Genomic DNA, 288,358 nt, shown 5'->3' on the forward strand with positions numbered 1-288,358 from the left:
ACCGATGGAGTTTTGGTTCCTTGCCGCTGTCGCCTCTTACTTGCTTAGTTGGGGTCACTTCATCTACAGCGATATCGTTGACTTGATTTGCAAATAAATGCACAGACACTATTTAACTGAACAGAGATGACATCACTGAATTCAATGATAAACTGCCTTTAACTGTAATTTTGCATTATTGACACACTGTTTTCCTAATTAATGTTGTTCAGTTGCTTTGATGCAATGTATTTTGTTTAAAGCACTATATAAATAAAGGTGACTTGACTTGACTTGACTTGACTTTAGCTGATTTTAAAACAAATGGCCAAAAAAAAAATGCCCACGATTTTCATGCAAGCATCACATGGAAATGCTCAGTATTGCAGTCATTATAATTTAAAGGCTACATAGCATTAACCATTTTCTCCCAATGAGAAATGCTGACTTTTACAGCAAAACATTGTGAAAATGACATTGAATATAAAGCCAACATGGCACACAATAATCAGTACAAGTCCATAACCCTATTTATAACCTTAAATGGTGTTCGTGAAAGCAGACTTTTATAGCATCCAATTTTACTTGTAATGAGATCAACTTGTAAAGCTTCCTCCATTTTTCATATTCACAGATTGAGGCGATTTACGTCTTCGGTGTAATGAAGATACAGTTTTCAAGCTCTAATTTTGCCCATTAATAATTAACCGTCTTTTGTTGTATGTATGTGCGTTTGAAGTATACGGTGACGCTGCACATGGCTGCCTGTCACAGAGGAGAGGGTTCTGGCCCATATTAAGATCCGAGGTGCGGTTGAACCACACGTCGTTCTGTTGACATTTTATCCTGGCCACCTGTAGCCCAGCGAGGGGAGCAACAGTAAATCACGTGACCGCTTCCCTGAGACGAAACCCTAATCCAGAGCCTGAATCGGCCGGTCCAGGGATGGAGGGCACGGTGAAACTCGAGGCGACAGCTTCACCAATGAAGAGGCGGAAAAGTGGTCCCTGCGCTCGCCTTGTTGTGTCAGCATGGCCCCATTAATGTCACTTTAGTGCCAGCGGCCCCTCCCGCTGCACGTGCTGTAAGTGTGTGTGTGCGAGAGGACAGGAGCGGGAACGAGCGGGAATATGGGGTGTGTTCCGGCCCCTGTGGATACTCTACACCCTCTTCACGCCTGACGGGCTGTCAGAGGTTATTAGTGTGACCCGGTGGCCATCCTCGGGGAGAATACGAGATCTCGCTGATGCGCTCGGATCTGATCTGTGCTGGAGGAAGCAGGTGAACAACATTGGAACGAATGCATATTTCCCCTGCTTATATACACAAATATATTTATATTTCATTAGCTCTATAACCAAAAACTAAAAGTTGCATGCATGCATTTAAATGCATCACAAGACCCAAAGCCCAGAATGCATTGCACCACGCTCCCAGAATGCACTGCGAGTGAAAAAGAGTAGCACACTACTTTTCAAAAGTTTTTTTTTAATTTATCATTTTATCCAACAAGGATGCATTATATTGATCAATAGTCTAGTTAGATAATAGACTGTTTCCACAAAAAATTACAGTACATTGATAATAATAATAAATGTTTCTTGAGCAGAAAATCTGCATATAAGAATTATTTCTAAAGATGTGACTGAAGGCTTGATGTATATCTTGATCGCTGCTGAAAATTCAACTTTGCATCACAGGACTAAATTACATTTTAAATTACTATAGAAAACACTTGTTTAAATTGCAAAAACATTTCATAATATTAGTGTTTTTACTGTATTTTTCAATAAATAAATGCAGCCCTGGTGAGCATAAAAGAGATTTCGGACCCACTTTATATTAAGTGGCCTTAACTACTATGTACTTACATTTTAATTAATCATTTAGTACAATGTACTTATTGTGTACATACATGTTTTACATTGTATACTTATATTTTAAAAAAAAACCTATATGTAATTACATCTGTATTTAATTTCTGTAATTACATTTATGATTACACTGTTGACCCATACTTTACACCTTAACCCACCCTTAAACTTACCCATACCTCCAACCCTCTTCCTAACCTTACCCCATCCCACCTCAATAGCAGCAAAAGTGTTTTACAATACAATATGAACACAATAAGTACATTGTTCTTATTTTTTTAAATACATAGTAGTTAAGGCCACCTAATATAAAGTAGGACCGAGATTTCTTTCTAAAACATAAAAAAAATAGTAATAATTACAAACTATATTTTGAATTTTAATTTAAAAAGTTAATCAAATTATAACATGACTGTTACCTGATATTGAATATTTTACAAATAATAATTCAATTAAATGTTTTTTTTTTTTTTTTTTTTATGTGGATAATGCGTTCAATCACAACTAGATGTCTAATCTAGTTCTTGAAGCAAAATCAGTTGAGAACAAAAAAAAGCATGAATTTCAGATATGATTTTATGTGGTCTTGGGTCTCTCAATATGTTCCCAATGTGATAAAGTCCCAGATGTGCAAACTTCAAGCCACAAAACCATTTTCACAAAAACACATGAATTTAACATGCTTCCACATGTGCTCATATGACTAACATGTGTTCACATGTAAAATTCATGTGCATTTTCCATAAGGATGTACCATACAAAATATACACAAACAGCTTTGTGAAAGTAATTCTCTCTTTCGTTGTGTGTCTGTGTGTTGTTGATGTGTGGCCTGGTCAGATGGTCTACCGAGTGCCCACATTTGCCACAGATCTATACCCTCTCTCCCAGTGCAGAACCACCCTCACCAGCTGATCTCTGATGCTAACCACCAGTTAAACCCGACTTATCTCATTACTGGGCCAGAATCGCTGGGGTATTTGGGATCTGGTGAATTACAGTTCACACAAGCCATTCCAGTCTGTTCTCAACCTCTTACCCTTAAAGTGCCCCTATTATGGGTAATGTATATGGTACATATTTTAGTTTTGGGGCTCCCCAACAAGAGGTTGACATGCATGTAAGGTCAACAAATACTTTCATTGTCTTATGATATGCATTTATTTTTATCTTACTTGCTCAAGGAGTCCCAAAAGATTTGGTCAACCATTAATTTTTCCAAACCTTTCCTTTGCATGACGCTAATTTGTGGTGATTTGTCCGATTGGTCTCATTTTCATTTCATCATGCCTGTAATGCCTGATAAAGCAGCGTTTGTGAGCACAGTGCTGCTTCGTGTGCAGCTTTACAAGGGAAACTGCTATTTTTCCGCTCCAAAAGCAGAATTAATTAGCATTTTTATTTTCAGACCAATAAGTGAAAGACCAATAAGTGGGCGGACAATTTGCTAATATTTTCATATTGACATCAACATGAAATGGATTCATTTGTTTTAAAAACGACTCATTTCAATGATTCAGAGTCAACTCTTTTCTTTTAAGAGACATTAACTTTATACATGGCATGCTTTCACTCGGCAGGATGTTTTCATTCACTTAGAGCTGTTACACAATGCATGAAAGTTCATTAAAAAAAATCCATAATAGGCGCACTGATATTTAACGTCAGTGATTAATTCAGTCTCAACAGCTTGCAGACTACATTTAAACTCAACAGATGTTTAAATAGCATCTTTGATTTTTATTGAACAGCGAAAATGTTGGTAATCTGTAAGATCTATTCATATTTTGTGCATAATATGAAATCATCTTATTAGTAGATTAGATAATCTTTTAAATAACTAATAGATGATCTTAACTTGCATAATGACTGAAAAAGTGATCATAAAAGTGTTAAAACTGTTTTAACTTGTTTATCTTCAATTTAAAAAGCTATTTTTATATATTTTTAAAAATGTAATTTATTCCTTATTAAGCTGACTTTTCTCCAGTCTTCAGTGTCATATGATCCTCCAGAAATCCCTCTAATATGCTGATTTGCTGCTCAAGAAACATTCATTATTATTATCATCAATGAAAACAGTTGTGCTGCCTATTTTTTTGGTGGAAACTGCGATTCAATTTTGTATATAAATCTTCTGTAACATTATGAATGTCTTTATTGTCACATTTGATTAATTTAATGTGTTCTTCCTTACTAAAAGTATTAATTTCTTTAAAAAAAAAAAAAGAATCTTACTGACTGAAATTATTTGAAATCATTCTTGTGTTCATTAAGTGAAAACAGTGTGAAAAGTTAAACATTTTACTGTATTTTAGTTAAATTAAACATCCTGAATCTAACTGGAAGCAGTGACTAATTGAAATTGTAGCTCCTAAGAAAAGAAAGTTTAAAGCAAACAAATAAATACTGAGAAACTGGATATTACCATAAGGCTGAAAAATTAGATAATACATTTTTCCCATTGCCGAAATTTGCAGCAGTGCCATTACGTCAGATTTTCACTATAAAAACACATCTACTAACAGTCACACATTTAGCACTTATCTATTCATCAGATAAAGCACACTCACATGCAACACAGACACAGTTATTCTTGAACACAAAACACTGGAGGACATACAAAGCCCTTTGAGTCTCTCTGCCTCCCTCAGTGCATCAATAAATAAAGCAAACAACATTAAGCATAACTTGAACTATATGAATGAGGCTCTAATTTAATAGCAATAGTATTAGTGTTTTAAGGTTTGGCCATTTAGGTGAAACTCTAAGCCGATGTGGGAGTAATTTGGCCGTAAGGAAATTGATTCTGACCATCAGGCAGTTTCTCATGTTCAAACAGAGGCTGCAGTTAAACAGGATCATTGCTGTTAAACACATTACCCAGGTATCCCCTCTGCTCACAGCCAATGATTATATGTCCACGCTGAGGGATTGAAATTCTGTGCAAATATAAAAATGATCACGGAGCATGACTGGAAAGGAGAATTAAAGCCGTCCATTACGCCGCAGGAGACTGTGACGCAGATGTTTCTTGTGTCAGGGATTATTAATGGATCTACACTGTAACATAAGAGTCAGTTTTGATGTATGTACACACTTGTCAATGGAGACTCACCTGCTGCCTGTTGCTTTAAAGAAATAGAATGAGAAACAGTTACTGACCCCTGACCCTAAAAAACACAAACATAGATCTGAGGCAGAAAACACAAGATTTGTTCTCTATACAAAAGTAGATGGTTATTTATACTGACAAGCTCCAGAAAGAAGATGATGAAGAAAAGAAGAAAACTAGAAGAAGACGAAAAACACCTTTAAAAGTAGCTTCCAATTGACTCATGCCCTATATTTTAAGTCTTCAGACGCTATAAACTAGTTTTGTGGGAGGAACAGACTAAAATTAGACTAATCTTTTACTAAAAAGTCATTATCCACATTATTCTCATTTTCCCTTTCTGTGCTGCGCTGTTTAAATAGCAAATGCTTCTTTTCCCATTTGTGCACCCATGTGCGTGCTGGTCTGAAAAAGAGGTTTGTTGAGGCGCATTGTTGGTGCGAGCGCAACTGGCTTTTAAAGGGGATGGGAGATGAGACACTGATTGGTTTATTACACGTTACACGTTACAGTGGATTCGGATCTGGCCTGAGTGCACCTGCACCATGCGATTCAGACCATGCGCCTAGAGCCCATAATCTTCAGCTCTTCAACTGTTAAAAATATCATTCTAAATTTACCACAAGAAGGGCGGACTGCTGTAGTTGCTACATATCAAGTAAAATAATTAAATAAAAAATACTGTGAAAATATTTAATAAAAATAATTATTTCAAAATTATTAATTAAACAACAGAAAATAAAACACAGAACACTAAACTGTACATTAGCATTGATAAAAAGAAAAAGACACAAAACTTAAATAAAACATGTCAAGTGACATACAGGGACTTCTGGAAATGTAATTTTTTTACTGTTTCTCACTATAAATTATATGGTAATTATTAGTTTTTACTTGTAAAAACCATACATTTGACAATATTTTACATGTAAAATTACATGTAATATGATGTACAAACAAGAATACATTTTTGCATATAAACTTATTAAACTTATTACATATCAACTTGCATATAAACAATTAACAGTTTTTATTTTAATTTAAGTTTTTATTAAGTTTTTTAATTTTATTTTAAGTTTGTTCTGTAAAAATTGCTAATATTTTCAGGTATTAAATTAATTTTAGAGTTTAAAAGGCACCTCTGGAAATGTCATTTACCATTCTTTACTGTAAATTATATGGTAATTAATTGTGTTTACTTTCAATCACCATGAATTTAACAGTATTTTACAGTAAGATTACATGATGTATAAACATATATTTTTTATATTATTATTATTACTGTATATAGGGTTACTGTATACAGTATATTGAAAAAGTATATTGATATGAAACTCACTAAGGATCAAGGGAATGTGCTTTTATCCATTATGCAAGAAAAATCTAAATATCCAATCCAGAACAGAGGTCATTTACATACATTTAACGTCTTAATAGTATGCCAACAAAAACAGTCAGATTAATGTTGAAACAGAGGGTGAAAATGCTTGTGTAAAACTCAATTATGAATGTTTTTGGAGCAAAAAGACATTCTAAATTGAAAATAATAAAGCACTCCAAAAGTGTACGATATTACTTTTGCTGGGCATACATACTCTTTTAATGATGCACAACACCCATACACATTCTCAAAAGCATCCTCTCTCTAAAACAGATTGAAACACACCTCATCTTGACTTGCACATCTCCAGGGTTTCTGTGGCCAGCGCTCCCTGCAGTGTGGCTGGCCAACAGGAGGCATTTACCGTACACTCCACCCTTCTCTAAGTACAAACAATCACAAAAGCACTGATGGCAGTAAACAGAACCAAAGCCACAAACCCACTTCCAGCTCCTTCAGTAATGCAGCCGACCACAGTCACAGAAATTCAGAGTGCTCCGGCGTCCCGTGCTGTGTCAGGTACATCTGTAACACACAATTCACTCCCCCAGACTACAGGAAAGTTGTTTTGCTTTTTTTTGTTTGTTTGTTTTTGTTTTTTTTTTTAACCTCAGTTGTGTTCAAATGTATGTGTCATTTCAAATGTTTCTTCTAAAATTATTTTGGAGACATAACAACAGACACAAGTGAGCAAATTGTTAACATACAGAGCTGGCACACAAAGGTGGGATTTATTTGATCAAAATGCTGTAAAAAGCAGAAATATAATTGCAATTTAAAATACCTTCAAACAGTAATTTATCCCTGTGATGCAAAGCTGAATTGTCAGCGTCATAACTCCAGTCTTTAGTGTCACATGATCCTTCAGAAATCATTCTAATATGCTGATCTGCTGCTCGAGAAACATTTATCATCATTATAAATGTTGAAATCGGTTGTGGCTGTAAAAAGATTTTTGTGGAAACTGGATCTATGTTTTTTTCAGGATTCTTTGCTGAATAGAAGGTTCAAAAGAACAGCATTTATTTCTAATAGAAACCTTAACATTATACTGTATTGTCTTTGCTGTCACTTTTGATCAATTTAATACATCCTTGCTGAATAAAGGTATCTATTTCTTTTAAAATATCTTACTGACCCCTAACTTTTGAATGGTAGTGTAACTGTGAAGTAGTTTTCTCCTGCTCGTCTTGTGTGTATTGAGGTCTATATTTGTGCAGCTCTGGTACTCACACACTCCACTTACCCATTTTCTGTATGTCTCTTTTCCGTTCCTCGAGTCATTCATGGGTAACGTTGGCATCGCTACAGAGGGCTGACATTAAAGTGACTGACTGTAATAAGATATAAAGACTGAAATTATTAGTTTTTACTGAAACCGCAGTTACTGGCGCAGTAACGCAGTGCTATTCAACTGTGAACGCACAAGGAAAGAGCCAAGACGGCAAAAAATGGCCCTGATTATACTGCTCCAATCTACCGCAAATATATAACATCCCTACACAGACCTACAGCTTCGCCATCAAACTGAGAGGTATTAAGATTTCAAATACATAAAGGGAAGCCATGCCAAGAACAGGGGCGAGGGAAGGGGGTCTGAGACCACCAAACGTAGTCAAAACAAAAAGTTTGGAGACTTTAATTCTATACATTACATTAGGAATCAGTTATCATAAACTTATATGTGAATAAAATGCATCTATGCTTCAAAGATGCATACTTTTTTAGCCAAGCTCTAAGGCATAATTGCAGAAAAGACAATACCATAATGCATTGCAACAGGCAAGTTAGAGATAACCATTCTTTAGTTCACAAAAAAGTACTAATTAAAACAACTAAATCTCATTTGAAATTGATTATTGTTCAGTATTTGTGTGTTTAGTGTTAGAGCATGATAATGTTAGCTTAGCAATGTCATACTGATGCAAAAAAGACAATTGAGGAAGAAACTGTTAACATATTTAAACTCATACAACACAAAAAAGTACTGATAAAGGCAATAAAATCTAATTCAAAATGGACTGTCTTTTAATATGTGTGTGTGTGTGTGCGTGTGTGTGTGTGTGTGTGTGTGTGTGTGTGTGTAGACAATGCCCATAGACAATTTTGGCATTATTCAAAGTATTGATAGAACAAATAAATCTAATTCAAAATGCACTGAGAGTAACACAAGCTGTACTCAAATTCGAATACTTCTCTTACAGTAAAGTAATGCATCAAGCTATTCTGAAAATGCTAATAGACACTTTGGGCAAAAAGACTGTACCCTAAATATCTACAATAATTATATTTTAGGATAAAACATAAGGATATTGGACATGTTATATGTAGTGTTATAGATAAAGCAATGCATTCATCAAATGCACAGTATGTTTAGACTTGACAGACAAGCATCTCAGTGAATGGAAGTCCCTGTCTCTTCCTGTGTGTGGTGTGTGTAGACTGTTTCTCCACTACCTCATTGGCTTTGGGTTTCAAACTCAGTGGCCGCAGCAGTGGTCTGCGCGAGACTCCTTTACCCATCTGGTCTGGAGTGATCTGTAGCTGGGCTCATTGTATCTGGGCAGGAAAATACCACACAAGCCGACAGCGGCCGCAGTCATCCAGACCTGCACGCGGTCACTGAATTAAAATAACCATGACAGGAGGCCACACATGGATCCTCAGGTGGGTATGAGGTCGGGCTCTGTATAAACTGTAAAAAAAGAAACTGGCTTCTTGATGGTATTGTTTAGCCAATCTGAAGACTTTGAGACGCTGCTTATTTCTAGTGGAAATTACTTACAGCACGTTTAAAGCAGCATTTAAAGGAACAGTCACCCAAAAATAAAATGTGCTGAAAATGTACTCAACCTCAGGCCATCAAATATGTAGACACATTTGTTTCTTAATGAGAACAGATTTTGAGAAATTAAGCATTGCATGATTTATTCACCATTGTATCCTCTCTAGTGAATGGGTGCCGTCACAATGAGAGTCCAAACTGCTGATAAAAACAACACAACAAATAATCCATACGACTCCAGTCCATAAGTTAATGTCTTATGAAAAGCTACATATTTGTAAGAAACAAATCTATCATTAGCATTTTTTATTATTTTAAATAGTGGCAAATTGTCATTTTTGAGTGAACTATTCCTTTAAGTCACTTTAATTTTATGAGGTAAGTTAATTTTATGAGGTAAGGTGAGTTTTTGGATTTCAGATTGTCAGTCTGTCATTTCTATTCCATGTTTCTCTCAACAGCATCCATGGAAAGAGACTGTAAATAAAAGGTCATAAGTTTGTTCCTTGTCTAAATTAATCTGGAACGACAGTAAAAAGAAAAAAGGAGGAAAATACTGGGCAGGGTCTTCTGGATCAGATCACTGTATTAGTGGATTTGGAAAGCATGCTAGTGCAGTAATTCTGTCACATCAGCACTATTCTGAAGTTTCCTAAAAGCCGTTCCATTATGTGATTCTACTAAAATGATCCAATTTTGCAGTAAAGATCAATTTTCAACAAATGAAAGATCTGTCGATTGTGGTTATCGTTCAGATTGTGCCATATTTGGCCAGATTCATAATCCAGGAACATATTTTTTTTACATGTGCATGCATTACATTTTGTCATCAATTCTGGTTGATGTCAGAGACTCTAGAGCAGTGGTCTCTATCACGGTGCCCGTGGGAACCTGGTAGCCCACATGGAGCCTGTGAGTCCCCCACAGATCATATTCTACAAATAGACTGTAACCGAATTTTAATTTTCTTTTTTTCATAATTCTTGCATGAAAGGATGATGGATTCCATACACTCTTTCACATAATATATATGAAACGATATATTAAAATAGTTTTAAAATTGTGTTCAACATTTATAATTATAATAAAAATATTTCTTGAATAAAAAAATCAGCATATTAGAATGAAGGATCATGTGACACTGAAAACTGGACTGATGCAGAAATTCAGCTTTGCATCACAGGAATAAATTACATTTTAAAATATATTAAAGGAGAAAACCTTATTTTAGATTGCAGATATATTTTAATATTTTCCGTATTTTTGTGCATGCTGAAGTACTGATCTAAAAAGAAACAATGTGAGTGATGTACAGTATAACCAGAATAGATCTGTACACCCAACATATGACAGCGAGAGAACATGAGCTGATGAGAAACTAGCGTAGATGATCGCTTCTGATGCACCGATCAATAACTGGAATTAATCTTATGTTAGACGGAATATTAATTACAAGCTTCTAAATCAAAGGATCCTGTCAAAGCTCAAAACCCAGTAATTCTGAACAGGACACACACACACAGCACAGGGCTAACACACACTCTTAGTATTGGCTGCAGATGAGAGCTGGTTTGGTTAGCAGGTGTGTGTGAGCCAGACAAAACTCTTCTGGCGCCACTCACGCATTTCCAGTGTGTGACTGCCAACCTCGCTCCCACTTCCTCTGCTGTCAATCATCAACCACCACACACTAGTTCATACTCATAAATAGACACACACACACACATTCTCTGATCCAACAAAAATGCTGTGAGCATGAGTGTGTGTGTGTGTGTGTGTGTGTGTGTAGTCTGTGGAACTAACAAGGCCAGGTATGCATCAAATGTCAATAACTTAATTAAAACTATCAGTATTATTCTTTAAATACTTTTCTATATTCCCTGCTGATAGATAGATAGATAGATAGATAGATAGATAGATAGATAGATAGATAGATAGATAGATAGATAGATAGATAGATAGATAGATAGATAGATAGATAGATAGATAGATCTATTCTGAAACTGTGTGTGTGTGTGTGTGTGTGTGTGTGTCTGGTGTGTGTGTGTGTGTGTGTGTGTGTGTGGGTGTGTGTGGGTGTGTGTGTGTGTGTGTGTGTGCGTGTGTGTGTGTGTGTGTGTGTGTGTGAGTTTGGAAATGTACTCTATCAATCCATGTGTTAAAGGAGAACAGGAAAAAAGGGATAGAGGATGGAGAAGTTTCTGACCGCAGGCAGCCGTCTGGCTTCCTGCTTAGACACAGTGTTTAAACCATCGCTCCATAAAAAACAGAGGCCTGCAAAGTCCCTGGCTTCCCACTGGGCCACAAATCGTCACAACGACCGGTGGCCAATCTAAAACCACTATAACCCAGAAGGGAAGTGAGATCATACGGCACGAGTTGGCACAGGGGCATCCAACTACCCCTCGCCACGCACATGCGAGCCTGTTAAACACGGTAGGCGGGACAGAGTCATTCAGCGGACCACAGAGCTGCTTAATGTGTCCCAGAAAGCCCTCGTATGTAGCCCTTTAAAAACTCCCGTCTCTCTTCGTTACGGCTGCTTACTTACTGCGGTTAAACACTCCCATCAAACTCCAGCAAGCTCTGATTCAGCTCTCAGAAGCTTGATTTTCCGTGCCGCTTCATCCTCCCGGTCGGGCTGATTCGGGATGTTTCCACACAGATGAAAGAGCATCAGCAGAGATGATATAATCGTTTCCAGCCTCTGCTGCAAGGATATCCTATGATCACACACAGACATAATAGAGAGAGGGAAGAAAGACATGACAAGTGAGCGTTAAGACAAACAGACGCACGGTTCATTGACAAGCTGAGCTCCTCTCTGGCAGCATGCAGTGAGTTTACTCATTTACATCATCTGTGAAGGTGAACAAAAGTCTTAACTCAAATTTAGAAATATGATGCACAGGGTTTGAGGTGGAGTAAAAGGTCAAATTTGTGTCAGTTTGTCTGACAATGATGCTCTACATAAACAGCAACTGTGTGCTACCCGAGACTTGACTCACAATGGATTTCTTTAGAGTGTGTTTCAAAACATATTATGCTCTAAAAGCATAAAAATACGTACACACTGTGTATTGTACATAAAATGTGAATTTACACAGAAATATAAGTGAAATAGTTTATTTGAATGTTTTGGATGTTCAATTAATTATAACTGTTAATATTTTCTTTAAAAATTAAATGATAGGCTATACATTTCTTTCACTTCATCAACCAACTTGGACGATCTCATCTTGATGCTCTTTGGGATCACAATTAACAAGGAAGATATAATACAGATAATACAAACGTCCAGTAATAAACTGCCTGTTGGAAAATTGTTTATTTTAATTGTTTAATTGTTAGCTACAGTTTTTTCAAGCTGGTTTAGGTGGTTAACCTGGTTGAGCTGGTTGTCAAGCAGATTAGTTAGGGCTGGTGTCAGCAAAACAAACAAACAAACAAACAAACAGCTGGTATGACATTTCTTTTCAACTGATTTTATTATTATTCTTTTAAAAGTGTAATCTGTACCCATAAAAAATTACACAAGGCCAGTTTGTTTAATGAGCCCAAGGCGAGATCATAAAAGTTGTGTTAAAATGGTCATGCATAAAACTCCAAAAATATAATATCCATTACAGTAACAGGCATTGTAGGAGAAGACTCAAGAGCTGTTATCTTGGCAAAAGGAGGATGCAAAAAGTGCTGAATAAAGGGTATGATTAATAGTGGCTAATGAGTATTTGAGAAAAATAATTTATTTCATAATAAGATCCCCCAATTTTAAATTCTTCATTTCCAGTTAAAGGTTGGGCTTTTGTGCAATTTTAAATAAAAGATCAAAAAGAGTAATCATGCAGATTTATTTTCACAGCCTTTTTTTGATGCTGTTTACCATAATTTTGAACACAACTGTATATTTTAGAATTTAGACCTTTAAAAAAAAACATTTTAGTATTAATATTAATAAAAGGTTGTCTGTATAACCAAAACAATACTTTTAAATGGATGTGTGTGTGTGTGTGTGTGTGTGTGTGTGTGTGTGTGTGTGTGTGTGTGTGTGTGTGTGTGTGTGTGTGTGTGTGTGTGTGTGTGTGTGTGTGTGTGAATCATATATATATAATTTTTTTTCATTATAAGCTCTTCATATTTACAGCCAAGCTTGCTGATACGGTTTCTAGGAACTACGAGAACTGAGATATTTGGTACCCAAAAGCATGCATTTATGAACATGCACAAACAGGTAAGTTCACACACCACAATCTTGGCAGGTAGATTCATAATTAACTACTGTTTTTACAGGAACTTAATGAAGGAGACAACAAGGGAGACTGACGATGGAGATCAAAGAAGAAGATCAGGTAAGTACTTCATTTCAGTTAAATACACTGTTTGCCTGTTTGTAAAGCTGCTTTGACACAATTACATATGGCATAAAGCACTATACAAAAATAAATATGAATTGACTTGGCAAGAGGCCCATTGCAATGTTCTTCCATATATATATATATAGAGAGAGAGAGAGAGAGAGAGAGAGAGAGAGCTGTTTTAATTTTTTATTTTTTAATGTATGATGCCAATAAATAGGAATTGACAGCACATTCACACACAATACAGAAACATATACTAGATAGAAATGTTTTATATTTATTTGAATTCATATTTCATACATACACAGCACAGGGGCAAAAGCCATCAAACCTTCAAATCTATCCTGTGATCAATACCTAAATATGTAATAAACATTATAATGTGATAAAAATGGGCTATTAGTTCAGCAGCAGTCTGTTAAATGTTAGAACCTGCCAGTATAAGAAACAAAGTGGGAAAAGAATCCAAAAGTGAGTCTGTTTGTCTAAAACTGTTATTCCAATAAGTTCAATCATCAATATCCAGATACTACTCAAATTTGAATTTGATTATCATTTAAGTGATTTTTTCACTGTGTGTGTGTGCGTGTGTGTGTGTGTTTGTGTGTGCATATATATATATATATATATATATATATATATATATATATATATATATATATATATTTTAAACTGAGATTGAGAAGCACACACACAAGAAAAATAAACTTGTTAGAGGTAGAATTACATTTTACATTTATTTATTTAAATTCATATTTCATACATATACAGCACAGTCGGCAAAGCCTTCCAAACCTTCAAATCAATCCTGTGAGCATTACCTAAATATATAGTAAATATTATGAGATGACAAAAAGATAAGCAGAAACAGTGGCCTTCTAGTGGCTTTGAAGCAGCCTTCTGTTTGAGAAACGTGTCGTGAGGGATCGTCCCGGATGAAATCGTCAGGTGAAAGGTCATCATCATGTGGACCATTTTATTACATAAAATGGCGATAAATAAAATAAAATATTGAAATAAATTGCATTTACAAAAGGGGAAAGGGGCCCAACGCACCCCACTTTGCACTTGTCTGCTTCAAAGTTTTAAAGTGCTTCAACAAAAATAACTATTCTTCCCAAATACTCGTACCTCTGGTCAACTGGGCATTTTTTTTCCAAACAAGGATGCATGAAATTGATCAGAATAAAGATATTTATAATGTTACAAAAGATAAATAAGCAAATCAGATTATTAAAATGATTTCTGAAAGAGCATGTGACACTGAAGACTGAAGTAATGATGCTGCAACTTCAGCTTTACATCAAAGGAATACATATTTTAAAATATATAAAATACACTATATTGTTGTTTTTATTGCTTTTTGGATTTCATAAATGCAGGCTTAATGAGCATTTGAAAAACATTTTAAAAACATATAGAAACCGCAAACTAGTTTATTTTTTTACCTAAAGTAGTGTTTTGCAGGCCTTTAGCTAAATTTAGCTGTATATTTGACTAACACAGCCTCTGCTCCCTCTTGTTCTTTGGCTTTTCTGTTTTGAAATCTAAGACAGAGCCTCATGCCTGTTTCATTAAAGATTAAGGGATCTGAGAATGTAAATATTTCCGGCCGATGAGATGAGATGAACGAAACAGGCTGAAATCAAAGCCCACGGCAATGCCATCACAACTGTCCTTATGAGAGAAAAACAGCAGTAAACACACACACAGAGAGAGAGAGAGAGAGAGAGAGAGAGAGAGAGAGAGAGATGATCAGACATAATCAAGTATCAGAAGCTCAGTTTTCTGCATTATTCAAAGACAGTTGATATTGGTGTTACATGGCGCCCCCTATTGACAAGCACCTTGAGTTCAACTTGTTTTCGGAGTAATTAAGGAAAAATAATTCCCTTTTTTTTCACAGCTATGAACAAAAATCAGGGTCTAAGTATCACAGACTGACCTCATGCCTCAAAATAAAAACAGAGTTCAAGCTGCAAAAGTTAATGGGTTGTAAACGATAAATAAATGCAGTTTATATTCATTTTAATAATCATATTTATTATTCATATTGTACATTATGTATGTATATGATGTATTTATATTGTTATTTATATTTGAAAATACTTTCACATTGTATTTTTTACATTTTGGATTTGCAAGATTTGTTTGAAATTAATTTCCATATCATTTGTACATAACAAATACACATACATCATAAACATATATCAGTTATTTATCTTATGTAATTTCTATGACATTTATTATGTAATTTATATTTACATATTTTTTCACATTTGTGATCTGCATTTATGAAAAAAAAATCATGATTTGTACATAAAAATGGCATAATACATAAACTTACTATATTACTTATTATATATAAATACACTTTTACTTTGTATTTTTCCTATTAACTATTGTTATATAATTTATACTATAGTGTAAACATATTGCTTTCAATGTAATTCACAATTTACATTGTTTTTTTTTTAATTTACAATTTGTATTATTTGTATAAAATTTATGTTTTGTATGATTTGTATGAAATGTATTTATAAAAATAGCATAAAACATATCGGAGTAAACATGCTATGTTGCCGATATTTCTGTATTTATGTGTTTGTAGGCTTACTGGAGCCTTATTAAGCTCAACACACTTATTTAGGCACACAGACTTGCTGCCTAGAAAGAGAAAGCATCATGTAAATTGAAAAAGAAAACAAGTCAACTAAACAGTCACTTATAAGGTTTTAGATGGCATGCAACCTTAGAAAGTATCGTACTAGGCTGTGTTGCCCAAAAGCATTGTAAACCTAAGTTAATCCTAGCTCCACTTCTGTGATCAACTTTGGCTCACAATGCTTTTGGGAAAAGCCCTAGGCAGTAGATGCTGAAAGCTTATATGTACATTTGTCTCCGTTTTCACATCTAACTTTGTCTTTCTGGCTCTCTAAACATCTAAACACATCAATAAAGTCAGGAGATCTGTCAGTGTTCCTCGAGGAGACAGAAAGTTGTTTACTCACAATGCTCTGGATCTCTTTATGTGTCCCCTCTTTATGTGTTATTTAGCATTTAATTGGTGATTTAATGAGGATGAGAGCCTGAATACATCTCTCTATGGCCTTCTTTTAGAAATACACAGACAAACTGATATTTCATATTAACTTTGACAGCGGAAATATCCCATGTGACAAAGTTAATGGCACTGCATATATATAACGCCTAGTGTTCAAATACAAAAGCGTTTTGGAGTTACTCATTTTATAGGCATAATTATAAGAACATTTATCTTCCTGTTGTGCTCATAAAAGCCCCTGGGATACAAGTGATGATCACTTACTTCCAAAGCATAAAATCAGTCCTGAGAATTAAGTGTGATCAGATGAGTTGTGTATGATTCCTGGTGCTCAACATGGCCTTGAGTTACCGGACTGCTGAGATGAAATGTGCGTGATTCGCATTGAACACAGGATCCTGTCCTGATGTGAGGTACGTGTTTTTATCTAATGCCGCATTCAACATTGTTTTGTAATGTATTTTGAAACATTATAAGTGTCTCTGCTGCCAGTTTTGATGAATGTAATGCATCCTTAATCAATAATGGAATTAATTTCTTTAAAGAATAATACAAATAAATAAAACTACTGACCCCAAACTTTTGAACAATAGTGTATAAAAAAATAAACACAAAGTGTAAAAATATTGATCCATCTGCAAGGCCTTTGAACCTTCACATTTCAAAAATAAATACATTTGTTTTATGAAACCCAGAATCAACATTTTCTTAAAATGAAAGTTTTGAAAAATGTTGAAACATAAAATTTCCTTTGGAATTCAAATGTAAACTGGAATCCTGTTTTCTACCTTCGTTCAAATTCAGGTCAAATGAAAGAATTTAAGTTCAGTTTTTAGTTCAAAGTAAGAAATAAGACATTCAATTCACAGAAAAAAAAAGTATTTTGTACCTTTTTTCCTGAGAGAGCAGTTTGCCACACAACTCTGCCCTCATGAAAGAAGTGTATTGTATTGTTTATTTTCCCATTTACATATTCTGTCAATGTTGATTTCTATTGCAGTAGCTATTTCAGATATTACTTTTATAATCATGCTCAAATGGGATCATCAGAATTGGGTTTGACACTTCATAATCAGCCCACCTAACAATACTCTGTGTGTCCGTGTTTGGACCCTCCGTCGGTGGGTAACTGAGCTGGCATGCTGCAGTCAGAGCTTTGTTTGGTTTGGCCTGTCCACGTTTTGCACATTGGCAGTGGAAATGAAAGAAATGGTAATTAGGGAAACGGCATGATTTTATTGGCTGTGTTTTCTCTAGCAGTTACAACCCAGATGTCAGGCAGCTGAACACTGTGAACATCATCTGAGCCATGATTCAAAATAGAGGATGCATCCATTAATCAAACAACACAATAGTTTATGTAGTTTGTAATGGAATGCAGCTAAATGTATTCTCTCAATACTGTCAATATACACAGCAGGCCACACACACAATCTCTTTTGAATACAGTAAGTGAAACAGCAAGCATTATTGCACTGTACACGTTTCAAGCTTGACCTCGTGTGAGTGCCATCCATTTATTCTGCCTTATTTCACTTTTGTCATCTTTCTGAACTATCTGACGCTGTTCCTTCCTGGATGTACATGACTTGAAATACTCATGACTCAGACACCTGAGCTGTACAGTACATGCCATGTGCCTAATGAATCTAAAGGTTAGCTGAGTTAGCCTCTGCTGGAAAATGCTGGAACTACACCACATGACTGCAAAGAGAATCTTTCTCCATTTACTGCCAAATTATTTCTTGATTAATACATATACATATAATGAATTAAAAAGCACAGTTAAGAGTGATAACATATGTACTATAATATAATGACAAATTATCACTGTATATATTCACTCACACACATATGTGACCCTGGACCATAAAATCATCATAAGGGTCAATTTCCGAAATTTAGATTTATACATCCTCTGAAAGCTTTCTATTGATTTATGGTTGTTATGATAGGACACTCTTTGGCTGAGATACAACTATTTGAATCTGAGAGTGCAAGAAAATCTAAATATTTAAAAAATCACCTTAAAAGTTATCCAAATAAAGTTCTTAGCAATGCAGTTTATTAATCAAAAAATTCAGTTTATATATATTTATTGTAGGAAATTTATAAAATGTCTTAATGGAACATGATCTTTATTAAATATCCTAATGATTTTTGGCATAAAAGAAAAATCTATAATATTGACCCAAACAATGTTTTTTTGGCTATTGCTACAAATATACCCCAGTGGCAGGATCCAGGTTTTTTTTTTTTTTTTGCTAGATTTCCAGAAAATATTTACTAAATTAAACTAAGTTTCTACCAAATGAAATTGTTATGGCAAATTTAAAATATCATAAAAGGCACTCTCTAGCCGTTAGGTCTTGTGTGTTTGAGGGTGGTTTGGTTTACGTTCCATCTGGATTGCAGAACAAGCACATCAGTTCATTAGTGTGGCTTCTGATCTAGAGGCTGCTTTAATCTGAATCTGTAAACTTTGGTTAATTACATCCTCTTAAAAAGAACTTAATTATTATAATCAGACCAGAGGAGCAGCAGAGTTCATGTTAATGACACATAGCAGATGAGGTGAGAGCCATTGTGTTTGAACCACCGCAACTTTATATTATTATATCAATATATAAATATAATAAAAAAAACATAGGGATTAGAGGATTACTATACTTTATTCAAAAATGTCTACCTGCTTTATTTACTTTTTTTCATTATTATTATTATTATTATTATTATAAAAAAATTAATTATACTATACAAACTTTTTCAGGACAGCATTACAGAGTATCTACAGAAAAGAAAAAAAACATAGGCCTACACACACACAAAAGGTCAGACAAGCAAAATAAATGAATAAATTAAATAAATACAATTATATATGTACATTTATTAATACATATAATAACAAATTGTGTGTGTGTTTGTGTAATTTAATAATAAATTGAAAAACAAAGCGTTAATAATATAATTAAACAGAAATTTTGAGCAGATGAAAGCAAACTAGAACTCATCAACTGAATAATAATTAACACATTTTTATTATTGCTAGTTTTTATTATTTGCTGTCTGATTATTAATATGGCCAAGCGGAACTACATATTAGGTAAGTAGACCTCAGTCGAACTGAAAAGCGTGACGTACTTCCTTTTTGCAATGGCGTCTAGCCCAGAGGTAAACAAAAACAGCCGTTCAAAATTATGTAATAGTTAACCTAACATGTATCTTTATTGTTTATATATTATATATCATTTTTGAGAAGCAGTCTTTAACGTACTCCTGAAATTATCGTTTTAGCATGTCGGTTATCAGAACGCTGTTCTTATAGTCATAGCTAAAGATGCTAACATCAGTCTCTGTGTGAGAAATGTTGTTGATTTGATGTTTGATGTTATGTTGTAGCTATCACTGAAGTGACATTATTAAGCCTTGTTTGTGGAACATTCACTGTGCAGGTTGTTGCTCACTTCAATGAAGAGGAAAGAAGAGAGACTCAGAAAGTTCAGAGAGCTTCATTTCAAGAAAAGTTTACCTCACATCAGTGGAATCCATGAGCTCTGACTGTTTGTGATCCTGGAGTCTTACGTTGCACAGGTATATTTTGTAGCAATAGCCAACAATTCACTCTATGGGTTAAAATGATAAATGTTGTATATTAATCAAAAATCATCAGGATATTAAGCAAAGATCATGTACCATAAGGATATTTTTTACATTTTGTACTGTGAATATATCAAAACTTATTTTATTTGTAATATTAATTGCTAAGAACTTCATTTGGACAACTTTAAAGGTGATTTTTGGATTATTTTCCACCCTCAAATTCCAGATTTTTTTTAAGTAGTTGTATCCCAGGTAGATATTGTCTGATCTTAACAAACCATACATACATCAATGGAAAGCTTATTTATTCAGCTTTTAATAAATCTCACTTTTGAAAAAATGGACCCTTATGAAACTAACACCCCTTTAGTAATGCTCTGGTATTAAATCTGTCCTAAGCTATGTGATTTGTCCAGATGTCCTGGTTTTGGCTTCATTTTCACATGGATGTGCTCTCTACAGTCCTCATACATTATATGGATTTGTATTTACATTGCTTTCACTGTACTCTGTAGATTCCACTTTCTCACAATCACCACGACTGGTTGGTTATGTACAATGAAGCATGCTATTGGTCAGATTACTCTTAAGTCATTAACTTCAGCAAGAATGAAAGCAATAGGAAAACTGAGCCAAAACCCAGTCATTTCTGGCCATTTAGGAAACCTGGCCAGGACATACCTGGGGAAAAAAAGAGGATGTATCACAAATGGTAAGATGAGATCAGCTTTTCCACCTGGTAGCAACATTTAACTCCTGTGGCTGCTTGTGTTTGGATTTTAAGATAAGACCGTTTAAGAAATCCATATATATATATATATATATATATATATATATATATTTAAAGGATTGCACTCTGAGATCATACCTCTCATTTTCAAGGGGGTCCCTCAAAAGACATTTGCAGACATTTTTTTTTTTTATTAGTCGTATACTGCTCAGATTTTAGATTTAAGGCTATGTTGCTTTACCCTATTCCCCTGTGGTATCTTGCTTTAAGAGGAATGTGAGCCATGTGTTGAATTCTTGACGTATGTCATGTGAAAGGTGCTTTAGTGTAGTTGGTGAAGACTTAAACGTGACATTGCAAGCCACTGACACACAGCACTACAGAATTGGTTCTATTGACGTGTATGAAATGTGATTGCGTTCCGTTGATAGAATGAGGCTCGTAAGCTGAATCATCATGAGGAGGGCAAGAGGCTGAAGCTGCTGGCTAACTGGGAGGCCAAGAAAGCCCATCTGGAGTACAAACTCATGGTGGACCAAAAGAAGAAAGGTAGAGAGTTGCAAAAATAATGGTAACACAAACACTACATGCTGTTTGTGAATGGACACACATAGTGACCAAACTCACAAAGCTGGTGAAGCCCAAGCTTTTAAAAAGTCATGTTTTGTTATAGATTTACATGTTTTCTGATGTTAGTAGATGATATGCTTTATCTAAGGGGAAAAAAATAATTCTGTAAGCACTTCCTGTTATTATAGTTATGTTGAATATTTAAAGCAAAACTAAAACCAGTCCCCAAAGATCTAAAAGATGTATTTTGATTGTGTCTGATCATTTCAAGTTTCAGAAAACACTGAGTTACAACACGCATACAAACCAGTTAAAAACATTTTGAATCTTTATAAGTGTATTGAGTGTTAATGTTTTTTTCTGTACATACCCAACTGTTCAAATGTGTGGTGTCAGAAATTTTATATTTGAGTATATTTTACACTGTCATTTATTTCTGTGAGTTTTCAGCATTGTTTGTTGTTATAACAGTCACGCCGCCTGTATTTTTGGAAACCTTTTTTTAGTATTCTTTGATGAATAGAAATCTCAAAAGAACAGCATTAATTTGAAAGAGTTATTATTTCCAAAAATATAAATTTCTGTCGCTTTTGATTAATTTAGTGCATCTTTGCTGAATAAAAGTACTATTTAATAAAAAAAAGTTACTGAGCCCAACCATTTAAACGGTAGTGTATTTGCTGTTATTTTCCCTCTCTGCTCTCTATGTGCCAGTATCGGCCATTAAATCAATTGATATCAGTCAAGCACTCATTCTGATTATGTGGCGTGTGAGGAGTCTGTAAAGCTGTTAATCGTGTTTGTTTGTCAGGAGTGTGCAGATCAAGGTGAGAACTACGACCGTGCAAAGCTCCTGGAGATCAGCGCTGAAGATGCAGAGAGATGGGAGAGAAAGAAAAAGAAGAAAAACCCAGATCAAGGATTCTCAGGTATGAAATGCTCATCAGGTTAATGAGGAGCTTCAATGATTGGCTGAGGGGGAGAAGGAATGTGGCTACCATGTGTGACTCTAAATATGTGAAAATGAAAACAGGCAGAGTTTGTGTTTCACGCCTGGGTATCATTGGTTCTGGTAATTATTATCAGAAGAGCCCCTTTCCCCTCTCAGACCCCCACAGCTGTGTGTGTGTGTGTGTGTGTGTGTAGGTTATGCTGAGGCCCAGCTGAGACAGTACCAGAGACTGACGGAGCAGATCAGCAGATATGGACAACTATGAGAGACAGAGAAAGGAGTGGTGAGACTTCATATAATATTCATTCTACTTCAGAAAGAGCTGGCTGTTTTTAATATAAGACTATGGATTGATAATGGAAACAGACACAACAGACTTTTATTGTCATATGAAGATTTTCTGTGATAGAGTATAAATGGCGATTATAACGTTCCCAGTGAAGATACAGTATTGTTCAAAATAATAGCAGTACAATGTGACTAACCAGAATAATCAAGGTTTTTAGTATATTTTTTATTGCTACGTGGCAAACAAGTTACCAGTAGGTTCAGTAGATTGTCAGAAAACAAACAAGACCCAGCATTCATGATATGCACGCTCTTAAGGCTGTGCAATTGGGCAATTAGTTGAAAGGGGTGTGTTCAAAAAAATAGCAGTGTCTACCTTTGACTGTACAAACTCAAAACTATTTTGTACAAACATTTTTTTTTTCTGGGATTTAGCAATCCTGTGAATCACTAAACTAATATTTAGTTGTATGACCACAGTTTTTTAAAACTGCTTGACATCTGTGTGGCATGGAGTCAACCAACTTGTGGCACCTCTCAGCTGTTATTCCACTCCATGATTCTTTAACAACATTCCACAATTCATTCACATTTCTTGGTTTTGCTTCAGAAACAGCATTTTTGATTTGTTCTCCAAGTTCTCAATTGGATTAAGGTCTGGAGATTGGGCTGGCCACTCCATAACATTAATTTTGTTGGTTTGGAACCAAGACTTTGCCCGTTTACTAGTGTGTTTTGGGTCATTGTCTTGTTGAAACAACCATTTCAAGGGCATGTCCTCTTCAGCATAGGGCAACATGACCTCTTCAAGTATTTTAACATATGCAAACTGATCCATGATCCCTGGTATGCGATAAATAGGCCCAACACCATAGTAGGAGAAACATGCCCATATCATGATGCTTGCACCTCCATGCTTCACTGTCTTCACTGTGTACTGTGGCTTGAATTCAGAGTTTGGGGGTCATCTCACAAACTGCCTGTGGCCCTTGGACCCAAAAAGAACAATTTTACTCTCATCAGTCCACAAAATGTTCCTCCATTTCTCTTTAGGCCAGTTGATGTGTTCTTTGGCAAATTGTAACCTCTTCTGCACATGCCTTTTTTTTAACAGAGGGACTTTGCGGGGCATTCTTGAAAATAGATTAGCTTCACACAGACGTCTTCTAACTGTCGCAGTACTTACAGGTAACTCCAGACTGTCTTTGATCATCCTGGAGGTGATCATTGGCTGAGCCTTTGCCATTCTGGTTATTCTTCTATCCATTTTGATGGTTGTCTTCCGTTTTCTTCCACGTCTCTCTGGTTTTGCTCTCCATTTTAAGGCATTGGAGATCATTTTAGCTGAACAGCCTATCATTTTTTGCACCTCTTTATAGGTTTTCCCCTCTCTAATCAACTTTTTAATCAAAGTACGCTGTTCTTCTGAACAATGTCTTGAACGACCCATTTTCCTCAGCTTTCAAATGCATGTTCAACAAGTGTTGGCTTCATCCTTAAATAGGGGCCACCTGATTCACACCTGTTTCTTCACAAAATTGATAGTCAAAGGGAAAATGAAAATAAGAGACAATTTTGATCCCCAGTGGTATTTTTTTGAATTTGAGACTATGATGTTTTGAACAAATATTGTAAAAAATGTAATTTCCTAGTTGTTGTTTGTTTATCTTTAAACAATAAAAATAACCTCGTTTACCAGGGCTACATTTCTTTGATCCAAAAAACAGTAATGTATTGAGAAATATTATTATAATTTTAAATAACTTAATCTGTCATTTATTCCTGTTTAAAGCTGAATTTTCAGCATCATTACTCCAGTCTTCAGCGTCACATGATCTTCAGAAATCATTCTGATATACTGATTTGCTGCTCAAGAAACATTTCTTCTCATTATCAACGTTGAAAACAGTTGAGCTGCTTCATATTCTTGATAAAACTGTAATTGATTTTCTGGATACTTTAATGAATGGAAAGCATTTATTTGAAATTCTTTTGTGATATAATTTATGAATAAATGTATTAATGACTTAATTGTATTAGTATTGTATAATTGTAAACTTTTGAATAATAGTGTACATAAAATAAACACAAAATGTAACAAATAGATAAATAGAATAAAAAAAACAGCATTCATTTGAAAAAGAAACGTATTAACTCACATTAACAACAAGCTTGTACGATATTTTCTGCGATTGTGTGCAATCACTGCTAGAAAAATAAAGTGCTGTAACAGGAAAAACTATTTTCTTCACAAATCAGTGTTTTTATGATTATGATAAGAAATAAAGCCTAAGTGAAGTGCAAAAGTCCAATTTTATTGCTGTTCTATTTGTGTAATAATAAAGAAATAAAACCCTGATGATTTGCACGTGTCTCTTTTGCTCCTAGTGGAGAAGATTTCCACCCCACCTCCAACAGTGATTCATGGCACTCGCATCTCGTCTAAGAAGAGCATTGAGCGCATGGTGGAGAAAGAGTAAGAATCTGTGTTGACTTTGTGTCCATGGCAAGCTGCAGGGAATCTGTTAGATTTCAGATCTGACACTGCAGAATCACCTGGCGAGCACACCTCGTGTTCCTCCATCAGAGTTAATGCAGAGAGCGGCTCTTTTGAATGTGATGTTGCAGCCAGTTTTAGAGCTCTCTGAGAGCACGGCCTTCTGTGTTTGTTCCTCACTCCAGATGTGTTTGTGCCGTTGCGTGCCTGTTGCACATGGATGTGTGCGCCGGCGAGGGTTTGTTTATGTGCTAAACGGCACTCTTCTATTTTGGAGGAGCTGCTTTTAGCTTCTGAGAGACATTAGACAGGGCTATGGCTGCCAGATTGTGACGCACAAACATGCTTTGAAGATTTTTGAAGAACTGTCTGTGTGTTTGTGGGGGGCATGTGAGTCTCTTTGAAGGACTTTGAAAACTGACATTGTCTGTTGAAGCATCAAACTGGGAAATGAATGGCCGAGGAGTACAGCTGGGTAATCTAGCTGATGTGTGCTGTTTGCGTGATGATTTTGCTGTGTTGTTTTTGACCATTATGTTTCCTAAGGTCAGTGACATTTTAGTCTCATTTATCATATTTATTAATTATTTGAATTAAAATAATAATTGTTTTAGTTTGTCATTTTATTAGCTTTGTTTTTTTTAATTGAAATAAAAATTATATAAATAATAAATATAGCTTTAATCTACTTTATTTTGCGGTATATATATATATATATATTATATATATATATATTTATTTATATTTATATTATATATATATTTTTAATCCTTTATCCTGGATTATTTTAAACTAGATTTTACTGTTTTATTTCTTGCATTAAACATTCTTTCTTGCATGTCTAATCTCCATTAATGTCTCTTTGTGTGTTTAGGAGTGAAAAGCGCTCAAAACAGTCGCCGCAGGGCTTACAGTGATGATGCTGACATCGATTCTATCAATGAAAGAAATGCTACAAATACACTGCAGAGATCAAACAGAACGTGGAACAGCCGTGTAACTATGGACACTGTTACTATGGATAACCCTCCCCAATCGCCAAGCAACAAGAAGTCATGTACAGATATTTCTAAGAAATGCTTCTTTGAGATTTGTCTTCTCTGTAGTGGTCTTGTGAATTATTATTGTTATTTTATCCTTTAAAACTGTTATTTTTATTTCAGGTAAAAATATTTGCCTGCAGTGTCAATGTTTTACTGTGTAAATTAATTCATTTCCTCAGCAGTTGACATCAACTCCAATAAAAAAAAAATTATAAAAAAAAAAAAATGAAATGAAAAACCTTTGAATTTATGTTGACTCATAATGTAGCCTAAGCAAGATGATGCCACAGCATTGGTGAATTGTTGATTCTGGTTGGTTAACAGATGTGACTGGAAAGTGTTTTGTTGATGTTAAACGCAAAATCAAATTTAAAATGAAAAAACATTTTTATTTCCAAGATGGTATCTGGACAGCGCTCTCATGCAAAGTAATGGTCATGTGAAAATATACTGTTTGAAACATTTGTGATGAAACAATGCCTCACAGATTAACTGTAATCACAGTACTTGGCAGTATACAGTATATACTGTATGGTATTTAGTTATAATAATAGTAGACAATAGTTTAGTTTAGTAGACTTTAGGAGGAATTAGAGTTCAGTAATGTTTACCAAAACTATTAAAAACTGTGTTTAATAATGGAAATTAAGCTGAAATAAAATAAAATCTTAGTACTACCCTTTAAAAATAATGGTGTGGTACTGAGAAATAGATTTCACAAATAATAAAGAAATGACTAGTAACAAGACATTAACTAAAATGTTGAAGTAGATAAAAAAAAACATGAAAATATAAATGATTAAGATACTCAAATTACTAAAAATAATTTAAGCAATATAGATAAATAAAAATAAAAACACAAATTAAAGAAAACTAAAGCACATTAAAACACTTTATTAGTAAAAAATTTAATTATTACAGAAATAAAATGCAAAACTATAATAACTGACATATAATACCAAAAACTAAAAACACTGTGCCATCATCTTTCTGAAATAGTTATGGTGGCTAATTCTACTGTGAATTGTTCTTAAAAATGAGCACATTCATCTGTAAAGTTATATATGAATTGAAAGTAATTGACTCCAGACAGTTTTATTTAGCATTTATTTACTGGAATATAAAATACATACATTCACTGCCTTTATTATAGCATATATTGAGAAGATAATGCGTGATTAAGCGACTGCATCAGTGACTGTGAGAACTGTGAGCGTGATAATTTATCTTTTGCATGAAGACTCGTGCAACATCAAAGTGTCAAAAGGCTCAATTAATGCTTTATCTCCATCATCTGCTGTCGGGCCTCGTTGCCCTCAAGCGTCAGGAGTAAAGAGAAAAGACTTGTGACCTGAACCAACTTCAAAGTGAATCAGAAATCTTCCCAGACTGCCACAATTCAACTTTTCCTGTAAAAAAATTTGCAGAACTTTGTAGAATGATTTATTCTGTTTTACTCTGTTTGAGCATTCTTGTGGCTACGCCCATATCATGGATTCAATTTACAGGGAAATGTATAATGTGAGTGCAGTGTAAGTTGCTTTGGTAAAAGGCATCTGCCAAATGCAAAAATGTAAATAATTTAAACAAAATGGTTCATCAGATGTGCAGTGTTTCACATTCATTAAGACCTCATAAATGAGACTCTGTTTAAATATACAGTACAAGTCTTAATATTGTGCAACTGCGAGATTACAGAAGCCATTTCAGCGAAAAACAATTAAAAAAATGTAAAACTAGAAAAATTTGAAAGTAAATTTTAAAATTACTTTCAATTTTTCTAGTTTTACATTTTTTAATCGTTTTTTCTCTGGATTCTGTTTAAATCTAGCAGTTGCCGCCACAAATACAAAATTAAAAAGGCACCTGCAACTTTTTCTCACAGTTCTTATTATTCATTTCTTTGTATATATATTTTTAGTTTATCTCCAGCAGCTTTGCATTCGTGTATTCAAGATCTCTCACATTTCTGACTTTTTTCTCAGAATTGCGAGAAAAATCGGAATTGTGAGAAAGTCGCAATTGCCTTTTTAAATAGTTTTATCCCATACCAGAAACAAGCTTCTACAGTATAAATGCCCGTATAGGACTAAACATGTATCAGAGATCTCTGGCATCTGCATAAATGAATATGTTATGAATTATCCTGGTGGGGGGAGCAGGGGTAATTGGCTTTGGGCAGCTGCTTTCAAAGCTTGATGTGTTGAGAATTAGAGCCATGCCGTGTTTATGATTTCCTGCTTTTGTTCTCAGTGGCAGTATTGGCTGCGGGTGATTAGACAGAGGGGGCCACACAAATCAAACCCTTTGATATCTGAGCTGCTCATTGGAAACTTTGACTTCATATAGAGCCCATTTTTCAAATATGGAGAAATAAGCTTCCATTGAGAGCTGAAGAATGCCATTCAACAGTTTCTCCTCAAATCTTTGTGCCACAATCCACTAGAGCCATAGTCATGAATGAAACACTGCTGGAGGTGTTTTTACTGGTTACCCCAGAGTGACAAACATCTGTCATGTCTGACTGGTGCCTGCTTATGATCCCATTGGCCATTTAAATCACTGGAAGGATGTCTTGATCTGTTTACTAGCAGATGAGGATTCATGGAGAATTGTGTTACTTAACCTTAGGCTTTTCTGTCTCTCTGTTTTTGCTTATCTTGGATATGAAGCCAGATATACTTTCTTGGTTCAAGAAACACATGTATATTTAGCATACTGCTTATACAATAATCTGTGATATGCAAAATGTATGAAGATGCACTACTGTTTAAATGTATGGCATCAGTAAGATTTTGTATGTTTTTGAAAGAAGTGTCTTCTGCTCTCCGATACTGTATTTATTTGATCAAAAACAGTAATATTGCGAAATATGATGACAATTCAACAAACTGTTTTAATTTAGCTAAAAACTCTAAGTTTCTAAAAGTTCTTATTAGAAACTTTGCTTTCTCCTGCAAAAGTATTGTGTGCCCCGAGAAGTATTGTTCTTCTAATAAACCTACTGCATTCTTCAATGAAAGTATTGTTATCCAGAGAAACTTTGCACTCTCTTGCTAAAGTACTGCATTCTTGCCATGAAACGTTGCATTTTCTATCAAAAGTATTGCATTCTCCTTTGAAAACTTTTTATTCTCTCTCAAAAATATTACCCCCAAGTATCGAGGTCTCCTATTGTATTTTTCTGAGAAACTTTGTGTTCTTGTGCAAAAGTTTTGCTTTATAACTTAGAAGTATTGTGTTCTCTCAGTTAAGTTTCTCTTGCAAAAGTATTGCTTTCTTCGGAGAAACTTTGCTTAAGTATTCTGATCTGATTCTTTGATTCTCTGAGAAACTTTGCATTCTCCCATAAACGTTGTGCTCTCTTGCAAAAGTATTACATTCTCCTGCAAAACTTTGCATTCTTTTGCAAAAGTATTATATTCCCCCCAAAGTATTATGGTCTCCTAAGAAATGTTGCATTCTCTCACAAAAGTATTGCATTTGTGTTCTTGTGCAAAAGTATTGTGTTATACCTAATAATATAGTTTTCTCAGAAATGTTAATCTTGCAAAAGTATTGCTTTCTTCTGAAAAACTAGTATTATGATCTCCTGCTAAACTTTGCATTCTTTTGCTTAAGTATTTTGTTGTCTCGAGAAACTTTGTATTCTCTTGCAAAACTATTGTAATCTTCTAAAAAACTTCGCATTCTTTTGCAAAAGTATAGCGTTCTCCTGCAAAACTTTGCATTCTTTTGCAAAAGTATTGCGTTCTCCCGAGAAACTTTGTGTTCTTTTGCAAGAGTATTGCATTCTCCTGAGAAACGTTCAATTCTCTCACAAATGTATTCTATTCTCCTGTGAAAACTGCATTCTTTCGCAAAAGTTTTGTATGCTCCCAAAAAGCTTTGCAATCCCTCACAAAAGTATTCCAATGTCATGGGAAACTTTGCATTACTTTTGCATTCTCTTGCAAAAGTATTGCATTCTCCCAAGAAACTTTGCTTTCTTTGGAAAAGTTTTGCATTCTCCCAAAATTCTTTACATTCTCTCACAAAAGTATTGCGATCTTCTTGGAAACTTTGCATTCTCTTGCGAAAGCATTGCTTTCTCTCAAAAAGCTTTGCATTCTCTAACAAAAGTTTTGTGATCTCCTGGAAAACTTTGCATTCTCTTGTGAAAGTATTGCTTTCTCCTTAAAAGCTTCACTTTCTCGCAAAAGAATTGTGATCTGCTGGGAAACTTTGCATTGTCTCACAAAAGTATTGCATTCTCCTGAGAAGTTTTGTGTTCTCTCGTAATTTATTCCATTCTCCTTTGAAACTTTGTATTCTTTCAGAAAGGTATTGTATTCTCCCAAAAACCTTTGCATTCTCTCACAAAATTATTGCAATCTCCTGGGAAACTTTGCATTCTCTCGAGAAATTTAGCATTCTCTTTCAAAAGTATTGCATTCTACTGTGAAACTTTGCATTCTTCTGCAAAGTATTGCATTCTCCCGATAAACTTTGCATTCTCTATCAAAAGTATTGCATTCTCCTGTGAAACTTTGCATTCTCCCGATAAAGTTTATATTCTTTCGCAAAAGTATTGCATTCTCCCAAAATTATTTGCATTCTCTCAAAAAAGCATTGCAATTTCCTGTGAAACATTGCATTCCCTTACAAAAGTATTGCTTTCTTTGTGTTCTCTTGCAAATATATTATGATCTCCTTGGAAACTTTGCATTCTCTTGCAAAAAGTATTGCATTCTCCCGATGAACTTTGCATTCTCTTGAAAAAGTAGTCTATTGCATTCTCCAGTGAAACATTTGCATTCTTTTGCAAAAGTACTGCATTCTCTTAAAAAGCTTTGGATTCTCTCACAAAAGTATTGTTGGAACTTCATTCCCCAAGAAACTTTACAATCTTTTGCAAAAGTATTGTGACCTCCCAAGAAACTTTACAATCTTTTGCAAAACTTTCCATTCTCTCACAAAAGTATTGCGTTCTTCTGGGAAACGTTGCATTCTCTCGCATAAGTATTGCATTTTCCTGAGAAACTTTGTATTCTCTCGCAAAAGTATTCCTTTCTCCTGTGAAACTTTGCATTATTTCGGAAAAGTACTGCATTCTCTCAAAAAGCTTTGCAATCTCTCACAAAAGTATGTAGTGCGATCTCCTGGGAAACTTGGCATTTTCTCATGAAAGATGCTTTTCTCTTAAATGCATTGCATTCTCCCAAGAAACTTTGCGATAACAAAAGTATTGTGGGTTTGAGACTGTGTGCTGATTAGTCATATTACCTTTACAGCTTACATGATTGGTTCACAAATCCCCGCTCTGTAACTCCCCAGGTATTATAGACTGCATAGTCCTTCTTGGTTACACTTCTTTTATAGTGCCATTACAGTTACATAAAAGCATAAATCAAATGATTCTTTTAAACGAAACATAGATGAGACAGATGCAATTATTTCAGTCATTTTCAGACCTGTGTCCTGAAGATCAATGGATAACCTATTGAATGAGTTTCATTTACAGACTTCTGTGATAGCGATATATGTTTTGAGAGAGAATCCGGTTGTAGGCGCAGAAAGATTACACTCATGTGATGAGTGCAAATAACCGCTTGGCATCCGTGGCATCACAGAAAGCGAATTAAACATCAAATACAGTTTGCCTGTGAGGACTTACATGTACTATTTTCTCAAACTCAAAGGCGTCTTGTGTGTGGCGAACAATGGCTTCCTTTATCTGCATCTTTATACACTTTTTTTTTTTTTTAAACTGTATTTCTCTGTGTTCATCAGGATTCCTCTGTGGCTTTGCCAGGGCTTTCCAGACTTGAGGCCTGTGGTGTTTCCCTTTGGCAAACTCCAAGTGCACATCAGTTTGGAGCGATGAATAGCAGAACATGTGTAAATAGAAAAGAGATACAGACCTTGATCTGAAAGTGTGTGTGTGGGTGTGTGCGCACACCTTTGATATTAGTGCATCTCTTATAAAGTGATCCATATCCAAAATGACCGTATCCATCCCTGAGGCTGGGACATCTGCACTGTGATCAGAAACAGCTGTAGGATCGTCGGCACAGCTGACAGTACTGAGGTGAATAAGCCTTATCCTAGATTACATCATCTGGCAAATGCCAATTCTGCTTTGAAAATCTGATTAAGTTTGAAGTTAAAGTGTGTAATTGTTTTGATGTTAAAATACTTTATTCTATGACAGTTTAACATACAGTGACAGCTATAAATAAGCCATTTGTAGATTGTAGATGTGATTCCCACAAACGCTGAGGTGCTATCAACACACGGATCAGTCTGTTTGATCATAAGGTACTACAGACCTCATTGACAAGAGACACTTTGCATTAGCCAATCAATTCCTAATTCAATCAGTTCTCACCCTCCATACCTTACCACTCAGAAATACATCATATTGGGGATTGTAATACATAGAAGAAATACATCACACTATAAATGTCTTGAAGGTCTTTCTAAGTCTTCAAATGTTAAGTAAGTTAGTGCTTACTAAATAGCTGACAACCTAGCAAAAACGATATCCAGCAACACTTAATTTCAAGTTATGGCTGATAGCAAATAAATGGCTGATACTGAAATTGTATTATGTCACAATGAATTAAAAATAAAATACTAAAAAATAAAATTAATCACATTAGACAAAAACATTATGGATATGACAGTATCATTTTAAGTGTTACTGAAGTGTTTTTATATTCACTATTAGCCTATATAGGGATTTATTACACACTACCGTTCAGATGTTTGGGGTACGTAAAGAAATACATATTTTTATTCAGTAAGGATGCATTCAATTGATGAAAAGTGACTCAACAGAAATTTATGTTACAAAAGGTTTTGATTTTAAATAAATGTTGTTATTAATTTCTATTCATCAAAGAATCCTAAAAATGTTTCCACAGAAATATCTTAACTTTTTTCAATCTTAATAATAATATCAAATGCTTATTGAGCAGCAAATCAGCATATTGATTTCTAAAGGATCATATGATTCTGAATATTGGAGTAATGATACTGAAAATAAATGCAGCCCTAGGTGAGCATGAGACTTCAAAAAACCAAACTGTGTTTAGAAGATAATCTAAATGTTAAAATAATGTTTATTTATCCAGTATTAACTAGTACAATGAATTCAAAACGATTTCTAATATTGGCCAAAGAAAAAAAGATATATGTCCATCTCTAAATATTAGGCCTATTTTAGTTTAAAACTAATGTACTTAGTCTGAAATTAGTTCACAAACCACTTTACATCTGTGTTACAGTGTGTTTTCCAGCGAAACAGGGCGTTTGAAGAAAAAAATGAAACTTGGGACTTGATTGTATCCATCAGGCATTGAGTTAATCAGAATGAATTCAGGTGGTTGGATGAAAAGGACTGAAATTAGGAGGTTAAGATAGATAAAAATGAAGACAAACGTCTTTTAGTTGAGAATAATGTGCACTGATGAATTGTGCACAATAAAATACATTGAAAAAGTAAAATGCATGTTCACTTATGGTTCCCAAATGGCCCTAAATCTTCTTGCAAAGATTCAACTATTCCCAAGCAGTCTTGTTTTCTGTCATTTGCATATATATTGGCTAGACACACCTGTGGAACGCCGTGTAATAGTGAATGTCTGAGAGATGCTTCATTCCGATCTTATCAACAAGCAGCAAAAACAAAAGACACAGATCCTTCAGAACGATAATGTCTCTTCCTGTGCTCCAAAACAAGCTTCATCAGATTCTGCGGTGAGTTGCATAACACTGATTTTGCTTTATTCGTGCACAAACGAATGTCACATAATCCCTGCCAGCGAGTTTATGAAATGTTTTAGATTCTCTTCTTTAAGGGTGGAGAGTAAACAGTCATGCTCATATAAACTGGTCACAGCTAGAGACCAGAGGAGACTTGAAGGTGGGCTAATGGCTAATGTGTAACCTCTATCATCAACACTTTAGGCACTATAAAAGGTGTGTGATATTTCCAATTCTCAATTTTTCTTCCAAGCTATGACAAATGCACAAAAATCATCAGGTCTTCAGTGCCAGGTGGAGTCGAGAGCGAACATGTTGAAAAGAGCAGCACAAGCTCTCAAAACACACATATACAGACAGCGAGAGAAAGTCTTTGACTTGCACCCGTGCCAAACCAGCCTCAAAGCTGAATATAACGAGTGGATCATGTACAGAAGACTTATTACACAATAATTTATCAGACTAAAATCATTAATTAAAACCACCAATCACCTGAGGGAATCGTGTGGGTGGGAATGAGCAAGAAAACATTCCAGCTCATTGACTATGTGGAGAAGGACTATTGCTGAGTCTCAAGACAACATGTCGGCGCACATCAAATGCTGCTCCATTCGTGCCAGTGAATGACATTTTGATTGAATGACTTGATTTGTCAGTTTAGGAATAAAAACAACAGGCCACTGTTTTCTGTGCTACTAGTGTCTCCAAGCGGTGAATGTTTTCATTTTGTCAAAAGTTAGTGTTGTGTTGGGGTGCACAACTCTAGAGGACTGTTCACTGCAGGTTATCTTTACCCACAGGTAAAGGTGCATTTTCACACATGCAATTTAAATGCAGGATTAGCACCATCTTCACAGCGTTGATCCTGCATTGAAGTACGAAAAGTGCAGTGTGAAATGATGCTTTGTAATAGGACTTTATATTGAATTTAACACGGTTGAAAATGAGGCTGTGAGGAATTTATTTAGTCTTTACAGTGGAACTGTATATAAAGGGGCAATATTGTGTAATATTTTTTATTATTTGTACAAATCACGACTTTCAAAACTGTTTCTTTATACTTAGTTTTTTCTTCTTCTGAAAAACATTTAGTCAACAGAACAGTCGAAAGTCCCTCGAAATTTCGTTTTTGGCCAGTGTTAACTATTTTGAGTGAGAAAAGTCCTTCTGTTATGCATATGTAGCTATCATTATTGTCTGCTGATTAGTTTCTATGATATCAGCAGCAATTATGGAAGGTTAATCTCCAATAACTACTATAAAATATTTTCCTCGTTAAGCTTGTAATGTTTTGATATGTGCCAGACTCAACTACTGTGCAGTGCAACAGCGCCACCCAGAGTCCTGGACATGAAGCTCAGGGTGTTCTCATCAGGTTTTTAATAATTAAAATATAAATTAAATATTTTAATTCTGAGAAATAGCTGAATATCTTTATATTTAATCTCACTAAAAACGTGTACAGGTTAAACATCATCCCAGAATTAAATTTATATACATCCTCCATGTATTTATAAATTGTTTATGTGGGTGTAATTATGGCTCTGACATGTTCTTGGCAGGCTTTGTGCCATCAACTCACTGAACTTTTTTTTTTTAAGTTTAATCTAAATTGGAAATATGAATTCATCACCTTAAGAATTTAACATTTTATAATTTCTGAAAGGAAAAAAAAAGCACGTTTTTGTTTTGCATTTTTATTTTGATCTACTGCACAAAACACACACAAAAAAATAAAAATAAAAACACCACAAATGTACACAATATTTCCCACCTGTCTGACATCCTCTTGCCTTCTTCAACAAAACCCACTTTATATCTGAAAGAAAACATTCATGATGAATTCAGGTGTCCCCTACCCACCCCTCCCTACGTGATCACTACACAAACTATTTACACTATATACAGTCTTTTTACATCAATGTTGAATCTCAGTGTTTATTTTTTAGAAGAGGATCTGCTGATGGGGACCCACTGTCCATATGGCTTCCTGTCGGCTACGCTGTCGGCTCTTGATGTTACCTTACTGTCATGGACCGTTGGGCTGTTTGATGGTCTGACGATGGTATTCTGTCAATATAAAAAGGTAAGATCAACTTTAATATTTCAATATACTCTTACAGTCATTACATGTGAATAAGCTTTAATGAACTTACATTGACGCTGAAGTTAATTGGCCTTCTCTTGGGAGACGTCGGGGAGGCCTCTGCCTCGCCATCATCATTTGCAACGTTTACCTAAAGACAGAGAAAAGGGGAATGGGATAATTGAATCACTGTCTGTTTGATGTAAACCTTGAAACATCAGTACCACATGATTTTCATTTTTAAGTGAGGATGCCCTCAGTTCGGTGTTTAAGAAATGCAAAAAGGCAAATAGAAGGGACTCTGACCTGTGTAATGCCAGTCCTGCTCTTTAAATCAGGCTGACATCAAAAACACCATTTGAGTTAAACTCATTTACAACTGATAGCACAAAAAGTACTAGTACTAAAATGACAGTTCTTTTACAAGCAAAAATTGTAATTTATATACAAAGGCTTTGTTCACACTGTACATATGTCCAGTAATTTTAAACAACTCCTGATTTGTAGCGATTTACAATTCAAGCATATGCAGTGTCTGAAGTGGTTCAAACTTTATATGAATGAATCCAAATGTGAAAAAAAAAGAAAACAATTGCAGTCTAAAAGTTACATTTACATGTACATTTTAATTCGATTTCAAATGAATATGATTTTGTAAAATATGGATTTAGCAAGTTTGCATCTTAATTTAGAAGAAAAGTGTGAATTGCCAGGAAAACCCATTGTGAAAGTCAAAATTACATTTATTTACTTTTAATTGTGTGGCGTAAACAGGCTTCCATACTAAACAGATCTAAAATGATCCAAAATAATGTGTGTATATATATATATAAATAAAAGATTTTGAACAAAACGTATGAACAAAGCCCCAAAAAAGCAAACAAACAAAACGAATTAGTGAGACTATATTTTTCCAAACCCCATCAGTCACCGTAGAGCGAGCCCTCTCTGGTCTTCACACACACGATGATTAGAGGAAGACTCTGGTAAATGACAACGCAACCCAGTTCAACCATCAGCAAACATAAGTCATTTTCTGTAGTTCTAACAGCTGTAAAGAGACACTAACGTTTAAAAGTTTGGGGTCAGTATGATTTTTTTTTTTATATAGTTTTTGAAAAGTATCACATAGTAACTAACTCACTAAGGCTGCATTTATTTTGATCCCAAAAAAAAAAAAAAAACTGTAAAAAATATTTTACATTTTAACTTATTCCTGTGATCAAAGCTTAAATGGTTTAATTTTTTTGTGGAAACCATGATCCATTTTTTTTTTTAGATTATTCAAGTTGAGAGTTCAAAAGAACAGCATTTATATTTAATATTATAAATACCTTTAGGCCACTTTCGAGCTAATCAATGCATGCTTGCTGAAAGTATTGAAAAAAAAAAAAATAAAAAATAAAAAAACACCTGAAAATCTACTGACCCCAAACTTTCCCGCATATGTGCTGTTGTGTGGTGTCTCAAAGTGTTGAGTGCGAGGTGAATCACACAGATGCATGTGGTCCGTTTTTGTTCGACACAAGGCTACCGCTGACATCATACACAATTACTTAACCTTTGCAGTTGTGCACATAAGACTTAAAGCTGGTGTCATTCAAGTCAAGTGACCTCCCCCTCTCTCCCTCTTTGTCCAAAGGGTGGAGGAGTTTCAGTTCTACAGGAACAGAAATGATACAAAAAAACAAAGCAGTTGAAGCTAAATGCCACTCCTCAATACAGTGAGAGGAATAATAGGCATGTGCTCATTCATTCATTCAAACACATACACACACACACACACTACACAGCAGTACATAATCTTTAATATGTACCATTACCTAATCCGGACAAGTGCTGTTCATCATTCCATTAAATCCATCAGGTAAAATCATTCATGTCTGAGGAGACAGATTACATGGTGACCCAGGTTGGGTAAGTACAGCGCGCAATCACATTTTAAATAGACGTGTTTCAACGGGTTAGTCAACGTCCCGAGATCACAGATATAATTGTCAAATGTCTAACACCCAGGACGTTCATGCAACATTACAGAAGTCAAACTAATACTGTGTGTGTTAGTGGCACGTCTGTATGCATGTTTGTGAGGCTCACCTGTGCTGGTGTCTTCTGTGGTGCCTGGCTTGCGCTCACCCTTTCTTCTTTATCTGATGACGATCTCTTCTCCTTCTCCTCCAGCTCCTTCAGGCTAGCTGGCAGCTCCAAGTTCTGCACTCCCAGAATCCTGGCAGCATTTTCTTTGGCCACATTTAACAGATACTTCTTCTCTGTGGAAGATTTTAAAGTTTAGATTAAAATTATGTCATTTACCTCCCAAGTCAGCATTATCAACTAACTGCAGCAAAAAAAGAAAAAAAAATTATTTACTTGCTCACATTTACTTTAGGAGTAAAATTGCATAAGATAGACTATTTAAAAAGTTTCAAGTACTTTAATAAATTTTAATTTTTTTTAAAGCATTCAGAAGTACTATAATATGCATCTTAATTTAATAGAAAAAAATTAGATAATTGATTATATAAGACGCCAATTATGTATCTAAGATATGAATAATGTTATAATTTAAGCTATATACGCTAAATATTTTAATTACATTAAATATTTTGAATCTATCTGTAATATTACATTTACATGATTTAAACTTTTTTGTAATTTATCAAATATTCCAATTCCAATTTATTTTTTATTTTTTTACTTTCTAGCATCAAAATCTGAGGAAGAAGAGGGCTTTTTCTATAACTTACAATCATAGAACCTGGTGATGAAAAAATATATATTGCTGTTATTTTTTGCACAGTAATTGCTAAATAAAATAAAGCATCAAACGTCATCCATATTACTCATGCAGTGTATTAAAAAACTTCTAAAGCTAAATGATACCCTGAGATGTGAGGAACAGACTGAAATTAAGGTTATTAGCAGCTGTGGTTTATTTGTAAAAAAAAAAAAAAAAAAAAAGACATTTTATATATACACATCTCCTTTTGGTCTTGTAGCATATATAATATTTGTATAGTAATGTAGCGATATTTAATAATTAAAGTGAAACTGATCTTACCCTCGAGGCTGAGGCGGACCGCAGAGCGATCACGGCTGCGAGACCGGCTTCTGTAATCTCTGGATCTCCTGGGTGAGCGGGAGAAACGGCACCGGTACCTCCCCACAAACCTGCTTCCCCTCCAGTAGACAGGGGAGCGACTGCGAGAGCGGGATCGGGACGGAGAACGCCTATAACGTCTGGAGTAGCCGTAGGGGGATGGAGAGCGCTGGTATCGCCTGCGGTGGGAGGAACGTTCAGGAGAAGGGCTGTAAGAGCGGGAGCGAGCCCGGTAGCGGCGAGGAGGAGAATGGTGCCTGTGACGGCAGCGTGAGCGGCCTGAGCAGCGTGGATGGGAGCGGGAACGTGAGCGAGAGCGTGATGGTGAGGAAGAGTCACTGTCGGAGGATGAGCTCCGTGAAGAGCTCGGTGACCTGCGGGAGGAGCGGCTCCCCCTGCTGCTGGAGAACGAGCTGTCACTGCTGCTGCTGCTGGAGCGAGAAGATCTGCGACCAGACGGAGCCTTCTGATCAAAGATGAGCTTCACACCCTCACTGAGACGTCCAGGGCTGGCCTCCTTCATGATCAAACCTACAAACATAAAGCATCAGATGCTACTAGTGAACTAACAGTTTAATCAATCAAAAAAATTGATATATATATATATATATATATATATATTCTGCAGGTCTTAACAGAGGCCAGTGTTTAGTTTACATATTTAAAAAAAATCTTGGCTTTTGATTAGTTCCTACTTTATGGAGTTAGATATACGAAAAAAAAAAAAAAAATCTAAACATGTCAGATTTTTGATACTGGCTTTAACCAAATTTCTGTTTTGGAAATGTATTCAACTTAATTTTTTTTTAATAAAGATTTGTATATTAAAACAATATTTCAGAGAACTTGTATTACAAAATAAATGTCTTAAGGTAACGCTACTGTGATGAATACACCGAGTATGTAGATATTTGTTACATTTATAACGTTGTGAAAGTTTTTTGTTTTATATGGACAATAATTTATAGGTTGAGGTTTTATTTTGTCTTTACATTAATAATGAGCCATATTTTCAAACATTACAACAACAACAACAACACTACAGTTGGTAGTAATGTGGAACAAAGGAGAACGTTCTCGAACTAAAAGTAGGTCAGGTGACGTTGTGTAACGAAGCCCCGCCCCGCCCCTCCCGTCGATCAAATTACACAACAGACTCGGATCTGGAAAATTCCACAAGAAAGACTATAGTAATTAACCAAGGTTATCATAGAACCACGGCAACAAAATTCTTATTTCACCATCCATAGATTAATAAATATATTCCGGTTGTATGAATACATTTAAATGTTGTTCGCCTTCCTGTATATAAGCCCCGCTTCTCCGGTCGATCAAATTACACAACAGACTCGGATCTAGAACATTCCACAAGAAACACTATAATTAACCAACGTTATCATAAAATCACTGTAACAAAATCCTTATTTCACCATCCATAGATTAATAAATATATTCCGGGTGTTTTAAAGTGTTTTTCGCCTTTCTGTATTTGCTTCTAGATTTGCTAACTAACGGTTAGATTTATGTTGCTATTTTAGCGAGGATTGCAAGTAACTACTATTGAACAACGTTAAAATGCTCACTTAAAAATCAAGTATATAAATATTAACTATAAATAGTATTTAACTTAACTTACCGTCAAAAGGGGCTCGATCCAACAGCAAGATAACCGCCTTTGAGGCAAACGCTATAACGTATTATACCGATACTCCTCGAGCGAGTTCAAAACAGAAACTATCAGAATTCAACGATTGTCAAATAAATGTATTTTAATTCAAAAGTAAGGTCAAATTGTGGAGGAATTATTGAAACAAAACGTGTTTTTTTAATAGCCAGTGCCTGTCTTCAGTAAACGTCGTCGTTTTCTCGCGAGCGGTTGGCGGATTCAGCGTGAAGTGGCTCGTGTGCAGCTCGTTCCTCTTCTTAACCGAAACCCAATGACGTCACACGGGTGGGGGAAGGTGGATTCTAGAAAATTCCACCCAAGCAACAGTGTTTGATGAACATTTTTTTAAATTCACATTATTGTATTTTTTATAACTGATTTATTTTATATTGACTATGAAACTGAAAATACCGTCACATAATTACGCAATGTTTACATATTGTTTACTTTATTTATATATAGTTGTTTCTTCGAGTTGTCTAACACTAATAAATGCGTTAGTACTGTTAAACACTAGTCTCTCGAGAGATCGTCTTATATCGCGAGATGTCTGTGTTTGGGGGAGTGAATGAACTCGTATTTAGAAAGAAAAAAACACACTGTGCTTGAGTCGAATGATTGTGCATTTATTTCCTACAAGAACAGCCCGAACAGCTCGTGCTTGATACAGATAACAGATCCTGAACTTTTCATCTGAACAAATGGCGATCGAAAACCTGCTTCCAGCCAACTTTGGCTATGCAATTTTTACATATTTGTACAGTTTTGTCATGTTGATGTATCTCGGGTTCCAAGTTGGAAGTGCACGGAAGAAGTATGGAGTAAAGGTACGATAAGGCTTCATATGCAATGCATGCTGTTGCATTGCTGAAATTATACTGATGCATATTACATTTTGATTTCTGATTTGGAACCAGTGCACATGTTCTCGTGTTTTGTGTGTAGTATCCCACCATGTACAGTGATAAGGAGCAAGTGTTCAACTGTATCCAGAGAGCTCATCAGAACACACTGGAGGTGTATCCACAGTGGCTGGTGTTCCAGACTATTGCTGCATTGGAGTATCCTGTGAGTATCACAGTTGTGTGCATTTAAAAAATGAACAACAGTTCCAAGAAACCCATGTAACTGCTGTAAGGGGAATATAGAATTCCCTGAAATGCCCAAAATATTGATGTTATCTTAAACATTGTGGTCGGCATTTTGTCAAGACTTGGTGTAACCCAATTATGTTTTATAGATAGATTTTTGTTTGTGAGTTTATAAAATGTGTTTTAATTGCAATTCAGCACATTTTTCTTCCTGCTTTTCCAATTCAAATTACAGTTTAATGTGGACGTAGGCAGTTCCAGCTAATTAATTGAAATGGAGCCAGTTCTGCCCAGTCCAAAACCCTGCTGTGCATTGCTGTACCTCAATTTGTACCATCTTCCATCCTATTTAGTGACAACTAGAAGTAATATATTTAGTAACATTAATGCTGTTTGTATAAACCTTACAAAGGTTCCTATTAAACTGAATCAGAGGGACGTTTCCTTGTAATTTTGTGTTCTATAAATCTCTTGTTAAATATTTTAATTCATTCTCTTTTCATGTGCTATCCTTATCTCACATATATACACCCTTTCACCCAGTTCACCTTTGTTTATCTTGCATTTTTTATCTCCCATATCAGATTGCCGCCTCTGTGTTAGGAGTCATCTGGGTTACGAGCAAGTTCTCTTATGCCTGGGGTTATTACACTGGTGGTAAGTCTTAATAAATGAACGTGTAGCAATTTTAGATTGTTCTCAGATGCAAAAGCACATTCACATCTGTTTCTGAATCAGAGTGCAAATGCAAAAAGGTTTGCATTTATTTTGCATTTAATTATAGATTTAAATGACACTTGTATGTTTGTGGATTATATTGTGTGTTTTCAAAAGAAAGTGTATTTATGCATAATTTTTTATAAATTGCTGTGTACATTTTCAAGATACTGTTAACTTCTTTAAGTTGTTTGTCTGTTTTAGATCCTGCTAAGAGGATGCGTGGTGTATATGGATATATCGGGCTTTTTGGAGTCATTCTGCTTTCCATCTCTGTTGCTCTGAAACTGCTTGGAGTCCTTTAAGGGAAACACCACTGAGAAAATACGGCATAAAACCAATTCTTGGCACTTAATGTAGTTGTCAGTGATTTTCACGTTTTTACTCTCTTGTTTTAATTACATTACTCCTTCCTGAATATTTTATATAGTATGAACTATTTCATCAAATGTAATCCACTTGTTAGCCTTTTATACACATTCTTTACACAGCTTTCCTTACATTTAAATTAGGGTGACCACATAGTCATTGCATGATTGTGTTTATGTTCAGATTACCTTGGTTTAAGTACAGCTTTTGTACAGAGCACTTCAGGTATAAATCTGTGAATGGGAACATTTCAAATACTGTGCTGATTTGATTAGGATGTATAGTCACCCTATGTTATTTCATTAAATTCAGACGAATGAATAAAATGTCTGTAAGATTCGATCAAACCATGTGTGAGTACTGAGTGCTTCAAACTGCAAGAAAATATTGTAGTCCTGCATAATTTATACTCATTTTATTCATTTGTGAAACCACTGTCATTACTGTAAAAGAGATTAAAGATCTTGTGTGAAAGTTACAGTAATTATATGATTCTGATCTCCCAGATAATATTTAAAATGGCATATGGCAGGGCTTTAGGACAACTGGAGTGTTAAATAATTTATAAACAGGTGGTTACACTGAAATTCTTATCTTTCCAGATGGCTCTTTCCTTAATGAGATAGTTGACACAAAAATGAAAATTCTGTCTATATTTATTTATTAATGTTGTTCCAAACCTGTATTAAGTTTTGATTAACACAAAATACTGTGAGTAACTTTTAGAAGCTTTTTTGTTTAAGATCAACATCTGAGAAAATCTGGAAGAATAGAAAAGCATTAGGATTTCATACATCAAGCAATATGGTACAATCTATGTTGCCAAGTTTAATATATAGGGGTTTCATCAAAACAAATGAACAATAGGAATGCAAATACCACTAATAAACTCTTATTTAGTTTGAAAAGCCTAGGTGTCATTATAGTCTTTTAAAGACCCAATAGACTTAGCAGTTTTAGAAGTTCAGTTTTTGCAGGTTTGAAAATGATTTAGTAGCCTGTATAGATGCTTTTATATTAACATTGTCTCAAGACATTGCAAAATATGTGTGCCTATGTGCTAGATTAAGACATCCTTTACTAAAATTAACTAGTTATATTTATATATATTATAGTATAAGTCTAATAACGTGTGTGTGTGTGTATTGATTACCATCTGTATAACCACAGTTTTACTACAAATACCATGGTTAAACTATGGCTAGTGTAGCAAACCTTTGGTTAGTTTGTAGTTTCCATGGCTTAACTATAGTAACAATAGTTTGGTTTCATTTGTAGTAAAAACATGGTTAATTTGTCAGGGATATCAAGGTCTACTGTTATAATTTTTTGGTTTGCCTTTTTTTTTTTTTTGATGTACTTTTATGTTTATGCTTTGTAACCCACCTTAGTAACAGTAATTACTATATTTAAAAAATATTAATTTTACCAAACAGCTGATCACGTGACGCCAACAAAGCCGTCCATCCAAATGAGGAATCGACCAGTTCCATGGAGAATAAAACAGATTTTTCTAAAACATATTTCAAAATTTCTCTTATCTCGTGGTTTTATCTGATGTGCTGTTAATTTATGTACGTGTTACCCCTGTAATAGGTGCACATCTTGGTTTCTAGGATGTTCTGAGCTAATAGACTGATGCAGAGCGCACTGCGCATGCGCGACTCGAGCACTGTTTGAGACGGAAGACGGCTGAGTGTCCTGCGAACCACAAGAAAAACGCAAGAAAAGTGCAGGTAAGAATTCCCTTTGCTGTAAAGATTATGTCCTAGCAATCATTCGTTAAATATTCACCGTTACTGTGCTTTTATTTATCCGCCATGCTTTATAGAACGAGTGATGTAGCAAAATTTTCAGCCGGACATGAGAGATCAAAAATGTTTACGGCATTAACACTCGACGTTTTCGCCCGATATTGCGCGGAAATGTAGTTCTGAACTATTATGTTAAAGCTCGCATATGTTAATATTGAGATATTGGTCGCAAACATGACAGAAGGAAACCCTTTGTGTGTTATTTGTGTTTGGTTCAGGATGATCATGTGTGCTCTGCGTGTGCGCAGTCAGTGACGATGCGTCGCTCCTGCGCAGGAACGGCTTGAATTTATTTCCTTCTAAATAGAAACTAAAATTAGTTGACGAACACTAATTTTCCCCCGTCACTTTTTCAAGATTATGTAATGTAAAATAAAAAAACATCAAAAGAACAGCATTTTATTCGAAATAAAAATATTCTGTAACATTATAATTGACTTTACTGACACTTTTGATTAGTTTAATGCATAGATAGATAGATAGTGCCGTCAAACGATTAATCCCATTAAAAATAAGTTTTTGTTTACATATTATGTGTGTGTGTGCGTGTGTGTGTGTGTGTGTGTGTGTGTGTGTGTTGTGTATATTTGGTATGCATATTTAAATACACGCATGCATGTATACATGTATATATTTAAGAAAAATATGTTTATATATCAAATATATTTATATATTAATTTAAATATATAAATCTCAGTATTTTAAATATGTGTGTATTTGTATATACATAAATAGTACACAAATGTAAAAAAAAAAAAACTTTTTGGGATGCGATTCATTATAGATAGATAGATAGATAGAAGATAGGGAAGGAGGTGTTTTTAAATTAAATATTTGAAATGAAATATCCATTTCTCTGCCCAAATTTGTCACTGTATGATAATTGACTTCACCACACAATGTGAATAAGTCTTTTTTTATTATGAAAACCAGCAGAACATCTCAAGAGTAATATATGTTTCTCTGAAGGGTCAGATCAGAAGCATGTCAGGGTTTCTGGACGGGATCAGATGTGGCGATTGCGAGTGTAATGTGGACTGGGGTGAGAAGAGAAACACCATCGCCTCCATCGCAGCCGGAGTTCTGGTATGTTGATAAATCCTGTGTTCTTTGAAATATCCAGTGATTCCCAAACTAACAGTTTTTCTTCTCGTGCAGTTTTTCACAGGCTGGTGGATCATCATCGATGCTGCGATAATGTACCCTAAAGAGGAACAGTTCCACCATGCATATCACACCTGTGGGGTTATAGCGACTATAGCCTTCCTCATGTGAGTTAAACCTGTGACATCATTTGATCTGTCCCAGTCTTACTTCCTGTTGTTAAGCACTGATTTCACTACAGGGTTGTGCCGTGACTACTGAACAATGGCTGCATTGATAAACCACCATAGATTTGTATCAGGGTTTTTATAGTAAAGTAAAACTAAACCGTAACTTATATTTAACTGTAACTTACAACTTATTATAACATGTTTTTTAATTATTTCAGCTACATTTATCATTTATTTTAATTTGATGTACTGAAATGAAATAAAAAATGAATAAAAACTATAGACATTTGAAAGAAATAATAAAACTAACAAAAATTGCAGAAGTTTGAACTCAGATATGTAAACAGAATCTAAAACAACAAAAAAAAACTACACTGTAAAACAAAGTTGGCAAAACTAAATTTAGAATTTCTTTACTTAATTTACATCAAAATGTTTGTTATGATTTTCATAACAGAACCTCTGCTAAGGGGCTGTTTACACGACAACGTGTACTTTTTATACGTTTTGCCTGTTTGTTTATACAACAACAGTGTTTTGGAGACTGAAAACTCATATTTTTGAAAACGGTTTCAAATGCAAATTTTTGAAAATGGCACCATTTTAGTTTCCGTTTAAACACCCAAAATGGGAATCTGTGAAAATGGTGACGTCATGCGCATGCATAGTACATGTTAGATATGTAGACATGCACAGTATGTGTCGATTTCAAAGGCAAGCGCAAACAAACATGCACAACAATGGCAGAGTATATGTGACTGTTGTTGCTTCTTCAGCAAAGTGTGGATTTACATCACCAATATTACAACCAACAACAGAGACGCATCATATACAGCATATAATCGTCATTTCCTTAAAGGTACTGTTTATTTACAGTACAAGGTGACAGCACAAACTATTTGCCTGGCATACATAATACAGCATTTTTGGCCATTTTCCCAGATATGTGTAAATGAGAATAGTTTTAAAAACGTTGTTGTGTAAAAGTTAAACTTCTTAAAAATGCAAACGACATCGTTGTCATGTAAACATAGCCTAAATTAACATAGCAAAACAATACTAATCCTCCCAATTATTTTACATTAATCTAGCAAAAAAAAAAAAACAGTATGTAACACTTAACTTTAGTTTTTACTCTACCTTTAGAATGCCATGGCAAAGCATGCTGGGAAATAGAAATTGCAGCCATGTTCAGTTAAATCTTAAGTGCGTCTGATTTAAAAGTAACAAGTTCATTAAGCTCAAATAAAGTGAAACCATTCAGATGACTTAGAATGAGTCAGTTTCATGAACTCAAAAGATAGAGAATACTCAGAAAGGTTACTTGAAATCATTTGTTTTTGCTCAAGCTTATGACTAAAATAAGACTAATCTGAATGCAGGATCAATGCAGTGTCAAATGGCCAGGTGAGGGGTGACAGCTACAGCGATGGCTGCTTGGGACAGACAGGTACGTCCTGCATACACAACGAGACAGCATTAACTTTATGCATTTCTTGTAGATATTGAAATAATACATGACTGAAATGTGCTTTGAATGTGTTTAGGTGCCAGAGTTTGGCTCTTCATCGGATTCATGTTGGCGTTCGGGTCTCTCATCGCCTCTATGTGGATCCTGTTTGGTGGTTTTGTTGTGACTGGTGAGAGAATATGATTTTGCCCTTATAGAATAAGATGATTCAGGTTTCTATCTGTTTACAGTTGCTGATTGTGTTTTTTCCATTCATTTATTTTTTCTTTATGATTGAACAGACCACAAGGATTTGTCAGTGTATCCTGGCATTGCGGTTTTCTTCCAAAATGCTTTCATCTTCTTTGGGTAAGTTTGTAAATACAGTTAAAACGGTATTATTATTATAATTTAAAAGAAGTATTTTCTACTTATTCTAAAATGTCCCTGAATTTTCAGCATCATTACTCCAGTCTTCAGTTTCACATGCGAAACATTTCTGATTATTATTATGAATACTTGAAAACAGTTGAACATAGTTTTGTTAAACTGTAATACTTGTTTCTTCGACTAAAGTTTAAAAGAAAAGACTTTTTGAAATGTTTATGTGTAACATTATAAATGTCTTCGCTGTCACCTTTAATCAGTTTAATGTGCCCTTGCTGGTCAAAATGTTTGTTTCTTTAAAAATCCAAAATGAACAATTTGTTCAAAAATAAGTAATTCAAATTGAAATGAATGGACTAATAAAAAGGAGACTGTTTTTGTCTGTTTAAAATTATTTTACAGATTGCACCGAGCACAAGCAGTTTCTTATAGCTGATCATAACTAGAAACATGTATATTCACTGTCAATATTTTTCATTTCTGTGCAACCAGTAAAACCTACTGAGTTTTTCTTGGTTGTATATTTTGTAGCTTTAAGTTCATTCTCTATGTATGTTTGCTTAATTCTTGCTACTGATGTCATCAAATCTCTTCAACTGATGAGACATCGAATAATCATCTAAATACTTTTCAGAAAGCTTAATAAAATTTGTTTTGAATGAATCATGAGTATACAAGTATTGCCCTAACTGCATTAGTGGTCTGAGATTTTGAGTATTCATGTTATTCATGATAAATAATTTGGCAAATTCCGATTTATTTAATTATTTCCCAAGTTAAACTATGCTATTTTGATTCTCCTTCTCTCTTGCAGTGGTCTGGTGTTCAAGTTTGGCCGAACCGAGGACCTCTGGCAGTAAAGATCCCTTTCAATCAAATCCCACAGTCCATCAACACACAATTCCTCTGTACTTATTGCTGCTTATTTGCACTCTCGATTTCTTTCTTTCCCCTTTTCAACTCCCCAGCTGACCCCCGTTTTTCTGCTGCTGTTCCTTCTTCCTTTCTTTGTCTTGTTTCCTGTGTGGCCATAGTAGACGACCCGCAGGGAGATACAATGCAAATCAAATCCGGTCTATCAAAAACATAATTGATTCACAAAATAGTTACGTGTTTATTGTGCAGCGGCAGCAGAGAGATTTGAGTAGAATCTTCAATAACCAAAATGAGTGCGACTGACTTTCAGTCTTTCAGCTTCAGTGTTTATTGAAATTGAAAAATAAATAATGGATCTTTTGGAAAACTTTTATTTACAATCTTTTGAAATTTTGTGCAATGTGCAGATTTGAGAACATACTTCTTTCATATTTGCGGCTTAAGCTTCGGTCAGCTGATATCACTACAACAAGTGCTTTATTTTTACGGCTTATCTTTGGAAGATTTTTTTATATCGCGTTATATAGGTTCCCATGCTTTTCCCAGTCATTCAGTTGTTTAATTTGAAAATATTAAACAGATTGCACTGAGCACAAGCAGATTCTTATAGCTGAGCATAACTAGAAATATGTACATTAGTTGTCAATATTATTCATTTCTGTGCAACTAGTAAAACAAGAGTTTTTTTTCTTGACTGTGGGAAGCCTGGTTACATATTTTGTAGCTTTTGGAGCTTTAAGTTCACTCTCTGTGTATATTTGGGCATGTGGGAGATGTATAAAAATGTTAATGTTTTTTAAAAGCACAATTTCTTATTATTTCAGTGGTTATGGGAGAATGAGATGAGAGTCAGAGAATTCGATTTGTCTGTCAACTAACAAATTATAAGTTCTTCTGATTTCTACAAGCTAAAAGAATGTAACATTTTAATGTAACCATGTCTCTCTTTCTGACAGAAAGTAGCTGAACTTTCAACTGTGGGTTTAAATGAATAAAATTATTGTAAATATGTACAGAGCCAGTGTTTTTTTTTTTTTTTTAGAAAGTGCAATATTTTATTACATTCAAAAGCAGATGAATAACATGGGATTGTAGATTAAAGTCACTATAAGGTTATTTTTATATATTGCATTAGGCGGTGGTGTGGTGTATCAGTTTGTCATTGTCAGGCTGAACAAACTCTTCTCTGTTTTCTTGCTTCCACTAAAGTAATTTAATCCAGCCTTAATTTCCAGGGGCTTGGACATTTCTTCTGAGATGTAGTTTTGTATGATCTGTCTCTTAGAAACCACAGTGCTTTCCATTCATGGACATTTTATCTTGTAAATTGTTTACTTAAGCAATGTCCAACCTCTTTAACACACACAAACACAAATACATTCATGCATAACTGCAGTCATTTTATTAATGTGTCCACAAGTTTTTCATTTGTGTACCACCAAGTTTGGATACTACAAGAAAACAAATACATAATTGGCAATTAATGCAAATAATTCTACTTTTAAATGATAAAAGATAAATGCAAATATTAGGATTAAGGAATGATCTATTTAAACTGATGCAAATTAACAAATTCGTTCATCCTCCCAGAATGCCTGGTCATCAAAGCACTTCCTGTTCTGCTGGAGTCTCCAGATACTCAATTTAAGAAAACGTCCTGCAAATTTTCATTTCAGTTGTAAGTATAGTTCGCCTCATTGAACCAAAACACAAAACCAACTGGTCAGTATTTTTTAACATAAGAATCAGAATTGAGTCAATGCAAAAAACAGAGCAACAGGACGAGTGGGGTGACGGTTGCAACATGGCTTCTTTTTTTTTTTTTTTTGTGGAATGAGCTGCAGTGTTGATATTCATACTGTACATGTCATGCTCAATTAGCCCCCCATCCTTCCTTTTACAAACATTTTTTTTGCAGGTTTCATGACACACAAAAGCAAACAGCATGTGATTCTGAATAAAAAAAAAAAAAGAAAACCTTAAAATCAGTCCTGACAGTTTGTTATATCAAGTAAACACTTTTCTGAATTAAAAATCTGAGATTTAAAACTTTGAAGAAAAACAAATGTAAAGCATTAAACATTTATCACGTCAGCTTGAGCTTGAGTAGCATGGGCTTCTTTGTTATTTTTAGAGCACTTTTTTTATCGCTGACAATCGGGTAATACGTGTTATTGAGAGCTTTTAGTGGAAATACTGATGGAAAATGTAGATTATTGAATGAGTGTCACTATTGAGTGACTATACATTAAGAGTGTGGTTTGAAAGTTAAATTGAGTTTTGTTTATTATTAAAGGGAGAAAGGCTTTTTCCTTTGGCCTCTAGGGTTTTGAAAACCTAGTTAACCATGCGTATTTGTAAAGAAAGACTCTACTAGCGGGCAGTTTTAGTGTTGTGGCTCTCCTTAAAGCCTGGAACACTGATTTGTATTGTTATTCAAAACACATTTGACCTTACCGGAGGCTTCACCAAAAAATCCGTCTTGACAGCCAAACCAGTGTTTGATATACACCTTATCCACCAGAGACACAAGCACACAGCCATCTTTAGAATGTTGTCTTTAAAAAAATTTTGCCATAGCACTGTGTTTCAATGGCATCACTGGTGAAGTGGATTCACTTATTGTAGAGCTAATGAAAGTTATCATGTGCTTTGTAATTTTTTGAGATGTCATGAATGTCAGTAGACTGGTAAGATTTTAAAACAAGAGGTCATTCATTAAGTGTGTGTGTGTGTGTGTGTGTGTGTGTGTGTGTGTGTGTGTCGAGTCACCTGGGTAAATTGGTAGCAATACATTTTATGGGTCATAATTATTGATTTATGCCACAAATCATTGGGACATTTAGTAAAGATCATGTTCTATGAAGATATTGTAAATTTACAACTGTAAATATATCAAAACTAAATTTTTGATTAGTAATATGCATTGCTAAGAAATTTATTTGGACAACTCTAAAGATGATTTTCTCAGTATTTAGTTTTTTTTTTTTTTTTTTTTTTTTTTTGAACCCTTGGATTCCACCATTTCAAATAGTTGCATCTCAGCTAAATGTTGTCCTATCATAACAAAGCTTATTTATTTAGAGTTCTCGTGTGTTCGGAGCGGGGCCGCGAATCATTTTAGTCAGTTCGGAGTTTGGAGCGGCATCGCGAATCATTTGAGTCAGTTTGGGGATCGTGAATCATTTGAGTCAGTTTGGGAGTTCGGAGCGGGTTCGCGAATCATTTGAATCAGTACGGGAGTTTAAAGCGGGTTCGCGAATCATTTGAGTCAGTTTGGGAGTTCGGAGCGTGAATCATTTAAGTCAGTTCGGGAGTTCGTAGCTGGTTCGCGAATCATTTGAGTCAGTTTGGAAGTTTGGAGCAGCTTGGCGAATCATTTTAGTCAGTTTGTGGTTCGCGAATCATTTAAGTCAGTTCGGGAGTTCGGAGTGAGTTCGCGAATCATTTGAGTCAGCTTGGGAGTTCGGAGCGTGAATCATTTGAGTCAGTTCGGGAGTTCGGAGCGGGTTCGCGAATCATTTGAGTCAGTTTGGAAGTTTGGAGCAGGTTCACGAATCATTCGAGTCAGTTTGGGGATCGCGAATCATTTGAATCAGTTCGGGAGTTTGTAGCTGGTTCGCGAATCATTTGAGTCAGTTCGGGAGTTCGGAGCTGGTTCGCGAATCATTCGAGTCAGTTCGGGAGTTCGGAGCAGGATCACGAATCATTTGAATCAGTTCGGGAGTTCAAAGCAGGTTCGCGAACCCTATGGTTCTATAGAACCCTAATGAACGCTTTTTTCTAAGAGTGTTGTCCAGTGTTGGGCAGTAACATCAATTCAATGAGGAAAAGATGGTGATTATTATACCAACATTGACTCTTATATTAAAACGTTAACATTATTTGAAAACTGTCATTTCTATCTTTAACATACTGTTTAAAAAAAGCAGCAGTCAAGATGTTTGCGCAGTTTGTGTGCAAACACTGCAAGTTATCTGTGCAAACGCATTACAGATTTGACCACCATATCATAATGCATAGGAACTAATTTAAGGTTCAAGTGTGGTCTGCCGACTTGTCCTTGTAGTTTTCAGATTCTGTCTGCACTAAAGTCACACATGCTTCGTAAGCACACACAACCAAATAAGGTTAACTGCAGACCTGCTCAAACGGATGCTGTGATTTGTCAGGTTGCGCGATGCGAGCATACTGTACATCCCCAAAATTTCATAGCTTCTGCGACCATCTAAAATGGCTTATACGAGATGGGAAAAAAAGTTACCTGCCCCTTTCCAACTGTGAAAAACATTTTCATGTAAAATCAACTTTCACATCTCACATAAGCAGAAAACAGCAGCATCTGTGATAATATCTGCATCATACTGTATATGGTGATAATTGCAATGATAAAGACACATTTTTGACAAATTTGGCCCTCTTCTATATGAGGATGCAAGCTAAAATGTTGCAACCAGCCACCACTATCCAAATTTTAATTGATAAATTCAGGTGATGCATGACTGCAACATGACTGCAACATTTATTTCAAAACTGAGAGATGAATTAAGAAAGCAAAATATGCCATCATCATATATTGATAACATCATAGCTGGTTTAATAAAAGTAATCTTCTGAGGTTGTGTAATGAGGGAGTATTTAGGTCTGATGACACTCGGAAGACATATTTCAAGAGGAATTTTAATTATGTGGCACCTGAACAGGTGTATCTATAAAAATTCCAAAGGAAAGGAATGCTTTTTGCAGTGCAGCTGGACTCAAATGAAGGTGTAGAACCATCTCAAGGATGATCAGAAGAAATGGACAGCACCTGAGTTAACAGCAAAGGGTCTGAATACTTAGGACCATGTGATCAGTTTTTCTTTTGTAATAAATCTGCAAAAAAGTGAACAATTCTGTGTTTTTTGTCAATATGGGGTGCTGTGTGTACATTAATGAGGAAAAAATATGAACTTAGATGATTTTAGCAAATGGCTGCAATATAACAAAGAGTGAAAAATGGAAGGGGGTCTAAATACTCTCTGTACCCACTGTATATATATGAGAAATGGTACCTTGACAGTTGGATTGAAAAATAACTTTAGAAATCTTATTTATAGAAATTGCAGTTAATTGTTAATGTTTGCTTTATTTCAAGTTATGAAAATGTTTTTTTTAATGGTTTTAGTTTTAGTTTAAGATAGAAGATAAACATTACACTTCAATGCTCTTAGTTCTTAATACGACTATACAGTAGATAAGATTGAGGGGTGGGGAATTTGAATTCAGAGATTGATGTTTCTATACCTTCATGTACCGGCATCCCAAGACTGATAAGAGAGCAGCACAGAATCCAATCGTCATGGCAATCCACGGTGCGTGGACTGCTGTCATTGCAACTCCAATGGCAACATCACCAGACAGGGCAGAGCTCTGGATGTGAACCTGTGCAGACATGCTGCTCATCTCATGATGCCCATTATCTGAAAATCTGCCTAACATTCCTAGATTCCAACTAAGTCAACATGCAATGGTGTTCACAACCCGTTTTACTTTGACAATGTTACAAAGTATTGTATTACATTACAGTATTCTATTAGTGAGGGAGTTGCTAGATTATTGTTCCTACAGCCGCTCACCATGTTCATCTTTCCTTTGGAGCTAGTGAGCATAGAGACACACATCGACATGATAACACTGACAGCCAGTGACAGATATGTCCCGTTAATGACAGTAAGTTTTAATCCTCTCTCCCTCCTGTTAGCTCCCACCAGCGCAGAGTTAAAACTGGGCCAGAACATCCACAGGAATCGTGTTCCTGTGAGGAAAAGAGAAAGGGAGGATATTCCTGTGCTTAATATAGACATAAAATAATTACACTTCAGTCCTCGAATCTCACTGGACAAGCATCAATCCAAGAGGGATGATATCCCTGTTTGTATCACTCCGAATCATTGAATTGATTCATTCAAAGTGGTGATTCATTTCATTTAGCAACTAGCACTGGGTAATTCATTGAATCTTTCATTCAAATGATTAAATGAAAAACACTAATTTATTTAGAAAAAAATAACTGTCCTTAGTACTGAATCTTTGATTGAATAATTCAACCAATTAAAAAAAATGCTGATTAAATAAAAAACTAACCAAATTACTGTTTTTATGAGTAAATAACTGAATCTTTTATGTAACTGATTGATATAAAATGCTAATTTATTCAGGAACAAGAACACATAATTGTATTTATGATTGGATTATTGAATGATTCATTCAGCTGAGTCATTGAAAATGATGATTAATGCTGCATTAATTAATTAATTCAGGAACAAAATTGGTTACTGTCTTTAAGAATGAGTAACCAAATAATTTTTTCAAGCTATTCATTGTTGAAACGTTCATTAAGTGGTTGTGCTCACAGGGTGACACTTTACAATATCAGTGCATGAATAATCATACTAATACTTGAATTAAATCCTATTACTTTAATATGAACTAATGATGTGTAAAGGCATTCACTGATCATGAACTAGCCTTAGCTATGACATGAGTCAAATTAATTAATTCATGTATGGATAACAACCACTTTGACTTCATGTGAGATAGTTAATGTATTAATTAAAACTTTTGGGTACATTTTAACACCTTAATACACATGATTTATGTTTAGTTGAGCTTATTAGTTCATATTAAAGTAATATTTAAATTAGGTTGGCCTATTAGTACATGATTACTCATGTACTGTTATTGTAATGTTTTATCCAGTTGGGGCTATGAAACACCAATGCTTTGCTTTGTTAAAAACAATTTTAAATGGCATTGAAATGTTTCTACCATCTGAATTTGACAGATATTGCAGAAAATATTATGGAAAAAAAATCTACTGAAATTGGCTTGCATTGTACTTAGAGATGAGGATATGGGACATGTAAAAGGTTTCTTTATATATTTTGGAAATTGATACTTTTCTTACACAGAGCAGAGTTTGCAGGACCCAGTGATTTAGGAACAAAACAAATATAGCTGAATCTCTAAACCAAACAAATTATTCTTCATTTTAATTATTTTTGTTTGTGATGAGGATCACACAATAAAAATTATAATTCTTATGTGGGAAAGTAATGCTTCTTACATTGAGCACAGCCCGCAGGATCCACTGAGTGACCACAAATCTTGTGACCTCAACAAGAGCCATCAGTAAAAGCTGGACAGGATTTGTCTTCCCATGGACCCCTCCCATGGCAACCAGAGCGGATGCTGCAAAGAGCTCTGCCTCAATCACACTATATGAGGAGTACAAATAATATTTCATATCATATCAACTATTCACCCAAAAATGAAAAATTGCTTAAAATTTACTCATCTTCAGGCCTTCCAAGATGTAGAACAGATTTGGAGACTTGGAGACATTTATAATTCCATCACTTGCTCGGCAATGGATCCTCTGCATTGAATGGGTGCCGTCAGAATGAGAGTCCAAACAGCTGATAAAAATAACCCACAAGTAATCTACACCATTCGAGTCCATCAGTTAATGTCTTCTGAAGTGGAAAGATGCACCCAATCCCTGCAGAGGATCTATTGGTGAGCAAGTGGTGTAATGCTATATTTATCCAAATCTGATGAAGAAACAAACTCATCTACATCTTGGATGTATTTCATTTTTGGGTGAACAATTACTTTAATAGTTTTCATTCTGTCACTGAAAATTGCCTGTTCTGGTTTTGCCATCAACATGTTAAGCTATGTCTGCTAAGAGCTGTAACACATGCTCCTCTTCATACTGATGCGGATCTCTCTCCTGTGTTGTCGTTGTGGCAGCAGGAAGCCATTTATCAAGACGGCCCACTGGATGGCCATGGCTGCCAACAGCACATTAAACCCTGACCCACTGAAACCATATCATACAAAGAACATGGCCAGGAAACCAAACACTATGAATATCAAAACATGAACATCTTGTAATTCTGTAAAAATGATAACATTTACAATACTTATTTTTATACACTGGCAATTTGTACATTTATAAAAACATGTTAAATAATATTGGTGGTCATTCTTTAATACTGTTCGCGGTAGGTAGAGAAATGCTTCTTATCATCCAAACCAGAGATGTTGTGGCTCCACACCCCAACTGCAACATGACCACGGTAAAGTCATAATCATTTTGGGTATGAAGCATGCTCATGTTTATTTTGAGTCATGATTCTTTATCCATATCCAAAATAAATAAATAAATCATATATTTTATAGATGTTGTAAACAGTTAAACTCAATAATATATATTTTTTTGACAATATTTAGTTTCAAATTACATCAAAATATATTTCAAAATGTATTTCATGGCGTTAAGGTTAAATGCAGATGTGGAGGAATAGCCTACTGTAGATCAAAACTAAATTTAGAATTATTTAAAAACTTTAAACTATTTTCATAAATTGTATATATATTTTTGGAACATTGTAAAGTAAGTTTAAAAGACAACAAAAGATCTTCAAGTCTGATGTGAGTGTATTTTACTGTATTAAAACAGTAACAAATTATTATAATTTATATATATATATATATATATATATATATATATATAGGTTGAAAAAATATATCAATGTGAATATATTATGAAACATTTATATATACACATATATATATTTACACACACACACACACACACACACACACACACACACACACACACACACACACACACATATATATATATATATATATATATATATGAAAATATATATGGGGTAGGTTTGATTCTATATGCTACATTTGCTTTAGTTTCTTAACAGTATATGCGATTGACAGCCAGTCTTTTGTTGCATTTATTCAATTGTTTTATTTTATTCGGTATATAAAAAATATTTGGGGGAATTACATGTAGTAAAATTAAGCTATTGATCATTAAATTAATAATGCATTATTCCTTATTTGGTGGGCCTTGTTTATGCCATTGTAGCGTTTGACAGTCACACAATGTAAAAACGCGCAACGTACCAACGAAAATTACGTTTATGTTGGAATACGCATCTCTCATAAATCTTACGCAAAAAACGTATATGGAGTCCCGCCCAAATCAATTCCATTGGTCATGGAGGACTACCTGATTTGTCCACAAAGACAGCGATTGGTAGGACGGAGAAAGCCTGTCAGCCGCCCCATTTCCCTTTCTTGGTACCACTACAAAACAGATCGCTGCTTATTGGCTGTTTGTCTTGTCATTCAAAATGACAGCTGACACGTGAAATTCCCATTGGCTTAGCGGCCTGTCAGTCACACCTGTCTAGGCCCGTGTCTGTGCGTCTGCGCCGAGAAAAGGAGGAGGGTCTTCCACTCAGTCTTTTTATTTATTTCTTTGTTTCCAGGAGAAAAAAACAAAAACAACCACAGCGGTATATTCCTTTGCGGGACCGCCGAATAAGAGAGAACCCTGGACCATACTGCTGTACGTATTAAAAAGCCCGATTTAAGGGGGCGAGGATGAAGCGGCGCAATGCGGACTGCAGCAAGCTTCGACGGCCCTTAAAACGGAACCGAATCACCGAGGGGATCTACGGCAGGTACGATACAGACCTTCCGAGCAAACCGTTATCATTCACGAGCTTAAGAAAAGACAAATATTTAGTTTCTATTATGATCTAAGATCTCATAGAGAGACTGTAAGTCATCTAGTCGAGCTGAGCTACCGACAACAAAGCTGGCTGAAGGTAACGTTAGACAGCCGTCTCCACAGAAATGAATAAGCTGCCGAAGGCCTCATTACAGCGGTGCGCTTTAAAAGAAAGAAACCCGCGAAACCCACCGCTGTGCGCTCGAGACCCGACGGTTAGAGTCGGTAACTGTCAATCATCGGAATGATTGACGTGATGGGACCGTTAGTCTGTCAGAAGCCGCACCGAAGAGATGGATTGATTGTGATTGCATCTTACAAGACCGTAAGAAGAATAACCGTTATTTAATTAGCGAATCGCGTATGTAAATGCGTGAAGGTTATTCAAATACAGATTTCTAAGAGACAGCTGGAGGGTTTAAATGCCTGAGTGAGACGCCAAATAACTAAAGTTGGTTGTGTTTTTCCTCAGAAGTTGGGGAGACCGAGGGCAGTTGTATACTTTTTTATTTTATTTTACGTTTTCCTTGAGAACTCACTCACTAATGTGTGACAGAAATGACAGTGTATCTTTGGCAGTAAGTATTTGTTTGTATGCTGCCAGGACTAACGTTAATGCTTATGTTAAAATGATCATTATTTTGAAATATTTTTAAAAGCTGGTCTAAATCCATCTGACTGTTTTTTTGGTATGTGAAACACAAAAGATTCTAACATCACTAACATTAACCATTCACTTTCGTTGCTTTTTTGCATAAAATGAAAGCAAATAACTGAAACTGTCATTCTGAGTGACTAACATCTCCTTTTGTGTTTCACGGAAGAAAGACGATGATTCTTTTGTAAGGGTAATAATCTTAATTACACCTACATATTTCATGTAAGTTATAGGATCTTTTTTTTTTTTTTTTTGCACAATTCATTCTTTCAATGAGAGCTGTATTTTTTTAGTCTCCGTTTTTGTTCTGTATTGTAAGGTTTGTCATGGAGCAATCTAACGTTAACCCATCAATCAAAAGTGATGTTATGAAAGGGTTGTATGCAGCAGTAGGCTATTGGATATTTCATATCTTAGCAGATGGCATAACCTCTCATATAATAGCATTAAGTTCTATACTTAGGATGCCAGTCATACTGCTGATCTGTTGCCCGAGTGCCAGTGTTTGGGTATGTTCATTGTTTGGTATATATAGTATGTTTACTATATACAGACTTAATTTCAAATGTTTAAAGCAAGATGTCAATGAAGTGTGCTGTACCAAATTTACACTGTCTGGCACAGATGCACTTCTGAAGTGGCTTTTACAGTCTTTACACAGACTGTTTAATGCTACTCAGAGAATGGCATAAATGCATTTACACCATATACTCATAATGAAAACCATATACTTTGTTACACGATTTAGTCAGGCTTTTATGTTGCATTATGTAAAAGCAGCCTTAAAATCAGCTGTATAAAGATGCCTATAGATGGTACCAACTTATAGGTAATTATGTTCAGAATATTTTTACTGAAATGGTCAAAATTTAGATTTTCTTCAGTCAGAGAAATCATAATTTCAACCGAGCAGTCATTAAGGTCAAGCTGATTCATAATCTAAGTAGTAAAATACAGTAAGAAGCTAGTTACAAAATAAACAAACAAAAAAATGTTTTCCAGAAAAGACAATAATTATAAACAATTAAATAAATAATGCCTTGTGTAAACAAGCACAAATAATAATTATATTTTATATAACGCTGTATGTACATAACACAAAAATGCATTAGTAAACAGCAATATTTACCTACATTTAACATAGCATTTTTATACTTGCAAGAAAACACAGCATATTTCATTTCTTTTATCGTTAAGTGCGCTCATTCCTCTTGGTGTCGTCAGTCTGGCAACCTGCATGTGCGTCAAATATATATGCTGTATATTCTGCTGTAAAAGTGTTATCACTGTAGATGACAGTTAAACAACACTACGATTTGCTCACAATGGGTAAATAACTGGCAACTTGTTTCTGCCATTAAAGTGGGTTGCCAGACTTCACCCATTATCAGTCATTTGCCATTCTGCTTGATGTTCAGCATGTTTTACTATTTAATGTAGTGGCTCTAGAGCTTACATTCAGTCATGTCAGATGTTGACATAATATTGCATGTGATTTCAAGTCTGCATCTGGGAAATTACTCTGTGGGGTTTTATTTGGAATAATTTTTTACACCAATCTGTAAAACCAGATTTCATTTAGAGGTCTTAAGTAATAGATTTGTTCCTAACTTTGTGATACTAAAATATAAAGCAAATGTTTATGTGAAGATCATTTGGGACTTTTTTAAAAATCAGAATAAAATCAGATTTTAATCTATTTACATGCTTTTGTTTTGTTCCAAAATAAACATTTCTCAAATCTTTCATCAATGTATTTTAACCTCTGTTTTCATGTGTAATATCATGTGTTGCATTTGGAGTTTTTGTTTTAGATGCATCCACCCATTTACTGTCAACTTTGATGATATAATCTGTGAAGATGCATCTGTAACACCTGTTATCTGATTTGTTATATTGCTTTCCTCATTGAGGTGGAATTGAGCAAGTATGTCATCAGCCCAGACCTACCGGTCCAGTGACTGCTTTTTTTTTAATCTTGTGTTAACACGATCATTTCTGTCATCAGAACACTATTAATAGTGTCTTCAGCACCTGTACGAGCAGTGGAGAAATATGTAGAAGATGCTATTAGATGAATCATAATCATAAAGGCCAAAAAAACATTTTCAATGGGAAGTAGTTTGTTTGGAAGTGTATCTCTACCAAATGGCATTTTCTTGAATATTCTTTGAAATTAATTGATTTTGCTAACACAAACCACTTTTTTTAGGCCCTGTTAAAATATCAAAATTTATTTTTCTTGTTTTTATTATTTTTAAATATTATTATTATTATTATCGTCATTAATTTTAACTTTAAGATTTTATTTTATAATTTTTATTTTATTTATTTAGCTTTGTTTCTGTTTTTAGCCATTTATGCATGTTTAAACACTTTAAGCTGCATTTCATATATGTAATTAATTAAAAAATAATAATATATTGTTAGCCGTCTTAAAGTTCCTATTTTTGTGAAACAAAGAATGATCACAAAATCAGTCTGGTGGTGACAGTCTTTATGGCCATTTAATGGCCCAAAAACTCATTAAACTCATGATATTCACAATGTAGCTTAATTTCACATTGACAGCATAATATGTGGAAAATGTTCAATATCTCACAGCGGATTAATTATAGACTAATTAAAGAATATTGCTGTTATCTGGTGGTTACATTTGAGTACACCTTATCTGCATTGCTACATCTGGAAATGCAGCTCTTGGCCCTTTCTCATCCCTACATAAAACATAATCGACTTCATTCAGTGCACTACATTGGAGAAAGCCAAACAGTGATTACGTCCTCCCCCACCTACCCATGCTTCATTGGTTTGGATTTAATGCTGGAGATCATGATTGAGATGCTTGTATGTGTCGCTAAATGTTCAGTGGCTCAAGGCCACATGTGGGGTCTTATTCAAAGAGATGAAATCTTGAATGGATGATTGAATGGTTGGGTAAGATTAACATCTCTTTCTCTTTGTCTCAGTACGTTCCTGTACCTGAAGTTTCTGGTGGTCTGGGCTCTGGTGCTGCTGGCAGACTTTGTGCTGGAGTTTCGTTTTGAGTACCTCTGGCCTTTCTGGCTCTTCATTCGCAGTGTTTACGACTCCTTCAGATACCAGGGACTGGTGAGTGTGTGTGTGTGAGAGAGAGAGAGAGACAAGCTTTTCATCCAGATAATGGTACTAAATAATTAAAGAAATCGATTGCTGATGCTCATGTCATCCCAGCAAAAAATCTAATGTTTATCAAAATGTCTGAGCTTCTGTTCTCCATACAACAAAACTGCATGCTGATTTATACTTCTTAATAGCTTCAAAGCAGACAAAAAAATACTATAGGCCAGAATCATAATTTTCAGATGAACTGATTCTTAAAATGGGCTGCTACATATATTTTAATCACATGGCCTTTTTATAATGTGTATATATTATATATTGTAAATGCCTAAATATTATGACTAAATTTTCTATCAAATAAATGCAGCCTTGGCAAGCCTAAGAGGCTTCTTACAAAAGCATTAAAATGTCATAGCTCTTGTACTGTATGATGAATTTATTCATCTCTTTATGGGTTTGATGTTATCAATAATCCTGTGAGGGACATAAACTGCAGTTTATACTCTTATCTAGTCTTATCTGAGATTAAGAGATTTCTTCTTGGTCAGAAGGTCAGTCGTCAGAATTGAAGTATCATTTGCACTTTATTTGAACTAGTGGCTGACCAATACTGTTTTTTTTTTTTTTTTTTGACAACCGATGCCAATATCTTGGAAAGCAGGGGGCCGATAGCAGATATAAAGGCTATATCTTTTTATTTTACTTATTATTATTATTATTATTAATAATAATAATAATAATAATAATAATAATAATAATAATAATAATAATAATATTTAAGAAATGTTTAATAATTTGACAATGGATTAAAAAAATAAATAAAAGTGTAAAATAAACATATTTATACTTTTAGATGACAATGTATTTTTCACAAATAAATATGTAATAAAAATATAATTAAAAAGGGAGTAAACACTGTGACCAACAGGGCACTCTGTATTCTGGGAATTTTGTGTGAATTGGGAGTCATATTTTTCAAATAAAGCATGGGTAACACTCATTTCACATACAGCACACAGAGAAAATGACATGAATATGACACTTGGCAAAGACAATCACAAGTTTAAAGTTTAAAGCATTCAATTCACACGGACCGAACTCCACACAGAGAACACGCGATCATGCAGGTCACATGCACACTTCACAAGATTTCACAACTGATAGTTAAAAAATGCTGTTTAGGGTTGTTTTATATGATGTTTCACAGCAGGACGCTGAAGTTATATTTGACTGAGGAGCATGAAACGACATGCCATTTGCACATGTGGTGATCTGATGTGTCTCTCTGTGTATTGCAGGCTTTCTCAGTGTTTTTTGTGTGTGTGGCATTCACATCAGATATTATATGTCTGCTGTTCATCCCAGTGCAGTGGCTGTTCTTTGCCGCCAGCACGTATGTGTGGGTGCAGTACGTCTGGCACACAGGTAAGAGCCGCATATTGTTGTGGATCACATGTTCTCCATTGTTGATCTAGTATTCTTTGTTTTACCGTTACTGAAGTCTAACCTCAAGCTTACAGCTGGTTGGTCAGTACATTGTGAACATTGATGACTTGCAGCTTTGACACTTCCAGTATAGATAACCTCAAACTGACATGTCTGTCAGTCTGGATTTGGTGTATATTGCCATTCTCGAATTCTCTGTATAAAGATGATGGATTAAAAATATATTTTACAACTGTGTGTACAACTGACACCTTGGAACTCCCATGCCGCTGTGAGCTTTTGTTGTTGTGACATATTTTATTCTATCTTTATAATATGCATACACACACACACCCTGTGACCTTGGTTATTTCTGCCGGTGTGACTGAGCAGCTCTGGATTTTGATGTCAACAATAGGATTTGCTTTCAAATGACTCACTCGATTTGTTTAGCACTGATGCTTGAATCAGATGTGTGCTTGAATCATTGTGGGTTTGTTTAGATTAATTTGGGCTGTTACTGTTTTGATTATGACATTCCCTCACTTTTGTCAGGTGAAGTGTTTTAAGCACATGTTGAATTGACTGTTCTCTTCTCACGTCTCTCCACAGAACGAGGGGTCTGCCTCCCCACTGTGTCACTATGGATACTTTTTGTTTATATTGAGGCAGCTATCAGATTTAAAGATTTGAAACACTTCCACGTGGACCTGTGTCGTCCCTTTGCAGCGCACTGGTATGTCATTTTCCACAATCCTCTCTTACATCGATGAGTCAAACACCGATTGTGAGCAAGTTACAGCTTGATCTGTCTGCTTTCCTCTAAACCATTTCAGAGAGTGTTTGTCATGCTTTTAGTGTTGTAAGTGACGATATGTGACCTGCTTCACTACTGGTGTAAGCAGATCGTCTGTAGCTTTTTCCTCCAACATTGCTAATTATGACGTCCTATTTCTTCTTGTTTTCACAGTATTGGATACCCGGTGGTGACGCTGGGCTTTGGTTTTAAGAGTTATGTAAGTTATAAGATGCGTTTGCGGAAACAGAAGGAAGTACAGAAAGAGAACGAATTTTACATGGAGCTGCTGCAGCAGGCGCTACCTCCAGAACAACAGCTCATACAGAGACAAGAGAGAGAAGCTGAGGAGGGTAAGGACTTTGCACAATGCCTCCTAACAGAATAGTTCACTCAACCATATGCTGGTGTTTGGTTTCTATACAACTCTTTATTGACCACAGCTATCAAGCTCCAAAAAAGAGGGAAACACAACCTACATTTAAGTGTGTTCCATATGATTGGAACAAAGTGCATGAGTTAGATGGACTACTTCGAATGCATTTTTAATGGGTTTTTGTCCTTTTTGGGCATGAAAGCTTTAAACTGTCATTGAATATACAGAGCTATGGATTATTGCAACTTTTTATCTCACAATTCTGACATTTTTCTTTTTTTTTTCAGAATTGTGTGATATGAACCCGCAATTCTGACTTTTTTACTCACTTTTCCGAGTGTCTCGCAGTTCTGACTCAAGATATTATATACATTTTTAGATGTATATAGTCAGAATTGTGAGATATGAGCTCGCAAATGTGAGAAAAAAAAACAACTTTATTTAAAAAAATCTTTTCTCAGAATTGCGAGATATATACTTGCAATTCTGAGAAAAAAAGTCAGAATTGTGAGATAAAAAGTCACAATTACCTTGTTTTATTTTTTATTCCGTGGCGGAAACGGGCTTCCATAAAGATCTGTATGAAGATACTTCAAAAAAGTTTCCTAGCAGTTGTGACATGAGGATGAGCAAATATTTTCTGTGTTTTATAAACTATTATTTTGAAGTCTCTTTTTCTTTCATAAACAACAGCAGCAGCAGCAGCAGCATCTAAAGGCATTCAAGATATAGACTCTCCAGTTGTGGCACAGAACGGCTCGGCAGGCGTTAAAAAGCCCTCATCCAACACATTACCAGAGCTGGAATACAGAGAGAAAGAACGAGGCAAGAACGAGTCCAAAAAGCAAAGCAACCAGAACCATCACAACAGCAACAGCACCAGCAGCAGCAGCAGCATCTTACCGTCAGTGGACAGTAAAGCTCAGGAGATGGAATACATGGAGAACCACGTGAACAGTAAGAGACTGAGCAGCTCAGACCTGCTGGGCAGCACTGAGAACCTGCTGAAAGAGGAACACTCTTCATCTTCCTCCAACTCCAACAAAAATTACAAAAATGCCAGCGGAGGAGGAGGGGGAGGGAGCTCCTCGCCGCGGGGGCACGGAACGGCCAATGGCAGCGTGCTGTCTTCCTCTGGGCCTTTGTCGTCCACCTCTTCCTCTGGTAAGGGGGACAGGAAACAGAAGTGTGGAGGAGGGAAGAACTCGGCGTCAAACAGAGACCCTGTGGAAAACTGCATTCCCAACAATCAGCTGAGCAAACCCGAAGCCCTCGTCAGGTTAGACTCACACGCATCATCGTTCTCAAAATCTGGGCTTCATGTTAAAAACGGCAGCTCTAATGTTGAAAAGGGTGTGCGAAAACACTACACATAAGAAAACAGTCATTTTTGTTATGTTTTTCCTGACACAGAAAGCATTAAGAAACATACTTTTGATTTTTTCAGTAGTAAAAAAGAAATCTGTTCTTGTGTAGTTCACACTGACCTTGAACTTTAAATTGAAAGTTTAAATATTTAAATTGTTGTTGCAAATTTTCATGGTCGAGAGTCATTTCAGTTGAAATCCATGCAATCTTTTCTGGATTGCCAAAATAGGTACTGCATCTTATAAAGAACATAAACAGTTAAGTGTATATTTGTGTAGTATGGATGCAATCTGGACATATTATCTGTGTTGTCATGACCATGTAGCATTCACAACTTCTTCCCCTGTAGCCCCATGGGATAATAAAGTGCCCATCAGATGTACACTTTGACATCATAATATAAATATTAGGCCATCCGGGTTCTAACTGTTTTTCATAAACTGTATTTAGACTTACTTTTCTTTCGGTATACTATTTTTCACGTACTATATAGTAGGAAATGGACCTATTCAGATGGGGTTAGTTCTTCTTCAGACACCTATACCTACACCTATATATTATTAGAATATAGTGGTACTCAAAACATTTACATAACAATTGTAAAACAGAAGTTGCAGACCACCAAATACCTCAAATCTGGGAGAAACCTCCAGTTACCTCAAAATATCAAAAATCATCTACTTTCTGCTTAGACAGCATTTTGTGCAACACTGGTGTTAATATCATGCCTTGAGCAAGTTTAGATGCCCCTAGAAATGCTGTATAGATAGGTACTCTTTTAGGTTTTAGCAAGTGCAGTCCTTTCCCTGATTCACGTTTATCATGACTCATTATGACCTGGAGTGAATGTTTGCATGTTTTAGGCTGGAGCAGGATGTTAAGAAGCTGAAGGCAGACCTGCAGGCTAGCAGACAGACCGAACAGGATCTGCGCAGTCAGCTGGGCTCACTAGGCAGCTCTGAACGCAGCATACGCTCTGAGCTCGGACAGCTGCGGCAGGAGAACGAACTACTGCAAAACAAGTAAAGCATCCCACCTTCAGTTTGCTCCTTAAGACAGCGCAGAGCAGACATGGGACTGTACTCGTAGTAATGCAAAGTCCTGTTTGTGTGTTCAGACTTCATAATGCCGTTCAAGCGAAGCAGAAGGACAAGCAGACAGTGGGGCAGCTGGAAAAGCGTCTGAAGGCAGAACAGGAGGCTCGTGCAGCGGCAGAAAAACTGTTAGCAGAGGAAAAGAAACGCAAGAAGCTGGAGGAGGCCACAGCAGCTCGTGCAGTTGCTCTCGCTGCAGCAACCAGGTGCTCATGACACACCTTCCCATTATTCCATTGCATTTAATTTGCTAACATCCATTCCATTATAAATTGTGCATTCCATTCTCTTCCTTCCCATTTCATTATGGCATTCCAAATTTCTTTTTAATACTTTTTCAGAGCCAGCATGGATTCATTAAATTTATCAAAAGTGACAGTGTAGACTTTCATTATTACAAAAAAATATTTATTTCAAATAAATGCTGTTCTTCAAAAATGTCTGTTTATCAAAGAATCCTGGTAGAATTGAAAGATATACACGATACACACTACCGTTCAAAAGTTTGCAATCAGTAAGTTTTTTTCAAGAATTCTTTCATGCTCACCAAGGCTTAATTTATTTGATTTAGAAATGTAGTAAAAAAAAATTAATATTGTGAAATATTATTACAATTTGAAATAACGGTTTTATTATTATTATTTTTTGTATATTTTAAAATGTAATTTATTCCTGTAGTGCAAAAGCTGAATTTTCAGAAGCAAATTCTCCAGTCTTTGATTAAACAGTTTGAAAGAACAGCATTTATTTGAAATATTATCTTTTATAACATTCTAAATTTTTTTGTTGTCACTTTTTAAATTAATTGAATGTGTCCTTGCTACCTAAAAGTATTTGCTTGTGGAAAAAAAATTACTGACCACAAACTTTAAACAGAAGCAAACATAACATGAATTCCACACTATAATATTTTGTCACCTAATAATATTTTGTCTACATTAAAAGTACTGCTCTTAACAGGCCTGTGAGTTTTGTATCACTAGTGTAGTGTCCGTTCTCTGAGCATATAAGCCCTGCCCATGTGAAGCACGTCAACTTTGGCTCACGCTGTTCTGTAGTTTTTTTAAAAGTGTATTAATTCTGAACATGTTGAGTATACATATTGCACCAAAATGCGACACTGTACTCCCTCGGATCCATGGCAACACACCCGCCATAAATGAAGTCAACTGGATGAACTGTTCTCGACATAACAATGCAAACAGACAGACAGACACACAGAGATTCCTGCCTTTAGTACACTGTGTCTACACTGGACGCAAGAGCTGAAGGATGTGACAGAGCGACGGTTGAAAATCATTTGAAGTTTGTGTCAGTACATCATAAATAACGCAGAAGCAGTTTACTGTCGGGAATTTATTGCACCATGCTGCATCCAGTGTACACAGCATGATAAGTTCTAATGTATTTTGTCGAAATTGACAGCCATTTATGCTGCGGCGCCCAGGGAGCAGCTGGGGGTTCGATGCCTTGCTCAAGGATACCTAAGTCATTGTGGTATTGCCGGCCCAAGACTCGAACCCACAACCTTAGGGTTAGGAGTCATACCACATCTAACCACTAAGCCAAAACTTCCCCGTAACAGAAAGAAGAATATGTTCAGCCCCCTCCCTCTGAAAAAAATGGTATTCGGATCAGCCCTAGTGAACTAACATGTGTCATTTGTTTGTGTCAGAGGTGAATGCACAGAGTCTCTGAGGAGGAGGATTTCTGAGCTGGAGACGGAGTGTAAGAAACTCACACTTGACATAAAGGTGAAAGAAGATCAAATCAGAGAACTGGAACTCAAAGTTCAAGTGAGGAGATGTTCATATGCCATATTAGCCTTGAATCTCTTTCAGAATCTTCAGAATCTTCTGTAAATGGAGAAAAAGTATAAAAATATCTATCATGTCTTTCTAGGAACTGCATAAATATAAGGAAAATGAGAAGGACACAGAGGTTCTGATGTCAGCGCTGTCAGCGATGCAGGATAAAACCCAGCACCTGGAAAACAGCCTCAGCGCTGAGACCCGAATCAAGCTGGACCTCTTCTCTGCCCTCGGAGATGCTAAGAGACAGCTGGAGATCGCACAAGGTCTTCCATCACACCCTTTTGTTCAGATTACCCACACTTCTTTACTATCTGAAAAACTTTCTTTCTGCTATTGTTTGAAATAATTTTAACTACATTACAGGAGATCAAACTCAAAAATGTAGGGTCTCTTTTTTTTTTTTAATGTAATATTAAAACAAAAATAAAATGAATACTTTTATTCAGCAGACATATTAAATTGATCAAATGTGACAATAACATTTATTTGAACATTCCATTAATCAAAGAATCCTCAAAAAATTTAAAAGTAAGTTTCCAAAAATATGAAGCAGCACAAATGTTTTTAACATTGATAATAACAAGAAATGTTATTTTTGAACAGCAAATCAGCATATTAGAATGATTTCTGAAGGATCATGTGACACTGAAGACTGGAGAAATGATGCTGACAATTCATGTTTACCATAACAGCAATAAATTAAAACGTAAAATAAATTCAAATAGAAATTTAGTTATTTTAAATACTAATAAAAGTCTATAATATTAATGTTTTTTTGAGCAGAAGAGACTACTTTTAAACTGTTAAAATCAATCACAAACTTTTAAACTAGTTTATGTCTTTACTGAAAACATCCCCAAATGTGGAAAAACACTTAGTTGTTTCTATCTGGATATGTTTTTTGTTTTTTTTAGGTCAAATTCTGCAGAAAGACCAGGAGATTAAAGACCTGAAGCAGAAGATAGCAGAGGTCATGGCTGTCATGCCCAGCATGGTGTATTCCGCAGATACGGGCAGCATGACCCCAGTCACGCCCCATTACTCCTCCAAGTTCATGGACACCAGTCCATCAGGACTGGACCCCAACGCATCTGTTTACCAGCCCCTGAAAAAATGAATGCTTGTTTCCCACCACAACAGACCTACACTCATTCTCACATACATACACACACACACACACACACACACACAGGGTCTTCTCTGGTTGTTTTTTTTTCCTCCATAGGCCCAGATTCAGATTCATCTTTGTCATGTCTGTGGCTCAGATTGCTTTTTTGTTTTTGTTTTTTTGTCTTCTATTTCTACAGCTTCTTGCCTGGTCAAAAGGATGTTGTATTGTGTGACTGTATTTGTTGTAGTAAAAAAAAAAAAAAAATCTTAAAAAGGAGGACTTTTAAGGGACGTCACACATTGAGTAGGAAACTGCTGTTTGTTTTCTCTTGTAAATGTCTAGAAACCTCACAGAAGTTGGTGAGTATCTTCCCTCAGTCCATTCAGAGACCGCTCACATCAATTTTGTTCCCTCTTCTTTGGATTTCGGCCTTGATTTTACTGTTGTTGTTTTGTTTTGTTGTTGTTGTTTTTTCGGGGGATGCAAAGCAGGGCAAGTGTGAGATCTGTTGTCCCAGGTGCTCTACCCCATATCAGAAGATGATTTTTTACTCAAGAATGTCACCATCTAAGATGACAAGAATGTAACGCAAAAAAACAAAACGTCCCAGAAACAATGCGATAAAATAATCTCTCTTGGATCAGTATGTCAGGATCGGACGACTCCCAATCTCTAAGGACTCGTTTGACGAACCGAAGCTTCATCTGTGGATTGCTGTTCTTCCTCCTGGTACCAAAAGACAAACTGTGCGCCACAAACACAGTCCAGCAGCGTAATTCACCAGTTACAGATAATTAGTGCCTTCATGTGGGACCTCATTGGTGGAACCGAAAGATCTCTTCCCACCCTTCACCACGTCATGCCTCAACCATATCCTTTTTGGTCATATACGGCAAACGGATCGCCAGCCCATTGCCGTGATGACTCTGCTCCTGTTTTGGTCCACGCTTGTGAATTTGGTCATTTGTTTACATTATTATTTATTTATCCAGCATTGCACTATTGCACTGTTGACAAGCTCGCAAGGGAATATCTTAAGTATGAAAACACAGAATACTTTTCTCCCGTTTTCTTTATTGTGTTGACCATGTTTCAGTATCAGACAGAAGCTAGTGTAGTCCAGTGCCAACTAAAACTGTAAATTTGTTGAAAAAGAAGTGTTTCAGTTCCATCCGGTTAATGGCTGGCCCAATGATCAGAAGCTAGAGGAGAGTATTATTGCTATTATTATATAGTTTGTGTCTTGTTTTCTGAGAAATACTTGGTTGTGCCACTTGATGGCGCCGTTGTGTTCAGAAAGTGTTGCTACTTTAACCCTGTTAGACTCTTGGAAGGGTTTTCATCTGACCATCATCACACAGGCTGTATAGCTGAATCTAGATCCAGACGTCTGCTAAGCATGAAGTATTAATGGTTTAAAGGGAGAATGTCCCAAGCTGACACACTTTTTGGAAAAACCCTCAGATTTGTGTTTAATCTAATAGATTTTGCCAGCCAGAGGAAGAGTGTTCCTTCAAACGAGTTCCGGGCGGTTAATTTCAAAAGATGATTACGGTGTTAATATTCCATTGGTGAATGATTGGCGGGAGGGGGGCGGGGTTTAGCCAGAGTCAGTCCTATGTGGTATTGTAGTGCTCTGAGATGGTTGTTGTTTTTGGTGTCTGTGTTTTTTAAAACTACGATGTGATGGAGGTAGTGGGAAAATTTGCAAAGTCCAAGTGGTTTAAATGAGGGGGGAGGGGTGCAGATGTTTTGTTTTCTTTACCCGCTGTCACTTCTAGCTTTCTGTCTGTTTTTCAGCCAGACCTCGGCTGCACTTTCTGTGAGGTCTCTGTGAGGTTTCAAGTAATAAAACATTTTTTTTTCTTTTCTTTCTTTTTTTTTTCCTGGCATTTAAAATTCTTTTGTGGTTTGTCCATTGCTTGTTGTGGTTTCTAAATGTTTGCGTGCAAAATCATAGGTGGGTCACAATACAAAGTGTTTTGAGAGCAAGGAAAAACATTGCTAAATGCAAATAATAAAATCAAACTAACCTTATAATTATGGTTTATTTGGGCTGAGCGAAGGGTTAATTTATGATGAAGAATAATAAAACCATACATTTCCCCTAAAAGTAGACACAGTATTTGTTTTTCTGATTTTTCATCGACCGAAATGTCAAAAGTACATATCGACATGTCAGTGATATATAGCCAAAAAATAAACATTATGCTTTTTGATCAAAATTTTGCTTTTAAATGTAATTTTCTAATGTTTAATGTTAATTTTAAATGATGTAAACAGGAATTTTTCATCCAACTAGACTTTATGAAAATAACTGGCAGTTATGCAAGATTTTGATCATGATCTAATCATAAACACATTTTCATCACACCAGCTTCTGCAAAATTAACACAAAAACCTATCCTCTTTTTCTAATTTATATACTTTGCAAAAGTCAAAGGCATTTCGTATTTTCATCAGCAAAAAATTAAAGCCAGTTTTTTCTTACTTTTGCTGTAGTGTGTCAGTAGGAAATATCAGGTTTCATTTATATGTTTAATTTTTTTTTGGTATAGGTAACAGTTACTAGTTTCTAAACTATTGCAGCATCTCGTGCTGACAGATTCTCTGAGCATTAAGTGTGATGCCTTCATCTCTCATTCATAAGAGGTTATTACGTGCATGAATAAATAACTAGAGCATTCATATTAAACACATCTCTTTTTATAACCATGCAGACAGGCTCACAGTTCCACACTTGATCTTTCTTCAGTGCATCACTGGCATGATGCGCATGTAAAAACACTTGACACAAGGACACACTTTCACATTAATGGGCTCCACTGTTCAATTTTTACTTAAAGATGCCACAATTATCTTCAACCTGGAAGCTATTTTGTGTGAATGTACAGAAGAAGGGCTGATTTTGTACAGGTAAAGTATCTGGAAGTGGAAGCTTCGCACATTCAAGTTGAAATGGCCATGCCAAATCTTGCTTTAGAAGTAATGTGGATAGTGATAGTTCACTCTTATGCTGTTCCAGACCTGTATGTATAACCTGCATATATCTTTTCATCAGTTAAAGCTGTTATATTCTGATATGAGCTGCAGAATGTTGCTCTAATCAGCATATGGACACATTAATAATGTACATGAGGCATTTAGTATGTCAGCCACGTTTCTCAAGCTTCCAGTTCCAGTAATATAGGATGAACTGGGAGAGTGAATGACTCCCATGGGATGCACTGTTTTACATTCAGTCTCATCTGACTGCCTGCTTTAACAGGTGCATTAGTTTCTGCGATAATCTGAATGAATCTGTCATAGTCACTCAAGAATGCTGAAGATCTGGATTCTTCTTTGTGTTAATTACCTGAACTGAGTGACTCATCTGTTCTACTGTGAGACCCTGGTCAATTCTATTTATTCTTCATCTTCACATGAAACTAAACAGGTTTTGGTGGGTCACAGTAGGGGTCAGAAGAACCTGATGCCCCAGTCTCTATTTACTCTTTGAGTCATACATTGAGGTTGTAAAAGGCCCAATGACAAGCAAAATGACCTATTTCTCACACATAAAAAGAACCACATGCTTCATGGAGGCAACATTATGTGACAGTGGAAAGAAATTAAGGTTTTGTAAATTAATTTTGAGAAATTTTGTCATAGTGTTCTGAAATATTAGCTGAAATATTGTGTAACATATCCACTTCTTCATAATTGACACTACTAACTTTTTTGTCTTCTAAATGTTTCAGTAGTGCAGCTGTGCAATTTACTTAAATCAGAATACTAATGTTTTTAAAATAACAAAACTTTTTTTTCTGTAAACATTAGTGTAAAACCCCTTACTTTTACATGACAGAATCCAATAGAATTGACTACTATTGTAATAAATGTACAATAATAAAGTTTAAACATTAACACTAGATCTAAATAAAAACTTAACATCTTATATCTGCAATATTCTTTACTAGTATTTGTATTTTCCTCTGTTCTCTTCTTTAATGTTGTTTTATTCAGTTATTTCATTTTTACCATTATCCATATTATTCTAAACCGCAATATAATATGCGTGTTTTAAATCGTCCGAAACAATAATACCGATTAATAATAATAATAGTTTGTATTAATCACACTAGTCAAAAGGCATATTGTTTAAAGACACACGCGAAGTCCCGCCCACTGAATATAATCTGACTACTTTACATACTCGAACCCCGCCCACTCACGGCAGCGTCATGATGGAACATTATCCGGTCAATTTACATACTAAGCCCCGCCCGCCGTGGCGAGCATGTTCGTGCATCCACACGGGATCATCCGCGGAAAAGGAAGATAATCACAGGCTGTCAGAAAAGTTTTCCTGCCGGGAAAGCATCGGGCTCGATCGGGCAGAGGACCGCCGGAGGATCGCGCTCTAAGGATTGTTAATTATCACAATAAACTGTATTCATCATGGACGCGCTTAAATCCGCCGGGCGCGCGATCATTCGCAGTCCCAGTCTGGCTAAACAGTCGTGGACCTCTGGAAAACATAAAAGTGAGTTTTACAGCTGTTGGAAACGGTCACTATAGGTCTTGTTTATATTTGTTGATCTGTTATGAAGTTCACAGTCAAAGTTGCTTTTAACTTGTGTGTTAAAGCGGACGTTTACTCGCATTTACGTGACATTTCATACTAAACCATCGAACTGTTCAAGTTTTCAAAACGCCTGTTTGTAAGTCAACTATGTGTTTTCATATCACGTTTTCAGGAAATTGCGCATATTGTCATGACTGCTTTGTGTATATTGTATAAATTATATCGATTTGTTTCCAAAAAGGATTGAGAACCGAGAACCGTTTCCGATTCCGATTTTAAATCACAAAACCGAGTGATTGTTTTCGGTTTTTGACAGCCGGTGTGCGCTGATATTCACTGAATCTACAGTTGATCAGTGTTAGTTCGATTCACGAACGAATGATTCTTCTGAACCGGTTCCTTGTAGTGAATCAAAAAGCAAAACCCCGTTTCACGATCAGAAGAATTTTATGAGACTTTTTTTTTTTTGATCAGACATACTTCGAAATCAATTTCGTGTCGAATTCCAAATGATTCTTAAGAACTGGTTGTTTAAAGTGAATCAAAAACAAACGATCGATGTACCTCGATTCGCGACTTAATGATTCTTATGAGTCGGTCCTTTTCTGGCGAGTCGTAAACACGTCGAGATCACTGTCGCACGATTCACGAACAAATGATTCTTGTGAACCGACTCTTTTAAGCCAATAGAAAACACAGCGCGACCGGATCGATATGAATCAGATGAATATGATTCAGCTTCTGGTGTTTTATCTTGCTGTGGAGAGCATGGCACTGGAATAGGTCTGATCCTGGCAATCCAGTGTTGCTAGGCAGTGCTTTTTAGATGAACATGGACCTGCTTTATTTGGGGGAAAAGCAAGAAAGACTGAAGGAAAGATACCAGTCTCTGGTATTATCTATTTTTCTGTGGTTCATTTGACCGTTTCATTGCAATGTTGTCTCAGCTGCAATAAAACGCACCCTCAAAGGAATTATTCCAAACCTGGCTCTCTTTTTGTTTTTGTTTTTGTGTTTTTTTTTGGAGGACTATAACAAGTGAAGAATGTTGGCTGCTGTTTTCGATATTTAATGAAAGTGAATAGAGGCTGGAGCTACCAAGCTCCAAAATGATAAAACTAACCATAAAAGCGGTCCATACTATTATTACACATTACATTGCAAGTCTCCTGAAACCATTTAAAAATATAGTTCGAGAGGCAAAGAAATTCAAGTCAAGATAATTTAAAAAAAGGTGGTGTTTGGACACGAGAGTGGCATCAAAATGCAATTTTGTATAGCTTTTTTAAGTTAATAAGGACTCAAATTTAGGCCTGTTTCTCACACATAGTTTTCCTGTGGCTTTAAGATGTGATATGATATTATAAATTATGTATGCACATTTTAATGCTGCTTTTGAAGCCTGAAAGCCCTATTCCCCATTCACTTTTCATATCAAAAATGCCAGACAATATGTTTAAAGACATTTCAAGATATTGCTCAATTTCTGGTTCTTGTAGAGAGGCAGTAATGCGGTTCAGAACAATACCAGGATGAGTCAATGCAGAGCTTTTTGTCTTTTGGGTGAAGTATTTCTTTAAATCTCTGAGCATGTGCACTGCTGGTCTCAGCTGCTCGTGTTCTTCTGTATCCAGAGGTGTGTTTGATCTCAGATGCGCTGTGTAAGTCTCACAGACAGCAGAGTTCAGTCCATCTGCTGCACGGTGGCGTTCACAATAACAAGCTTAACTGCCTGGTGACCTTTTTGTTTGCTTTTATGGGAAAACCCTCCACAAACACGCTTAGCTGTCAGACTGATCTCACCATACTGTCATGTTTGGGCTTTGGCATGCATGATATATCGGTGACCATGCTAGTACGATCAGTATTGACATGGTTTAAATTAACCACGTCAGTCAATTATCATGTTCTGCTTTTTTCGAAGCCATGCATGAATGAACGCCTTGCATGAATGCACGCCATCCATAAAATGTATGTATATTATTTATAAAATATATTCTAAATATTTAAAATAAGTATAAATGGCATATAAATAAAATATATTTTATAAATAATTAGACTAGATATATAGATTGTGATTTATGTATATACATATATATACACATATACATATATATATATATATATATATATATGTATGTGTATATATATGTATATGTGTGTGTGTATTAATCTTTATAATTAAATATAAATACAGTTTATTTATATATATTAGGGGTGTAACGGTACCCAAACGTTCGGTACATACCTCGGTTTTAAAGTCACAGTTCATTTTCTTTACAGTAAGGGAAAGAAATGCAAACATTAAACTGCAGGTTGTTTATTACTATACATTTTAAAAAAAATACTTTTAATAAAATATATATAAAATAACAATAGAATAAGAAATAAAATACTGCTGCAAAGTTCTCCACTAAATAAAATTTTCTCAGTCTCAAATCAATCTCATATAATAAAATATAATGAAAAATATAAATAAATAACTATTATTACAGTGTAGCATTACCAATCCCAGCTTGTAGGCCTGCTTCACCAGAATCGTGCCTGACACGGCGCTGACGCCCTGCTGCTGCTGTAGGTGACCGCCGATAGACCAGGATCTTGTCTTCATGACAACAATATACATTACATTACATTTATTCATTTAGCAGACGCTTTTATCCAAAACGACTTAAAGATGAGGACAGTGGAAGCAATCAAAAACAACAAAAAGAGCAATGATATATAAGTGCTATAACAAGTCTCAGTTAGGTTAACACAGTACACGTAGCATGGGATTTTAAATAATATAATAAATAAAAAGAAAACAGATAGAATTAAAAAAAGAATAGAGCAAGCTAGTTAGAGGTCTTTACACATACACACATATATATAATTGCATAATAAATGAAAAGAAAAATAGAATACAAAGAGATTAGAAAGGTAGTTAGATTTTTTAAGAATAGAATTAGAATATTGAGTGATAAAGTTAGAGGGTCAATTAAAGATGGAAGAGATGTGTTTTAAGCCGATTCTTGAAGATGGCTAAGGACTCAGCTGCTCGGATTGAGTTGGGCAGGTCATTCCACCAGGAGGGAACATTTCATTTAAAAGTCCGTAAAACTGACTCTGTGCTTCATTGGGATGGCACAATCAAGCAACGTTCACATGCAGAACACAAGCTTCTAGAGGGCACATAAGTATGAAGTAACAAATTTAGGTAAATGGGTGCAGAGCCAGTGATAGTTTTGTAGGCAAACATCAATGCCTTGAATTTTATGCGAGCAGCTATTCGTAGCCATTGCAAATTGATAAACAGAGGTGTGACGTGTATTCTTTTTGGCTCATTAATCTTGCTGCCGCGTTCTGAATTAATTGTAAAGGTTTGAAAGAATTGGCTGGAAGACCTGCCAAGTGGGCATTGCAATAGTCCAGCCTGGACAGAACAAGAGCTTGAACAAGGAGTTGTGCAGCATTTTCCGAGAGAAAGGGCCTGATCTTCTTGATGTTGAATAAAGCAAATCTGCAGGATCGGACAGTTTTAGCAATGTGGTCTGAGAAAGTCAGCTGATCATCAATCATAACTCCAAGGCTTCTGGCTGTTTTTGAAGGAGTTATGGTTGATGTGCCTAACTTGATGGTGAAATTGTGATGGAACGATGGGTTTGCTGGAATCACAAGCAGTTCTGTCTTGGCAAGGTTGAGTTGAAGGTGATGGTCCATCATCCAGGAAGAAATGTCTGTTAGACAAGCTGAGATGCGAATAGCTATTGTCGGATCATCAGGATGGAATAAAAGGTAGAGTTGAGTGTCATCAGCATAGCAGTGGTATGAAAAGCCATGTTTCTGAATGACAGAACCTAATGATGCCATGTAGACAGAGAAGAGAAGAGGTCCAAGAACTGAGCCCTGAGGCACCCCAGTAGTTAGATGTTGAGACTTGGACACCTCACCTCTCCAAGATACTTTGAATGACCTATCTGATAGGTAAGACTCAAACCATTGAAGTTTGGTTCCTGAGATGCCATTTGCCAGTAGGGTTGATAAGAGGATCTGGTGATTAACCGTGTCAAAAGCAGCGGACAGATCAAGCAGGATAAGTACTGAAGATTTGGATTCTGCTCTTGCCAGTCTTAGAGCTTCAAAAACTGAGAGCAAGGCCGTCTCAGTTGAATGTCCACTTCTGAAGCCAGATTGGTTGCTGTCAAGGAGATTGTTGTGTGTGAGAAATGTAGAGACTTGTTTGAACACAGCTCTTTCGAGTGTTTTTGCAATGAAAGGAAGAAGAGAAACTGGTCTGTAGTTCTCTAAAAGAGATGGGTTGAGGTTGGGTTTCTTAAGTAGTGGAGTTATACATGCCTGTCTAAATGATGAGGGGAAAACACCAGTGTGGAGGGAAGTGTTGATGATGTGAGTGAGTGCAGGTACAACTGCAGGAGAAATGGCTTGAAGGAGATGAGATGGAATAGGATCAAGCGGGCAAGTAGTAGGGTGATTAGAAAGGATGAGTTTTGAGACTTCTGTCTCAGAGAGTGAAGAGAAGGATGTAAATGAGTTTGCTGGTGATATGAGCTTGAATGATTATGGTGTGGAAAATTGTGCACTTATGTGTTTAATTTTATTAATGAAAAATGTTGCAAAGTCGTCAGCTATTAGAGAGGAAGCAGGAGGGCGAGGAGGAGGACAAAGAAGTGAGGAAAATGTTTTAAAAAGCATGCGAGAGTTCGAAGAATTGTTAATTTTGTTATAGTAGTATGTCCTTTTAGCAGAGGAGACATTAGCAGAGAAAGAAGATAGGAGTGACTGATACACAATAAGGTCAGTAGTATTTTTGGACTTGCGCCACACCCTTTCAGAAGCTCTAAGCTTAGAACGGTGTTTGCGTAGAACATCAGATAACCAAGGGGCAGAAGGGGTGTAACGGGCTGGCCTGGAAGATAAGGGGCAAACAGTGTCTAAACAAGATGTTAGAGTGGAGCAGAAAGTATCAGTAGCACTGTTCGCGTTCAAAAATGCCAACAGTTTAGGGGAAGGAAGTGAAGATGAAACCATTGCACATAACCGGGAGGGTGAAAGTATAAAATATCTATACTTCATGTTGAGCATAAATATAAAGCCTACTGATAAAGGACATCGTCAACAGTATTGGCGGCAAAATAGACTTATGTTTGACAGGTGCAATATTTGAAAATCGATAATTATTAATTTATTTTTTTTTAAATTACATTTATATCTGAATTTGTCAACCTATAGACTTTCAATGAATGAATTATGAATTAATATGTATTTGTATTTGTGCGTCTCTGCTGCGTGTCAGGAGCGTGTCGGCTCCCTCGCGTTTTCTGTGTCTTTACATACCAGAATCGACGCGGTGCTGGCGCGCTGTTGCTACTGTAGGTGAAATAGAGGGAGGCCGCTGACAGACCAGGCTCTTGTCTTCATGACAACAATATAAACTTTTTTTTACACACCTACACCTACGCCTACTGATAAAGGACACTGTCAACAGTATTGATGGCAAAATGGACTATGTTTGACAGGTGCAATATTTGAAAATCGATAATTATTATTATTTTTTTTTAATTACATTTATATCTGAATTTATGTCAACCTATAGACTTTCAAATATCAAAATGTTGTGAATTAATATGTATTTGTGTACAAAATGAATAAACATATTTTCCTATTTTGCCTGGAAACGCTTCCAACACGCTTGCGTGTCGCGTGAAAAATAGGCATCGGTTCTATTTCTAGCATGCACGCGTTTTCCACGTCTCACGCAGGCAGTCTGCAAGCTCTAACCTGTTAACATGGGAGCCGAATTAAAAACAGACACGGCACGCAGCTGAGACGCTTGCACCACGCATCCAGTGTGTCGCCGGCCTTAGAATCTGCTGCAGGGCAGGATTTGCGCTGAACGCGGAGATGTCCGCCACTTAATATGTTAGTTTGGAAACACGAAAATGTACTTAATATTGCATTCCGTCATTCGGTACACACTTGCACCGTACCGAAAGCCCTGTACCAAAACAGTACAGTACGAATACACGTATGTTACACCCCTAATATATATATATATATATATATATATATGTATATATGTATGTGTGTGTGTGTGTGTGTGTGTGTGTGTGTGTGTGTGTGTGTGTGTGTGTGTATTGTGTGTGATGTATTAGTATAAATTTTGTAAAATCTATCTTCCTATCTATCTACACATTGTAAAAAATGTTTGTAAAATACATTTAATATGAACAGTTATAAGTAAACATAAAAGCAATATATAGAAGTAATATAATAAGCAATATATGTCCAGTCCTAGAAAAATATCTGAAATATCCCGTTATTTTCTTCGTTGGGGTGTTTTTTGTGTGCTTATCTCGTGATCATTCCAACATGAACCGAAAGCAGCATCATACCCAAGACAGATTGTCTTTTGGTATCCATGGTGACTTTTATAGTGGACTGGGTCAGGGTTTGTTACTAATGGTCCGTGTCCTCATCCTGCACAAGACGGACACATTTTTCTGCACACATGATTCCAGCTCACCTGCTCTGAGGACACTTACTCGTATCAGTCTCTGCAGTAATGGTGCAGCAGACAGAAGTTGTTATTTTTGAGCCTGTTTTAACAGGAAACGTGTCTCACCACAGCAGATTCACAGCATGATGCCTGAAAGCCACAGTCAGTTCTACCCCAAACGCACCCAATCATGATGCATTTCTAGATAGCAGCAGTGGACTGTAGATTAGAACTGTATCATGAGATTATTCGGCCACTTTTGGCACCTGGAGCTTGAATTTAGGATTTCTAATCAAAAGTTCTAGAATATAATTTTTGAAACTAAATGTTCTGATTTTGAGTTCAGATTAGAAGAGTCATATTCAAACCAAAAGTATAAAAACAGCCTAAAGCTAAGCTAATGAACTATTACTTAGCAGAAACCCATTTGTTCTGATTATTGTGACTAATAAATGTAGTAGAACATCTGTGATATCAATAGTTGTGTGGTGATACTTTGATACAGGACTACTTTTATGATGCTTTTTATGGAGCTTGATAGATATTTTGTCACATACACATAATATTTAATTTTTGTTTTTGTTTTGCAATATGCACTTAGTTGATCGTAGAAAATATATTTTTTTATATGTTTAAGTTTTTGGTGTAGAAATGATTTATTTTAAGGATTATAATTTTTTTAAACGAGTAATATACATTAAGCAATTTAATTAATTAATTTCAGAACATAATAATATATATATTATTATGGTTATGGAGTATCAACCCTTTTTATTGGTCACAAAAAATATACAGTTGATTGTTGATGACTATTTTATGTTTGAATGTGGATTAATTCATATGTAGAACTGAATCATTTTATTAAATCATAAAAAATGTTCATTGTTATACATCAAGTTATTAATTTAATTTGATTTTGAATTTTTGGCACTTGATAGACATTAATATGGTTATGGAATTTTTTATGCTTCAGTGTGAATTAAGTGATATTTAGAACTGTTAAAACAATATGCATGGTTATTACATACACTAATTTATAATTAATTTAGGCACTTGATTATTGAGGCATTAATATTTATGGGTATGCAAGTTTTGTTTGAATGTGGATTATGTGATATGCAGAACTGATTTATTTTATTAAAGATTTTTATATCAAACAATTAAAACTAATATGTATTACCGTCTTTAACAGTAATAAAAAATGCAATATCAGAAGTACGGATGGGATCCTGAAACTTGGTATTAAAATGGCCCCGTGGCTAAATTATGAAAGACTATAGTATCACTAAGATCTGATGCTATCGGTTCTGCTTTCGGGGCCTGGAGTGTACTATGTATTTTTGCTTAATAAAGTTATCGTACATATTTTATATCACCAAACATTTCTAATGTGCGATCATATTAAGACGTTTGTCTGGGAGATCTGCGAGATCTCTGATGCGCGCCGCGGAGGCTGTCTGTCAGACACACACACCACAACGAGTGCGGCCCACACACAGACATAACAGTATGAAAACTCCCGCTTAATAATAAAGATTGACCATGGCGAAGAGATTTGCTTAATAATGTTATTGTGCACATTTTGTCTTACCAAATATTTCTAATTTGCGATATTATTAAGACGCTTGTCTGTGAGATCTGCGAGATCTCTCATGCGCGCCGCGGAGGCTGTCTGTTAGTGTCACACACACACACACACACACACACCACAACAAGAACGAAAGCGGCGCACACAAACACATAAGGGGCCATTCACATAACGCGTCCTTTGCGCATTCAAGTGCATTATTTCAAATGTAGGCGCGCGGTATGCAGGTTCATAATGGAAGTGAATCGGTTGCGACGTGCACGTGGTGCGACAAGCTTGTTTTTTCCAGGCGCATCCGCACCGCATCGAGTTAAAAACATCTCAACTTTTCAGAATGCCGCAAGCGCACCGCAGATCATGTGACTTCCTCACCTTTTCCATAACAACATTGAAAGCTCAGCCAAGATGAAGGAACAGCTGATAGCTGTATGTGGATTTTAAAATTAATTTAGAGCTACTGCAAGCAGAAATATAAAGTTTTCGACTGCCTAACACAACACAAAGTAACACAACACAAAGTACCGATAAGAATACCGTTAAAGTACCGGACGGTTAAGCAGTATCGGTAAGAATAGTAATACCGTTAAAACCTTAACGATACCCAACCCCTAATCAGAAGTAGATTATTGTTTTGAGTGTGTACTTTTAATCAATTTAACCATTTTATGTACTAATTTATTGTGTGAATGTCAGTATTTTATGCAAAATAGTTTTGCGACCTTCGTTTTGGGCTTTGTCTGTTTGTTAAACTACACATTTCTCATTTTGCAATGACAAGCTGTTTACTAAACGTTAAGTAAGAGATGAAACGAGTTGCTTTTATCTGTGAGTGTCTGTGTTTCTGTTATTTTTTTGTTTGAATTGAAAATTGAAATGGCATGAGGTTGAGTAAATGACAGAATTTCATCTGTGGCTGAACTATCGCTTTAATGAAAGCTGCTTCTTTTGACAAGTGTAATGAATCCAGTGACGTTTTTAGAAATCAGAGACCACAGTGAGTCAAAACAATTATTTATGTTGAATTATTTTAGTCATTTGAGCAGAGCGTCTGACTTTGCCTACTGGAACTGTCATGTCAATAGAGCATTATATTTGGAAGGCCAGATTTTGAAGATTTTTTGAAGCCTGTGTTGCATTCATGTCTGTGGACAGAGTCTCAGCAGGCTAGTGGCAGTTGGTTTCAATAATCTTGTGCAAGCTTATCGTTGAGTAAATGAAAAGCTCTGTCATTTCCGGTGCCGTTAACCATCTTCCCACAATGCTGTATGTTCGTCTGATCATCTCAAGACAGCAGATTTAAATAGCAGAGTCTTCTCTTGTGGTCGGCTGAGTGTCTGAAATGAACTCGAAAGGGCAGATGAAACTCAGTCAGACTTCCAGCCAACTCAAACTCTTAAAGGTGCTTCAAAGTTTCATCACAGCGATGCCATAGAAGAACCATTTTTGCTTCCACAAAGAACCAGCTCTTTCTTATGTTTTTTTTTATAATCTGAAGAGCCTTGTTTTGTGAAACAGAAAGGTTCTTCAGATGTTAAAGATTCTTAATGGAACCATTTAGACAAAAAGGTTCTTCTATGGAATCTTTAAGTAGAGTGCATTGATTCCCATCCACTTTTTTTTTCAGCTGTGTTTGTTGGGGAATTATTTCTTCCATTATTTTTTCCCATAGGGATTTTAAAAAGTCTTTGTTAAAGCATCAAGCTAACCAACTTGGAGGTGACATTACACACACAACATTACAAACCTTTATTTAAAGCAAAAAAGTATCAGAAAATTTGACAAAAAAGGCAAAGGTACTAGATTATGAAGTTACATTTGTAAATTTTACTAATAAATACTAAAAACTATACTCATATTGAAGTATTTTTAGTAGTTCATATTGGCTGCAAAATTATTGGATGTCTAATATGAAAACTGTGGAATATTAAATGAAATCAGACAACTGGAAATATGTGTATTTACAAAATTTAGTTTGATATTAACAGGAAACTCAACGGCTTTCAAATAGAGTGCCTTTATATATATATATATATATATATATATATATATATATATATATATATATATATATATATATATATATATATAGACATACGCAAGATTTACCACCTCAGACATCTTCAGTATCTCAGTGTTCTCACACACACACACACACACACACAGTCATATTCACGCTCGTGTGGCCGGAGATTGGAAGCAGATCAGGGTCAGAAAGAGATTAAGAAAGTGATTTTGTAAGGAAGCAGTTTGAAATTGATGGGCATTTAAACTTCTCATGATTAAGTGATGTTATGAGAGGACTGTGTGTATGGCTGGGCGATGTATTGAGCATTCATTATATATTCGTGATTATTTTGCTGGTGGTGTGAATATCCTCCTAATGATTTTAATGTGCTTTCAATTGGATCATTAGAGAAGTTTCATGATAATTTCTTTGTCTCATGTCATAAGTTACATTTTACAATATAGCCAAATAGAAAACCGCTATTTTAAATTCTAATAACTGTTGACATTACAAATAAATGCAACCTTGGTGAACATAAGAGACTTCTTATTACTATTTAACATTTATGTATTGATATATTGTGTGGAATTTAAACATAATTCTTCAGAATGTTCATAGTAAGAGGAAAAAAAGTGTAGAAAAAATACATTTGCTCGTTTTTAGCATTGCCTCTTTGGTCAGAATGATTGTTTCTTTGATGGGAAATAATGACCTTTTCAGAACAAGTACGTAAATATTGAGATTGGAAATGGTCAGGAGGCTGGAAAATACTGCAATATAATGTTTTTAGATATTGTTCAGTCCTCTGAGTGAGTAATGATGATTTGTCAGCATCTTGTAATAACCACAAGTGTATTTACCAATGTGTAGTTCAGAAATTGAAGAAGCAGCAGGTCTTTCACAATCCTCAGAGAGCCTGTTGATTGTGTCCTTCTGCAACCTGTAGATGTGTGTGTGTGTGTGTAACCTGAGGCTAAATACAGCAGCGCCGAGCCCTTCAAATCTCTTTAAAGCTTGGTGTTATTTATGGGGTCTCATGACACACACACACACACACACACACCTCGTCTCCGCTGATCCTCTTGACTTCATCCGCATCACAATTACCTTTTAAAGTTGAATTTGCATATACATATTCAAGTCATTATTATGGCCTTTTTCAGCATAAATACACATTTGTGTGTGTGTGTGTGTGTGTGTGTGTGTGTGTGAGACAGGCTGAGATCTCTCTCCTCCTCCTCCTCCTCTGCAGCTCTGTCATCTCTTGTTTTATCTGCTGACTGAACAATGCCTCCTATTCTGCCATCCCCATCTCTCTCCCGTCCCAGACGGCATGATCTGTGCTACTTGAGTTCACACAGATCTGTCCCAGCAGCCTCTGTGTTCCTCAGTAGAGCGTAACGCTCCAGACCCATTCATTTTCTCAACAGAGAAATGGATTTGAACAAAACAGCCTTGCATGAGGTTATGATGATACTGTAGAATCCACAAGTCTGTGTGGTTTAGTTAACGTGTTTAATTGCCAAAGATGCATGGTTGTTAGTGTTGTTTTGCTTGAGTTGTGCTGTACTACAGGAATATCTCGTGGCTGTTTCTGCTGATAAATACAGTGGTCATGTGATGTGACGGTCTGGACTGAGTCAGCTGTGATCAGCACTAGTGTGAAACTAATACTGCGTCAATGAGCACCTACACATCAGTCTGTGTGAGAGAGTGACACTCCTCGAGAAAACATCCAGCCTCAAATCAACAGAAGAAATGAAAAATAAGAAAGAAAGTCAGGCTTTTTCATTGGACTGTTTTTCTTTTGACAATTAAGCATGTTTCCTCAAATTTTTATTGCCATAATGTAACTAAATATTTGTACTTCATATCAAAAAGTGATTAAATTCAGTAACTCAGAATAATGCTTTTATTTACTGTAAAACTATAAAGTTTACTATTTTTGATGTAATTATGAATTGTGTAAAAGAAAATTCAGCATTTGAATAAAATATTACTATAAATAAATAATAAATATCTTAAAATACATAAATTGCACTTAATAATTTTTTTTATGTATAAATATTATTTAAATATTTGTATTATTTTATATTATTAATATTTTATATATAATTAATATGGTTAAACATAAATTTGCATTTGGATAAAGAATTGTTCTGAAAATAATGTCACACTAATAATATCTTAGTTGTTTAAAAAATGCTGCACTAAATCACATTTTATAATTTCTTTATTTTGATCTATAAATAAATATTATTTAAATAATAATATTATTATTTTATATTAATAGTAGCCTATTGTTTATATATTTAACATGATTTAAAAAATAAATATCTTGCATTTGAATAGAGAATGCTTAATTGTTTTGAAGATAATGTTAAAATAATAATACAGATCTAAACGGCCCTAAAATATCGAATGTTTTTATTTTATATATATATATATATATATATATATATATATATATATATATATATATATATATATATATATATATAATATATAATATATATATATATATATATATATATATATATATACAAATTAAAAAATATAGTTTTTATTAAAAACAAATAAATACATCTGCATTTGAATGTGAAATTAGCTTAGTTGTTATGAAAATGTCACAGTAATTATACAAAATATCAAAAAGACCCATGCTCATTTTCCCTCAATGGAATTTCCTGGACATTTTTTGGCAGGTTTTGTGAAAGCAGGACAATCTAACTGGTGTTGGTGATTTGAAGGGTTAATCTTCTGATTCTGGTGGGTTTGGATTGTAGCTTTTTGGTGGTATTGTTTGTGTCAGTTGTTTCGATGAACAGCAGCATTGTGTTTGACATGGTATGATGAGAGAGTGTGTGTGTGTGTGTGTGTGTTGAGTTGAACATTCTTTGTGTTTGTGTACAGTGAATGGGAGATTGTTTTAGTTGGGCTCATACACAATAACTCGGTTCTCTACAGTTACTGTCATTTGCTCTCAAAATTCTGAGTTTCATGACACAATTATAATTACATTTTAGGAACTCTTTGAGTTTTATAAAGGACAATGCTGACAGAGAACTAGAATGTTATTTTGATCAGACATGTTCATTTTATAATACACATTAGCCCTTGTGCATCTGACTGTGTTTGGTTAATCATATACCACCCATTTCCATCTGTTTGTTGTTCAAAGAAATCTTCCTTTCTTTGAAAAGCAAAAATGTAAAAAAAAAAATTCAAATAAAAGAAAACAAGAATAAAAATAAATAAAAAGATTTAGATTTAAAGGCACTTACATTGGATGTAAATGAAGCCAGTCTGTAAAAATACCCACTGTTTCAATAGTAAAGCCACAAGATGTTAAAGATATGCTTGTTAACATGATTTCAAGGTGAAATAAATCACTTCCTAACAATTCCTGCGTAAAGTTTTATCAACTTTTACAACATTGTTGCCATGATAGCAGAACCCAAACTCTTGGACTGTAATTTTTTTTTTTTTAGAATTATTTTAAATAATTAAACGAAAGGTTTGACCAGTGTATTTGGTTTTGCAGATTAATCTGACACCTCGTGGTGTTTGTTTTGACACGTGAGGCTACACGCTGCACAGCTCGGGAAACTTCAGACACTGATTTAAATTCAGCTGACAGAAAATCCTGCCACGCCACAGAGCACCATTCACATAGATTTCCATTAAATGACATTATATTTGTCTCAAATATTTGTTAATGTTCATAATGACTTGCTCTCTCATTGGCTGTAGGACATCGCTGATGAATTTTTTAGTCAGAACTCATACAGCAAAATTTTGAATTGCAGACAGATCCAGATGTTCAGCATGCCAAATATTTCATGGGCTTTGGGATACGCATCTGCAAGTCACACTGCATGATTTTTCCTCTTATGAATGAGCACCGATTTGCCTCCAATTTGGGGCATTTGTCATATGGAAGCCGTTTGATTGAATTTATCTCACAATTCTGACTTTATATCTCGCAGTTCTGTAAAAAAACAATTGTGAGATAAAAAGTTGCAATGACCTTTTTTTAAAACACATTTATTCAGTGGCAGAAACAGGTTTCTCCATAGTTTCGCAAAAACTGTCGGCGAGTGAAAATAGGGGCTTAACTCGTACAGTGAACACGGCATAAGATATTTTGTTATTTTAATTAGATAATCATAGTTCTAGAATAGAAGCAGTTGAAGTGTGAGAGTGCACATACAATATTACAATATCTGTATGTAATTTCAATCCTACGGTCTTTGTGAAGATATTTAAATAGGGCCATCTGTAAGCCTGACTGTTGAAATGAAATGGTACAACTTTACAAGAAGACTCCATTTGTAACATTAAAATTAATGAAAGTTGTGTAAGTATTGTTCCTTGTTAGAGTGTGTTAATAATCAAAATTTACTATTAATAATACATTTTTGCATTTGAAAGTTTCTTCTGTTATTAGTTAATAAAATACCAACTAACTTTAATGATTAATATAATAATTAGTATTGATATTTTTATTCATGTACAAAGTATGGGTCAGTATTTATTTTTATTTTTATAGTAAAGCAATATTTCATTCAGTATCCATTTTATTAGTTATCAGCCAGTGTGGATTAATCTAGCTATTTGTATCGGTAAAATCCTCTATTGGTTGACCTCCAGAATAAATGTATAATATATAAGTGAATAAGTGTGTTTATTAAATTAAAAGCTTTTAATTTTTGCCTTTAAATCCTCCTCATATTGACCACATTTACTTACATTGTTAGTTCCCCACTGTAACCTCAATCTTTTTCGCTCTCTTTTTTTTGCACATATTGACTTTAAATTGAACCCAAAAAATATTTCTTTACTTTCTTATGGCATGCCTAAACTTAAGGGGAAAAAAAAATGGTGTCAAATTTATTGTCATTTTTTTAGAACTTGTGAAACTTGTGAAACTGCATGTAACGCATTCAATTTAATGTGAAAAAGACTAAAATAGTATTATGTACTCCATTAATCTTTTTTATTTCCACCTTTGAAAAATCATCTTTAGTATTTTAGTTGTCAGATTTGTGTAGAAGCGTGTAATTTTTGCAACAAGTGTCACATTGTAAGTTTAATAACCAGTGAATTTTCACACAGCTTTTCCCAAACAATCCTTGAGGGTGTATACATCTCTTTTTACAGTCTGGAGCTTGTCTCCATCTAAGTGCTATTTTCAGCTGTCCTTCAGGAGACGGCAGATCCACGTTTGGAAAGCCTGAGCTCACGCAGCGAGAGCTATAATCAGAGCAAACCTCAGACAGTCAGGATGTTGATTCAGCAGCTCTGTGACTTACATTGAGGCCGTATCCTCAAGAAGCCGCTGGTGGCGCTTTATGGATGGGTCGGCGCAGACAGTAGGGAACGTGATTACAGGTCAGTGATTACAGTGTCATCTGAGACACTCACAGGAAACTGACTCAGAGCTTTATGTAAACATCAGCCTTGAATTAAATGTCTTGTCTGTGCATTCGAGAAATGGCCTGACCCTGGAAATGAGATCCAGGAAATTGGATCGGAATTTAATGTTTGAAGTGTGGAAGCGGAGAACATTAAGGGCTCTGTTTCATAACCTAGTGAGCTGCCTATGTAGGGAGAATTTTAAGGCATTGTAGACAAAGGCTGTTCCTTCTAAGATGCCGCCTTCTGGCCAAAATACATACAGAAACACAAAGGTCTTCAAAACAACCCGTCCAAAAAAAAAAATAACAGAATTATATTACTATTGTACCGTAGAATGTACTTCTCAAAGTAATAATAATAAAAATAATAAATGACAAAATTGTTAATGTTTTATGCATTCATTTGTTACTGACATTTTTCATAAAAAATGTGTATTAAATCATGAATCCAGAACAATTAACACACAATTTCTAAAATACACACAAACATACATGCATACATAAAATGCAAACGTTTATACATTATATAATTGTTTAAATATTTAAATGTTTTATGAATTGAATTGATTGGACAATTTTTTTGATTCATTAAAATTTTATTAAACTCTTGAAAGTATCCATAAAAATTCTAAATGGAAATCACAGAATTTAGCATATCGTAAAAGTGTGTGAGGAATGGAATGAAGCTAATGGAATGATTACAAATTATTTTCGTTTAATTAAAATAAAGCTAATAATAATAAAGCTAATAATTAATCTAAAGTACTAATATAGTGCTAAAATAATATAGTACTAAATAAAAATAAAGCTAAATAGAAATTTTATTAAACCAAAAAAAAAAAACAATAAAAATGACAAAACCACATAACAAAATGACCAAAACTTCAATCTAACAATAAATTCTAATTTAAAATGGATCAATACTATAAAATAATGCTATATAAAATAATACTAAAATTACTCTCCTAAAATCTAGTCTTAAAATGCTTTTGCGAAATGCAGCTCTGAACAATTTGTTCACGAATCAGGCGTTGCTTTCCCAGTGCAACCTGATTTAAATTGTCTATTGTGAGTCCCACATGGCGCCTGAGACGCTCTCGCTAACAACATCTCCAGCAAACCCCTCATTTAGAGATCCAAATCCAATCTAGTGAACAGGGCAGGAGGAGTTTTCCTAGAGAGATGTGGAATAGCTCCAGGGTTTCTCTGGGGTCTCTGTGACTGACAGCCTCTGATCGCTGGGCTTTCTGCTGGTTTCATCAGCTAGTTCCTGCTGAACCTGGACTCGCTCATGATGTACCTGCACACGCTTACGAGCGGCTTCATTCTGCCAGCTACAAAACGAAACGAAAAGGGCGAGTGCAGACATATTTCAGACGGAATTTTTATTAAACCTTCTGTATTTGGTTTTGGCACATAATGATAGAACTGATAGATGCTGACGAAGCAGAAAAATTAGGTGTCTTCTTTTTCTTTTGACTTCCAGCTAAGCAACAGCACTCTTCGTTTCAAGAGTGTAAGAGATGCAGTCATATCGTATTGATTATTTGATAGCACTACATTAACACCAGAGATAGTTGCCAACTGGATTGGAGTTTAATGGCCTTCCTGACAATGACTGATAAATTGGGAGGCTGTAATTAGAAATGTTAGGACACTTCCAGAAGGTGTGCCAGCCAAGCAGCCATTTGTCCATGTTAATCGCAGCCTGACTTTCATTAAGATGGTGAAGCCTAGGTCTATGTAGTAAGTATGTGTTATTGCATCTCAACCCACTAAAATCTGAGATATCTGTTCCTAAATCTGACTGCTAAGGGCTAGATTTACTAAACCGGATAAATCAGCGTTAGAGATTTACTAACAAATACACATTAAAGAACACAGATCATATCTATAATGACCAGCACAATCTATCAAGAGCAGCGCAAATTATGGCCTGCTTTAAGATAAAGCCAGATATTTGACAAAAAGAAAACGTTAGTAAATTGAGTTGCATGATTCATTTTAATACTGTCCTCCCATAAATTTTGAGTCTGAAAGGGAAACTCTTGCAAAAGCATATTCAATAAGGTCAGGCACAAAACTAACTGTGTCCACACATTTTCAGCGCTAATTCTTCTCTGCGCGTCTTTAGTAAATCGTGACAGTACTATTTTAACGCCAAAAGACAATTTGCGCTAACGCAAGCGGTTAGTAAATCTGGCGCGAAATCTTTCTCAGGTGTTCTGGAATTGAATTATATTCCAATATATTGGGAATATTTTTACTATATTAAGTGTTTTTCCATTTTTTTATTTTGATATTGTTTGCTCAAGTCCTTTTAAACGGGGTTATTATTGACAAAAATTAACCATGAAAGACATGGTCATTAGTTGAAATAAAAAAACAAAAAAAACGCAACATTTCAAATTTTTGGTAATTTTTAGTTGAATTACTACAATAACTAATACCAAATAAACTAAAAATTAATAACTTAATACAAACTACATTGGCAGCCGAAACGTTGAAATAATTATGATTCTTAGTTTTATTTTTAAATTCTGCATACTTTAAAGTTTCGAGTGGTAGTGTTTCATGATTTCCATAAAAAAAATAAGCATTAACTGTTTTCAACACTGATAATATTCAGAAATGTTTCTTGAGCAGCAGATCATCATATTAGAATGATTTCTGAAGGATCATGTGACACGAAAGACTGGAGTAATGATGCTGAAAATTCAGCTTTGAATCACAGGAATAAATTACATTTTAAAATATATTAAAATAGAAAACTGTAATTTTAAATGTAAATAATATTTCATAATATTTCTGTATATTTGAGCAAATAAATGCGGTCTTATTTCAAAAACATGAAATATATTTTTCAGACTTTTATCTGTAGAATGAAGTCACATGTTCTGACCTGTTTTGTGCAGAGGTTTATTTTGTGATCATGAGTGGCTGATAACGTAACTTGAGCACTGTTTCAAGCTTCCAGTGTTTCAGTGTCGAACTTCAGCTGCTGGTTTGAGGATGGGAGTGAAATTCTTGTGTAGATGTTATCTAGCACTGACCCACATTTCCACCAGTATTTACACCCTGCACAGATACAGTAACTACATCTGTCATGCTCAGCTGTTTCAGAGCTCTTCTTTGAAACCGTAGCATTGCAGGTTACAAACTGCATAATTTACAGTATAAACTACAGTCAAGCTACTCGTTTGAAAAAGCAGTAGTTCACGAAACAGCTAATTACACCAAATTGAGGGGAATTTTATTTTTAGTTATTATTATTTTTAGTAAAAAAAAATTTTTTCAATATTAAAAAGCATATATTTATTTATTTTTTTAATTTGAAAATTCAAATTTATTCACTGAACAGTTTTAAACTAATTACAAAAATGCATTCAGCATCTAATAATGTTTTTGTTATTGATGGGATTTAAAACCCGACTAATAACACACTCTTTAGGAAACTTAAAAGGCAAAATGAAAAGTGCTTTTTAAATCATTGTAAATATTACCCAAGATACCCGTGTTGATGTGAAACATTTCTCTCTCATTCCTCCGAAGTGTTTGCGGTTCATCCGAGCGCTGTGTATTAATGATCGTGTTGGGTATAGGGAATATTTGAGATGATGCTTTATGAAATATTAGTCAGTTTCTCTAGCAGATGCATCCGAACACAAACATGCAGTGGATCCCCTTTGAAGGTTGTTTATGATTGGAGCCGTAAACATGGCAGACTTGATTTCTTTAATCTCACTTCTGTTTCCTCTCTACTCCACCTGTCAAGTTTCTCTCTTTCTCCTCTTCATCTCTCGTTCCTTGCTCTCTTCTGCCTCTCCTCTTTCCTATCAACAGTTGGAGGGTTTCTGCTGTTCATTTTCTTTAACTATGACATATCACTGCTGTCCTGTCCTGCTCTGGATATCACAGCACTGCTTAGTTTTATTTAGGGCTCTGTCAGTCTGTTGATTTAATGATGACTACTGATGATGATGATAAGGATAGTGTTTTTTTTTTTTTTGCATTTATTTAAAGTTATGTCCGCTGCATGCATGTCAAAAGTTCTAAGAGAAGATACAAAATGTTTTTGACTGCAATTCACACCCAGCGGTAATTCAGCAAAAAATATTTTCCCAATGCACCACGTGAAAAATGAATTCCCATTTTCAGACCTTTAGGATCAGTTGATTTTGATGTGAGGGAGAGAGCAAAGACAGAACTGAAGATGGAGAGTGCCAATCTTCATAATATTTTATATTTATATATAAATAATATGTAATATTTATATATAAAACAATTAACATTTGATGTTTATAAAATTGCATATATATATATTTTTTTCTAAAATGTAAAACATTTAAGAATGATTTATGATCTAAAACGTTTGTATATGTACAGTGTATACTACTACAGTGGGGATCGAAAGTTTGGGCACCCCTTGCAGAATCTGTGAAAATATGAGTGATTTTCAAAAAAATAAGAGAGATCATAACTAAATGCAGGTTATATTTTATTTAGTACTTTCCTGAGTAAGATTTTGTACATAAAAGATATTAACATTTAGTCCACAAGACAAAAAAAATGCTGAAAGTATTAAAATAACCCCACTCAAAAGTTTGGGAACCCTTGGTTCTTAATACTGTGTTCTGTTACCTGATGATCCTCGACTGTCTTTCTGTTTTGTGATGGTTGTGCATGAGTCCCTTGTTTGTTCTGAACAGTTAAACTGAGCAGCGTTCTTCAGAAAAATCTTTAAGGTCCTGCAGATTCTTCAGTTTTCCAACATCTTTAGATATTTGAACCCTTTCCAGCAGTGACTTTATGATTTTGAGATGCATTTTTTCACACTGAGGACATTTGAGGGACTCAAACACAACTATTAAAAAAGATTGAAACATTCACTGATGCTCCAGAAGGAAACAAGATGCATTAAGAGCTGGGGGGTGAAAACTTTTGAAAACGATGAAGATGGCCAAATTTGTCTTATTTTGTTGAAAAATAATTTTTTTCCATTTAGTTCTGCCCTTCGTAAGCAACACAAGATACTTGTATGTTTCCCGGTACACAAATTAAGTACAATTTACCTTGATCTTCAAAATCCAAAAGTTTTCACCCCCCAGCTCTTAATGCATCTTGTTTCCTTCTGGAGCATCAGTGAATGTTTGAATCTTTTTTAATAGTTGTGTTTGAGTCCCTCAAATGTCCTCAGTCCTTTAGGATCAGTTGATTTTGATGTGAGAGAGAGAGCAAAGACAGAACCTCAGTCTCAGTCAAAGATTCTGCAAAGGGTGCCCAAACTTTCGATCCCCACTGTATATATAGATAAAACAATAATTGTTTTAATGAATATATTTTAAAATAGAAAAAAAATGTGTTAATAACCACCAGCAGCTCTGTACTTTTCACTCTCTCTCTCTCTCTCTCTCTCTCTCTCTCTCTCTCTCTCTCTCTCTCTCTCTCTCTCTCTCTCTCTCTCTCTCACTCACTCACTCACTCACTCACTCACTCACACGCACGCACATCACACACAACACACACACAACACACACACACACACACATTTGCGGTTTTCTGCTGGGTGTGTCTGTGTTTCTGTGTGAGATATGCTCTGTTTCCTGCCGCTCTTTGAAGTTCAGTGGAGCAGGACGACCCTCACCAATCACAGGCATCCCAGCATGCTACAGGCCGCACTTCTTTACACACAGGGCTGGTGGATCACTGTTCACTGTGTGTGTGTGTGTGTGTGAGAGAGAGACTCTGCACTGAGTGATGCAGAATAATTCAGCTATACAGTTAGACTTAAAGTTGAGTCTGCAGCATTTAAAACAGGAACGAAGTCTCACATAGGCAAGTCAAGCCACTTTTACAAAGAGCACTTTGTTCAAGACAGAAAATAGCAGTTTAAATGTTGCACACACACATATATAGGAGGAAAGATAATAAAAAAAATATGAAGAGATTGATTATGTTGATCAAAAGACAGAAAAATGTCAAATTTGCCATCACTCCCTTCACCTTTGGATTAGAAACCATCCTGCAGCAGCGCCAACTAGTTTTATGTACTGTAATGTTATTGTTAATTATAAGAAAACAAAATAAAGTGTAATTGTACATAAAAAAAATGAATATGTTAAGACTTTGGGGGATTTATGGTATTAATAAATGCATAATCACAGTCTGTTGAAAGGGTCCAAATGTAATACAATAGCGTCAGCACAGTTTAATCAATGATATTACTGAATATTAATAGTCTTTTAGGACTTCTTTAGATTAGTCAGGCTTTTTACTACTTACTTACTTATAGTCTGGTCCTTATTTTGGCTTAAAACGCCTACTTAGACAGGACGAAGTGACCATCCGGTTTGTTCTGTTTAGACAGACTGTCCATAGAAGCAGACTTATCCTAAAAAATTATACCACAATAATAGATTACCTGGGGGGAAGAAATATTAAAATGAAAAATTATTAAACGTGTTTGGTGTTTGAATTTTTGTCTTCGGCAAAAGTGGCTCAACAATCAAAAATAAAGCAGAACTATAAGAATGAACTTGAAGCTATGTTCACTCAGGAATTGTTAGTAAATTTCACAAATAATTATACAAATGGCAAATTAAGCAACTGAATTAAACTTGAAATTTAGTAGAAAAGTATAAAGACCAAAATACTATCTTGAAGAGCTTACTTATGTTATCATATCTCAGTCATTCAGATTGTGACCGGCAGTTTCAGTCGTCTCATGCCATTTTTGTGTACAAAATACACAGTGTCAGGGAACAGACTGAAATGAACCCTTTCATTTCTCAGTGAGGCGTGAAATACCATCAACAGAATGCATGTCCCTTAGTTATCTTATATAATGCAGGTTAATTGAGGGTTAAAGTAAGCGTCTGTCACACAATGAGAGCGTCAGTCTGTCTGTGATGGAGACGGATGGCACTCATGCTCACACAGACGCTCTTAAAGAGCTTCATCGTTTTCTTACTGCATCACAAACCCCAGTTTAGCCCATGATCAGCAGCGCTCTGATGAGACCTGCTATAACCGTGCTGTTTTGATCATTGATCTGTCACAGTGGGGTTATGAAGGACTCGGGGAGTCAAATGAACTCTCATAGTGGTGACATTGCCACTTGATCTCTGAGGGGGGTTTCAGAGACCACCCCCCCCCCCCCTTCAGCCAAAGACCCATGAATGATTAATGAAATCAGCAATAATCAATATCTATTTTAGTTTCACGCACTTAAACCCTTGACTAACATATATACAATGCAAGCATATACATTTCTGATGGAATCTGAATTATGAACTTGATTTAATTTACAATCATGAAGCATTTTCACACAGAATTGAATTAACCACATTATTGCTTTCTTTTCTTTTTCTTCTGTTTCTTGACTTTTTATTAATTTGTCTCTATTTTTTTGTTCTGAACGTGTGTTTTTTTATTTCATTGTTTTATTGTTCAAAGTCTTGACTTTTTCATTTTGTTTATTTTTGTCCTTTTTTTTATTCTTTAATTTAAAAAATAATAATTTGATTGGTTTCCTGCTATCTTTCTTTCTTGATTTTTATCCTTTTTTTTTGGCTGGCTCTCTGTCATGCTGAGATGGTTTAAGCGAGGTTGTAATATAATAGATTCGGTGTAGAGAGAAGCAGATAACTGTCTATTAGATGTGTGTCCTTGACCCCTGTCCTTGACCTCTGTCTCAGGCCAGCGCTCGTCTGGAGTTAAACACACATTTATTCATTGCTTTGTCTGAGATCAGGGCAGTATGGGGGTTTATGTGTGGGTTCAGTGACATATACACCAGTAGTCTGATTATTGTGAATAACAGTATTGAACTAAATGTTACAGTATGCTCCCTTCTGTCCCATTCACATGCCATTTGCCATTGTTTTGATTATTTGCTGAGAAATGCGGTTCTTTTACTTTCGTTTTGTCATTTGTTTGTTAAACTACAATACAAAATGCTCGTTGAATGCAGTAGGTTTTTTTTTTTACTGCGTTTTTTTTTTTTTTGCATCAAATTTGTTATTTTTTTTTTATTTTATTTTTTTTCTTGAAGCAACTTGTTCTGACATTTTCTAAAAAAAAACAAAAAAAAAACTGAAATGTCGTATATTAACTAACTAAGGTATAATCCTGGCTTAATGTAAACCCTGTCTGTGAAAGCAGGCCCAAGTGTTTTTCTCTTCTGCCATGTTTTTTAACCAATGCATGCAACACTAGCACATGCGCACCTAAGGCACAGTGATATAAATAGTTACTGTTATTATGGACATAAATACAGTTTTGTGTTGACATGAGCATGAATGAGTTCCTGTCCTGTGCAGGTGTTGATCAAAGAGCAGTGAATGAAAGACCTGTGTTTTAATGGAGGATTGTGTGATGTTTGTCATATGTTGCTTTAGTATTTATTACATTTATTTGTTCAGATAGTGAGCATGTTTAGTGTTTTACTGAAGGAATACAACACCCATTGAGTGCCATGAAACAACTTGGAAGATCAAAGACCATTATAAATATAACTTTGACTGGACTCAACTGAAAGAAGAAAGTCATATACACCTAGGATGACTCGGGTTTGAGTAAAACACCGCCTTATTTAAATTTTTGGGTGAACTGACCCTTTAATGTATTTAGTTTATTCAAACGGATATAAATTAATCAAAAAGTAAATTTACATTTGAAGTAAATTTATTCAACATCATATCATATCATATCATATCATATCATATTAAACCTTATTTATTATTAACATTTATTTTAAAAAGCTTTATTTTCTGTATGTGAAATTTTAATTAAATTTATCATGGTTTTTGCATTAATGACTTGTCTCTAAAGCATATTCTTGACATAGTTGGCCTGATACAGCACAGAAACACACACGCACACACACTCACACTCATTATCTGAACAAATAAACCTAACAAAATATAATTTATTTTATATAATATAATAAAAAATATGATTTTTTAATTCATTTTATTTTAGACCAGGACATGTTTTTGTGAGATGTACCCTTCTGCATGAGCGAGTTAGTGTGGGCAGCAGGTATTGCCATGTTTTTGGTCATGCTTGCATCATATGCATACATGTGAATCCTGTGTGTGTCCTTGTGCAGAGCTGCCAGAGAACTGGACAGACACGCGGGAGACGCTGCTGGAGGGGATGGTCTTCCAGCTGAAGTATCTGGGCGTGACGCTGGTGGAGGAACCCAAAGGAGAAGAGCTCTCAGCCGCTGCTGTCAAGAGAATCGTTGCCACAGTAAGACAAACATACATCCCCAGACAATGAACGACTGAAATGAATAACAGGGCACAGGTCATGTACACTGTTTTTTAAATGTAGTCATTATGCTTTCTTAAGAGGCCTGAAATGTGCTTTATAGTCCTCAAGTAGGATGATCCTGGAGTTTTACTTCCTGTCATCTTAAACAGACTACCATACACTCTGAAAAATAAAGGTTCTAAAAAGACAAAAAAGGGAACAGTTCTTAAAAGAACCATTTTCTGCTATAAAACCCTTTTGTGCAATTGAAAGGTTCCATGAATTTGAAAGGTGCCTCATGGATGCCTTTAAGTAACATGGCTAGCTCTATTGTGTCTCTTTGTCTCTTATGTGTTTTAAGTGGTACTAATGGGAGTGTGTGTGTGTGTGTGTGTGTGTGTGTCTCAGGGGATTTCTGGGTGTGGTTCAACAGGCTAGATCCTGTCATGACTTAATGTTGTTTCGAGGTTATGAAACACTCCACATTGTTGCGATTCAGCAGTAAAAATCAGTTGCATACTGAATGGACTGTGCAAGCTTGTGTGTGAGTCAGTGCCCTCGAAACCAGAAGTGGAATATTCTTACTTAATAACTCTTTATTTTTGACTATAAATGTGATTGATTGTCTTGACTTACTGAAGATGATATATAAGAAGACAAATGGCCATTAGTTTAGCGGTCTGATTGTCAACAGCGAAGCCTCCTAGCAGCCAAATTGTGTTCTTCAGTGTACAGTTATCAATTATTGTGACTTTCAGGGTATGACTTTCTGAATCCCCTTAAAACATTAGGTGATAAAAAAAATTTCAATGTATAAAATCATATTTTTATCATTCAGAAATAAAAAAATTATGCTTCTTCATATCACTTCCTATCAGATCATTGGAATGTAGTTAAGTGCATTTCAGTTACCAAATCAATAGCTCATACATTCTGTTGTGGTTATTCAAGATTCAAAATAATTTAATGCATTCCATATTTTATATAACCAATGCTTTCAATTTATTTATAATATAATCAATTGTTAACTTTTTAGTTTTTTAAACATTTCTTTCCATTAGAATAACTTTTATACTTTTATTGTATGAATACATTTTTTTATATTATTTTGACATTTTAAATTTTCATTTGAATTAAAAGTTTGTACTTTTGTCATTTTTATTATAATTTTGTTATTTATATTTTGCTTTAAATTATTATTATTATTTTAGTTTTAGTAATTTTATTACTCAAGCATTTTTTTTATTTCAGTTTGTTTATTTAGGATAATAAAATTAATATATATTTTTTTTCAATCTGATTTTTATATTTTATTTTATTTTATATCAGACTTATTTTGGTTAAAGAAATCTTTTAAAATATATTTAGTAAACAATATCAATAATATGCTCATCTTCCAAGATGCTGAAAAAACTAAAATCTAATTTCTAAAACTTCCAAAACCTGACGGAAAATGGAATATCTGTGTTGAATAAAAAACATTTTAAAGCTGTGTCTTCTGTCTTTCTCTCGCAGGCTAAAGCTGGTGGGAAGAAGCTTCAGAAGGTGACGCTGAAGGTTTCTCCTCGAGGGATTATTCTCTATGACAGTGTATCAAACCAGCTAATAGAGAATGTGTCCATATACAGGTGAGTAACCTGCGGCTGTTTGTCATGTCGCCCTGTCTGACACGGAGTCTGTGCTGTCTGAAAATCATCAGCAATGCAGAGATTCTGCTTCAGGTTTCAATGTCATAGAATGGTTCCTTTTACAACTAGGGCCCCTAATTGGTCCCAAATCATTGTGGTATTTATGACATTGCATATATATGGTTTACCCCTTCTCTTTTGCAATAAAAAAGAAAGGATTTGTTGTTGCCTGCTGAAATCCTGCCATCCATCATTTAGGACGGTGCGACCTCAGATTGCTGAGAGAGAGAGAGAGAGAGAGAGAGAGAGATGTTTGTGTCAGGATCCCTATCGATCTGTTTTAGTGTCTCTGAGGCTCAGACAGACACTCTCTGACCCTCACCTGGGACTGCAGCTATTATTGGAAGCTCGCACACGCTCAGTGCGCTCACACGCCGGCTGTGGTGTGTGTCATGAATAAACATGAGCTAGGTGTCGCCCAGCCGCTCTCTCCACTCTAATTACACCAGCGATACTCCAATCATGTGGCTAATTTTCATCAAAACACAAGGTTTCAGTTCACCCTAAAATCAAAAACTTTGTTCTAAGAATAAAGAAACTAAAATGAAGCCTAGATTTAGATCCATTAAGATGGTTTGCATTGTGATATTATTTTTCATGAAAAATATGCACATTCGCAGACATGTTTTTTTTTTTGTTAAATTCTGTTAATGTAGTAATTTTATGGAATTACAATATATATTCTTTTGTTGGTTTTGTTTGTCTCTACTGTCCTCATTTGTAAGTCGCTGAATATATATTATATATTCACTGAATATATATTATTATTATTATTTTTATTATATTTCATGTTTTGAATGGTTTCCGCATCCACAAAAATATTTATAAATAGCAGCAAAAAAATTAAATAATTAAAGTTAAATGTGTGTATGTATATGTATATATATATTAGTGCTGTCAAACGATTAATTGTGATTAATCGCATCCAAAATATATATATATTTTTTACATAATATGTGTGTATACTGTGTATATTTATTATGTATAAATAAATACAAACACATGCATGTATATATTTAAGAAAAAATATGTTCTCTATTATGTTAATATAAAATATAAGAATATAAATAGATAAATACTTTATGTGTGTGTATTTATATATATATATATATATATATATATATATATATATATATATATATATATATATATACAGTACACATACATATGTAAACAAAAACTTTTATTTCGGATATGATTAATCGTTTGACAGCACTACTATATATATATATATATATATATATATATATATATATATATATATATATATATATATATATATATATATATATATATATATATATATAATTATTGTTACACACAGCACCAGTTTTCTACATTTGATATAATGAAGAAATGTTTCTTGCACAGCAAATAAGTATATTAAACTTCAGTTTTGCATCACAGAAATAAATTACATTTTAACATTTATTAAAATATAAAAGAGTTCTCTTAAATCGCAGTAATATTTCACAGTATATATAAAGTATGTGAAAGGTTTTGTAAGTGTCTGTAAGTACAGTGTGTGTGAGTTTTGAAATGTGAAACCGGACAGATGGCGGTCGTCCATCATTAGTCCCGCCCCTGCTGCTGTGGGGCCGCCCTGTGACAGGCTGAGCCAGCTGTCACTCAGGGCCGAGGGGAGAAATCAGCACTGGAGGAGTACATGAGTTTACTTCACATTACAAATAGATGACAACAGGAAACCAGAGACGATGCAGTCACAGACCAGCTATCCTGTGTGTGTGTGTGGGTGTGTGTTATGGTTTGGTGGGTCAGCTTTCTGTCAAAGTGCTGATGGGGTGTTGAACATGGAGAGCTCAGCACTGCTTGTACGCTTTTTTTAAATCTCAGAGGAGGTGACGTGATGGTCTGCTGTATACAAGTGTCTGCACAAGTCATTTAGTGGTGGATAATGGACAGCGGGTGTGTTTTTCTGGATGGAGACCAATCTGAGACCATCTGGAATGATTTCCCCTAGATTCCTTTAAACTGGAGGAGATAAACAGAGTTTTAGGATTTAGATCCCTGACCAAATGAAAGGTTATACGTGTTATTGATCATGTGAACTACTTTATTTGCAGCTCATGCTTCTAATGAAGCTCAAGGTGCTCTTTGAAACATCTTAGATCATGGTGGAGAACATTATCAGCAGGTTTTGACCATGTGCTGCTGTCATAAAAAAAAAAAAAAAAAAAAGAAAACTAATTATGCTAGTAAAAATTGCATCTTCACTAGTGGAATGCATTTATTTGATTATATGTTAAAGAAAAATTGTGAAATACTATAACAATCTAACAGATTTCTATTTTAATATTCTATATTCTTTTAATATTCTTTTCTATATTTATACTATTTTAATATAAATGTAAAATAGAATTTGTTTCTGTGATGAAAAGCTGAATTTTCAGCATCATTACTCAAGTCTTCAGGGTCACATGATCCTTCAGAAATCATTCTGATTTGCCGATTTGATGTTCAAGAAACATTTCTGATTATTAGCCAATTTGAAAACAGTTGTGGTGCTTTATATTTTTCTATAAACCATGGTTCATTTTATTTCCAGGATGCTTATATGAATATGAAGTCCCAAAGAGCAGCACTTATTTGAAATATGGTCTTTTGTAGCATTAGCAATTGTTTTTAGCAGTTAAATGCATCTTTGTGGAATAAAAGTATTAATTTCTTAAAAGAATAAAAATAAAAAAAAACGTTTGAATGGTAGTCTTAGAAAGTATATTATACAGGAACTATTTACTGTATGTTTACATAGGTTGTCTTCTTCAGATCGACTTTGCTCATACAGTATGTTGTTTGTTGTCTGCAGGATATCATACTGCACGGCTGATAAGATGCATGATAAAGTGTTCGCCTACATCGCTCAGAGTCAGCGCAACGAAACGCTGGAGTGTCACGCGTACCTCTGCACAAAGAGGAAAGTGGTGAGTGTGTGTGTGTGTGTTCATATGAGACACTCCCTTCCTTCAGTCTATAAATAACGTTATACGTTAAGACCACACTTCCTCTGAGAGAGACAGAAACCAATGTCTTTCTATACATGACAAGAAATGTGGCGTTGACACCTCTCTTCCCTTTTCCCCGTCTGTCTCAGGCTCAGGCGGTGACGTTAACCGTGGCTCAGGCTTTCCGTGTGGCGTTTGAGTTTTGGCAGGCTGCTAAAGAAGGTATCTCTTGTTTATCTTTCTGTCTGTTTCTTGCTGTCTTTGTAATGGGCTGTGAGGCACGAATTCAGGCGTGTCCTACTTAAAGCTGGAGTGGATGACTTCCACACCACTAGCAACACCAAACACAATGACTGTTTTCAAACAGGTTTCTCAAATGCTTCCTCCATCTGCTATTGGTCGTTTATACTAGTAGCCCTGCCCCAAAAGTTTCTCTATTGATTTTTTTTTTTATATTAGTTTTGCAATATGTCTATGTACCTTTTGTTAATTTAATTTTAGTTTTTGTACAACGAAATGAGTCAACTAAAAATATGTACATATATAAATAAGGATCAGTGCAACTAACTGAATTAAATAAGTTTATTTTTATGGTTTATTTTGTTTCAGTTAAAGTTTATATCAAGAATTAAAAAAAAAAATTGTTAGCATTCATATATATTTAACCCACAATATACATCAGGAAAAAGTCAATTATGTCATTCCAAGTAAAAAAAACAAACATTTTAAAATGATTTAGTATTGTTTCTATATTGCTATATTTATGCATATACATTTATTGTATATACATAATAAATATAATGTATTAATTTGAAATATTTTAGTGGAAACTGTGGAAAATGCACCTTTATTAGTTTTTGAACTAGATTTTAAATATGTTGCATCATAAATTTTTAACTTAATTGGCTACAACAATAAAAAACACTTTTTCAAGTGGTTTCAGACCAAGTGTTTTTTTTTAAAATTTTGAATATATATTGGACATTCACCTAAAGGATTATTAGGAACACCTGTTCAATTTCTCATTAATGCAATTATCTAATCAACCAATCACATGGCAGTTGCTTCAATACATTTAGGGGTGTGGTCCTGATCAAGACAATCTCCTGAACTCCAAACTGAATGTCAGAATGGGAAAGAAATGTGATTTAAGCAATTTTGAGCATGGTATGGTTGTTGGTGCCAGACGGGCTGGGTATTTCACAATCTGCTCAGTTACTGGGATTTTCACACACAACCATTTCTAGGGTTTACAAAGAATGGTGTGAAAAGGGAAAAACATCCAGTATGTGGCAGTCCTGTGGGCGAAAATGCCTTGTTGATGCTAGAGGTCAGAGGAGAATGGGCCGACTGATTCAAGCTGATAGAAGAGCAACTTTGACTGAAATAACCACTCGTTACAACCGAGGTATGCAGGAAAGCATTTGTGAAGCCACAACACGCACAACATTGAAGTGGATGGGCTATAACAGCAGAAGACCCCACCGGGTACCACTCATCTCCACTACAAATAGGAAAATGAGGCTACAATTTGCATGAGCTCACCAAAATTGGACAGTTGAAGACTGGAAAAATGTTGCCTGGTCTGATGAGTCTGGATTTCTGTTGAGACATTCAGATTGTAGAGTCAGAATTTGGTGTAAACAGAATGAGAACATTGATCCATCATGCCTTGTGACCATTGTGCACGCTGGTGGTGGTGGTGTAATGGTGTGTGTGTGGGGGGGGATCTTGGCACACTTTAGGCCCCTTAGTGCCAATTGTGCATCGTTTAAATGCCACGGCCTACCTGAGCATTGTTTCTGACCATGTCCATCTCTTTATGACCACCATATACCCATCCTCTGATGGCTACTTCCAGCAGGATAATGCCCCATGTCACAAAGCTCAAATCATTTCAAATTGGTTTCTTGAACATGACAATGAGTTCACTGTACTAAAATGGCCCCCACAGTCACCAGATCTCAACCCAATAGAGCATCTTTGGGATGTGGTGGAACGGGAGCTTCGTGCCCTGGATGTGCATCCCACAAATCTCCATCAACTGCAAGATCCTATCCTATCAATATGGGCCAACATTTCTAAAGAACGCTTTCAGCACCTCGTTGAATCAATGCGACGTAGAATTAAGGCAGTTCTGAAGGCGAAAGGGGGTCAAACAGTATTAGTATGGTGTTCCTAATAATCCTTCAGGTGAGTGTATATATTTATAAAGTCATGTCACTCTATTTATGACTTTAAAAATGGCATTGTCTTGTAGACCAATTAAGTTTAAGGAACTATACATTTTCTTTATTTCATAAAGGGGTGGAGGACAAAAGAGATTTTACTGCAGAGAAAGTAGAGCAGCTCCAGTCGTTTAGATCAGAAGAATATATATGTAATTTACTGCATGTTTGAACGTGTGTGTGTGTGTGTGTGTGTGTGTCCTGAGGCCTGCAGAGATTTACTCATTTCATCTCTCTGCACCTGGCAGCTCCTGCAGGCTGAACTCAAGACTCTTCTCTCCATTTCATTGTTTTACTGCAGGGTCCAAAATATACACAAATGACACACAATTGTGAAATAAAGAAATAGTTCACCCAAGAATGCTAACTATTACCAAATCTGTTCCCATAAAGAAACAAACTGTGTAATAGTTCTCTTCTTGTGTGAGAACGGTTTCTTCAAACACATTCATTGTAATGGTTTATGACTGCGGTAACCTCAAAGAGAAGAACCAGAAACACCATTATGATCCTGCAGGAACCAGATCTGAGCACTTCACCACCCTCCACACTTCCCTCTTTAGTCATAGAGCTTAGACAGTATATGAGTGTGGTATATATACACTTCCTCATGAAGAACGCTGTTTAATGTTTTAGTTTCATTTCCATTTGTATTAATTTAGACTGAGATCAAGGCCACTGCACTGTTATATGCTGCATGTGTTAAATATTCAAATGTACATTTAAGGCTGGTTTCTCCTTGCCCTGGTGCACATTTATACTCACTGACCTCAATTTTTATAAAAATGTTCGTATATTTATAAATATGAATATATATAAGAGAATATTAATTAAAGTTTTGAGAGGAATATGATGTGGTGAAAATATATAATGTTTGTTTAGAGGCCAGTGACTAATAATAAGGATGCCAAAGATGATGAAAATGACATTTTTGTCTGTTTTATTCTTGTTGGTTTTATATATATTCATAATTTTCAAGTAAAAGTAAAAACTATTTTTAAAAAGTAGTTAATTATTTACTTCCATGTATATTTTAACCTAAAATGTAAAAAAAAAAGTACATAAAAAAATGGGCTACATAATTCGATTTGTAAATTTTTATGATTGGTAATCATGATTATTTTGCTAAAAAATAAGAATAAAAAACTAAGTATTCCCACCTCAAAAAGAATGATGAAGGAATGATTAGACTGAGAGACGTTTTAAACTTCATTCTTTTAGTTACTGTTTAATGCAAGCATACTATCAACAATAGAAGCTTTATATTTCTGCTTGTAAACCTTTGTTTTCAGAGAAAGAGAAGCAGGTGAAGTGTGGATCTGATGGAGAAGCGGCCAGCAGCTCTCAGTCGGAGAGTTCAGTCAGTCTGGGCAGCACCAAAGGAGGAGGTCAGCACACCTTTTTATGCTTTGTCGGGATTTTCTGTAGACCGAATGAGTTTTATGCTGTACAATATGTTCTGCATGATGATTTATGAGCTACTTTCATCATAGGGCCCTAAAATGTTTACACAGAGTCAAAAAAATTCAGCTATTGCAATCCTTGTGTGGACATTTGGTTTCCTCGAAGTAGATTTTACCTGGACCACACACACACACACAACATCCCTCTCCACACAAGTGTGTATTAAATATCAAACTTGGTCTTATTGGACGTGGTTGTGTTCTGTCACACAGTATTTTTGGTTTCAGTGTGGATAGACAAATTACTAGTTGCTAGAGACATGATAATATGAGGATATTCTTGATAGGTTTGGGACAGTAAGATTTATTATTATTTTTCTTTTATAGAAAGTAATACTTTTATTAATTAATGGTGCATTAAATTGATCAAAGTGACAGTGAAGACATTTATAATGTTACAAAAGGACATTCTGTAAATCAAAAATATGGTTTTCACAAAAATAAAAGCGACAACAACAACAACAAAAACAGCTGTTTTCAACATTGATAATCATGCTTGTTTCTTGAGCAGCAGATCAGAATATTAGAATGATTTCTGACATTTATGTACAACTGAAGACTGGAACAAAGCTAAAAATTCAGCTTTGCATCACAGACATAAATTATATTTGAAAATAAATTCAAATAGAAGACAACTATTTTAAATATTAAAAATATATCACAATTTTTACTGCATTTATCAATACATGCAGCCTTGGTGCACATAAGAAAGAGAAAAATTCTTGCCGACCTGAACATTTGACTGAGAAGTGTATAGATAAGATATGAAAAAACACAATAAATGACGTCAGTTTTAAGATTCTTTGTTGCTTCCAGGCACTAATTAAATTTGCATGGGTTTTTTTGGTCACAACATGCCTAGGCTTCTTTGACCCATCCAGCAATGGTAATTATAATACCATGGTATGCTTCAAAGTACCTTACATTACCACTTAAAGACCCCGGTATTATCATCTGATACCATCACTGGACCATGCTACTTTTTTGTAAGTGTGCCACAGGACCCTGGATGGATCTCAGGTTACAGAAATAAACCTGGGCGGCAGAGTTTAGTGAACGAATGAACCCTTGAGGACCAGGATGAGCCAGACGTGTGTGTGCATGAATAAAGCTCTGTGTGTTCCTAAATCCCATCAGATATCAGAAACATGAGTCTTCTTAGCGGCTGATCTCATCTCGTGAAATATGAGTCCAGGACAGAGATGGACAGGTTTAACGGCTCAGGATCAGAGAAAGATGTGATTGTGCTTTTGTTTGACTGGAGTCTGTGAGCGTGTCGCGGCTTGATGTTGATTCATTCCCTACATGCACAGATCTGTATGATCACTTCAGGTGTGGAGATATGAAAATATCCTGTTTAAAGGTTGAGTTATGTGTCTGTGATCGCCTCATGTTGATCCAGGAGGCCTGAACCTGTAATAAGTGTAATGTACATTTTATAAATAAATCTGCCATTAGCCTAACTGCTGGTGATGGTTTCCAAAAAACTGAATTGAGAATCAGAACAAGCTGTTTTATGGACTTACAAATAAAAAAACATCCACATTTTTATTTATTTTGTATTCATTTTTTGCATGATTTGTTTTTACTTATTCATTTAATGTATATTTTTTAATAATTAAATAATTTTAAAAAAAGTTAAATTTTAAATATTTATTTACTTGTTTCATTTCTTTAATGCTTTTATTTTTTAAATTATTTTTACTTATTTTCTTACAATGTATTTGATTATTATTTATTCATGCATTTTAATTATTTATATATATATATATATATATATATATATATATATATATATATATATATATATATATATATATATATATATATATATATAAATTTATTACATATTCATACTTATTTTATTTATTTGTATTTATTTATTTACATTTGTGTGTGTAGAGGTGGCCACTGGGGATCTACTGGACCTTGAAATTGGAGTAAAGGATCACTCAGGAAAAGACGCCACACACCCGGCACAGAACCTCAGCACAGAGAACAACAACACTGTCTGGGTAAACACACACACACACACACACACTCACAAACACATGTTGGTTTTGTGAAAAGTGGGGACATCCCATAGGCGTAATGGTTTTTATAATGTAGAAACAGTATATTCTATCGCCCTTCACCAACCCTACACCTAACCCTAACCCTCACAGGAAACTTTGTGCATTTTTACTTTCTCAAAGAAAAACTCATTCTGTATGATTTATAAGTGTTTTGAAAAATGGGGACATGGGTTATGTCCTCATAAGTCACCCTCTCCTTGTATTACCTGTGTCATACCTATGTCATTATACAGAGTTGTGTCCTGATATGTCACAAAAACAAGAGCACACACACACACACACACACACACACACACACACACACAAATGCTTTAGATGTACTTCACCGGTTGATTTGAATAATTACTTAATACTTGTCAGTGTTAATTAAAATGATTTTTCAGTAATGCTGTTTATGTCAGCAATTCTGAGAAATCTCTGTGGTGTCTTTTGCAGGAACTTGAGGATGGTCTAGATGAGGCTTTCTCAAGGTTAGTAAAATTATATTTGGTGCTATATCTGTCGCTTCTGCACTATAAACCCAGCACAGTGAACTTTAACAGGTCATGCTATAACTTCAGCGCAGATGTGGAGTATAGGCCACGACTATTCCTGGCGCTCCATTATATGACCACAGCGGTATTTGTGATGGACAGATTCGGCTCTGAGAATAAGCTCTATGGTTGGTCTTATATAATTACATAACTCTGACTATTTTTGCACCCCAACTCACAGTTTCTGTTTTCATAGAAAAGAAAAAGACATCTGGAGCAGACACAGAAATCTGCGTAACAATTTCAAACTGTTGAAACTGTGTAACAAAGTCAAACTGTTTTCCAACAGGCTTTTACTGGTTGATGTCTGAATGCTGCCAAAGTGCTGCTCCTGAAAACTTAAATGCCACATTTAAAGGCTGGAGTTTCAGAAATTTAAGGGTAGAAATGAACAACAGTACTTTGCTGAGCTTATTTGCCAGATGCTGTATCAATCTTTGTTTCTGGACACTTGACCTTGATGTAAGATAATACAGAATGAGATGCCATATACACCCTCTGTCATTAAAGGTTGCATCAAATTGAAGACTGTAATGCAGTCCAATTTAAAAAAAAAAATTATTTACCAATGTTTATTTATAGACACCTAACATTGCCTGGGATAATACAGAATGAGATACTATTTTGCACCTTCTGCCCAATTCGTGGATGCCTTCCTCAGCTGTATTAAAAGCTTCATCAAATTTAACAATTAACAATGAAAGACAGTCTAAGACTGTAATGAAATCTGAACTTTGAACATTTTTACTGTATTTGTCTTTTTTCATGGACCTTTAAACTTTACATATGGCACAGTACAGAATGTGCCATCATACTGCAAGCTAATTTGTATCAGGGTTTCTCTGCCGCTTTCAAGACTGCATTAGATCTCACAATGTTGTGTGGTTAAATATCCCAAGGCTCAAACTAATTCCAAAGTTAGACAATTTTTACTGTATCATTTTTTATTTATAAATGAAGCCTTGAACTTCACATCGAGATGCTGAATGAGATATTATATTGCACCCTCTGCCCAATTTTTGGGATGCATTTCTCAGCTATCTTCAATGTTGCATGAAATTTGACAGTTAACAGTGATAAACAGTTAAGAAATCCACATTAAAAAATGTTTTTAATGTATACATTTTTTTATGAACCATTAAACATCACATGTTAGACTGTACAGAATGAGCCATGATATTGCACCCTGGCCAAATTTGTAGCAGTGTTTCTCTGCTACTTTCAAGGCTATATTAGGTCTGACAATGAGTCTTGATAAATAGTCTAATTCCCTAACAATATCCTAAGGTAAAACATTTTTTACTTTACCAACCTTTTTTTTTATGGACCATTGAGTTTTACATAAAGCACAAGATAGAATGAGACGTCATATTGCACTTTCTTTCCAGTTCAGGGTGGGCTTTCTCAGCTATTTTTAAGGTTGCATTAAATATGATAATTTCAAATGATATACAGTTTAGGCCTCTAACAACACCCAAAGTTTGAACAATTTTCAAAATACCAATAATATTTTATGGACCTTTGTAATTGACATATGCTTTGATAACACCATAGAATATAAGTCGTTTGTCTCTACACATTAAGACAGACAAGACAATATATTTTATCATTTGAAAATTACACACTTTAGCATTGATTTTAAAAAATATCAAGGAACAATGGAGCCCTCATAATAAGAGCTCTTTAAGAGAATATTTTTATTGAGATAATATGCACATTCCTGCCAAAAAAATCTTAACAATTGTGATGCCAAAAGATTAGGTCATGTTTTAAATGACTATTATTTGCATACTATGGAATGGTAAATGGCACTAATTAACAGCCATTTTTATTCTGCAAACCAAACAACAGCTGTTTAACGATTTGTAATGATAGTCATTAATCATCCAGACACACAGAGTGCCGTTCCCGAGAGATGAACAGACATGAGATGAGCTGTTTTACAGCAGCGGGGGTTCAGTCCATCTCCGCTTCATGCTGATTATTTGTCGTTTGCAGTAATTAAAAGCGTTGGCTTTTAATCAAACACAGTACTTTGTTAATCTCCATTTAACATGCTTTCACCTTGTGAGTGTGAGGAGAGACGCTCTAGATCTCTCACATGCAAGAACTTTTCCAATCAAAGATGAATTGGTATTGACTAAATCTCTGATTAAAGACCATTGAAGTGTTTTCCATCGCAAACTGAAGCTGTTTAACATTTGAGAAGGTTTACTCTCAAAAACACAAATAAAATGAAATGAAATGGCTGGTTGCACCGAACTTCAAGTTAATCCAATAGAAGATCAAAATGTCAGATTGACCCCATGACTAAATATAAAAAAAAAAAATATTTAAAATTGTACATTATTTTCAGAATATATAATGCTTATGCTATTATTTAGTTACTTTATGTATTCAAAATTTTAATTAAAAAAATTAACAAAAAATGTTGTATTCTGTTTATACTATTTATAGTATTTATTAATATTTTGAATTGGCTTTCATTCTTATATTTTCAATTTGTTTTATTTAAGTTTGTTATTTAATTTTGTATAAATGTATTTAATTTATTGCTAAGCCAACATTTCTTGTTTTCATTTAAGTTTAGGTTTTTCATCTAATATTTTTTTATTTTATTTTATTTATAGTAGCAGTTTTAGTTACAAATAACAACTCTGGTAAAGTTTAATATGTGGGAATTTGTTCAAATCTTTAAAGTGTGTAGTAGTCATGCTTACCTTAGCAAACAACACTAATAAGAAATGGATCGAACAGTGGTTTAGTCTTTACAGTCAAGAGGTCAGCTTTAGTTATCTGTATCTCTGACCTCATTTCCTCATCATTAGCCCAGCGGTTACCTTTGACTTCACTAGCTGCTCAGGAAAACCCCATCATGACATTTAAAAAAAGCTGATAAAAATATCACAATGTGGAAGTTCTACTATAGCAACAGCGAACCAAGACATGCTGACTAAAGATGCAGCTCGCACTGAGTCACTGTTGCCGTTTGCTGCTTCTGTTTTCTCATGCTGATATTGTTTACTTCCTTCAGCCGCAGTCTGGATAGTTTTGAGTCCAACACAGGTAAAGATGTCGTTCACATGTGCCTGTGCTATAGTCCTCATCCGTCATAATTCACTCCGTCACAACACCATGATCATCTACGACTGTAGTCCAGTTCTCCATCTGTAGAAGGTCACGCATGTTCCCTCTCACGGCTCGTAACTCTGTCCGCTTCTCTCAACTCTTATAGTTTACTTCATGGCAGGGTTCTTTGCCAAGAGTTGTAGAAACATCACTTAGATTCATCTTCATATTTTCCTAGTTTAGCCACAAAGTCTGTACTATGAACCTTATTCTGGGTAGACGCTGTATTTAAAGGGATAGTTCAACCGAAAATGTAAATTCTGTCACCCTCAAGTTGTTCCAAACCTGTATACGAGTCTCTTTCTTATGTTGTGCACAAAAGAAGTTCTCGTGACTAAAGTGCATTGAGTTACTGTGGTGATATTCCCAGAGATGTTCCTGTTTTTTGTTATTTTCCACAGCATTCTCAGAGCTGTATCTCTGTATTTAGGGTAGTAGAGAATATAGACAGTCCCTCCAGAAAAACGCAATTATGCGATCATTCTCATCTGCCAACAAAAATAAGCGCAAAAGACCGCGCAAAGCAGTTACCCGGTGTGTTATATGACAGTGAGGGCAAATTATTTTGAGAGAGGGATGAGGATGACGAATGATAGGCCAGTGTTAAAGGCTATGCAGTTAGCTTTCATTTTCACAGTGGACTGTTGTAGTTTCATTCAGAAGTTGATGCTCCTCTACAGTTGTAAGATTGTACTTTTTTGTTACAGAATAGTACCAAAACCTTACAGTTGTAAGTATATTAGTAGTATGTAAAATAATTTACGTTGCAGTAAGAGATTGCACTTTGCAATTCCTGTAAAACTGCATATGTGTATTTGTGTTTATATTTTATTTGTATTCATTTTTACAGAAGTAGTTGAATATTTATTTTGTAAAGCTAGAGAACTTGTTTGACTTACTTGTTTTGTAAGCCATTTGTTAATTAAGGTCTGAAATAAAACAGAATGAGAACTTACATATTCTGTGATTTAGTATGATTGCTTATCATAGGAAGTCATAAGAAATGACTCATTACAGTAAGGTAGTAGCCTAGTGAGAACAGAGTGTTTTTCTCTTTTTCATCAAACCGCAGTTTTTGCAAGTTCCCGCAATTTCATCGCATAAGATTGCAAAAATATCCCGCATATTCCATCGCATTTTTTAAGAAAACCTGCCACAAAATCAAGGATTTTTGCCCGCAACAATCACAACAAAAATCTGTGTTTTTCTGGAGGGACTGTATAGAGAACTAAACACTGGTTCATGCAGATTTTGTGCAGCTTATAGTCTTCACTCTAGGAATGGGAATCATGAGGAATATAAAGATTCCACTTTATGATTCTGGACATTAAGAGGGAGCTGCTGTTCTAAAATAATAATTATTGTATAAATATTGAAAAACGAACAAAACTTCTTTGTATTATTTCAGTGTCCAGCCTTCATTTCTCATCATATTAAATTGAATAGTAATTAAAATAACAAAAATAACCTCTTTGTGATTCCCAATCCTAAATATGAAGCATTTGTATGTTCTTTTACTATTATTCATATGCTATTATACTATTTCATAATGTTCTGAATTATTCATTAAGATTTTCTCATTTATATATATATATATGTGTGTGTGTGTGTGTGTGTGTGTGTGTGTGTGTGTGTGTGTATTATTAATATTTTCATATATAAATCTTTAAAATTATTTAAATATTTTTTATTATTTGAAGTGTGTATATAAACATTAAATTAAATGTATAAAGACGTTTTTATATTTTATATATACATGTTTTACTATATATATATATATATATATATATATATATATATATATATATATATATATATATATATATATATATATATATATATATATATATATATATATATATATAGTGTGTGTGTGTTCATTATGTCATGTGAGAGTACAAAATAAACGCTTATTTTATCATGTCTTTAAATTGTAACATAGAGCTCCAGATCAGCGAGAAGATTCACATGCATATTTAAAGGGTCGTTTCTGGTGTTTTGTCCATGTACAGTATTCCCAGCTCTCGATGATCTGAAGCGCTACTGATGCTTGAAGATTCCCGTGTTTTTCGGTTTGACTCATCCTCTTTGTGTGTTTCTCCCAAGACTCGCTGAGTCTCGCACTAACCCCCAGATGCTGGACATTGGGGTAAACCCTCAGGACTACAACCCTGAAGAGTGCCTGTCGCCTAGCAACTGGGACAGAGGCGATGCTGAGGCTGCTGATGCGGAGGACGCGTTCGGATTCTGATCGGAGGACCGCGGAGGAACCACACTAAAGCGATGGAGCTCGTCTCAGCGGCGCCCTCTGGCGGCCTCAGAGCACTCCGCGCCCGGCTTTGAGTTGACATGAGGGTCGGCAAACCCAACGAGATGACTTCAACAAAATCACAGACCAAAGCAATAACACCCCACCCCTCTCCCCAAATTATGTTTAAGTATATTGAGATTTTAAGTTTTCTGTTAGTATACTTCCCATAACCCCCCCCCTTTTTGTTGTATGAATATGAAATGTATGTGCACAACAATAACAATAACAATAACTAATATTTGCTGATTTGTTATTATTATTATTATTATTAATGGGTTTAATTGCTGAGGCTAGCTTTGCAATTCTATGCAGTCGAATTTCTGAATATATAGTGTGATTTATTTTAGATTTCGGGGCAATGCTTACTAAATTACATGATGTTTGACGTTTGTGTGGAGTTGGATTGTGATTTTTTTAAGTGGTGAAGGTGTCGTATATGTGAGTCGTCTGCCCTCCGATGTGTGTAAATGAATGATAAGCAGACACAAAGCATGGACTAAAAAATTTATAAAAAAAAAAGAAAAGAAAAGAGTAGGCAGGGTATTTAAACGAGACAATCTTTTTTTTTTTCTATCAAAATGTATTTTTACACTTCTATCTTCTTTAACTTCCTCAACTTATTGTTCATTCTTCATCAGGTTACTATACTCATCCAGTAAAGCACTATGGATGTCACAGTACCAGATGGTATTAGGGACTTCATAGTATCATGGTACTACTATATGTGAGTGTTTAAAAATCAAAAACATTGTATTACCATGGATGTCCATGGTATGTTTTTATAGAAATTCCAATATATTTTTTTTTTGCAATATTACATGTATTCCTTTGCCCAAAAATATGTCAAAAAATGTTCATGTATATATATATGATCATAATAATTGAGCAAAGAACTGACTGTTGTTTTAATTGAACTTAATACAGACAGTTATTTTGTGGTTTACTGATGCTCTGTATTCAGGTTTTATTACACTTCATGAGTAGAATTTATAACACCTCAGTGTTAGTTTCAGTTTGCATTATTCATTTCATGTTCATAAATTAAAACTGTCATGAAAATGCTTTGTGTTGATTACTATTTTGAGTTGACATGACTCTCTAGTTGTGAAACTATTGCAGTGCCAATATGATTCTGGCCATTTGCTTTCTGACGAAAATAAGGTTAGTACTGGAATTAGTTTGATTGCAAATAATGTTTTTTTTTAATATATATATATATATATATATATATTCTTTGTAAAGTTTCATTTCAGTGGCTATAGCCTACAAGTCTTCATTCAGGTGTTAATCATAAGGCGGCACTGTCACGCACTTTCATGAGTTTTATTAATACAAGTTTTTTTATTTAAATTTATGAATATTCATAATGATACGTGACATATAACAAACACCTGTTATTTTCCAGTAACAGGTAACCTTTCAGTACTTTAAAAAATTCAGCGCTGTTTGATATTATTGTGTAAAAGTGTGCTGAGGAGGGTATAGTTTGTATGTTATGGAGTCACGTAACTCATTTTATACATAGTTTTAGTCGTAGTCGTCTCTACACTGGGGATAGCCCGAATTTTAACGTAAAAAAATGACACAAGACACCTTTAATTCTTGTTAAACAACCAATTTACGAACGTCTGCCTTGGAGCCAATCAGTTGAGAGAACTGACAGACCTTCGCGTTACGTAATTAATATTCATGAGGTCCACGTTTTCACCAGCAGGTTTCAAAAATACCCTTATTATCTATATTTTTATATTATAAAGTCAGTTATCTTCCCTGGCCTGTTTTTAAAACTATTTTAAATAATGTGAATAAAATGTACGTTTTATTTTTTTCAAATCACATGTTCTGGTTTCCAGCCAATCAGAAGACGAAGTGTGGTTGAGAAGTTAAATATCAGGTGTAATAATCCGCTCCATCAAAGTCGAGGATGGATGTGAAAAACTGAAGTTTATGGAAGATTAAGTAGCTCTTCAAAAGGGAACCTCTTATTGTACCCGACAGGTAAATTTAAAAAAAAGTTTTAATCGACACTTAACGTTAATTCTTCCATTACCATAATTGCCAATTTAGAAAAGGGTAAATTTGACGGTTTTTACAAAATCGTAGTACGTGCACGTCTCACGTTTCACCAAAACCCACTTTTATGTTTTTTTAAAACGACCATCGATTGTTTGCGACTCACTCGTGCACGTATTTACTTGAACCAATTAGTTTAAGCTAGCTATGTCAACAACACAAGCATCGGTTTGACCTGATACATTTCTTTAAATATGCATAAAAATGTTTTTTGGGCGGTAAATTTGAATGAATGACACCGTGCAATTAAAATGAACGTTTGTCTAATCTACTGATAAACAATATTCTTTCTCAGGTTCATGCACTTTGGCCAAGACCTCACTTTATGTGTCCTGCTTGGATAAAACTGACCAGACACTGCTTTTTCCTCTTCCTCTTCCAGTCCTGATTGACTCCAGTTTGAGTAACAATGTCCGGTGATTCATCTTATCATTTAAAACCACTATCAGTGTACTCACACATGGTGAGCTCCAAGCAGCAGTACAATGACAACAGACCAGTTTACAACATTCAAGTACACATTTCCAATAAAGAACCCAGAGCACATAAAAGACAGCTGGAAGATTCATGTTTCGATGAGAGCTACGAGACCCCCCTTAAAAGACAATGCATCACTAGAACGTTTTCCCCGGATCAGGGATACTTCTCCGTGGACTTTCTAAGCAGAGTCCAGGGATTGACACCTATACAGCCATTAATGATATCAAAACACATCACACCGCCTCGGTCAAAGGTCAATCAGCCTGTGACCCCTGTCGTGTCCACCCCTCTGTCCAACTGCAAACAGAACTGGATAGATCGAGACCGGGAGAGCCTTCCCTCCCCAATACCGGTTTTAAAATGGGACAGAGAGACTGCTGTGGCTAAAATATCATTGCGTTCATCTCTAAACTTTGATTTGTGTAGTTCTGTTTCTTTAGTTGGCTCTCAGGGACCTGTGACAGGTGAAGTCAAGGAGGTCTCCCGTGATCATATCCCAATCCATGAATCAAAATCCCACATCACGCCCCCAGAAACTGTTGTCCCAGTGAAAGAGGAAAAAGTAGTGTCTGTCAGTCAACAGCCAGAGCCTGAGGTGACTCTGGGACATGAAGAAACCACCGCAGAGAGCTTTGAGAGCACACTCCCGCTTCAGGTCCAGGTTTGAGCTCCATCCCTTATGTACTTGTGACATTTATACCAGTTTCTCTCGTTATTTACTCTTCCTGATGTTGTCTTATACCTGTTCATGTGTGTTTTGTCCATAATGGAATTCAAAAGGAGGACACTTGAAGCTATATATTCTTATAAAGGCATATGATGTCCTCATGTGGGAAATTTAAATTTGGAGACCAAATCTAAACTGGTGAAGCGTGCTGCAGGTGACATCTTTTGTAGGCCAAAACCTGGAAACTTGTTAACATATTAGTTTTAGCCAACCTTTAGTTTTTTTTACGCCTGGTGAATGTATTTAAATCATAAAGATATTTACTTCTCAATTAATTGCAAAAACCAACATACAAAAAAGTGTTTTTCTTAGATATTAACGTGTTTGACATGATACTGTTTTTATTAAGTGAAATGCTAGAGGATACCATTTTTGTTAAACTGCAAATTACCTTTTTATGACTGGATTCCATGATTCTCCCCACGTTTTCTTCCTTCAGCTTGTGTGTTTTGGCACTCATCAGACAAGTGTCTGCATCATTAAGCTGTCTCTTTGCCCACTGAGCAGGTGAAGTCCAAGGTGGTGGTTCCAGACAACACCAAGACCACCACCAAACCTGCAGTGTTTTCTGAAGAGGAGTGGGAGAGACGGAAGAAGACGTATGTCGAGTCCGTAAAAAGACATATGAAAGAGAAAGGAGCAGCAAACGGTACAACACTTTACAATACACTGACTTCGGTTTCATTCAAGGTGCGTATTTTGTGTGTGCCAAACATGTAAAAAGAAGATTCCCCTGTCTGCCACTGGTTGGTGAAAAAGAACTCCTGTGATTGGTTGATTCCATGTTGCCGAACTGGCCATGATGCCTGAGCAGATTATGATTTGGGAGTCATAGTGTTCATGCTTTAAGAAAATCTACCAGTGGGCTCTTACAGTTTACTCTAAATTTTAAAGGAATACTTCACCTAAAAATGTGAATTTGCTGAACATTGACTCCTCAGGTCATCTAAGTATGCATGTAGATTAATTTGTTTCTTCATCAGAACAGATTTGGAGAAATGTAGCATTCCATCACTTGCGCACCAAAGGATGCTCTGCAGTGAATGGGTGCCGTCAGAATGAGAGTCCAAACAGCTGATAAAAACACCACGATAATCCACACGTGACTCCAGTCCATCAGTTAATGTCTAGTGAAGAGCAAAGCTGTGTGTTTTTTAGAAACGAATCCATCAAGGTGTTTTCATTTCAAACCATTGATTCCATCTAATATATGACTCCTCTATCCACAGTATTACTCTCTCCAGTGAAAAAGTACATTTAGTCTGAATCCGGAGAGAAACATCTAAATCAGATCAAGCTCTGTTTACAAGCAAAGCAGTCTAAAACGCATGTGTTCAGAATTTAATGCGAGTCGTTAAAATTTCCTATTGGATTTTTTTTCTTAAAAACACAGCCTTTTGCTTCACAAGACATTATCTATGTGTGGATTACTGTGATGTTTTTATCAGCTGTTTGGACTCTCATTCTGACGGCACCCATTCACTGCAGAAGATCCACTGGTGAGCAAGTGATTGAATGCTATTGTTCCCATGAAGAAACAAACTAAACTCATCTACATCTTGGTGTTTTGACAAACATTATAGCATCAGTTAGGAAATTTAGCATGAGTGTGATTTATGTAGGACATTGTTGTTTGAGGTTGAGTTGTCTGTGTGGGCAGGTGTCATCACTGAGCTCCAAACTTTGATGAACACTGTGGCCAGTCATCAAACTGGAAGGACCGGACCACACTGGCAACACCCCTCAGACCTCACACGGAGGTAAATCTCATGAGAATAATCAAAAACACCTTTTACGCCCAATTTAAAGAAAAAAATACTTAGAAAATGAAGCCTGTTTTTAGACGCATTAAGACTGTTTTGCACTGTGAAATTGTTTGTATGACAGTTCCTGCACATTTCTTCACCCAGTTATCATTATCATAATGTGTCTGGGTGTTTAATGAGGGGGTAAATAATATAATAAAAGCAGGTAACTACCCAATATGGATTTAAAGTCACATGAAAATTGACTGCATAGTATTTTAACATCTAAAATATTGTAGTATTGTTTAGCTTCTTGATCTCTCTTTTTTTTTTTTTTGTTGGTCATTGTTTCTTATCATTAAGTCTGGTTCACTTACCAGCATGCAAACTGATCGCCGTTCATTGCACCATTTATGTAATACATCAAAGCCCCCTCCAAAAAATATTTTTAACACTTATTAAAAAAATTTATTGAGCAGCAGATCATCATATTAGAATGATCTCTGAAGGATCGTCTGACACTGAAGACTATAGTAATGATGCTGAAAATTCAGCTTTGCACTATTACAGGAATAAATTATATTACTGTGTTGTTGTATTTTGATCAAATAAATGAGGTCTTGGTAAAATGAGACTTCTTTCAAAAACATAAAAAAAACCTTAGGATGACCAGTACTGTACATATATGTAAAAGTGACCTGATTTTTGTGTCTGTTAAGAGTCTGTCCTCTAGAGGGAGCCTTCGTAACACTGTAAGATCTCCATCGAGCAGACCAGATGCTCTTAACTGTAAAGAGCAGACCTGTTGTGTACACAATCATCTAATTGATCGTTTAACCTTTTTAGCACAGTAGAAGTCTGTTAGTATAATTTATCCCCCTTCAGGTATATGTAACCACATGTCGTCTTGCTGTGAAATCTTTAATTATTTTTATAAATGTAATTTATATTTTAATGTTTCAAGATGAACATTGGACTGTGGATTGACCGAATTTACATTTACTTGATTCTCAATGGATAAGATTTTTTTTTTTTTTAGAAAAGCCGTGTTTATTTGCATCAAATATGATCTTAAGTAATGATCTAATAATGATCTTTGAAGAAAGCTCATTGCATTATGTTTTTGAAACTACAGAGCTTCGGTCATAACACTAAGCATTTAAATATCATCTTACTCTGACATATTATTTGGAGATATAAAGTGCATTTTACAATTTATATGTACTATTTATAAGTAGTATGTTATAATGTTAGAAAAATCCCAATGATTTACATTACAAGCTATCAAAATTGCATCTTTTTGGCCAAATAAACATCTGAACCAAAAAGTATCTTTTTGTTGAGCTTGTCACTATATCCTGCTATATGAGCCATGATGCATCTTGTCGTCACTGAAGTGTGTGTAAAGTTTGTGAAAGCAGCAGTTGCAGTTCTGTTCATGAATATTCATTAGTTCTCAAAGGAGTGCTGCTTTCTCAGTTCTAGAATCTTCCTTCAGTCATGTTTTCCCCCTCTTCTCATTGTTTGTAGGAATTATCTTCAGTCCCATCCCAGATGTCAGTTAGTCTCCCTTGACGAGTGGCAAAAAAGATGCCATCTTTCCTATCGACGCTTTGCTAAAGTGCCAGATATTTTCCACAGGAGCCCAGTGCTCTGATTTAATATTTTTACTTCATTGTTCTGTATATTTGTTGTCGTTTGTTTCATATCTTTTCTCTCTGTCATCGCTATAAAGGTGAGGATCATTGATTCGTGCTGCTGGTTAGTTGCTCGCTGAGAAATCTAATCTGGTTTGCGTGTGTTGCTGTTTTTTTGTGTGTGAGTGATTTCACGGTGTGTGTGGCGTGTTTGTACTGCATGTTTCATAATAGTGGTGTTGGGACGTCATGTAAAAAGATTTATATATATATAAATAGACAATGTATAGTATATTTGTCTTTTGGTGCTTGTAGAATTCAGATATGTAAATAGTGTGTGGTTTGATATTTATTTGTGTGTAATGTAGCATGATTAATATTCTCAGTAGAGTTTAGTCCTTAACCCCAACCAGTGCTTATTCACCTTTACAGCTGCTGTGTAGTTTTAGGTTCAGTCGCCAGACAAATATGTCCAATTTACTGTATATTTGATTTGTTAGTCATTTTTCTTTCTTTGTTGTACATTGTTGCATAGTACTGTTTGCTTTTTTGAGGACAAACGTTGCAGTGTTTCTTTAGCTATTTTGTAAACTAATTACAGTTACATTTTTAACATTAAATGCATATAAAGGGACATGGGTAAAAGATTTTATATTTTGTGAGTAGAAAAATATTCTGTTGAACATCATTGTTACTTTTAGGAAGAGCATGCATGTTGCGTCCTCTTGGTTGATTTTGTTCATGTGTTACATTTGCTTAAAGCAGTTTTATAAACTTTATACATTTAAATTAAACGATTTACTGTATTTGTCTGTCTCTGGTCATGTTATTACTTTTTTTCATAGACCCAGGTAATTTTATAAAATGAAAAAAAGTTTTGGGAAATAGGAATTTTTTTTATTTTGGTTACAATATCAGTTTAATATGCCATGGATTATCAAAATTAAAACAGGAATATAATTTAAAGGGAAGTCATTTAGGCTAAATAAGTTCAAACGTTTTGTACACGTGTAAATGTTTCGATATGTCAAGTATGTATGGAAAAAGTCTGTTCTAAAGATTCCAATGATTTACATTACAACATATGTGCCCATCTTCAAATGAAAGAACCAATCACTGATTGATAAAGCCACTGTGTCACTGCACCTGCTCTTAGAAGTTACTATTATTATTACTTTTTGCAAGTAACATTTAAAATAAGAAAAAAAATACTGTTAAGGTACATTGAATAGTGTATTTTAACTGTGGCCACAGGGAAACAATGTTAGCAAGCAATCAAGTGAGGAGCCATCGAGCCATTACGTCAAAAGGTATCAATACTTTATTAACTGTCACCCCCTTTTTGAGTTCAGCTGATATCCATATTATTTTATGGTAAAATATATAATACAGGGGAGGTTTCACCCTAAAAAAAGATATCAACTTATATTATGAAGTATTGATATCAAACCTTGTAAATTCTGAGACTTTAAGCTGCTGTACCAACAAAGGACACTGGGTGTCGTTTTTCTTCACTGTGGATTCTTATGCCCTATTAGTGACACTTTAGTTTACCGCTCAAAACACAAAATTAGATTTTTTATTAATTTAATAAAATGTACTCATATTATTTTTATAGCATGGCCTGTTAAAGTACACTGTGCAGGGTGTAACCTTGTGAAAGCCTCATCTAGACCATCCTGAAGTTCTTGCAAAAGAAGCAGCAGAGATTACAGGAAGTTAAATTAAGCATCTTCATTCGGAGTCCATAGGGTTCTAATAGCATGATTGACAGAAAAAAAAAAACATTATACTGTAGAATAGGTATCCTGACAAAATGATAACACATTTGATAGTCTGATCTGCTGTTGCATGTATTTTTTAGGGTTATGATGCATGCCAGAAGAGGGCGCTTTCTCATAAAGTGTGTTTTTTCAATGTTCAAAATGCATTCTCTCTTCCTCAGTTTAAAGGAGTAGTTCACCCAAAAACTATAAAATGTACTTGCTCTCAGTCCATTGAAGTATATTGGAGAAATGTAACGCTAAATCACTTGCTCACCAATGGATCCTCTCAGGAGAGAAATGTGCGGTTTAAAGTTAAAAACATCTCAATGGATTTGTTTCTTAAAACTACTTGCTACACAGGATGCTAACTGATGGACTGGAGTGGTGTGGATTACAATGATGTTCTTATCAGCTGTTTGGACTCTCATTCTGACGGCACCCATTCACTGCAGAGGATCAATTTGTGAGCAAGTAATGCAATGCTACATTTCTCCAAATCTGTTCCTATGGAAAAACATAGGGTCAGTAAATTGCCCACAGATTTTCATCTTTGAGTGAACTATTCCTATTCCAATATGCAGAAATGGCTATAAGCAAAACATTTAAAGGTTGATTAACCCATTAGTGTGAGTTTAGGATGGGAATATTGATTTGTTTAATAAACAGTCATTACTTTTCCCATTCTGAATTCAGCTTTAGGAAGTGTGGCAGTCACAGCACAACAGATTTTTCAGTTCCATTCATCAGATTTAATGACAATCAATGCATCCAGGATAGTGTGGTAAAAGCACACAGTAAAATTGAGAGCATAGTGACAGTGACTTCAGTCTTGATAAATATTGTTATCGACCACTGTTGACAGTCCCGCCGGTTTAAGTGCAATCCTGGAGGCCGGTCAGAATTCCCCGTGGTTATTATTGCTGATGTGAAGCATGTTCAGCCCTTGTTTAGAGAGGAGGATAGTCTTCCTCAGAGATGATATTGAGAAAGCACAGGGGGATGTCCTTTAGAGAAACATGATATTATTAGCACTGAAGAGAAGTTCTCTGATCGGCTGTCCGGTGAATACTGAAAATGTCCTTTATCATTCATCTTGTCTTACAGACAACCACAAAATTCTCTCACCCCATTTAAAATAACTGAGACCAGGCTTGACATCATAATGAGAACATGTAGAACTAACAGAAGCACTATTAGAATGTTTAAATTACTCAGTTCTACTACAATTCCATTTGTTAAAGAAAAAACACTATGTACTAAATAATGAAATATACACAACCACTCAGAAGTATAACAGTATTATAGTATCTAACAGTGCTGGGGGGTCAATAAATCTTTTTTTTTTTTTTTTTCGGGCCCGAATTTCATATTTACCGTATGTTTTTGAATTGCATATGATTGCCATCTGTTTGGATTACACAGTTTTAACATTAACAATCTTAAAAAGTTGTGAATGTGAAAAATGTGATGCATATTTGTCAGTCTTACATAAATGAAACAGGTACAATTTTTGCACTCAAATTATTATTAACTATTTGCATCTATATTTATTCAAATACTCATTTTAAAAACATATTTATTCAATTTGCTCAGAATCAGTTTAAATTAGTTAATTATGAAAATAAACAGTAATTAGTAAAAAAATATATATATAAACATAAAATATGTCTGGCTGTGGAACAGGCAGTTATAGTAGTTGCAAAATGAATGACTTAAATAGGATACATAATCTGGTTACTGTGTATTTAAAATGCAGTCAGTCTGCTAGTACTATTACAGAAAACTTGTTTCATTAATGCATGACTGTCCAATATGCAAGTTTATTAGTTCTTTTATATTAAAACTATGTAATCCAAATGGACAGAAACATTTTTATGCAATTCAAAAAGCTGAATCTTACATTTAAATAAAAAAGTTTTTTTTTTTGAGTGCAACTCAGGTGGCTTTAATAGCTTTAATCCAAAAACAAGTCCTTTTCAGTAGTAGCAAGGCAGTATGAAAAACCCAAAATTGTAGATTTTTGTCAGTGCTTTAGAGTTTGTGAAAGGTAAGATCCTGGTGATTTCAAATATCAATATTCAGGTTTATTAGTGAATTTTCTAACTGCTGCAAAATCCCATATTTTACACTGGGGTCCAAAAAGTTTCAAACCGCTTTGTTTAGTTTTTATTTGTTTATTTTCAATTTCTTGTTCCAAAGAGCAGTGTTATTTTACTTATACAGTTGAAGTCAAAAGTGGAAACTTTTCAAAAGGTGAAATGTAACTTGTCTTCTGGGAAACGTAACTATCTTCTTTAGTTTCTGAAGGGCAGTACTAAATAAGAAAAAATGTTCTTCAATCGGTGCTAAAGTTTTCACAACAACACAGTATTAAGAATCAAATGTATGTACTGTACTAAACAACATGCATTTTGTATAATTCATCTTATTTTGGTAAAATTATTAACATTTTGCAGATTCTGCAAGTTGTATTTAAACGTTTGACTTCAGCTGTATATAATATAGTAGTATTTATTTATATATTGAATTAGCTGTCATTTTTAAGTTTGTAGCTTTCATTTTAATTTCAGTTTGCTTTTTAGTTAAGTCATATTTATAATAATAATAATAATAATAAACTCTATATGCATAAATTTAATTTTAGGATATAAACTCATTATTTTTTTAGTTTTTAATTTCAGCATAATTTCATTAACCGAAAATTGTTGTAACGGTTTAGTTTTATTTGAAAATAACAACTCTAGTCTTGAGCTTCAGGAACTAATCTGACCACGTGTATCAATCACATCAACATTGTTATACATTTGTGCAGGAATTGTGCAGAATTATAAATATTTCTTATTTACTTTATAGCCTTTCTTTGTTTAAAATATTTATATTCTTAAACCTTAAGTATTTAAGTGCTATTTTAAATCCTATATTTTAAATGTGGTTTCAGACATTTGAACTCCCACCCAGCCAACAAGAAACATTCTCAGAACATTGCCAGAACATGTTTATAGTAGAACATACTGTAGAGTGGTCTTAAATATTGTTCTAAAAACTGTTTTAGTGGAACATTCATCTTACATTTTTTATTTTATTTCAGAATGTTCAGAGAACATTCAAAGGAACGTACCCATGTTTGCAAAATTCTAAAATGGAATGTTCCCTTGATGCTTGCATACCCCCCAATATATATATATATATATATATATATATATATATATATTACAAGAGCATTTTGACAGCTTGAAATGTATGTTCTGCATTTAGTGGCTTCTAAATGTATTATAAAACCATCACCACCATTGAGAGGAATGCGGATCATGCCGTTTGAAAAGAGTAAAAGAGAAAACCAGATAAAGGAGCAGAGCTCAAGAGTTTTCAAGTTTAAAAGGAAGATTTTAAATGGGCATAGATCTTCCTGCCGACACTAGTTGTTTGTAAAGTGAGAAAGAGAAGTTAGAAGGGTCTTTTTCCCTGCATTTCTTTCTTTCTTTCTTCTGTCATGAACAGCCACAGAATATGTCTCATCTCCAGACTGTTGGAGCCAGAGCGGGTCTGTGTGAAAGTTCACCATTCTGGCTTATATTTCAGATGCTTGCTATGGATTATTCCAGCTTTTTTCAGGAAACTCCAATATTCCTGCTTCCTGTTTGGAGGATGAGCACATACAGCCGTTCTGTGTCCGTGTGGTAAAGACAGAATCCATCGAGGCAGAAACCATCCTGTCACACTCTGATAATGTTCACAGATGGCATTGGGTTATTGTTGTTGTTCTTGGGGAACTGCGGAGAGTGGAAGCAGATGTCTAATGTGAGAGGATTGGAGGGTGGCCTGGAGTGATCAGCGCAGAACATGGTGCAATAAGTGGAGTAATGAAAAAATGAAGGATGCGAAGGCTGTTTCAAAAGATAGCCAAACCAACATAATTAAACCAGCTTCTATGTTAACTGTTTTGAGCAGCATAACATGTATTGCTCCCAGAGAATGCAATCCCATAATGTACAGTAAAGCACCGACAGTTGTTAAAAAAAAGGATAATTAATTAATAAATCTAACAGTTTTATGCTGATAAATCTAACACCTGGTAAATCTAACAGTGTTAATATATATATTCAATATACAAAAATATTCATTACATACAAAAAATACAGTAGTTCAGTGTATTTATATTATATTATATTATATTATATACTTATTACCTGCGATTTTGCTGCACTTTTATGTTTACTAGAATATCATTGCATTAGAGCTGTTATAATTGACTAAAATTATAGAAACCCAAATTATTGGTTATTATAGTTAACATTTTTATTAATAAAGGAAGTCCATTAAATAATATTAATAGATATAGCTTTTGGTTTTAATAATGGTAGTAAATTAGTGGGGGAAAAAATCATGTTAACCCGTGCAATTAACTAATGTTAACAACTTATTCTATATTTTACTTAATTTAGTTTTTGAGTTATTTCATATTTTATTTAAACTGTATTTATGTATTAAAATAACTAAAGTTAAAACCGAGTAAAAACAACACAGACATAAAAAAACACCAAAAATATATTTACTACAATTTTACTTTTAAATGAAAAAAGAAAATATAAAAAGTAAAATAAAATAAAAAATATTTTAAAAATAAATATTAAACTAAACAGTACCTCAATGAAACTAAAATAACACAGTTGATATCAAATGTGAAATGCATTATGAATGATGATGGTCTTATGAAACATGAAGAGAAATGCCAGTTGAGTTTGGGATGATTGTACCTGCCTAGTGTGGTCTGGCCTCTCTCAGGCCAGCGGTTATACCTTACTGCGCAGCAGACCTCCTGACGGATGCTCAGGGGTGCTGCACTCGGATGAGTTCTTGGCTTTATCCTTGTTATTGTTGGGCTCGTTGTCTTTGATGATGTCGTACTGGCGGCAGAAGAGCGCAATCACGCCTGAAAGAGACAAAAATGAGATGAACACTGCAGATGTGCAATATGCCGTTCAATGAACCATCACTCACCTGCCCACATGATCAGAACCACCACGATGATGATGAGCTCTCCTGCCCGGAGCTGAGCGTTCTGACCCACTTCTTCCATGGTCACTTCGTCTGTGAAAAATACATTGATTATTAATTATTTAATTCATATTGAAAAATGAAAGAAGGTTCAGTTGTACCTTTGCTCTTAGATGCCTGTGTTTCAGCATCTTTTGGCGTTTTGAACTGCAGAGGTTCACTGAGGGGACTTGGCCCGCTTATGCTGATGGACTGAACATGCACTATATAATCCGTATCTGCCTCCAGATCCCACAATGCACAGCTCCTCGTGGTAGTGTTCACTTCCTGGATGAAGCGCAGCATGCGGACGTCTTTTTTCTGTTATGGATAGATACAACAGTATTTAACAAAATGCCTTCTCTTCACTTTTCACTATAAATTGAATTCCCTATAGATTTTGAATGAACACACAAATATATGCATGCTATATAGAGAGTGCTGAGTATGTGACTTTTCTCTCCCTCTCTCTCTCTCCATGTTCTGGTTACCTGTTGTGTGATGGCAAAGCCGATGACTGGCTCCCCATCTGGGATGTCCCATGTGACCACAGCAAAGCTGCCCTTTAGATCTCTGATGGACACGTTCACTGGAGCAGCCAAACTGTCTGGGAAAAACAAAGTTGGTTCATGCAGATAATCTCTCTCTCTATTTTTTTTTTTTTCTTTTTTGGCTGGGGATTTGGGGACTTAATAGTTAAAGTGAACTTTTTGGATTTTATTTATTTATTTATTTATTAATGTTTACTTAATATTTGCTAGACGTTTATACTCTGAAAATCTTTGAAATGTAAACATTTTATTCATTTACTTTCTTATGCACATTCCTGGTCTTAATGTGTGATTCATCGATGATAAAGAGCATCATGAGGATGAACAATAACAGAAATACAGGTTTCGGAGGACATCAGGGTGATTAAATGGCAATATTTTCATTTCTGAGTGTTGTAATATTAATACGTAACAATGTGAGGAGTTTAATTGTGTTTTAATTTGACCTGATTTGCTTAATAAATATATAATAAATGATTTCTCAAGGATCATGTGATGCTGAAGACTGGAGTAATGATGCTGAATATTCAGCTTTGCATCACAGGGATAAATTACATTTTAAAAGATATTCAAATAGAAAACAGTTATTTAAGTTAGGATAATATTTTATTGTTTTTAGTGTGTTTACTGTTTTTGATCAAATAAATGCAGTCTTGGTGAGCAGAAGATGTTTGCTGAATGAGTGCCGTGTGCTTCAGAGAGCATTGCTATTTCTCTTCTCTACTGTTTAGAATAGTTTTTCTCTATTTCACAAACATTACATGTAAACTCTGTTTCTAGATGTAAGCCTTTTAGAGGGCTGACGTATGAGAAACTTGCCCACCTGCAGTGAGTCCAGTGCAATTAATGGTGCCCCAGATAAAATTTTCATGCATATGAGCTCCTTCTTGCCTACATGTCATGTGATGAAGAAACAGGTTGTAGCATTGCTACAGTGAGAGCAGATATTCTTAGTATATGAACATTTATTGCGATCATATTTCATGCAAGGGGTCTATGAAAACCCAAAATGAAGTGTTGGACATTCACACATATATTAATACTGAAGTTTTGGCAAAAGTAAGCAATAATAAAAAATAAAAAAGTAAATCCTTTTGTAAAATATTTTGTCGTTTTTAGATGTGGAAAATCATCACTATTTTTCCTCACTATAGTGAGCGCAATAACATCATACAGCGTGATCAGTGTAGTCTGACTTATGAAAGAAAGACTCACAAATCAGTCTCAAGCAACAGCAAGCTGTGTAGAAGTGTTGCTTCTGTTATTGTGTTTGTATTTAAGGCTCTAAGAGTAACTTAACGTATTTTGTGCCTAACATACAAGACACATTCAGAAAGAATTCCCTATATGGTTGTACCACCTTCTCTTATACCATGATTCTGTGCAAACTATGAAAAACGGCTGGGCAAATGACTGTGAATGTTTATGCTAATGCATGCTATAGCACCCACTGCAGAATGCATACATGCATTTGTCTTCTGGATGGTGCTCTGACACATGTAGATGATGCATAAAATCATGCTTGCATAGCTGAAGCATCTGTGGAGTACTGTATGTTTCAAGCTTAATATCTCACTTAGACATTTACAGTATCCTCTGCTTGATGCCTGTATTAAATACACTTCTCTATAGGCTGTAGAAATGCATTCTGGCAGCAATAACATTCACATGCTGTTGAATTATAAATGAAGCATCCCACATAGATGTAGAAGACGGGCAGAAAATAAACAAACGGACTGTACTGTTATATCCTAAGATGTATGTCATTGTTGCTGTCAATACTGTGTACTTTTGTCTTTGTAACTGTGCTTCATTGTTGCCTGACGTCCTGTTGGGAGGTGTAGTTTTTGCTGGTTTTCCTCTGTTCCTCCCTGTCCTCTCACAGAAGACCTAATTGATGTCACCTGTTCCTCGTCAGAGCTGTGGAGAGGAGCTTGTATTCAAACAGAGGGAACGGACACTACACCAGAGAGAGTTTGGCTTGTCTGTTTTCCCAGTTGGTGGTTTAAGCAGTGGTCCTGCTTTAAGAAAGCCTGTTGTATTTGATTGCTATTGTGTGATCAGGGCCTGTAGTGTATCTTCAAGAAAGCCTGTTATACTGGCTGTAGTGATTAGAAATTAGTTTATTTTGTTCTTCTGCCTGCAGACGCAATAAGGAGGCGGGTGCCACTTTTATTTTATCAACGTATGCTTTTCTCCTGGTTTTGTGGAACAGTGAGGAAGTCAGGGAAGAGACATGTTGTTGATTTTGATGTTTTGTTTGCTAGGTAAGTTGGATTACTTTGTTTTCAGTTAGCCCCTTTTTGTTTGTTATTTTGGCCTTAACCCCCTCCTGAAGCTACAAGCGCCTTATTCTTTCTTTTTGAATTATCCATATTGTTAAACCTCTAATTTTCCCTTACCCTTTAATGGTAAGGGAAATGAGTGTGATTTCTGGAATTACAGATAGTCAACTCTCTCTCTCTCTCTCACACACTATTTTGTCTGCAAGTTCACCGACACAATTGTTATTTTTTCTTAAGTAGCATATGTTACTCCCCTTGTCACCCCTAGACACCGAGGGGGACGTAACGGTACACTTAACTCCAATCGCACTGTTGTTTAAATATCTGTATTTAATTCATTACAAAACATTATTTTTAGCACTTCAATTAAATTATTTTTGTTTTGCTATCATATACAATATCATGAACTATCAGCTATGGCATACACCGATGTTACACTGTATATATACTTTATTTGGATAAATTTTAGGTTGTTTTTATTTAATCTCAGACAAAATCACTTGAGGCTGAACATAAAGAATGACTCTGTCAAGAAAAATAGGTCAAGATGATTGTACTAAAGACAAAACAAAATGAAGGAAGGCTTGAACTGAATGCTCCTCTAGAGGTTTTGAATGTAATCTCGCTTTAACACAAAGCAATTAGCCACATGAAGCCATCGCATGAATTGATCACAGGTAAGGGATGTTCATGACACAAAACAATAAATAGCTTTAGACTATTTACAGTTGCCAGACAATGGAAAAATATACTCTAATAGGAACCAATAATTATTTGCTCTTTATGGGGAAAGACAGTGTTTAAGTTTCAGTGTTATTTTAGTATTATTTATTTACCATTATACTTTTTTATTAATAGTTTGAATTAGCTTCCAGTTTTTATATTTTTAGTTATTTTAATTTCAGTTAGTAGGTGAAATTAGTAGGTGAAGATATTTTTTTATTCTAAAATGTGCATTTTATTTATTTCAACCTTTTTTTTTTTGTTAACTATTTTTAGTTAAAAATGTTTAGTTAGTTAAAAATAGCAACTCTATCTTGGCCTTAAATGGAAGATTGAACAGTCACATAAATATTACAATTTAGATTTTAAGATTTAGTTGAAATATTTATTTCCAGTTTGTAGTTTTTATTTCAGTTAGATACCAATGATTTTTTGTTTGTTTTTCATTTAATGTTTATTTTATGCTTTATTTCAATTCAACCACTACTAATAGTTCAACACTATTTTAAAAAGTATTTATTTTAGTTTTAGTCAGTAACAACAACTCCATAATAACGAGTGTATGTGTTTGTAAAGATGAAAAGGGAGATATAATATTTGCTACTTAACAAAATACACAAATGTGGACCAGGACACTTTCATTCCAAAGACATTCACACTCACTTCCTCTTTGTTTCCATAGCAACCAACACAAGCCTATGGAGCTTTTTATTTATGATAGATTTACACCGAGTAAACAAAACACCAAAACACAATAAAGATAAAGTGTATATAAGTATATGACTCACTGACTAAGTGAATGTATATCTCACCCAAAGCTGTCATATGACTTCAGAATATATTTCACAAGCCTTGTTGACTACAGCTTTAGTGATTTTTGCACAGAAAAGATTCACCACAAATTTTCCTTTTGTGTTAAAAAAAAATCTAATAATAATGATGGCATAAATAAATAATAACATAAATTGCATTTTTCTACTAACAGTTCAACCTTTGAGTTTCTCTTGTAACAGTAGCCTCTGAAAGCATCAAGGGTATGACGGTTGCAGGCTCGCAGCTGCCAGAAGCCAGTTTATATCCTGATTCATGGCTTTTCCGTCTTTACTAGGGCTTGAATATGGTGCATTAAGATGAAAAATTTATGGCCCCATACATTAATGTGTCGGCTGCAGTTTGGATTTATTATTTCGCAGGCATCGTCTGCATTAGAAGAAGCTTCTTTTTGATCTTGTGCTTAAGGTGACAGGTTTGTGCAGAACAGAATCACTAAAGAATCAGTGTTTTTCTGTAATTGCATTTTTAGAAGATTTTTATGCCAGATTCAGTTTTATTTTATTTTTAAGTTAATTTATGTATTCATTTTATATTTAATTTAAATAAGTTTTTTTTTTTTTGCGTTTATTTATAATTCAATTTAATTATATATTTAGATTTTCATTTTTGTGCCAAATAATCTGATTTTAACTATCAAAAATTTGTAAAAAACAAAAACACATGTATAACATAGCTAAATATGAAATATTACTAAACTATATTCATAATTTCAATAAGCCTAAACGCAAGACACACTGTCTGCTGTCTTTTGCGGTCGATAATGTAATTGAATTCACACAATCTAGTAGAGATTTATGATGCACTGCATTCGAGAGACACTGTGTGATTTGTGTGTGTGTGTGTTATGATGCAACAGGTGTGTATTATTGCTATAATATTTCGGTTCAGTTCAAGCATGGCTTTTGGTTCTGACCAAATTAATTTAATGCTTTATATTTTACCAGGCTCTCCGCGAATGTTCAGACTTCAAATCATTACACATGCCACATGTGACCACAACTATCTCGTAATGCCTCATCGGATGTCATAATTAAAAGAATGTGTGCAGCAGTCCACATAAAGGCTCCATTAGCATTGATGGAATGCAATCTTGTAAACTTACCAGCCAAGACCCAAGACGCTCCGAAACAGCTCAATATGAGCAGCGGGGTGGGCATGAAAACCCTCCTCATGCTTTCCACGCAGGCTAGATGTGACTGTCCTCCGCTGGTCTTGCATTCACGTCGATGAATGTCTCTGTGGAACCGAAGCGCTCGATTTCAGCACCGCGGACAGCTCCACATCAGCCCCGCGCGACACCTGCATCGTTCTGCACAGCGGATGTTGAGATGGAGACACTGAAACGAAGCCTCTTTTGTCTTTGCGGTTCTTCATACGGCTGTCTTCATACCTGCAAGACTGAGGAAGCTCAAAAAAGAAGAAGAAAACCTGACTGAAGGAGTGTGCGGTGAGCCTGTGGCATCTCTCTCTCTCTCTCTCTCTCTCTCTCTCTCTCTCTCTCTCATATACACACTTGCTCTTTATCTGATGCATCTGTAATGCATCTGTCTAAATTCCGATTTAGGTGCTTTTGGTAAACACCTATATTATATTATTATATTATTCTTTATTTTACATATATAGGGTAATTTTAATTTATTTTATTTCTTATCTAAATGTAATTTCAATTAATTTCAATGTCATTTATTTTTTATTTTATTAATTTTTGCCATCATTTTTAAAATAAAATATTAAATTATGACTTAATTTTTAATTTAATTTTAATTTAATTTTTAATTTTACCTAATAATCAAATCAAGTTTGGTTGCTTTTTTTCTTTCTAGAACTAGCATTATTTAGCTTTCTTCAGTGTGAAATGTTTAAATGAGATTACTTTTTGTGACTTCTTGCCTTTCAGCATTTCTGCAGAAGGAGATATTATTTCTAAATGTTTTCTGATGCACGTTATCTTCAAGTTGATGTTTAGCATGTAAGCACTCATTTTGACTTTTGTCTTCTTCATGTTGCCACTTATTGTGACCAAGAATCACCCCACTTAGATGGAATGAGACTAACCCTTATGCGTTGTTGGGGACGTTTTCGTCCACCAGGGGGTAAAGTTGAGTCTTATTTTGGCTACAACTTTCTCTCTGTTTGAGCTAACGGAATGATTTTTGGTGACCAATCTTATTTTGACCAGTATTTTGTACTCAACGCTACACTGTGGGCAAATTCACTACCCTTTCATTATGTTCGTGGATGAAAACATCCACTAAGTTAAACTACTGTAAAAATGTATCAGATAAATATTTTTCCACTTTTTTCCATTTTTCAAAACTACCAAATGTGAGAAAAAAATCCAAGATTTTAACTCTTTAATTACCAAGTTCATAAATGATGTCATTGATTTGAGGGAAAATAAACCACACAAAATGACATATTTTCAATATAAAAAGTGATTGTGGACTGGATATTTTTTTACCTTTTATCACAGTATTGGGCATGTCAAAGATTAGCAACAAGATTGGCTTTGATGCAATGTTAGTTTTTGTGCAGCATTTTTTTTCTCCCTCATTTGTTGTTGGTGGCTGTTTTTGCCCCCATTGACTTCAATTATAACTTTGATTGCAAAGCCATGACACCATATAATCATGCATTCTTGATTGTTTGTGGTTTTCCCTTTTGGGAAGAGGTAAACATTTTTATTTTTTAGATTTGATCACTAGGTGGGACCATTAACCCTTTATATAGGCCTGTGCAAAAAAAAGGCGTGTATATGGAGTTATATGGAGTATAACAGCAAATTAGAGAGAGAGAGAGAGAGAGAGAGAGAAATAGCTGATATCATGATAATAGACTTCCATGGAAAATAATTAATAAAAAAAAAATGGTGCAGCAGCAGTATTTTGCAGTGATTTCAGTCCATCCAAAAGAAATAAGTATTGATTATTTCACAGACAATATCCAGTCTAGCTCTTCTTCAGCATGAGGCCTGATGATGATGATTGACAAGTGTTCGCTCTGACACTCCAGCACCAGTATAGATGCACACAGAAACACACATACAGATGAGAGACTTGGACATCTTCTCTATGGATATATCAGCCTGTGAGAGATTCTTCCAGTGTCTTACACATGAGCTTGAGAAATGAAATCAGTCTCAGTGACAGACTGCACAAGTGGACAACTTTTCTTCACAGCTTGCTTACCTTTACCAAACATTCTTAATATTCAGTATCACTTTATTTTGTTTTTATTCATTAAACTAGATCCTGCTGGAGTAGATGGCATGAAATATTTTTTAGGAAGTTTATATGTGCACCAAATTTTACTAATTCATTTATACGTATTTATTATTGTGTATTCTGCTCTTATCAATGTTATTATATTAAAACTGTAAAAAAATAAAAAATAAAAATAAAAAAAATAGATGATTGAAATATAATAACTAAGATAAAATATAACATCTGTAACATTTCCCATTGTCATTTAGTTTAAGTTGATGTGCTAATATAACAAACTAAAACTGAAATAAAAATGTATTATTTAAAAAAAGAAGGGAAAAATCACAAATGTTCACAACAAAATTTCTAACGCTTTAAAATAAAAGAAGCTTTACATAATATTAAAACTAAAATTCAAATTGAAAGAAAAAAAAACATTTTTATTTGTTTTTTAAAAACAAATTTTAATTTATTAAAGTATGAATAAAAACTATAATAGTAATCAATGATAGTAATACAGGATCAACTCTTAATGCCTCATTTTAACTGAGAGACTAAATTAATATTTCTGTTCATTTTTAAACATTGATTTATCAAACCTCAGAATAATTTATTGTCATGCAGTATATTCAGATTATTTAAACCTCTTTTCATACATTATAATACATATTTGTACAATTTAATAAACACATTACAAATGCATTTACTTCAGGTCAAATTAATAGAATAAAGTTTTACAAGATTTTTTTCTGGCTTCTGCAGGATTCATAAACAAAGAAGGAAACAGTGAATCTCCTGTGTGTCTCTCACTCTTGATTATATCAGTATTTTGAGTTGTTATATAATGAGCAGAGTGATTCGGGGGCCTCTCACTGTCCCTAGTGTGATTCTGGGCACCTCAACTCATGACTTTATCGCTCACAACATCATGTACAGTTAGTCTCTTATTACATGCTTCCAAAACAGTGTGTGTCTGTGTATGTGCGAGTGTGTGTGTGTGTGTTGCATGAACAGAAAAGTGTGAGTGTCCGTGTATCTGTGAGGGCAGGATTCTTGAGCCAGAGTTGTAGTGTCATGCTTTGCTGGGCAGAGGTAACAGGAAGTCCACAGAAGTGCTGACATCAAACTTCCTTTATCCTTTTAATATTTATGAAATGGCCTCACTGCTTGTCATGTGTATATTTACTGTTTAATGTTCATAGTTTCATACTGAAAGTCAGGATCAAGAATAAAACGAATGCATAAAATATATTTGAAAAAGTATCAAAAATAAACAGAGATGTTAAATATTTTGTGGTTAGACAGTTTTAATGTGATCTTTACATGAAATATTTTAAACGATTTAAAGATTTTTACTGTTTCAATAACAGTGAACTCCTTGGACGTGCCTATTTTTTATGCCACTGATATTTTTTTCATGGCATAATTGCTCCCTGCTATCAATATCTCATATGTATTCCTCATGCATTTCTTATGTTAGTGAATTCAAATGAGATTCTGGAATAAGGCAGTCCAATAGCTTATTGATTTATGTGATGCAAAGTTTTGTGCATTTGCTTAAGTGAGTGTGCATATACAGTGCTGTTCAAAAGTTTTTGATCAGTAAAATTGTATGTTTTTTTCTCTTGTGCTCATCAAGGCTGTATTTATTTGATAAAAAAAATAAAAATAAAATAAAATAATTTTGTGAGATATAATTTCAATTTCTATTATTGGTTTTCTGTTTTAATATACTTTCAAATATCATTTATTTCTGTGATCAAAGCTGAATTTTCAGCATCTTTACTCCAGTCTTCAGTGTCACATGATTTATCATAGATCATTCTAATATTATATATTATCAGATATAATGCTGATATTATAAGAGCGGGAAACAATTTTACTGCTTCATATTTTTTTTTTTATTGGGATTATTATTTTGGAAACTGTGATAGTTTTTGTCTGGATTCTTTTATGAATTAAAAGTACAGCATTTCTTAAAAATTAAAATCTTTTCTAACATTATGAGTCTTTACAATTACTTTTTATCCATTTTAACACAAATAATTAATTTCTTTCAAAAAAAGAAAGAAAAATATAACTTACTCCAAACTTCAGAAGAGTTGTTTATATTGTAACACAAGATTTCCATTTTGAATAAATGCTGTTTGTATGTGTGTGTGTGTGTGTGTGTGTATTTAACATTTTATATTCATAAAAGAATCCTGAAAACGTATCACAGGTTCCACAAAACATGTAGCAGCACAACTGTTTCCAACATAATAATAATAAATCAGTATATTTGAATGATTTCTGAAGGATCATGTGACACTGGAGTAATGATCCTAAAAATTCAGCTTTGCATCACAGGAATAAATTATATTTTAAAGTATATTCAAATAGAAACTAAAAAATTGCTAAAATATTTCACAAAAGAAAAGATTTTTTTTTCTGTATTTTTGATCAAATAAATACAGCCTTCATGAGCACAAGAAACTTTTATATTAAAAATCTTGCTGATGTGGAATGTGGAAAATCTTTAAAACGAGACATTTTAGCGTAGTTAGAGTTTTATTTATTTTTGGTTTTATTTATTGATTCATTCATGTTGCATATCGCTGGTTATTTATGATTTGCATTTGATATATTCTGATGATCAGAAAGATGCAAATGTGCGCTGAGGGTAAATTCAGGTCTCATTTCACTGAGACGTATGAGAGAATGAGCTTGAGTTTGTGTCATTTTATTATGTAACCCAAACGAAGCACACATGAGCCTTCAAAACCCATTAGATCTCAAAAATCAGTGAAACCCAAACAGAGAGTTACAGAATATTCGGTTTCACTGAAAAGAAGCAACACTTTCTACACTTTTACACTGATTGCTTGAGGTAGATCATGTTAAAGGAATAGTTTACCCAAAAATGATGTTTACTCACCCTCCAAACTCAGGCCATCCAATATGTAGATGAGTTTGTTTCTTCATCAGAACAGATTTGGAGAAAAAAAAGAGCTTTCCATCACTTGCTCACCAGTGGATCCTCTGCAGTGAATGGGTGCCGTCAGAATGATAGTCCAAACAGCTGATTAAAACATCACAATAATCCACAACACTCCATTCCATCAATTAATATCATGTGAATTGAAAAGTTGTATGTTTGTAAAACACAAAAAAAAATCCATAATCCATAATATCACTTCCTCCAGTGAAAAAGCCCATTCTCTACTATCCTCTCACAACAAAATCATACAGACATATTTGTTTAGAAATGTTTTTGACAGTTTTCATTTGTAAACAGTGATTGATTTGTATAGATTTCTTTCCTGATTCAGACAAGATTACTGGACGTTTGTTTAAGCCGAAAGAAACCATTTTAAGTGAAAAATATCTTGATGGATTTGTTTCTTACAAATTCTGACGGCACCCATTCACTGCAGAAGATCCATTGGTGAGCAAGTAATGTAATGCAAAATATCTCCAAACCTGTTCTGCTGAAGAAACAAACTTGTCTACATCTCAGATGGCCTATTCCATATCATTATATACAGTAGTTCTGCAAATTTCGACACGTTTTGTTGATACTTTATTTGACTTTTTATTAGATAAAATAGGTATAGAATAAATCATATTTATAAATCAAAATTTTTCTTGCTTCATCTGCAAATTTACTTGACAGTTATGCATTCCAACAATCTGTAAAAAAAAAAAAAAAAAAAAAAAAAGTGTTTCAGTGCATTAATTTCTTCTCCATGAAGGATACATGCAATGCTGCCAAAACAAGTTACTTGATTGTGCAGCATAATCATGTTCAGGGAAAAGAATTTGCTGACAAACCAAGAAAATACTTTATAATTGCTCAAGTGTTTGCACTTAAGTCACCTTCAGAGTCCCTCCTGCACTTATTTAAAACATTTAACATCTGGTCCTCCTCTCTAAATGAATCGGGGATTGCATGTAGACAGGCCCATTAAAAAAGAGCTTAATGTTATCGCTGGAGCATTCCGGAACGTTCTAAAAGAAGGTCACTGCCACTCAGCGGTTCTCATGGCTGCTTCATTATAGCACACTGTTAATGAACCAAGTGAGGAACAGAATGAAAAAAAAAGTTGCATTGTAAACAAAGAACTGTTTTTGTAATAAATCACCATGAAGTTTCTAGTCATTTGAAATGAAAGCAAGCATTACAGAAACTAAAGTACTTCTTCTGCTCTGTTTCTCTCCACTGTGATGGTCCATTTGCGTCCTGATACACTTTGATCCTGCTGGTTTCTGAAGGGTAATTGGTCCTCCATTCATCTTCTGTCGGTTAGTCTGTGGATTATCATTATGGTGCATTCATGTCATGTTTTTCCTTTATAGCTCTGTTTCTCTTTCCCTTTCATGACGTTCTTTATTCCGGTTGATATTTTGGTGGCCCTTATGTTTAATAACCTCAAGCCATCAGCAATAAGACATCATTTATAAAAACATACAATGTTTACACCGACTCTCTGTTCCAAAACCTCAGGAAAAAGCATTTGTTTTTCTTGAGTTCTGTGTTTGTGATGTACATTTTGTGCAAATTAATTTTAAGTGGATGTACATTATTTAAATCCAAAGATTGACTATTATGGAAATATTTATAAAAAAAAATGTTTATGAAAAAATAAAATTGGTAAACATTTACTAATATATATATGTACTATAAAAAAAAAAAAAAAAAAATATATATATATATATATATATATATATATATATATATATATATATATATATATATATATATATATATATAGAATATATTTATTTTGATGGCATAATAGTAGCTATTTCCTATAATATTTTGTATTTTTTATTAAAAAATCTTAAAAACATTGGAAGACATATAATTTTTATGAAAAATTTTGTCCTCACTTCCACACTAATATTTTATTAATATATAATTAACATTCATATTTTTATTTTGCCATAATACATTGTATTTTTTACATATAATAAATATCAAGTCAATAGGTTTATAATGTGCCGAATACATGTTAGAAGTAATTATGTATGAACATTTATATTTTGCCATAAACTGTATTATATTTAAGAAATATATTAAATTTCTAGAAGTCTAGATGTTGTTTTGTACCTTTGCAATAATTTTTGGGTTTATGGGATGCGTACTGTAGTCAATTGGCTTGGAAAATATATCAACAGCTCAGTTCCTTAGTTGTTTCCTCCAAATAATGTTCAAATATATTTAGCTTCACAACAGAGTTTGTAATGGGATTTATCTCTGAGCTGGTTCATTTGGTTTGTAAGTCTATACCACAGAAAACCCTGTGGAGAAAGTGAAAAGCACTTCTGGAATCGCGGCTGCTTTAGATGAAAGCTTTTGCTAAATGACTAATTACAACTATCTGAGTATCATTAGACCGTAATGCTTTTAGTTCCATTAATGTTTATACACAACAGTTTATGTCTCAAGCCATGGCTCGGCTCATTCTCAACTCATTTTTACTTTCTTATTCTGCAGTGCAAACGCTCCAGACCTGTGTGTCCTCTTATCGTTCATCCTGGCTCTCCTGCCGCTATTAAAAAGAGATGAAAGAGATGCAAAGATCTAGTGATGCTGGATGGGGATTGTTCAGCCCACAGGGGTTCCCATCCTGCTCTCAAATCTTACAGAAACAATTACATAAGCTTCTGCTAAACTCTTGCAGTGGGAGGAAGCATTAAAAGAGCCATCGTATGCCAAAGAGTCTTGAACAGTTAGAAGAGAGTTTCCGCTCAACACTGTACCTGTGATGCACAACTGACCTTATTAATCATTCAGCATATTAATCATTTAATGTCAGGTGGATACAGTTGCTGTTTCTATATTTGGATCGTGAATCACTCTTTTACATCCTATAAACTTCCTTTCTTCGTGTATCCCCTTCTATATTTTGTGGATAAGGTTTTGTGGATAAGGGTTATTACTGTTGTTAACTAAAACCAAAACCATAAAAATATTTTGTTTTCATTACTTGAAATAAACATTATGTAAAATTATATACAAAAAAGTTTACACTTTATTTCAGTTTGTTGCCATTGTTCTCATTTTCATTTAAAGTATTCAAATAACTTGAACTAAACAAACTAAATACTAAAACTATATAAACATATTTAAAAGAAAATACCCTCCAAAAAACACAACAAAATTACTAAAACTTTAAAATTAAAACTAAATATAGAAAATACACAAAATAAATCTAATTCTAAATATTAACAAATATATATTTCTACTTTAGAATTTAAAGTTCAAACATTTAGTTCAATTTCTGCTTATCGATTCTGTCAAATTTACTGAAAGTTGTTTTTACACTGATTTTTTTTTCAATATTTATTTTGAAAAGTTTTGACACTTTAAGAAAAAGTATAGAAATTCAGAATATGAATAGGTTCTGTGAGACCCTTTATTTTTTCATATTATTCAAATATCCTACCATAGGGTGAATACTGGTAAAGTGGGACACTTTCTGATCATTTATATTCTGCATACTTTTTTATAATGATCCAAATGTCTTAGCCGCTCATATGATACTATTCTAAATAGCTTAGGAGCTCTACTATACTATAGGCAATAAAAAAGAAAGAAACATTAAACACAGGATGGATGACTCTTCCTCAAACACACAATGACCCCAAACTACATTTTTCAAGGTGCTACTGGCAAACTGGGACACTTAAAACACATTCAGTTGTTATTCAAGTATAGGCCTTATAAATTAAACACACAATAACAATATAAACAACAACATCAATAATATAAACATCACTTTTTTTAAGAAGGGGTGCAGGTAATCGCACCCTTCATCCTATCCTCACTCCATTGGTTCAACTTTTGCCCTGGCTTCTGACCTAGCCTATTCTTTGCTTTCATTATCTCCTTCCTCCCTGTCCTGTTTTCTGACATTGGATTCTGAAATATGTAAAAAATTAACATTATTCATTCATGTTTATTTAATATTAGCTAGTAGAGATGATCGGGTCACGTGGCGCTCTAGGTATCTGTCACGTCACATTTACAAGCACCAAAACGGTTTTTATTATTTGAATTTCGTAATAAAATTGACAGAATCTGAGAGCTGAGTTTTTTTATATCATAAGTAACCCGCTCTATCTAGTCTGTCGGTCTCCGTGTCCTCTTTGCTTCGCGATTTTTCTGTGCGTGAGAAAATGGATGTGTGGCGTGAGAGCGTGTGAAAAGTGTTAATTGTGTGTGTCTCACGGTGAATGCGTGAGAGCTGGCGTAGTTTAAGTCAGTCTTTGTTGAAATATCTAGCTAACTAACTAAATGTATGAGGGATATATAAAAAGGTTACTCAATTCCTCCATTAGAATGACTTGAATGACTGTCCCAGTTTGCCAGTAATACCCTGTCCCAATTTAACAATATGCTATTGGCAAACTGGGACAGTGTCAAAAAAAAAAAAAACCCAAGAAGATTAATATGAATGTAATTTTAAAAAATTCTGATTCACCATTACATCCTATAACAAAATATGTAACAATTACAATGATCCATGAGTTGTTTTATTTTTATAACCTTAACATTATTTGCCTCATAATGCTATGTCATTTTACTTACCACCACAGTTCACTGCAAGGTTGTTAAATATGATGTGCCACACCCGGAAGTGATGTCATAGCCACAGATTTTTTTTTTTTTTTTTTTTTATCACATACTTGCTACTGATGAACTCAGTGTTGATTTTTAGTAAAAAAAAACAAAAAAAACATATCCATGTAAAGATATAAATTATTAAGCTTAACTGTCCCACTTTACCCATTGTCCCACTTTACCAGTATTCACCCTATACGTTTCCCTACCACCCTAAAACTATTAACATGGACTTAAAATATTATCAAAATTATGATGCTTGCAGACTTCTGGTTTGGTGCCCAGGAACCAATTATGCAAATGTGTCTTAAACCTTTTGTTCTTTAGACTGGAACTAACAGGAAGAGGGAAAAATTGCAGAGCACATATAAATAGCAACATTTTAAGACAGTTACTGTGACATGCAAAACACCTTGCGGCATATTACTGTAGCAAATGAATTCATCCTCCAGTAGTCAGACGGCTGAAATACACAGATACTGCACCAAAACCAGTGCCTCATTTACTGCAGTCTAGTTTAACCTGGCACCTTCTGCACCTTAATAAGACTAAGTATTAAAACTGAACATAAAAATCTGCAGCACCAAAATCAAATTCCCGGGGTATGCACAAATTAATCATATGCACGCTTTCAGTGCAATTTAAATTGCGTTAGATAAAAGTATTTGTGATTCATAAATGTAAAATAATTATTTTGTTCTGCAGGCTGATGCATGAGGCTATCTGTAGTGAATTGCTATAAAAAGATATATATATACTTGCTATATATATATATATATATATATATATATATATATATATATATATATATATACTATTCAAGGGTGTAGGTTTGATTTAGGCCTTAGTTGGGACATACTGTAACAGCAGACAACAGACAATTGAATCCTTCTAAATTCAATGCCCATGATTGCATTTTTAAAATAGAAACTTCTCTCTCTCTCTCTCTCTCTCTCAGTGTGGTAATCCTTCAGTATGTGAAGTGTGATGAGCATCCAGCTTTTTCATTCAAGAGAGCAGGATTACACTGGAGCGGAGGAGTACTCATCCCTCACCTCTCATTTTATCTCCTTTTCCTTTTGTAAAAGATTTATGGAAGAGAAACAGTAGATATGGAAATAAAAGGATGGGGTTAGCAAACGTCTAAGGACTTTCTTTTGTTTGACCTGGTGCATTTACAACTTCATTGTGAAGGATTCTGTTAAAGGTTTTATCCACTCACTACTACAATTCTGTCATAATTTTCTCTTAAAGGAATAGTTCACCCAAAAATTACAATTTGCTGACAATTTAGTAACCCTCAGGCCATACAAAATGTAAATGAGTTTGTTTCATCATCAAAACAGATTTAAAGAAATGTAGAGTTACATCACTTGCTTACCAGTGGTTACCTTGCTTACCCTCTGCATTGAATGGGTGCCGTCAGAATGAGAGTCTAAAAAGCTGATAAAAACATCACAGTAATCCACAAGTAATCCACACCACTCCAGTTCTTTAAACTTTAAACCATAACTTCTGGCCAAAATATGAGTTCATAATGTTGAAGTTACAGTCACAAGTGATAAAGTCAGTTCCATGTAGTTGTCTTACATCAAAATCCACCAACATATTTATTTCGATCTGTTTGGGACTGTTTTTGCTTGTTAACAGTGCTTGATCTGCACATTTCCCTTTGGATTCAGACTAGACCACTTTTTCATTGGAGAAAGCAGTATAATGGATAGAAGACTCATTTTAGCCGGGTGCAGTCGTGTGGATTAGTTGTGGATTATTGTGATGTTTTTATCAGCTGTTTGGACTCTCATTCTGACGGCACCCATTCACTGCAGAGGATCCACTGGTGAGCAAGTGATGGAATGCTACATTTCTCCAAATCTGTTCAGATGAAGAAGCAAACTCGTTTAAATCTTGGATGACTGTGAATACATTTTCAGCAAATTTCTTCATTTTTGAGTTTGTTACTGGCCCTGAAAGAACACTTGCCATATGGTATAAACATCCATTCCATGTGTGTGTGTTTTCTGAAACCAATAGGAAAGTACATTTCGCTAAATTTATTTTGGGTGATTTGATCAAACTAATAAATTGGATCCAGTGTTTACTGATTTGATTATCTGATTGTATTTGTATTGAAAATGCAAATCAGTTTCAATGCATTATGAACTATTGCACCAAAACAATACTGTATCACTGCACAAATTAATATACAGAAAAAAAAAAAAAACACTGAAATGTGATTTGAGATACAAATGGGCAGGAAGACACAGCGAGTGAGACTTGTTTAGTTCCACATTTTGCTTAGTGATCTTGTTTTATTTTTGTGAAGGAGGGAACGTAGCAGATTAATCTTGTGTAGAAAGGCTGCATTTTTTTACGGACGGCCTAAAAGCTTGTGTGGGTGATTCAGGAGACGTCTGAAGAATAAATGGTCAAAGAAGGGGCTGCTTTCAGGCCGGAGCTAATTAATGTAGCAGGACTGAAGCAGCTTCTTTACTCTTGGTATGTATAGTAGGAGAAGCAGGTTTAGATGGATTGGACCATCTCATTAAATCTTGGGGTCAACAACGAAAGCTGCTGATGTAGTTGTTTCGGAGGTGGTATGGAGGATGTTTGTGTCTGTATTTTGCTTTTTACAGCTCTGTACAGTGCCATCACCATGAGTTTAAATTGAAACCATTTACCATTTAAATGTAGTTCAGAATCAATCACCAAAAGAATCAGTTCAGTTCAGACGCTCTGTGTGTCGGTCTGCTTCACACTGAATCACACATGCGCAGTATCATCAGCTCTTCGGTTCATGAATCGGACGCATCTGACAGAAACGGTTCTTGACTCGTGAACAAATCAGTCTTTTGTTCGTTATCTGGCTCGGCTCGGTGTTCATCTTCAGTTCTCTCTTCACATCAGTTCAGTCAGTTTACTGTTTGAGTACATGAATTACTCCAGGATATTGGTTTGTTTGAACTCAGAGGGAGTGTCAGCCACATTAAAAAAAGTTAACAGCTTAAGTCATTTGTGGATTAATGCTTACTGGAGACGCGAACCGTTTCAAACGATAACTTACATTTACCATTTAAATGTAGGTAAATCATTAAAATGTACATAAATATTTTTTTCTCTTCTTATTGGGATGTCATGGTTACCACAAGCATCCACAGCTAGTGGAATTAAAATTACTTGACTGAATAATCATAAACACAGTGTTAACGTTTTTTTTTCCTTTGTTAACAGAGCAGCTGCTTTGTCACTATAAAGAAGTTTAGAAGAATAAAAGTGAATTTTTGTACATCTTTTTCACTTTTCCCTCCCAAATAACTGTTAATAACTGAAAAAATTCTGATAGTGATCAGACTGTGTTGGGCAATTTAAAATATATAATAAAAAATAATAATAATTTAGATAATTATTATATAAATTAAATAACCGTAAAATAAAAAGTAATTAAATAACAATTAAACAACAATTAAATTATTTATTGCTTAAATGTATTAAAATTATCATTATAAAATTAAATTATTACTTTATAAAATATAAAACAAATTGGCCAGGGTCGACAATTAAATGATTATTCTTTATTATTATTATTATTATTATTATTATTATTATTATTATTATTATTATTATTATTATTATTATTATTATTATAAAAATAATACAATTTAATAGTTATTTTATATTAAATTATATAAAATATTTAAAACATGGTCCAGGGTTGACATTAAAATGATTATTTTATAAATAAAATAATTATTATATAAAATAATGAAATAGTATTGTAGATTTAATTATTATTCAAAATATTAAATAATCTAACAGGGAAGACAATTCAATTATTATTGTATACATTAATTAAGTATTATATGAATTATTAAATAAATTGACCAGGGATAAGAATTTAAGTATTATTGTATAAATTAAATAATTATTAAATCAAATATTAAACAACTAACTGGGGTTGAGAAGTCATCATTATATGGGCAAGAAACGTTTACATTGTTTAGAAATTCTGATGATTGGCTATTTACTCTATCTAACCAATATTCAAAAGCTGATCGGGAATCCATCTGATTTCTTCATTCTCTGTTCTTTTAGTAGATTGTCATGCTTTTGATACACGACAAACTGGATGTGAAAAGCCTGTGGCTGAGGCTTCATAGAGACTTTCAGCAGAACAACAGGCCTGAGTGAACAATACAACACACAGAGATCAAAGCCGAGGTCATGGGACCACCATTTCTCATTGTTTGTTTATCTGACACGTATTAGCATTTTTTGCATCCCGGGAGGGCTGTGTGAGAGACGTATAGAAAGAGTGTGAAAGACACAATGATAATGAAAGACACGCATAAAGAAACAGAGAGAAAAAGCTAGAGACGCTTTCCACAAACAGAGTAAAAACTGATGTGCATTTTTAAGCATCAGAGTGGTCTAACTATCTAACATATCTTTATTAAATCAAAATGAAGGTTTTTTTTTACTTCTGGAATATGCTTTATAAATGTACATTTTGCAGTTTACTGTACTAAATTTAATGCATACAGTAATTCAGGCAATCTTGCATTGGATTTTCCATAGATTCCTTTTAGGGTTGTAGTGGAATTTTCTTTACTGAAAGAATAGTATAAGAAACATTAGTATAATAAGTTTCCAAAAGAAGCGCTTGACCACAGTGTTCCTAATGTCCTGATTTTTACCGAGCTGTTTCAGAGGTCATTATGAGGCGAACAAACAAACTTGCACTTTAAGGTCCAAGGCTTTGAATACAGAAAATGAGAAGTAATGTTTAAATATAGTGCATCCATATTATACTGCTAACTCCTTTCCTTTGTAATGGAGCCCTGCTGTTTCCAGGTGCGTTGTTCTGCAGTGTGTCCTAGTTTCTGTTAGTAGGTAAATCATAATGAGTTACAGTGTTTTCCTGAACATCCGTGCATCCCCTGGGAGCCCGGGCCACCCGCAGTCTTGTACAATAACCGGCATCCGTCTCCAGAGAGACCCTGCGGGCCGTCTAACTGTGATAAATCATACACTTCTTCAGCACAGAGTCACTGCTGACTTCCTTCATACTCTGGGAAAAGGATCAATCGATGCCTCAGATCTTTCACATTTATATTTAATAATCAAAGCTGAATTAAAAATGAAACACTTATGCATGGCAATGCAGGGGAGACTGGGGCAAGTTGTCACAAATCTCATTAATTATAAGGTTTTAAAGCAAGCATTTGATGTTTTTTAATGTTGCCTTTTCTAGAGTCTGTGTTTCCTGAACTGTTGTGTTTCACATAATTGTTTTTACTGAATACATTTATCTTAAAAGTCATTAAATGGTCTCTAATGCATTTTAAAAATAGATGTGTTGCTTTATTGCACTTTAAACAGTATTTAAAACCAACAAACGAAGATATATTTTTCTATCTATTCTGGAATCTAAGATATTCTCAAATCATTATTATTAAACAGTAGGTTCTCACTGTGACAACTTGCCCCATGAGTCGACCTGTATCTTCATTTCCTGGGGTATAATGAATGAGTCTTTATAGTTTATAATGAAGGCATTATTTTATAATGAAGGCATAATTGAATTTAATTTCAATATGTGAGCTTTTAATGAGGGCTTACTTATGTTTTTAGTATTTGGTGCATTTTTTGCATGAAATAAATGGTCCATTTTTATTGCTAACAAAGCGCAAAAATAAACACAAGTAAAATCAAATATAATAATAAATTATACAATTTTAAACTAAATGAAAAAAACTATTTAAAAAAACTAATTATTAAAAAAATTACAATAAAAGTTGCTTTTATTAGGAAGATTGCATTATCTAAAGATGGTATTTCATATAAATATAAACATGCAGCAATAATAATGAGCATAATGCTTTCCCATTTCTAATACTGGAAATGAAAAAACATTAATAACAGTATTACAGAAGCATAATTAAAAAAAAATATTATTTACAAAACAAACAAACAAAAAAAAGTATTCTTCTCAATTTAGTATCATAACAAAACTAACTAGCTTGCTCTATTCTTTTTCTATTCTATCTGTTTTATTTTTATTTTAGTATTTAAAAAACCCTTGCAACATATACTGCGTTCAGCTAACTGAGACTTGTTATAGCACTTGTATGTCATTACTCTTTTGTTGATTATGATTGATTCCATTTTCCTCATTTGTCCTCCCTTTGGATAAAAGTGTCTGCTAAATGACTAAATAATACAGATTGTGACAACTTGCCCCAAAGGACAACCTATGTTCAATTGGCTGTATCTTTTTTTTCTTCTTCTTCTTTTTTCTGTGTAACAATGGTGGAAATGTTCAACAGCTTTTAAGTCTGGCATTCCTATCATCCCCCACCCCCCAAATAAAATAAAATAAAATAAATGAACACTTCATATTTTATACTGTAGGATTATTTGTTGTTGTGCTCTGATCTAAAAAAAAAAAAAGGTCACAAACTTTCTAGGAATTCTCAACTTATCCACTTTCAGCTCTTTTCTTTTTCCTTCTCATGTCCTCCTTCTGTTGTTTGATTACAGACAGACTTTAATCCTCTGGTTTGATCATCATTCATACTGTACAGTCATAATAGCATCTGTGAAATAATGAACTTCATCTGTCAGCAAACACAGTCTTGATGTGTGTTGTTTGCCCTCTCAGGAGCTTTTGACGACTTCCTGTCTTCATACAAACCAGGGCCTGTATTCATAAAGATTCTAGAATCCTCTCAGAAAACTCTTAATTTAGCTTAAAAACTTTTAAGTAGGAGTCTTAGCTTAAAAGCGATTCGGGATCGATCAGAGAGCAACTCTGAGTAAAAAGGAAAAGACAAAAACTTTCATCTTAGTGAGGAGGCGGGGTTGACCCTGTTGCTATGTATGACACAATCTTTTGAAGACTGTGATTGGTTGGTTGTCCAAGAACGAAAAAAAGAGTGATTTTAAGTATATGGTCTATTCTAATTCTCACTTTGAATTTACATGAGTAATTTATCCTATTTGACCATTCTCTCACACACACACATTATATGTGTGTCTATAAATCCTTTTTTTTTTATTTATCATGCTTGTAATTTCCTATAAGGTATTTGATTGACTTAGAATGATAAAAAGTGTTCCACTCCTTCCAATTACAGTGATTGCTGTCCTATTTAAGTGGCGGTTTGAATGTTGGTTTTAATGTATCAAACATGGAATCAAAACCAAGAAGGGCGAGAAAGCCCAACTGGACAGAGGAACAGTGTTTACTGTTAGCCCAGTTAGTGGATGAACACGAGGCCATTCTTAAAGGAAAATTCGGGCCGGGTGTCACAGCAAGGGACAAGAAGCAGACATGGGAGCGTACAGCACAAACTATTAACGGTTCATTCCCCCTGCTTGTGCGCACCTATAAGCCTGCTATATTCATAAATGCAGTTTTTTGAGCCTGCAAGGTGGGTATGTCCAGTGGAAACTAAATGAACTGTGACACAATAAGATGTTCTGAAAGTGCTGTAATTGTTTGTGTTGTCACTCTGCTTACAGAAGGTTGTGACAGACCCAAATCATCACTATTGCATTGTTGCATTTTCCCAGTTGCCAGATATCGTAATGTAGTGATTACTTTAATTTATATATTAAATTATAAATGATTATATAATCTGTATAATCTGTATATAATACCGTATTATTAACTCACTGTCATCCATTGTCTGCAACACATTTCTTCTGCCCCTTCGTCTCTCTGCCATTTTCTCTTCTGCTAAAGAAACTCTTAAGACTCTTAAAAGTCCTCATCTGTGCTCCTAACAAGTTTGACCTTAAGACCTCTTTTAAGGGTTAAGATGCTTTCTGAATTACGTTTTTCTTTACTAGGATTTTTTCTTTAATTTTAAGAGTAAACGCCCACATTTCTAAGAATTTTCTTAGAATTTTGTCACTAGGAGCTACTTTTTGCATTAAGATTCTTTATGAATACGGGCCCAGGAGTTTTGTTTTTAAGACAGATTTCACTCTGATCAGCCTTCAGGATGAAAGAGTCATTACAGAAATATGCTGAAGATTCAGATGTTTTTGTGTTCCGGAGATTTGAAGAGTTGCCTGACTGTTATTTTGTTTATCAGAGCTGTTGTTAAGGTGGTTAACATCACTATGACTTTAACTTTTTGGGTCGTAGAGGAACACAAGCCATATCTGGAGACCACAATATCATAGAGCCTAGCAACTATCCAGAATTCTCTAGCAACTTCTTAGCAACTCTCTCTCTCTCTCTCTCTCAGCTCTAGAATTATTCAGGCAGCCGCATGAATAATTAATACACTCAAATGTTTCTCTTGTGTTACATAATATCTGAATGCAGTAGGACTGAACATAACTTATATATATATATATATCAAGCTTCTAAGGTCACGCACAGTTCATAATGCAAAATGATATTAGAAAACCCATTGTTAACTTTTGCATTTATTTAAATATCTTAATGAGGGACTGTGTATGTTTTCAATATACTGTGCATTACTGTGCATAAAATATGCTATGATTTGCAAATGAAGTACAAATAGTAAAATAAAAATAAAATAATGTCAAGAGAGTAAATAAATAATTTAATCAATATTTATTCATAATAAAATAAAATAAAATAGGTTTATTATGAAGGTTAAATTAATTAAATAATTTATTAAAAAGTGTAAAGTTGGAAATAAGACAATCATTTTACTAATGTGCATTATGTTCCACATGTCTTTCTCATAAAGCATCAGGCATAAAAATAACTATATCAATATTAATAAGATATGCACACGCTGAACTGTGTCACTGCATTTTATTAGTTTTTATAATTTTTTAGAATTCTTTAAAAAATTCTAATACAAATCTATATCTATCTTGAAAATAAAAAAGGAAGGAATGGTCTTTTAACATTTACACTTATGTATTTAAATGTTGCCAAGAAATAGTAATTAATTATAAACGTAAAATAAGAATGGTCTAATTTCAGAGTCACCAAAAACACTACAAATACTACAATAAAAAAATTAAAAAATAATAATTTATTAGAGGGTACTGTGTAAAGTTGCAAAATAAGACAATAATAATACTATAATGTGCATTATGTATTTCTTTGTCATAAATCATAGGGCATAGAAAGAATGATATTAATATTAATAAGCTATGCAACAGTGGAAAAGAAAAAATATTAATAACAGCAACAGAAGCATATATAAGTCAATGGATTAAGTCAATGGATTTACATAATGCTTTCCTAATACATGCAGACAAACATCCAGCAAGATTAATGACAGGGTATTTAATAATCAGACTCCAGGAGAGCGTGAGGAGCGAGAGCTGCGAGGCTCTTACCACTTCATTATTTCTTTGTCCTCTAAATACCAAAGTGCAGCTTCAGAAGATCCCTGGAAACAGCTCTGAGTCTGCTGGCCATGGCTCTTATGTAACTGTGTCTCTGAGAGTTTCACATGCTTCAATAATACATGCAGACACCGCTGTGTGATTCTGACGAGTCTCTTCATTTCCTCTTCCTCTCCTCCTGTCCTTCCTGTAATTCTTAAGGCTTTGTATGTTTCAATTTGTTTGTCCCTCACTTTTTAAAATATATGGGTCATTATACCTGTCTTCGAAAGTACGTTTGGATAAACTGTTGGTTATGTCTTAGGTGAAAGCAAACAGTAGAAAAAAAAATCGGTTGTGCACTATATTGGATGCAGTTATTGTCTCTTAAAGTGACCGCGCCTAATTTAGCTCCTGGCTGCTGTAATGTTAATCAAATAAAATTAAAGAAAGAAAATCACTCACTGCTCTTGACTGAATTACTTAGTAGTTTTAACATGAATTAATGCACAGTCAATCCAACAATTATTCAGACACCAGATGTAATTTTGATATATATATATTTTTTTTTCACTAATAGGTATAGGACACTGTAATACATTTATGTAAGTGAGTATAGGAAAATAAAGCGAACTGTGACATATTATATCCACAGATTCTTCATACAGTGGACTACTAGTGAAATTGATTTTTTTTTTTTAAATGGGACCAAAAATTATTCTGACACTTCGGCCTCACCATCTTTTGTTTATGTGTTTTTTCCTGAATTGCTAATGCAACCTTTTAACCAACAGTCTGAACAAAATTAAGCATTGCTTGGTAATTGGTCATCAAAGTATTGATAGTTTTGTAAATATTTTTATACTAACAGTTGTCTGAAGTTTTGGTTTATTTTACTTCATTATGGTCCATGTATATTTTGGACTTTTGATTTTCTATTTAAAAATAAATAAAGATAAATGAGAAATGGTTTGATTTTCGTTTTGTTTAAGAAACGGAAAACGTAAATGTAGCTTGATTTTTTTTATTTTTGTTTGTGGGTAAAAAATGAGATTATGCTTTAATATTTGTTTTAATGTGTGGGTTTCATCCCTTCTGTACTGCACTGACAAGTGGCAACCACGAGCTCAGTTCATTTTCACCAGGAGAGAAGCGGCAGACAGCAGAGTTTATTAATCCTGCGGATTCTTTGCTAGTGGTGCTTGCAAAATAAAATAATAATAATAATAATAATAATGAATTAATTAATTAATTAAATTAATAATAAAATAACAAAAAATATTATATTGTTTCTGGCTGCTGCATGTTATTGACAAAGCAGACTTGATAACTTTATTCATAAAACGCCATTTGAATTTTACTTTAGCCTGTGATCTACAACGACATGGAATGAAATGTAGGCCTACTATTAATTTTTTGCCTACTTGTTTTATTATAGGCCATACCCTGACAGCAAGCAGCTTCGGTCCAGATTCGGCCCACATCTGGCCCGACACTATGTTGCTCTCTGGGATGTGGAACCCCTCTCTCTCTCTCTCTCTCTCTCTCTCTCTCTCTCTCTATATATATATTTACTATTACAGCTGTCGAGATTAACGAATCGTGGAAGTGTTGATTATAGCCTATAATTATTTTTTCAAATGAATCAATTCGAGAGTTCGGAGCGCGAATCATTTGAGTCAGTTCGGGAGTTCAAAGCGGGGATCGCGAATCATTTGAGTCAGTTTGGAGATCGCGAATCATTGGAATCAGTTTGGGAGTTCGTAGCGGGATCGCGAATCATTTGAGTCAGTTTGGAGATTGCGAATCATTTGAATCAGTTCGGGAGTTCGTAGCGGGTTCGCGAATCATTTGAGTCAGTTCGGGAGTTCGGAGCGGGATCGCGAATCAATTGAGTCAGTTCGGGAGTTCTAAACGGGTTCGCGAATCATTTGAGTCAGATTGGGGATCATTGGAATCAGTTCGGGAGTTCGTAGCGAATCGCGAATCATTTGAGTCAGTTCGGGAGTTCAAAGCGGGACCCGAATCATTTGAGTCAGTTTGGGCATCGCGAATCATTTGAGTCAGTTTGGGGTTCGTGAATCATAATTTTATATGGATAGGCATTTTTAACTAATTTAGTAGCTAGTTATAATTACGTTTTCCAAGCGTGTTTAGGTGTGATATGTGAACTCATATTTTTTGTTTTAATGATGTGCCTTTTAACAGTATCAAGTATATTCAAAAACTAAACAAATCGTGCCTAAAAAGTGCAGGCATCTAGGCTAATGTAAAGTTACATGATGAAGTCATACTACTGCGTGTGTGAATTTTGAGTGCGTTCTTTCACTGCATTATTCAGTGTATTGCAAAATGCATTTATGAATGCATGTGAATGATCACAAAATTCAAGATATGGGGGTTAGAAAATGTATATATTTATTCATGTATATATTTATTCACGAATCATCTGAGTCAGTTCGGGAGTTCGTAGCGGGATCGCGAATCATTTGACTCAGTTTGGGAGTTCGGAGCGGGATAGCGAATTTAATTACAAATACAAAATGTTGCAGAATAAGGTATTATGTGAATGAATAATAGCCTAAAGAACCTTTATGCCAAAAGATTTCTTTCTTGTCATTATAGAACCTTTTTAGCATAAAAGGTTCTTTGGAGTTGAGTAAAGAACCCTATGGTTCTAAATAGAACCCCAATTAACCTTTTTTTCTAAGAGTGTGTTGTCATAACGTTCACCTTGGAGATTGAAAATGTTTCTTTTTTGAGATCCCAGGAGCCCAAATTCAGACCCAGAACAATAAAACCCACAGAAGAGGTGGGAGTTCAAATGAGGAATATTTATGTTACCAAACTGCAGGGAGAGGAAGAGATATAAGTCATGATCTGCAAGATTAACCACAATCTGATGTGATCCGACCACCTCAGAGAAAACCAGTGTTAAACTGCTGCAAGAGTTTTTGCGCAGGCACAGCACAGCAGCTGTGGTCAAAGAGTTCTCGTGTGTTCTGATAGGTGGATGATGATGAATAGTGAGAGAGTGATCTGCTCACCTGGTTATGTTCCTGGATGTTTCGACGTGGAAAGCAGTTCGGAATGGAAATATTGATATTTTATTTGTTAACAACATACTTTTCATACCTTAATTTCAGCAAATGTTATTAAATTAGCGAACTAAGCCAATAGTAGCGCTGACGGTGTCATTTGATTTGGATGGGAAGGAACTTCAGATTGTGAATCATTTGAGTCAGTTCGGGAGTTCAAATGCATTTATGAATGCATGTAAATGATCACAAAATTCAAGATATGGGGGTTAGAAAATGTATATATTTATATCATTTTATGTAGTTAATCAATATCACACGAAGAGTGCCATTTCAGTTTACCTCCAAAAATCAGCATGATTAAAATGTGATATTAAGTTACTACAAACAATAATTAAATTACAAATACAAAATGTTGCAGAATAATGTAAAATATGAATGAATAATAGCCTAAAGAACCTTTGTGCCAAAAGGGTTCTTTCTTGACATTATAGAACTTTTTTTAGCATTAAAGGTTCTTTGGAGTTGAGTAAAGAACCCTATCAGGATTCTATATAGAACCCCAAAGAACCCTTTTTTTCCAAGAGTGTACATTTGTTAATAAAGTAAATAAAATGAAAACATGAATGTTTTAATGCTACTGAATAAAAATAAACGATCCACTCGAAAGTCTCTGCTCATCATGACAGGACCTGGATCAGTGAGCTGCGTCTCGGGCCGATGACGCCACTTCCAGGGAGTCGTGTTGTACACGTCCCCGTCCCTTGACTCCGCCCCCACATCAAAACAGTGCAACAAAGAGAAACGTGCAGAAAAGTGAAGTGCAAAGGAAAATTGGTATGGCAAGCTCAAACTAGACTGACACGCAAAATAAAAGCAGCATTGCAAATAAATTAATAGGAATTAATGACCATGGAAAATATTTATTGCAAAATCATTGCTTTTGTGCTGTTTCAATTATGTTTTGCAATTCTTAATTTTTGTTTGCAAAAAGCAAATTTATTTTCCTCAATACTTTAATTTTAGTTTGCAAAACTTTATTTTCTTTTGCAAAACGTAAATTTTTTGCGTATATATACGGCGTTAAATTGGCTTGTACTGATGTTCGAAACTGGCTAGTTCTGTTCACTAAGCACACAGAGCACGCACAGGGCACAATGCGCACTTCCGAGACTCTGAATTACTGTCCTCCTCGGGGCAAAATGCTTGAATTGTAACAATCTGAGCTCTGAACGGCGTTAAGAGCATTTTAGGCGAATAGCCGCATTTGGGTAAAAGTCTGACCATACAATCTACCGGTCCAAACTGCATACACGTGCTATCCACTGACAGGGCATGCAAGTCTCCCACTCGTTTCCCACAACGAAAAATGGCGATAGTGGCCACGTAGACTTTCACTGTAGATGGAGAACTGCCAGCATCCAGACATTCCTGTAGGAAGGTCAGAATAATGGAGATATCGCAATTCCTGGGGTCCTCATTTTTGTCAACACACCAGTTAGCAAATAATTTCCACTTTGTAGTGTATAAATGCCTCATCGAAGGGGCTCTAGCCTCTGCTATTGTCTGCAGCACTCGCTGATATACTCCTCGCCACACTCTCCATGCCCGCGGCTTCACCCGGCTCTGTAACCAGTGTTGAAGCGGTCTCATGTGCAACAAACCCAGTCTGCAGATGGAGGCTGCAGCCGCCATCAGAACGTGCAATCTCTGAAACGTTCTTAAGGGGATTGCCCTGCCTTGAACGAAGAGGGCTAGTGTATTGTGAATTGACTGGATTCTCGGCTCTGACAGCTTCGCAATCATAGTGCGCGAGTCCAGTATCATACCCAGGAATGTGATATATTGGCGTGGCTGCAGTGTACTCTTCTGAATGTTTCTCGTGAGCGCTTCTCGACCGCGCGATGACTAGCCAGTCATCGAGATAGTTCAGTATGCGCATTCCACTGAGCTTCAGGGGAGCGAGCGCTGTATTCATGCACATTGTAAATACGCACTTTTCTTATACTTCTGTCATAATTACACTGCCGAAGCGGGGTTGTCTGAAAGCGAACTGGAGCGTTTAGCCGCGTTTTATCGTGTTGATAACCCAATAAGATGCCGCCGGGAGTGTCGCCCACGCGCTCAGATGACTCAATACAGGGGCCATTAATGTATGCTGCGGCGGGGGCTACGCGCCAGCCACCGGGGAAGCATTGACCGCTATATGAATGGCAGGTGACTCGTCTGTGGCTTCTTGCATGGGAACATACATAGTCACCTCCTCGGGTTTCCCCAAGCTTCTGCTCTGAGAAGCGTCTCTTGGGGGAGAGGCTTCGCTTATGTAGCGGGCATCGCGGGTAATAGTAGAGGGAGGAAGAAAGCTCTTTTGCTGAAGCATGTAATGCATGTTTATTGAAACAGAACTCAGCGGTTTCATTGACACAACATTTACACTGTTGACGAACTCTGGGCGGGAACACGCCCTCTCCGCCGCGGGTCCGACGAACACGTCCAGCACTCTCTTCCCTCTGGCATGAGCATCATGAACGCTGTTGCTTCTTGCCCGCCGGGCGCCGTTGGTTGCTAGAGGCCGGTTTCTTACCAAAACGGGGCTTCTTGGGCTGCCTCTGGTGGAACGGTGGCTCTGGCTCATAACGCTCTACCGCGCTCTGGAACGCGTGCCTCTGGCCATATCTGGCGGGGGTGGATTCAGACGGGGACTCGGACCACGCTCCCGGGTTGGAGGCATTCGTAGACATGGCATCATCCTCGTCATATCCATACGAGACCATTTCCCTCGCTTCTAGTGGAGGGCGGGAACTGGCCTCAGAGTATGAGAGGGGGATCTTTCACGTGATGATGGCGTGGGCCGATGCCAATACCTAGACAGAATCCGTTGATGGAGCTCTCTGCAGTCTTCGGTTCGTGGCTCGACGTCACCTATATTGATGGCTGTCAGTCAATCAGGTGAGGGCGGGGGCGCCACTGGCTATTTGCAGAGTTATTCAGTCAGACTTCATAATTTCGAGGAAATAGATTTCCGCCATATGTAATGTCGAGAGACCGAATCGATAAGGGAACTACATCGGCGATGACTGACAGCGAATAAGAGAGCAAGATACAGAGCAGCGGAGAGTTCGGCGAGGAGTTATAAACCACAATATCAGCAAGCATGGCTTCATTTCAGAAAAAGGCTTTCTTCTCTGTCTATTTGGACCCATGAAATGGAAGATAAATTAGTATAAATTTAGCAGGACGTTTCATCTGAGCTATCCCAGTCTCACGTGAAAACTCCGATCTTGCACGTGTGATATCGCGTTGTTTCCTTGTCACCATCTCACAGGTGTTTGGTTGTGAAACATAGTTTGCGTGCCAGACAGAGTTGTCTTCGATTCTTCCAATTGAATTAAAATATTCATTTATATCTCTCTTGAAGACAAAAATGAAAGGAAGTTTCTTTGAAAAGTTATACTTAAGAATGTAAAAGTTGACAAGAAATAATAATGAATTCATTTTAAACTTGAGAAGGGTCTAATTTCAGGTCACTAAAAACACAATTTGGCTTGTTTCAAACACATTTAGCAGTTTTATAAAGTGACATCATATTGGAGAGGAAACAGCAGTACAAAACTTTAGTAAGCATAGTTGACTTTCTGAATTGTGCGATTTGGCTACATAAATCGGTATAATGATATTTCAAGTTTTCTATAAGTTAACACTGTAGCTACGCTGTAAACTCATGTAAAGTATATGTAAACTGACTCACAATCAGTCAATGAGGAAAGGCTAATCATTATTTCCACCCAGTTCGTTTATTATTATTATTATTATTATTATATTTTTAATGACATTTGCATGCCAAAGCAAACAAAATCAGCGCATTGTCGTTACATATTGGTTCGAGTTGCTTTAGTTTTTCTGTGGCGTCACACACAGATTGACGCAGTACATCAGTTTACCACTAGAGGGCAGAACATGATGAGTGTTGTGTCTACAAGTGAGCCTCATTTCTTTTTCTACTCTGGAAACATTTTCCAAATCAATACATTACTAAATAAGAAAGAATGCATGTATAGGCTATAAGTCATCACAGTGTTTATAAGTCATAATATAAGTTATTAGAGTTCTTAATACCTCTGTATTGACATGATTGCTATTTGTTAAATATAGTTACACAACGTTTTAATTGCATATTACCAATTAATTTGAAACATTATTCTTCCTCCTTGTAGTTGATAAAATACATGTACACCTACAGTTTGTCTTCCATAAGCATAAGCATAAGTGTTAACCAAACAACTGGTGTTTTATTGATTTTAATGGATGTATTTATGTTCTCAAATGTGTAGTTTATATTATTTTAAACCCAACCAACTTCCCATCAGAAAATGTTTTGCTTGGTATTTTATCATCTAATGCAGTGCCATTCAGATATTGATGTAAGTGTTTAAATAATTTCTGTATTCATTACTTTACACATAACTCTTCTGCCTATACTTGCACTCACACTTCAGTTATGCAGTGTGTATATTCCCATCTCATTTGCATGCTGATCTGACCCCATGTTAATACCTGGGCCCACTCTTTTTCTGTTGTGTTTGTTTTATTCTCTACAAGACCTTCCCTGTTCTCGTCCAGACAACACGTTTATTTTCTTTAGGAACAAAAGTTTTGCCTCTGGATCCTGTGGTGCTCCCAAGCGAACACTTTTGGGGTTCACAGCGTGGTGACCTCTGAGGAGATGAAGTAATGTCCTGAACTCTTCAGCATCAAAGAGATCTGCAGGGGGCGGAGCTGAGACAGAACGCATCACAATGCTTGTCCACCTACACTCTCCTGCTCCTGTTCCTCACTTTCCTCAAGTATGCGAATATGAATGACTTCTGTCCTCTCTCTGTGACCTCTCTATCATATCACTGCTGGTGCTCTAATACTTTTAGCTGATGAGTGCAGATTATACATGACTTGTGTTTGTTGAAAGGGAAAGTTCACCTAAAAATGGAAATTTGTCTGCAGATTATCCAAGATGTTCAACATTATCCAAGCATTGCTTCATTTGCTCACCAACAGATAATCCCATCCCAGTAATCCACAAGTTACCCAAACCACTCCAGTTCATAAAGGAATGTCTTGTGAGGCAAAAAGATGCATGATTAGAAGAAAGAAATCCATCATTATGGCATTTTAAATTCAAAGCATTGCTTCTGGCCAAAATATCAGTCCATAATCCATAATAACGCCCCTCCAGTGAAGAAATCCATCTCTTCTTGTCCTCTCACATCAAAATCCACCAACATATTTGTTTAGAACTGTTTTGGACTGTTCTGGAGTTTGATCTGTGTATTTTTCTCTTCTGATTCAGACGTGGCAACGAAGACCCATTTTAGCCAAAGCATTCATTTGAAGAACTTAAAATGGATTTGTTCCTTACAAACATGCAGCTTTTCAATCACAAGTCATTATCCAAATAGGATAATTTGTGGATAACTGTAATGTTTTGATCAGTTTTTTGTACTCTCATTTTGACGGCACCCATTCACTGCAGAGGATCCACTGATGAGCAAGTGTTGGAATGCTACATTTCTCCAATTCTGATGAAGAAACAAACTCTACATCTGGGCAGGTCTGAGGGTGAGTAAATTGTCAGTATAAAGGTGAACTATTCCTTCATTTCAGCTTTGCATCTCACAGGAATAAATTAAATTTTAAAATATATGGTATATTCAAATACTCAACAGTTATTTTAAAACGTGTGTGTGTATATGTATTGGGTTTTTTTTTATGTGCTTGTGCCTATCACCAAGTAAATGTGAACTGAAACTATTATAATCAAGGACATGTGTGACCTTCAAAAGCATTTACCAACCAGTCAAAGATGATTTAAACCATCATGTGCCAGTTCTTTATAGAGGCACACTCCAAACAGACCCCAAGTTAGTTAAACATTAAAAGTCCTTCAACCTACACATCATTTTCTAGTTAACATCTCACCCTGGCATCACTACAGTACTCATATACACACACTCACACTCACATACACTTACAGCTGTCAGGTTCGAATGAGACGTAGAGATCTATGACTGTAGCACACGCCAAGACAACACGTGCAAGAGCACAATGTATAGAAAAAAAAAACACAACAGATTGGACCGAAACACACACACACACACACTCCCCCTCAGTGAGCCTATGACAGTGATAAACGTGCAGTGTGTGTGAAAGGGACAACTAACAGACAGCAGCTCATTTCCACAGTGTGTTTGTGTGTGTGTGTGTGTGTGAGCGGACACAGGAGGAGCTGTCCAATTAGAGGCTGGACACCACGCGGTCCGCCAGGGAGGGGCTGGGGCACAGGTTTTGTTTTCTTGAAAAAGTGCCATAAAACAACTCTCCTTAATTGGCGCCCTTTAAAATTAGCATTTGCAAGAGCATTAGATTTCCTCTGGCTTTGTGTGAGTTGTTGACCTTATTCGCTTTCTGTTATTTCTTTGGTTTTATTGCAAAACAGACAGAAACAGAGAGGAAACTGGTATCTCTTGACTTTCTCTCCTCTGTGAACGTCAGTCGCGCTTCATTCTGATGTCTTTGATCAGATGTGGCTGCTGTTTTGACCTACGGAGACATTCAGGAGTTCATCATTAGCACTTTAACCGGCATAATCGGGTTTTATTTTAGACTTTATTTTACCCTGTCGTAAGATTTCAACTGAAAAGAAACGGGGGCAAAGTCTTACAATGGCTTTTACAGTAATGATAAGCTATAATGACAGACATCATTGATCCATGTGTAAGCAAGTAAATGTATGTAATGTAATTTGATGTTTCTAGCTAGGAAAGGAAAGGTCAGCTTACAAACTACTTGGAATGAAAGAAATTAGATTAGCCTTTAAGTATGAAGATTATCATTCATTTTATTTTCATTCATTCATTCATTCATTCATTTTTTGATAAGGGTGTATTGTTCAAGTGACTGTCAATAACTCTCACATTAATGAATCTGATGTCAGAAAGTGACAAATTTGTAGAATTTAGTGGTGAATACAGATGTGTCATTAAAAAACTGGCATTTTATACAATGAAGTGTAGATTTAGCCATGATGTATCTGGAAGTTTAACTTCACATTTATTGATCTCTACAGCTAATAGGCATAAAAGCTCATTTGACTAATATACAATTCATATAACAAAATGTAATTCCTTGTTTTTTGTTCTTTTGTGCTTTGGGTGAATAACAAGCCAGGCATGTTCTTGACAGGCTTCACCCCAATTCGATCTTTTACACCATCTACATCTGTGGTCATCAGTTGCCTTTTAACTGGTTACCTTTGCTTGTGCTCCTCCAGCATGACAACCCCCTCCTCACACACACAGGTCCCATCTGTGAGGGGTCTTGTGCCATGTGTCCGTCCTGTGGTTGCTGTGGGCTACAGCGGCCCATGTGTGCAGTGTCTTTGTCCGTGGACAGTGACAGGCCTGCTTTCAGTCACTTGTCGTTGACCCAGAGGTCACGGCGCACAAAGAGGCCTGAGTTGGTGGCCACTGTACCGAAGTCTCATTTGAGGATGATTTACGACGGAGAGAAGTGTGTTTGAGCTCTTTTCTGGGGGGATCAGATTCATTAGTGCCACATAATCGAGCGTATTGGCTTATATGACTTTAATGAAGTTACACTGGGCTTTTGTTCAGACTGAATGAACTGAAACGTAAAAACTCACAATTTAAGGTTTTCACTCCAGATGTTTTACTCTAGAAAGTTCAGGTTTGTGTTTCAGAACTAAAGTGAACTCATCAGGTTTAAGGGTTTCTTCGAGCACATAAAAAATTATCAATGATGATGACGAGATGGAAAGATATATGCACTATAGCAGTAACAAGTTTGGACACTATGAAAAGCTCCAGCTTACATTCTTTGAATCATTTGAAGACTAACTTTTTATGTATGTATATATTTATATGTATATTTTATGTGCAAAAATACATTTTAAAAATAAAATTATGGTAATTATATCAACATTATTTTAGCTACATTTATTGTTTTATTATTACTTATTGAATATAATATTATTACTGAAAATAAATAAATACATTTATTTTCTTAGTTTTTTCCCCCCCATTTCTCATTTGGGTGTTTATGCATTCTTTTTGAGAAGTGATAATGTGGTGCGCCTTTCTTTCTCTCTCTCTCCTTCTGTCGAGTGTGTGTGTGTGTGTCTGTTTGTTTGTGTTGGAGGTTAACACAGTCTGTATTCATTGTAAGCATGGCCATCTGTGTGTTTCCAGCACTGCTGTGCATGTGTGTGTGAGTGTGTGTGTGTGTGTGTATTGATCTCTTCATTTGGATTCAGAGCCACTTCATGATGTTTAAACACAGATCAGCTGAGAAGAGTTTGTTACAGATGTTTTGTTGAGCCGCTTCTGGTGTGTGTGAACTGTGAACCATAGAAATGTGTACTTTTGGACATTTGGTGTGAGAATGATAATGATATGCGTTTTTACAAATCAGAAATTACCCTTCAAATTTTGGAAAGAAAGCTCTTAGGGCTGTATTTATTTGATCAGAAATACAGTAAAAATGTTGAAATATTACTGAAATTCAAAATAAGCATTTTCTATTTCAATGTATTTTAGATTGTAATTTATTCCTTTGATTAAAGACTATTTTTTTTGTATCAGCATCATTGTTCCAGTCTTCAGTGTCACATGATCCTTCGGAAATCATTCTTATATGATCTGCTGCTGAAAAGATAATGTTTCTTATTATTAATGTTGAAAACAGTTGTCCTGCTTCATGTTTTTGTGAAAACAGTGAGAAAGTTTTTTTCAGGATTCTTTAGAAAGTTTGAAAGAACAGCATTTATTTGTAATATAAATGTCTTTACTGTCACTTTTGATCAGTTTAATGAATCCTTGCTGAATTAAAGTATACATTTCTTTCAAAATTACAAATTAAGAACTAGAAAAAAAAAAGTTCGGTTTATGTGTCAATAATATGGTAAGAGTACAGATGTTTTAAATTTGAATAGCAGCTCAGATCATTTGGTCGCTGAAGAATTACTTGTGTTTAAAAAACTATTTGTGTTCAAACTGTTAAACTCTTATTTTTGATCGCAGACTTTCATCACTTCCCTGAGCACAGTCTGAGACATTAAGATCTCTGTGATGTGAGACTAATGCCATTCTTTTCTCAGGAGAACCTTTTGGAGATTTCGACAAAAGTCGTCTTTTTTTTTTTTTGTCATAGCTTTTTAAGATTAACAATGGAGACATGAAACAGAATCTCATTTGTGCTTCTTCTTTTCTTCCAGGTTTGCAGCAGTGCTTCTTTGCACTTCTTGAGGATAAAAGCAGCACGATATCAGAAAGCGATCAAAGAGCAGGTCAACTGTCCCTCGTTCACCCCCTCTCTTGTCTTCTGCCTCTGGCAAATCATTCCCTCTCCTCTTCTCTTCTTTTCTCTTCTTTTCTCTCTTTCACTGTTCTAGTTGGGCTGTAATTTATGATGTTGCAGCAGCACAAATGAGATGCTGCTTTTATAACAGACGCCTGCTGACACACTTTAGCTCCCCTCTCTCTGTTAGGGAAAGTTATTGGGCTTGTTAGTAACGGCCATAAAAAGCTCAGGGCCGTTCACACTGTGCTTGTCATGATGTAGTTTAGTTAATGTCATTGTTTCAAGAGGGTGAAGTTAATAAATCACTAACTCTTCAATGCGCTGCACAACCACCCACACACCCTCACACACTTTCTCTCTCTTTCTAACTCATACCTTCTTTTCTGTAAGACTTTTATAAAATTACTTTATATTACATCATACAGTTTTCACTTTATATATTCCTAAATGGTTGTTCATATGCAAGCAGATGGGAATAGGTTAAAGAAAACAAATAAATATAAATATTATAATATATCATTAAAAAAGCAAAATAAATAAAATGTTATAATTTCAAAAATTCTATTCAAATATTGTTAAAATCACTTTAAATATCTATCTATCTATCTATCTATCTATCTATCTATCTATCTATCTATCTATCTATCTATCTATCTATCTATCTATCTATCTATCTATCTATCTATCTATCTATTTTTCTATCTATCTATCATTCTGTTGTTCTATCGGTCTATATATTTATTTAGAAAGATTAAATCTGTGGTGTTAAATTACAGTTTTTAATTACATAGCTATTATCACTTTAAATATTTTTAGAAAGAGCTTTTGTAGAGATTTTACAAATGAGTTAAAACTTTGAAATGACCATTTTTAAATTAATAATCCATAATTCTGAAAACTTCTTGTCACATTATTATGACGTCTTTAAAAATTCTCATTTAAGGTATGGATTGGTGATTTAAAATGATAAACATTTCTAAATATGCAATTTAATTCTTGTGTATGCTTTTCTAAATGCAGATGTTTTTGTTGTTTCTTTTCACAATAACTGCACAACTCCATCTAAAAACTATTTGCAAATAAGCAATGTATTTATAACTTGTTTTAAATGGCATATTATTAATTTAAAACAATCTTTAAGGTGTAAAATGTATAGAATAATCAGCAAAAATCTTCATTAAACTGAATTCAGGTTTTAGCTTTCCTCACATGCTCACATAATGGTAATTTAGAATAGTTTCTTATAACTGTAACTCTACTGGTGATTAGACGTGACTGAATGTTCAGTGAATGTCTTGAAGCACCATCGAGGCTGGGTATCTCTGTCTCAGCAGCTTAAGATCTCTGAAATAGTGTGTGTGTGTGTGTGTGTGTGTGTGTGTGAGTGTTTGAGCTCAGTTCACTCTCAGCTCTAATCCTCACTGATCAGTTGAGACTACACACATAAGACTGTGATAATACTCTTATTTTCTGCTCACCTGAACACTGAAAATTCACACACACTGTCTCTCTCTCACACACAGTGGTCTTTAACAGCAGCTTAGGAAAGTCAAACACTTTAATTCCAAGTTAAAGACACAGATTAAGCATAAAAGAGGCAGAGGAGTGAAGAGATACTCTTTCATCCATTCATGAGCTTGCATTCGGCCTCTTTCTCTCCTGTATCTTCTTGCTGTGTGGTCTGTGGATAAAGTAATCATATGAATGAGAATGAAGCTCTTAAACACCATCATGTATTCATGAGCTCACACACACACACACACACACACCCACACACACACACACACACAGATGGACATTTGAACACATCATCCATTGATGAATACTTTGAGATGAATGGTAGATATGTGTTTCATGCATATTCTCATGAAAATATTTAATTGGCAACATACGACTCATGCTCATCTTAAAAGTAGTTTTGTTGCATGTCAAAGACCATAATAAGATTCTCAGTCAACAATTTAAAAGTTTACTTGCATAATATAATTTAGTGCACCCACAATAGAGGACAGTTGTATGATGTTTTATATTTGACAGGACATTGTCTCTATTAATAATATTCATTGTTAATTGGAAAAGAGCTGTGTAAATAAAAATTTCTCCTTTTGTGTTCCACTGGTTTGGAGCAACATGAGTATGGGTACATACTGTAAAGATTTAATTGTTCCATTTTATGTTAAACAAAGTGTAGGATACAATTTTGAATGTAGCTTTCAGTTTTTACCAGTATACAATATGGGGAAAAACATATTGAATGATTATTGAATTTTATTATTGATTACTGAAATTCAAAATTTCTTTTTTCTTTTGTAATACATTTCAAAATGTTATTTATTCCCTGTTTATTACTCCAGACACATGATCCTTCAGAAATCATTCATATGATTATTTGATGCTCAATAAACACATTTATTAGTAGTATCAAAGTTGAAAACAGTTGTCATATATTCCCATATCTTTTGTGGAAACTGTAATACACTTCTTGTCCTTACTGTGTAAAAGTATTAATTTATAAAAGAAATTGCACTGACCCCAAACTCGTCAACGGTAAAGAGTACTTAATATTTCAACTCCATAGTTACTTTATGCTTAATTAATCCACGCATAACTGCTGTTGGATATCTGAGAGGGTTTTTCATGGTCTGCTCTCATTAGTGATGAACACTGTTAGTCCAGTCAAAGATCTGCGGTTCTTCTGGCTCTGAGCCTATAACATGCCAAAACCCCATATGTTCTTCACTCATGACAACACAACACAACACAACACAACACACACTTCAGCCCAGAGAGAGGCACCTGCTGTGACCGTGGCTTGAGGAGCTCTCATTTATTGGTTTTCTAGCCTCTTTTTGTTTGGAAATTCTGTCACTATTTATTCATTTTCAAACCAGCAGTTATCGAAGGTTTAGAATTGAGAAGAATCTATAGAATAATGATCACATCTGTTAAGCTCCAGTGGCCTGAAGTTTATTAAACGTTTGCTTTTGAAATAAGTCTCCTCAATGCTGCATTTATTTAAGAAGTACAGTAAAAACAGTAATATTGTGAAATATTATTACCATTTAAAATAATTGTTTTCTGTTTGTATATATTAGAAAATCAAATTTATTCCTGTGATGCACAGCTGAATTTTCAATAGCAACACTCCAATCTTTAGTGTCACATGATCCTTCTATTATGCTGATTTGCTGCTCGAGGAACATTTTTACTATTAATAAGTATTTTTGTGGAAACCATGATGCGTTCTTTGATTAATTATTATTATTATTTTCTTTTGAACTCTGGTTCAGTTTAGTTCTAGTGTTTATTTATTTCCAGTTAATAATTGTAAATATTAACTTTTTTCAGCTTAATTTCAATTAACAACATATTTCAATAGTTTTAGTTTTAGTTAAAAATAAAAAATAAAAACTTGGTCTGCACCACATCATATTGGGCTCTTTAGCAGCTCATGGATCATAATGTGAGTAAGCTAGTTTTGTGTAGGTACGCTGTGTGTGTGTTTGTTTTGAAGAGTGTAATGGAGATGTTAATGACTCCTGTAAAAGCAGTTATAGTAAGAGCAGTATAGTAATGTGTTATAGTAATAACTCTCTCTTTCTTCACTGCTCCTCCTCTGTCCTCCTCAGGGGTTTTTCACAAGCACTTCACACTCTATATTATCTAATCGAATTCAGCCTCCCAGTGTCTTTAGAGCAGAGTTAAAGTCTCTACTGTAGTCTGTCCTGTTCAAATCTACAAACCTCACGGAGAAAGAGAGGGAGATAGATATATAAGCAAAAGAACAGGACCAGGTCACCTCAATTTCAAACCAATACACAGTTTGTATAGAGAGAGAAAGTTTTATTTATTTATTTGTTAAATCTCAGATCTTCACATTTAATTAAGGTCTTTAATTTTTATTCAGAAATATATATTGGTAATTTGTTATTCTCAGTGGTGATCCTCATTAATTATAAAAATAAATAAATACATAAATGAATAAATAAATAAATAAATACAGCATTCTATTACATTTACATTGAACCATTTATTTAATGCTTTCATCAAAAGTGACTTACAGATGAAAACATCTAGCGATTTGCCTTACATTGTTATAAATATAAAAATAGTTATTAAATAATGAAAAAAGAATGTTCTAAATGTTAATAATTTAAAGGCAGCATAGCAAACACTTTACAATTATGTTCTAACATTTGTTAACTACATTAATTTTACTTACTAGCACATACTAAAATCAAAAGTTGTGTCTGTTAATATTTTTTTAATGCCCCTGAGCTAACATGAAATAAAAAATGAATAGTTTTATTTTTATTAACTAACTTTAATGCATGTTAATAAAACACTGTGAGAAATTAGTTGCTCATTGTTCATACATTAACTAAACTTAAATAATTGGACCTTATTGTAAAGTGTTACCAAATATTCTCATGATGATGAATAAATAAATACTTTTTAATACATGAGTTTATGAGTATGATAACAAACATGTTAACAGTTAACAGATCATCCTAACATGTATATGTGTAATCACGTCACTATATTGCACTTCATTTAGATCGTATGCGAACCATTAGAAATGCATGGTCCAAGTGTTTTTCACATACATGTGCATGCTAGCTATTGCAGTTTGTGTGTCAGTGTGCATATGTGTGTGTTGTGGAGGTGGGGTGTATTCAGTGCTATTGGGGCAGGGAAGGGGTATGTGGGGGTGAAAGTGTGGCCCCTCTGTCATTGGCTCTTAGCCTAATGTCACATTATGCGTCTCATTGTGTCTTTGTGATGCTGAGGAGTATAAATAAAGCCCTCTCAGTGTTCACACACACACACACACAGTCATTCGTTTCTGCAGACCTACGAACTAAGTTCTTAGAGAAAGTAGCTGCGTCTTAGGTTGACTTTTGAAACTTTGCGCAAGTGGATTGCTCTTGAGAGGATTGCAAGCTCTCAACCAAGTTTTTGCAGAAACAACTTTAAGATGGATTCTGATGCAAGCTCCACATGCAGTCGGTCATCTTCACCAGAGCTGGCTGTGGGCTCCAGCTTTTTCTCAAACAAGGTGTTTCAAGCTTACTGTGCAGATAGAGAAACGGGGCAGTCCAGGCCTGAAAAATCACCACAGAGCACCGGATCCGGCGGAAAGAGCCGTACACAGGCCGATCACTCCAAAGACGGCCTGCAAGATCTACGTCTCAAAGTGAACAGCCGTGAGCGCAAACGCATGCACGACCTCAACCAGGCCATGGACGGGCTCCGTGAGGTGATGCCCTACGCGCAGGGCCCATCTGTACGCAAGCTGTCGAAAATCTCCACCCTGCTCCTCGCCAGAAACTACATCCTCATGCTGTCCAGCTCTCTGGAGGAGATGAAGAAGCTAATAGGTGATGTTTATGGAGCCAGTGGTCAGAGTCACTCAGCTAGACGGGTTCTACCACCAACTTCAGCTGCCCCGGTGTCACAGTTGTCGCTGCTCTCGCTTGCCCCGTCTCTGCACTCTCTGGTGGGCAGCACTTCCCAGCACACCTCCACACCAACAATGGTCCAAGCCCCTCATTCTCCACCCTCGGCTGGATATCTGGGTTTCCCTGCTCCACCTCTTCCCACCCTGATGAAAGACCCTCTGCATCTCTCCAGCAGCTACAGGCATTTCCCCGGCATGCCTTGCCCATGCTCCCTCTGCCAGCCTCTCCCTGCTTCCACAGCCAGCCTGCACAGCCTCCCCATGGGGAAGTGATTCAGGCGAGGCCCAGGCTCAAGGATGGAGTAGGCCAAAGTTAAAATACAGACTCAAGAAGAACTGAAAGCATCTGGATGTGTTTCTAGAAGTGTTGTAAACTTTGTAAATGTCCTGTACAGAATTTCTTTTCTAACAAACTGCTGCTATTTTTATATCACAAAATTTTTGTACTGTTATATAGCATTTTTGAACAGTCACTGTATGAACATATGTGCTTGTATGTTCTTTGTAGCAAAATGGCAATTGAAAACATATAGTTTTGTTTCTTAAATTAAACATTTATTATTATAATGAAAAATAACCTGCTTTTCAGTGTCTTCTTTTGATCATTTGAACAATCTGTAATATTTCAAAGTGCACCCAGTTTAAGGAAAAACATTCATGTTTAAGTGTTTGAGATAAGCTTTTTTCTTAAGATGCATTCAAGCTGCACGCATCACACTTTACTAGTTTAGAGGAATATTAGGAATATTTGCAGATCTATTGACTTGAATTTAATGCAGCATTTAAAACAAATCACAAAGCAGATTTTTATATGCAATAAATAAGATCAAAAGATTACACAAAAGAAAAAATTAGTAATGAAATAATATAAAAAATTATGAAAAGATTATATATACAGTTTTGTAACATCAATGTTTTTATTTTATCTGTTTTATTTATTTTTTTCTATTTTATTTTATTTAGTGTAGTATGCTGTATAACTATGGAAAACAGTGCACCATTTTACTCAGGAGATTTTTAACCCTGTCCATATAGTTTTATTATTTCTATTTATTTATTTATTTATACATTTATTTAATATTATTAATTATATATTTATTTATTCTCTCCTTGGTTAAGTTCAATGGATATCAAAATTTTGTACTAAAGTTAAACCTGTTAAATCATTTATTTTAAGTAACTTAATAGTTTTATTATTAATATTATTTTTTAATACTTAATAATTTTTAAATACTTAACTTACTTGCTTGTTCAAATAAAATTGAACAATAACTTTTTTAATTAAACTGTCGGAAATCTATAAAATAATTCAAGAACAATTACTAAATATGAATTAAAAAAGAAATCTTATAACCCACACAAATTCTAATAAAGCTTGTCTAAACACGAAATAATGAGGTACTAAAATAAAAATAAAAATGCCAGCTGCTCATCTGTTCTGAAATCATGTGTCAGTGTTTGAATGTGTCAGTGTGTTTCATGATATATATGAATATAAAATGAGTCCATATGTTTTCATCCAGCACCATTACTGCAATATTGCCCACACCATGTTTATGTTTTTACCATATGCTAACAAACACAGGCATCATTTCTGCCCTCTATAAAATGCTGCCTTTGGACTGAACCATCTGTACCGAGACTAGTTAATGTATGAAAAAGAAAGGCAGCCAGACCGCTCGGAGCCCGGGGCCTACTCTCACCCATCAATCAGAGAGAGAGAGACGCAAGCTGTCGCCAGGTTGGCGCGTCAGCATTGTGCAGCACACACAGGGGACGGCCAGCACTTCTTTTCATGTTAGTGCAGGAAGATTTGTCACTGTCCAATAAAGCTGTGATCATATTCAGGCCGTCCTCACTGGGAGTCGTTTTCATGAGAGGATCTGACAGCTGTGCACACAATCATTTGTTAGCTGGAGGATCATTTGACTTTTTGGATCTTCTGATATGACCAATGGTTAGAAATTAAGGTGTGAAATATTGGGCACAATGGCATCAGAAATAAACCAGGACTCAGAGTAAAGTGACGAAATGCACTTACATTTGCATAAAATTATACTTACATTCATCAATATATATATATATATAGATAGATAGATAGATAGATAGATAGATAGATAGATAGATAGATAGATATAGATATATGTAATATAATGCATATGACGTCACCATGCACTAAAGTTCAGAATTAAAAGAATGTTGTACATTCTAAACAAGTGCTATTCTGCATCCAACATCAGTTGCATGCTATCATGCTGACCTCTGTATGGAATTTTGACTCATCATGCAGTTCAAGTTTACCCTGATGCACTAGACGTCAGTCACTATAAAAGTCAGGCAAGGCATTCCTTGAGAGGAATAACGTAGAAATATTTAATTGCTTTTATCCCAAGCATCTTACAAAAGAGGAACAAAAGCATGCTTTTTTGGTAATATTTTTATTTTTGGTAGCTGTGCATTTTAATGTTTATTACTGGAAAGCTTGTGGACTTGTGGATGTGGATTTTAACTGCATTAATATCCACACAATTTTAGTTTGTACAAACTGAGAGAACATTATTTTGTGTTTATCAACCTGCTTGCTGTTAGGAACAGAGAGCATTAAAAGAGCTCTCCTTCGAAATATCAACTATTTAATGTTAACTTTTAATGTTTTATAATCAAAGCAATGCATCACTGAATGAGTGGATTTTAGGCTCCTTGCATTGTAAACTCACACAGCTTTGATTAGCACTCTTACAACATACAACACTCTTAAAAATAAATACAAATAAACAGCCTTTCTTTTCAGGAGTGCAGTTTTAGTCTTTAAATTACTTAGAGTGAAGCAGACATTCTATAAAACAAAGGATACAAAATGGTATTTTTTGCTCTGATGCCATAGAAGCCATTTTTAGTCCCCCAAAGAACCTTTCAATGAACAGCTCTTAAAAGAACATTTTTCTCAGTGTGTCCAACATTTTAAAATCTAAAGAGCCTCCTTTGGAAGGGAAAGGAAGTGTATTTCATAGTGCCAGTGCGCAAAATGCTGCAATCCAATGCGTTTTGTACTTGAAATCTTCATTTAATTGTGTGAAATCCTTTATACACACATGCACGCAGTTTGAGACTGTATTTCTCAAGAGCTAAATCAAGCGTGAAAAATACACATTTCTCCTCACAGGAATCCCGGGCCGACAACTGAGAGATCAGAGGAGAGATGAAGTGATGTGTCTCTTCTCCTCCTCTGCTCTCCTCCCTCTCTCTCTCACCCTAAATGGAGGAAGACAATAGCACTCGCTCCGAGCACAAAGAGAGGGCGCAGGGTGCAGCCCGTAACACAGCCCCCTCTATTTGTGGATTTTTCTCGATGTGGTAACCAGCCCGGTTGGCCTGCAGAGGGCCCTGACACACCAACAGCAACACAAAGGCCCTTAGCTCCATATTTATGGGCCCATTGACAGCGCTAAAGAGCTCCTGTCAGGGGCCTGCTCGCAGTCAGCTGGTGAACGTCCCAGCGGGGGGAGGCAGCTGCCATCCTGCCCAGAGAAGAAGATCCCTCTGCGGTCCCTGTGTCCCTGCGACCCCCCTGAGCCGGGGCCCTCCTCCAGGTCACAGGCACAGGTGTGTATGAGCAGCTGAACATATTGTGGGCATTACTGGGAGCTGTGGCCCAGCCTGCTGCACAGGGATAATTAGACACATTGACTTGTGCAAAGCTGGTGTTTCCTGATTGGGGGCAGATGATAATGGTCCATAGAGAGTTAACAGCATGCGATGTATCTGTATGTGAATGCTTGTTAGGGAAAGATATATATATATATATATATATATATATATATATATATATATATATATATATATATACATACATTTTTTTTAATAGTCTCTTTTGCCATGCACTGCAATGTTACTTTTTTACTGTCAAATCCGAAATGGTAATATTGTGAAATATTATTGCAACTTAAATTAACTGTTTTATACATTCATTTTTACAACAAGATTTTTTTATTGCACACCATTTATCAAATAAATTTATTTCATTGTTTAAAAATACAGTAACATTAAAATTGTGAAATAAATGTTATTAAATAATTTTCTATACAATAATCTAATATTATTAAACTATATATATATATATATATATATATATATATATATATATATATATATATATATATATATATATATATATATATTCTGATGTTCTTGAAAAAAGTCTCTTATGTGCTCAAAAGTCTCATGGAGTATTTACTGTATTTTTGATCAAATAAAAACAGAAAATGCTGTTAAATTCAGTTTTTATTTATTTATTTATTTTTTGTATTTTGGTTACCACAGCTGCAGGCAGTGCGCAATATTATTATTATTAAATCAAATAAATGCATTTATTTTTTCACAACTACAGGACAATTTTGAAATATTATTGCAATTTAAAACTACAGTTTTTTTAATTTGAATATATCTTTAAATGTAATTTATTCCTGTAACGCAAAACTGAGTTTAATTTTTAGCAACATTACTCCAGTGTTTCCATTACTCCACCATTACCCCCCCCCATGTATTAACTGTATTTGTTACTAAAATAGTAACAGACAAAGATTAAATCTGTCAGAGATTGAACCACTCAGCCTGTAAGTGGTTACATGAAATCTCATTCTTTTTTCTTGTATTTTTGTGCCTGATGATACTTCTGCAATCTGTTCTGAACCTGACATACTGTAGCGGATTCATCTAATCAATACATGAAAATGCCTTCTGCGGCCCCAGGTTCAGACTGACAGAGTTAATTAGGGAACCAAAGGACCCAATTAGTGCGGTTGGGGAGCATTTGGGGGACATATTGTGTAACTCATGCACATATTGCTCAGGGAGGCTTTAATTAAGAGAGAGGCAGCGCTCACCCGATGGCAACGCTGACCCGGTGACATCCTGTTAAACCTCACTTTCTGTCAGCAGCTCTGTGCTCAGTGACAAGCAAAACACATCTGAGAAGGGGGTCATATGTGTATATAATGTGAGGGGTCTGAGGCCTCAGATGTGTAGTTAAGCACTCCCATTAGGACTCAATCCATATGGGCTATTCTGAATTCTAATGAGGTGATAAACCCATCGTGTCAGTTCCATCATGAGCAAATTCACTTCTTGATTATGTGTAACAAAGTGACGAGACAAACTCTCTCCCATGAGACTTTATGCTATTTATGTTTTTTTTTTCAGTCCTCTAAACTATGAGATAGCTAACTAAGATCCTGATTTTTGGCCAAATGTTGGCCAAAATTCTGGTAGATTTTACATTTCAATATATTTTTAAAAAAGAGAAGAAAAAGGAAAACTGTTTAAAACTGTTATCCTTAAATTTAGAATGTTTTTCTCATCATCCTATTGAAATAAATAATATAAAATCTAATTAGTACACACACACACACAGAAACACACACTATAATATACACTTTATACATTTATTTTAAGTTATTAAATTTCATGAAATATAAAGTCAAATATTTGTCAGATAAAATATCTCTAAATCTTTAATATCTTTAAAAATAGTTCTAAAGATGAAAAACATGCAAATAGTACTTTATAGCACTTATATATATATAAAAAAAATATTTAGACATTTTTTATTCATTTTACAAGTATATAAAATTAATCGTAATTGTTCATAGTTCTTAAATTTCATGAACTATAAAGTAAAATACGTGTCAGAATTTTCTTTTATTTTTCTGACACACACATTTAATACCTACCAAGTTTTTTTTACAGAATTAATTTATTTCATAAATTAGTTTATTGTGATTATATTGTGTTTATCGCTTTTGGCGGCCCCTACAGGTCGTCAGTTTAATGACAGTCATTTTCGCGTTTCCTCACAAATCTTGAGCCTTTGCGGTTGCCTTACCACGCAGTATAATTTTTTTATTTTTTTTACTAACCAATTTTTGCACATTTTCTCTTTTTAGCGCAAGTTATTGATTTACATCACTATTAAACTAATTAATAAATTATCCTCACTTTGTTTAACACGGTGTTTATGAATATTATTTTGACGCTTTGGTGAGGTCAGAGTTCAGGCATTGCTGATGTCGTCATGCGCTGAAGATGGCAGACGGGTGAGTTTACAGCAAATATATGCTCACTTTGCACGATATAAATAACGTGTTGTCATTTAGCAACATTAATTTAACTCTAAAGAGTGCGTATCCGCATTAAAGAGATGTTTGTGACCTTTGTAAATGATGGGTTTTATTGGAGGATGTGAAGAAGGAAGTCAGACGGGTTTGTTTACAAAAATATCACAGAGTCATGAACAAAAACATGCATGTTACAGCCATCGTTATTAGTTATAATATGAATTTAAACCCATCTAATATTACGTAAACAGGGCATAGATCATGTATATCACAGTAAAGGGCTAAAATGTCATGGTGAGATATTGAATGAAGGACTCATAAAGCTCGTTTGTCACAGAATGTTCCAGACTGCCATTGTTGACAGAGCTGGAGTGATTAGAGTATGATCTACTGATGATCGATTGATTATATGTCTCATTCATATGATGTACTTTTTAATATCTACATCAAATATGTCAGAGATCAAATCTAAAAAAACATATTGTTATTATTATTTTTTTAAGAATTATAGTCACGATGATATAACATTGTTTATTTTTGACAGTGTGTAAATAATCAAGTTGTAATTAATGACGTTTAAGTGCCAGAGTTTTACCAGAGGATAGTTCCTTAAAAAGAGAACTGATTCCTTAAATTACAACACAGGCCTTTTTTTTCCCCTGAAGTTATAGAGATCTAATGTACGACGGTGTTTTAGTGCCACTTTGGAAAAAACAAAAAAACATCTAAGATTAAGAGAATAAAGTCGAAATGTTTTGAGAATGAAGTTGAAATATTACGATAATAAAGTTGAAATATTAAGAGAATAAAGTTGAAATGTTTTGAGAATAAAGTCAAAATAATCTCGTAATATTTTGAGCTTATTCTCGAAACATTTCGACTTTATTCTCGAAATATTACGACTTTAATCTCGTAATCTTAGAATGATTATTTTTTCAACGTGGCACTAAAAAGCTGTCGTACTAATGATTCTGTATAACAGAAGTTACCCATATGTATCATTTGTGATGTTACTAAATGATTTGAATCACGTGTGATGGTCACAGGGAAGGAGGATGGTGGGGAGGCTGGCTGACACAGAGCTTCCAGGCCGTCAAAGACAAGGTGAGACAGATCCAGACCATAATCCAGATCAGATCCAGTGTGGACGTAACATACAATACATTTTAAATCATACATTTGATTTCTTGTGTAAAATGTTGTACATAATTATTGTTGACACGTAATCTGTTCATTACCATTAATCAAATTTGGTTTCAGTCCTGCCTAAATTTGTATTAAAATGCATTTGTATGTCATTAAATAATAATTTATGAAATGTATGTGCCCGTTTGGTTTCAGATCTGCCTCTATTTGGTATTTTTCATGGAAATATTTCATGTTTATTCGAATGAATATATTTCAAAATTAATATAAGTGCTCATGAAATGAATAGTTATATGACTACTAATCATAAAATGATGGGTTGTCTCAACAGTCAGCTGAGGCATATGAGTTTATCAAGCGTGACCTGACAGAATTCTCCAGCGTGGTCCAACATGACACGGCATGCTCCGTTGTTGCAACAGCGAGCGCCATTAAGAGCAAACTGGCAGTAAGGAAACAGTTTTACAACACACCATAACAATGTTAATTCTTACCTTCTTACCTTGTTTAGTCTTCAGTGCTAAAGCTAGACATATCAACCCTTTAGTTCAGTATGTATATACAAACCCTAGCCACAAATGATAGTTTGCTTTTTTTTTAGGTTGAAAGTTCATCAGAGGCCACAGAAAAGGTGAAGAAGGGCATATCGAATATTCTGGGTGTGATCACAGACACTTTGTCCCCTCCCCCAGACATGACCATCGACTGTGACGTCATCACGCTGGTAGCCACTCCGTCAGGCACAACAGAGGTGTACGACAGCTGCAAGGTCAGCCACATCCACACATGTTAAAGAAATAATAGGTTAAATACATGCATATATATTTACATGTATAATTAAATTCATATACTGCATTTGCTCTCAGGCTCGACTCTACAGTCTTCAAGCAGACCCTGCTACATACTGCAATGAGCCTGACGGTGTGTAAATGCTTCATGTTTTAGATCTAGATCTCAAACATGGATGTTTTTTGAAGAGTTTTGAAGAGCATTCCATGTATTTTTCTCTTTCTAGGCCCTCCACAACAGTTCGATGCCTGGTTGTCCAGTTTCACACTGGAAGAGAGGAAAGCCGAGATCTCTGAACTGCTGGTCAACAGCCCCGCTCTAAGAGCTCTTTATGCTAAAATGGTATGATGCAACCTTTAATGAACTTCCTTACTGACCACGATTCATCTGTGCATGTTATTCCACCTAATAAAAACATTAATTTGCCCGTGTTGACGTCAGGTGCCGGCAGCAGTGGCTCATTCAGAGTTCTGGCAGCGGTACTTCTATAAAGTGTTCCAGTTGGAGCAGGTACAGCAGATCTGTGTCTAATACTGACCCTTGAGTTGACATCAGGCTTATGAGCTTATCTGAACACACACAGCTCAGGTGCTCAAACAACATAATGACAGGAAACTTACCAGCACAGCACTGTCTTTTGTTGAGGTTTCATATTTGCTCTAGGTGTGGTATCAAACACACATTCAGTTAGTTCAAGATTAAGATGAGAGCTCCATCTGCTGGTCATGTGTGTATATGCAGTTGTATATGCAGTATTTGGCAGCTGTTCTGTTCACACCAAAATTCAAATTTGCTGAATATTTAATCACCCTCAGGCCATCCAAGATGAAGATGAGTTTGTTTCTTCATCAGAACAAACTAAACTGCTGATAAAAACATCACAATAATCCACAAGAATTCCTCACCCCTCCATCAGTCCATCAGTTGTCATCTTGTGAAGTGAAAAGGGTTTTTAACTACATACCTCTGCTTCCGCTAAAATATGTCCTCTATCCATAATATTGCTTCCTTCACTGAACAAATCTTGTCTGAAACAGGAGAGAAATATACACCGATCAAGCACCATTTACAAATCTGTTCTGATGACCTAATAAACTCAACTGATGAGTTTTTATTGAAAACTGATATTTTTTTTATTTTTTGGGAGAAACATTTCAGTTAGTCCCTCATTGTCAATACAATAATCAAAGGCCTCTTATGTAGTTCCTGTTTAAAGTTTTGTTATTCGAGATGTTTCCAGAACAGCATATTCTTTATTAAAAACAACAGTTGTTGAGAGAAAGAAAGAAAAAAAAAAAATATATATATATTGCATTTTTTATATTATTATTATTTTATTATTATTTTAAGATTTTGTTATTTTATTGCATATTTTAATTATAAATAAATCTAATTAATTCATTAACATCATTTTAAGTCACCTTGTAATTTTGGAAAGGCCCCTAATTGGTCTAAAAATGAATCTACGTAAGCAGTGCGTTGATTATAGAATTTAATAATGTATTATAATAGTACCCAGTGTACAGTGTACTAGTACCCATAGCCAAAAAAACACAATTTTCAGTTTAAATTTTTTTTTTAAAATCAAGTCAAATAATGTTCTGTTTGTGACTTCAGGCCGATATTGGGAACAAATTAAGTGTTGAAAGTTCACCTAGAAATGAAAATTCTGTTATTTGCTCTATTTATTTTTAAACTTGCATCCTATTTATTTACTAACTCCTTGTTTTTCTAAAAAAATATATATTTCTATTCTTCTTGTATTTTTTTTTATGCAATTAACAAAAGCAAAAGAGGCATCTTACACTAGCTTGCTCTATTCTTTTTCTATTCTATTGGTTTTCTTTTATTACATTTTTACTTGCTATGTTCACTGTGTTAAACTAACTGAGACTTTTTATAGCATAGCACAACATTGCTCTTTTCTTGATTTTGATTGCTTCTATTGTCCTCATTTGTAAGTCTGCTAAATGACTAAAAGTAGTCATTAATGTTTATTTGGTGGCATTTTAAGGGATGCACAGCTATATTTATAAAATGGCACAGTACCTTGTACCTTATTAATCTAAAATGTGTGTGTTTCTAGGAGGAGGCCAGGAGAGTAGCACTGAAGCAGAGAGCAGAGCAGACGGATCATTCTGAGAGTCTTGGCTGGGAGGAAGAGGACGAAGAAGGTTTGGCTAAAATTAGCATAATTTTTTATTTTTAGTGGAAAGTGTCAAGCATACTAGCTAGTTTAACCTTGCTGTTTATTTGCCTTAAAAGACAGCTCACAAGGTTTTATAACAGAGCATTTGTGTTCCTTTATCACCATCTTTCTTCTCTCTTTCTCTAGGTGAGTTTCTCGGGGCCACGTCTTCCTCTCGCTTAGATTTCACGCCACCTGTCGAAGAGGCATGTGTCCCTTCATTAACAAGAGACGCCACTCCTGAAAGCTCTTCACCCGCTCAAGTGGTGGTTTCCACCAGCAACGTAGCATCTGACGTCACTCCCTCCGCAAGCAGCGACAGCGTCAGTTTCTCCACCCAGATCGAGAATCAAGCAGACTCCGTCACCATCAGAGTCACGCAGCCATCGCCCGCTGCAGACCAGGTCTCTCAGAAACTCTCAGAGGCCAGTCTACAGGAGTCGTTCCCAGAGGAGCGACCCTCACAGACCGCCAGAGAGGACGTAGCTCAAGACCTCCGACTGTTTGAGCTCAACTCAGACAGCGGCAAATCCACCCCCTCCAATAACGGCAAGAAAGGTGAAACTGTTTTTGAATAAAGATATCGATTAAACAACAACAACAACTAACTTTTAAACTGTAGTACATAATTTGGTATGAATGAAGTATTGAATTCTGATGTTTTGTCTCTCCTGTGTGTTTGTGCACATGCAGGATCCAGTACAGATGTCAGTGAAGACTGGGAGAAGGATTTCGATCTGGATATGACAGAAGAAGAGGTTCAGATGGCTTTGTCTAAAATAGACGCAACAAAAGAGGTTTGTTCTTCACGACAGTTAATCAAGTAAATATGATGAAGCTCTTTACACCATGTTTAGAAATAATACTATTTTACTTCTTATTTTCTGAAGATTGGATAGTTACTAAACTGTGTTCTTTTCTTCATTTGGTAGATGTTTGTATCTAAGATAAAGAATTTGTTTCACTGAGTTTAGATGTCTGGTGCATGGCCAGTTCAAAGTTCTTGTTTAAGGAGATTAGTTGATTGATGTGCGAGTAGGATGCCTCTTATAGTATGTTTTCTGTGGCTTATGAGGATGCTTTAGCATTTACAAGTCAAGTAGCCTTTATTTATATAGTGCTTTATACAATACAGATTGTTTCAAAGCAACTTAATGGTATAAAACAGAGATAGATCAAATATGCGTCAAATTCTGCTGTAAAGCAGCTCTAATAACACAATAGTGTCATTATTCAGCCCCAAAACAGTTCGGTTCAATAACTGTTTAAAATCTATCAGTTATGAAACCAGGTCAGTGATAAACAGCTTTGCTAAAGAGAGCAGTGTAGATATTTATTGCAACGCAGTTCAGTGTTCAATAAGTGTCAGTGTTGCAAGATTTGTCAATTATGAACAAACTAGATTCAGCTATGAAGCAGTTCTACAGAAGACTATAGTGTTATTATTCAGCTTGATTTAGTTTGCAGTAAATGCTGCTCCATCTCTGCAAGCGCAAGAGTCAGAGCTGCTTATAACATGATTAATAACAATAAAAGAAATGGTTTTATACCTAAAAAAATGGTTACACATCTTATAAAATATCATGTTTTAATTGTTATTTTTTTAGTATTATTTTTTTTTTTACAGTTGTATGTGCATGTTAAAAGTACCATTCCGGAAGTAAGAATGATCCTGAACAAAATTAAGATAAATGTCTTGGCATATGATGTGGTAACTGACCCATTTAGATAATGGAGTAAATGGAGTGCAAAATTGTAAGAGCAAAGAAAGACAGAGCTGTACATATTGGATTATTTCGGAAACTTTTCTGTTCCTTACATGCAGAACGAGACATTTAGACATTTGCAACCTGTTTTTTTTTTTTTTTTTTTTACACATACTGATTGGTTCTATGCAGTCAATCCATTTCGCAGTTCTTTAAACTGTTGTTTGTTTTCGCTTGTAAACCACTGTTCACAGGCTTGCAGTGCTTTTGACCGTCTTTTGGCGAAATCAACGTGCCAGAAGTATAAGCGTGGAAAAATGGATGTCAGAAGAATGCAGATCATATTTATTTTGCGTTAGCATTAAGCTGCAGTTTCACATTACATGAATTACACTTACGAATAACAGTAAAATGGTGCAAATATTTTTTATTGCGCTTGAGACAAGATTTACACCTTTACAATGTTTCTCCTGCACATGCAAATTTAATTTAAACTTATGGTCTTATGTACACTTCCACAAATATTACCGTGTGCATGCAAATCTTTGACGTCATTTTACCTTCATAAAAAAAATCACATTTTAAATCACAAACGCAATTTTAAACAAAATAAATATTAAAATTAGATTTTTTTTGCCAATATCTTGTAGCCCTAGATGTTACTCCTTATTAAATGTTATTCAGGACCAAAGTTTCATTTAAAAAACTACAGTTTAACTTGCAATGTGGTCATAAGTTTGTCTGACAACCTCCAAATGATTTTTGAGTGGTTCGATCACAAGACATTTCGGATTATGTGCTGTACATTTGTGATGTGATCACCCCAGAGGAATGGCAATACCAGGTGCAGTAATAAATTCAGTTTTTATTATTTTATGTCTTTACCAGTTGGAAGATGAGGACTGGGAGAACTGGGAGTGAGAATCTGGTGGAGGGAAATCTGGCCTGATATCGATGTTGCTGTCCCCAAAGTGAACCATGCTTAATATATATATATATAACTCCTAGTCTACGGCCACACCTGCTCATACATCCAGTCCAGTGAGCGGGTCACCTCCTGCAAATGAAATTTACTCTCTAGCTAAACATGTCCACCAAGCAGTGATGTGAAGTGTGATGAGGTGATCCGGTCTCATTCTGGCTGTCCTAAAAGATGACCTGCGGTGAAACACGAAGACTGAGCAGAGAAAGCACGTATCAGTTAATGAGGAGAGGTCATCTCGCAATGCCATTTGTAACTGCCGTATGTACATTAATGTTATTCTTCTTTGGAGATTTCAGTGGGAGAATGGAAATTAACTGCCGGGGCTCCTGATTAGCTGTAATTTATTAAACTGTTCATCATTCTTCTAGGATTAGAAAATAATCCTTCACATGAAAAACATATGTAAGTTATGTTTCTTTCTTTTTTTGGCATAGAGGCTTCTTTTTTTCATTTAGTTTCTCTTGAAATGCTAACACCTTTAATCTCATGCAAGTTATTCTGGTATTGAGAATGGAGATGGAGAGATGCTTTGTTTATTCTGCTGATGCTGTATGGCCTTGTTCAGTGTTGTGTGGAAAGAAAAAATGTCATGCAAAAATTACAAAAAAAAGTACTTTCACTAAATGCACCTGTTGTTCCTGTGCTGTCCACTTTATTTCCCTGTCTTTGTCTTCATCTTCTCATAGACTGAAATTGTACTTGTGATAGATCGTCCAGATGATCATGGGTCACTTGGCTTACTCTCCGTAATATAAAGACCACTTGAGTTCCCATTTATTTGACACTTAAATAACACTTTGTATCAATATAGTATTAAACTGCAGGCCTATATTTCGGGCGTTTTCTTTAAGGTAAGGATCATCTTTTGGTGAATACAGACTCCAGATTGACTCATATCATCTAAATCTCTTGCATGTTCATCTCTACAGTCTCTAGACCTTTACTTTGATCATAATCATATAGACATATTTAAAGAAAATGGGTCTCAAGCTGTCAATACTTTTTACAGTTATATTGTCCTCTATTTTTTCAATGCACATCACCATTAAAAGCAATATCATGCAAATCAGTGATTTGTTTGAATAGCCTTTTTTCTTTTTGGTAATTTTAAACCACAATATTGTGCTATATTGTACATCACTTTTGCTCACTTTAATGCTACCTGTAATTAATTATGTATGTGTGTGTGTGTGTGTGTATATATATATATATATATATATATATATATATATATATATATATATCTTTATCTTTATCTTTCCTTGTTTAATGTGACCTGTATTTTAAACTGTGCAAGAAGCATTCAGAATTAAGTTAAATTTTTCGCCTGTACTGTACTGTTATTTTTAAACATGGTCACAATTAAAAGTTTTCATGGACGAAATGTAGTAATTTCAATAGAATTCACCACGCAGATTTCACAACGGGGTCACTCGAATTCATTTAGCAACAGAAAGCTGCTTGGTTTGATATTTCTTAAGGCTTTGTTTGAAAGTGACTAAAAAAAAAAGAAAAGAAAAAACAACAACAAAAAACTATATATACATATATTAGTGGTGGGCATAGATTAATTTTTTAATCTATATTAATCTCACTGTAATCTTGAAATTAATATAGATGGCTCATTTGAATTCTGCCGAAGGCATTCAGAACAGTGGCGTAGGGAGTGCCTGTGCCACCCACAGTGGCAGCTGGCACACCTAAAATTGATGCAGAATTATTTTTTATAGTCTCAATAAGATCGGGACTTCGGAGCCTGTTCGCGACTCGGTTGATTCAGATTTGCACTTCGGAGCCTGTTCGCGACTCGGTTGATTCAGATCGGCACCTCGGAGCCTGTTCGCGACTCGGTTGATTCAGATCGGCACTTCGGAGCATGTTCGCGACTCGGTTGATTCAGATCGGCACTTCGGAGTCTGTTCGCGACTCGGTTGACTCAGATCGGCACTTCGGAGCCTGTTCGCGACTCGGTTGATTCAGATCGGCACTTCGGAGCATGTTCGCGACTCGGTTGATTCAGATCGGCACTTCGGAGCCTGTTTGCGACTCGGTTGATTCAGATCGGCACTTCGGAGCCTGTTTGCGACTCGGTTGATTCAGATCGGCAATTCGGAGCATGTTTGAGATTTTTTCAAATTCAGATCTGGACATCGAAGCAGGAAGTGTTTGTCAAACAGTTAATTGGTGATAAATTAATATTTGGACTTGAGGCTTTTTTTTTTACCTGTCGATTCAGCATGTCGGGTGATATCAGCTAAATTGGGCCACTTTTTGGTAAATCGTTTGGGACAATAATACAACACCATAAATGCCTATTCCATGTGTATTTATGATCAATAATGACTGTTTTTGATAATTCTGTGTTGAAATTATGTAATAAAATATAATTATTTAGGCCCTATAGTTCTTGAAACATCAGTTGTGCCAACTTTTTTAGCATGAGCAGTTTAAGGTAAAATGGGCCAGCTGTTCAGGTAAAATGGGCCTGTCAAACTGCAAAGGGAAATAGTAATTTATCATCAATTTTAATTTCAAAACAACTGCTTATACAGCCACATAACATTTAAACTGCATTAAACAAACATATCCATATGTGCCATTAAAAAAAAAATACATTTTGGGTGCAAACCCACATATTCAAATGTGCAATTAAAAAAGTCGATTTTGGAACAACATAGATCAGTGAACTGATGTCAGTTGTGTGTTTGTGTGTGGGTGTGTATGCGTGTGTTTTTTGTGTGTGTGTGTGTGTGTGTGTGTGTGTGAACAATACATTTAGAACAAAATGTGCAAATTACAAAAATTCACATTCAAAATTGATAACTGATTTGTATGTGTGTGTGATATATATTAGTGGTGGGCATAGATTAATTTTTTTAATCTATATTAATCTCACTGTAATCTTGAAATTAATCTAGATTAATCTAGCCACGGGTGTGCCTGTGCCACCCACAGTGGCAGCTGGCACACCTAAAATTGATGCAGAATTATTTTTTATAGTCTCAATAAGATCGGGACTTCGGAGCCTGTTCGCGACTCGGTTGATTCAGATCGGGACTTCGGAGCCTGTTCGCGACTCGGTTGATTCAGATCGGCACTTCGGAGCATGTTCGCTACTCGGTTGATTCAGATCGGCACTTCGGAGCATGTTCGCGACTCGGTTGATTCAGATCGGCACTTCGGAGCATGTTCGCGACTCGGTTGATTCAGATCGGCACTTCGGAGCATGTTCGCGACTCGGTTGATTCAGATCGGCAATTCGGGGCCTGTTCGCGACTCGGTTGATTCAGATCGGCACTTCGGAGCCTGTTCGCGACTTTGTTGATTCAGATTTGCACTTCGGAGCCTGTTCGCGACTCGGTTGATTCAGTTCGGCACTTCGGAGCCTGTTCGCGACTCGGTTGAATCAGATCGGGACTTCGGAGCCCGTTCGCGACTCGGTTGATTCAGATCGGGACTTCGGAGCATGTTTGAGATTTTTTAAAATTCAGGTGGACACACTCTAGACTCAATCATCAGTAGGGCTCTAAACTTTTCATACATTGATTAGAATATGTGTGTTACCCAAATAAAATAATGACTAAAAGTAACGTTAAGTCTTTGAGAACGGATTTGGTTGGTGGTGCATTAGACCAGGGGCTCATCTCTTGTTTCCAAAATATGGCGTTATTTTATGGCGTTATTTCCGTGTCAAATGTCAAGAGCGCATTATTGTTGCGCGAAAATACATTAATAATGCGCGAATCTCTCTCCTCGAGCGCGTAATATAATGTGCGGAACGCGAATCTCTCTGCTCGCGCGCGCTCTCAGTTTTAAGTGCAGGCATACTCTCTGATGAGCGAGACCAGAGAAAATTCGTACAAGAGCAACGTATCTGAGAGCGCGCGCCCATTTCCCGCGCGCAAGCAGAGAGATTTGCGCTCGCGCATTATATTAATGTACTTTCGCGCTACAATAATGCGCCATATATATATATGTCGATCGAAAGCGCATTATTAGATTTAGAATATATATATATATATATTCTAAATCTAATTCCTAACGCTTATTAATATTAATTTTGCGACTCTCTGGAAACAAGAAGATGATGACATGCGATCTAAATATAACTTCAGGAGAAACATCTTTAAGCAAGCATAATTAAAACATAAGCCTCATTTACAGTATTTTAGTTGCTTTAATCAATGCAGCAGACATTGGCTGCAATGCGTTTTTATGAGAGTAGCAGCTTCTTTTGGGGACAGCAGATGGCAGACTTGACCAAAACCTGTGGTTGAAGCGAAGAAGGTACAGTTACACCCCCCCCCCCCCCCCCCAAAAAAATAATATTTGCTCTTTCTCTGTATTTTTACATTACTTCACATGCCATTGTCATACTCGCATGTAAATAGCATAAATAAATCCTACCTGCAATGTATCTACTGTAGTATGAAGTGTACAATATTGAGTTGAATATGTTTAAATGTATGCATTTAGCAGATGCTTGTATTCAAAGAGACTTAAAGGGTACATAACATACACAGTTTCACCTAATCTCATGTTAATCTTGAGTACCTATAGAGTAGTACTGCATCTTTCATATCTCAAAAAAGTATTTAGTTTGATCATATTTATAAAAGAAAAATACAGCTTTCCGATTCTCTCCGGAAAAAGCCGAGCTCCTGGAGGCGTGCCGTCACTCAAATGACCAGAACACACAAACTGACACTCCGTTGCTGCCCCGGAAAAACAAACTGCAATTCCTGTTCATGTAATGCTCGGTTATTGGTGAAGCTGAATACAGTAAACTCTCCCTCACATCCAAAAATGCACTTATTTGGAGACATTCTCAAACAAATCCTATGCAGCGCTGCAGATGATTTTGAAGCGTGTTGATGTGCGCTGTCTCGCTCTCCTGTGGTCAATGAGTGTGCGCTGGCGTGCTTTTCCGAGAGAAATGCTCATATAAGGAGTTCCACCATTGTCTATGTCATTAGATCCATGATCGAAAAAAAAAACAGCCGAAGCTTGTACCAACCCAGAAGTAAGATTTTCAGCACAGAAATTCTCAGTCATTCGTCCAAATTATTATTTTTTAAACTTTGGCCATGTTTAGCATGAGAATCCATCTCTTAACACTGTGAACAACTCTGAATACACGAAACACCATTGTACCTCCCCTTTAAGGAATAAAAGAGGAACAAAACCAAACTGTCAAAGAGCCAACAATATTTGGATAATAAATTGTGTATTTTTGATTAAATGTAATATATATATATGTGTGTGTGTGTGTGTGTGTGTGTGTGTGTGTGTGTGTGTGTACGGACTGCTTTGAAGCCCGTTTCTTCCGTATTACAAAATAATAATAATAATAATAATAATAATAATAATAATTTTTGACTGTTAATTATTGGATAAAGTCAAAATGTCAAAAAGTCTATGAGATAGTTCATCATCATTTTGACTTTTAAGGCATAAGTGTATGGTAAAAAGTAATAATTATGACAAAAATAAATAAATAATAATAATTATCAGTATGACAAATCTTGCTTGTCCAAATCATTTGGTAAACCATTATTATTAATTATGACATAATTGGCAAGTCTTTATCTCAAAATTGTGACTTTTATCTCACAAGTTTGACTTTTTATAAAAAAAAAATATATATATATATATATATATATATATATATATATATATATATGGTGAGAAACACATACAATATTGAAAAGTATTCATATACTGTATATGGTTACGTTTAATAATATTTACAATCCAAACATTGTTGTTGCATATATTATTCTCTGTGAATAAGATCGGGACTTCGGAGCCTGTTCGCGACTCGGTTGATTCAGATCGGGACTTCGGAGCCTGTTCGCGACTCGGTTGATTCAGATCGGCACTTCGGAGCATGTTCGCTACTCGGTTGATTCAGATCGGCACTTCGGAGCATGTTCGCGACTCGGTTGATTCAGATCGGCACTTCGGAGCATGTTCGCGACTCGGTTGATTCAGATCGGCACTTCGGAGCATGTTCGCGACTCGGTTGATTCAGATCGGCACTTCGGAGCATGTTCGCGACTCGGTTGATTCAGATCGGCACTTCGGGGCCTGTTCGCGACTCGGTTGATTCAGATCGGCACTTCGGAGCCTGTTCGCGACTCGGTTGATTCAGATTTGCACTTCGGAGCCTGTTCGCGACTCGGTTGATTCAGTTCGGCACTTCGGAGCCTGTTCGCGACTCGGTTGAATCAGATCGGGACTTCGGAGCCCGTTCGCGACTCGGTTGATTCAGATCGGGACTGCGGAGCATGTTTGAGATTTTTTAAAATTCAGGTGGACACACTCTAGACTCAATCATCAGTAGGGCTCTAAACTTTTCATACATTGATTAGAATATGTGTGTTACCCAAATAAAATAATGACTAAAAGTCTTTGAGAACGGATTTGGTTGGTGGTGCATTAGACCAGGGGCTCATCTCTTGTTTCCAAAATATGGCGTTATTTTATGGCGTTATTTCCGTGTCAAATGTCAAGAGCGCATTATTGTTGCGCGAAAATACATTAATAATGCGCGAATCTCTCTCCTCGAGCGCGTAATATAATGTGCGGAACGCGAATCTCTCTGCTCGCGCGCGCTCTCAGTTTTAAGTGCAGGCATACTCTCTGATGAGCGAGACCAGAGAAAATTCGTACAAGAGCAACGTATCTGAGAGCGCGCGCCCATTTCCCGCGCGCAAGCAGAGAGATTTGCGCTCGCGCATTATATTAATGTACTTTCGCGCTACAATAATGCGCTTTCGACATATATATATATATATATGTCGATCGAAAGCGCATTATTAGATTTAGAATATATATATATATTCTAAATCTAATTCCTAACGCTTATTAATATTAATTTTGCGACTCTCTGGAAACAAGGAGATGATGACATGCGATCTAAATATAACTTCAGGAGAAACATCTTTAAGCAAGCATAATTTAAAAACATAAGCCTCATTTACAGTATTTTAGTTGCTTTAATCAATGCAGCAGACATTGGCTGCAATGCGTTTTTATGAGAGTAGCAGCTTCTTTTGGGGACAGCAGATGGCAGACTTGACCAAAACCTGTGGTTGAAGCGAAGAAGGTACAGTTACACCCCCCCCCCCCAAAAAAAAAAAAAAAAAAATTAACATTTGTCCCTTTGTATTAAGTTATTACTTGGTGCTTGGTTGATAAGGTTAATTTCAGCTCATTTTCTCAGTTTAAAGCTTATTGTGAGTGAGGAGTGTTTTTTTGTTGTTGTTGTTAGCATACTTCATGGCAGTGTTTGGGACTGTGTTTTTATTGCTTACTGTTTTCTTTTAATGCTATTTTCTGTATACATTTAAAAAGTAGTGTATGGCACAGTTCTAAACTTAAAAACTGTTGTCACAAGGCCTCGCTCTGGTGAATGTTTAATTCAGTGATTGGTGTGCAGTCATCTCAGAAATGGTTATTTTGCATTTTTTTAAATCTAATTTCATGTAATGCTTGTGTCTGAAAAGTCTGGAGAAAAAAAGTAAAAAAGAAAAATAGCTGTTGACTACCTCTAGACCTATATCTCAATTTACCTTTATACCACTTAAGTTCTGGGACAGGCTGCGTTTAAAAGTTAATGAGATAACATAAGTTCACCATGAAATTGCAGATGAAATACATTCTTTGTCATCTGGTTATGATTATTAATACCTAAAACCCCTTTATCTAAACACATTTTTTAAAACACATTTGGTGTAGTTCTGAACCAAATCTTCCTTCAGAAATGTAGGATGTGGTCAATTTTAGCCATTATAGTGTGCATGATCTGCACTTAGTAGTAGACCATCCAGTTACATTTGGAATACTTATTTCAGCATACTATAGTTTAGGATACAAAAATACTATTTTCAAATACTATTTAGGGCAGGTGGTATGTGAGATGGGACACAGCATTATTCTAGTTTAATGCATTGCATTGTGGGATACTGTTCTGAGCAATGTGTTATGTTGTATACTGCACATTTTAGCCAATGGTACTGTATGTGCAAAAACATAAAGGTGGTTAAATAGTTACGTGAAAGAAAATACCAATCATAATTTAGTTTGCAAATATTACATTGACATCATTCCTGTGAGTTTTATTTTGAAAGTTTGAAAAGTCCATGAATGTTATTTAAAAGGGAGATCTTGAGATTTTAAATGTATAAAAAGTGTAATATATGAATATAGACTGCTGAATAGAAGTTGTTCAAGTTTAATTAACTACTACGCAACAAACCCTAACCATAATTCTTAGGAACATCAAAAAGCCTTTCAGGATCTAGAAATGTTATGTGTTTAGAGAAAGTGTGCTTTAGTATTTGAGAAGTAGTGAGTTGGAAAGATATTGAAAAAAGGAAACAGGATGAGTCGTGGTGGCTCATTATTCCATTCTTAACCAAGCCCATTAAAAATAATGAGATTCTTAATGAACTCTTCTCATCACTCTTTAACTTTCTTGTCAGTCTAAAACCCTTTCAGTTAATTCAGCCGTCTTCAGCCTTGAAACTTGAAGAGTCCTTCACTGTTTTACACACACACACCTGATCGTTCTTCAGTTCCTGAGCTTTGAACAGCAGGTTTGTGAAGTATTTCTGTCCGAATGCCGGTGATGTTGGCCGGTTTTTGTTCTTTTCAATATTCGGTTTATCAGAGTTTAGAGGGACAATGACATATAAGTGACTAGAACTTTGGCTCTTTCTCTGTATTTTACATTACTTCACATGCCATTGTCATACTCGCATGTAAATAGCATAAAGCAATCCTACCTGCAATGTATCTACTGTAGTATAAAGTGTACAATATTGAGTTGAATATGTTTAAATGTATGCATTTAGCAGATGCTTGTATTCAAAGAGACTTAAAGGGTACATAACATACACAGTTTCACCTAATCTCATGTTAATCTTGAGTACCTATAGAGTAGTACTGCATCTTTCATATCTCAAAAAAAGTATTTAGTTTGATCATATTTATAAAAGAAAAATACAGCTTTCCGATTCTCTCCGGAAAAAGCCGAGCTCCTGGAGGCGTGCCGTCACTCAAATGACCAGAACACACAAACTGACACTCCGTTGCTGCCCCGGAAAAACAAACTGCAATTCCTGTTCATGTAATGCTCGGTTATTGGTGAAGCTGAATACAGTAAACTCTCCCTCACATCCAAAAATGCACTTATTTGGAGACATTCTCAAACAAATCCTATGCAGCGCTGCAGATGATTTTGAAGCGTGTTGATGTGCGCCGTCTCGCTCTCCTCTGGTCAATGTGTGTGCGCTGGTGTGCTTTTCCGAGAGAAATGCTCATATAAGGAGTTCCACCATCGTCTATGTCATTAGATCCATGATCGAAAAAAAAAAACAGCCGAAGCTTGTACCAACCCAGAAGTAAGATTTTCAGCACAGAAATTCTCAGTCATTCGTCCAAATTATTATTTTTTAAACTTTGGCCATGTTTAGCATGAGAATCAATCTCTTAACACTGTGAACAACTCTGAATACACGAAACACCATTGTACCTCCCCTTTAAGGAATAAAAGAATATATATATATATATGGTGAGAAACACATACAATATTGAAAAGTATTCATATACTGTATATGGTTACGTTTAATAATATTTACAATCCAAACATTGTTGTTGCATATATTATTCTCTGTGAATAAAACATGTAATGCTGCTTGAATTTGGCTTAAAGAAGGTATATTAGATAGCAAGAAAATTAGCCATTGTGAGATCTAAAATGTGCAGAAAGAGACTTTAATATAGCCCAGTAACCTTTAGTATTTAACACATTTAGAAAGCTGACTTTGGTATAATGGTTTGCGTCTGCTGTAGTAATTCAGATCTGACCACACTGGCACGCACTGCTCTACATCACTTAGGTTGGCATCTCATTCGGGTTTGCAATGCTGCGGTTGGCATCGTTTGTATTTAATTGACCTGCCATGCCTTTGCCAGTGTTTGCTTTAGGTCTAATCAGTGTGAGGTAGATGACGTGGCAGAGATCTGTGTTTGTTTGGCTTGGCAGCACGGAGGGTTAATCTCTAGAGCTCGAGGAGGGCAGCCTGGGATTTTCTCCATTGGTTTTGGCATCACTCTTATGGAATGTTGTGATTATGTTTAAAGCTCCTGTTGCTGTGAAGATGTCAAATTTACATTTTACAACTTTGGTTTGAAATCTCATGAGGAAACCCTCAAGCTGCCCGTGTTATTCTTTCAAGTTTTAAAGTTCATATTTCTTCTCTTCTTTTTTAAATAGGGTTCCCATTAAAATATACTAGGTAATATCCTAATATGTTTGGCTGTAAAATATTTAATTGGCTAGAAAATGACCCTTCAACATTTTTTTGCAAGCGATCGGTTGCTCTTGTAAATGCAATCACTATAAAATTATTTTTTAAAAATCTTTATCCAGTAATCACAAACGAAGTGTGGGAACCCTGGTTTTAGCTCACTGCTTCAGTTGCTAACTAGTGTGGTCTCCCTCCAGGTGGTCCATGTTCTATTATTTAGAGAGAAAAAAGAAGAAAAAAGCTCCAAACTGGGAGGCACACTATCAGGAGAAGACTGGGAGAATGGTTACCATAGAAACAATGCTGTCATCTGTATTCCTGAGGCAGACTGTCGAATTGAGCCGCGTCCTTCATTTCTCTGCTCTGTCACGAATGGATAGTGTTAGAAGATTTTTACTGACAAGGCTGTTGCTATATTGATGCTGTTTTTATTGCCACCTGTTTGGGTGCAAGATTTCCTAACAAAATCGAGCTGTACATGTAACTTGTGGTGACAGAATCCAGTTAAAGCCAGCTTCTGATGCTTTCTAGCTGGTCCATGGCTGCAACTTCTGATTATTAGTAATGTTGGTAAATGAGAGCTAGATTAAGTTCTATTTTTTTTTGTGATTATTATTATTATTTTTTTTAAGAACAGCAACAAACCATCTACCATGTAACAAAAATATACTGTATATTACTTAAACCTTTATTTTAATTTTTTTTTTAGCCTGCTAGTTTGCTTTTCTTCATGGAAAAATGTTAGTATGAGCATGTTGCTTTTTTTCAATCTCTCTGAGCTTACTGCAAATGTATGAAATATTGGTCACACACACACACACACACACACACACACACACACACACACGCAAGCACGAACGCACGCACACACACACACACACACATTATAAATAATGTTTTGTTAAATCATAATATAAAAAGTAATAATTTTGACATAAAGTCATTTATATGATGAAAACATAATTATAGGATAAAAACATTATGAGGTCATTCTAATATAATTATGATCTATGATTATGACTTAATTTTAAGTTCAAGTTCTCTTCAGCCACGACGTGCGTTTCTCTTACAGATCTTACAGATCAATATTTGACAAATTAACAAAAAAACATTAGAAATGTATATCGAATATATTTCTAAATACCAAACAGAGCAGTAAGAATGTATTTTATTAATGAAAAATTCTTCAATAGTTCGTCATACACTGGTGTTCTTATAGCTCTGTCTGGACTTTGTACTTGTCTTGTTACTTAGAAGGACTATTGATAGATCACAGATCTTGTATTAGTGCCAGATTGGTGTATTTCTCACAATATCTCTTTTTTTCTCATCCATAAGCATGAATGGGGGCATAGGAATGCTGCCAGCAGCGATGGAACCATGCTTGCCACTGAGGAATCCTGGGAATGTTTCCTCTAATCAGCCGAGAATGGCATACAAAGAGTCTCTTTCCTCTCCTCTTAAGCCCTGAAGGCAGAGACACAATTTTCAGAGATTTTGTGGGTATTGTGTGTGTCCCAAGTGCTCTGAAAGATGAGAATGAGTTTGGGAAGTTTAAGCTGTTTTGAAACACTCAAAGATGGAGTTTATCCTCAAAGCTACGCCGATCAGAGAATTCAGTCTACTGGAATACAGTTCATTAGTAAGCTGTTTCACCCTCAAAAATAGTACTTAATTATTGCAAATATTAAGTTCTAGTTGATCCATATGTTTACACTGGGATCAATATGTGTCTACACCAGCTTTCTAACAAGCTTTAAAAGCATAGTTCACCTAAAATTTCAACTTTGTCATATACTCACCTATGTTGAGTATATGACATTATTTTATTAAGCATTTTGAAATCGGCAGACGACAAAACTGCTGTGCTTATTTATAATAAACCAAACCTTTTCAGACCTAAATGTATCTTTAGAGCTCATCGGCATAAATGCATGATTGATTCTAAGAACGAAAGGCCAATCAGGGTAGCTTTCTAACAGTTTATTATCTCAAATAATCAGACTGAAAAATCACAGACAATGCCTTATGATTAAGCCTCATAAAGACTGATTCTTGTGAGAACACAATAGAGCCGAGACCACACACACATCCGTCTGCGTCTGTATGTCCTCAGGGAATGTCAGCCCCTGTGTCATGGCACTCGTTTATCTGCTCTATCACTCTGAGAGCCAGAGAGAAAGAGTCTAAGATAATGAAACCATGTCTCTGAATATGATGGATGATCAGAACAAATGTGAAATCTGAGCATGCTCTGCACGTTCTCTCTCTTTTCATCCGCCAGATAAACCACAGCGAGGAGACAAGAAACAAATGAAAGAGCTGAAGGAAGGAAACAAGATACTTCTACAATGATTTTTACTGCATGTTCCTCAACTTCTCCATAAACCTCAGTAACAATTTAGATTAGTTTTCCCTCAATAAACTCCTAATTTGCTGCTGGTTTGTTTTAAGTAAGGTAGTTGTTGTGGTAGTTGTGTTTAGGTACAGGGTAGGGTAAAAGAATCTAGAGTATGGTCATGCATTAATATGTGATATACAGTAAGTACTAATAAATAGCCAATATGCTAGTAATATGCATGCTAATAAACAAGTAATTAATAGTGAATAGTGTTACCTAATCCTCTATCAACATTACAGCATATATTTGTTATTAAATATCTAGTTTCAAGCAATTTCTGTTTTCAACACTGACATTAAGAAATGTTTCTTGAGCAGCAAATCAGTATATTAGAATGATTTCTGAACACACTGAAGACTGAAGAGTAATGATGCTGAAAATTCAGCTTTACATCACAGGAATAAATTACATAAAATATATGAGAATGGAAAATTGTAAATTGTTTAAATTATAATATTTTTTCACAACATAACAGTTTGTATAGTTTTGATCAAATAAATGCAGTCCGGGTGAGTATAAGAGACTTTTGAACAGTTTTGATCATCACATCAAAGCCAACCTGAGATGTTTCTGATCTCTGGCCTACTAAAATATATATATATATATATATATATATATATATATATATATATATATATATATATATATATATATATATATATATATATATTTTAAGCATATCTATATCAAACAGGTTGTTTTCCTCTTTAGTTCATGTTGAAAAAGCTGGGTTGCTCCATCATGGGGGGTGCTATGTTGAGATCCCTAGACTAAAATTTAGTTGAACTTACACTACCTCAAACATTGACATTTTCCAGAGAACATCGACTTGATATGTTGTGCATTGGTCAAACATCACGTAAACCTCCCGGCTCCTCCAGATGCTGATGCTGTTGTATTGACTGCTTAGAAAAATGAATAAAAGTTACTTAATTGGAGTATAACAAAATGTGCTAATGGATGTCACACAGCTGCACCAGATGTGATTATCTTCACCCGGTTGTGCTCTACATGCACACATGGAGATGTTTAATTGTGTCATTAAAGCCACTCACATGTTAGGGATGGAAAAATGCAGTGTTTTCACACAAATGATGGAATTATTTGCTCATAAAGGCAGATTTCCCCGCTGACCACGTCTCTAACATCTGCTATCCATTACACGTGCCCTCTCTCTGACTCTCTCTCTCTCTCTATCTACGCGTCTGTTATTCTTTGGTCTTATCTTTGCACTCGTTCCTCATGACGTGATCAGCAGATGAAGAGTGTCTCTGCCTGTGTCCTTTTCTTTCTTTCCAAGTCTTCCAAGTGATGTACCGTCTCCAAAGCAGCCATTGTTTATTTCCATGTCATCTTTGTCTTTCTTTTCATGTCTATTTTGTGTCTCTCTCATCTTTTGTTCCTTCAGTGGATGAACGTTGTGTTGGAGGTTGGGGTTTTCCTTATCTGTAGAGGAACAGATCTGGATTTGTGAAGCTGCACACACATGCACACATCCAGTTTTCATTTCCTCATGAGTGTTAGTGTCTGTGTCACACTTTATCCACGGCTGAGTAAAATCATCCATCATTTTACATTTTTTTTAGAAACAACATTAATTCGATTGCCTATATTACTGTTCATGTCAAGAACACATTAACGCTGCTTTAATGTGCTGTCTTGGTAGGTAGCTCACTAGGTTTATAACAGCTCTAATGATGAGCGATCCTCACATGAGGAGAGAGATAGAGATAGTCTTGGTCTTCTGCTGTGTGTTCAGTGTGCGGTTTCCATTGAGAGGAAATGAAATATTGTTTTGAAAAGCTCTGTATGTTTTTCTCATCAAGCTCTTTGCCAGCTAATTAAAATCTTTAGGTTGTATGAATATTTTAAATTATGTTTTTTTTTTTTGTGTGTGTGTCTTTCTTTTTTAAACTGTTTTTACAGTTGAACCATTAATTAATGTAATATAATAATAATTTTGGATTACGTAAGATTTTTTCACATTAAATTAATACTATAATTCAGCAAGGATACATTAAATTGACCAAAAGTGATAGTTAAGACATTTATAATGTTAAAAAAGATTTTGATAGTCATTATGTATAATGCATTATGCAAGGTATTGGTAATGTCGTTAAAATGCATTATATCATTTGAAGGGTTGTTTTTTTTTTGTGTGTGTGTTTTAATGCATTGCAATTTATGAAGGTGTTACAATTTGTAAATAAATGTTATTATAACTGTGGTTACAATTATTCATAAGATCAATGCATTATAAGGGATAATTTATGCATTCGTACTACTTTTCTAATGCATTATATATAAAGCATTTAATACATTCTTAGTAAGATTCATGTTTCAAATAATTGAAAAAAACTTTTCATTAAACTCTCTTCATTAAATAATCCTGATTTTATTTATTTATTTTTTTTTGCAATTAAGCAGCACAACTGTTTTCATCATAATATTACTGAATGTCTTTTAATGATGATATTACTGAAGTATTCTGAAACCTTTTCTTTTTTTGCATTACAAAAATGAGAATACGCTTTTATGCTTTGCTGTATTGAGAATGTCACATCAGTTTAAGAGCAGTATATTTTTTATATGGTGCAGAATGTATTCTTGACAGTTCTGTCGGATTCACCCAAGCAGATGGGATGCTTTTCTAGTTAGCAATGTGACAATGAGATGTCTTGGAAATAACGTAACAGTCAGTCAGTGTGGAGTGGTAAATAAGTGAGTGTGATTTTCTCGCTGGGCTGTTAGTAACATGTGGCATGTGGGAATCTGAGCAATGATGTTGTGTTTGTCAGTCCTATAAAGACTGTGAAATATGTTTCCTAATTGGACTGGTCCTCTAACCACTAAGTGCTGAATGTTGTGCTCTGCTATGTGCAGTGCTGCACATTCTACAGTGTGTGTGTGTGTGTGTGTCTGTCAGTGTGTGCTGTTTTGGCTAGGTGGCACTGTGTCTCTGAGTATGATTAACAGTTGTTCCTGTCTGCTGTCAGCCATTTCAGCATGTCATTTCTGACTGGGCTGTTCACATCTCCTGTAAGTGCCCACATGAAATCTGCATGCTCTTTTTCATGTTTTCTGCTCTGACTGGGGAAGATATGTACAAAATGGATTTAAACAGATGATCTGAAATAAGGGGGGACAGGTTAAAAACTATTTCCGCTTGGCCTATGAATATTAACTTGGCAGCACAATGTTTTTTTCCAGTAGTGTGAAATGATTGCTGAAAGGTGGATATTCGCATAGCAATCTGCATAACAGTTTGTTCACTGCTAATGCAACTGCTTGGCTTTAAAGTTTTACATGACAGTTTTGTTTGTTGCACTACTGGCACTATTGGCTACTTTGTCTAATATTTGTCTGTTCAGTGCCTGTAATCTTGTAAACATGATCTCTGTTCACACAGATCCACAAAAATGACTATAAACATCATATCATGCATGCCAGGCCAGTAGTTGGCAATGTTACTTTATAAAGAAACACTACATATGAGCCATCAAAGTTTTCACAAATTAGAATTTCATAATTTACAAAGAGATGAAACAGTACTGTTTTCAAAATAAAATTGTACTTAGAAACCTGTTTTCAAAACTTTGCGCTTTCAGGCTCCCAAAACACCATTGTTGTAATAAAGAATGGCCAAAATACAGAAAAGCCAAAATGTTTTTCATTGAAAACAGCATTTACTGTAAACCCACAGATGAGGTGTTTTTAGATGCAACTTAAAAGAATTACTGTAGAGATCAATTTAATTACATCTTTGTGTTTTATTTGATTCTATTTTGTGTTATTAGTGTTTTTATTGTTGCTGTTGGTGGTGGTGTTGTGTGTGTGTGTGTTTAATGGTTGTGATTGTTTTTGTAAGTGGGCTTTAAAATGTACAGCTCTTCAGTACCTGTACAGAACAGGTCAAAGCCGTTCCAAACCTGTGTTTCTTTCAGCTGTCAGACGCAAAAGACGGTATTTTGAAGAATGCTGATAACCGAACAGTTGATGGTAGCCACTGATATTCATAGTATGGCAGAAAATACAATGGAAGACAAATTTCGGTTAGCAACCTTCACTTCAGGGTAAGAAAATGATGACAGAATTTTCATTTTAGAAGCACTGACAGCCAATCAGAATCCATTCTACTTGTCATGCATTTAAAGTGGCCGAGTGCGTGTTTATACATGTTGTTGGTGTGGACGCTAATATAGTTATCATTATAGTTATCTTTATATTTGTATTTTATATTTTATATTGACCCTGGACAACAAAAACAGCCATAAGGGTCCATTTGTTTTTTAACTGAGATACATCATCTGAAAGCTGAATAAATAATAAATGGTTTGTTAGGATAGGACATTATTTGGCTGAGATTAAACTATTTGAAATTATGGAATATGAAAATGAAAAAAAATATTGAGTCTAAATATTGTCTGAATGAAGTTCTTAGTTCTACTAATCAAAACAGATTTTTGGCATAAAAGTAAAATCTATCATTTTGACACATACGATGTATTGTTGGCTATAGCTACAAATATAACTGTGCTACTTATTGACTTGTTTTGTGATCCAGGATCACATTTTTTATTCTTGGTGTGAACAGCGTTTCATGTTGTTAGCTTAGCCAGGTTAGCGACATAATCTCAGTGGGTTGAGTTTTCTGCACTTCACGCATCAATTTAAGAACTTTCCTATTCATTCACTTACTATACGAGGTTCTGTATTAGTTAAGATGTTGCCTTATAAGGCAGACAACAAGACAGTTAGCTTGGTTTTGGAACAGAGCCCTAAATGGTCACTCTCCCTCTCACCCAAATGCACGTTCTCTGGTTTTGTCTTTTCCAGCCGTCACCCTTCTCTGTGTCAGGGTGGGGGCTGGGGGGTTATTCAGGACCCCAGTAACAGGTTTGATTGGAAAGCATTTGCCCCCGGCAACCAATCCGTCGCTAGCACCACACAGGATGTTACCATAGCAACCGAAGGGGACAGGAGGTGTAAAAGGGATGATTTGGTCTATCTATCTATCTATCTACAGTATCTATCTGTCTGTCTGACTGTCATGACAATTATATGGTCAAACTTTAAGTTGGGGTCCAATTCTCAGTATTATACTCTAAATACTCTCTCTGGCATGCACTAATAGTGAACTGCACTCGCTGATAGCATTGTTTATTTGCATGCAAAGTCTGCTTTGTTTTAGCAGCCGATTCACTGAAGGAATTATGCAAATCGTATAACGGCACAAACGGCCAAAAATTTGTGCTGAATATAATTTGCATGCTGCAGTTCCCTGTGTTACAGAGAGGATTTGAGTGCAATGTTATAGAGGATGCAGCAGCAGACTACCACGGCCACCTGAATCTGCTCTTTAAAATGCTGAAAGTGCTCTCAGCTGCACAGAGCTTTGGACACTTGCCCAGTTTTCAACTCATCTCTATCATTTCATCATCATTTTGATATATGACTGCAGCCACAATTGGTAGAAAATGCTAATTTGTGTATTGCTTTACACAGGCTGAATTTGCATCATGTTATTTATTTTTTTTGCCAAGCAAAGAGTTTAATTAGCATATAAAAGAGTGTATGTTTGTGCTAACATGTTAAAGACTTAATTTAAAACTCATGGCAGCAGATATTGCTTGGTTAACTTGGATTGTTAGCGGTTAGTGTATGGAAAAGGATTTTACTATGAAATACCATACTCAAAACTGCTTAGTGAATTCACTCCACAGTATTTGTGTTCGAAAGAGAGCATAGAGACGTACAGTAAAAAGAGGGATGAGAAAAACGAGGACGCTTGTGTGTGTATATTGGCTGCGTTTGACGCCAGCTGTCCCAGTGTGTCCAAAAAGCAGGTTTTCTGCAGATTACCTCCCTGAGCCAGTTCAGTCTGCTTACTGGAATGAGATTAACAGCTGTGTGTGTGTGTGTAAGAGAGAGTGAAACATCACAGATTCAGAGGCAAGTTTGTGTTCAATTCTGTCGCCCCCCCCCCCCCCCCATTCTTTTCTGGTTCCCTTTCAGTTCCTGCATGTGCATCCACTTGGGTAACCCTGGAGACAGGCTCCTCTCTGCTGCACTGTAACCATGGCAACCGCATCCAGGGCATGACAACGTCTCGTGCACTCAGATTGTCAAGTCTGAACCCCAGAACAGAGACACAGAGCACTGTTATACTGAACTAAAACACACAACATGCTCATGCAACCATCTCTTGATAGACAGACCCGACACGACAACATCTGACTATAAGCAACACCTTCCTTTCTGTCACTTCACCTGCTTTACTACAGAGTCAGAGTGTGTGCTATGGCATCAATACAACTATTGTAGGAGAAGTAATCAAACATTTATGAGCTAGGGATGAAGGGGGAGGCAGGAATGAGTTAAGGAGAGGGATATCTGGGGAAAAGCAGGAATCTAGGTCACAGATGCTTTGATGAAACACACAGACGGCTTCAGCATCGCTCTCTCGTTCATTGCATCAAGCAGACGTGTCAATGTAACAATAATGATCAATGAACTACAATAATATGTATTTATTTATTTAATTATTTTTTTACAGAAATTATATATATTAATTATATTTTCTTTTTTTTCTGTGAGATCTACTGTTAATGTATTATTAACCATGAGCACTACTGTGTTGGATGTAAAAGTAGTTGCATTCTGTGTCATTTTTGCTGCTCTCCGTCTGGATGTCTTTGAATGCATCCTGTGTGAACACCTCTTCCAGCTCTTAGTGGTGTGGCGAGGTGTGTTGCATGTAAAAGTATTCGTGTCTGTGGAATGTGCCACAGAATGCTTTGCATTTAGGAAAAATGCTGAAAAAAACAAATGGCTGCTTATTGATTGTAAGTAAGGTAGATGCTAGTTGTTAAGTTTAGGTACTGAGAAGGGTTAAAGGGGGGGTGAAATGCTCGTTTTCACTCAATATCCTGTTAATCTTGAGTACCTATAGAGTAGTACTGCATCCTTCATAACTCCAAAAAGTCTTTATTTTTATTATATTTATAAGAGAAAGATAGTCTGTACCAATTTTTCCCGGAAAAACACGAGCGCCTAGAGGCGTGACGTGTGGGCGGAGCTAAAGAATCAGAGCGCCAGTAGGCTTTTGCGTTGAGAGCGTTTGGAAGCTGTGACACAGATCCAGAGGCTGAAATTTAACAAGAGCAGCATCAGCAAAGGCGGTATGCTATGTGGTATGTACTGAAACTGTATATATTTGCTTAGCGGTTTTGGAAAATGACTAAGTTCCACTTTATGTCATCTTTTTTTTTTAAGCTGTACATGTGGAAAGTGCAGTTTGATGACAACATCGCATGTTGTTTACTTGATGTGCTTACACGCTGATAGCTAAGTTAACAACACAGAGATATTTGAAGCAGTTTTACTCACCGCATGTGGTTCCAACACACGATCGTGACCCTTTTTCGTTGGGATTGCATTATCCTTAAGAAATAAACGATGTGCAATCCGAAATGCAGGGAACAAACAAAAACACTTGCACAACTCCGCTGATGCTCTGTAAAAATAAACTCCATCCACTGGTCCCTTAATGCTGTTTCTCTTTTCGTAATCTGTGCAGGGTTGTCTTGCCCTGGCAACCAAAAACACACTTCTTTTGTGACTTTTCGCGACGCTCTCGCTCTGATCAGGCTGTGCTCAGCCTCTCAGTGCTCTGCTATACGGGAGCGTGCGCTCTTCCGGCAGAAGGGCGCACATTTAGGACCCATATAAGGAAATTCCGTTTCGAAAAAAACTTTCCGAAACTTGTGACAAACCGGAAGAGGTTTTTTTGGAGCAAAGTTTCAAAAAATAATTTTTGAAACTTTGTCCATGTTTAGCATGGGAATCCAACTCTTTAACAGTGTAAAAAAACTCAGTATGCATGAAATAGCATTTCACCCCCCCTTTAAGGGATCTAGAATATGGCCAGGCGGAATAAGGCATTAATATGTGCTTTATAAGTACTAATAAACAGTCAGTATGCTAGCAATATGCATGCTAATAAGCAATTTGTTAATAGTGAAAAGTGTTCCTTATGGGTGCATGATATATATCGGCTGATGAAAGTGAAAAAGTGAAAAAAAGTGACGTGACATTCAGCCAAGTATGGTGACCCATACTCAGAATTTGTGCTCTGCATTTAACCCATCCGAAGTGCACACACACAGAGCAGTGAACTAACACCCGGAGCAGTGGGCAGCCATTTATGCTGTGGCGCCCGGGGAGCAGTTGGGGGTTCGATGCCTTGAAAGAATTATCTCAAGATCACCAAGGTTGCATTTATCTGGTCAAAAATACAGTAAAAACAGGAATATTCTGAAATATTGTTATAATTATTATAGTTTTCTATTCTCATATATTTTAAAATGTAATTTATTTCTGTGTTCAAAGCTGAATTTTCAGCATCATTACTCCAGTCTTCAGTGTCACATGATCTTGCTGAATGCTGAAAAACAGCATTTATTTGAAACATACGTTTTTTTGTTACAGTATAAATTACTTTACTGTCACCATTGATTTAATGCATCCTTGATAAAAAATGTCCCCTAAATACAAGTATTTTAATACAAGTACAGCAGGCATGTATGTTTATGTAGTTTGTGTGTCTGTTTGGGGCTTTGAAAGCGGATTTAACATGAGGTTTGGCGCTATGTATAACTGGTCGCTTTGTTTTCTGTTTGATCGCACCTCAGTCAGATCATTTCAACTCACACTTCACACAAGAAGTTTCCTTCAGTGGCTTCTTAAAAAATAATTATTTGCCTGAACTACTTTTCATAGTGTATATTGTGGTGAAACACTGATGAAGATAAACTACTTAGCAAAACGTGTGAATCTGACTAGTTTATGGTTAGTTTCTGAACAATTAATCAACATGTAGAGACCACTTAACAAATAGATTCACTATAAATACAGTCTTTTTGAAAGAAGTTATGAGTCAGAATGGTTACACGTGAAGGCCTATTCATATCTGAATTGCCATGCATGTAATTTATTTATTTGCCAATTTAATCACTGACAAAATCACCCCAATCATTGATAATTGTTTTCAAAACAGAGCTATTTATATTTCTTCATATTGCAATATATATAGCAAAAAACAAGCATATATCGCAATTTTCAATATTGTGCAGCCCTAAACTGAAGAGATCAATTTCAGTAGTTTCTATTATTCAGTTTTTTAAATATGCAGTTATTATTAGTGGATATAAATTCCTTTATTGTCAGCAAGTTAGCTACTTAGTTTCCTGTTTTTTTCTGACCACAGAGCACTTGAATTTGACATTGTGTAATTTCGACTAGAAAGGGAAGTAGATTCTTGTGAAAGCAGCTTAAGAACACCCCTAACCTATGGTAAAATCACCATAAAACATGACTAGTCCTGGCTTATTGCTTCATTAGAGTCATATAACTTTAGTCCTGACATTTTGTAAAAGTTATTGTGAAGATTAGGCGTCATTTAGACCCAAGGTTATAGCCATCGATGTTAATCAGGTTCACTCTGAATTAGCGCTGATTTTAGATTTGCGTGCTCACATATTAGCACAGGATTAGTAAACATCAGATTAGTCTAATGCACTCTAATCTATTGTATTGACATCTATTGTGTCACTTTCTTCTGTTTTAATACAGATAGTGCTAACAAGACTGTCCAGGACTTATTTTAATGCATGATTTTTTTGTATGTTTTAACAAATGAAAAAATGTTAGTTGGAGGCAAAGGTTTGAGACCACTTTTTTCATTTAAACCTATGTTCATTTTTCATTTAAACCTATATATATATTAATTGAAAAAAAAAAAAAAAAAAAAAAAAAAAAAAAATATATATATATATATATATATATATATATATATATATATATATATATATATATATATACATATATATATATACTTTTCAGTTTTTCTGCTATATATTTTGCTTCTGATTCTCTTGTATATGTATACATGTATCTTGTTTTAGAACAAAACGACACTGTAAAAAATTATACGATCAGTATGGCAACTTTTTTTTTTTTACATTAAATCGTCAAAATAAATTGAGCAATCTCAAATCTTCCTTACAGTATTTGCAATTCAGCTTGATTTTTTTTTTTTTTTTTTTTTACGTCTGTTTGATTTTATTTCAGTTTAAATTACTTGTACAGTCGAGTTGATTATACGTACAATTTTAAGTCAGCAAACTGAACTTACTTTTTTGTGTTAAAATAAGTGTTTAAAAACTTACATATTTAGTGTTTTCCTGGAAATTGAAAAGTGTTTATAGTCAGTCTTACAATGGAAAATATCAGCATTTTTGATGGCCTCAAATTTTGGTCACCAGTGTGAATCTTCCTATTCCTCTCTCTCTCTTTACCCCCATTGGCATCGAATCCTTTGCAGTAAATCCATTTGTATGTTTTCAATTACATATCAAATGGATGTCGAGGTTACTGTAGCATAGCCTAAGCCCCTGCCTTTAGAGCAGACGCACAGCCCGACTGTGACCTAAATATCTACACAAAATCACTACACCAACAGAAATCATCATGTTAAGAGAAATAGGTCACATTTCGGCCATCACTCGATTAAAAGCTGCTCTGACCAGAGTTTCTGTGATTCACTCTCAGTCATTCACCACTGATGATCTCTTGACTTTTAGGTCATTTTAATACTCACAAATCGGTATTAAATATATAACCTATATTAATATCTAGCCCATAAAAATACTGTATGTATGTCTATGTATGTTTAATACATATATGTCATGCAAATGAATACATGTTGATGTTATATAGGTAGATATAAAACATGAAAAAGATACATACATAAGCATACAGATTATTTTCTTAGATTTTATATTTATGTTGGATGTATAAATATATTGAATACCATATATGTATATCCTCTTTAGTGCATTGTGGTCAAAACTTTTTATATTTATTTCTATTTCTATTGTCTTTTTAGCAAAGTTTGTACAGTACAGTGTATTTATGTAAAAACGATGGCCATATTTTATATTGGGGAGCACATATTCCATATTAACTAAGAGTTTTATTAATATGTGCTTTTATAAATAATAATAAGTAGTCAATATGCTGGTGATATGCATGCTAATAATCAACTAGTTAATAGTGCGTTCTCTAATCTGAATCTTTAACAAAATTAGATATGGCATTATAACATATACGGCAATATCCTTTTTTATATTGGGCAGTATATGTCATATAATATTACATTTCTGTGTATGATTCATTTGATTTTCTATTATTTAGACTAATGAAACTCAATCAGTTTATGAAATTTTGCTTCATTACATAACGAAAAGATCCTTTGGGATAAGAGACAGTTAATAAATTGATTAACTGTTAATGAGATTTCTCTCTCTCTCTCTCTTTCTCTCTCTCTCTCTCTCTCACACACACACACACACACAGTCTGTAATTTACAGCGCCTGCAGACTGAAAGACGTGTGTGATGTGAAATATATCTGTCTGTATTTGAGCGGTAGTATTTCAGAGCTGAGCGTGTTGCCCTTGGGCAGCGGGGTAACGCAGGCCATTATGGATTGAGCAGGACTATACATCACTCATAATCTTACCTTATAGTGGTCCATAAGATATTTTATGTGAGGGAGATGAATGGATGCTGTATCAAATAGTCCGTAAATGTTATTGAGTTTTTCAGGACACACACCATTAACTTATTACTCTCTCTCGCTCTCCCTCTCTCCGTCTCACCTATTGTTCTTTAAACGGGAAATACAGTACGCATGCTTTTAGTATATCTGATTATTTCAAAAAAGCATATTTAATATATTTTTCCATGATATGGCCTACATTTTGTCTGCTACTGCTTCTGATTCTCTTGTAAATTAATATCTTGTTTTAGAACAAAGCAGCACATATATGTATAGGTCAAGTGTGTAATTTCTGTGCCATTAGTGTCATAAACAGAATTGCAGAAATAATAATTGTTTTTCAGACAGTTTTCATATACACTGAAATGTGTTTACAGTTAGTTATGTGGGGATCAGGGTTATCTTGATATAAAATTGACTATTTTTTTCCAAAATTTTTCATGTTCATTTTGTTTATTTTTATCTACTAAAATGACAACAACAACAACAACAGAATCCAAACTTACTAAAATAAATAAAAAACAGAAATAAACATATAAACATATAACATATAAACATATAATTTAATAAACATATAAAATAAAATATAATTTGATTTAAATTAAATGTAAAGCTATGTAGACATATATATATATATATATATATATATATATATATATTTTTTTTTTTTAATATGTATAATAGTTTATCAGTGACACTAAAATAACACTGCTTGCGATAGGTATTTTAACAAACACAATGCACACACATTGTTTATTTTATGGATAAATAATGTGCAGTCTTACCCATGATTAGCATGCAAATATAGCTATAAATTATAAAGGAAATACTGTGGGCTGACACATTTCTGCCTCAACACATTATATAATATCCTACGGTCCAGCCGTAACACCCAGAAATGCAAACATACATGCTGTCACTCTGGGCCCCTCATGTCACCCCCTGTTGGCCCTTCTGTCTGAGACTGGGTATTTAAATGAAATAACATCCACAAGAGTAGCCTAACACACACACACACACACACACACACTAGCACACAAAGGAAATCACATCCAGGCTGAGGGCCAGAGGGGCCCTGTGACAGGGTGTGGACAGGCTTTAATGGCAAGTGTGTGTGATGGCTGTGGACCCTGTGGACAGTAGTCAGATCCATTACTCTATATTCTTTCTGGAAGACAGCCGTGAAATCTTTCATATACACTTTTGCCCTCTAAACTCACATTGGACATTAATGAAAGTCGGGCCACTGCCAACACACACATGTACGTTAACCCTGTTTAAACTGGCCTAAAGTGGATCGCTAGTTTAAGCTGCTTTAGCTGGTCAGTAAGCCAAAACCTCCTCTTAAACTGCATCCTCAACCTTTTTACTTCAAAGACAATTGTTCAAAAGCCTAGAAAATATTATAATGACTTTTATATCATTTGTGACTACGGTTTTTACTCAGAAATATCTATTTATCAGCCATTTCTACGGAGTAAACTATTTTAGGGGTTGACATAACTATTAAATCATCCATGACTTTTTAAGACTTTATACATTTCTGACTTTTTTGAAGATTTTATTCATTTCTATGACTTTTACAGGACTAGAACTCAGAATTCCCTTGCATATGCATGTTTCTTCAGAGATTTCTGGATTTATTATATAAAATGATAGCTGTTGAGGGAATATACTTGAGAAACACGACATCAGCTGTTTTACATGTAGCTCATTTTAAAGCTTGTTTTGTCTTATTGTAAATCATTTTAAGTCATCGTACAGCCTGTTTGGAAGTGCGCTGAAGCCTCCTAGTGAGTCCTGGCCCCTCTGGTGGAAATTCACTGTTTTAAAATCATCAAACTAAACCAGCTTGACAAGTGAAAACCAGCCTGGCGGTTAACTAAGACCAGCAAACCCATCTATTGGTTTTTTTCCCCAGCATGGAACTCTCATGCACATTCCATTCAACTCGGAAAGTTGGAATGTCCAACTTCCTGTTTGGAACAGTGTAGTAAAACGCCACTTGAAGTCGGATTTTGAACTTGGAAATTCATTCGGAAACCTAAAACCCTTATTTGCAAAATGCATATGCAATGTAATAAACCAAATATTAAGCTCTCTGATAACTTAACTCGGCATAGCCTGCAGTTGCAGTTTATTTCTTTATATGCCATTTCCTGAGGATCAGGAACCGGAAGATCCTTATGGTTGAAGATGTAGTAGTAGGAATATCCCGCAGCACTCTGCTTGGGTTTCTTATGATGACAGAAATACAGAAATTCAGGCGACTGGATTCTGGAGCGCAGTCCACACACACACACACACACACACACATAAGTACAGAAACACTACTCGCTCACATACCAGGAAGCTGAAATCATGACCTCTGAACTAGTCCAACTATTCATCATGGCTTGGCCTCTTTTGCGTTTGGATGGGTCGGCCAGCTGTGAAACATACGCACACACAGGCATCTGTGACCCATCTGTACACAGCGAATCCTGGGGACCGTTTATCAAACACTGGAGACATGGACTAGCTTTCATACTCATACGCCCCAACTCTCCCTAATTCTCTTTGTCCATTCGTACTGTATATATTACAGTGTTACATTTCAACAGCTTTTAAAGCAAATCACTGATCACAAATATTGTGTAAACAGACACTGAACTTACAACAATTGAGGAAAGCATAAGCAATTTATCATAAATTGTTACTTTTATTGTAGAAATGCCAAAACCAAATGTCTCTACTCTAACTCCTCCTAGAGCTTTTAAGCAATGCGCACTAACCTCTTTATGGACCTTCAGCAATATATTTTCTGGTTTGAAGAACAAATATCCTCGTGAACATTTCTGCACATAATTCATTAGATGTCTTGAATGCCATTGTCAGCATATACAGATGAGAACATGTTTGTAGTTTGTGGCACAAAACAGAAGGTCTTGAAGATCTCTCATATTGTTTTAGCTTTAAAATCTGCTGTGATAAGCAAGTTTATGTTCAGCTATGAAAAATGAGCCAGCATACAGTAGTTTTCCTCAGCATATTAACTTTGATTTGGGCTTTTATTTACAATATATTAGCATGACAATTCACTTACATATATTAGATTAGTATATAATGAACTAATGTGACAAGCTGTCATCATATCAGGGTTATTATTATTCCCTAACACTAACACTAAAACAAAAAACATTAATTTTCTTTTCTTAAAAAAAATTAACTGAAAAAAAATAAATAATAAGTACTAGTCTTAAAAAAAAATTACATAAACTAAAATCAACAAATAAAAATTAACAAATACTATATAGACATTTAAAAATAAAACTAATAGAAATGACAAAAAAGGCAACAAAATTACTAAAACTTTATTAAAGTAAAAATTGTATCAGCTGTACTTAACAAACCAATGCATCACATATATTTTATTTTATTTATTATTATTATTATTATTATTATTATTATTATTATTATTATTTTATAATTAAAAACAAATGTTTAAAATCGCCCAGTGAATTACATTGTTAGAATGTTTAAAAGTTATTCAAATGTCTAACTGACAGTGAAGACAATTTGCATACAGAATTTAGATTTTTTTTTCCCCCCTGCATTTATTTACATAACAGCACATCTTTTTTAATAATCTATAACTGCCTTTACTCTGGGAATGTGGTGTCACATTATATATTGATTGGCATACCAAGAAGACAGAAAGCAAGGTGCACACAAGCGTCTTCATAACAGATGCTATGCAACTTTTACTTTTAATTTTATCAGAACCAGCTTACCTGACACTATGCTTTGCAAGCACTGCTATTTCCTTCTGGAAATGCAAATCTAGCTTCGTTATTCTTTCGGTCTGCCTACTGTCACAATGATGCAAGGAAATAGGCCTGATTTTGCATATGCATCCTAACTTTAGTAGCTATATCAGGATATTTAATCACAACATTATTTGCATATTACTTGTCAATTGTTTAATAGTTTTCACTTACTTTAATTGGCTTTTTAATACTAAAGGTTAGTTAATTTCACTCTTCTCTTTTTTACTTCATTAAAATGTAAACTTGAATTACGGAATTAACATAAAACCATGTGATGATGTTATAAGTCTCAAGTGCTGATAAGTAGGTTTGGTTCAATGATTTGGTTAACAGAGCACTTAAAAACATCATCACTTCATCGATTTATGCAGAGAGGAGCAGTCAGTGTTTTTCATTTACTATTGTTTTTAATGTAAGCTTGTGGATGTTGTTGTAATCTTCTGGAGTGCTCTCTCTCTCTCGAGTGAAATTATAATTCTCAGTTTCAGATTTTTCCGAATGAAGTCACGTCGTTCCTGTCCAGAGTAAAGCTGAATCCAACCAATTTCAGCAAACTCTTGCAGGATCAAAACCCTCCCACGGATGGAAAAGCTTTTGATCTGGCTTAAATCCAGGTTGTGTTTGGAATGGCTAAACGGACAAAGATCTTCCACGGGTCACGAGTAAAGAAAACCTGTTCTTCTTTGCTTAATAAAGTTTAAATGTATGCTGTATTACATGCCATAAACTCCTTCTAAATCATCAGTCGTATTCCTCCAGGCGTTTAATCTGATTATATATCCACGTCTGTATGAGTTTGCTATAATTTAGTGAGGTTTCTTGGCTGCGGAGGTCTTTGGATTTCCTCGGAGAACCTGTTGGATCGGAGTGTCCATTCCATTCTTATTCCTATCCCCTCTCTCGCTTTCCATAACCAATTCCAAATGTGGCCGATCCCACTCCAAAAACGTCCTTCTTACACCCTGCTTGGAGCCTGTTTTGGGGTGGTGGGTTAATCAGAAGCAGGTTTGTGAGTCGGTCTACACCCTTACAGTGGGTCACACTCACATAAACACACTGGACAGCGATGGAGAGGTTTTAGATGGATTACATGTGCCGTACACCCTCTTTTCATTGGAAAACAGCCAAGGATGGATCCTAACACACACCCGAAGATTGCTGGAACACATTTCAACTTCCACCAACCCACACATACATCAGAGTTCAATCTGTTCATGTTTAATATCAACATGTCAACATCTCAAAAGTAAATTATTATAGATAATAAACTAAAGGATCAATACAATTATGGATGGATGGATGGATGGACATTTAGATAGATAGATAGATAGATAGATAGATAGATAGATAGATAGATAGATAGATAGATAGATAGATAGATAGATAGATAGATAGATAGATAGATAGATAGATAGATAGATAGATAGATAGATACGCTGGCATTAGAATCTGCTGAGGGGGCTGTAATCTCAGCTGGAGCATCAAACATACTTTAGCTCTGGTCTGTAGAAGTTCACGCTCAGAAAATAGCATCTGTTGAACGTTCAGTTTCACTCTCCTTCCTTCTGTCATTCACACATCCCCTTTTCACTGCAGCAGCTACTTCCTGTTTTCCTGTAATGGCTCTCCTGTCTCTCTCTCTCTATCTCTATCGACTGTGCTTTATCTGATCTGTTCTTCTGTGTGTCAGAATGCAGTGAATGTCTATCACTGTTGTTGTTGTTGTTGTTAATCGTTCTCCAGGCTTCCCGTGGGTCCCTAAAAGTCTTAAATTCACTTTGGTCAAATGTGACTGAAATATGAAATATCTTGAATGTTAGAAGAATGGATCCATAACTATACTTCTGGATGATAAAAAAAGGATATACAGTATCTGTACAGGTCTCAAAAACTCTTGAATAACTCTGCATTACTGGTTCTCCGGTGACTCCAAAAGACTTTAAGATTGACCCTTGACCCTTAGAGTGGAAATAATGCCCAGACCACTGTATTTTTTCCATTGTTCTTTCTTTCTTTCTTTCTTTCTTTCTTTCAAAGCTTATCTCCTGCAATCTCTTTGGCAGCAGTATGTAATTTAGATTAGTCTTTCAGATGTTAAAGTTATATATATATATATATTTATAAATCTCCTTACAAGCTTTCAGTGAGATTAATGACACGTTTACAGAATAATTCAATCATAATGCTGATATATTAGCACAAAGTGTGTGTGTGTGTGTGTGTGTGTGAATGATTCAGTGATGTTAGATTAACCCTCACCATACAGTACATGTCCACAGGCGCAGAATTGAGTGGGCTTTTATAACTCGTTCTCTGTGAGCTATGCATCAAGCTTGAACATTTTTCAACTTAATGCTTATGAAGTGAAGGCTAGCCAGGGCTGTTAATGCATAAATCAAGCTGTTACATATTAAAATGTTTCATTGAGATGTCAAATGCAGTTTGGAGCCATCCATTTGATCAAAAATGAATTTACAGGCAATTGTAATGTTATAAAAAATAAAAAATAAAAGTGTTTAACATCGTAAATAATAGGAAATGTTTCCTGAGCAGCAAAACAGCATCTTCGATTGATTTCTGAAGGAGCATTTGACACTGAAGACTGGAGTAATGATTTCAGCTTTTATCACAGCAATTAATTACATTTTGCAATATATATTTAAATATAAGGCAGTTATTTTGAATTGTAATAATATTTTACAATATTATTGTTTTACTGTATATGTGACCCTGAAAGCAGTCAATAAAAAAAAGCAATAGCCAAAAAAAAAAAAAAAAACATTGTATGCGTCAAAATTATATTTTTATGCCAAAAATCATTAGGATATTAAGTAAAGATCAAGTTCCATGAAGATATTTTGTAAATGTCTTACCGTAAATACATAAACAAGGTATAAACAAGGACAGGATCTCTAGAGAGAGACTGAGTGTGTCATATCATTCATTTTTGATCAGGAATATGCTTTGCTAAGAATGAAATTGGACAACTTTAAAGGTGATTTTCTCAGTATTTTTTTTCACCCTCAGATTCCAGATTTTCAAATATTTGTATTTCGGCCAAATATTGTCAGATCCTGATTAACCATACATCAATGGAAAGCTTATTTATTCAAAAAATTAGAAAAATGTACACTTAAGACTGGGTTTGTGGTCCAGGGTCACATATTTGGTCAAATAAATGTGGGCTTGGTGAGCGGGAGTCATCTTTCAAAACCATTAAAAAAAGCTAATCGACCCTAAACTTGTTAATGAATGTATTGAAAGCAGTAATAGAGCATACTGACAGACACACCACTATTAAAGTGACAGACAGCACAGATTTTATTGAGCGGATCTCTTCTGCAACAGTGGACATGGATGGTCAGGCCACTTAAAGGTCACTAGATTTCACTCCCAGGATCTCTAGAGAGAGACTGAGTGTGTCATATCATCATTGAACACTCTCATTATTCAGAAAAAGTGTGAAGAGATTGTTGTGCAGAACAACTAAGAATTTTTTATATTTCTTTTTTTCTTTTTTTTTGGACAGCTCGCTCTTAATCAAGACTTCACACTGAGCTAATACATAAACATTAGCCTTTACTTGCAAGAATACTTCACTACCAAAAACGTTATACTCACATTTGCAATCAAAAAGCCCTCTGACAGACGCGAGACATCTCCGAAGATTTCCTTTCCTCTCTCCTACTGAAGATGAATACATCTCAAGACATCATGTCCTATTCCTGCAGTCACAACCACTGTCGTTACAAATGATACGATTAACCAAAGTTATGCAAATATATGTATATATACTTTTTTTGTTTAACGAAGACTTTTTAATTGCTCAGAATTACAGTAAAAACAGTAATGTTGTGAAATAGTATTCTAGTAGTATTGTAGTGTAAAAGGTTTTATTTCAATGTATTTTAAAATGTTTTTTTATTCCTGCGATGGCAATGTTAAATAAACAGATTTTTTCCCCTTTTTTTATGTAGCAAACTGTGACTTTTTATTATAGTGACCCATACTCAGAATTCGTCCTCTGCATTTAACCCATCCAAAGTACACACACACACACACCCCGTGAACACACACCCAGAGCAGTGCGAATTAAAAGGGTAAATTATTTTAAAAAATAGACATTTACATGACTGATAAATAAATGAAAGAGAAAATAAGTCCATTTACCATTTAAAAATGTAAAAAAAAAAAAAAAATACACCAATGTGCAAAAGGTTAGGGTCAGTAAGGTTACTTATTTATTTTATTATTTATCTAGCTTTTTATTCATTTATTTGGAAAGAAATGAATCTGATGGTGTGCTCAGAGTTCAAATTTCTGGCCATTACTTTTTCATATGCATTTTTTATTTAAAATATTAAAAACAATTTTTTGGGCCAAAAACAAATGGAAAATAATAGCATTTTAAATCCATCTGCAGCAGGACCAGATTCCTTTTATATCTTAAGTTTGTTGAATAAAAAGTCTAAAGATAAACATATGACAGTCAAATTTCTGCTGATTTAAAACTCATTAGAAGATTCTTGAGTCACAGCAGATGTTTTATACAGTATATCATGTTACAGTTCCTTACAGAGTTACAGAACAACTGGAAATTCATATTTACCTTTAACCACCAAAGATAACTTTTGACTCACATCTGGTGCTTGGTGAGATTTTATCCCCATTTACTTCCAACTACCTTGACTTTGACTTGCATTTTTATCACATATGACTGTATGTGTGACTAATCTCTTAGATGAATGTAATTGTGTGCGTACTGAAGAATATATGAAAGAGGAGAGCTCAAACTGCACACGTTCTTCACCTGAAGCCCAGTCTCTCTCACACATGTACCACCCAGCGTGAGAACATTCTTCTGTGCCTTCTCAGTTTTTCTCCTTCTCAATCTTTCTCATGGTCCAGGCGTCTCCAGCTGTTTCTAATACTCCTCTCAGTCATGCTGGATGCTTTGGAGCTATATGATTACAGCTGTGTGTGTGTGTTTGAGCATGTGTGTGTGTTCAATCATATGTTCCCATCTGGCTCCATCCCAGGGGAAGTCGACCCACTCTTAAAGAGCTTGGCGAAGGTCTGGTGTTTAGCAGCTCTGGGCTCACAGCGTTCATTCCTGCGTTGGTGGAGTCTAGGCGCAGTAAAGCACTTGATTGACGGATTAAACATTAAACAGGAAATAGTTTTTCTTTCTTCCTTTGGGTTTTCCATACAGAGATGCTGATTCAGTGGTCTGTTAAGGTTGGAGTTGGCCTAATGCTACTGGAGGAGTCTAGAAAAGATACGCTTACATCTATCCCAAGTGTGCTTTTTCATCTGGAAGATCATTTTGCTCATCTGCAATGCATTCCCTGTTGAACGTTAGAATGGCATGTGGCAGATGTTTTTGCGATGTACATGAAGCATGCAGACTGTCATCACCTGGTCCATCTGAACATGGCTAACATGCGCTCGAGCACTGGTCTGACAGTAACAAATCTCAGTACTCGAGGGGGTGATCCAGTTTCCCTTTGTGCTATTAAAGCAGATGTGATTATTCTGGGAAGTTGCTGTAACCATATTGACCTTAACTAACTTGCTTAGTTTCTCTTCTCTTCAAACTATTGTTCTGCCCTAACAAGAGTTGAGCTGGAAAGAGAAAACTGTAAAGATGGTAAAAGCCCATTCACACCAGGAATGATAACTATAATAATAACAATAAAAGAAAAGAACGGTACATGTGGACAAGTATGGTGTCCCATATTTAAAATGTGTGCTCTGCATTTTTCCCTTCCAAGTGCACACGCACAGCAGTGAATAGTGAACAAACACACACACATCCAGGAAAGTGGGCAGCCATTGTTTAGCACTATTTTGCTAAAGCTAATGGAACAGAGGAAGAGTATTATTGGAATCACTTTCAGATATTTATTTGTATTTTTTCAGCTGATAAGCAATAAAAAAACATTGACAGCCAATCAGAATCCAATAAGTGTTTCTGAGGGTCTTAAAAAGTGTTTCCACAAATTAAAGACCTTTAATACCTGCTATAGCGCCCCTTGTGGAAACACTAGGAAAGTGAAGTGTACTTGTGTTGGGGATCATGGCACTATAAACTAATGTGGACATTTTCACTACCAGAAATAATGTAAATATAAGTATAATATGTAACATAAAATACTGATGAAAGAAAACTAAGAAGAAACCATTTCAGTGAAAAACCATCAGAATTCTGGAAATGTAGATTTTCACAGTAAATTTTAAGATGACTTGTTCTTTTTCACTTCCAAAAACTGTACATATAACAGCATTTTATTGTAAAATTGAGTCTAAAGTTTTATACTGTGGTTACTTAGCATTCATTTATACAATCACCATAGCATTTTTACAGTCTTTTACCGTTAAAGTCATAGTCATCTTTAACAAGTTCGCTTCTGAAAGTCTGGTTTAATTTGTGAATTTTCTTTCCTACAGGGACAGATAAAATGAAATGTTTAGTGTCCGATTAACACAACATGCAGTGCGATTCACTTCCCCTAGAGTCATTCACCATCAGGGAAACACGTCACCTAACTGTGTTTAGCTGTGAATAAGCTGTGTTTTGTTATCTGTGTGAATCAGACACTCAGACAGACGGGCTGCTGAGAATGTGCTGCAGTCAAATTTAAAGTGCCCTGTAAATATGTTTGTGGCGTTGTTTGCATTTTAAAGTCTGTCAAATGGGGTCATGGGTGAAGTGCTGGCATATCTTCGCTGGGTGATTCATGCGTGGAACATTCTGCATGTGTGGGGGAAACATGGCTTGAATTTTTTTAAATGAATCATTTGAAGAGGAATGAATTGAGTTCTCAAGGGGGTTTTGTGGCGGTGGCTTACGTTCCCCTTACCTCTAAGAATATGACATTTCAAGATGGTCCCCACCCCCGCTTTCTGCAGCGGTTAAAGGGTACAGTCATGACCACTGTATCTTTGTCTTTGAAAGATGATTGATAGATGGATTAAACCTTTGCAGTTTATATAAAGATATTATTGAAAATTTCCAAATGTCATTTAAAACTTGCATGTTTTGTTAGAAATTAGAAGTCTAGGTTGTGTCAGATGCCTTGGTTTAGGTTTGTGTGAGGGAAATACCAATATTTAATGGGTTATTTTTGATGGAAAATACAAATTGCGTATAGTATACATACTGGCATTTTTTTGACATTATAATCTAATCAAAATAGCTTTGTGTGAGGAAAAGTCCAACATTTTATGAATCACTACTCACGGAAAATCTCAATTTGCAGTCATGAACTGGCATGTCGAGTTCAGTTGCAATGAACATTAAATTCAATGACAACAAATCTTGTGCAATGCAAAAATGCACTATTTTTATTTTATTTTTGCATGCAAACGCAAATAGGCATTCTTCTTCATAGTCACTTAAAATGGAGTTGCATCTTCTGAGTTCCATGGAAGAAAGTCATACAGGTTTGGAACAACATGAGGGTTGGTAAACAAATTTTTTCTTTTATGGGTGAACTATTACTTCAGTAGGACACGTTCAGTCCCACTCAGTCTGTATTATAGTCTCTCTGGAAACAAACTTTGCATTACCAATCCAAACCATGAAATACAACACAACCATCAACACTTGTGCTTTCATCTTCCAGCTGGTGAAACAGAGCCAAGAGGAAATGAGAACACTTTTTTTGTGAACTTCCTGAAGACCTTTGTTTTGACCTTTAAATAGCGCTTAGACTTCCACTAGACCTTGTGATGTGAAATAAAACTTCCCCTTGTGGTATACTTAAGGTATTTATGCTACATTTGTTGATGGCTACTTTAGAGTTGTTAACAACATATGGTTAAATCATAATTTAATATGATTCAGTATGGCACCAATGTTCTTCTTATATTGCATTATGGCATACAGCAGGGATAGGCAACTTTGGTCCTGGAGGGCCACTATCCTGCAGAGTTTAGCTCCAACCCTAATTAAACACACTTGAATGTAAGTAGTTGTAAAATAGAGTAAAAAAGGTAATATTGTAAAACGTTATTACAATTTCAAATTACTGTCTCCTATTTTGTCAAATGTAATTTATTCCTGGGATGCAAAGCTGAATTTTCAGCATACTTTCTCCAGTCGTCAGTGTCAGAGAACATTCTGCTGTCTAAGAAACATTTATTATTATTATTATCAATGTATAAAATAGTTGTACTGCCTAATAATTTTGTGCAAACATTGTTTAAGCTAGATTTTTTTGGTTTTATTTCTTTGTAATATATTTTAAATATATTTAACAAGACATGTGAGGATCAGGTTTAGGTGCAGGGCTATGTTTAAGGGATAGAAAATGTTATTAGCTTTATATAACAATAGTTGAAGGAAAGTCCCCACCATGACAGAAAAGCAACCGTGTATGTGTGTGTGTGTGTGAGTGTGAGGGTTATATTTACAGAAGTGAAGCTGGTTAAGGCCAGCCTGTTGCTGCTTTCACAGCCATTCGAACAAACAATACTCTCACACAAACAACTAATATACACACACTATAAACAAACACACGGTGCAGAGAAACATGAGAGTCATACATGTTTTGACAGGTCTAGATGTGTGAGGTCACATATTGAAAGGGAGTTACTCGATATCACACTATTACTTCCACTGCAACTGCAACTGAATGCTTCTGTTCTACTAATGCATAATCATATGGTTAAGTATATTATCTTAGTAGACAGTAAGTTGGGTCTGTTCTTGTTTTGGACTGGAGAAAGCCATTTTCCACTAAAATTATGCTGATTGCATCGCTTGCTCCTAGTTTTGAGAAGTGGAATGCATTGATGTGTTGTATTATTATCAGAATGTGATTGTGAATGAGATTAAAGACTTTAGCTGAGGGGAATATTATCAGTGCATGAATTTAAGTTCTTTTTTCATATAGTATGTGACCCTGGAGCACAAAACTGTGCTCTTAAGTTACATGGGTTTTTTGTAGCAATAGCCAAAAATACATTAAATGGGTCAAAATTATAGATTTTTATTTTATGGTAAAAATCATTAGGATATTAAGTAAAGATCATGTTCCATGATGATATTTTGTGAATTTCCTACCAAAAATATATCAAACCTTAATTTATGATTAATAATATGCATTGCTAAGGACTTAATTTGGACAATTTTAAAGGTGATTTTCTTAATATTTCTATTTTGTGTGTTTTTTGCACCCTCGGATTCCAGATTTTATACCAGCAGTCAGACTAGCTGGTCTGAACCAGCATGGGAATTCATTCGGGTCTAAGCCAGTCTTTTCAGCAGAATGAAAGAGCAATATGAACAATACAAGAGAGGTATGGAGAGAGCAGAGGTTGGAAATGAGTGAATGGTGGGAAAGTAGGACGAAAATAAGCGAAAGAGAAAGTGCTGTGCAGTAGGAGGTTCAGAGAGAGAAAGAGCCCTTTAAAAATGGGGGTGTGGGAATGAAAGAGGGCAAGAAAATAGGGGGAATGAGAGGAAAGAGGGAGATTTAGTTGTGTAGTTGGGTGTGGGAATGTGGGGTCAGAGCTCTGCCGGAAGAAGAGGCTCTTGGCAGGACACAGCTCAAAGGGATTGTGGGAATTTATACAGGATTAGTGGAGTGTCTGATGCTCAACAACTCTCATGCAGACATGCACAACTAGAGCTATACTGAACATTCACAGTATATTTGTTATGACTTTAACATTTGTTTTGTCCTCTACACATGCTAAAGTTTGTGTTATTACACTAGGAGTGTCTCGTGAGTATGCAACCGTTATATTAGACTTCAGAAGCACTAATGAAAAAACAAAGGAATTGCCTAAGTTGATGAGGAGAAAAGTTTGAATTTTTGGATGTAAATACAGGTGCTTCTTAATAAATTAGAATGTTGTGGAAAAGTTCATTTATTTTGGTCGGTTATTCAACTCAAATTGTGAAACTCGTGTATTAAATAAATTCAATGCCCATAGACTGAAGTAGTTCAAGTCATTGGTTCTTTTAATTGTGATGATTTTGGCTCACATTTAACAAAAAGCCACCAATTCACTATCTCAACAAATTAGAATATGGAGACATGCCAATCAGCTAATCAACTCAAAACACCCGCAAAGGTTTCCTGAGCCTTCAAAATGGTCTCTCAGTTTGGTTCACAATCATGGGTAAGACTGCTGATCTGACAGTTGTCCATAAGACAATCATTGACACCCTTCACAAGGAGGGTAAGCCACAACATTCAGTGTCAGAGAAGCTGGCTGTTCACAGAGTGCTGTATCCAAGCATGTTAACAGAAAGTTGAGTGGAAGGAAAAAGTGTAGAAGAAAATGATGCACAACCAACCGAGAGAACCGCAGCCTTATGAGGATTGTCAAGCAAAATAGATTCAAGATTTTGAGTGAACTTCACAAGGAATTGACTGAGGCTGGGGTCAAGGCATCAAGAGCCACCAAACACAGACGTGTCGAGGAATTTGGCTACAGTTGTCGTATTCCTGTTGTTAAGCCACTCTTGAACCACAGACAAAATCAGAAGCATCTTACCTGGGCTAAGAGAAGAAGAACTGGAATGTTGCCCAGTCGTCCAAAGTCCTCTTTTCAGATGAGAGCAAGTCTTGTATTTCATTTGGAAACCAAGGTCCTAGAGTCTGAAGGAAGGGTGGAGAAGCTTGTAGCCCAAGTTGCTTGAAGTCCAGTGATACGTTTCCACAGTCTGTGATGATTTGGGTGCAATGTGATCTGCTGGTGTTGGTCCATTGTGTTTTTGAAAACCAAAGGCACTGCACCAGTTTGACAAGAATTTTTGGAGCACTTCATGCTTCCTTCTTCCGACCAACTTTTTGAAGATGCTGATTTCATTTTCCAGCAGGATTTAGCATCTGTCCACACTGCCAAAAGCACCAAAAGTTGGTTAAATGACCATGGTTTTGATGTGCTGGACTGGCCAGCAAACTCACCAGACCCGAACCCCAGAAAGAATCTATGAGGAATTGTCAAGAAGAAGATGAGAAACAAGAGACCAAAAATGCAGATGAGCTGAATGCCGCTGTCAAAGAAACCTGGGCTTCCATACAGCCTTAGCAGTGCCACAAACTGATCACCTCCATCCCACGCTGAATTGAGACACTAATTAAAGCAAAAGGAGTCCCTATTGTATTGAGTATATATACAGTAAATTAATATACTTTCCAGAAGGCCAACAGTTATATATTTTTTTTATCGGTCTTATGGAGTATTGTAATTTGTTGAGATTGTGAATTGGTGGCTTTTTGTTAAATGTGAACAATCACAATAAAAAAGAACCAAAGACTTAAACTAAAAGACTTAAACTAATTCAGTCTGTGTGAACTGAATTTATTTAATTCACAAGTTTCACAATTTGAGTTGAATTACTGAAATGAACTTTTCCATAACATTCTAATTTATTGAAAGCAATATACAAATTGTTAAATTGTGAGATAAAAATGTGCAATTACATTAAAAGAAAACGAATTTCCAAAAAAAAAAAATATATATATATTGTTAAATCTAATAAATCTAAAATCTAGGACTCATTCTTTATGAGAGAGAGAGAGAGAAAAAAAAAAACATTCTGAATTGCAAGATGTGAACTCTAAGCCAAAAAAGGAGATATAAAAAAAATATATATTTTTAAAAATATATTGTTCATTCATTTCTGTCTGTTTCAATTAATTACTTCTAAACACAGCAATTTGTATGCAAAATCACTCAAATATTTTATATTTTTATTGTATTAAGATATTTGTATTTTAATATTGGAGTCTATGAGTATGTAGAGTTATAATGGTGGATCTAAATTATTAAATATTCTTCTTTCATTAGCCCCTCAACAATAATTAAATAAATAAAGTAAAGTAAAAAACTATTGTGGAAGAGATTTGTATCAAATTTGAAAATAAATTTCAGAGCAAATTCATAAATACGTTGATATGTATAATACTGAGATTGGCTACTACACACACACATAATGCAGCTCATACAAACATTTGTTAAGAAGCCAGCGGTGGATAGAGAGAAAATAAAATGTTCTCTTCGGCTCTTCAGTGGTATTTGGGCCCATGTTGACTTTGGGATCTGGTAGCGTTCTCTTTGCAGTCATCCATGTAGGCAAAGACAAGGAAATATAGCTTCACTGAGCTCCAGTGGAAAATAAACATATTTTCAGCACTGTTAGTACACATCTGGAGAAGATAAAGATCACAATGATCTTGTATGTATATGTCAGTTTTATTTTGGATCTGTCACCATAACCTAGTGTTTTGAAACAGATGGTTGTGGTTTGTATGTTTGTGTATGTTCATGAAAACAGAGGAACATCATTTCATCCAATCAGCCGTAGTTGCTAGTAAATGATAATAAAAATCTAGTTAAAAATAATCCAAGCTTGTTTTCCACTTTCCTTTTTACTAAATAAATACAAGAAGTAATTATATTTAGGTATTTTATGTGTGTGTGTGTGTGTGTTTTGAATCATGTTTTTATTGAACTTGACCATCTGATTCACAGGATTGAATCAAATTGATCAACTCTGATGCCATATTTGATGCTATTAAGGGGGGGGGGGTGAAATGCTATTTCATGCATACTGAGTTTTTTGCACTGTTAAAGAGTTGGATTCCCATGGTAAACATGGACAAAGTTTCAAAAATTAAGTTGTACGTTTGAAGGAGTATTTTTGTTCCCAAAATACTCCTTCCGGTTTGTCACAAGTTTCGGAAAGTTTTTTTCGAGTATGGCTCTGTGTGACGTTAGATGGAGCGGAATTTCCTTATATGGGTCCTAAGTGCACTTCTGCTGGAAGAGCGCGCGCTCCCGTATAGCAGAGCAATGAGAGCACAACAGACTTCACTGATCAGAGCGAGAGCGTCGCGAAGTGTCACAAAAGGAGTGTGTTTTTGGTTGCCAGGGCAAGACGACCCTGCACAGATTACCAAAAAAAAACAGCATTAAGGGACCAGTGGATGGAGTTTATTTTAACAGAGCATCAACAGAGTTGTGCAAGTGTTTGTGTTTGTTCCCTGCATTTCGAAGATGCTTGTTTTACAAACAAGGCCCAGTTTGACGCCGGATTTGCACATCGTTTATTTCTTAAGGATAATGCAGTCCCAACAAAAAAGGGTCACGATCGTGTGTTGGAACCGCAGGCGCTGAGTAAAACTGCTTCAAATATCTCTGTGTTGTTAACTTAGCTATCAGCGCGTAAGCACATCAAGTAAACAACATGCGATGTTGTCATCAAACTGCACTTTCCACATGTACAGCTTAAAAAAAAAAAAAAAAAAAAAAAAAAGAAGACATAAAGTGGAACTTAGTCATTTTCCAAAACCGCTAAGCAAATATATACAGTTTCAGTACATACCATAGAGACGTCGTTGCTGATGCTGCTCTTGTTAAATTTCAGCCTCTGGATCTGATTCTGGATCATAAATATACGGCTGAATCTGACTGTTATTCATGGTTTGTTTTGGATGATGTTTTTTCCCTCACAGTAATGTCACAGCTTCCAAACGCTCTCAACGCAAAAGCCTACTCGCGCTCGTGATTCTTTAGCTCCGCCCACACATCACGCCTCCAGCGGCTCGTGTTTTTCCGGGAAAACTTGGTACAGACTATCTTTCTCTTATGAAAATAATAAAACAAAAGACTTTTTGGAGTTATGAAGGATGCAGTACTACTCTATAGGTACTCAAGATTAACAGGATATTGAGTGAAAACGAGCATTTCACCCCCCCTTTAAGCATCTCATGATCAGCAGCACTCATACTTAAAAGAACTGATTGTGAACTAGTGTACAGAATAAATTGTAAATATACATACAAGGACACTTATGGAAGTATATTTATGCTTTTTACATCTCACAGTTCCAAAATTCGGAGAAAAAAAAGTAGGAATTGTGAGAGAGATAAAAGTCATGATTGCAGGATTAGATTCATTGGACTTAATTTAAATAAGTTCTGTTAACTCAAAAATTTGTTGTAGTGAGGTGAAGTTAAAATGATTGTGTTTTCTAGTTCCCAGCATGCTTTGCTTCAGAAAACAAAGAAAATAAATTTAGAAATTAAGTGTTATTTTGTGTGTTTTTACACAAGATTAACATAGAGGGACATAAGTTAATACATAAATGTTGTGTTATGTTAGATTTTACAAATCTAATATAACACATGTTTATGTTATGTTGGATTTGTAGTGTTACCGTTGTGGTGAAGAGTAGAGCCTGTGGTTAGACTGAGGATGGACAGCAAAAGCCTAATTTTGAGTGTATTTCCCACATTATAGGAGTTGAAAACTAGATAAAATTATGAGTGAATTACTCCCTAATTATAAGTTCAGAAATATAATTATTTAAGATAACTGAGATAATTTAAGGCAACTGGAATTAAATTTTTTAAGTTTATGTAAACTTAAAACATTTAAAAACATCACTTAAAATGGAAAAAGTCTGAATTACAAAATGTAAACCTAGAATTAAAAAAAAAGTCATAATTGTAAAATTTTAAGTCGGAATTCCAAGAACAAAAAGTCATGACTGTCAGATTTAGAGTCGGAATTCTAAGAAAAAAGTCATAATTGTGTTATGTAAAACCAGAATTCGAAGAAAATTGTGAGGACTGAATTGGGAGATTAAAAAGTTGCAATCGCCTTTTTAAACATTTTATTCTATGGTGGAAATAAACTTCCATAGACTGTCCATAAAACCCTCTGACTGTCATCATCTTTTCCAGTTTTAAACATGACACATAGCTTGACTTTGATGTTTTTAGCCACGTTAACAAATGTAAGATTCTATGAAACATTCATCAGAGGGATGCCATAGCTCTCTGATCCGGCACAGGGCTTCAAAACAGGAAGTGGGGGTCTTTATGAGCCCTTGTAAAAACAGCTAACAGCTCGATGCAGATTCTGGTTGCTGGGGTGAGACCCGCTGGAATGCTGCTTCATCATAATGCGGTGGGCTGCAGTCAGCGTGGAGCTTCGTGTACCAGTGAATCTAATGTCAGCTCAGCTTCACCAGCAAGGTTTACTGTGTGTCCGTAAAGATTTACACACTCATTTACATGGGTTTAGATACTCACTGCTGTGGTCAATTATAGAGAAAGATAATTATAAGACTGTTAAGTGTCATAGTTAATATACTTAAAATTAATCTCTGTATACTGAGAAATTGTTTATAATCATCTTGGAATGTTTAGAGAGAGAGAGAGAGAGAGTGTGAGAGAGAGAAGAGAGAATCAGTTTAACTATATTTACAGCCTTTTATTTAGAATTCAATTTTAGAATGTTGGATCACCGCAAATATTTCTAAAGTCAGTCCAAAACAAATTCCTTCAAGGAACAGTTAACCCAGATATGAAAATTTAGTCATGAGTTTGTTTCTTCATCAGATTTGGAGAAGTGTTGCATTCCATCACTTGCTCACCAATGGATCCTCTGCGGTGAATGGGTGCCGTCAGAATGCGAGTCCAAACAGTTGATCAAAACAACACAATAATCCGCAAGTAATCACTCCAGTCCATCGGTCAACATTATCATTGAGACACTTTTAACTACAAACTGTTGCTTTCAATAAAAAATATCATAGTCCGTATTAATCTGTTTTCTCCAGTGAAAAGTGAATCAGGGAGAAATATGCACAGATCAAGCACCATTACAAACCAAAACAGTCCCAAAAAAGTTTTAAACAAATATTTGGCTGGATTCTGATGTGAGAGTACAACAGTTCATTAATTCGTTTATTAAGAAAAACACATTGCATTTAATGTACATATTTACATTTAATCAGTTCTTGCTTTCCCTTGGAATTGAACCCATGATCTTGGCATAGCTAGTGCCATATTTAAAATCACTGTGCAGATTTTCTCTTAAAATCAGTGCAGGAAATGTGGAAAAAATGACTCATAAAACAATTATCTTTTATGTATTTCCTGGTTTGAATGTGCATATACACTAGAGATACACAGAAGTAAGTTAATACACAACTTTTGGAGTGATCAAAAAATGTAATTCAATATAATACTGGCAGGATCTGCAGGCCAAAAGTATGTGAATACCCCTTCTAATGAACGGTTTAGAATATCCCAGTAATCCAGATCATAAATCTTTATGCTACACTGTGCAATGACGTTGTGGGCTTTCAAATTTGTAGAAACCGTTTAGAAAAGAGTATTTTCTGCACGCTTAGAAAAAAAAGATAAAAAAGCTTAAGGTACATTTTTCTACCCTATTTACCCCTAAATGGCAATGGAGTCTGATTCACTGTCCCAATATTCATCACAGAATGTGTTCAGCATAAGAATGGAAAATGTGATGTTTAAGTTCAGTTTAAGTTCATCACGCAGTCACACACACACATGCACTTTCCTCAAGTTCAAGTTCGCTCTGCATTAATATTTAAACATTCAACCTGTTGCTAAACAGTCTCTCGCCAGCCATAGTTTGATAGTTAATCATTCAGCAGCATGTTAGTAAGAGAGATTCAATGATCCATTATTATCTTGACACACTGAACAAAGAGACTACAGTTCAACAGAGATTAAGATTAAGATAAAATTGTAATTCAAATATGCACAAATATTAAGTACAGCCACAGTAAGTTGCAGATAAAAAAGTAAGAATATAAATTGTAGGCTATAGTAAATGTGCAAAACGAGGAGAACTACATTTTCAATCAATTCGTTTATTCAGTAAGGATGCATTAAATTGATCAAAAGTAGCTATAAAAATCATGATAAATCAAGCTAGTAGCATGCTAAGACATATTAAAACAAGTTAACATGTTAATTCATGCTAGCAACATTGTGTTAGAGATGCTAAGAGATGTTAGCAATATGTAACAACATTTTATTTCATGCTAGCTATGCGTAAATAATGCTAACAATGTGCTAAAACATGCTAAGACATGTTAGCAATATGTTAAAATGTGTTAATAACATTTTAATTCATACTAGCAATGTGTCAAACATGTCAACAATGCATTAAAACATGCTAAGACACGTTAGCAATATGTAACAACATGTTATTTCATGTCAGCTATGCGCTAATAATGCGAACACTGTGCTAAAACCATGCTAAGACATGTCAGCAATATGTTAAAATGTGTTAAATAGCATGTTAATTCAAGCTAGCAATGTGTCAATCATGTCAACAATACGTTAAAACATTCTAAGACACATTAGCAATATGTAACAACATGTTAATTCAATGCTAACAATGCACTAATAATGCTAACAATGTGCTAAAACATGTTAGCAAATAACTTATCATGCTAAAACTTGTTAAAACATTATAATCATGAAAACAGGTTAGCAACATGTTAAAACATGCACATTTAATCATGCTAGCAATATGTTAATTCATGCCAGCAATTTGCTTAATCATACTAACTACATACTAACATTATGTTAGCAACATGTTAGTGACTTGAATGTTAAACATGTTTAACATGTTAAAATTATTAAGTTAAATATTCAAGGTTCAAGCTTTTCAAAGTTATTTCAAACTTTCAAACAAGGTCAAGCCAACATCACCATTTGTTTACAAACTTTACTCATCAAATTTTAAGTTGTAATAATATTTCCCAGTTTTACTGATTTTAATGCATTTCTGATCAAATAAATGCAGACTTGGTGTAAAATATGATATACCTACTCCAACTTTTGAACTGAATTGTGTAGTGATGTATTTAATATTCACAAAGTGGTCAAGATATGAACACATCAAACAATTTTTTTTCTCTAGATTATGACATGCATTGTATGCTGACGTCTGAACTTGTCACTGCAGGATCAGTTCAGTCTTAACCTCACATACTGTATCTAAACCTTTGCAGAACTTGCTCAACAGAGTGGTGAATAATTCTTGCGTTGCTTATAACAGTGCTGACTGATCTTGCATTGCTTATAATAGCCTTGTATATATAGCTTATAATAGCCAAAAGATGTGTTGCATGAACATTTTCTGCAGAACCGAGCATTCAACTTGCAGCAAAAATAGGCTCCACTGTAGAAGTCTGCCTGCAGTGCTGCTTTTGCTACGCTGTGCCGCGCTGCTGTAGTCTGGTAGCACCAGCACCATCACTTACTGCCACAGATGTGAGATACTGTGAAGGGGATTTCCTCTGTCAGTAAACACGTCCCACTCACTCTCTTTTTGAGTGACTATGTGTGTTTTCACCTTGATGATTTGCATCACTCAATTTGTCTGTCATTCATCCTCCCTCTTTCTTTTTCTCTAGCTGAGGGTGTACATGCATGATTTGACTCAGTCTTAGTGTGCACACTAAAATGGCAGTGGGGAAGTTTCTTGAGTTGTGCATGTTGGTTGCGAGCCTGCACTTACTGTGGGTGAGCACTCTGTGTGTGTGTGTGTGTGTGTGTGTGTGAGGGAGAAAGAAAGAGGGCTATGAGGAAGTGACACATAGAGACGCTCTAAAATAACATGCTCATGTGGTGCCCATAAGTTTCAGCTTTTGTGCCATGACTGACACAGGCAAGTCTGAAATGAGCAAATTTATTATGTATAAAATACATATATTATGTATTTATAGTATGTATAAAATTCCATATACACCACACATACTTGTGCAGTCACCTCAGAAAGGCAGAGCTTTTAAAAACTGGCATAATATGAGTCATTCTCGTGTCTGTTTGATCATATGTGATGTGCAACACAATATCTGATCCATTTTTTATTTTTAACTTGCAGCCTTTTGTACTGTTTTTGGGAAACGGGTTGTTTAACACAAAATAATATTGTAGAGGACTTCGTTTTACACATTGGGAATCGGTTGCATTGTGAAAAGTAGACAATTATATATATGATATATAAAATGCAGTCAAGTGAGGTTGAAATACGTTGTCTTAGAGGTGAGACAGGTTAAATACTACCATAATTTTGGGTTTATTTATTATTATTTTTATTTAATTTTAAAAAGAAATTATTACTTTTATTCATCAAGGATACATTAGATTGATCAAAAGTGGCAGTAGGGTAATGATTCAGCTTTGTCACACACACATACACACACACACGCGCACATATATATATATATATATATATATATATATATATATATATATATATATATATATATATATATATATATATATATGTAATCTATTAAATTCAGCATTGGTGAGCATAAGAGGCTCATTTAAGAACATTTTAGAAACCTCACTGTCGTCAAAGCTTTGAATGGTAGTAATGGTAATGAAGTATTTTAATAAAGGATTATAAATACATGATAACATGCACTTGTGTAATGTTCACAATGCAACCTCAAATATTAAGATTGTACACTCAGTTTTGATTTCATGTTGAATATAAGTTACTTCATGGTTTCTACTCTTTATTTAGCTGCAATGGAATGGCAAAAGTGTGTATCACAGAGTGACATCATACAAAAATCTAAATGCAACATACGCTGTACTAGGACACACACACACTAACACATGCATAGATTTGGGAACAGCAGGATTAGGACACTTGGGTGGTTGTTTTCTTTTTTAGAGGCACAGTTAGTCTCATGACCAATCAGATCGCTCGATTCCTCCACTGTTTGTATTGTGTCCTCTATGACATCACCAGGGCCATTCGCATACCTGTGCTGTCATTGGCTGGTAATGCAGAATCTGCTGACCAGCTACAGAGATCACAGCCAGTGACATCATCAGCTGGAGCTCAACCAATAATAGTGACACTTACAAAGAAGAGAAAACATCCTACTCAATACCACTAATCTACACACACACACAGGGTTAAAGTATTAGATACACCACCCACCCAAAAATGAATTTGGAGAGTGATAGAAGAGGTTAGAGAGGTCATTTGATGCCAGGGTTTGTTTTATTAGTTCTGTTCTCTCTTAAAACATTGATGAAAGTAAATGTCAATTCCTCATTTTAATCTCTGCTTTAGAGACAGATTAAACTGTTTCTAAATTACTGTCTGTGTTCCAGATGGACTCCTCTGACAGTTCAGCTTCCCCTTTCTTTCCTTGCAGTATCACATTGTCTTTCTGTCTGTCTGGATAGTTCTTCTTTCTGTACAGGCAAATATGCTCAAGTTTATCTATATGAATAGTTTTATTCAGCATGGATCCATTAAATTGTTGTTGCTTTCTATTCCAAATAAATTCTGTTCTTTTAAAATTTCAAAGGATCCCAAAAAAAAAAAAATCACTATTCCACAAAAATCTGAGCAGCGATTTAACATATTAGAATGATTTCTGAAGGATCGTGTGACACTGAAGAATGGAGTAATGATGCTGAAAATTCAGCCATGCATCACAGGAATAAATTACATTTTAAAATATATTAAAAATAGAAAACAGTTATTTTAGATTGTAAAAATATTTTACAGTTTTACTGTTTGTACTGTAGGCCTAAATCCAGAAAATCTTATCTAACCCCAAACTTTCGAAAGATATCATCATCATTTAATTCAATATAGTGCAGAGTGCACTTTCACACATTTTTAAATAACATCTGTGGTATTTCTGCTCTAATTATGCATTTTGGTGGGTCACACCATGTGTCACATTTTTTCATATATTACTTTCAAACCACAGTTCAAGACTCCTGCTTTCTGTTCCACTCCATTGTGCTCCGTTGAATACAGGTTCCTTTAAAAACTTAAAATATGTATCAACTGAGTTTTTACAAGATTTAAAAAAAAAACATTTCCCCTGGTTTTCTCGATGATATGCCTCAGCTGAAATAGCCTGCAGCGCTTCAGAGGACACTGAAAAATAACTCAGCAAGACAGGCTCTGTGTGAAATAACCCAGAGCGTCTCCCTGCCAGCAGGCTCATCTCTATCACATCTAAACCAGGGAATGCTTTATATGCTTCATTTAGGGATGCACGATATTGGATTTTGGCCGATATTCGATATGCCGATATTTTCAAAATAATTTTGGCTGATGCCGATACCGATATCGATTTATATACAAATTTTTCGCCTGATATATTTAAACTTTAATTTTACTGAAGAGAAATCCATGTCACTTGGAGAATATCGGTTTGGCTCATCGGCAGAAATATTCATATCGGACGATACCGATGATGGTCATTTTAAGCTTTTATCGGCCGATACCGATGTTGTGCCGATATTATCGTGCATCCCTAGCTTCATTTAATAGTAAAATAGCATGTTGTTTTGTATCTGCGTTGTAAACACTCTCTGTGTTGTACCTGTTTGTGTGGTTGAGTTGAGACAGCGCTGCAGGTGTTTCAGAGCGATCGCTTTCCCACGCTGATACAACACTTGGCTGATACCTTGCGACAGCATGGCCCTGTTACCCTCAGCATGGAATTCATATCAATTAATAATGTTCAGTCATTTTTAAAACATGGACGTGTCATCGTGCAATGCACAAGAAGCTGAAGTTTGAGAGCGGCCTGCGTCAGCCAGGAGGCTTTAGGCCCTAAATGAAATGGGTCTTTGAGCCTTTGCCAAGAAAAGCTGGCATTTTCGTGGTTGCTTTCACTTCTTCTTTCTGTTTTATGCTGATACAGCCACCTCAATAAGTTTTTAAAGGGTTTCACTTTGAACAGCATCTACTTTATCATTTATTATTTTTGCAATAAATGCAATAAACTTAAATGTTATCCACTTATAATAATAATAATAATAAAATACACACACACACACACACACACACACACACACACACACACACACATATATATATATATATATATATATATATATATATATATATATATATATATATATATATATATATATATTATATAACGTGCTATCTAATGCAGTGACATTCATATGATTTGAAGTGTGGTCATTATAATTAGAAATTAATTAAATTCATTAAAATAAATTAAATAAATCCCAGTTGTTTATAGTATTATCCAGTGCAATGACATTCATACATTTTTATTTGGTTGTGTTCAATTTGCAATTGATTAATAAAATAAATATATGCCATTTTAAAAAAATGTATTATATTCATACATTGTAAATGTGGATGTGTTCAATTTACAATTAATGTATTAAATAAATAAGAATAAATTAAATGAATGCCATCTTTTAAAATAGTGTGTTATCTAATTCAATGACATTTATACATTTTAAAGTGTGGTCATGTTTTAAATAAAATAAAATAAAATAAAAGTCATTTTTTCATTTTTTTTTAAATAATGTGTTATCTAATGCATTGATATTCATACAACTGTAAGTGTCCACATACTGTTTGGGATCATTTTACAGTTTTTGCATTCCCTGAACATGATAACATGACAAATGAATGGAGTTGAGTCTGAAACATGGCAGTTGCAGGGGATTGTGGGGTTGTATATTTTATCAGTCAGTGTGTCTGTGGCACTGATAATGTTTTCAGCAGAGAGCAGAGGGAATGATGGAGGAGCTGCAGGAATGCAGGACTGTGCTGGTGGAGCTCTGCTGTGTTTATGTGGCTGTCGATATCAGTGACCATAGAGATAAACGCAGTATAGTTTGTCGACCACAGCCACAACAGGAACTGATGAGAATGCCACACACACACACACACACACACACACACACACACGTACCTGAGCATCTGCCACACTAATGTTGCTTTACAAGCTATTCGTCAATAGTTATACTACACTAAGGATATGAAGGGGGTAATATCTTTAAATATATGACTGTTTTCATTAATTTAAATACAATATTGATACTTTTAATGACCAGTGATGCATTAAATTGATCAAAAGTGACAAAATAAATCATGTTTAAATTACTTAACATTAACATAAAGTTTTCCGCATTAATAAAAAATGTTTCATGTGCAGCAAATCAGCATATTAGAATGTTTTCTAAAGGATCATGTGACTCTGAAGACTGGAGAAATGATGCTGAATATTCAGCTTGGTGTCTCAGTAACAAATTACATTTTAAAAATATATTATACCAGAAAACAGTTATTTGAAAAGTATATAATGTTTCACAATTGGAATTTTGTTTTGTTTAAATAAATGGCCTTTGTGAGTATAAGAGACTTCTTTCAAAAACATATGAAATCTTAACTTTTTAACACTTGTGTGTATCAGTATTTATAATTATTATGAAACATATTACCAGAGCAGAATTTTCTGAATTTGACCTCAGATTGCACTAAGCAACTGGGATTTTTATTAATTTGAGAGAATAAAAATATTTGACTTTTCCCCAAATATCGATACAGATTCTTTCAATATTGAACTTATAAATAAATCAATAATTTAATATTGATAACCTAATGCATCTAAAAACTAGTCATCCTAATTTATAAAATAAAGTTGAAAACAGTAGCAAACTTGGCCAAACTACAAAAAGATTAAATGGCTCAGATTTAATGTTATTCATTCCATGAACCATCCAGATGAATCATTAAATCATTCAGTGAGAAGGAGGAGAGTTTTTGATTATCGTCCCAGTTCACTCATCTGCGTGCACATTAGCATGTGACATGAAAACAGAGATGCAGTATTTTTGTCTCACTAGCATACTGGACTACCATCACATGTCGTTGTACTTTAGGTTAGTCACTTTTTCAACAGGGTGCCTCACTCACACAAGACCTTTAGCAGATTCATTCACCTTGTCACATGTTGTCATAATGTGCCATAAACTGTGACAGATTCATATTCAGAAAGTCTGAACTGAACACACACACATACCAAAGGACACAGATACTTCTGCTTTTTTTTTCCGGATGTGTTTATGCTGAATCCCTGTTCCTTAAAAACACACACTCAAGAGAATTTCAGCCTTCACCAGGCCTTACATGGTTCTCAGTGTGATCCTGAGCTGTGGAGTGTTTTCACTCCATTACGACAAGGACTTTTCCTGAATAGCTGAACTATTGAGGTTCTTTCATTCAGAATCCTCTCCTTATCTGTAATTAAAAACCTTTCATTACTCTAAGTGTTTGCCTTCCCTTTAGTCAATAATGGATCTAGTTATAAATGCGTAAGCAAGTTTCCCATAATGCAATTCTGCTTTATTTGCAAGTGTGACAAATGTTTTCTGAACAGTTTTTATGCAAAACTGTAGAAAAATTCAGTTCAAATGTATTTGTATATCACCTTTCATATATACAGTCTTGTAGAAAAAGCTTTACAGAAAGTGCAAAATATTTAGCATTTTCTGAAGAATGTTTGTAACCAGACCAGACTTCCAAAATATGGGGAAAAAAATACTATGGAAGTCAATGGCTGCCGTCCACAAGGGCATGCACTGTATACTGTGCAGTATTCAGTAAGTATGATATAGTTTCCATTCCAACACAGTCACGGCCGTCTTTTCTCTATCTGTCCCTGTCTGCTGCTCTTTGCATGTTTGTCTTCAGACTTCATGATTGCATCGACTCCCCCCGGCGCTCCTCAAATCCCTCCACACTTTAACAGAAATGCACTGCTGCAGTAAATCACTCAATACACAGCCCAGCTCGCTCTGTGCCAGATCTGTGTGTGTGGATGGAGAATTCTTGATGAGGAGATCCCAGTCCCTCACCGCATGGAAACTAGCTTTACCACTGACGCCATTATTTGGCCATTATTTCAACATGCAGCTTGAGAATTAAACAATCCCAGTTTTTTCTCAGCTTCATGAACGTTTGGATTTAGTAGGTTTTATTTTTTTCCTTGTGTAATAAAAACCTCATAAGAACTGCACAACACCTTTACACCTATTGTTAACGAAATAGTCCTCCTGGAATTAAACTTCTTTCATTTATTCAGCCTCAGGTCATTATAAACTTGTATGACCTTTTTTTATTGTGTAATTTAGAAGATATTCTGAAGAATGCTGGTAACCAAATGTTTTTGGATCCCTTTGACTTCAATTGTATGTTCAATTTGTTTATTTATTTATTTTTACAAACATGCAGCTTTTCACTTCACAAGATGTTGACTGATGGACTGGAGTGCTGTGGATTGTTTGTGGATTATTGTGATGTTTTTATCAGCTGTTTGGACTCTCATTCTGACGGCACCCATTCACTGCAGAGGATCCACTGGTGAGCAAGTGATGTGCAGTAGTGCTACATTTCTCCAAGTCTGTTTGGATGATTTTCAACAAATTCAAATTTTTGATTGAACTTTCCTTTAATACAGATGACAAACCATATTTAAGACTTTCTTTTACCAGTTGTAAATGGAGACTTAATATACAGAAAGACAGTGTACCTGATGTCATTACCTGTTTCTGGATTGAGTTAGTACCAGAGTAAGATTAGGTTCTCGACCGGCCCCAGAAGGCCCCATCTGCCTCCTCCAGATGAAGCACACATCAACAGCTGTTCACCGCTGACTTCTTTAAAGTGCAGAGAGCCAAACCATGCATGCAGCTGTAAACTGCAGCACACTGTCTGAACATCTACATTAATTAAAGATAGTGTGTTTTTAGTTTATTATATATTATTTATATATACTGTAATTCTTCTAATGATTAAACAATTGTTACAAAGTATATTTGTTGATATAAAATTAATGTATATATAAAATATCTGTACACTATATTTTAAATATACATTAATTGCATGACTATATAAAACATTTAATTTACTAAAATATAATTCATATAAAATATTTAGATAAAATATTTATAAATAAATTATACATATAGTTTCTAATACTCGCCACGGCTGCATTATTATTATTTTTATTTATTCATTTTTTTAGCAAAAATGCAGTAAATACAGCAATATTGTGAAATTTCTTACATGAAACGTTAAAACTACTTTCTGTTATGAATATATTTTAAAATATTATTTATTTCTGTGATGCAAAGCAAAATTTTCTGCATCATTAAGAAACATTTATTATTATTATTATTATTGTTGAAAACAGTTATTAAATTTAATTTTATTTTAATTTAATTAAACACATTTTAAGGAAAGATTATAAATGTCTCTACTGTAACTTTTGATTAGTTTAATGCATCCCCATTTCATTCTTTAATTTTTTTTTATTTTTTTTATGGTATAGTGTCTAAAAATGGACAACAGCATATATAAAATGCCGTAATATATAACTAAACAATCTTGTCGCTCATGGTAGATCTGTCTGGAAAAGTTTATATATCACAGTTAAATAATACATTGGCACTAAATCCATTTCTCTTTACAGCAACACTGTGACCTCTAGCAATAAAACTGATGTAAGCATAAATAATATGAAAGCGAGAAAAGGAAAGAGTCTGTCAGGACCCACTCAGGGTTTATTCCTCATCATCCAACACCATCAGAAACACCACAGCAGCTCTGAGTGAGTATCAGTATTATAATGGAGCCATTCTTCTTCCTACAGATCAATAAAGTATTCATCATGTGATACAAGCTAATCACAGCACTACTACAGCCTCCTTTAGCCATAAATAGAGATTGCTACCCACAAATACACAAATTACACACACACGAGACCCTAGAGTTCTCTCTTTTCTTCTTCAGTGTCAAATGGATAGACCCCATGTGGGAAGTATTGGTTCTGTCTCCCACAATGCATCAGTGTTAACCACCTACGGTTAGACAGTAAGTAGCCACCCAAACCTTCCTGTGGAACACTACAGGCTTCCATGTGGTCAATACACCTCTTTAAAGCCCACATCCTCCACTCCTGATGGTCGAGTCAATCAAGCAGATCAAGAGAGATGACAGTTTGAGACAATCTGACAAATGTGGAGGCAGGATCTCCTGAGGGACATAGCTTCATAAAGGATCTATTGTTTTATTTCCGCCTCATTCGTGAACAACACGCTCTGTTCTCTCAGTTTTGTTCATGAAGACAGTTGTTCAGTTCATTCACAGATGAGATGTCTGTCTCATGCAGCGTTACTCATTTAGACTAAAAACACAGACTTGACTGAAAGCACATATTCTTTGAGTAAGGCTGTCCAACCATGAACTGTAATGTTCCTTTTACATGTTACAAAAGACTGTAAAGCAAGAAAAAGGCACCAAGGTAGTCACATTTAGCAGCATTTAGGAGTCTTTACGATAACTCTAATAAACTTTGAAAACCCATTCCTGTCACATAAGAAAAACAAACATGCTTTGGTGAATCATGCAATCAAAAGTCTAAAGTACGAGATTAAAAAAAAAAACATAAAAGAAACCTAATTATGACAAAAACAGTCTTTATTATGACATAAAATGTCCAGCTTTTTCATAATTATGACTTTTAAAGGTTTAAAGTTTGAGACCTGGTCAAAATTATGACAATTCTACGCAATAAAGGTAAAAACTTTGACATAATTTTATCTCATAATTTTGAAATCATCGCATATTTGACTTCATCTCAAATATGACATATAGTTATGCCTTATATCTTATAATGTTGATTTTTTTTTTGCCATAAGTGTGGCTTAATTATATCATAATGATGACTTTAACTCTTAATTTTGACTTGCATCTCATAAATATTACTTAAAGTTCACAGAAAAATAAAATTAGGCTGTGTTTTACTCACCCCTGAGGCATCCTATGTGTATATGACTTTCTACTTTCAGACGAATCCATTCAGAGTTATATTAAAAATCGTCTTTGATCTTTCAAGCTCTATCATTGCAATCAGCGGGAGTTGCATTGCTGACCTCATCATACATCATCTGCCCATAAATGCTTCTGTGTAAAACTGTTGGCGCAAGCTAGATTCAAGTGATTATTAAGTTTTGAATATGGACATTTTTCTTACAAAAACGCATCGATTCGCTACAGAAGGCCTTTGTTTTCCCCCCAGAGCCATGTGAGATACTTTTTTATGGATGGGCGCATTTTATTTCACATCTTTTGGACTGAAGCAATGCAACACCCACTGACTGCAATGATAGAGCTTGAAAGATCAAAGACAGAGTAAAATGCAGCCTAATTTTCATTCTTGGGTGAACTAACCCTTTAAACTCATAAATAATGATAAATAATGATAAAACATTTTATGATTATGAATTAGTTTTATAATTTTATAAACATCACTTTCTCAGAATTTCAACCCTTTATCTCATAAATATATAGTATATGATCATTTTACTTTTCATTTTATAAATACAACAATCCTATGTCATAATAATATGATTTTCTAAATCAATGAATACGAGTTTATATGAATATGAACGAGAAAGTATTAAAATGAATGAAAATAAAACAAACAAAAAATATTTTTTGGTCTTTTCTTTTCAATGAGTGGTAACTACACACTGTCACGGTATAAAAATAGGAAATATATCTCCTAAAATGATTTTTATTTTGTGTTCTACAGGAGGGAAAAATATAAATAACGATATGCAGGTTTGGAATGAGGAACGATGGAATGAAGATTTCTTCGGAATGATAATTTCTGTTAGATACTGCCCCCACACAGACTTTTCTGTTTGCAGAACAGATGGACATGCTGCATATGTAGCGTTCTACAGATAAGGTTCTACATACGTACCTAGTGCTGTCTTCAGAAAGCATCAGGCAGTAGGAAGCTCACAGACAGTTTTGGAGCAGAGCCTGATGTTTTACACTTCTTTCTCATATGCTCTGCTCCTCTTTCCTTTTTTTTTTTTTTTTCTTTTCTTCTTTTCAGCACAAAGTTTGTGTCTGCGAGGCGGCACGCTGCCAGATCTCACAGCTGCCAGAGCGGGAGGGGGTGTTAAACCGCCACACAACTGGAATGCAGTCAACAGTCGGCTCCTCGGGCGTCTGTGACGTCACAATCAGGCATCTGCATCGCTGGTGCAATAAACCTTCACCCTGACCAGTCGTTCACTCTTTTCAGAGTAAACACAGCACACTGCACGTCTCAAGTCACTATATCAATATCCAAAACCCAAGAGCCTTCAAGAGTTCAAAACTCTAGAAATTCTGGCAACTTGCAAAAATAAATGCATGATGGTTTAATGTTGGAATGAAGAAATTGAGATGTAGATATTAGTAAAGCAATGATACCGTTGTAGTATAAAATTAAATAATTTTTATTAAAGACTTAATTTTTTCAATACAGTGCAACATAATTATTACAGTATATTTATTTTGTTTAATATTGATCACAGTGTGTGTGTGTGTGTGTGTTCACAGCTCTGTGTGTGTGCATTTCGGATGGGTTAAGTGCAGAGCACAAATTCTGAGTATGGGTCACCATACTTGGCTGAATGTCACTTCATTAATTATCAAAATGGTCTTTTTTCCCCATTTTAAACATATGAACAAAATTTGCCTTTTATAATTAAAATTTTCTGTCATGGTATTGACTTTTATCTCATAAGTATTATATGTCATAAATTAATAATTTAACAAAGCATTTTTTTCTTAAGTGGCACAGTGCAACACCTCATTCTGAAACCTGGCAAACTGCCAAAAAAAAAAAAAAAGGTTTCATGGTTTAACATTTAAAAATAAATAAATTAAGATGTAAAATTTTTTACATTTATTAACATTACTAAATTATATTATTTTTATTAAATACTCAATTTTTTTATTTTAACATAAGTACTATATATGTATTTTGTTTAACATTTTAATAATGTAAAAAAATCTGAATAAATATAACCATTTTATAGCCATACTGAATTGACTAAAAACAGTGGGAATGTGGCCTATGAAAATTGAAGTCTAAAGAAATGTTTTAAAACTCTGTTGACTTCATGCTTTACATGTTACCCTTTGGAGTTATCATCAGGAAACATGGTGTTAGCTTTCATGATGATACTCAGCTCTATATTTCTTCGTGGCTCGGTGAAACACACCAATTTGAAAAACTAATTGAATGCATAGTCGATATAAAAAACTGGATGATTTCTGATTTCTTAATAATTACTAAGAACACTGTCTAAGACTTGATGGCTGCTCTGTCAATTCTTCGTCATCAGTTAGGAACCTAGGTGTGCTATTTGATAGCAGTCTTTCCTTAGAAAGCCACATTTCTAGCATTTGCAAAACTGCATTTTTCCATCTCAGAAATATTTCTAAATTACGGCCTATGCTCACAATGTCAAATACAGAAATGTTAATCCATGCATTTATGACCTCAAGGTTAGACTATTGTAATGCTTTATTGGGTGGTTGTTCTGCACGCTTGGTAAACAAACTACAGCTAGTCCAAAATACAGCAGCAAGAGTTCTTACTAGAACCAGAAGTATGATCATATTAGCCCGGTCCTGTCATCGCTGCACTGACTCCCTTTCAAACATTATATCGATTTTAAAATATTACTTATAAAGCCCTGAATGGTTTAGCACCTCAGTATTTGAATGAGCTCCTTTTACATTATAATCCTCTACGTCCGCTACGTTCTCAAAACTCAGGCAATTTGATAATACCTAGAATATCAAAATCAACTGCGGGCGGCAGATCCTTTTCCTATTTGGCGCCTAAACTCTGGAATAACCTACCTAACATTGTTCGGGAGGCAGACACACTCTTGCAGTTTAAATCTAGATTAAAGACCCATCTCTTTAACTTTAGCATACACATAACATACTAATATGCTTTTAATATCCAAATCCATTAAATTATTTTTAGGCTGCATTAATTAGGTGAACTGGAGCCCGGAAACACTTCACATAACACCCGATGTACTTGCTACATCATTAGAAGAATGGCATCTACGCTAATATTTGTCTGTTTCTCTCTTGTTTCCGAGGTCACCGTGGCCACCAGATCCAGTCTGTGTCCAGATCAGAGGGTCACTGCAGTCACCCGGATCCAGTACGTATCCAGACCAGATGGTGGATCAGCAACTAGAAAGGACCTCTACTGCCCTGAAAGACAGCGGAGACCAGGACAACTAGAGCCCCAGATACAGATCCCCTGTTAAGACCACGTCTCAGAGGACCACCAGGACAAGACCACAGGAAACAGATGATTCTTCTGCACAATCTGACTTTGCTGCAGTCTGGAACTGAACTACTGGTTTCGTCTGGTCAGAGGAGAACTGACCCCCAACTGAGCCTGGTTTCTCCCAAGGTTTTTTCTCCATTCTGTCACCGATGGAGTTTTGGTTCCTTGCTGCCATCGCCTCTGGCTTGCTTAGTTGGGGTCACTTCATATAAAAAGAAAAAAAAATATGTTGGACCTTTGTTAAGCCTTAGTATAATCTCATTTTATTATTTTTTGTAAAAAAAAATTCTATATAGAGTCTCTCTCTCTAAAAAAAAAAAAAACATCTTACTTTTTCTAGAATAAATAATTATTTATAAAATGATTCAAGAAATCTGCTAAAAATTCCTGTATTTTTTCATATTGCAATACTGCAATACTGCAGAAAAACAAACCGTTGCAACATCAGTTTTTTTATTTTATTTTTTATTGTGTAGCCCTGCGTCATCTTTAGACCTTTGCAAATCAAGCCAGAGATATTTGCATTCCAAACGCATCTGAAACAGTGTAGACATCTTTCTCATACAGCCACGAGAATTTGTAAACCTCTGTGGTGACGTACAGCGTGCGTAGAATTGAAAATAAATCAATGGAGGAACGTATGAAGGCCACTATCTTTCTCTCCGCATCCATCTAGGGTCTGGAAGTGAAGTGTAGTGGAAAATCTTCCCTCCGTGAGCCTCCAGCGCTGTGTGTGTGGTGTGATGTTATGACAGCTCTTACAAATGAACATGCTCCCCTTTTCCATACAACAACACTTCATAGTGACCACGTCCTGTCAGGCTCCATGAACTACTTTTATGGCTCTTTCATGGAGTTTTTGGTCCTTGCTTGATCGCCAGGGTTAACTGTGAACTGTCTCTGAATAAAAATAAGAAAAGTTTATATTCCAAAAATTAAAAAAAAAGTATCCTTTAGAGAAAAAAAAGAGAAAAGACAAAAGACAGGAGGCTGAATTTTCATTCTTTTAACATTTTAGAAATAACAAAAACACATTGCTGATGAATTTACTATGATATATTAATTCAGCCATGGAATAAAAATATAAAAATTAGCAACTTTTTTTATCTTACAATTCAGAATTTTGTTCTCACAATTGCAAGTTATAAATTCATAATTCTGAGTTATCTCATATCTCATAATTTTGGCCTTTTTTTTCTCAGATATTTTTTATTATACCTCACAATTCAGTTTTTGTTTTTGAAACCTAAATACAATTGGCAGAAGATAAATCTAAAGTTAGGCTATAAACAAAGTACATCTCAGTCGCACAACTTCAGCGTCACCAGAATTATGCTTCCGATGACTCGTTCACGCTTTACTTAAAATCTGCCATTAGTAAAGATGGAGTTAGAATAGTTTCAAGTACACAATTATTAACACAATGGGGATTTAAAACTGGACTTGTGAGTTGATGAGTGTATTTGCTCAGTGTGATGACTTTTACTGTCTCCAGCTACAAGTAAATCTTAAGAAAGGGCATTACTATATTTTATGTCATAGAATAAAATGTGAAAATATATTGAATTTGTGTCCACCAGAGACCTTTGTGTCAGACATTTAACCAAAATAATAATAATAATAATTAAATAAATAACTATAACAAAACTGAATTTGGAAGTGAGCTAAAGCAGAGACAAATATGTTTTGATGGGTTAATTTTGAGTTCATCTGCTGTCAGTGTACAGTTATGTGCTTGGCACGATGCCTTGAGGAATCAGCTTTGCTAAGGACACATGTGATGGTGGAACAGATCTTGGGTTTTCTTAGGCTTGATGTGTTGAACAGAAAGTACAACAGTAGATATTTGAGTGTATGAGTAAGACATACTTTAACAAGTAGACTAATGAGTATTTTTACTAATCTGTCAAGTTCTTTATCACTGCATAAACAAGCCTTACCCTTTTCGTAAGAAATGAGTTGTATTTCAGGCCAAGTGTTGGATAAAAGTTTGATCAAATCTACGGCCATTCTGAGACAAATGTTTCTGGCATGCTGAAAGTTTTTTTCTTTTTGGGGGTGGGGGGGTGATTTGTTGTTGTTATATTTTTTGTTTTGTTTTTTTTACTCATGTAGGTAAATGATGTCTTGAATCTTTTGCAAGATATTCACATGAGCAGAAACAAAGAAAACAAAGGCCTTGCTTTATTAGCCCTCTATGGCATGTATTTTTCTTATATTTACCCATATTTATTTATTTTTAGCATTGATCATGTTCTTTCATTGCTGTTGATAAATTATGATCAAACTGAAGGTCTGATCATTTGCAGTTTTTGGTCCATTACATCTTAAAAATGACTTTCAAATATAATACTAAATGGTTATGATTAATCAATTTCCCCCCTATAATTTGCTAAAACTTTTCTTAAACTTTGCAATGAATTCATGTAGAGTATGTGTGTGTGTGTGTGTGTGTGTGTGTGTGTGTGTGTGTGTGTGTGTGTGTGTGTGTGTGTGTGTGTGTGTGTGTGTGTGAATCTCATTATCTTCTCTGCATTTCTGCATCTGATTCTACTCTCAAACGGATGATGTTAGGGCAGGATCTGAAACATGAGGAATAGGATCATACTAATAGTGTGCTTGGAGTGAGGCCAGTGTCCAGCTCGATGCTGCAGTTTATTAAGGTCATGTATTATAATAATGACAGTGCTGAGGAATTTTTCATGATCATATGTCTATGTGAGGGAGATACCTGACAAAATCAGCGGCTCTATTGGTCTGCACTATAATGTCTATAGAAATATTCTACTCTCATCTGAAAAAGGGAAAGGAAATGTTGGTTGAGACATTAGTTGAGCTTAGGCTATCAAGTTTTGAGCAGTATCACAATTTTCACCTTGTTAAAGGATAGACTTTATGTGTGCAATTTGTATTAATGAAGTTGATAAAGAGATTACTTTTATGTCATATTTATGACTTTATCTCATAAATTCAGCTTCTCATCTCATAAATAGGACTTTTTTCATAATTATGGCTTGGAATAAGATAATTTTTAGTTGTAATTTTATCAATATGACTTAGCATGCTATAATTTTGACTTTGCATCTCATAATTTTGGCTTTTCTCATAATTAAATGAACCCGCTCATAATTATGACATAATGGCAAAAGTATGACTTCATGCAATTTTGACATTTTATCTCATAAATTTGACTTTTCGCATAATTATAAATTACTTATCTCATAATTATGACTTTTTTGCAAAAGTATGACTTAATGCCATAATCAATACTTTTTATCTCATAACTTTTTCTTCATCATTAAATGATATCAGAATTACAACTTCTCATAATATCTCATAAATGACTTTATGCCATAATTTGACATTTTTCTCTCTCAGCATTTGAACTGCTTTACATAATTCTGACTTTTAATCTGGTAAATTACTTCTTGTCATAATGTAATTTTTTAGGCCACTCTTAAATGAGCATAACTCAACCAGTCAGAATGAAAGCTGAGATGAAAGTGAGTTCAAACTACACTTTAAATGTTCACTCAAGCATTCATTAATCAGTGAAAACTGTAAAAAAAGAAAAGAAAAAAGAAAGACAAAAATTGTTTCTGTTGTCCTCTACTCCTGGAGAATGATTTATTTGTATGTCATGACTCATGATACATATCTGGATCCCGTCCCAAACCTTTCAGACACTATCATTAGTACAGATGACAGCAGGATATATAAACATCTGCTCTGCAATGCATTTCATTTCAAAGAACATTCACTTCAAAAGTCTTCAGAATGAAGTCAAATATCAATAAATAATCAGTAGATTGACATTTTGATGTAAATAACTGTTAATTAGTTTCAACTCAACTGAAAAAAGGTAATCTACTTTATTGTGTTGGTAAAGAAAATCCTTTCTTGTGTGAGACTTGAATTTCTTTAAATCTCTATTTAGTAAATTCCTCTTCCTGTCATTCAAATTCATACTCATCTTGTGGGGATTTTGCCCAGTCCTTCAGAAAACACATAATGTCACAAATACACACCGGTATTTGAGAATTTCAGTTTTACACATCACAAGATCTACTACAGATGAATCACTCAATTATGTGCCAATGATGAGTCATGAATGTCTCTGAAATATCAGAAGGGACTTATATGTGTAATACAGGTCATTAAACACACACACACACACACACACACACACACACACACACACACACAAACTGCTAGTAAATGGAATGAATAATTACAGAAGAAATGGGAGGGAACACATTTAATGAATGTGAAATTCTTAAGTATAAAGACTGAAATAGCAAAGAAAATTATAAAGAAAACATTTCTTAATTTTAAATAATTTGCTTTGATGAATTATTCACAAAAAAAAAAAAAAAAAGGTAAGTTAAGAAAGTTAACAGTAAATTTGAATTTTTATGTTGAATTCATAACATCTAAAGCATAATTTGGTCTGATTGATGTCAAACTTTGCCATTAAATGAACCATTTTTTTCATAATTAAATGATCTCATTAGTCTGGCACACAACATTTAGTTTTCATGTTTTAAAATGTTAAAGTTAAAAATAAATGTATTAAATCTTAAAAAAGATCAAATGCCTAATAAATATTAAAATATTATATTAAAATAAATACACTCTTAAAAATAAAGGTGCTTAAAAGATTCTTCACAGTGATGCCATAGAAGAACCATCCAGTCAAAGGTTCTTCAAGAAACCATCTCTCTCTTACCTTTTTATAATCTGAATAACCTTCTGTCATTACAAAGAACCTTTTGTGAAACAGAAAGGTTCGTCAGATGTTAAAAATCCTTTATTGAACCATTTAGACAAAAAAAGGTTCTTCTATGGCATGGTGAAGCACCTATATTTTTAAGAGTGTATATCTATAAATATATATTGGTACATAATTACACGACTTTAATATTATACATTTCATGTTTATAATTTTTTAATATATAGATAAATACACACATTATTACTTAAGGCTGACACGTGATTTTGGGAATAAGTACAGAAAGTCTGGGGGAAAAGAAACTGACGTCTCCATGACTTCCTGTTAAAATCCAATGGCCCACAGCTGCATGGGAAGTGTGTGTGTTCATCCTCAACCTCACAGGTGCAGTGACATCACTTCCTCTTTGCACGGACTGTTTCCGCAGCAGCAGCCTTTTCCTGTCCCAGAGAGAAATAAGGAAACCCATCCTTATCCAGCAGAGGTCAGAGGTTTGGGGTCAGAAGAGGGACCAACACACAGTTTCTTTCCTCTATGTAAGTCTATGGGATATTTGCCCATTTTATCATACACTAGTTGATGATTATAAATCTGATCACTTAGTAAAGTACAATAAGCAGTGTGGGACGAGTTACATGCTAAAAATCGAACAGTGTTGGGGTTTTGATCAATAGTGACGCTGGCCTTAGCAATCATCTATAATTATGCAGTATGAGTGGTACGTGCCCTGTACACACTCCAAAACCATCCAAACTGTTTGAAGTGATCTAAGCATGTAGAAATGACACACAGTGTCTGTGTTGAGCAACTGTGTAAAAGGCATGTTGAAACAGATCTCAGCAGCCCTGTCATTTCCCATCTGATTCTGTGGAAATGTGTCATCTGGCACATGACGCGATGCCCTTAGGCTCTTATCTTAATCACAGTGTGTACATTCCTTCACAGATCTTTCTCAAAGACATGCTTATCTGCAGCTATTCAGGTTATCAACTGTCTGCTGGCTCCTTAGCTTCCTTAGCAAACTAATTGCATTTGTGTTTCACCCTGATCCAGGTCTGTTGTGTTGTGGTGTGTCGTGTGGATGAATGTATAGGACTGAGCCATGCGTTGAATGTTAAAGAGCTGTTTTGAACAAATTTAAGCAACATTGTGGAAAACAGCAGCTGCATGTATTTTTTTATTTTATTTTTTTGGTGTGATGTAATGTTCATTATGTTATAATATCTTAAAACGTTAATAGCAAAAACAGTTATAGATAGTCTTTTTCAGTGAATTCAGCAATGATTGACAGATTATTTCATGTCATAATCAAAAATATTGATATAAAATGTATTAAATTATTGTATAAAAATAAATATGACATTTGAAACAATGTATTGCTGTATTGGTTTATATATATATATATATATATATATATATATATATATATATATATATATATATATATATATATATATATTTATATAATTTTTTTTTTTTACACAAATTTAAGGACACACACAGACAATAAAATGTATTTTACATAATTTATACATAATACAATTTCAGTGTATTTTACTTCTTGCATTTAATTATTATTATTATTATTATTATTATTATTATTATTATTATTATTATTATTTAACTTGTCAAAAAAAAAATGGTTGAATTAAGACTTCCTTTGATTTCCAAGTCAATTTAGAACAAATTCATGATATGCAATCAGCACTATTAAATGGAAAAAAATTGCCTTTAGTTATGCTGCACAGCCCTAATGTTGTACTTTGTTGTCTGTGTGTGCATGACTATTATGAATTAGTGAATCAGTGAACACAGGGTGCATTTCCTGTTTCATAGTCTTGTGTGCTGTGTCACTTCCTGTTAGGAGAGGATTTCCTGTTAGCTGACGGATGGTTTGGGCCTTTACAGCTTTACTATTTACTGTTATATTTACTACACTTTGCTTTGAGTGCTCCTGGTAAGACTGGTATGGCTATTTAGAGTTAGTGAGTAATGGACAGGAAACTCAAATCTCACAGACGCACATTAAAGAGGGGACTCAACTCATATCTAGAGCTGGATATCAATGAGACCTGATGGTATTTATATGAGCAAACACCTCACACTTTCCTCAGAGGTTTGAAGGTGCTTGGTAAGGCTCCTGCAGGTCTGGGAATGATGACCCCGATCTTTCATCTTAAGGAGAATGGACACACACACACACACACACACACACCTCTTATCCCTGCCTGTCATTTCCACTGGCATGTGTGGAATGAACAGTAGAGACAGATCGAGACTGAATGACAGACAATGTGAAATAAGGCTGTTCAGGTTAGTGTCAGATCAGAATGTGTTTGTTCACACTTTACAAGCTTCCCAAAGGAGGTTTACACAGCGATGTCATGGAAGAATTTTTGGTTCCCAAATGAGTCTTTCAGTGAACAATCACTAAAACAACATCTTTTTCTTAGTGTGAAGCACATTTAAAGGAATATTTTATCAAAATATGATAAAATATTTGTATTTGTGTTAATTAACTGAATGACAATATATCGATGACAATAAATAGCCTTTATTTTCTTAAAGATAAGCATCAACAAAATGAGTGTATATTGATGGATCAAGGCTTTGTATTGCCTGTGTGAAATATCAAGCCCTCCCCTGACCTTTGACCTGTGGGTCCTGAGGTTTGTGTGGTGGTGTTGTGCACCGCCTCGCACCCCTGATAACAGCCATCAGATAAGCACACTGAATCCCAGAAGCTTCACCTCTCATACGAACACCACACACGAAAGATCAAGTGTGCCATTGTTTGAGGGTTTAAATATCTGCACCAGCTTAATATGCAACGATGCCTACAAATAAGACTATAGTCGCTTGATTTCCATGGAAAGTGTAAACACTGTGTCTCTATGGCATTATCACAACATTGCTCTGTTTGAGCAAACAACATGAAACTGAACTCACATGCCATTTGACTTCCTCAATGTGACGTTTTTCAGAGTAAAGCGATCAATGGAAAAAGGTGTAGAATGAGATGTGGCATGTTATATTTAGGTTATTACAATATCTGTAAAAGAAGCATTAACAAGTGAACTATATTTAGCAGTGTTATTTTACTATTTCTATACTCAATTATATATATTAATATTTTCAATTAGCTTTTATTTTTATATTTTAAGTTAGCATTTTAATTTCTGTCTAAGTAATTATGCTATGTGCTTTTGTAATATTTAATAGCACTAGTTATAATGTTTCTATTTTATTTGTAATATTTATATTTGGATCTAACTTATTTTTATTTCGGTTTTAGTTTTAGTAATTTTAGTACAATTTGAGGTAGATACCAAAATAACATTTTCATAAAATATATTTTATTTTGTCCCAACTTTTTTTTCCCATAGTATTCATATATATATATATATATATATATATATATAATGATATATAATGTCCACACGGTTGCTTAACAATATTATTTAAATATTTGTTGATGCAAATTTGAGTAGTATTAAAATGCAATATTATTGTTGTAACATTAATATACCTAACTAGCTATTGAAAATGTCTTTTTAGAAGTGCCGTAAGTTATTATATGTTTATTATTAGTATTATTTTTCCCTTTGTAAAAGCATGGAAAGATGAATTTTTGGCAGTAAGACCAGGCAGTCTGTTTTTCAGAACATTCCGACTTCAGCACCTATTTTCCTCGATGACTCTCAGTGTAATAAAAAGCACCACAGCACTGTCATCACACCCCACCTCAAGACTGAAACACCCCAAACACCCGCCGCCATCTGCATCAGCTCACCTCACACACCAGCACATTTACCTCTGACACACTCATTTACAGTCTCTGTGTGTGTGTGTGTGTGTGTGTGTGTGTCTGTTTCCTGGACAGCCTTGTTTGGTTCTGTTTAAACTGCATCCTCTGATCTCTCCTGGGGGTCAGTCAACACCAGCCATGGTTAAACACCATGATTTTACCATGGTTAAAGGCTTTTCTACTGAAGGTCATGATGTAAAATTGCATTTTAATCACAGTAAAATCACTGTAATGCATATTTTGTGTTGCTCACTAACTGCTTTAATAAAAAGGCTTACTGAATACTGATAGTACAAATATTTATTGATCACTGGTGTCTTACACTACATCATACTACCATTGCTGTCCTTTTATAAAAGCAACCAGATCACATCATGACTAACAACAACCTTTAACCACAGTAAAATCACTTCCTCTCGTGACTTTCAGATTAATTCTAACCGGCTTAAATGTGTCCTTTTAGACATCAATGCGCTTTCAGAGTTGGTTTCTGAACTCAGATGAACTCTAGTGTATGGTTCACAATTGCTATAATAGCTGCCTGCCCAACACACTACATTTACTGTACTACAAATAACAGTAAAACAGGCATCTCCTCTTCCTGAGCCCTTTCATATCCTCAGAGGTAAAGAGCTGACGCTATTCCAGCTCAGATCAAACACTCAAACATGTGCAAAAACATCCATGAAGAGCATTTGTGAATGATGCATGCCGGTGTGAACGTCACAGACGCTGAGCTGCCATGATTCAGATCACAGATTCATGTGTGAACACGTCTCTTCCAGCAACTGATAGGAACCTGATAAGACATTCCTGAGAGAAGCAGAAGTCACACACACACACATATCGCCTTAGAAATTTACCAACTGGATTCCTTGTGGTCATAAGATGGAATTTGAATGGGAATGAAATGAAGGACGCTGAGGATATGTCATCCTCCCTCAGGCATGTGAGACAGGCACTTCCTGTTTCCTGTAGAATGAGATGCTAGTGTCTTGTTCATGTTTCGAGGGGCCCGGTGGGGAACCCACTTCCTGTGGCCCAGAGGAAGGATGGGAGGATAGATGGATTGGAATGGAGCTGACAGATATTTCTTGGAGATGTCGTCTGAGAATCTCTAAGCAAAATCAGTTTCTGTACAAGCTGAATCAGCTGTGATTCACTGCATATTTGAATAATGTTTGGGAATCAGGGTTGATGGGAAACCCAATAATGTGGTTTACTGTGTGCCAGATGACTGAGCAATTTATGACATTTCTCAACACAGATTTGCGTAAAAATATGTAACTGCCTTTAACCAAAGTAAAAAATTGAGTAATGTGTTAATAAAGTGATTTACAGTATCCTACATAAGGAGACACCTGGAATAACACAGGATTTAATGAAGAGCTCAGCCAAAAATGAGTCATCACTTAGCCTCATCTCGTTCCAAAACACAAAAGGACATTTTTTCATCAAACTTCACTCAATTTTCCATAAAACAAAACACATGCAGTGACCAGGGGCTTCCAAACAGCACAAAACTCCATAAACCGTCACTGGAAAATTATGATTTTTGGCACAAAAAAATCACTATTTTCGAAGTTGTAAATAAAACACTTTAAGATTATTAATTTCTGTACTCTTTCTGTAGTATTTCCGCTTAAACATTTCATGTTTAATTAAAAAAAAAAAGGTTATTTAATATCATATTTTCTGCAAGTACAGTATTTTAAAATATACTTTTAAAATTTACATGTGCACATTCTATAAAAATACAATTAAGTACACTTGTTTTTAACAAGGAAAAGTGAATGTTTTCTTCCATCTGTGACTGTTATCACACACTGAAGGTTCAGTGGTGGAGTCTCAGGCAGAAATCAGCTGTATCTAACTCCTAAATAACACAGTCTGATTGAATAACCTGGGTCAAGTATATATTTTTTTTTAAGAGTTCATGCTTCACTATCAAACACACCACGTCTCAGATAGCTGAACATGATTCTACACACTTACACACACACAGAGAGGATATGTTGAAAGTTGGGATGTCTAGATTTTCGACTTGACCTCTGTTTCACAGGTCTGGGTTTCCCATCATTTACTGCTTGCTGAATACTGCCAGATGCTGAAATTGCTGCTGTGGAGGTTTTTAGATGCAGTTCTTTCTAGTTTTGGAGTCTGTAGCTTCTCATTCTCAGAATGTTCTGGCTAATTTCCCTCAAAGTTATGATCAATGTTACAGTAACATGAATATTTGTTATCTGGTCTTTAATAATGTTCTCAAAACCTTAAGATGGAATTTCAGAGCATTCTACTTGTTTCAGAACATTGAAAAGTAACGTTCCCATAATGTTTTCAAACTGAGAGTTCCGTTAAGGTCCTCTCAACCAGGAATGTTTTTTTGGAATTGTTCACAAAAATGAAAGATATGTAGAAAATGTAGATATGCAGGAAACATTCAGAAAGTGTCAAATTTCATAGCTTAATAGGAACTTTAGCAAAATGTTTGCTACATCCTGAATTTGTGTGTGTGTGTGTTTAAGAGGACATGCTGCCTTGTTAAAACCCAGGATGTCTTTCTACTTCCTGCTTTGAAACTTTTTCAGCCATAAAGACAAATAGCACCAGATGTGTCTAGCCGGACACCACAATCTCTCTCTGTCTCTCTCTCTCTCTCTCTCTGTGTGTGTGTGTGTGTGTAATCCAGTCATGTAAATCATGTGATTACGCTCCTGATGTACAAATCACGTCTGCTTTTTTTTGTGGTTAATATACGTGAATGTCTTATGAAATGAAATCATAATCAGATTATTACACACACACACACACACACACACACACACACACACACACACACACACACACACAGGATGCAGGATACAGGATTACTTTATTTGTCCCTTAGGAAATTTGTCTTGGACAAAAGGGCTGCCACATACAAGAATACATAGAATTATAATACAATAAACACACACACACGCGCACACACACACACAAAACAAAGTGCCTTCACTGCAGTACCTTAATTTTACCCCAACCTTAATGTCATGAGTAGGAGATTAACTGATAAAGGAATGAAAGAGGTTTTACCTATTCAGGTATCATTTCCAGTATTTAGCTGGAACCCATAGCGTGTACCTGAGAGAAGGAGTTTGTCTTCAGAGTACAAGACGTGAGAGAGACCCTAGTGTTCAACTATGGTCTCCTCAAAAAGAGTTTGGAGGGAGGGAGGGACACTTCCTCACCCCCATTACTTTCACTGCTGTATGAAAACCATCACAAATTATATGTTACCAAACCAAGCTACAATTCCTTAACATAATACAATCTCTATCACAGAAAAAAAAAAGACTGCCCTGGGACTAATGTCTATCCTTGTAACACTACACACACACACACACACACACACACACAGATCTGCTTTTCAGCTTGTGCTGACTGATTTAATACTGTACAATACAAACTCTTTGGTTTCAAGTCAACATGAAAATTCACCCTGTTTCACCCCAACATAAAAAATACCAATAAAAATCTGTCATTCACGCACCACAAAGTTGTTCCAAACCAAAGCCGCATGACTTTCTATCTTCTGGATTTTAATTCATTTCGCTGGATGCTCTTTACAATTGCAAAGAATGTAGACTGAGACTTTCAAGCTGCTACAAGGAAAGTAAAACCATATAAGTGCCATAAAAGCGTTCAAAAGACTTAAAAAAAATAATAATTCTGAAATCACATATCAAATGCCATTGTTCACATACTCAAAATTTACTCATGAACCAAACCAAACCAGCTCTGAGACAATGTTATACACAGCAATATATACATTTCAAAAGATAGAAAGAATATCCTTTAAAAAAAAACTTTTTTAAAATTAATATCTTGGGTCATTTTGCTTCTTCATCGAGTAATGTGAAAAATGCAATACCATGAGGCATTGTTTTTTTCTGTTTTTCATGTGTTTCATGTACAACTGTTAGTCAAATTAACCATTTAGCAAAGAATCCACATTTTATTAATGTTTACTCATGAATAAATAGCAAATGTAGGATCTCAGACGTGGGGAAGAGCAGAGCGAGTGTAGCACTGAATGAGGAAAAAAGGAGTGTGGAAGGGTTTCTGTCATTTGGAGGAGGGGAGAAAGGGGTTATTGAGGGCGAGGGATGATGTGGGGGGGGGTGAAAAATGGGTCACGCCGTCGAACACGCTAACAGAAACGCAGCGCTATGGCAACATGACAGCAGCAGACGATCAGTGAAAACGTGAAACTGGAACAGAATGAGAATGAGCTGAAGGAGTCCGGGAAAGAGCAAGTGCTTCTGTCTCATCAAGATGTTTTCTGACACAGATTGTGTGTGTGTGTGTGTGTGTGTGTGTGTAAGCTTCTAAATAAATACTCTCTATAACAACAGTTCAGAAACCCAATAACCGATGCTTTCATCATCTCAGCTAAACCTTTCTATTTTTAACATCTTAAAATACAGGAAAAAATTATATCTATCTATCTATCTATCTATCTATCTATCTATCTATCTATCTATCTATCTATCTATCTATCTATCTATCTATCTATCTATCTATCTATCTATCTATCTATCTATCTATCTATCTATCTATCTATCTATCGGCCTGTCATGTGGGGGTCTATGAACAGTTCTTGAACAAACTAAGCTGCAAAGTGGTTTAAAATATTTTGGTGAGAGTCTGTGGTCTAGATGTGCAAGACTACATATGGTTTAACATGCAGAATTATCTCAGTGAAATGAGATGAAGCACAAGGCCTGACGCACGCAGAGATAGAGAGATGATTGTGTTGTTATGGGTGTGTGACTCTAAAGCTGTTGTGCTTTTGGCTGTCAGTCTGCAAGAACATACACAAACACACACACTTTCATTTTTGCTGTTGGCAGAAATGTTCAAAAATATCACACATGATTTACATGAGCAGCGGCGTACAGTGAAGACCTAACTTAACAGTCTAATTCTTTAACAAGAGAATTGACATGTACAGTGGTTGCAAAGTTATTTGAAGTTAGTAGATTGTCTCATGTGGATTATCAAAATAAAGTGTAACAGATTATTTGAATGTAAGTAAATGTCATGCTCTTTGGACCCCAGATCATGTTGGAGAACATGATCATCAGGTTTTGTTCATGCAGCTGTCATCATAACAAGAGATACAATAAATACAAAAATATTCTGAAATTCAGTGAATCATCAAAACATTTTCAAGTTATGCTTAAGATTGTGGTAGATGTCTCATGTTTTTTGAAGCCCTTTGAATATTACTTATGGGAATAGTTTACCCCCCCCCCCCCCCTCAAAAAAAAGAATCCCAAGATGTAGATGAGTTTGTTTCTACATACACTGCATCACTTGCTCACCATTGGATGCTCTGCAGTGAATGGGTGCCGTCAGAAAGAGAGTCCAAACAGCTGATAAAAATATTATAATAATTCACATGAAATCCAGAACTCCAGTTTATCAGTTAATGTCTAGTGATGCAAACGGCTGCATGTTTGTAAAAAGCAAATCCATCATTAAGATGTTTTAACTTCAAACCTTTGATTCTGGTCAAGATACATATTCCATAATTTATAATAAGTGAAAAGTTCCAACCATCTCCTCTCACATCAAAATCCACTGGCATATTTGTTTCGGACTGTTTCGACTTGTAAACACTGGTTGATCTGTGCATATCTCTCTACTAATTTTTTCACTGGGGAAAGCAATTTTATGAACTATAGACTCATAAGCAATCATTTTAAGCTAAACAAATGCCCTTTTATGCACTGCGTAAAATAAAACCATGTCTGCATTTGAGATCAGAGAAACAACAAACAAGTGCTACTCTACACTGCTCAAAATAAGTGTATGAATCATCAATAGCAAATCCTTTAAATATGTAAACATACTTACAGACTGTGAGTCAGAAGCGCTAGACTGTCCTTGCAGAATGAGGAACAGCCGGGGGCTTCGACAAAGGACGCATGTGACGACACCAGGCTAGACTTAGCTTCATCCACAGTGAAAGCCAATCCGGTGATCCACAGTGTGAAGTTGATGTATATCCTCAGCGAGCAGCACGGATCAGCTCTAGGCATGACGAAGCAGACATCATCCTCTTTTGGAAGGCCAAACAAAGTAGTTTCGCTTTCACAACCAAACACAGCTTCTTCCCAACTTGGTGGCAACAACAATACTACAGTGAGATTAAAAGTTGAACCTTCTTTCTTTGCTTGAACATCTGGGCGGCGTTATGCAAATCTTCCCACACAGTGACGTAGAGATGTGGGGGCGTGTTTAAACGAGGCGTTTTAGAGAGGTGTGGACGAGTGTTAACTTTAAAAGAATATCTCTTTAGATTTGAGACTTTAGTCTTTACAACTTTACAGATTTTCTTTATGCCCCAAGAGCTTGAAACAAAAATTGAAATTGCATCATACGACCCCTTTAAAGAATATGAGTGTGTGAGAAAGAGCAGATGATTAGACTACAGCTGGCACACTGACCCACTAACACTGCAGCTCACACACACACACACACACACACACCTACACTACAGCTGTCTCTACCTCTCTTACACACACACACATATCGACACACTCCGTTTCTCTCTCTAAAGGCTCTTCCCCTCCCCCTCCATCCATCTATTCTAATTCAAACTCTATTCTAAATTACATCCACACACACACACACACACACACACACACACACACACAAAACTGCTTCTCTGGTCCTGATTGAGAGGGAAGAATCTTTCTACATTTGCACTGTCTTAAACTAATTAAAGAATTTAAAAATACATTTAGTTACATTATTAGTCCAGCCCAAAATGAAAAATGTGTCTCTGGAACACACACACACACACACACATACCCTACCAAAAAACTATATAAAAGGATGGCTTTGACTATATTCTAAGTCTATTGAAGTCAATACAGATTAATGTAAAGAACAGACTAAAAATTAAGTTAAATTTTACTTTACATCTCCCTATCTTTGTAAAGTCTTGTTAAATTGTTTGCTCAATAGTATTTAGTCAGTGGTTTCCAGCAACTGTTTGTTTCCCGCATTCTTCCAAATGTATTCTTTTGTGTTCAACAGAAGCAAAAAATTATAATTTAGAGTCACAAGGGTTAATAAATGTTGACACAGCATTAATTTTAGAGTAAACTTTGCTCTAATTAATTTTTTATTATTATATTGATCATCTATTAAGCATATGCAAACTTTCCCTTTTCTTTAGTTTTTTTTTTACAAATAGTTTAGGAATATACTACCGTTCAAATGTCCGCAGTCAGTAGGGTTTTTATTTATGTATCTTTTTTTATTAATTTATTTTAGGAAATTAATACTTTAATTTAGCAAGGGTGACAATAAAGACATATAATCTTACAAAACATATTTTACAAATAAATGCCATGCTTTTGAACTTTCTGTTCATCAAAGAATCCTGGAAAACATTTATCACAATTTCCACAGAAATATTAAAGGGGTGCTAAAATGCTTTTTCACTACTTCAACTTTAGTTAGTCTGTAATGTTGCTGTTTGAGAATAAAAAAGATCTGCAAAGTTACAAAGCTCAAAGTCCAATTCAAAAGGAGATATTTTATTTAACAGAAATCCCTTTTCAAAAACTACTCTGAGTGGAGCCAATCACAACACAGACTGGCCAAGCTAACCAATCACAGCACATTGTGTATTTCAGAAGGCGGGCCTTCATTTGATACAGGAACTATTGGAGCCGTTCATGCCAGAGAGAGGTGTTATAATGTAAAATATGTGAAAAATAATCTGTTTTTCGAACAACCTAGTATGAGAGCTTGTTCTAGTACACCGCCAAAACAAAATCAAGACCTTGTAAAAGAGCATAATAGGACCCCTTTAAGTATTTCAAACTGTTTTTAATATTATACGATAATAATAATATTAATATTTTTTTCTTGAGCACCAAATCATCATATCAGAATGATTTCTGAAGGATTATGTGACACTGAAGACTGAGCAATGACCCTTAAAATTCAGCTTTACATCACAGAAATAAATTATATTTTAAAATTTATTAAAATAGAAAACAGTTATTTTAAACCGTAATAATATCTAACAATTTTTTTATTTTTACTGTATTTTTGATCAAACAAAAATGCTAACTCAGTGAGCAAAAGAGACAAAACATTAAAAATGCCAACCTGTCTCACTTCTTCTTATTATCTCATTATTATCTTATTATCTTATTATCTTCCTTATATATCGGGTCAAATTTCTCAACACCAATTAGATGTTGGTAAGCTGCATAAACATAAGTCATACTATTTTGGTTTCATTATATGTTCTGATTTTCTTTTCTTTCAAATTTCCCTGTAATTTAGCCTGGATTCATTTCCTATTCTCTGTCTTCTCAGGAACATGCTAAATAATTTCCAGTGGACTTTGTTCTACCTAATTCCTCTTAGGTTCCCCTGTCCACCCACCAGGCCGTGGGGGTGAATTACCCAGCAGCCTCGGGCTCATTTCCACCATGTGAAGATCATGGTGTCAGCAGGGATCTTTGGGTGGCGAACACATTCCTGACATACCGGAGGCGGGGGGTCGGGACACTGCATGTCATCCTCACAGCACTGGAGGGGGGCATTAAAACCATGTGGCATTCCAGCACTTCTGCTGCTATAGGAATGTTCTGGCTTCAGGATGAGTTAAGCTCAGCGTCTGTGATGTAATATCGATTAGCACAGAAAGAATGTTGTCTCCCTCAGGCAAAACGATGCATGCACAATAAAGCACTTACAGTAGATATTTTTAACCCTGTAAAGCCTGACATATAAAATAATTGTGAGATTTTTTTTTTTTTTTTCAAATGGAACAATTTATTGAACCTTTGAGCAACATGTTTTTGTTTTGTTTTTTTATTATGAGCTTATATTCAAAAAAGGAAAAGCCACATCAATTTTATTCAGAGGAACAAACTGAGCAAAAATGTACAATTTGGTGCAAATGCTGATATTCCAATGGCCAAAAAGTAAGATTATCTTTATAACAGTATAACTCCTTTTGTTTTATGATTAAAGTGCTGTAGTTTCGTAAACATACTGTATAATGCAATGCCATACAATGATGACAGTGAGACAAACGTTTCTCAAAAGTCTGATGAATCATAATTGATACTCATTTTAACATGACAGTGATTTCCAGTAAATGTTCATCTTGAAATATTACTCTTTTAAAAGTTACTCTTACATTTACATTATACAAGTATAAGTATATAAACAAAGATTTCACAAGAAAAAGACAATCTGAAGGTGGATGTTTTAAATAAATTATACTAAAATATATTTCACTTTTATCTTGTACTAGCTGTGTGAAAACAAAAATGATTTCTTCCTGTTACACTGTATTGCAATTTAAAGAAGTAATTTTATACAAGAGTAGCTCAAGCAATTTAATTACAACTTGAATTTTTACACAACAGCAAAGAAAAGGAACAGACTGGAAACAGAGAGCTGATGTTAGTCATTGCTCAGTGAGAGACTGAGAGTTTAACTTTTGAAATGTTAATATTATCAAACCAATATTAGTTTAATTTTACAGGATGGACTGTTTTTTGCAAACCAGCTAACAAAACATCACAAAATCTTTTAACTCCATTGCTAATACTCACTAACACTGGTGCTGTTACTTCCCTCCAAAATGATGTCACTTCCCATGCGATGATGTCATCACAGAACTGGACTAAAAGAAAGGGAAATTAAATTGGAATTAATTATTAATAACAACAAAATTATCATGAAACATGTTTAGTTTAAAATGTTTAAACTAGAGAAATTGTATGAGAACTTTAGAACAATATACAGACTATTTACTTAACACATATATAAATACCAGTTTTCTATATAGTTCCCAGTAATATAATATGACATGTAAATGCTTAGTTTTATGATCTCTCAGAACATGTAAAGCAACACAATACAAGTGTATTGACAGGTTAACAAATAAATGTTCCTTTAAAGTCTGACGTATCATTTTTGATACATTTAAATGTGATTTTTCCCTAAAATTATGTATGGATAATCAAGTAAACCTGAGTTTAAATAAGTTTATTCTGAAACATTTAAGTAAAAAAGAAAAAGAACCTGGAATATTTTAAATTAATTGCCAGTATTACATATAAGACGTTGCAAACATGACAAGAAAATGTATTCCTTAACCAAAGCAATGAGAAGATTTAAAATTCAACCCTACATTCACTTCATTACCATCACTTGTTTTTTTTATATTTCATCAGATATTAAGACATATGATGAGGATATGAAAGTTTACTGTTCAAAGCATGAATCAAATCCCTAATAAAGCCCTTTATATCAGTAGTCCATGCATCCAGAGGTGTAACGCTGTGGATCCAGTAATCTGCTGGAGTGTGTGTAGCAGTGTGGTTGAATGAGGCAGATGAAGCTCCAGCCCTCTGACACAGATTGGGCGGCGCAGCTGCTGGGTGGAGTCACACAGTCAAATACTCACACTTGTAGCTGTGAAACTCTTAGTTTGGTCTCCCCGCAGAGCCGTGTGGATTTACTACCAGAAAGCAGCTTTTATTCATGTCTGCTGAGCACAGCAGATAAAAAAATACACACACACACCAGGAATCTAAACGCTCGCTCACCATCTCTACTGTGTGGGTTTGAATTTAAGGACCCTCTGCGTTTGTTCTGATTTTATTTTCATTTTTAACTCTTTGAAGAAGACACAAAGGAGGATGGGTGCTCAGTTATCTAAAGGTGAAGCTACAGTGGACGAAAAAGCTGTGGCTGATAAAGCCAATGGTCAGGTGAGGATCTACAAGCACTTTTATAATTAAACTATCAGCTTTCTGCTATGGCTAAATGGGATATCAAAACATTTTTTTTTTACCTTTCAGTTATATCATTTATCCAACAATACACCATTTACAACTTAATCTTTGAATTTGTGTTACATTTTTGGATTATCAAATGTGTGTCTGTGTCTACAATATAATTTCAGTTCTGAAGGAGGCATTTTTATTTATTTATTTTGAGGGTTTGAATTTACATTTTTTAAACCCTCTCTCTTTCTTTTTTTTATTTAAAAAAAATTGTATATTATGTATACTTTTAAACCCATTTTAGTTCGTTTAGTTTGTTATCAAGCAGACTCTGTGGTTGTGTGTTGGCGCTGAAGCTAGCAGTAACCCGAATTGAGAACAAAAGGTTGCAGAGCTGCATAGAAATGATGCAGAGCGCTTCTGCTGATCTGCAAACAATGCAATGCATGCGCGAGTGTCTTCGTGTGTGAATGCATGGACCATTCCTCTGGTACTTCATTAATAATCATTCTACCCATTCCCCTTAATGCATATGCGCCCTTCCCCCTCCATATGGAATAAGATAGCTCTTTTCTTTAATAATCAACTCAGTGCATTATTTTGCATATCTTTGTGCATATGATTTAAACACCCCAGTACTTCCACAGACTAAGTTACTGTATTTCAAGGCTATAGTGCTCGGTTGATACATCATCTGAATGGGTGATTGTCAGATATCCTGTAATGCAAGAATAAAATGGGTGTTTTCGAGTGGGATGTTGTTTTAAACACAGTTTTAGGGTTGCTGTCTCCCGTTTCTTTGTTCTCTCTGGTACTGGCTGGTTTTCTAAACTGTGAATTATATTTAGTGGATCAATGTCGCCTCTAGTGGACGCAGTTGTAATTACACCATATACTTCTGCTTTTGGTTACTGGGTGTTGCTTTTGTCTTTACTGTAATTATGTATAACAATCCTCAAGAGTCTTTTCTGATAGAAAAATATATTGTTTTCTAGATGTCCTGAATTAATCAGTAATTTATATCTATTTTGGCTATTTTAAGGTTGAAGCAGCACTACCATACAGTGATTAGCTGACTGATCTTTAAATCTCAATTCTTCTAATATTGCTGTATTTTAAGGTTTGATTTTACATGAAACTGAGATCTTTTCTTAAACTTGTGATTTTAATATTTATTTATGAATAAAAATAGAGGTAGCCTATACATATCCACTGAAGGATTTAAAAGTACCTACTTGGTATTGGATCGAAAAGAGTGGAACACATTGTGCTATAAACTATACAATAAAAGCAAGCATTTGCTTTTTACTGTGACTATAAAAACAAGCATTTACAAGCATAAACCCTTTGCTTTTCACCAGTGTTGTGTGTGCCAACATGCATTTGGCTTATCTTCCCTCATTCTGCTTTTCTCTTCAGGAAAATGGCCATGTGAAAACCAATGGTGACGCATCTACCAAGCCAGATGGAGAAGCTGTGGCAGCAGACGGAAATGGAACCACGGAGGTTGCCAAGGAGGAGGCTGCCAAGACGGAGGCGGGAGATGGCATCGAAGCCGCCCCTGCTACCGAAGGCGACGCCACCAAATCTGACGGCGAAGCTCCAAAGGAAACCAAGAAGAAGAAGAAATTCTCACTGAAGAGCTCCTTCAAATTCAAGGGCATTTCCCTGAAGAAGAACAAGAAGGGAAGCGAGGAGGCAGCGGAGCCCGCAGCTGAGCCAGCAGCTGAGCCCACAGCCACGCCCACCACCGAAGACAAACCCGAGGAGAACGGCCAGGCTGCTACAGAGACCAAAGAGGAGGAGCCTGCTGCGGCAGAAACCAATGAGACACCGGCACCTGAGGCGGAGGCGGAGCCAAAAGCAGAGGCGGAGCCCAAAGAAGAGGCTGAGGAGCCTAAAGCAGAAGAGCCCGCCCAGGAAACAGAAGCCACGCCCACAGAGGAGACCACACAATCTGAGGAGACCCCGGCTCCTGTTGAAGAGACCACGCCCACCACAGCCTCAGACCCGGACCCGGAGCCGGCTGCAGAGTGACCTCACTTCACTGTGGCAACCTAGACTGTTTATCTTTATCCTTCTTTTCTTTTTGAGATTGAAATATATAAATATATATATAAATATATATAAATATATGAGACTTGAGCCACAATCTTACAGCAATACTACAGAGAAACCGAGCTCTTTCACCATCTTTTCTGCTAACGGTCTGTCCTGTCCGGTGTCTGTGAGCTCCGTGCTGCCGCACGTCTAGAGCTTTTTTTGGGGGGGAATCGGGCCAGGAAGTGCTCTGTGTATGGATTGGAAAGACTGATGGAATTTCCGCCTCAGAGGAAGAGCTGCGGATGGAAGAGTGTGGCTCCCTGTTCACAGTCTTTTCAGTCATTTTTCTCTTTAAACTTCATCTGATCCTTGATTTTTCAGGGCTGATGAGTGAAATGACAAATTGTTCTCTAAGGAGATGGTTACAGGACAATGTAAAACTACAAAAAAATAAATAAAAATCTTTTTTTTTAAGTGTTTGTATAGCTCTACATTCCAATTTTTAGTCCTGAAAACTGTAGGGTGTCAGAAGAACTGGCGAGTGAATAGGTTTTAGTCTTAGTCTGTTTTTAATGATGTTTTACAGTTTTAATCAGATCCAGATACACATTTCAAAGTTTACGACAAAGGGGAAATAAACCACTGCTTTTATCAAATATATATTTTTGTTCTGTTAAGTCTCTGTACATACATTTTCTGACTCTTTATTTTGCTAACATTTCCAGGTGTTAATAAGATGTTGTACAATTAGGCCAAATAAATGTCTGACCCCCTCTTGTGGTTCTTTGTTTTTCTGAAATGGAGTGCTTTTAACAAGAAAGTTATTTAAACCATAACAAACAAACTTCATCTTCAGAATAAGAAGAAGAAGAAGAAAGTACTATACTTGTTTTAATACACACAAAGAAACTGAAAGACTGTAGGAAGTTTTGCAGGACAATCCATGCAAACACATCATTAATGGGATAGATTACTCAAAAATTGTAATTAAATCTGAAATCTGAAGAAAAAAAAATATGTTTTGGTTTTGTCCATACACATGTCAGTTAGGTCCGATTTGCTTCAGAATATTGTCTCTTGTCGTGTTTCACAGAAGTAAGAAAGTCATACAATTTTGAAACAACATGAAGGTCAGTGAATGTAAGAATTTTCATGTTTGTGTGGACTCTCCCTTTAACTAAGTATTTACTCTTAGCTATATTTTACAAGCTCACAACAAAGTTTTTTTGGATAAACAGGATTTCTTCTCTTTGGCAATTTGCCACTCAGGTAAGTCAAATAAACACTCTTAAAGATTAAAGACTTAAATATGCAGGTAGACTACAGCGGGTACAAACTTCAGATATTCAAAGACTGAGATTGTACACTTATGACTGACCAGCCTTTTTAGACCTGAGGCATCCTGCAGATATTATTAACATATGTAGGCTATGTTTCTGGAAATTTAGATGACTTTCTAGTCAAAGTAAGATCCTGCTGGATAATGGTTCAAAGTACCTGAAAATGAGATGAAGCTCCTCTGAGCTGATGCAATTTGTAGTGGATGTGTGTATATGTGCTGTTGTTCTCTAACTTGAATTTTTTTGGATCAGCAGCATTAAATACAGCAAGAAAGTCCAGATTTTGTACATAATGTGTGCATTTAGCAATCAGGGCTCATTCAAAGGTGACAAAGGTGAAGTTGTAATGTAAACCCAAATGTGTCCCGTGTCTTTAGCCATAATGATTGATGAATGACAGGGTTCTAAACCTGCTCCTTCTGCTGGGTCACAGTAGTTACTGCTTCCTTGTGAGTCAGGGTACTTTCAAGGCAGATGTTGAAAGGAATGTGACAGTTAAATCTGACAGCAACATATTTTTTTTTTTTACCTAACCCATATGGTTCCTGAGTTATAATTAAAAAAATATACATTTACTTGTTGCTGCACTGACACAACCTGATGGCTGACTACACAGTTTAAATATACAGGGTTAATATAAAGAACTTTAAGTTAATTGGACATGTATTATTGGAGTCATGGCTGAAATGTGATTATTTTTGTTTTTGTTGATTTGTGCAGATGATGCTTGGACAATGGATGTTAACATTGTTTTGTTATAGCACCACCTAGTGTTTACACACCACCTGCGTAATGTTTTGCAATTATAGTAATGTTTGTTTATACAGCAAAAATCACCAATAGCAAATTGTGCAGTTTTAGATTAATAATTATAATCTACCTAAAACTGCCAAATTCTTTGGCAGATACAGACAAGCCTTCTCCAATTTCGGTGCTGTTAGACACAGATCATTCATGAATGTCATGATGAACTCCCAATATTTTTATATCTTAAGATTCAAAACCCCCTATTACTTAAATAAGTAAATAAATAAAGGTATAGGTTTAGGAGTAAGCTTTTATATAGAAATTAATAAGAGCAAATATTCATAAATGATAACTATGGTTCCAAAACAAGGAATACATTTACAAAAAAAAAAAAAAAAAAAAAAAAAACATGCACACACACGATCAGAGCCACTGAAAAAAATAATAATAATTATATATATATATATATTGGAAACATTACTATTTTTTATGTTTTTGAAAGAAGTTTCTTTTGTTCATCAAGCCTGCATTTATTTGATCAAAAATACAGAAAAAACAGTAATATTGTGATATATTATTACAATTTCAAATAATTGTTTTTAAATTTATTATACTTTAAATTATCATTTATTTCTGTGATGCAAAGCTGAATTTTTAGGATCATTATCACATGATCCTTTAGAAATCATTCTAATATGATGATTCATTATCAAAGTTGGAAACAGTTCTGCTGCTTAATATTTTTTTTAGAACATGTGATACTTTTTAGGATACTTTGATGAATAAAAAGTAAAAAAAAAAAGAAGCTATGTTTTTAAAATATAAATATTTTGTAATAAAGATATACAAAACTGGTCAGTAATTTGGGGTCAGTAATTTTTTTTCTTTCTTCTTTTTAAATAAAAGCAATACTTTTATTCAGCAAGGATGTGTTAAATTGATAAATAAGTGATATTATTATATATATATATATTTTTGTGAATAAATGCAGTTCTTTTTAACCTTTTATTGATCAAATATATTAGACAGCAGAATTGTTTCCAACACTCATAATAAATCAGAATATTAGAATGATTTCTAAATGATCATGTGACAGACTGGATGTTACTTGTGACACTGAAGTATTATTTGAAGTTTTAATAATATTTCACAATATTACTGTTTCTGTATTTTTATCAAATAAATGTAAAATGTGCACACACATTTTATAAATGAGACTCCAGAACATTAATTCCAAATTTCCATGCGTAATGATGAATGAATCCATTTACTGTTATTTACCAACTGTAAAAATATTGTATATTAAGTTACAGGAGTATGGAAGTCAATCAAAGAATAAATAGCCTATAATATCAGTATTTCCAAATGTGTGTAATTCTTTTCAGGCTAGAAAAAAATCATGTACTTACAAGGATCTATTTATTCTTTTTGGAAATTTGGAAATCAGCAAGACAGTATTTACTGTAGGTGAGAATCCACTGACTTAATATTACTCGAACTTGTGGCATTAATAAGAATAACCTAGGACATTTAATGAATAATTTCATAAAAGCATGACACTTTCTTACACTGGAAACAGCAGGCTGAGTAGGGTTTTTGTGGGTTTGGTTTTGTTAATCTCTGCTGATAGATGCCATATATGACACCACACTGGCAGCATTTTGGAGCCGTTAAAAAAAAGTAAACCAAATCTCATAATACAAACATGATACGATTTTTTTTTGGGGGGGGGGGGGGGGGGGGGGTCTTATACTGCTAAACCATTGTTGTTGTTTTTTTTTTTTGTTTTTTTTTTTTTGTATGACATCTGTGTTTTATTTTCAGCTCCTTTGGATGAATTTGCAATAAATAAGAATAATGTTAAACAAATTAAATTAAATATTGAATGGATGTACTGTAATTGCACTAAAAATAGCTAACAACTATCATAAAAATATAATCATCTATCCATCTTCCAAACCTGAAATCCCCATTAATCATTATTTGTGTAAATGTATCACCTCATCTTACTTGTTTTTTGTTTGTTTGGCCATTTCAGCCGTAACTGTTTTCCACTGTGCTGCATTTGGGGCAGCTGTAACCTCCTCTATAAAACTCCTTACCCTAGCACATTTTAATACAGTCCATACAAAATATGTAAATTTCATTATCAAAAAGGAAAAATAACAAACACATATTTCCTGAATACACAAATCAGTTTCTGAAAATCTATAACTTTTTTAAATCAAGCCAAACTTTAAAGAAAGACAAGGAAAGGGCTAAAGAAACATTAAATAACATCTTCATTCAACAAATAATTCCTTTAGTTGCAGAATTATTAGCATGTGTTTGTTATAGCACCATCTAGTGATGGAATTTGACAATATTTTGTGCGGCTTGCCCTCTTCAAATGTTTTTGATTTAAAAAAAATTCACAACACAGATTTATGTGTGTATGATTATATGTTTATTTATTACTTTTAATGTGATCCCATAAAAACAACTGTAAATAGAAACATTTTAGACAGGAAAATCATTTCACAGGAGACATGCACTTAATGTTGTAAACACCCATGGTAATCAAGCATCAATCATCTCTGTCACACAGTCATGCCATTATAGGTCAAAATTGTATTGCTTTTCAGTGGGAAAAATATAATTTATTGGCTTACTTTCACATTCAACACAATATATTTAGATAAAATTCTTTTACAATATATATATATATATATATATATATATATTTTTTTTTATATTTTTTTTTATTTATTTATTTTTTTTTTTTAAACATCCAGGTAGGCTTCATTCTGAGAATTCATCATCACTTGAGCCAGAGCTAACTTTATCTTTAAAAAAAGAAGAAGAAGAGGAAAGAAAGAAAAAAAGAAACCTATATTATTCAAAGGGTACAGAAGGCACAAAACATACTAAAATGATATTTAATGTAAGTTCCTTGTTCAGCAGTTGTTTAATTAAATCTGGTCAAATATTTAACTGTACTGTTGGATTCAATCAAAAAAGGTTCTGCTATAATGAAAATTATTTTAATATTTAATTTTCATTCCAAAACTTTATTTATTCTCGGGAACTAAACTTTCATTACACAAACAAAACCACAAAGACATTTTTCTAAATAGCTTTCATCCACAGAACATCATGAAAGTAAGTAATTACAAAAACTAGGGATGCACCAATCATGATTTTTCATGGCTGATTCCGATACCAATTTTTTTTTTTTACAAGCAAACTGGCCGATTCCGATACCGATTTCCGATTTTTTACAAATCTTTAAGCAACAAACAAGAAAGAAGGAAAGTGTGCATAAACAAGATATTTGGTATTTAATAGGCCAAACTTGCTTTTGGCTATTGAAAACAATAACTGTAACCATCTGAAATTAATGGCAGTAACTGCAAAATAAGTAGCCTACATTCAATACAAACATAGATGGTACAGACATCAGCATTTAGCTTTTGTTTTTGAATTGGGTTGAAACTACATAGAACTGGCCTTAAATATATAGATTAACTGTAACCATGTGAAATTAAAGGCAACAACTGCATAGTTCTACAGTCCAAGCAACACAATCAACATACATTCAATAAGATGTTTCTTAATCAGCATTCAGTATTTAGTTTTTAAATTTGTTTTTTAATAAAATAAAATAAAAAGCTCTTTACCAGTAAGACTAAATAAAAGTATGTTATATAAATACATTTTTCCAAAATGTTAAAATCAAATAATGTTGGTGCGAATAAAACAAAGAGGCAAAGTGTTTCATTCATCCAATAATAAAATAAAAAAATTTAGGGTAATGATTCACATCTATATTTGTTTACTTGAGCCAATCCAAAATAAATAACTTATTGTCTCAAGTAAAAAAAAAAAAAGTTTTAATTGGATTAATGAAACACTTTTTTTAGTGTACTACAGCAGGTGATTTTAAAATTAAATTAGGTCTATGTAATTTTAAGGTAAAATAAAAAATAATCATCCTAATGCATAACTGACGTTTATTTCTGGCTTTTCAAACGTGTATGCAAGTTCTAATAAAAAATAAATAAATAAATAAATAAACATTTCAGTTTTGTCACAGTTTAGTCCGTTTTGTTTCTCCTCCAACACGTGAGAAGATGAGCTGAACATCTCTTCACGGTCTACTCGTGTTCAGGGTGCGGACCGGTACAGTTTTTGCTCGCGCAGCTTTAGTGCGCGCAGGAAAGGGCTCTTATTTGTGCGCCAGTACACCAACGGCTGATCGCTTCCTGCTATCTGTGCCTCAGACATGAAGCTCTGCATTTCCAGTACTGATCGGCTGCCCGTGTCCTGCGCACAGATTTCGAAATACTCTTCCACACAAATGACATAGCGAACGATTACAATGTAGTCTATGCACGCGAGCGAACTTCCGGAAAAATCGGCCGAAAAAAAGAACAAAAACCGGCCGATTGCCGGTCACGTATTTTAAGCAAAAACCGGTCAACCGGTGCATCCCTAACAAAAACACTGTCCTTAAGTCCACAATCCCTTTAATATTTATCTTATACTTACATTTAATTTCTGATGGAGATGAAGATGAAGATGAAGATGAAGATAAAGCTGGTACAGCTGGTTCCACTGGAACCATATAAATATTGATTAAATAACAGAGGTAAGAAATAGAGTGAAGATTAAAAGGACTAAAATTATGAATAATTGAACTAATAATTGAATTTTGATCATTCTATTTCAGTATCTAAATAAATGAATACTCACTGTGTAGGAGCCTGGAAGTTTTGAAAATTTGGACATCAGCAACTATTAAAAAAGATATTAAAGTGAATTATTTTATGGCATAACCCTGAATGTTGTGGTGAAATCAGTTGCTCATGAGCACTCCACCACAAACATTTTACACAAGCTGACAGAATATAGCCTACAGTACTTTTTGGTTCTCAAACATGATATCATGGCACTCAGCACAGGCCTAATGTGCTAATGAAACAATTACTGGTTTTATGATAAACCACATTAAAAGTCCTAACAGTTAGTATTACAATTTATTACAATTAACATTAAAACAGTATTGGATTATAGCAATTTGAAAAACGTGGAAAATATGCTCAGCACTAAGCAAAGTTTATAAGTGTCAGGTTTGTTGTGAAAACATGAAGGAAGGCAAACTGCTGAGAGAAAGTATATGAAAGAATGTATTAATTGGGGGAAGTGACTATCTTCAGAATAGTTTTGATTGCATTTGCGTTTCATTTTCCATTTGTGCAATGCCTAATAAAGCAGTGTTTATAAGCACTTTGTTTACAATTACAGAGATTACTGGGGAAACAGCTCTATTTCTGCTGTTCCATAAACGCCACCTGCTGTCAGACAATTGATTTACATTTTCATTCAGCCTGTCTGTCAGTTGTGTTCGGGCCAATCTGAAAATTGGACTAAATTTGTGTTGTGAACAGGGGTGGTAAAAGTACTCAAAAGTTATACTCAAGTAAAAGTAGATGTATCTAAATAAAAATGACTCCAGTAAAAGTAGAAAGTCCTCCATTCAAACATCACTTGAGTAAAAGTACAAAAGTATCCGATTTAAAACATACTTAAGTACCGGAAGTAAAAAATAAACATTCAAATTATATAAATATCAATAATTAAGCAGATCAGTTGTTTTGGGAGTGATATGCAGTGTTTTAATTGAACAAATGATGAGATTAGATACTTTAGAATTTGTTAGATTTACAATCAAAAGAGACAATGAAGAACCTTATCGCAGTATAGGGATTGAACTTTCAATAGACATGTTCCATAACATCATAGCTGCATCAAACAGAAGATGCGCCAGATACAAGGTAAGACTGTTTCAGAATATCAATGAGGAAGAACCACCTCTTTATAGAGTTAGTTCTCCCAAAAATGAAAATTCTTTCATTCGCATTTTAGGGGCTAAATATCACGTTATTGGTATTGTCGCTTCGAACTGCGGACATGAAAAACAACCACAGAATTGGCAACATTGGTTGGTATTTACTACATAGAGCCGTAATTCACTGATAATCTACACAAAAACGTTTTTTTTTTCTTCATTTTGAAAGCAATTTTGTGTTAGTTGTCGGTGTACTACGGCTCTGTGTAGTAACTGCTGCTCCACCTGAACCAGTGTTGCCACATCCGTGGTTGTTTTTCATGTCCACCGGTCGAAGAAACCCCAATCCCAATAACTTGATATTTAGCGCCTAAAATTTGACTTTTACCAAGGCAACCCTTCCAATAAACGTACATTTTAACCCCGGGAAGCAATTTTTATCGGGGAACCTCCTGGAAACGCGTTTTTGGCTAGTTTTGGACTAGTTTTGAGAAGCAACTGGTCAGGATTTGTTGTGAAAACCTGGCAACCCTGATCAGAACGCATGTGCTGGATATATATAATACTAACTACAGGAGCGTTACTGATGAGATGAGCATGAAAATCGCATTCGACACAGCCCTACTGAAATTTCATTCACCCATGGCAGGCAAAGAAGACATCTCAGCCAATAAGAATCTCCCTTGACTTCAGTGAATTCAAACATATCCTTGAGATATGGGCATGGGTGATCCCTGTCGGGAATCTCGAGATCATTGCGGGCAGCTAGAGCTACACTATCACCTATTTTAGTGATCATCTTCCACCTCGAACTAACTGCTGCGTGAGCGTATGTTGGCAAAGAACTTGCGAAGTCGCAAGTTTTTTCAAAAGAAAACCAAATTTTTCATTGGTTTGTAAAATCATTGTAATAAATACTTGAAGCGAGCATGGGGAAATGTATCGGAGTAAAAAGTAAACTTTGTCTTTAATAAAGTAGTGGAGTAAAAGTGAAAGTAGATTCAAATAAAACATACTCAAGTAAAGTACAGAACCCCGAAAAAAATACTTTAGTAATATAGCAAAGTATTTTTACTTCGTTACTTACCACCACTGGTTATAAATCCTAATTGGTAGATGGAAAACAAGCTGATGTGCATTCAAAAATATCAAGAGTTCAGATTTGTATGGTACACTGTGTATAATTGTTTATGGAGCAAATAAAATACTTATAATTATCATTTTACATAGTTTTACTTAAAAATTATTTAAAGGCTGAAATCTGTATTTGTACATGTAGTACATATTAGTAGATAACTTATAAGTCACCCAATATATTTTTGTTTGTTTAAAATCAGGCCATCATTTTAAATGTTATTTTAATGTTTATGCAAACAAACAAAAAAGTACAAAGTACTGCTTATTTATTTGTTGTTTGTTCTTCCAGTACATTTTAATAATATATTTATAATATTAATAACATTTTGGTCACTATTGTGAAACAAAATATCATATTGTTTCATATACTACATACTTGCAAAAGTCTGAATAGTTCTTGACTTCACCTTTCTTTGATATTTTGCCCATGTGCTCATCACAGACTTTGACCAGTTGTTTTTTCAGCTCTGAGACAGATTCCTCTACATTCTTAAATGTCAGGAGGTCATTGACATCTCGGGCTGAAGTTGTGCACAGATACAGTCCAGACTGAGAACAGTAATTCTGAAATTGGAAAAAAAACAAATAATAATAATAAAAAAATTTATTTTAATTTTTTATCGATACATATGTCCACATTTTGTTAAAAAAAGAGCCTTTCTCTAATTACCTGGAAGAAATTAATGTGATCCTCTGCATGTAAAATTGGCTCCAGTTTATCATTCTCGTGTTTCATATTACTGATCTCCTGCTCCAGTTTCTGTATGTGTTCATTGATCTGTCCTATCTCCTTCTTCTCCTGAGCTCTGATCAGTTCTCTCACCTCACCACGTCTTTTCTGAATGGAGCGGATGAGCTCATTGAAGATCCTGTCACTGTGCTGCACTGCTGCCTGTGCAGAGCTCTGTTACGACAGAAACACAGGGCATAATTAAGCACTTTGATAATAAAACTTCTCACACAATGCTACCAAACATAATATAATTTTTTTTCTTTTCTATTGTAAATGTATATAGCTTTTGTTTGATTTGTTAGGAATCAATTGTTTGATGCCATTTGGCTTTTCCTTTAGCCCCATTCAAAACATTTCAAGTCACATTTACCTTATAAGAATTCACAGCCTTCCCAAATTCCTGGACCTTCTTGCCTATGTCAGTGATTTTCTGAGTGAAATATCTCTTTTTTATATTTAGTTCCTCCTGTGGATGATTTTGTAACAAATAAGAATTATTTGCTTGAGTAACTTTTGAAATAATAGCAATAATTATAAACACACACACACACACACACACAGGACACACATTTTGCTAACTATAAGTAACTTTGCAACTACATGTCAACTATGCTACTGGTCATTAGACTATTAGTACTGCTAGTAGACTGCTTCATATCTGCTAAGACTTTATTTTGATAGTTCACCAACATTCTATTGACTGTACATAACTTTGCAACCATGCCAACTTATTCTAACCCTAACACTGCCTATTAACGGTTTAAATTGACTTATAATTAATTGAAAGTCTAAAGTGAATAAAATTGCTTCTTCCATTTAATTTTACAATGTTATGATGCATAAAATGTATTGTGTCATGCAAACTGTACTTTAAATTTCATTTTTAACTACACACTACTTTTGCTTAAAATTACTGATCAATTTCTTCCCATAGGAAAAAAAAATCGTCTTATACTAATTTAATGGATTTTATAAATTTTTTAATTATATTTTGTGTTAATATTTAGGCTTATATTCACTATATAATAATATATTTTATATCATCACTTAAGTACATACATTATAACATCATCTTACCTGTTTTTTAGCCATTTCAGCTGCAGCTGAGACAGTTTGATGTCCACTGTGCTGATCCCCCATACAAACTACACAAACACACTTCCGGTCATTATAGCAGTAAATCTCCAGCGCTTTATGATGTTGAGGGCAGATCTGCTGCTGTAGATTTGAGGAAGCATTTACCAGCTTGTGCTTTTTAAAAGCTTCAGAATCGTAATGAGGCCGAATGTGAGTTTGACAGTATGAAGCCATACAAAACAGACAAGACTTAATGGCTTTGAGTTTTCTTCCTTTACACACATCACACTTCACATCTCCAGGCCCAGCTGGAACTCCCCGTTTCATTCCCTCTACAATTTCAGCCAGGATAGTGCTTTTGCTGAGAGCTGGTCTTTGGTCGAATGTTGCCCTGCATGTAGGGCAGCTGTAAGCTTGTCTCAAAGAAGCATCTCGATCCCAGCACCCATTTATACAGTCCATGCAGAAACTGTGCCCACAAGTTGTAGTCACCGGGTTCTTGAGCAGATTTAGACAGATTGGGCAATTTAAAGGATTTTGAGTGTCAGAGACAAGTTCTGCCATTTTGATGCTTTCAAATCAAGTGGAACACTCACTGTAGAATATCAGGTGATTTGAAACATTGAAATCGGAGTGGGAGTGGCTCCTATGCAAACATGACTAAATGAAAATGAAAGTAAAAATAATAAATCAGTAGGCTATTTTTTGCTTCTGAAACTTTCAATCTGGACCATCATGAAAAGTATACAAATAATGTAATATTCAGAAACACAGTCCTACATTTGTCATAATGTAAATACACCCTGGTGCACAATTCTCAAAACACTCACACAAGAGCCTGACAAACAAGTTGAGATGATTATGCATGCACATGGTCTCCCAGTAGTGGTAGGCCTATAAAATAAAGTTTTTATTGTGTAGCCCTACTACACAACCAGTTTAACCAAATACAGCCATAACAACTGGAACCTAATGATGTAGAACGTGGAAAATACTTTTAATTTTATTTTTCACTTATTCATTCATTCATTTTATTTTAGACACACATACAGTACACTCGTATTACCTCTGGCCCAGCACCTTCTATTGAGTTATTATTAAATTTAGTAGTTTTATTCTCAAAGTTAGCTTCAGTATAGGGTTAAACAGACTCACAACTTGGCTGGAATTCCACAGGCGCTGGTTTTATTTCCGGTAACACGGTCAACCTCATTACTGAATATAATAAGACGCATATGAGAGAAAGAAATGGAACGGATTTTTTTGCCTGCATATATGTGATGTGTGTAAAGAAGGAAGTGCTCCGCTCACCTCAACAGAAAAAAAAAGTAGGCTGCTCTTAAAGTGACAGTACCCATTCTACCGGATGCAACACAAACACCATGTATTTAATATAGACGTGTCCGAGAGTAATCTGTGATCAGTGAAAATGTTCTTCATGTGTTCCTATCAGTTAATAAATAAGGGCCAAAGAGTTGTCACTGAAAACTGAAAACTCAGACAACTGTATTAATAAAATAATAGCGACGAATAACTGTCTAGAGCTGTAATTTTTAAATAATGCAATTTAATTTACAATTTATTTGATCATTGTTCAAGTTAAATTTTGACTTCTATAGTAGATTTTTTTTTTTTTTTTCAGATATCCAGTAAATCGCTTCCATCAATACCTCCAAAGCTTTCACAGACATACTGTATACCACTTCCTGGATCAGCATTTGACTCTGTAACATTATGCAGTTTTCATTAATGTGCTGTCTATTGCTGATGATCACATTATTTTTAATATGCATCTGTTTACATAAGAGATAGCTTGTTTCTCCGTCCTGTCCACGTGTTTTTTGTTTTGGGGGTTTTGTACTCGTTCAGAAGATGTGTAATAGCGCTCCCTAGTGTATTACAGTGAAAACGTGTCTCAAAACATGTCTTTGGCAGGGAAGCAGTGTATTCTAAATCAGGGGTTCCCAAATTTTTCCATTCCACGACCCACTTAGACAAGTGTAATCTAATTCAATGCAATGGTTAAATAAATGTTCAGCAACTTTGGCAAATTTTTCTCTAAACAGAGATGATACGTCAAGGAAATACTGCAAAATGTTCAATTAACTCTCCGTTTGTGCCCTGCTCACCCTGTACATGTGAAATGTTTTTTTCCAAACCGTTTCCCGAACTAAAAAAGTAAAAAAAAAAAAAAAAAAAGTTCAAACGGATGATAGAAATTAATGACCATGGCCTACCTGAAACTGTTTTCGTAACATTAGAATTTTCTGGTGTATGTAATCTCATGCAGAATATAGTGTATTGAAGTGAGCAAGTTTTTTCTCTTTAATAATTTGGACCAATTGAACCTTTTAATGACATTGCTCTGAGACCTTCACTGTTATTACAACTAGTGCGCACCCATGCTTCAAAACATGCAACGCACGCGGACTTAAGTGCAATTCGAAAATCACACTAAGGATATTGCAGACCATAATTAATGTTGCTGTCACGCTGTTTTGTGTTTATTTGGCTATTAAAACTTTGTTTGATTGTCCGCCGGTTCCCGCCTCCTTCCCGAAGGAGTCTGCCACCGAGGATGATCAAGGCCGTGGGCTGGAGTGTGTTCGTCTGCCCCCCCCGGCAACTCACTCCAGCACTGCGCCTCGAGCATCCTCGGCGGCAGACTCCTTCGCCCTGCTTGATTGCACCGCGGATTCACCCCAGCGGCAAGGGAACTTCAGCAGCGCGCCCCTCCGGCTTCGGCACCAGTGTAACACATTAAAAACTTCACAATCACGAGGAGGAGGAGGCGGGAACCGTCGGACAATCAAACAAAGTTTTAATAAACAAATAAACACAAAACAGTGCGACAGCCCCTCGCAAACGACTGTCGCACACAAACAAAATCAAACACAATATAAATCCCAGGCCTGGTCCTCTCTCGTCCTTCACTGTTGTCGATCCTCTTTTGTATGCTTCTTGTTGAATGACGAGTGGCAAGGCAAAGATCCTTTTAACAACAGTATCTTTACTATGAGAAATGCAGGAGTTCAACATGCAGTCTACAAACTTCAACACCGTAGCACCAACTAGCGCATGAGGATCATAGTCTGCTCAGATATAAAGCTACAGAACACCACTATGTTCTACATCCTCCTTCTTTAAATATGAAAGTTATTCCTTAATGAACAGTTTCTTATATTAAAGTTGACTCAAAGTTTTTTTGTTTTGTTTTTTATAGGAAATGCATTTAACAGATTACTTGAGCTGAGAGTAAAAATGGCATTTAACACAACATTGGTTAACTCACATTTTAATATCAGTTATAATGTCAACATTTATACATTTAACATTTTGTTTCTGAAGTACAGAACTTTCTTTTCTGTCTCTCTTTTTAATTATTTGTTTTTCATTGCAGGTACTTTGGGTTTGGTTTGCAAATGCGACCTGCTCTGGTCACATATGGAGCTGTAGAAAGAACTTTTGTTGAATGTTCATTGAGTGGTTTCTTCTCGGTTCCTTGTGGGGTTCATTGTTCTTGGACCTCATTTGGAGTGGAGAATTTGTGCTTAGATTCAGCAGAGGGGTCTGAACAAAGTGGAGCGACATTTCGCTGTGGTCTAACTTTTGTGGTGGTGGTTTGCTCAGCGACAGGAAGGATATGTTTTCGGTTTTGTCTGTATTCTCTTCCTTCAACCTCAACAAGATATGATCTTGGTTCATCGCAGAGCTGTTTAACGAGTCCGATTCGGTCATGACCTTTGGACGTTGCAAGTCTCACTACCTCTCCTTGTAACAGTGGACGGAGAGTTCTGCTGGACTTGTCATAGTATGTCTTTTGACAATGTCTCTTTTTGAGATCTGATTCTTGACAGCAACATTATTCTTTGAAGATGGCACCAGAATGGACTTGCTGATTGGCAGAGATCTGTCTCAACATTAATCTCTCTGCTGGTGTACCCAGTGTCTGGTCACGTGGAACATTTCTGAGGTTGAGCAAGTTTTGAAACTCATCAGAACCGTCCCTCTTGGATTTCTCCTTTAGATGTTTTGCACTCCGCACTGCCCTCTCAGCTAGCCCATTAGCTTGTAGATATTCAAGGCTACTAGTGGTATGTGTAAAATCCCAAGCAGCAGCAAATTCTTTGAACTGTTGGCTTGTAAACTGGGTACCGTTGTCTGAAAAGACTTTGTGTGGACTCCCATGAACAGAGAAGTGCCTTTTGAGTTTTGTGGTTACTGTACTGGAGGACAGGTCACGAAGCAGATCGATTTTGAACCATCCTGAATATGAGTCAATTAATACGAGGTTGTGGTGATATACTCACTGTGTAGTGATTCTGGAACAACCGTGCTCTGTCCCTTCATGAGTATATCTTCATCGACTGTGAGCTCATCCCTGAAGGGAAAATACTCACTAATTTCTGCTGGCAGCTTTGATTGGCTAGAGGCCCACCCTGACTTGATAATACTTCAGAGATGTTGAGATGTGTTGAACTGACATAACTTCGAAGTCAGCTCCCTCATCTCTGTGTTCGTTTGGTGAGTCTCTAGGGGAACGTGACAATGCGACGGCAAGGAACATATGTTTCCCTTTCCTGTATGTGATTGTGAAGTTGTATTTCTGCAATCTAAGCATCAGCTTTGCTGGAGCTGTGTGGATAGGCTTGTTAAGGATGGTAACCAATGGCTGGTGGTACCGATGTGAATTTGTTTACCATATATAGTCATTTAATTTGGTGCACGCAAATTCAACAGCCAGAGGTTATTTTTCTATCTGCGCGTAACTTACTTCTGTTTGCGTGTTTTGAAGACACGCAGCTCCAAGTCCGAACTGGGAGGCATCACAGGTGAGTGTGACAGGTTTCAGGACATCATAGTATTTCAAGGTAGGTGGACTAGAAATCCTGTGCTTCAGAACTTCAAAAGCGTCTTGATGCTGTTTAAACAAGTAATTGATCATTTCTGTGATTGCTTTTGTTTTTGCTGGGTCAGGTTGTGGTCCCTTGCTTGTGAAAATATGACTGACTTAGCTCACCTCACTAAGGCGGAATTTGCACTTTTGAGGGTTCAGCCTCAAGTTCACTTCACGAGCACGGTCCAACACTTTACTTAGGTTTGCATCGTGTTCCTGCTCGCCACTATCTCCAACGATGATGTCATTAACTATGACTGCGCACGGGTGTCCAGCAAAGATCTGTTCCATAGCACGCTGAAAGACCTCGCTGGCCGAATTAATGCCAAAGGACATCCTAAGAAATTGAAATCTTCGAAATGGCGTACTGAACGTAGTCAAGAAGGAAGACTTGTGGTTGAGCAAAATCTGCCATAAGGAGCTTTTTGCGTCAAGCACAGAGAATACTGTGGAGTTTGGCATCTGCTCTGCCACTTCTTCCACTGTGTGCATGGGGTGATGCGGATGTTTTAGGAACTTGTTTAGGTTCCTAGGGTCAATGAACAGTCTTATTTCATCTGAGTCGCCACCATAGATGACACCCATTCGGTTGACTCTGACACAGGAGTGGTTACGCCCATAGTAACCATTCTTTCCAACTCTGCTTTTACCTTGTGTTGTATTGCTGTCAGTCATTTCCCAATCACACCACCTGCTTTTTTACTAATTATAAAGTAAGTAAACAACTCCTTAGATATATCACTGCTCTGTGTCACTTCAAAGTAAAACTTGAAATGGTTTGAAAAAGTTTTTAGTTGAGCATTCAGCGTGATGAAATAAAAGATATATATTCGTGTCTACCAGTGATGCGCGGGTTGATCCGGAATGGCGGGTGCCTGAGGTCGATTTTTCCATGCAATAAAGAAACATGAACAGTAAACATTTCCTATGTAATCACTTTTATTTTAAATAAAAATAAATAAATAAATAAATAAATAAATATTAAAAAATAGTTTTTTATAGAAACGTAGAAGACAGCTGCTGTCTACACACTGCTCTTCTTATATGCACTGCAGGCTAGGCTATATGCGAGGAAGCTTGTGCGTAGCTTTGTTCCATTTTATTGAAACTTTGTTAATGTTGTTATTGTAATGTGTGTTCTGGTTATTTGTGCATTTTTGCGTCTTTTTGAGAAAGTTTCTATTATTACGAGAAACTAAATCATCATTATGAGAAAGTTACTCATTATTTCGAGAAACAAAGTTATTATTATGAGATTCTAAGTAATTATTACAAGAAACTAAGATCATTATTACGAGAAACTAAGTCATTATCACAATCTTTTTTTTAAATTATTATTATGAGAAACAAAGTAATTATTATGAGAAACGAAGTCATTATTACGAGAAACTAAGATTATTATTATGAGAAATTTTCTCATTACTGCAAGAAATGTTCTTTTTATCAGAAAGTTTCTCAATATAACAAGATACTAAGTCAGAATTATAAGAAAGTTTCTCATTATAATGAGTTACAGAATTATATTGTTTCTCAACTGCGGTAGGAATGGGCTTCAGTAGTACCCAATTCTACCTTGAACCAGAAAAAATTACCTTTGAGACACAGGGGTGCCTGCAGGATTTCCTCTGATGGTATATGCACAGAGGGGATTTCATTATTCATTTATTTACAAAAATAACATCAAAAAGAACATAAAAAATTAAGTATATGCTCATGCTAAACATAGAACAAACTCTGACTCTGAGGGAAGATTTATATCTACCATACCCAGTTTTTTAAGACTTGAGAGTTTTCATACCAAACAATAAGTGAGCGCAACAGTACTACACATGAGCAGAATGGACTCTTTGTAGAATTCATATAAATGTAATATTTTTTTTGTTTTTGTTTTTTAGTTTATTTTGGTATTGCCCATCCGAAAATCCATACTTTCCACAAGAATCTCATTGTTATAAAGTTTATTTTGTTATTAATGAAGAGTGTTTTCTTATTGAGCATATCCTATATTCTCTCTACAGATTAGACAGGCCTGTGTTTGTGTGTGTGTGTGCACGCACGCCTGTGTTTTAGACTAAGGGGCAACACACGTCATCCACTAGATGGCAGCACAGACCAGGTTTAGTTTTTTGACTCCTTCATTTCCTGTGCACCTTTTTACATTACACGGGCCTTATGCACCACACATGACCTCTTTTATGAATACAAATCATCAGTTAATGACACATTTAGTGTCAGTCTCAAGTTCCCACAACTCTTGAGTTGCCTGATTTTGATACTAAATCCCATTCACAAACAGTTGACTTCACATGGGAGATCAGAACATGCCTGTACAGTAGCATTCATGAAACTTTTAACTGCAAATCAGTTATTAAATAAATAACTACAGATTTCTGTGTGTTAGACACAACAACTGGGCACATTTCTTCTTCTCTATGAGCAGCAGGACGATTGAGCTGCTTGACTGATTGTACGGCATCCAGATCTGCTTCATCCATATCAAAACAGAGCTTCTGCAGGATAGACGTGGCGCCGCGTTCACACTATCAGTGCGCAGATCTATCACGACACCTCCTGTTGTGTGCTTTATCTGTGAATCAGTGTGAGGCTGAACGGCTAACCCCTGACAGCACGAACGCACGTTTACACACACCGATTCACAACACCGAGCAGCATCACAAAATACATCCAACTCTGATGCCCCCTTTCCCTCATAGATATGCTCAATTCATAAGGAAGCATTCAGTGTATGTAATTACATGCACAAATGTCTCAAAGATATAGTGCAAGATCTCTAATGCACCTTTTAGCCAAGTTTTGTGTGAAACTTCATCATCGGACTCTTATGCTAACCACCTTTTATTTGATAAAAAATACAGTTAAACAAATACAATTGTGAAATATTATTACAGTTTAAATTGATTTTATTTTATTATATTTATTATATTATATTTTATAGTTTAATATATACCAAAATGTAATTTATTCTTGTAATGCAAAGCTGAATTCCTTCAGATGTTACATTATCCTTTAGAAATAATTATAATATATAATATGCTTATTTGCTGCTTAAGAAACATTCATTATTATTATGTTAGTTGAGAAATCAGTTGTGCTTCTTAATATTTTTGTGGAATTTTTTTCTTTGTAAAACAGAAAGTTTTAAAACTTATTTATTTTCACTTTTGTGAATAGGTAATAGGTCCTTTCTGATTAAATGTTTGGATTTCTTTTAGATGAAGTCTGCTAATCCCAAATTTTGGTTTTAACAAACTGCAGCACAGTTTTAAATTGTAAATCATATCAGTTAGTTATCCTTTAAAGTCTATGTTATCAGTTTGGTCACTTCTAATATGAAAAACTGACAATTTATTAAGAAATATACCATGACATGTTTTTATTTTTCTCTTTTAAATGTTTCAAAACATGTTTTCTTGGGAATATATTTTTTCAATTTGTAATATTTTTTCCTGTCCTCAATATACTTTCCATTCTGTCTAATCCCTTTAACTAACAAACATCAGTGTCCTAGTGACATCATACTCAATTTATTTATTTATTTATTTATTTTTCAGAAGAAACAACCGTGTCAGGAGTTTCAGCTTGTTATTTACCTCATTAACATCACCTCTTTAAAACATGCATATTCTTGTCATTTTGCAAATAATACAATTATAATAAATCAAGTTAAATCTCCTTACCGGAGCAGATTTCTGAAAGACTGGAAATGTTTTCATAGCAATACGTCATAGCGTATTAACTTAAAGTTCAAAAGGTACTGCATAACAGGAATGACCCATTTATGAATATAAAGGTACCTTGTATTCATTTTCTAGAGCGGACTGAAACATGCAAACGCAGGGGAAAGACACAAACAGACTGCAGTAATTTCTCCCACAATGTTTCCACAGCCATATCATCTTAACACACCTAACAAGAAAGTAGTATGCTCAGCTGGTTTAAGTAACCTAAACCACTTAATTTAGAAAAAGGACTATTAAAAATGTGATTCACAGTGAGTCAATGTTGTTTCAGATGCAGTTGGAGCTAAAGGAGCAGTGAATGGGACCAGCTTTTACTAAACACTCGTAAAAACAAACTTGATGTAAATGAGGTATGAGGCCCTTCACAAACACAACGTCTACTTGCTTTTTTATTCAGAAGGCAATATAAATTCCCAGCCGGCAATATAAGTGCCAGGGTGGGCTGTGTGCATTTCACTATATTATGAGAGCCATTTCTGAAAATGTCTTCCAAAATACTGTAAAACCTCTTAAAACCCACTTGTCAAGATGGTCCTCATTAGTATAAAAAAGCTAATAATGTGGCAAATAACACCTTAAATGCAATCTAAAAATGTGTCCATATGGGGTAAGTCTATAGTATGCATTCTGGGTGGTTGCTTACAGGTTTCTGCATTATTTTGGTCTTTTGAAATGGTCCAATTGCTTTGTTAAAGGAATAGTTGAGGATTTACTGGAAATTTATTCATCTTCAGGCCATCCAAGATGTAGATGAGTTTGTTTCTTCATCAGAAAAGATTTGGAGAAATGTGAGATTGTATCACTAACCAATGGATCCTCTGCAGTGAATGGGTGCCGTCAGATCGAGAATCCAAACAGCTAGTAAAAACAACACAAGAATCCACAAGTAATTTACATCACTCCAGTAAATCAGCAAATATTCATTTTTGGGTGAACTATTTCTTTAAATAGCAGCACACCTTCCTTCAAGAATTTACACAAAACCCAGCCAGCACAGCTTACTACCTCAATAAGGAGCTCTAGAAGTCACTAGAAGGTCTTCATAAGGGACATTCAATGTGTTTAATATCTTCTCTGTCCAGGGTTTGTCATCGAGGGCACATTAGTTTCATGCCCAGACTAATAAAATCCCCTTCGGCTGTCATGCTCCTTATTCACGCTCCACATATTTCATAGAGACTGCATCCTTCAAGACACACGCAGGTCAAATTTCAGACCTTTTGAAGTTAGTTTTTCATAGGGAATAAATCACAAGTTAAGGCAGATTAATTGAGTGTATTTTGGAGCAGTCAAATATCACAGTGCTTTTACGGCTTCCGTTTTTAATGCATGTCTGTGTGTGATGCTGAATTTAGCTTGGCCCTTTTCTGACAGCTCTCATGACAACAGCTCAAACAGCCACTAGCGGGATCAGGTTTGAAATACATTTGAATAGTATTCAGATATCCAGTCTTGGTTGACATCCTTTAAACATGTGAAAATCTAGACCAGTTAGTGACTGTGTTTGGTGGGATTTGGTTTCTTCTGTGAGAATGTGCTCCACATGAAAAAAAAAGATGGTAATGTTAAAATATTTTAATGTCACAAAATATTATTTCTAATAAATGCAGCTGAAATCTCTGCTCATTACAGAATATAATAGAACAGAATTGAAAAGAATAGAAATGTGGTTTGCACAAACATATGAACTGTTTCAACATGAAATCTTTCTTGATCATTATATCATTTTATTAGAATGATTTCTGAAGGATCATGTGACACTGAAGACTGGATTAATGATGCTGAAAATTCGCCTTTTGATCACAGAAATAAGTAAAATTTTAAAATATATCCACTTAGAAAACAATACTTATACAGCATTCATCTTAGATGATGTATTTAACATCTACTAATGCATTTTGAAATAAAAGATTTATATGTTATCATTAGTTAATGCACTGTAATCTAATAAAAAAATGTATTTACCAACATTAACAAAAATAATACAAGTTATAGAAATGTTTTGTTTATTTTAAGTTCATACATAATGCATTAAATAATGTTATCAAATGAAATCATATTATAAAGTGTCACTGAGAAAATGTTCAGATTTGTTATTTACGTACCAAGTATGTCTTGCTCAGTTTCTAGGTGGATCAAATATTACATTTTGTGTAGTTATGAAAATTTAAAACATCTGCTCTCTAGTGCCACACAGTGGTGAGACAAATGTATTGCTCCATTAAAGAAAAAAAAAATGATTATCCGATGTACGGTTCTTGCCTGTTAGAAGATCCCAAATTACTTCAACATTCCCCTTTACTTCAGTGATGCATTATGGGTTTAACAGGGTCATATGGATGAAAGATAAAAGACATTTCAGTGGTCATAATTACACTGCGGTTTGATTTAGAAGAGGATTAAAGAAACCAAAGGAGCTTGACTTGACTGAAAAAAAAAAACTATTTTTTAAAAGCTTGCAATTCTATGAGCTTTCAGTTGAAGCTGTGCCAATGTTTGGGCTGTTAGTGACGTCCTCCCCTAAGACTGATCCATTTAGACTTCACCCACACCACGCTAAAAGCTTCTTTATCACCGTCCAGAACAGAGACGCTGGCCAGTTGATAACCCTCATACATCACAGCCATCCTGACACATCCACACAGCGGGAACCCAGCTACAACAACACACTCCTCTCTGCTGGAATCCTGCGTTAGTTAATAGTGAAGTCCACAGTCGATAGTAAAAGTTAAGCTCTTTTGTGACATGCTGGAAACACTTTTGACTGGTTTTACTAACCTTGTCAGTGCAAATAATAAACAACTTTAATGTCATGATTATTTAAAGCAAAAGGGGGTTTTCACAGTGATGCCACAGAAGAACTAGTTTTGGTTCCCTAAAGAACTTTTCAGTGAGAAGTTCTTAAAAGAACCACTTTTTCTTAGTGAAAACCATTCAAAATAAAATAAATGTTCTTTATTGGCATCAGTGGTTCCATGAAGAACATTTGACATACATGGAACTTTTAAATGCTGCAACAAAAGGGTCTTTAGATGTTTTTACATTAAGAATTCAAGTGTTTCTTTAAGGAACTCATCACTGAAGGTACTTTGGGCACTCCAGAATGGACGCTGCAATAGCCCACCCTTCGAACCTTTGTTTTTAAGAGTGAATAACCTGAAAAACATTGTTCCATCATAAAGAACTTCTTATTCACTTCAGTAGTATCACAGGAGGTCATATATAGGGAGACTGAGAGAACATGCGCTTCAAGTTCCTAGCAATTTTGTAAGATTGTTCACCTAGTTATTACGCAGGTCCTGCCAGCCTTTCCCAGAATCTCATTTGAGTTATTGAGCTCCCCTATGAGCCTGTTAAAATGACTTCAGAAGCTCCTTCCCAGAGAACAGCACTGACTGAGAGCTCACCTCATGAAGAACCAGCTCCAATGAGAACCAGCGATGTTTGCCAGTCTAAGAACATTTGTGATTTGGGGTGCAATGTTGCCTTCAAAAAGTAGGCTATTTTAACCCTAAATTACAAATCCTACGTTTAAATGGAATTGTCTGTGATAGCATTTCATCTTAGATCAGACACAACTTCAAAAATAAAAATACTAAATAAATAATTATATGTTTTAAAATTGAAGTAATAATAATATCAACACTGTATATATATATATATATATATATATATATATATATATATATATATATATATATATATATATATATATATATATATATATATATATATATATATATATATATATATATATCTATAAGGAATTACTAATAAAGTAACTATAAAATAAACATACCTGTACATTTAAAATATATTATATTTTAACATT

General features: G+C 35.1%; 11 protein-coding genes, 1 long non-coding RNA gene and 1 pseudogene across 17 annotated transcripts; 10 read left to right on the plus strand and 3 right to left on the minus strand.

Moving 5' to 3' along the window:
• The first annotated feature begins 13,459 nt into the window (after nucleotides 1-13,459).
• On the plus strand, nucleotides 13,460-26,450 carry LOC113057468 (pre-mRNA-splicing factor syf2-like; annotated as a pseudogene).
• Nucleotides 26,451-35,666: 9,216 nt separating this feature from the next.
• On the minus strand, nucleotides 35,667-41,077 carry LOC113056660 (arginine/serine-rich protein 1-like). Of its 2 annotated transcripts, none has more exons than XR_003277736.1 (5): nucleotides 40,808-41,077; nucleotides 39,133-39,702; nucleotides 37,895-38,341; nucleotides 36,142-37,731; nucleotides 35,667-36,055 (listed from the first exon to the last, which is right to left on the minus strand). XR_003277736.1 is itself a non-coding variant. In XM_026223454.1 (5 exons), exons 2-5 carry the CDS (start codon nucleotides 39,692-39,694, stop codon nucleotides 35,924-35,926), a joined length of 948 nt encoding a protein of 315 aa, XP_026079239.1. In that variant the 5' UTR covers nucleotides 39,695-39,702; nucleotides 40,808-41,077; the 3' UTR covers nucleotides 35,667-35,923. The 2 variants fall into 2 exon arrangements, 1 of the variants encoding a protein (XP_026079239.1); XM_026223454.1 differs by having other exon boundaries at nucleotides 36,142-36,222; nucleotides 38,169-38,341.
• Nucleotides 41,078-41,380: 303 nt separating this feature from the next.
• On the plus strand, nucleotides 41,381-43,492 carry LOC113056663 (microsomal glutathione S-transferase 3-like). Its single transcript, XM_026223456.1, has 4 exons — nucleotides 41,381-41,664; nucleotides 41,783-41,905; nucleotides 42,513-42,585; nucleotides 42,850-43,492. Exons 1-4 carry the CDS (start codon nucleotides 41,539-41,541, stop codon nucleotides 42,948-42,950), a joined length of 423 nt encoding a protein of 140 aa, XP_026079241.1. The 5' UTR covers nucleotides 41,381-41,538; the 3' UTR covers nucleotides 42,951-43,492.
• A 1,107-nt stretch (nucleotides 43,493-44,599) lies between these two features.
• LOC113056661 (transmembrane protein 50A-like) lies at nucleotides 44,600-49,826 on the plus strand. Its single transcript, XM_026223455.1, has 7 exons — nucleotides 44,600-44,750; nucleotides 45,798-45,914; nucleotides 45,987-46,099; nucleotides 47,485-47,552; nucleotides 47,650-47,742; nucleotides 47,855-47,921; nucleotides 48,754-49,826. The coding sequence occupies exons 2-7, from the start codon at nucleotides 45,813-45,815 to the stop codon at nucleotides 48,797-48,799; spliced, it is 489 nt and encodes a 162-aa protein (XP_026079240.1). The 5' UTR covers nucleotides 44,600-44,750; nucleotides 45,798-45,812; the 3' UTR covers nucleotides 48,800-49,826.
• An 8,250-nt stretch (nucleotides 49,827-58,076) lies between these two features.
• Nucleotides 58,077-72,185, plus strand: LOC113056664 (macoilin-2-like). Of its 3 annotated transcripts, none has more exons than XM_026223457.1 (11): nucleotides 58,077-58,354; nucleotides 62,032-62,173; nucleotides 63,463-63,589; nucleotides 64,202-64,325; nucleotides 64,560-64,738; nucleotides 65,452-66,040; nucleotides 66,993-67,151; nucleotides 67,247-67,429; nucleotides 68,899-69,019; nucleotides 69,126-69,300; nucleotides 69,952-72,185. In XM_026223457.1, the coding sequence occupies exons 1-11, from the start codon at nucleotides 58,275-58,277 to the stop codon at nucleotides 70,152-70,154; spliced, it is 2,082 nt and encodes a 693-aa protein (XP_026079242.1). In that variant the 5' UTR covers nucleotides 58,077-58,274; the 3' UTR covers nucleotides 70,155-72,185. The 3 variants fall into 3 exon arrangements, with proteins under 3 accessions (XP_026079242.1, XP_026079243.1, XP_026079244.1); XM_026223458.1 differs by having other exon boundaries at nucleotides 65,455-66,040; XM_026223459.1 differs by lacking the exon at nucleotides 58,077-58,354 and adding an exon at nucleotides 58,768-58,982.
• A 2,203-nt stretch (nucleotides 72,186-74,388) lies between these two features.
• On the plus strand, nucleotides 74,389-116,372 carry LOC113056666 (low density lipoprotein receptor adapter protein 1-B-like). 3 transcript variants are annotated; one of them, XM_026223462.1, is made up of 10 exons: nucleotides 74,389-74,673; nucleotides 99,340-99,482; nucleotides 101,001-101,113; nucleotides 104,001-104,115; nucleotides 104,286-104,358; nucleotides 107,657-107,752; nucleotides 109,730-109,842; nucleotides 110,338-110,372; nucleotides 110,445-110,563; nucleotides 110,725-111,072. In XM_026223462.1, exons 1-10 carry the CDS (start codon nucleotides 74,589-74,591, stop codon nucleotides 110,904-110,906), a joined length of 1,074 nt encoding a protein of 357 aa, XP_026079247.1. In that variant the 5' UTR covers nucleotides 74,389-74,588; the 3' UTR covers nucleotides 110,907-111,072. The 3 variants fall into 3 exon arrangements, with proteins under 3 accessions (XP_026079247.1, XP_026079248.1, XP_026079249.1); XM_026223463.1 differs by having other exon boundaries at nucleotides 74,390-74,673; nucleotides 110,463-110,563; nucleotides 110,725-111,071; XM_026223464.1 differs by lacking the exons at nucleotides 110,445-110,563; nucleotides 110,725-111,072 and adding an exon at nucleotides 115,671-116,372 and having other exon boundaries at nucleotides 74,393-74,673.
• A 146-nt stretch (nucleotides 116,373-116,518) lies between these two features.
• Nucleotides 116,519-123,333, plus strand: LOC113056665 (uncharacterized). The gene is made up of 6 exons (XM_026223461.1): nucleotides 116,519-117,036; nucleotides 117,729-117,873; nucleotides 118,244-119,089; nucleotides 119,663-119,804; nucleotides 120,816-120,915; nucleotides 122,431-123,333. The coding sequence occupies exons 3-6, from the start codon at nucleotides 118,358-118,360 to the stop codon at nucleotides 122,555-122,557; spliced, it is 1,101 nt and encodes a 366-aa protein (XP_026079246.1). The 5' UTR covers nucleotides 116,519-117,036; nucleotides 117,729-117,873; nucleotides 118,244-118,357; the 3' UTR covers nucleotides 122,558-123,333.
• A 4,224-nt stretch (nucleotides 123,334-127,557) lies between these two features.
• LOC113057499 (fibronectin type III domain-containing protein 5-like) lies at nucleotides 127,558-135,217 on the minus strand. Its single transcript, XM_026224922.1, has 6 exons — nucleotides 134,833-135,217; nucleotides 129,829-129,944; nucleotides 129,460-129,658; nucleotides 129,302-129,391; nucleotides 129,058-129,233; nucleotides 127,558-128,073 (listed from the first exon to the last, which is right to left on the minus strand). Exons 1-5 carry the CDS (start codon nucleotides 134,900-134,902, stop codon nucleotides 129,094-129,096), a joined length of 615 nt encoding a protein of 204 aa, XP_026080707.1. The 5' UTR covers nucleotides 134,903-135,217; the 3' UTR covers nucleotides 127,558-128,073; nucleotides 129,058-129,093.
• Nucleotides 135,218-171,104: 35,887 nt separating this feature from the next.
• Nucleotides 171,105-172,311, plus strand: LOC113057501 (oligodendrocyte transcription factor 3-like). The gene has a single exon (XM_026224925.1). The coding sequence runs from the start codon at nucleotides 171,255-171,257 to the stop codon at nucleotides 172,008-172,010; it is 756 nt and encodes a 251-aa protein (XP_026080710.1). The 5' UTR covers nucleotides 171,105-171,254; the 3' UTR covers nucleotides 172,011-172,311.
• A 5,416-nt stretch (nucleotides 172,312-177,727) lies between these two features.
• Nucleotides 177,728-185,733, plus strand: LOC113056667 (BSD domain-containing protein 1-like). Its single transcript, XM_026223465.1, has 11 exons — nucleotides 177,728-177,829; nucleotides 178,897-178,954; nucleotides 179,328-179,444; nucleotides 179,598-179,765; nucleotides 179,863-179,917; nucleotides 180,012-180,127; nucleotides 180,227-180,295; nucleotides 181,872-181,959; nucleotides 182,121-182,531; nucleotides 182,667-182,770; nucleotides 184,568-185,733. Exons 1-11 carry the CDS (start codon nucleotides 177,819-177,821, stop codon nucleotides 184,598-184,600), a joined length of 1,230 nt encoding a protein of 409 aa, XP_026079250.1. The 5' UTR covers nucleotides 177,728-177,818; the 3' UTR covers nucleotides 184,601-185,733.
• Nucleotides 185,734-237,739: 52,006 nt separating this feature from the next.
• LOC113057502 (uncharacterized) lies at nucleotides 237,740-241,834 on the plus strand. The gene is made up of 3 exons (XR_003277832.1): nucleotides 237,740-237,801; nucleotides 238,913-239,050; nucleotides 241,037-241,834. It is a non-coding gene; the product is annotated as an uncharacterized LOC113057502 (long non-coding RNA).
• Nucleotides 241,835-262,672: 20,838 nt separating this feature from the next.
• On the plus strand, nucleotides 262,673-265,777 carry LOC113056668 (MARCKS-related protein-like). The gene is made up of 2 exons (XM_026223466.1): nucleotides 262,673-262,946; nucleotides 264,381-265,777. Exons 1-2 carry the CDS (start codon nucleotides 262,875-262,877, stop codon nucleotides 264,996-264,998), a joined length of 690 nt encoding a protein of 229 aa, XP_026079251.1. The 5' UTR covers nucleotides 262,673-262,874; the 3' UTR covers nucleotides 264,999-265,777.
• Nucleotides 265,778-269,529: 3,752 nt separating this feature from the next.
• LOC113056669 (tripartite motif-containing protein 29-like) lies at nucleotides 269,530-277,144 on the minus strand. The gene is made up of 8 exons (XM_026223467.1): nucleotides 277,024-277,144; nucleotides 275,869-276,528; nucleotides 275,162-275,257; nucleotides 274,729-274,962; nucleotides 274,466-274,622; nucleotides 271,826-271,867; nucleotides 271,622-271,687; nucleotides 269,530-269,916 (listed from the first exon to the last, which is right to left on the minus strand). The coding sequence occupies exons 2-8, from the start codon at nucleotides 276,430-276,432 to the stop codon at nucleotides 269,873-269,875; spliced, it is 1,203 nt and encodes a 400-aa protein (XP_026079252.1). The 5' UTR covers nucleotides 276,433-276,528; nucleotides 277,024-277,144; the 3' UTR covers nucleotides 269,530-269,872.
• Between the last annotated feature and the right edge of the window lie 11,214 nt (nucleotides 277,145-288,358).

This window comes from Carassius auratus, chromosome 38 (genome assembly GCF_003368295.1).
Source record: "Carassius auratus strain Wakin chromosome 38, ASM336829v1, whole genome shotgun sequence".
Taxonomy (NCBI): domain Eukaryota; kingdom Metazoa; phylum Chordata; class Actinopteri; order Cypriniformes; family Cyprinidae; genus Carassius; species Carassius auratus.

Excerpts from the sequence above, each read along its gene's own strand:
- LOC113056666 (XM_026223462.1), top strand. The coding sequence starts at position 74,589 with ATGGACGCGCTTAAATCCGCCGGGCGCGCGATCATTCGCAGTCCCAGT. Across the intron at positions 74,674-99,339 it reads GACCTCTGGAAAACATAAAA|AGCTGCCAGAGAACTGGACA; the intron begins GTGAGTTTTACA and ends GTCCTTGTGCAG. Across the intron at positions 99,483-101,000 it reads TCAAGAGAATCGTTGCCACA|GCTAAAGCTGGTGGGAAGAA; the intron begins GTAAGACAAACA and ends TTTCTCTCGCAG.
- LOC113056667 (XM_026223465.1), top strand. Across the intron at positions 178,955-179,327 it reads TCCAGGCCGTCAAAGACAAG|TCAGCTGAGGCATATGAGTT; the intron begins GTGAGACAGATC and ends TTGTCTCAACAG. Across the intron at positions 179,766-179,862 it reads AGGTGTACGACAGCTGCAAG|GCTCGACTCTACAGTCTTCA; the intron begins GTCAGCCACATC and ends ATTTGCTCTCAG.
- LOC113057499 (XM_026224922.1), bottom strand. The coding sequence starts at position 134,902 with ATGAGGAGGGTTTTCATGCCCACCCCGCTGCTCATATTGAGCTGTTTC. Across the intron at positions 129,945-134,832 it reads AGCGTCTTGGGTCTTGGCTG|ACAGTTTGGCTGCTCCAGTG; the intron begins GTAAGTTTACAA and ends TGTTTTTCCCAG. Across the intron at positions 129,659-129,828 it reads GCTTTGCCATCACACAACAG|AAAAAAGACGTCCGCATGCT; the intron begins GTAACCAGAACA and ends TATCCATAACAG.
- LOC113056663 (XM_026223456.1), top strand. The coding sequence starts at position 41,539 with ATGGCGATCGAAAACCTGCTTCCAGCCAACTTTGGCTATGCAATTTTT. Across the intron at positions 41,665-41,782 it reads GGAAGAAGTATGGAGTAAAG|TATCCCACCATGTACAGTGA; the intron begins GTACGATAAGGC and ends TTTTGTGTGTAG. Across the intron at positions 41,906-42,512 it reads TTGCTGCATTGGAGTATCCT|ATTGCCGCCTCTGTGTTAGG; the intron begins GTGAGTATCACA and ends CTCCCATATCAG.
- LOC113056669 (XM_026223467.1), bottom strand. The coding sequence starts at position 276,432 with ATGGCAGAACTTGTCTCTGACACTCAAAATCCTTTAAATTGCCCAATC. Across the intron at positions 271,688-271,825 it reads AACTTCCAGGCTCCTACACA|TGGAACCAGCTGTACCAGCT; the intron begins GTGAGTATTCAT and ends ATATGGTTCCAG. Across the intron at positions 269,917-271,621 it reads ATCTCCATCAGAAATTAAAT|ATAAAGTTAGCTCTGGCTCA; the intron begins GTAAGTATAAGA and ends CTTTTTTTAAAG.
- LOC113056660 (XM_026223454.1), bottom strand. The coding sequence starts at position 39,694 with ATGAAGGAGGCCAGCCCTGGACGTCTCAGTGAGGGTGTGAAGCTCATC. Across the intron at positions 38,342-39,132 it reads GGTCCGCCTCAGCCTCGAGG|AGAAGAAGTATCTGTTAAAT; the intron begins GTAAGATCAGTT and ends AATCTTCCACAG. Across the intron at positions 36,223-38,168 it reads CACAGAAGACACCAGCACAG|GTAAACGTTGCAAATGATGA; the intron begins GTGAGCCTCACA and ends CTCTGTCTTTAG.
- LOC113056661 (XM_026223455.1), top strand. The coding sequence starts at position 45,813 with ATGTCAGGGTTTCTGGACGGGATCAGATGTGGCGATTGCGAGTGTAAT. Across the intron at positions 46,100-47,484 it reads GCGACTATAGCCTTCCTCAT|GATCAATGCAGTGTCAAATG; the intron begins GTGAGTTAAACC and ends ATCTGAATGCAG. Across the intron at positions 47,743-47,854 it reads TGGTGGTTTTGTTGTGACTG|ACCACAAGGATTTGTCAGTG; the intron begins GTGAGAGAATAT and ends ATGATTGAACAG.
- LOC113056665 (XM_026223461.1), top strand. The coding sequence starts at position 118,358 with ATGTCCGGTGATTCATCTTATCATTTAAAACCACTATCAGTGTACTCA. Across the intron at positions 119,090-119,662 it reads CACTCCCGCTTCAGGTCCAG|GTGAAGTCCAAGGTGGTGGT; the intron begins GTTTGAGCTCCA and ends CCCACTGAGCAG. Across the intron at positions 120,916-122,430 it reads CCCTCAGACCTCACACGGAG|GAATTATCTTCAGTCCCATC; the intron begins GTAAATCTCATG and ends CATTGTTTGTAG.
- LOC113056668 (XM_026223466.1), top strand. The coding sequence starts at position 262,875 with ATGGGTGCTCAGTTATCTAAAGGTGAAGCTACAGTGGACGAAAAAGCT. Across the intron at positions 262,947-264,380 it reads CTGATAAAGCCAATGGTCAG|GAAAATGGCCATGTGAAAAC; the intron begins GTGAGGATCTAC and ends TTTTCTCTTCAG.
- LOC113057501 (XM_026224925.1), top strand. The coding sequence starts at position 171,255 with ATGGATTCTGATGCAAGCTCCACATGCAGTCGGTCATCTTCACCAGAG.
- LOC113056664 (XM_026223457.1), top strand. The coding sequence starts at position 58,275 with ATGAAGCGGCGCAATGCGGACTGCAGCAAGCTTCGACGGCCCTTAAAA. Across the intron at positions 67,152-67,246 it reads AACGAACTACTGCAAAACAA|ACTTCATAATGCCGTTCAAG; the intron begins GTAAAGCATCCC and ends TTGTGTGTTCAG. Across the intron at positions 69,301-69,951 it reads ACAGCTGGAGATCGCACAAG|GTCAAATTCTGCAGAAAGAC; the intron begins GTCTTCCATCAC and ends TGTTTTTTTTAG.